This window comes from Neolamprologus multifasciatus, chromosome 22 (assembly GCF_963576455.1).
Source record: "Neolamprologus multifasciatus chromosome 22, fNeoMul1.2, whole genome shotgun sequence".
NCBI classification, from domain to species: domain Eukaryota; kingdom Metazoa; phylum Chordata; class Actinopteri; order Cichliformes; family Cichlidae; genus Neolamprologus; species Neolamprologus multifasciatus.
In genome coordinates, this window is record NC_140459.1 from 14,875,780 (window position 1) to 15,164,137 (window position 288,358).

The 288,358-nt window shown below is 39.8% G+C and overlaps 5 protein-coding genes, 2 long non-coding RNA genes and 7 other non-coding genes across 20 annotated transcripts; 3 read left to right on the top strand and 11 right to left on the bottom strand.

Annotated features, from left to right (window-relative positions):
- Window positions 1-2,296: 2,296 nt before the first annotated feature.
- Window positions 2,297-31,159, bottom strand: dennd3a (DENN/MADD domain containing 3a). 2 transcript variants are annotated; one of them, XM_085148850.1, is made up of 30 exons: window positions 30,912-31,159; window positions 25,862-25,960; window positions 25,215-25,358; window positions 23,277-23,412; window positions 22,657-22,772; window positions 22,433-22,563; window positions 22,213-22,324; window positions 21,991-22,110; window positions 21,807-21,905; window positions 21,603-21,722; window positions 21,024-21,139; window positions 19,892-20,047; window positions 19,668-19,764; window positions 19,471-19,574; window positions 17,152-17,351; window positions 16,914-17,073; window positions 16,558-16,714; window positions 15,930-16,152; window positions 14,123-14,202; window positions 13,562-13,741; window positions 13,283-13,453; window positions 12,135-12,264; window positions 11,863-11,970; window positions 8,998-9,095; window positions 7,165-7,319; window positions 6,286-6,352; window positions 6,136-6,208; window positions 5,911-6,029; window positions 5,675-5,812; window positions 2,297-4,522 (listed from the first exon to the last, which is right to left on the bottom strand). In XM_085148850.1, the coding sequence occupies exons 2-30, from the start codon at window positions 25,940-25,942 to the stop codon at window positions 4,328-4,330; spliced, it is 3,786 nt and encodes a 1,261-aa protein (XP_085004976.1). In that variant the 5' UTR covers window positions 25,943-25,960; window positions 30,912-31,159; the 3' UTR covers window positions 2,297-4,327. The 2 variants fall into 2 exon arrangements, with proteins under 2 accessions (XP_085004976.1, XP_085004975.1); XM_085148849.1 differs by having other exon boundaries at window positions 25,215-25,370; window positions 30,912-31,158.
- Window positions 31,160-33,191: 2,032 nt separating this feature from the next.
- trnah-gug (transfer RNA histidin (anticodon GUG)) lies at window positions 33,192-33,263 on the bottom strand. The gene has a single exon. It is a non-coding gene; the product is annotated as a tRNA-His (tRNA).
- Window positions 33,264-33,697: 434 nt separating this feature from the next.
- trnah-gug (transfer RNA histidin (anticodon GUG)) lies at window positions 33,698-33,769 on the bottom strand. Its single transcript has one exon. It is a non-coding gene; the product is annotated as a tRNA-His (tRNA).
- A 2,295-nt stretch (window positions 33,770-36,064) lies between these two features.
- On the bottom strand, window positions 36,065-36,136 carry trnah-gug (transfer RNA histidin (anticodon GUG)). Its single transcript has one exon. It is a non-coding gene; the product is annotated as a tRNA-His (tRNA).
- A 4,594-nt stretch (window positions 36,137-40,730) lies between these two features.
- Window positions 40,731-40,802, top strand: trnah-gug (transfer RNA histidin (anticodon GUG)). The gene has a single exon. It is a non-coding gene; the product is annotated as a tRNA-His (tRNA).
- A 1,690-nt stretch (window positions 40,803-42,492) lies between these two features.
- Window positions 42,493-106,448, top strand: LOC146493185 (focal adhesion kinase 1-like). Of its 6 annotated transcripts, none has more exons than XM_085148089.1 (35): window positions 42,493-42,717; window positions 60,493-60,519; window positions 67,640-67,884; window positions 68,764-68,933; window positions 70,365-70,452; window positions 70,696-70,775; window positions 71,125-71,187; window positions 73,994-74,048; window positions 78,346-78,486; window positions 78,820-78,897; window positions 79,030-79,137; window positions 79,647-79,764; window positions 80,020-80,050; window positions 81,455-81,519; window positions 86,973-86,990; window positions 89,944-90,000; window positions 90,936-90,956; window positions 92,457-92,554; window positions 92,696-92,780; window positions 92,873-92,973; window positions 93,130-93,245; window positions 93,749-93,849; window positions 94,168-94,257; window positions 94,385-94,589; window positions 94,965-95,067; window positions 95,213-95,275; window positions 96,771-96,881; window positions 97,265-97,369; window positions 100,993-101,055; window positions 101,672-101,711; window positions 102,015-102,118; window positions 103,642-103,797; window positions 103,961-104,041; window positions 104,603-104,688; window positions 104,786-106,448. In XM_085148089.1, exons 1-35 carry the CDS (start codon window positions 42,516-42,518, stop codon window positions 104,910-104,912), a joined length of 3,402 nt encoding a protein of 1,133 aa, XP_085004215.1. In that variant the 5' UTR covers window positions 42,493-42,515; the 3' UTR covers window positions 104,913-106,448. The 6 variants fall into 6 exon arrangements, with proteins under 6 accessions (XP_085004215.1, XP_085004216.1, XP_085004217.1 ...); XM_085148095.1 differs by lacking the exon at window positions 42,493-42,717 and adding an exon at window positions 52,532-53,227; XM_085148090.1 differs by lacking the exon at window positions 86,973-86,990.
- LOC146493186 (uncharacterized) lies at window positions 53,235-57,456 on the top strand. Its single transcript, XR_014871864.1, has 2 exons — window positions 53,235-53,689; window positions 53,779-57,456. It is a non-coding gene; the product is annotated as an uncharacterized LOC146493186 (long non-coding RNA).
- Window positions 106,449-107,373: 925 nt separating the features above from the next.
- On the bottom strand, window positions 107,374-107,446 carry trnav-cac (transfer RNA valine (anticodon CAC)). Its single transcript has one exon. It is a non-coding gene; the product is annotated as a tRNA-Val (tRNA).
- A 1,093-nt stretch (window positions 107,447-108,539) lies between these two features.
- On the bottom strand, window positions 108,540-109,629 carry LOC146493188 (large ribosomal subunit protein P1-like; the record flags this gene model as incomplete). The annotated part of the gene is made up of 3 exons (XM_085149464.1): window positions 108,540-108,669; window positions 108,874-108,988; window positions 109,519-109,629. Coding segments are annotated over 3 exons (309 nt in total), but the record flags the coding sequence as incomplete, so codon positions are not given.
- Window positions 109,630-111,042: 1,413 nt separating this feature from the next.
- LOC146493189 (large ribosomal subunit protein P1-like) lies at window positions 111,043-113,044 on the bottom strand. Its single transcript, XM_085148096.1, has 4 exons — window positions 112,832-113,044; window positions 112,021-112,095; window positions 111,377-111,491; window positions 111,043-111,172 (listed from the first exon to the last, which is right to left on the bottom strand). Exons 1-4 carry the CDS (start codon window positions 112,901-112,903, stop codon window positions 111,090-111,092), a joined length of 345 nt encoding a protein of 114 aa, XP_085004222.1. The 5' UTR covers window positions 112,904-113,044; the 3' UTR covers window positions 111,043-111,089.
- A 2,514-nt stretch (window positions 113,045-115,558) lies between these two features.
- On the bottom strand, window positions 115,559-128,006 carry clptm1l (CLPTM1 like). The gene is made up of 18 exons (XM_085148097.1): window positions 127,721-128,006; window positions 126,544-126,764; window positions 126,355-126,449; window positions 125,941-126,130; window positions 125,561-125,751; window positions 125,050-125,128; window positions 124,692-124,809; window positions 123,932-124,026; window positions 123,655-123,739; window positions 122,982-123,085; window positions 122,778-122,843; window positions 121,188-121,238; window positions 121,017-121,099; window positions 120,708-120,742; window positions 120,561-120,616; window positions 120,363-120,407; window positions 118,373-118,488; window positions 115,559-118,286 (listed from the first exon to the last, which is right to left on the bottom strand). The coding sequence occupies exons 2-18, from the start codon at window positions 126,706-126,708 to the stop codon at window positions 118,208-118,210; spliced, it is 1,653 nt and encodes a 550-aa protein (XP_085004223.1). The 5' UTR covers window positions 126,709-126,764; window positions 127,721-128,006; the 3' UTR covers window positions 115,559-118,207.
- A 1,537-nt stretch (window positions 128,007-129,543) lies between these two features.
- On the bottom strand, window positions 129,544-129,615 carry trnah-gug (transfer RNA histidin (anticodon GUG)). The gene has a single exon. It is a non-coding gene; the product is annotated as a tRNA-His (tRNA).
- Window positions 129,616-130,462: 847 nt separating this feature from the next.
- On the bottom strand, window positions 130,463-130,534 carry trnah-gug (transfer RNA histidin (anticodon GUG)). Its single transcript has one exon. It is a non-coding gene; the product is annotated as a tRNA-His (tRNA).
- Window positions 130,535-263,319: 132,785 nt separating this feature from the next.
- Window positions 263,320-267,215, bottom strand: LOC146493193 (uncharacterized). Its single transcript, XR_014872110.1, has 2 exons — window positions 267,016-267,215; window positions 263,320-266,619 (listed from the first exon to the last, which is right to left on the bottom strand). It is a non-coding gene; the product is annotated as an uncharacterized LOC146493193 (long non-coding RNA).
- Window positions 267,216-288,358: the final 21,143 nt, after the last annotated feature.

The following is a 288,358-nucleotide window of genomic DNA, read 5'->3' on the forward strand; positions in this document are numbered from 1 at the left end:
CATATATACAGAACATGTCGTTCCCCCTGAAACCCACAGCGTGAAGACTAAACACAAGACAAGGAACTCAAGGAACAGGTTATATTCTTTACAAACAGTCATTTCATATGTTTATGCTGTTAATGCTTTCAATAAGCAAGGGTACTGAAAATGCCCCTTTTCCATGTACAAGGTGCCCAAGCCAAATCTAGAACCAGTTCCACGGATTCCCACTGACAAAACTACAGTTAGCACAAATGTGTTGGGCCCAGCTATGAATTGCTGACTCAGCAGTTATGTTCTTTCCACAGAAATGTGTCCAAGTTATCCTGCCTAACGCTGCGTAGCATTCAGTTTTCATTTCCTGTGAAATGCAGGCTGGTTTTCAAAAGGCACAAATGGCTCTGCATCAGCACCGCATCGATGGGGAAACAGGCCAAAGAGGGATCATATTGCCACTATATTAGCATTTCTTCATTGGCTCACTATCAAATCCAGAATTGAATTCAAAATTTTTCTCCCTATATGCAAAGCCCTGAAGACTTTAAGCTATCAAAGACCTTCCACTATCATATTTGTTATATTATTATGTTATTAGAGCACTCTGCTCTAAGACTGCATGCTGGCTTGTGTTTCAAAAAGCTTTGAACAGCCCCTCTCCAGTAGACCTAGCTCCCAAGGTGGATTTAGGAGACAGACGCATTGTCTTCTTTTAAAATGAGCCTTCAAAATTGCTTTAACCCGGGCTTAACCCTTGCTGCTGTAACGCTTCTATGGGCTCAGGCTGCTGGGATACTCCCTCTTTATCACATGCGGTGCATTTGCTGTGTATGCCACATCCACATGCATGTCCACATTTTCTCTTCTTCCTGCTGCGGTTGCAGTTTACCGTTTCTCTTTCTCCCCACTCCAGTCAGCCGATGCAGGCAGCTGCTCCACCCTGAGCCTAGATCTGCCGGGGCTTTCTTCCTCTTTAAAGGGTTTTTTCTCCACACTGTTGCCAAATGCATAGTTGTGTATCTTGACATTAATCGTGTGTTTTGATGCTGTATAAATTAAACTTAAAAGAAGGCAATTAAAAAAAACAATGGAACATTAAGGACATGACTCATTATGTTGAAGGGTGCTGTTTGGACAACAACTACACAGGTATTGCCTATTTTATATACAACAGAGTTAAAAGAAGATGAATAAAACATGCATGTCAGCATTAGCTGATACATTCTTAGTAAAGGCATGAGGAACTTCTCTATAGCATTATAGCACAGACTACTGTGTCTTTGTATGTTAAAGTGCAGCACAAACAGTAGTTGTGTTTTCCTTTTCCTGAAAGTAAAAGTTTATGGATTAAAGGAAACTGATTAAAAGCTGCAGGAGGCACAGAAAACAACTTGTCATGTACTGTGCTGAGGCATTAGTGGACCTGCATGGTGAGAGATTAACAGCTGCTTATGGCTTTATATTACAAAACAATGTCAAACACACTCACAAATACAACTGCACGCAAGTGCATATAACAGTGTTCTGAGTATTAGAAAGGATTTTCAGAGAAGCCTCGTTGTAAAAACACCTTGGCAAACTCCACAGGGAGGTCATTCACATAACAGCAGCCCTGCAGGGATTCAGTGTTTTGCTCAAGGACACTTGAGCAGGGTGGACCCAGTCTGTTGTACCTTTGTTACTGCAGGTCTCCCACCCTGCAGCCTAAGCAGGGATTGAGCCAGGAGTCAAATAGCCTCTTTGTTTTCTGCAGTTTTACACTGCAGACCTGAAATTATCAACCGGTTTCTATTCTTTTAATCTTGGGGTAATAGTTGCTGGTTGCATTTTTGTCAGTGTGATGAGTTTATATTTATTGCAATAAAAATAAATTCTACGCCAAGTAAAACAACTTAAATTGGTGATTGAAAATTAAAATGTCATTTATACTGATTTCAAACATTTTGCAAGCAATTATTAGTTCACAGGGGAAACAAGCAGGTTATGTGTGTCTGAACTGTGTTAATGTTGCTAACTCTAAACTATGAACCTCCACTTCATCAAGCCTCAGGCTTTACCCAATATGAACTTGGTATCAAATTGCGCCCTCTTCTGACGAACTCTAGAAAGTGCAAAATAAACAGTTTTGCAAACAGTATGCAGGTCGAGATTTGCGCAGTAACAAATCATTACACTGGTTAGACGACAAAGCCAACTGAAGTGATAAAGCAATAGTTTGTGAGTCAGAGAAACCACTCAGGATTTATCAGCAAACAGCATTTTTTTTATTATTTTGATTTAGTTCAAAAGAAAGAAGCAAAGTCAGAGGAGTCTTAAATTGTTTTTCATTAAGTATTTATTGTTGTCCATCCTGTGGACCATCCTTCTAACTGAGCAGAAAGTAAACTGAAGCTTCGGTTTGCTGAAAATAAAAACAGACTTGAGGTTTCCTTTAATAAGTGTCCTGACTGTCAGTTTAAAAAAAAAAAGAGAGAGAGAATATGTACATTTTCATGCTAGTGCAAAAGCAAAAGTTGCAAAGGTATAAATACAATAGCTGAGTTTGTTTAATTTACAAAATCGTCATGTGTCGCAGTTATATACAGAGTATAAATAAAAGAGTAAATGACAAGTTTAACCTTCAGTTTGAACCTCAGATGACAAAATGTAAAAATAGTTCTGTGAACCAGAACCACTCTGGTATGTTCTCTATGTGTGAGACACTTTCTCCAGTTCCACTAAGTTAATATAAATAATGCTACTATTAAAACAACACCGAGTTGAAAGCAATCTTAACCTCTTAAGCCCCAACGCCCCCTGATACAGGGGCAAAAAGCAGGAGATCAGGTAGGCTTGGGGCTTAAGAGGTTAAAATGATCAGAATACAAAAATCACAAAATATAAATATATTTTAACATGCGTGAAACATTTTATAGCCTCTGGTTTTGATTTAACCTAATAAATATCTGAATGTTTAATATCTGTAAGGCACCGCGTGAACAGGAATTTTGACCTTTCGGTTGGTTAATCTTCTTGAACAGCAGCCTGCCAAAGAGAAAACTGTTAAACTGCTCTGAAAATAAACAGAGACTAGATGCCTCTGTACACTGAGCATGCTCGAGGTCTAATGCTGAAGTCCAAGTTTGTATGTCAAGTTCAACCTGTAGATCAAAACGATGCAGTATTGTGACACAACTTCCTATTTGTCGTTGGTTTTGATTGGCTATAATAGACTAAAAATCTTTGGAAAAGAAAAAAAAAATCTATACAATAACTTTGGTAAAGCTTGGTTTGCAGTCCACTTGTGTGAATTCTGAATAAAGTTTACAGGGAAAATCTAATGTAGTAGATTTTTTCAGCTTGATCCAAAGAAACCTAATGCTAACTCATTTGTAATTTATCACAAACATGTCCAACTCTGACCTTCAAGTGGCTACATAGTGTTAAAAACCCAGAAAACAATAAAATGAAATAGGTTCCTTCATTTACCCATACTCCACCTGCTTGGCAACTTTAGGGGAAATTGGCCAGTTGGTTTCTACATAATCCTCCTGACAGAGGGAAAAACTACAAATACATAACTTCCTTCACAAAGATTTAAAAAAAAAATTAAAAAAGGAAAAACTTTGTCCAACAATGGAAAAATACCTCTTACTGTTGACATACTGTACAGTTAGCCCCTATTTCATTACCTGTTCAAACATATTCCAGCTGCTGCAGATCCTCTGACCCACACCTGAGTGTCGATCAAGTTTAAGCCCAGTTCCCATCATTGCGTATCATCGTATTTCCTGTCCATTAAAGCATCCCCTCCATCAAAATAATCTTCTATCGGGGCTTTCCCACTGTGATGGTGAAATCTTCAACCGCAGTTTTGTTTTCGGGGTATTTTGACTCCTCTGAGCTGCAGACACTAACGTCAAAAACACGGTTGGAGGTATGGCTCAGTCACACGCTGTTACCACATGTGTGTTCACACTTACATAAACACTAAATGTGTTCAAAACCTTCATTAAAGTGAACTTTGATGCATTTTGGATTGAAAAATTATCCAGCAGAACATGAGCTCACTTTCCCTGTTTCAGTCTTGAGTTTTCCTTCATTAAATGATAAAATAAGTTCTGTTAGTATTTCTAATCTTAACTTCATAGAAGACAGGAGAAGCTGCCCGGGTTGGTCATACTTCATGTAAACTTTGAGCTTCTTTGCATTCCTTCATATCCCGGTGATGCAGATTGCTTTTCTCCTTGTTGTGCTTTCCAAATATGGATCTTCCCTTCATTATCCAGGATTTGTTTGAACAGAGGGAATTCAGTGAGAACTTGCACTCTGGCTATAAAACATTCCTAATTTCAGTCCTTCTGCCTCTTTACTCCACCTTCCAGATGGCGATCTTCCCATCATGTTTTCCAGCTCCACTGAGGACGTAGCGGTCCTCAGCTGAGCACAGCCCTGTCACTTTGTCGGTATGGCCGTGAAGCTCCTTCAGGACCTGGTACCGCTCTGTGTCCAGGATGTAAACCTTCCCTTTGGTTGAACTGCGGCCCATGCCGCCAACCCACACCTACACAGCAAAGAGGTTAGTTAATTTGGTTAAATTTCAAATAGTTTCTCAAGCATCAGTTAAGATTAACATTCGTTAACAACCGGGGGAAAGTGGGGCAAAATGAGCAGGTGGGGCCAAATTGATCCTAAACAATTATACACTAATTTTTCCGTTTTTGCTAGCAAAGGAGCAGTCTTAGATAACGTATTAGAGTTGACGTTGTCATGTGACATCACGTGTCACAGCTGAGACCAAAGTGGAGGCGCTTAGCTATGATGCACAGGTGAAAACTAAACACAGCATATGAGCACAGACACCTCATACCAACTGTGAAACATGGTGATTTGGGCTTGTTTTGCATCACCAAGACTTGGGTACCTTGCAGTCTTTGCAGCTGACCACAAAATTCTGTGTATGCCAAAGTATTCCAGAGTCAAATGTGAGGCCGACAGTCTGACAGCTAAAGATTAGCTGAAACTGTGGTGCACCAATACAATGATCAAAGGTGTCGCTGTGTCAAAGCCCAGACCTCAATCTCACTGAAATGCTGTGGTGGGACATTAAGAGAGCTGCCAACAAATGGATGACCTGCAGGAACGCTATAAAGAAGAGTGGACCATTTCCTCTCGCTTACCCTGTCACAGTGAGATAAGCTTTAGCCTCCAAAACGTTTGCTTTGTCAGCAAACATTTTGGGCTACAGTTGTCCAAGTAACCTTCTCTCATGTCGATTGCAGCTATTTCAATCAGTTGTCCTGAACTTGAGAAATGCTGAACTTAGAAACCACCCACTTTCTGTTTCCAGCAATTATTTTGCCCAATTTTTCTTGAAGTCGCTGAATGTCATTAACTTTTTATGGTTTCTTACATTGAATTTCAATGTAAGAATTTCTTACATTGCCCCACTCTCCCCTAAGCTCCAATTGCAACTAGTTAACTTCTCTTAGAATTTAACAAATTAAAGAAGGACTAAAACAAATAAAAATAAAACAAAAACATTGTATTTTGAATGTTCAAATGTGAAAGATTAGCACTTCTGAGGCTCACTGATTATCATATTAACATCAACCATAAAAATAAGAATATTTTCCATATTGTTCTGTGTGTGTGTGTGTGTGTGTGTGTGTGTGTGTGTGTGTGTGTGTGTGTGTGTGTGTGTGTGTGTATTAACCTGGTTTTTAACTTTAATTATGCAGTAGCATCCGGTGCAGTCCTGTAGAGTGATGCGGTGGAACGGTTTGCTGCAGTCTTTAATGTGCCAAATAGACACCTCTCCAGAATCTGCACACACACTCCACATTTCCTCCCGCTGACACAAACACATCAGGTGAAACGGGGTCACTCTTACAAAATGAAAATACATTTATTAAAGAAAAACAATATTAAGAGCAAAATGTGTGTTTGTACCTCTGGTAAGATCAGAGCACAGCTGAAAGTAGTTGTGGAGCCTTTTTGTTGTTCTGGTAAATTCATGCAACGTTTTAATGAACCATTCCTCCACACCTCCATTATCTTGTCTCTGGAGCCTTAAACCAGACCAGAGGAAAAGACGGAAAGAGAGGGTATTCAGTTTACATCATCAAAGTCTCAGATTTTCCATTTTTCCAACTGTCCAGTGTGAAGGAAACTTACAACACCAAAGTGTGCCGCTGCAGCTGTAAACGGACTGCAGATGGCCGCAGGAGAGGCGGAAGTGCTTCTTCACCTGAAGGAAAAGGAAAAGTCAAACAAGCTGAAAGAGAAATGCAAACAGGTGTGAACAATGGTTGATGTTAAACTAACCTGCAATGTGGAGACCTCCCACACCATGACTGTCCCCTCTGCACTGCAGGAGTACGCCACCTTTTGGCTGAACAACAAAGCAGGCTGGTAAAATTATTTTTGATGTACATTTCAAGAACAGAGTGGATTAGGCACAAACATTTCCATTCCTTGAATACAACTTTAATTACCTAACAATAATGATAATACTGCTGAAACAACCAGTCGACTTATGATATTGTTATTCATCTGAATAAGAATAGTATACAAGTTTAAGAAATTCATCAAACAAATTGAATGCTTTTATATTGCTGATCGCTTATTTGCTGTTTTTCTTAACTTTCTGTTTCAAACTTCATTTCTTTAATCTGCGAATTTATGACTGAAATTATTGACTGTTTGATTAGAATACACAAACAGAAACTGGGTGTTCCCTCGATCAGAAAACTCAACTTAGAAGTTGGTACTCATACATATCATATTGGCAGTAATGAATAAACTTCTTTATAAAGCCTCCATGAGAATACTGGAGGTTTAAGGGTCGAAACAGCAGAGTGACAGCAAGAACAGCACATTAAATTTGCTGCTAAAGCTGCAAATTTTCTGCTAAATTTGCAGCTTTAGCAGAAAATCTGGGAAGGTGTGTTTGGTATGTGATGTGAGGACAGCGAGGCAGTGCGGCCCGAGTTTCCTGGACTACCGCAAAGGTTGACTAACTGGCGATCACACTACTGATCAGAAATATGTTTAAAGTGTCTGAAATGAAGCGCCCAACTATAACATACATCTGCAAGCTATACTAATTGTGCCAAAATATTTTTGAATTTTTTTTTTTTTTTGGGGGGGGGGGGGGGGGGGGATGATTGTGTATTTTTTGTTGTGGCTGTTGTTCTGCGTTACCTGTATTTGTCTTTGTCGACCGCCAGTCCTGTGACCTCTGCCCTGTGCTCAGTCAGCTGTCTGTTACACACCATGGCCACTATGCTGATGATGTAGATCACAGAGTCCTCAGAGCCCATCCACACCTGATCTTTGTCAACCTCCAACATGCAGTTCTGAAACCAGAAACATGTTTCTGATCACGAGTCCACAGGTATTACAACAATTTCAGCTTTACACATTTTTTACCTGGAACTTCAAAATTTTCTACCTGGGTAACAAAAAAAACCAACAACTCAGTCAATTAATTCTAAAGCTCCTTTCAGCTGCTCCCATATTCACAATGGGGTCGCCACAGCAGGTGTCTTTGCATATTTTTAATGTCAGAAGCTCTTCCAGTTGAGCTGCTAAGAGCTTCATGCAGGACTCAATACTCAGCATGTCCACTAGGTGGCGAAACTGTTCTAATAAACTACTGAAACACTACCTGACAAACATTACTTCTAATATCAAGTACCTCTGTGTTACAGAATGTGCAAATAGATTTGGAAGTTACAGCTAAAAATTATCAATAGAAAAAATGTTTAAATTACTTTATCTACAATAATTTCATGATATTTTCTCAACAGCTGTTTTCACGCTGCTGGTGAAAGTTAGAAATCCTCATGCCAGTGTTTTAGAAGTGAAAACACATACTCCGCCCATCTCTGTCTCACACTTCCAACATATTTCATATAACTGAACTGCACAGTTGAAGTAAGGGTTAGACTTAAGAAGTGTCTTAAAACCTCACAAATCCTTTCTCCTGGAGAAAATGTTTATGAAGCTCGACCACTGGCTGGTGCTTCCAACCCTCCAGCCAGCTATCACTGGAAAATGCTTTGTTCTTTGAGGGAATGTAAACTATTCAAAACACACTGTGGATTCCCAACGATTTCATGTTGAAAGATAACGTTTGAAGTGAAGCCAGAGAAGGAGAAACAAAAACCACTTAATATATATACTCAATATGTACCTGATGTCTGTGGTGTGCTTATCTGCTGATTTAGTTCAGCGATGAGCAAACATCTGGCCAGGTGTTTTTATTTAGTGGTGGAAAAAAGACTACTAGCAGAGGTTTAGAGAAGCCAGTTTAACATGTAGAGGGTTACCTGTGTGAAAGGATCAAATTTGAATATTTACTACTGCTTTTTTGGGTCTTTTCTTTTGATTTTCATGCATAGCACAGTAGTGCAGTCTATGGCACTGTTATATCACAGCAAGACAGTCCCAGGTTCAAATCCACTGACACAACTGGTCAGTGGATTTGAACTGTGTGGAGTTGGAAAGTTTTCCCTCTCCCTCCAATACTCCAGTCTCCTCCCACAATCCAAATACATGCAGGTTAGGCTAACTGGTGAATCTGGTCAGGAATGTCTGACTGCCTGTGTGTTTTAGCCCTTAGCCAAGCAACGTGTCCATAGCGTACTCCTCCTTTTTGCCTTGTCACATCTGGGACAGGCATCAGCCAACCCATATAACTGAATACAAATATTTTCATGAATAAAAATAAAATTGTAACTGTGTTAAGGGTGGACCTACAATGTTCATTTCCAGCTCCATGTTGTATTTACATTAGAGCTTAACTGTTGTAGTTCTAAAGTTTAAAAAAATCAATTTCATCCGTTGTCTTAAACAAGATGTTTTAGCTTTCTTGTGATTGGTTGCCCTTTCGAAATAAAGTTTTGAACAGCAGATGGGTGGAGTTTTTGCGCTGATAACCCGAGTCATGCACCAGACGTTAAGTAAAAATGTCTGGAAACAATCATTTAGAGCAGTCTGAGCCTGATTATTCGTTTCATGTGTTCCTCTCACCAGTCTGGCATTCCCAACATGGCAGGTGTGTGTGAGGGACCAGCTGGAGGCATCAAACACCATCACCTTCCCCTTATTTACCGATACCCATAATTGACCTGAAATAGAAAACACAAACACACACACACACACACACACACACACACACAGAGAGTTTATCAGTTATTTCTCAACACCCTATCATTACACTTGGCCTGCAGTGAATATTACTTTTACAGATTTCTATGTCTTTTACTCCAGTGGCTACTTAGGAGTTTTCTTCCAGTGAAGGGAAACACTTCATGTCAATGTTATTTTGCAGCTCGACTCCACCCAACCAATCCAACGGTCAGATTTCTCCCAACAGATTCAGCACTTTTAAAAAATGCCCCAGCTCATGGGGAAGAAAAAAAAAGTAACATCCTGTGTTTTTACGTCAAGGAGCAGAAAAGGGCAGTGGAACAGAAGGTAAGAGGACTTATGAAGTGAAAAAGTTAGAAAAAGAAAAAAGTGTGGTGAGAACAGAGGAGAGAGGAGAGGGGGTGTGAACCGGATCTGTGCCAGGAACTCAATTCAGTGACCTATATTCAAACCGGAGAGGGAGAAAGAGTCCGAGAGGGCCGGGGAGGGAGGACCTGAATGGCCAGATTTGTTCTTTTTCACCAGCAGAAATCCCAAAGAGCAGCAGACTGCTACAGAAGAACTGAAATGTGTTTGTTAATGTGTGGATCACTGAGTGTGACTGTGCTAGTGGCAGGGGTTAGTCTGCCACCAGCATGTATTTAAGTGGACCCAGATGGCTGCCTGCTGAAGGCCACTGAATGGCTCTGTGGATCTTTTTTTAAAGCTTTTCACTCACGGTCTTCCTGCCATATAATGTGCCAGGCTGTCTGTGCCCCAGGATAAAAATCAAGGATGCACTAAACAACTAAGGCCACAAATAATAACCACAATTCATAGGTGACATATTAAAGGAAGAAAAGAAATAAATAAACCACAAACTACAAAAAGATAGTTTCACTTCCTTGGCAGTTACTCTTCTATTGCTTTACACTAATATAAGGATGAATATCATTAAATATATATATATATATTCTGTTATTTAATGTTTTTCCGGTGTGGTGGAACGCACAGTTTACTGTGTCTTCTTAGGTGTTTAAATCAGGTGACTGTGAAGGCCATAAAATGATCTGCATTCTCATCAAATCACTCATCCCTTTGGCCTGTCAGGATCAAGCCGCCAGCCAACAACAGTCCACAGGTCACGTCCAGACAGAGACTTTTATTACAAAGTCTTTATTTTTATTTAAACTCTCTTCCCCTTGTTTACAGTCAACAACTAATTAGGACAGAAAAAAAGCCCTAAAGTAATTACTTTAAAAAAAAACAACCTTCTGCATAGGGCTGTGCGATATGACCAAAATCTCATATCCCAATATAAGAATTCTATCGTCCGATAACGATATAAATCACAAAAATGTAACATTTTCTGTAAATTCTGTGAATCTCGGGCAGCTCGACTTGCGGGAAATGTTTCCAGCTGCGCGTCATGTAGCTGGAGTCGAGTGTTTTAACCAATGACGGTATAACCGATGCATGAAACTATACATTTTTAGACATAAGTTGTAACGGCCGCCGTTTTCTTTGTGAGTATTTATTACACAGCGTGCTGCGGGGAAAAGCCTGTTCTAACGTTTGAGTCTAAGGTTTCTTTTTTAGCACCTGGTGATTCAGTTTATTTTGAAAAGTCTCAACAGGATCTTGAGCTTTATTGTGAAAGGTTTATGTGGAACATAAACAAGCGGACACGCGATGCTGTTACCATCGTTGTTGCTAACGACAAGCATAAAAACAGGCGCTTGTCCGTCTGTAGTGTGGTTATATAAAATATAAGAGAAAGAGAGAACTTTAACAAATTAATATAGCCACTACAGTGACCATCAAAATGATGAAAAAATATTGCCGTAAACAGTTTATTTTGCGACACCACATATCAAACATAGCGTAAAATGAAACATAGACGTTTTTATATCGTCATCCAATATATATCGTTATATCAAACAGCCCTACTTCTGCAGTCCTTACATTTCTTCATAACTTATGTCAGTGTCTGTTCTTTATACTTCCTTTTAGAAAGAAGTAGTCTTTTTTAAATTGACAGAATTATGAGAGAAAAGAAGTACCCTGAGACTTTTACACCCTGAAATATTAACAGCTTACTTTTTCAGCATGACAATGATCCCAGACACACTGCCAACGCAATTCAAGCAAACCTTGATAAAATAAAAACAAAAAAAACCAAAAAACATTTGCACACCCTCAGTCATGGCCTCCCCAGGACCCAGACAGCCCATACAGCCATTCCAACTGCAGTTTTGTAATCACTATGTAAAGCACTTATCCTGTGCTTTCCTATGATTTCACAGCTCACAATAAAAAGAAGAGAGTCCACATATTTATGACCATTTATTTAAGAGATTGAGAGGTTTCCTTCCCAGCATGTTTTTAAATATCTAGCAATTCCTTTTGCTGTTTACTGTAATATAAGACTGCGGAGGAAGTGTGGTTGAGGAACTTTATTGCATCTGCATGTTTTTTATGTCAGTGTGTGCCACAGTGATGACAGATAAACGCCAGGTTGTTTTTTTTTTTTGTGCATTAGTCAACATATATGTCAGTGTATGTGCGTTAGTGTCACAGTTAGAATGGGAAATTGCTCTGCTGCTCCAAAGAGCCAATCACATCATCGACTCCCACAATGACCAATAAAAAAGGGGAAGAGGCTGAAACTTGTTGTAACAGTGTTGATGAGAAATGGTGGAGAAACTGCTCGTTTACGGGACAAGCTGTGTGTGTATATGTGTGTGTGTGTGTGTGTGTGTGTACCTGATGTGTAGAGAAGAACATCCACAGCCTGAGGTGAAGCAAGTTCCAGCGAAGGGTTAATTTTGTGCTTTAGTATCTCTGCAGTTGTCTTGGGAACCATCATTGGGACTGGAGACAAAGCAAAGAGAAGCAACTAACCTTAACCAGGTGATGAAAGCACAAACTCAAAGTGAAAGATTACTGTAGTCTCGATGAGTCATAAAGTTTCCAAACGAGCACAGTTTTATTACGCAAATATGTCCATAACCATAAGAAAGCACATCTTTCTCTACCTTCCATCTTGATGCGGTCAAAGTAAGCCAGCTTAGAAGCAGCATAGATAGCCTTGCTGCTCTGAAGACTTCCCACTACTGCGTCCATTAATAAGGCATTGGTCAGAGCTTGCTGCATGTACTGGGGGTCCTGAGAGAAAGATTTATAGAGAGACAGAATTTTTTGTTAAAAAAAAAAGAGAAGGTGATGCTTATGGCTACGATCCTCATACTTTTACAAAGTTTGTAGAATACAATTTCAGCTGGTGTAAACACTCCCTAATGTACTTTTGACTGATGTTCAAGGTCAACCTCAATAAGCCAGGTGCCATCACCAGACCAGACATACATACAACAGCGGTTAAGTGATTTTTTTTATAATAAAAATGAATGAAAAAAAAAATGCTGATGTCACAAAGGAGAAAAAAAATATACCAGGATAAACAGTCATCATGAGTCATACTCTCAGACTTAAAAGGCGTATACAGCAATGGCAATCCATCTCAGAGGTCATACATATATTTCAGTCTTCATAATGCATTCACCAATCAAATCAAGTCAAATTAAAGATATATGGTCACTCTTTTTTCAGAATGACTATATCTTTGTTTACTAAATTTTTTAGATTTATGGTCTCAATAAACTTATATGATATATTGACATGATATACAAATAGGACAAGCTGTAAATATAGGCAATTACAACTGAAATAATCAACGATCAAACCAGATTTACATGTGACTAAGCAGTGCTGTAGATGTTTATCCTGTCAGACAAGTTGGACAGTCATCACAGGCTGCCTGACTATAGAAACTGACAATCAAAGGAAGTGAGAAATGACAACATTTTAAATAAAGAGAAGAGAACAACAGTGAGGGGGGTAAATGTGACAGACAGATATTTTACAGTTACATCTTTTGGTTTCACAAAGGAAACCCCCTGTGTTTGTTCAAGTGTGCCTATTTGTGTTCATGTATTACTGAGGGAATTTCAACCACTCCCTCACAGAAACTGACACACACTCAAACTGATGCCTGAATAAACACGAGGTATGAATAATAAACGAGCAAGGTAACTCAATAAATTTGCCTTTGTCCTGATGAATCTCATCATTTTCCTCTATGCTCCCTCACAGCAACACTCACACACCCTCTTCATCACAGATTTACCTTGTGCTGGTCAGCTGTGAAGCGCCCGGCCCACATCTCTTTGACCATCAGGTTCCAAAGCTCAGTCTCCGTTTTCAAATTAGCTTCAAAAGTTTCCTTCCTTCCCCGGACACGAAGCTTCAGGCCTGGGATTCGCAGGAGCATGAAGGGAGCTGAGGAGACCTTTACTTCCTAAAAGAAAAAACAAAAATACACAAAGACAACATCTACTATAGATTGCCGTTTCAAGTCTTATCTTACTGGGCAGAGCTGTATTTGTATCTCTTCTTTTAATCTCACATCTAAATCTCGGTACTGTGCCACCTCCACGTATCCTGGCCGTCCATCCGTGAGCAGGAAGAGCCGTCGCTGAGTCATGGCGATTTTCCCCACTCCGCGGCTCGTCTTTACTGAAGACGACACCTTGAAGACGCACTCGTTGGCCTCAATGTGCTCCAAAACAGATGCTGGCAGACAAACCTTCAGATCAAACGAACACAAAAACCTGCATAAAGTGCCAATTTGTTCAACTACAGTGTAAACTATTGAAGCTGGTTTCTGCCACTGAAAAAACAAAAGAATCTTTTGTCATCCATAAGTCCAAAATTTCAGGTTTTTAATCTCAGAATTTTGAGTCACCACCTCATAGATCTGAGAAAATAATTCAAAATAATTGTAATTATTTGAATTTCAAGAAAATAAACTGAAATTTTAACTTAAAGAATGGCACTTTTTCCCCTTTTGCAGAAACAAAACTTAATAGTAGGTTTATAATTTAAATTATAATCTACACAGAACCGCAAATCACTGTTAATTCTCCCATCGTAATTTGTTTAAAGTAGTGTAAAGTACAGTACAGACCTCTTGTGCCTCAGCCTCAGTCTCTTTCCAGATGGTGTAAAAAACCTTGAACAAATCTGGACTGACCTGCTTCTGATGACCTGCAGCAAACAAACACACACTTTCAAAACAACTGAAGAGAGTTTGTGGATAGTAGGTCTGATATATAAGTATCAGACCTACTTGGTCTGCAACAGTTTAAAACCTCATTTTAAACATCATTTAATAAAAATAATCAACTTTATTTGTACAGAATTTATCAAAATCACTGTTATAAACATATCAAACAAATACCTAAGATACATATTAATATATGAATAAACAGGAAGGCACGATGAAAAACAATAGTTGGTTAAAATTCATAAAACACCCAGGATCAAATCCAAAAATGTGTGTTTCATCCTCAAGCAAACAAGCTATAAGTGGCTCTATTTGTGTTCATCACATCAATAATATTTCCTCTGTCTATAGCAGATATTCCAAAAATGTTCTAATGTGATTAATTATGATTTTTTAAAAATCATTTTTAAAGAGTCAGTCAGCCACGATTTACTGCAAAACATTACAATGTAGATGTTCAAATATCATCAACGCTGGCAATTTGCACCTTTAAGTAAATATGTTGCAATTAAAACAATTAAGAGTAAAATAAAAAGAAACTTAACATTTAAGAATAAAAGTTCATACTAAAGCCTTCAGATAGCAATAAGTCTTTAAGTTGTCATAAACCCAGAATTGTGTCACAAACTCTCATAAACAGGCATCTGCTTACTCTCTGAGTCAGCTCTGTTTCTCTTTCCAAGCACGCCTGCAGAGTGAGCGACTACAAGTTGCAATCCCTACTGTACTCCAACAATGGCCACATACAGTGCATCACCTCTGTGCAACCCCACACCCAACCAACCACCCAGAGAGATACGAAACTATGTTCTCACCCAGTGAATCCCACACAGTCACCGCCTGACTGCCTTTTTCATTTAACATCAACGCTTTCGTAACACGTTCTAAAATTACTACATAACCATGTGTTATGTTGTAGTCATTTTTATATAAACACCACTTTTTTAAGTGACTATACAACAGGAACTTATAATAGGAAACAGTAATTATAATACATTTACAATGCAAAAGGAGATCCAAATCCTGTTGATGTGACTCTGAATCTTATCCTCCGCACCGAAAGTAGAAAGGAAAACCTGACATTAGCCTGTCACAACCTCCAACAGGATGTTATGACAGAAAAAAAAAGAAGAAAGAAAGAAGGTGTTTTCCAAAATCCCAGTGTGCAGGCAAAGATAAGTTCTCACTGTAAGCTTCCTTCCTTCTTTTCAATCACATATGTTTTAGTGACACTCTTTCCCAAATTATTATTACTACTGGAACTGAAAATCTTTACTACACATGCCAAAGCTTTAATATCTAAAACCAACACAAGAAAAATCTTAGCTAACATGAAAGTTGTCAGATCAGGGACTGAGGAACTACTTGCACCTTGTGAACTGATGCTTCTTTTACTGAAAAAGTCACCTCTGTTCCAACTGAGAACACCTTGAGTATGTGCAAAAAGTAAACAGCAAATAAAAAGAGGTCATAGGGCAACGAATGCCCAGTGAAGCTCTGGTTATGCCTTCAAGAAAGAGTGAGATAATGTTTAACCCGAAGAATAAATATTTGCTTGGAAAAAGAGAGGAAGAAGGACAAGGACACAGGAAATATCCTGTGAGTGTGTGCATGCGTGCTTTACCAATTCTGACATGCTTTAGTGAGAAAGTACAAAGCAGTCTCCCAGTTTTATGCATAAAGTCTTGTCAAATAAATAAGTACCTACCTACAGTTAGAGCATCAAAGAGTCTCTGAATAGTTCCTTGGTCTTTAACAATGCCAGACTCCTGGACACATTTCACAAACTCCTCAAGCTGCATGTATTTTGTCGGCAGCTGGAATCTCTTTATGGCACCTTCCTCGTGCCCGTTTCCACGGCCCGCATATTCCCGCTCCTGGTCCCTTTTGACTCGACTGATAAGCCGTTTGAGTTCAGCCTTTCTATCCGCCTGTCGGGAGATTTCAACATTATGGCAGAGGCCTTTGTTTATTTATTTAACTGTCAGTAAGATTACACACAAACCACTAAGATGGACTTCATTTAGACTAGAAGGTGAGGTGGAAGCAGTGGACTTGCCCTTTTTTGCACCGAAAGTCATTATTGTTAAAATAATCTGCAATCACCTACTTATCCTGTGATGAGAAACTGAGTTGCTGACATGATATTTGATGCTGTTAACACCTCACAATCTTACTGAGGGTAGTTTGTAAAGAAAGAAGAAAACTATGGTTACTTAAACACAAGTATATTGTGTTTAAGTGGCTAAAGATGTAATTAACTAAGGTGGTTCTAGGCAACAGGGTTTATATCTGCAGGGAGAGTAAAACACACAGTCATGACAACCTGAACTGACCTGTAAACGTTCAGACTCTGGCAGGGAGTCCACTAAAGACTTAACCATCTGAGAGGGAAAAATATCAGAGTCTGTCTTGTACAGACTCTGGAAGTCCTCTAATGCATCAAGACGCCTGTTGGACACAGTGTTGACCAAACCACGCAGATAATGGTACCTGAACAGAGAAATAGATGAGATGGTTAGGGATCTGACACCATATAAGGTTCAGATATTGTTAAAATGACTTAAATAGAGACATCCATCCATCCATCCAAAAATTTATACAATTTATTGAAGAAACGTGAACCTATTTCCTTGTACATTTTTATAAATTTCTACTTTATATGAGATTTCAGCTTTCTTCATTCTCGTACCTGGCCAGTAGAGCAGACTCTTCCGGTGGTGTAGCATTAATAGCTTTCCCCAGTGAAGCAATCATGTCAGAATAATAGTTTTGGACATAGTGGTAGGCCAGCGGAGGAGGGAATTCTGGAAGACGGAAAACTTTCACTGCCTTCTTGGGGGACTTTAAACCTGAAGGGAGACAAACAAAATTAGAAACTGATTGCTACTTGGCTAAATCACTTTCACTTTTCCTTAACTGGGACTGACCAATATCAGGTGTCATCTTCCTGCAGACTGTTTTGGGACTGATGACGGGTAAAGTTTCACTGACAGACTGCACCAGATTTGGCAGGCTGGCTCCCAGCCTTTTGCTCAGCTTGTTGTCAGGGCTGGCGTATGTTCTGTAGCCAGACCTGGATAGCTCAGACATAGGAGGACGCCGGGGAGACTCCGTCATTCCACGATTCCTGAATAGAAAATTGATTGAGGCACAGATTGTGTTTTCTTTGTGGTTGGTGATGACAGCAAGCAGGTGAAAGTAATTGAATCAGACAAGTTTATTTATTTACAGAGGATAACATGCATTTTTAACATGTCATTTATGACTAGGGATGGGTACCGGTATCCGGTGCCATCATGGCACCGGTTCTGACATAAACGGTAGTAACCAGACCGAAAAGCAGCGCACATTTCGGTGCTTCATTTCGGTGCTTTTTTTTCCTGAGCTGTGATACACTTTCTTCTTCCTTACATTTCTATTGGCGGTTGGCAAACAACTGAAAGGTGCATTACCGCCACCAACTGGTATGGAATGATACACTTTAGATTCTAGCCAATCATTTTACGTTTCGAGGATAGTAGGCGGGTCCAGGTACGTACGTTCTTTTAGAGCAGAGCTACAGATTAAAAATGCCCAAGGCAAAGCGGTCAAAAGTCTGGCTGTACTTCACAGCAAAAGATGCAAACTCAGCAGCCTGCAACAAGTGCTTTAAGCTGATACTGTCAAAGGAGGTCACACTTTAAATCCGATGAACCTAGCCCTGCCAGTGTAGCAGAAATGATGATGGCAGCAGCAGCCGTTCTTCTCTGCGTGAGTAGCTTAATGTTGTTCGTGTGTAATTTACGTTGAGTAAGCTAACCGCGTTATTAAATTAATGCATGTAACGTGAACTAGCAAACACCATCATAGCTACATGCAGCTGTCTTCTTGTTTGGTGGCAGATACTCCCTTCACCCTGGCCAAAAAGGCTAAAATGACCGAAGAAAAAGTGGAAAACAGCTAAACATGAGAGGTTTTTGGACAAAGTTTGTGTTTTTTCCATTGTTTAAGCACTGCTTCCAGCCCAGAGTGATACCATATATGGCCTATACCTGCAGAAAAGACTAACATTGTTATCTTTTTACAAAAAAACAGCTGAACATGAGAGGTTTTTGGACCAATTTTGTGTTTTCCATTCTTTAAGCACCGGTTTGGGCACCGTTTAAGCACCGGCACCGTTTCAAAAGTACCGGTTTGGCACCGGTATCGGATAAAACCTAAACGATACCCATCCCTATTTATGACTGTAAAATCTCTATAAACAAATATCTGAATGAAAAAAAAAAAAGTCTGAGTTTTACTGACCAATCATGCTTCAGCTGGCTTTGGTTGCATACTATGTGCAAAACAGTTAAAAAGGACTGCATTTGCTAAAAATCTATTCTGACATAGCTGTTAATCATATTAATCATGTATTTGTCTTTTATGGTGTTTTATTTTCTATTTATATGAATTTGCAAATAATGACCAAGGACAGAAGAGAAATTTTTGGCCAACAAATCTGTTGCCTGCACTGGAAGCTTGTTATCCCCAGAGGCCAAGTCAGCAAACTAGCTGACATGTTATGCGATGACAGTAAAAACATCTCCAAAGCAAAGTATTCTAATGAAAATCCTGATTTAATGTCAATTGCAACCAGCACTGGAACAAATGCATGACCGCAACAAAAGTCATTCAATCTAGTTATTCATTATGAGTTTCATGAGTCATGAGCACCTTAGCTCTAACTTCTCGATCCTAACCTTTGTGCGCTTGTTTTGTTAAATGATTATATTTTTAGGGCAGCAAGTAAGAACCATTTAATCTCTTTTTTAATTTATTATACATTATAACCCCAAATGCACACCTTATAGTCAAAACCCCAAGCAGATTTATATAAGACTTACATTTTCTGACCAAGACAAGAAGTCAGAGAAATGTAATTTACTGAAATAAAAGATTAGCATTAGCATGTAAGATGACATTCACTATTGTTTTATATGAATTTTGTGGTTCTTTTGACCGGTTTCAAAAATTTGTATGATTTGACTAGTCCTCATTCAAAGAGAGTGATGAAGGGCTGAAATAACAGTCTTTACTTATAGTGATTTATTTTTTCCCCTCTGGCACAAAAAGCTAAATAAATTACTAAAAAGCACTACATAAAAAGGCTATTCATACACTGGTATCTGCACAAACTTTTTCAGCATGTTGGTCACTTTAGCAATTAAAAAAATGCAAAAATCTAATTTTTACAAACTCACACAGAGTCCCCCCCCCCATCATACTTGTGCATGAGATTACGTGTGTTCTGTTCCATCCGGCTGAAGGTGTCCCATTTCCTGTTTAGCCGGTCACGCAGGAATGAGTGGAAGATGTGAGTTTCTAATACCTGAGATAACAACAAAGAGAAATGCGTAAGAGCAGTTAGCGTTTTTGTGTTTCCCAGTGGGCGCTTTTTTAGTTTGTAGAGGTGGGAGTGTACCTTCTTGTAAAACAACTGGTCTGCTGGCTCCCTCGTTCTCAGAAATTCCTCGCTGTTAAAAACCCTGTGTTCATGGCTTAGGAAGTCCTGCACCCCACTGACAAAACCATCCATATACATGGAATTGAAGCAAAGAAAGAGAGGGAGAGTGATAAAATGATTTTAAATATACTCAGTTTGTATAATAGTAAACATTTATTTCTATGACATTTGCAAAGCTGTACCTAAAGATGTTGACCACCAATTCTAGGGCGATATTTTTTATCTGTGTGTTGAGCCGTCTCTGCCAGTCTCTGCGTTGAGATCGCAGAGCATTAGCATCGGTTCCAGCTGCAAGATGGCACAGCTCCAGGTCAAAATGAAGCTGCAGACTCTCTGCCCTGCACACAGACACAGATGTGCATACAACCCAAATATGTATTTTAAAAAAAAGGACTTCATTTAAAATTCACTGCCTTTGTAATTTCATTTAGGCAGTTTTTAGGGCAACAGTTGTAACATTTAGTTCAAAAGCTGGTGTGATTCGAGCTGAAAGGGTTGCATGCCAAACCTCAGTTTGAACATATAATGCTTCTCTCTATAAACAGACATGTTATGCTCATTTTTAGCTAGGGTGACCAGATGTTGCTCTTTATGCTGGACTGTACAGAATTTTTATTTCGTGTCTGTCCCACATTTTGACTGATTCTGCAGAACAAGCACTTTTGTAAAGGGAAGGCTTTTTGTTATAATCAGAAAAAATGTTAACAAGCCTAATGCATACTCATTAGGATAAAAAGCTTGTATCTACTTAGCAAGAGACTTTGAAATGAAATATATTTGTCCTGTTCTTACTAAATGACAAGCCGCCAACATGTAGAATTTATTGTATTGTATTTTAAGTTAAATATACCTCTTAGCATTGTTGATGTGTTCCACTTTGTTCCACACAAATTCCTGCATATTTAGCTTGTTGGGATCTGGTCACTCCATTTCCAACTCTATATTCTTATTTTAGAGCAGCTTAACATTCTAAAGGCCCTTTTTCATCTTATACTGTCCATCTGCCTGAAATAAATGGTTTTAACTACTGTTCCTTAAAGGCCTCTTTCTTCATGTCTACTTTCTTCTGATTGGCTGCCCCCTGGCCAACGCTTCCTGTTCAGTGCCAACCTGATGTCAGCTTGACACAACTGTCAGAAACAAAATCTTGGCTCACAGGGATTGTGTTGACATTTGCGGATCTAACTTACTGAAATCTAATAAGAGCACCAACACTATAAGAGTACACAAAATAAGTAAAAGCATAATAGTTCCTTTCATTGTCACAGTATCAATTAAGCAGTCTACTTTGACATTGAGGCACATGTTTGTTACCTTGATGTAAAGCTCTCAGCTGCAACCAGAGGGATAGCAGGCAGGTCGACTGTTTCGCACCACGATGTCTGAATGCTGCCATCATCGATGTTCACAAGAATGAGGTCTTCTGTCTCCTATTCCCACAAATGAGCACATACAGACGCATATATTGTAGTTACAATTGGTACAGTAGAGTACAATCCAGCCTAACAGAAGATCTCAGTCTGACAAACAGACTGCCTCTGTAGAATATGTGGACTCAGCTTGAATAAAGACGAATACAGATGAGAACAAACAGCTATTGTTGGATGCTGTATGTGAGCTCAACTGAGACAATTTACAAAGAAAATTGTAATTTATTATTTATTTTCTTCAATGCACGTCTAGTAATTACTGTAAAGGTTATTATAAGCTTAAGCTAAAATCCCCAAATATTTAAAACACCACTTCCTTAGATAAGAAAGATTTCCACGATCTATCTGTTGTCAGCAAGGAAGGAAACCAAGAGTGTACTCCCTCATTATGGTTTTAAAAAAAGCACACGTAGACACAAAAAGCCTAATGTTTAAACACTGAAAACGACAGCATTGTACTTACTGCAGCAACCTCTTCAAAATGACTGATGTGACAGCCCATGAGGAAGGCAGTGGGAGCCATTATGAAGTCCAACATTCCTCTCGCCAAGACTGGAACATAAGGCTGCTGCCAGGACAGAGGCTGAAAGAGAAAACACGACTAAAATATTTAGGAATGAAAAATAAGTCAACATGGGCACTTTAACACGATGTTCTTTACACTAACCTGGAGGTACAACAGCAGACACTCTGCAACAAGAGTGAGTCTGGCCCAGTCACAGGAGAACAAGACCAGTCGCTGCTCTTGGAGAAGGTAGGACAACACCTGAAGAGTGAAAAAATACTTAGGATCTCATATTTTCTGTCATATTTAAATGCTAAATGCAATACCACGCTGCCATATGCGGTACCTGGAGCAATACGGTGTGAGTAAAACAGAGGAAAGGCAGATGCAGGTCGATGTCAACAACAGGACTGTCCTGATCCTCTCTTGATGGAAGATATACTTGAAGAGGACGAAGACTGAAAGACTAACAAAGAAAAGAATTTTAGTATAAGGTTCTATCAGAGCTGTCTGAGACAAAGACAATAAGGTGGAGTTATCTGATGGAGAAAGAAAAGTTTTTCCTGACCACATGCAGCTGTCCAGGAGGGGGTAACGGCACGAGGGACAGCTTGGCTGAAAACTCCTTCACTGTCTCCTCAAAATCAGCTTGTCTTGCAGTATGCAGCTGGACCAGGAGACTGAGCATGTGCAGGCAGGAGGCCAAATGAAAGATTAATTTAAATGCACAAAGTAAAACACAACCAAGGTCAAGGTTATTTATCAACTGTATGTTCAAAAGAAGTTACCATGACAAGCAGTCTTTCAGGGCATTGTAGTAGGGGAACTTGGAGATGATACACACAGCAAAGGGTGCGTAGAAACGTGCTTTAGTTGAGCTTCCCCTGTGACCGTTCTGGAAGACACCTTCCTGACAGGACTGACACAAAAGGAAGCAAATGAGTAATACTGATTGTCTGCACTGATTAGTCCTAGCATGTCCTTCTGTTAAATTGAGAGTATGCATTTGTACCGGCACAGCTCTGTAGTATTGCACAACGACTCCATGGGTTCGGTTCCCAAACATGTCAGTAAAAACCAGGAAGTGATAACTGTCTTGTTTCTGCTCACTGGCTAACTCAAGACCACCTAGATGAGAAAAAAAAAAAACAACAGATATTTTAAGATTATGCCATACAACAAAATGCACAATTTAATCCTACTGTCAGTGTCTCCAAGAGACAAAGCAATAAGAGTGGAAACGTCCTGGCTGCCAGTGGAAGTGGCTATATGCAATTGCAATTTCATAATGCCTCTAAACCTAGATTAAAGAGCAGGAAAATGGGACTTCTAATGCTCGACTGTGCAACACATGATAATAAATTTTCAGATTCTTGATCTTAGACTGGAAAAATGCATCTAAGCATGATGGTCTCTAGTTAGGTAACACTTAACTAGAGAAAGAAAGAAGACTACCTGGCATTAGTAAAAACCTATCAGTCTAGATACAGTCATTGCCTAAGAATAGATTACTCAAGCAACAGACTGGATTATTATGTAATTCTGTATTTATTATGAGTGTGTGCAGCAGTGCTATTCAGCTTAATCCTCAGTAATGTTTGGTTTGTCACAATGGAAATTTACACAAAATACCTGGGAAGCATAGCTCTGGTAAAGCAATAAGATCCAAATCCTTTGGAACACTGATGTCTTCTGTTGCTGATGACACTTCAGTGCGATTGGCTGCTTCTCCATTAGACAGATTCTCTGCAGCACGATCTCTCCTCTTCTGCAAAAAAGAAAAACGCATGAGCAAGAAACTCTTTTGCAAGAGTGCCCTGGGCCCAGACATGAAGCATTAACCTGGAAGAACATTGCAAAGAAGGGCCCTGCCCAGGGCTGAACCCAGGACTTCTTGCTGTGAAGGAATTGAGCCACTGTTCTGCAGATAGTCTGTTTTTTCGCTTACTCTATAATACTAATAATAACACAGGACAACAAAGATTTTGCTACTGGGAATAAAACATGTTATTTACATGAAATCTAGTGTGCTGATTCCAAATCCGAAGTCAAAATTCACCTAGGACATCTAAATCTTAAGTTAAAGGTCAAGTACAGTTTGGCCACTACATGGTAAATGAGCCCGTGTTTGTAACACATCATGCCAGCAGTGTGTTCCTGTAGCGTCAGCAGTTGCTAAGCCTCTATATAATGCAAGATTGGCCAAGCGCAAGCTTATAGTTTACAGAACTGTTTTCTTATTTTGCTAGCAAGTCTATTAGTGTGTTTTATCCTAAAGATGAGTAGGTGGAGCTGCGTTAACCATCCAGACAATCTTTGCTATATTTGTGCTAAACACACCCCATGGAATCAGAGTAACGAAAGGCTTTCTGTTCCTATTGCTCAAGTTGTGGGAATGAAAGAGACACATGAGTCAGTGGAACTCATTTTGAAGCTGATCAACTATTCAAATCATAACTGGGACATTTGTGGTGACCTGAAGGTTGTGGCACTGCTGTTGAGTCTACAGTTGGGGTACACAGAACACATGTCCTTTCTGTGCCTATGGAATAGTTGTGATGATAACAATCATTACAAAGTGAAGCAGTGGTCATCCAGAGTTGAGCACACTGTTTGCCAATACAATGTGCTACATGCATCACTGGTTGATCCACTAAAAGTGTAACTTCCACCACTTCACATTAAACTGGGCCTAATACTTTGACGTGGCAATTGATGGTAATGGAAATGGCCTCCAGTATCTGAAGGATAGGTTTGGAAAAAATTCCTGAGCTAAAAGCAGGAATTTTTGACATCTGCAAAATGATGCGTTCAGCTCCAAACTGAACATGCTTGAACTTTCTGCTTGGGATGCATTTCTGCTAGTTGTGTAAAACTTTCTTGTCAACCATCAGGCTGAAAACTATGTTGAACTTGTAAGCAACATGTTAGCAGCGTATCAGCAACTCGACTGCCAAATGTCACTCAAAATGCATTTTTTGCATTCTCATCTGGATTTTTTCAGTCCAAATATGGGTGATGTAAGTGATGAACATGGAGAACAATCCAACAAGGATATTGACACCACAGAAACAAGATATCAAGGCAGCTTCAACCCCAACATGATGGGCAATTACTGCTGGTTTCTGCAGTGATCAAGTGCAGACTCTCACAACCGCAAAAGCAAGTGCCTAAAGCACTTTTGAACAGTGCATGTGCATTGCATAAAGACTCAAGTGAACTTATTATTTACACGTTTGTTAATGTGAACAAGATTTTGTAATCTCTCACAGTTTTGAAGCAAAATGTAGTTATGTACAGTGACTGTATAACAAATATAAAATCTGTTTCTTGTGTCTGTATGAATAGCTAATGATACCGTGTATAACTTCAGAACCTGATGTCCTAGGCTAAATCCAACTACAGATTTGGACTCAGCACAGTAGTATGCTTTAGTATAAGTAGTATAAGTGTCTTTAGTTTAAGACACATGAAATACCGCAAGCAGCAGACAATTTGTTTTTCTGTGATCCTGTGTAATATAATAATAATAATAATAATAATAATAATAATAATAATAATAATGCATACTTTCTTAATGAAGCTCCTCCTCCTCTGGACACGGCTGAAAGCTGGAGCAATCACCTGGCTTGAATTGGTCTCTTTGGAAACAAAAGGCGGGGCATGGACCTGCAGTACCTCAGCTTCCAACAGTGGGAGTCCATTTAACTTACCCTGCTGATGGAGCTGCAATGAAGTTTGTCATGTTTATATATTCAGTCATGTTTTAGAGACCATACATATAAAACAATACAGAGGATTTATTTTGCCCTTACACCTACTATAACCTACGGTTGTAAACACTTTGAAATTAATTAGTATGACTGATTAAGAAGCATTATGGCATACATGGTATTATTTCTATACATCAGACTTTTGATTAGCCAAACAGTTCATAACGCACCCAATTCTGCTTGAAATGAATCATGCTCTTCATGTTGTGGACATAAGTGTTCTCAGGTATTGTGATTTAAAGGCTGACCTACATAAAAGCACAAATCTGCTCCTTCTAGAGTTACAATCCACAAGTATCGAAAAGAGCTTTTGTTTGCAGGAAGGATTCAGATAGCCCAGAAATATGTCAGATTTTTTGTTTTTATTCTTTGTGTGCCTATTTTTGCTTCAACAGTATGGTCACACTTTTTATCTGTCTTTTGACTGACTGTCTGCATACATACCTGGTGTATATCTCGAAGCTTATCACTGTGGGCTCCAACCACTACACATGCCTCAAGCAGTCCAGATGGGAGCTCCGCCATCACATCCAAGCACTCAAACTGCCAAAAAGACACACAGTGTGTATTTAGGTGAGATAAGAGCTATTTTCTACAACTAAAATTTATACGGAGATAGCTTTCCCTGCAATTTTTGTAGTAGTATTAACACATCAGGCAACGTGTCAAGTCAGTGAAGCATATATTTTAAAGCAATGCACATTTAGGTATTCCACTCACAGTAGGTATGACTGTTTCTGGACTGAATCTGCAGATGAGTTACCGTGTTATGATGTCACACAACTAAACATGATTTTATTGAGGGTACATGTATCAGTAACCCTTACTGTAGTGACAGACAACTAGCAGGTGCAGTTGTTTAGAAGTTTGCATTCATGCCCATGATGACTGTATGTAATGGTAATTTTGGGCTTTCTTTGAACCTTTTTTTCAGGTTGGAATGATTGTACAGTGTACATCTTTCATGGCTTAAAAAAAAAAAAGAGTTAGGTGCACATGTTTTAATTAATTTTTTCTCTAATTCAGCAACTACTAAAGGGATTTGTTTGACAGCACTCATTGGACTGACCAATACTCAGAACAGTGGGAAAGCCCAAGAAACTCAGTGATGATCTGAGAAGGTGAATTGTAAGTTACACAAGCTGGGAAGGTGTCTTGGAGCCATTTCTAAAAAAGAAACTGCAAATTTCAAGGTCATCAGTCCAAACAGCTATATGTAAGTTATTTGGATGTGTGAACACTTTGCCAAACTCCAGAAGAAGACCCAAAATGTTATCGTCAGATGAGAAGAAACTGGTTAGAATGTTCATGACCAACCCAAAAACCACCTAGGCTCAAGCCTGCCATGACCTGGAAACTGCCTGGAACACCACCATGCTTTCTGGAGAAAGGTTTAATAGTCAGATGAGACAAAGATTGATTTGGATTCAGTGATAAGAGGTTTGATCTGAGGCGTAAAAGTGAGGCTTTAAAACCTAAGAACACTGTACAAGCTGTCTAGCATGGTGGTAGTAGTATCATGCGGTGGGGCTGTTTTGTTGACAGTAATCCTGTTACGCTACACAAAGTTGTTGGAATAATAAAGGAGGTGGGAGTGTATATGTTTATTTGAGCCTGTATGTAAAATTTTGACCTGGTGTTTGTGGATTGCATACCTAATTCTTCTTTTTTTTTAATCCTCTACAATCATTCGAACCTAGAAAAACAACAGTTCAAAGCAATCAAAGTCCAAAATCCCTGCAACATTCATGCAGATGATGAGAAGATGTAAACTTCTGACCCCAACTGTAAATCTGACTACAGTGAAGAGGTGAAGCAGCTGTGGTGACGGTTCAACAATTTTAACCATGACTAATAAAATTCTAAAACCAAATGCTGTTTATATCGGAGTTTGAGTTTCACTTTGCGTAAAGAAACTAGGTTTTGATTAATCAAATTTGTAAAATTAAGCATCAGCTAAATAAAAACCACAAGATTTGTCAGAGCATAGACAAAATCCTTCACCACAACTTCCTCAGGATGCATGCTGTCACACATGCACACAGCATTGCATTCATCTGGACTATGTGATGCAAAAAGGATATTTAAAAAAATCTAAATCGCACAAACAGCAGATGTTAGAGTTTAATCACTGATGCAGTAAACCAGTTTTGTCATTAACATCAAAAATTCCTGTAAGCAAACCTTTTTTTAAAAAAACTTTTTTGCCTGACATATCGCCACATTTGATTCCATCTGTAGTGGCTAAAGAAAAGTCACAGCATTAGTTTTTCAACTTGATGATTCTCAGCAATTGTGGATACATTAAAAAAAAAGAAAAAAACTTTTAGAAGTTTTTATTCTTTCAGTTTTTCAGAATGATGCTTCTGGACATTCCTGCCGTTATCATTACTTCACGCATTCGTCTTGGACTTGAAAATGACTTTTTTTCTTTTTTAATTATTTTCTCAATTACAATTTCGTTCTATTGGAATTAAGCTTTCTACTGAAACCTCTGGAGATCTACTTTTGGTGGTCCATACCCTGGGAGGTGTGACGGGCAGTAGCAGCAATAGTTACAGTATCATCTACTGATATTTTTGTGGTACAACTTATCATATTTGCTAAGCCCTGCATTAAAGTTGAATTAAAGCAGCATGTATTCATTTTTATGACTAAAAATGTCATGTTAAAAAAAGTATTACAGACGTTTTACTTTCCTTTACTGTAAAACACCAATATATGTCATTCACAAATTGTCACTAGTTGTCTTTTGTGATGTGATATTTTGTTTGTTAGTGTGTGCTTAAATGCGCAACGCTACAGGACTGTTTTTTATGTATTAAATGCGTTTCAACTAGCACATCCTGGGATTTAGATTTATTGGTGTATGTGTCTCAAACTGCAAATTCTGATTAGATTTTATGGTGAGAAAGAGGAGTTAGAGTATCGAGCCTTTATCCTTAAAGGTTTTTGAGTTTAAACATTCACGTTAAAATTATTGTGGCGGATTTCAATGTATGAAAGAAAAGTCTAAAAGCAGGAGGACAGGCCTTTTATTAAAAAACATACATAAATATCTAAAAAGCATTTGATATATGAAGCTACAATTTCACAGAATATATTACAGTGGTGTAAAAAAGTGTTTGACCCTTTCATGCTTTTCTATTTTTTTTGGTATGTTTGTCACACTTAAATGTTAAAGATCATCAAACAAATTTAAATTTTAGTCAAAAAAAAATAACACAAGCAAACACAAAATGCAGTTTCTAAATGAAGGGATTTTTTAGTAAAGGGGGGAAAAAATCTAACCTACATGAGCCCGTGTGAAAAGTGATTGCCACCCATGTGATAACACAAATTAACTGTGGTGTGTCACATTTTTGGAAAGCTGAGTTCAATTTCTCTAGCCACACCCAGGCCTGATTACTGCCACACATGTCTCAATAAGGAAACCACTTAAATCGGACCTGCCTGACAAAGTGGAGTAGACCAAAAGATCATCATAACCCAGACATGTCGCAATCCAAGGAAATTCAGGAACAAATGAGGAACAAAATAACTGAGATCTCTCAGTCTGGATAAGGTTAAAAAGCCATTTTGAAAGCTGTGGAACTCCAGTGAACCACAGTGAGAGCCATTATCCACAAATGGCAAAAACAAATGGAAGAGTGATGAACCTTCCCAGGAGTGGCAAAAATCGCCAAAATGACCCCAAGAGCACAGCGATAACTGATGTAAGAGGTCACAAAAGACCCCAAAACAATATCCAAAGAACTGCAGGCCTCACTTGCCTTCGATAAGGTCAGTGTTCACGACTCCAACATATGAAAGAGACTGGGCAGAAATGGCCTGCATAGCAGAGCTCCAAGAGAAAAAACACTGCTGAGCAAAAGTGTTTAAAGTTTGATGATTTGAGATGAAACAACACCTTTGTTCAGGTATCATCAAAATACAATGCCAATTAAAGTCCTTTTGAGTAAACTTACCAAGCTACCATCAGCCTGCCTATGTACCAGTGTCAGAATAAACATCTGACTTGCATTAGTTGCAGCTCCAGGCTGAACCCAGTGACCTATACCCTATTACATTTTCCTCTTTTTCCTCAACCTCCTGCCTACATTATGTACTCCAACATACCTCTAGCACCTTCCTAGCTTTTCTCTTTCCTTTATTTTTATTTCTGTACTTTTGTGTCGTCATCTTCTATTTTTTCTTAAACTTCGACACACTTGCGTGCAATCCTTTTCTCAGGCCATTCCAGCCTCTGACTAACCACCCTGCTGTGTCACGGAAAAAAGCACATTGTTAACTCACTTATTCCCCTGAAAACCCCTAATTTAGCCAACCTCGTGTTGGGGGGTTGTGTTTATTTGTATACTATTAAACAGTTTTTGAACTATGTTACACATTTTAGGAGGTTCATGCATGCATGCATGCATGCATCATCAAAGACTCAAGAAAATTCAGATGCAGTGAAACCACCATTTAAACAAACTGGGACAGCTTAACCATTAGTGTACCCACAAGTAACAGTATTTAAACTTGACTAGGGTGTGTAGCTTAAGGAGGTAATGCCATGCTGTGAGAAGCAGCCATCCAGAGCCTGTCCACCATCTGTAACAAACAAGTTTGTCGTCATATCTGTCTGAGAGGAAGCCGCTTTGATGCAGCCAGTGGCAATTTCAGCCGTGCTTTAAATGTATTTTATGGAACTGAAAAGAAATATGGAAGAAGACGGTTTGGAAAATGGAAGTGGTTAAAACAAATGTTGCTCTTACAGAGTAATGAAAGCAGTTTTAGGAATTCCTGTCTCATTTCTCCACCACCATATGATAGTTCCTTTCCTAAAAGACAAACTTTTGAAATATAACTTGTCATTTAGATAAACAAAGCCTCATTTTAGTAGTGACTGTGCTGAAAGGCAGCTCTCAATTTTTCTCATAGCTGTTAACACCCACCAGTGGAAAATAAAAGTAGGTTTTAGATCCCAGGAAAATCCAAAATCATGGGAAAACTGGTTAGACTTTTTAGATAGGACACAAGAAGTGAGTAACCTGTTAAAAAGGGTGGCATGCCCCTTTAATGTGCACGAAAGACCCCTAAAAACCCTCTGATGACTTTAAACAGTAAAATAAATAAATGAAGGCAAGCAGTAGGGAGTAAAGTAAACATTTTGCAGCTCTTTCTTCACTTTGCAGGACTGCTGTTAACACGCCCTATGATCTCTCTCTCGTTTGGCGGGCGGGTGGAAAAGCACAAAATATGAGCAACATGTGGCTTAATGTGCCAAGACTCTTGCCCCGAGTTCATCGTGTATACAGCCCGAACAAATCAAAACAGCGCATTAGCAACAACAATACGCCTAAAACAGTCATCTAAACATGCTGTCACACATTACAACAAGGTTAAAAACGTTAATACCAGCAGCTGAAAATGTAAAACACGTGAGACTGAGCTGTGAGACCAACCGAGCAGGATTCCTCACATAGCAAGGGTAAAATCAGAGACTGACCTTAAATATTTCTCGATCATTTCCACTGGATACACTTTAAACAGGGGGTTAGCCTCCAGCTAACAACGGCTCCAGCTTGCGGTTAGAAAGCCGTGAAACAGCTGCAGCAGGGACTTCAGCACTGAGACCAACTTTTACTGTGTGCTCTGATTCACAGTTTACTTTCTCACTCACAGACAGTCCGAAGTTTGCCGCTGGTCTGTCAAACTCAGAGCGGCGACGCGTTAGCTGAACTTCCTGTGAACCAAATTTCAAAATAAGAGCTTTTTTAGTTTGGCAGTTCGAAGAGGGGCGTTTTGCTTCGCAAGGGCTCCATCTACTGGATATTCACCGCAGTGCACTATCTATATTGCGAGAACTTTAGATACAATACAATTAGAAGAATTATTATTATACAATTTAATATTCGATTTAAAGATCACTTCTTCAAACACGTCCACACAATGTACAGCTTCTTCTTCTCCTTCTTCCTCCTATGAAAAAGTTAATGTAGTGTGTCCCCCCCTTTTATTTTATTGTATCCTTTCTTAGAAACCTAACAAACCTAATACACTTGACTGACATTCAAAGAGGGTAAATTTTTTTCTATCTTTCAACGCCCGGAATTAATAATTTACTATATGAATAAATAAATTTTAAATTTAAATTTCCTTCACTTTAAGAACATTTTTTATGGCAAAGAACAAATTCTTTTCCAGTTGACATATCTAATAAAGTTACTCAAGTAAGAGACGCTGGGAAGAACAGAGATTAGGTCCACTCGAAAGAGGGATCTAATTTTGGCATCCATACTTTTGTATAGTGGAGAAACTTTGACTTAAAGAAGATCCCTCAGGCCAGGAGCAGACATGGTGAGCATGGGTGATGGGAATTTTGTACACTTCAAAACTACATGGACAGACCAGAAGTATGGCATCAAAACAATAGAGAACGCTTTTAGGATTATTGGTTTGTTGAAACTGGCTGTGTCATGGAAGCCAGCAACAGCTGCTCTATCCATCCAGCTGTGATCGTGTAGTGGTTAGTACTCTGCGTTGTGGCAACAATCCCTCGAACTGGGGTTGCGGCGGCCACAACGTAGAGTACTAACCACTATATGATCACGGTTGTCAGTTGCAGTCTGTAGCTTGCAGTTGTCTCACTCGCCAATAATGAAAAAACATGACTGCAATCATTCAAGATGACCTGCAGTCTGTGTTACTACAATTACTTGCTCTGCAATCACAACCATGCTGCCGTGACCCGGATTCGAACCGGGGTTGCTGTGGCCACAACGCAGAGTACTAACCACTATGATCACGGCTGGCGCGCTGGATTATGCTGTCAGTTGCAGTCTGTATCTTGCAGTTGTCTCACTCCACTATATATACCCGAACAGTGACCTGTACGATGCCAACAACAGACATTATTTACCGTCAGAACACCAGATGTCTCTGTGTTAATGCAGGTGCTTTTACTGTGCCACGCGCATAAATGTGCGCATCGTTCACACATCAGATTCATATGAAGAAAAAACGCATAATACAGACTGTAACTGCAGCCGCGTGTCGCTTCTGTTTGAACATCTGTCCCAACCACCTTTTCCACATTAAACTCTGTTGTAAAAATGAAACAAATGGTTGATGAGGGCACAGGTAAGGTAAGGAAAAGCCGGTTGCGTTAAGAAATCTGATTGGGCAATGCAGTTACCAATCAAATAATGAAATAACATGCCAGTAATCATTCAAGATGACCTGCAGCCTGTGTTACTACAATTACTTGCTCTGCGATCACAACCATGCTGCCGTGACCCGGATTCGAACCGGGGTTGCTGCGGCCACAACGCAGAGTACGAACCACTATGATCACGGCTGGCGCGCTGGGTTATGCTGTCAGTTGCAGTCTGTATCTTGCAGTTGTCTCACTCCACTATATATACCCGAACAGTAACCTGTACGATGCCAACAACAGACATTATTTACCGTCAGAACACCAGATGTCTCTGTGTTAATGCAGGTGCTTTTACTGTGCCACGCGCATAAATGTGCGCATCGTTCACACATCAGACGCGTGTCGCTTCTGTTTGAACATCTGTCCCAACCACCTTTTTCAGTTTAAACTCTGTTGTAAAAATGAAACAAGTGGTTGATGAGGGCACAGGTAAGGTAAGGAAAAGCCGGTTACGTTAAGAAATCTGATTGGGCAATGCAGTGCCAATAATGAAATAACATGTCTGCAATCATTCAAGATGACATGCAGCCTGTGTTATTACAATTACTTGCTCTGCAATCACAACCATGCTGCCGTGACCCGGATTCGAACCGGGGTTGCTGCGGCCACAACGCAGAGTACTAACCACTATACGATCACGGCTGGCGCGCTGGATTATGCTGTCAGGTGCAGTCTGTATCTTGCAGTTGTCTCACTCCACTATATATACCCGAACAGTGACTTGTACAATGCGCAAAAGAACAGCAGACATTATTTACCGTCAGAACACCAGATGTCTCTGTGTTAATGCAGGTGCTTTTACTGTGCCACGCGCATAAATGTGCGCATCGTTCACACATCAGACGCGTGTCGCTTCTGTTTGAACATCTGTCCCAACCACCTTTTCCACATTAAACTCTGTTGTAAAAATGAAACAACTGGTTGATGAGCGCACAGGTAAGGTAAGGAAAAGCCGGTTACGTTAAGAAATCTGATTGGGCAATGCAGTGCCAATAATGAATAACATGTCTGCAATCATTCAAGATGACATGCAGCCTGTGTTATTACAATTACTTGCTCTGCAATCACAACCATGCTGCCGTGACCCGGATTCGAACCGGGGTTGCTGCGGCCACAACGCAGAGTACTAACCACTATACGATCACGGCTGGCGCGCTGGATTATGCTGTCAGTTGCAGTCTGTATCTTGCAGTTGTCTAACTCAACTATGTATACCCGAACAGTGACCTGTACGATGCCAACAACAGACATTATTTACCGTCAGAACACCAGATGTCTCTGTGTTAATCAGTGTTGGGACTAACGCGTTATTAAGTAACGCGTTACAGTAACTACGTTATTATTGTGGTAACGAGCACGGTAACTAGTTATTATGCCAAAATCAGGAACGCGTTAGTCGTTACTGGGATTTAGATAGGGTCGTTACTCGTTACTTCGTGTGGTGGCTATCGCGGAGCTTCCACAGATTCTGTAACATTAGCAAGTGGTGGAGGCAGCAGGTGGATGAGGGAAAGGGGACGCAGAAGGAAAAGAGACCCGAGGCGGCCGCCGGTCCAAGTGTGAACTGAACTTCAGGTAAGAAGTTATGACCTGCAGGCTATCCGAGTCGGATATAAACCAAGTTTAGGTGGAGTTTATTTTCGTTATTCTGACTTTTTCCGTACTGCGTACTAGCTAGCATGACGGAGTTTCTATACAGCTGGGTGGGTGCAATGAAGTTAATGATGTTGAACTTTATTTTGTTCATAAGTTGTTAGAGTTGCCAACCGTCCCGTCTGGTATTCAGAGAAAATATTACGCGTTTCTTATTGAGGTGAAAAGGAACAGTTTGTCCCGTAATTCGGCTACATTGAAAAAGACACAAAGCTGGAGTTATTCTGTGTCTTTGCTGCACAGCTGCCTCTTCTTCTCTCATTCTCTCCCCCTCCCTCTCCTGTTTCTACTTCAATCATGAAAACTGATCAATGATCAGCTGATCGGCTCTCTTGTTTGTTTATCGCCCACTTTGCGCCAGAAAGAGGAAACCAGCCAATGTCACGTTAAACAACAGCAGCACTTTTAAGCTTGAGCAGCAGTTGTTAGAATTTATTTAATATTAATTTCTAGTATCAGCTGATGTTTGCTGGAGCCACAGCTGCAAAAAAGCTGCTGGTCATGATGTCGGTTTGGTTATCTGGTGAGAGGGAAACATGAAGATGAAACCAGGAGATGTCCTTACTGAATCATCAGAGCTGAACAGGTGATGGAGAAACAGGTTTACCTTTTAGGTGACATAAATGAGTTGAAGGGAAGTTATGAACTGTTTCTGAGAGACAGATAACCCCAGGATCCTTTTTTAGGTAGCTGACAGCTGGTAACTGTGCAGGTGCGGATCTAGCAAAGTTTTGCCAGGGGGGCCAGGTAGGGCATTAACAGGGAGAGGTGGGCACAAAGAAATACTTTTCTTTCTTATTCTCATTTAAAATGTCTAGATTTTAAAAACTAATTATCTGAATCTTACAACAAACGATTGATGCATATATACCATCAAAACAGTGTACATCACTGTCACAACAGCGTTTGTTTTCATTCAAAGGCTTTATGATTTTTCCTATAATGGCAGGCCGGTCTCTAGTCAAAACGCCCGGGCCGATTTTTTGTCCCAGTCCAGCCCTGTATGCAGCTCATCTGCAGTGTGGTGTTACCTACATCTTCCTATTCGGAAGGCAGAATTTCCGAGTTCTGAGTACAATCAAAGCACCACGACTGCCGTTTTTGTGTTGGATGTAAAAGGCGCACACGACGCTGTGACGTAGGCTAGAATCATGGCAGCAGTCAATGATGGTCCAGGCGTGGGATTTCTCTCGTGGAAATATGCACATTATCTTTTCCTTTCTATTGGTAGGTGGCACAGTGCACTTGTGGCAAGTAAGCAAGCTAGAAGACTGGCAAAGTTATGGAAGCAACACATTAATAAGAGAATTCTGAGTAAAACCAAAGTTACTTTCCCTAGTAACTAGTTACTTTGAAAGTAACGAGTAACTTGAAGTAACTGAGTTACTTTTGATAGGAGTAACTAGTAATGTAACTAAGTTACTATTTTAAAGTAACTTACCCAACACTGGTGTTAATGCAGGTGCTTTTACTGTGCCACGCGCATAAATGTGCGCATCGTTCACACATCAGATTCATATGAAGAAAAAACGCATAATACAGACTGTAACTGCAGCCGCGTGTCGCTTCTGTTTGAACATCTGTCCCAACCACCTTTTCCACATTAAACTCTGTTGTAAAAATGAAACAACTGGTTGATGAGCGCACAGGTAAGGTAAGGAAAAGCCGGTTACGTTAAGAAATCTGATTGGGCAATGCAGTGCCAATAATGAAATAACATGTCTGCAATCATTCAAGATGACCTGCAGCCTGTGTTACTACAATTACTTGCTCTGCAATCACAACCATGCTGCCGTGACCCGGATTCGAACCGGGGTTGCTGCGGCCACAACGCAGAGTACTAACCACTATACGATCACAGCTGGCGCGCTGGATTATGCTGTCAGTTGCAGTCTGTATCTTGCAGTTGTCTCACTCCACTATATATACCCGAACAGTGACTTGTACAATGCGCAAAAGAACAGCAGACATTATTTACCGTCAGAACACCAGATGTCTCTGTGTTAATGCAGGTGCTTTCACTGTGCCACGCGCATAAATGTGCGCATCGTTCACACATCAGATTCATATGAAGAAAAAACGCATAATACAGACTGTAACTGCAGCCGCGTGTCGCTTCTGTTTGAACATCTGTCCCAACCACCTTTTCCACATTAAACTCTGTTGTAAAAATGAAAAAAAAAAATGGTTGATGCGCGCACAGGTAAGGTAAGGAAAAGCCGGTTACGTTAAGAAATCTGATTGGGCAATGCAGTGCCAATAATGAATAACATGTCTGCAATCATTCAAGATGACCTGCAGCCTGTGTTACTACAATCACTTGCTCTGCGATCACAACCATGCTGCCGTGACCCGGATTCGAACCGGGGTTGCTGCAGCCACAACGCAGAGTACTAACCACTATACGATCACAGCTGGCGCGCTGGATTATGCTGTCAGGTGCAGTCTGTATCTTGCAGTTGTCTCACTCCACTATGTATACCCGAACAGTGACCTGTACGATGCCAACAACAGACATTATTTACCATCAGAACACCAGATGTCTCTGTGTTAATGCAGGTGCTTTTACTGTGCCACGCGCATAAATGTGGGCATCATTCACACATCAGCCGCTTGTCGCTTTTGTTTGAACATCTGTCCCAACCACCTTTTCCACATTAAACTCTGTTGTAAAAATGAAACAACTGGTTGATGAGCGCACAGGTAAGGTAAGGAAAAGCCGGTTACGTTAAGAAATCTGATTGGGCAATGCAGTGCCAATAATGAAATAACATGACTGCAATCATTCAAGATGACCTGCCGTCAGTACCGTCAGAACAGGGCGGACCTCCAACGGGAGATTGAGAGACCAGTGTCGGACTGTTAGAACAGCTTTGAAATTCCCATGAGTTGTTCGCACTAAAGTAAAAACCACCATCACTTCATGCAGCTATCCCTTCGGTACCAGCTGTGGTCTCAAGGCTGGAGCTGAACAAAAACACCCTGATAACGACTGTGTTTAAACTGTTCCTTCCCATTCTATGTAAGGCTACCTGGGTCGGCTGGAAGACTGTTTACTTAGCCTGGCAGAGCGAAGGACACTGTCTCGGCTGAACTCTGGACACGCACACACATACACATTCACTGATATGCACTCACTGATTCCCCCTCCCTTTCCAACCTCTTCTATGCTTGTTCCCTCCTGGAGAACACGGAGGGTCATGGGCCCAGCACTGGAATAATAGCGCAGGGCAGGATGGCCACAGTGTTTGCTTCGGATTACTCTTCACCCCCCCCACCTACCCCTGTTGCTTGTCACGTGCTCCACAATGTTGTGCTCTGGACATTTCTGTGCAGAGGAGTTTTTTTGTTTACTGTTCTCATGCTTTCCTCCCATAGGAGCCCAACGTGAGTAGAGGTCTCTTTTTTCACTTTGGACTTTCCCATTGTATTGTGCATTTCAGTGTTTTTTCCGTAATACTACCGATCTCCGACCTGTCTCCCCATGTGATGTCTATGTTGTGTTTGTAAGGTGTGTGTGTGTGTGTGTGTGTGGGGGGGGGGGGGTCCCATTTCACTGCAGGGCAACTTGCATGTGACAAACAAAAGTTCTGATTGATTGATTGATATACCTGAACAGTGACCTGTACGATGCGCAAAAGAACAGCAGACATTATTTAAGTCAGACCACTGTCACTGTAAAAATACACTGTAAAAAAAAATCCGTAGAGAAACGGAAAATGTCCTGGTAATTTTCTGCCAGTACATTTTCTGTTTTTTTACGGAAGTTTGACGGACTTTTCTGTAAATGATAAAACGGAAAATTCTGTAGATTCACAGTATACTCTCTATACTATTTACGGACATTTCCTTCAGCTATAAAATGGAAAATTCCGTTTATTCACAGTATATTTTCTGTATCATTAACTGATATTTTCTGTTAATAGAAACATTGAAATTTCTGTTTATATTACTATTTCCAAGGACATCTTTTCACTGTAACTCATTTTTTTATTTCCTTAAACGTACATTTCTATGCAATTACAACCTAGCACACCATTTGCTCAAAAATTCGTAAATTAAAACTTTTTAAATTATTTTTTGCTTAATACAGAACAACACTGGTACAATTAATGTTGTCTGTGAAGGTTCTCAGTCATCCAGGTCATCGTAGTCTAAGGAGCTTGGAAAGAAAAGCGTCTGGACTTCTTTGAGTTGATTGAAGACGTTTCACCTCTCATCCGAGAAGCTTCTTCAGTTCTAAGGTCAAATGGTGGGGAGTCCCAGATTTAAACCCAGTGGGAGTTTCCCCCCAAAGAGGGACAAAGGACCCCCTGATGATCCTCTACCTAATCACATGAGCCAAGGTGTGAAAGTGGGTGTGGGTCCCAATCAGCCAGGGTTTCGGGTGAGCTCATTGTGAAACCTGGCCCCACCCTATCATGCGATTTCCTGAGGTCAGATGGCCCAGGATGTGAGTGGGCGTTAAGGCGTCTGGGGAGGGAACTCAAAACTGGATTATAGATGGCAGACAGTTGGTGTCGTAAACCACCGCCTCTGTTCAAAGATGGTCGCTCACAGTGGGCGTAAATGGCTTCTTTCACTCCTCTTTCAAACCATCTGTCCTCTCTGTCCAAAATGTGAATGTTGGCATCCTCGAAAGAGTGACCTTTGTCCTTTAGATGCAGATGAACTGCTGAGTCTGCTGAGTGAAAACTGATCCAGCCACTGAAGGGCAAAAAAGGTGGTATCATAGTAAAATTATTTTAACATTAACTAAAATGGAAAGCTTGAGTCATGTTAAACCTAAATAATGATTATTTTAAAAATGAGTCAGCAAATTATTCTTGACTTGTCTGGAGACAGCAGAAACCAGCTAACAAATAAATTAAAAATTCTTTCTAAATAAAAACGCAGATTCTTTTGAAAAACATTATTTTAATAAAAGAAAACATGAGTTTTAATACTTACCACAGAAATTTGAAGGCAGTTTTTCCAACTCCAGAGTCCAAAATCTAGATGAAGCCTGAAACAAGTGTAATGGCTGCTCTTGCTCTTAATTTTCCCTCCTTTTGGGGTTCTTTTTCCCACAATGCATTGCAATAGTTGAGAAATACAGAAAAATACCTGTAAATGACTAATACAGAAAATTCCCTCACATTTATACAGTAGATTGTATTGTACTTTTATGGATTTTTCTTACAGTGTAGGAATAGTGATTTCTGTAATGCGTGTCTGGAGCACTCTGGTGGCATAAGTAGGTAGTGCTGAAAGGTCAAATTTTTTTAAAGCACATTTAAAACCACAGAAGTCCACACAAAATGCTTTCCAGGCAAGTGCATTCACTATGACCCAAGTATAGACATGACCATCTAACAGAGGAACTGGGCTGCACTGATCTCCCCATTTTCATGTAGAAGAGGCCTCTTCATCATGTAACTTAGACCAGTACTTGACTCAAATTGTGAGGCCACGTGGCATTTTGAATGCTATTTTTAAAATTAAATCCACTATTTATCTAAGCGTGTAGGCAATTGTGTTAGATATATGTGAATGTAAACCTTGACAGTGAAGTCCCAACTTTCTCACTTGCTATCAAGTCTGCTTTTCCTTCGTGTCATAGAGTGGCTATTTATCTGTAAAAAACAGAAACTGAAAATGAAAGCAGAACTTAAAACGGCGAAAGGGCCTGTGAGTCTGACCAGTGAGCCCACCGGAGAGCTAAAGGTAATTATTGGAAACAGTCTTGCGGTTGTTATCCATGACGCACGTATGCTAACACACCCCAAACTCGAGACAGAGCAACAGACCTGCATCGTTGTATGCCAAGCAATCACCTGCTTGTCAAAAAAATATTTATTGTTGGGTTTTGTTTGTTTGTTTTACCACTGAACTTGCAAACGTGAATTTATCCTTACAGCTACAGAACTTTCTGTAGCAATGACACATGGCAACAAAGTGCTGAGCCAAACTTGTAGAAATCCGAGACGACAAAGCGGTGAGATACGTCAAGATGCAGTCCAGAAATCAATCTGCAGGTTCTGAACACTGCGTTGACAGTGACTCTTTACCTTCAGAGGTGGCGCGCCGTGATCGTATAGTGGTTAGTACTCTGCGTTGTGGCCGCAGCAACCCCGGTTCGAATCCGTGTCACGGCATTTTATCCATAATCAATAAGCGTTTTCTTGAGTAAATTTAAGGAACATCTTTGTTAAATTCATAATAGAAATAAAGAAAGAAAAGATAAATCACAAACCAAAACACGTTTACAATCCATTGGAGCATGAAAGCAAATTAAACACTAATGAACTTCCACCCGAAACTCTTCAAAAGTTGATTCTGTTCATCTGGACCCGAAACCGCACACTTCAGTTTGAAGGGTCTAAAACGACTCCTAAACTTCTTTTTTTAATGTCGGGGTGACGATGCCTCACTATATGTCACACCATTCCTACAATCAACTCTCTTCGGCGGCCAGCCGTGATCGTATAGTGGTTAGTACTCTGCGTTGTGGCCGCAGCAACCCCGGTTCGAATCCGGGTCACGGCACACACTTTTGAAGCGAATATTATCACACACTGTAAATCAGTAACGGCGGAGAGACGGCTTTCATATGAGCAAAGTACAAATTCTAACTTTAGCAAAGCAAAAGTGAAACAAGGCTCTTACTATGTACGTGTTTGTGTGTAAATACCTTGCGTATATTTTCTCAACGTGCCACCTCGTCGGTCGTTCATTTCACATAACAAGAAGCTTTCTGAATTACTTGCATACATAAAGAGCGCTTACTATTATATGGAATTACCAGAACCTCTATTCATTCCACTTTAGAGCTCCGTGCGGAACTCTAAAGTTTCGTGAGCTTGCGTGAATCGTCCGTATTGGACCACCTTTCAATCATAGATTCGCTTTTATGGCTATAGAAACAACATTTTTTTTCCTTTCAGATCCAGAAGTCACTGTAAACCACAAGTGAGAGAACATAAAACTTATGAAATATAAATTAAAGCTAAATATACTGTACTGAAATTCAAAACCTATATAAAATCCCAAATAAAGTGTAATAACAATCACTGACCAGCAGATGTCGTTTGTGACCCTGTGTATAAAAGCAAGACGCACATTGTAAATTCATTAGTGAAGTACTGGCATGATAAGAAAGACTAATTGGCCAAATCTTGTTAGGTTTGATTAATGAATCAGCAGGCCCTGACACTGTATTATTTGCCAAGCAGACACATGCATATACAGTCAACAGCCAACACCTATTGCAGAGGCAAGGTGGGATTATAGCCCAGATCTCCGAGGAAAAAAAGGCTCCAGATTCCTCCACATCAGCTGTAGATTTCACTGTAAATTTGTAACAGTTTACAAAATTCTCTAGTATCGGAGTTTAAAGATGGGCTGACTAGTCTGGTTTATATTGTGCTTGTATTCCTGCACCAAGGTTTTTTTTCTTTTTGTTTGTCTTTCTCTAACAAATGGTCTCAAATACCCTGCTTGGCATTCTTTCACAGGAGTTAGTTGTTGGTTTTGAGGTGTCTGTGGAAATACTGCATTATTATGTAAAGTGGGTGCTGTTTAGGGAATCTTATCTACTGGCTATCTACATTAGCACAAATGCATGTACATGTGGAAGGGCCCATTCTTTATAATGATAATGACATTTGCTACCTTAAAGGGGATGTGCTGTGCTAATTTTCAACTGCATTATTTTCATGGACTTTAGAAAGGTACCTGCGCTAAACTCAAAACTCAATATTGATGTTATTTATCTTATACTGATCTTGGATCAGGTCATCATCTGTCTGTGACGGAAAGTTGTTGACTTCAAATGGCATTATAACCCTTCCCAGACTGATGAGCGCCAATAGTCGCTTCTATAATATCAATGCTGATTGTGTATACACACAGACCAACAAACTGCCAAAACTTCTGCTTTCAGAGGGGCTTATTAACAATTACATTTACATTCTGATGTTTTTGTCATTAGTACAGTTTTTTAAGTGTAGGACATGCAAAGTGGAATTTGATACATTGTTACTACGAGTTACTACGCAATTAAGTTAAGGGACGCGCTAAATGTTCCAAACTTGGATACAACAAAGCGGCTACAATTGTAAGATTTTAAGTATCTACACATTCATTCATTCATGAGTTGCTGGTTTGTGTTTTGTGTGCCTGCGGGCAGGCTTTTCCTCCCCTCGCTCTCCCCCCTCTTTCTCTTTTTCTCTCCCAGAAGCAGCCATATTGGAATGCTGGATGTGGAGAGGGGAAGCAGGAACAGGCGACGAGAGGGAGAGCGAGAAGGGGGAAACGGGCAGGAGCGAAAAAAAAAAAACGCTATCTGAAAGTCCTTCCAGCTCTACAAGTGAAAATAACGGAATATTTACCGACCCTTCACAGCTTCTGTCGCCGGTAAAATCAACTCAAACCTCTCGGACGTCACCTGGAACAAGTCAGCGTGAGTGATGTTGTGTTTTGGGGGGATTATTTCAACAGCTAAAAGATATTACGGGAGATGCAGTTGGGTTACCGTTCAGTCCTGGCTGGCGCTAGCTGTTTCCCTGCCCCAAGTATTTGGACTAATTTACTCACTTATTATTTGGGAAGTACCGGATAAGTTAGCTTAGCTTTAGGGCACCGTAACTAGGACATAGTTTACCTTTCGCTAAGTTGGAAAATAAATGTGACCTACTGCCACCAAACTCGTCGCCTCGGTCACATGGAGTGAATGTAGAGTGTAAATTACGGTAAATAGTTGAACCGGATTAACCTACATTTATCTCCATAATTACTTTACGCATTTGTTTGTCCTCATTCTCCCGGATTCAGCTGCTGCTTTACCTTGATTGGCCGAACTTAACTGAACTCACATACTTTCCACCTTAAAAGAACACTTATGTTTCGTTTCCTCCTGTAATAGTGGAGAAATTCATAATAGTAAGTTTTTCTCAATGTTTATTGGCCACACGAGTCTTATTTTATAAGATTTAAGATCTGATGTGACACGACTGCAATTCGTTTTTCCCCTTTTAACCAATAAGCTAATGCAGCATAACAAGGGCAGAAGGCCAAGAGCTATGCAGGAATATACAGTCATTCATTGATTACTTTACTGAATGACATTTTTTTTTTTTGATAAACAGTTTCAGGCTTTTCCCTCAATCTAAGTGCCAAGTTGTGTCTTATTTTTATCTTACATATGGGATTTACTGGTTTTCTTTTAACTTTATGTAGCTTTAAATTGAAAAGTGTTCGTTTTGATGGTTGTTAATCAGAGAAAATAAGATATTTGAGAGCATTGTATTGACTTGTAACCTTTTTTGGGCTTCTCGGGACTTCTCAGAGAGTTCATGAAGAAATGACCAGTTAAATCCATGGAAAATCCACGAAGATTAATTTTGTCCCTATATTATGAACAGTCATTATATATGGATGCTGTGTGTGTATATATAATAGGGGCATAAGCAATCAGTGTAAAGTTGGACAAACTGTCAAATGCAAGTGAATCACCTCAAAAACAGCATACTCCGTTCTTTATGTTCCCAAGTGTGAAAGAGCTGCAGTGCTGAGCTTGCCAATCCTTCATATTTCACATGCAAGAAAATGCTAATGAATTAAAGTATCCTGAGGCCACTCAAGCTTTAAACCAACAGTATACTAATAAGCGTGCAGTCCTGCATATGAATATTTTTCAATCTGAAGTTCTGAATAGTGTACTAATAAGATCCAGGGCTCTAAATTGCAGTTACATTACAAATACTTTTGGTTTACTTCTTAATTATTGAATATTTTGATTCTTTAAATTCATTTCTTCCTCTTTTACTGACAAACTGATTTACTTATTCACATTGTGCATTCCTGGTATTTGAATAATGGCTCTTCTGATGAGATAAAAGTCGTTGCCGGGACGACATCCTGCAGGCACTACCTCCTACACCGCAACAGGATAGTTTTAAAGCTTGTCAGATGCACATTTAGTTCATAATATCATACGCAATTGGCTGTTAAATAAATTTTCCTCAAGTTTGATTGTGAATGAGACCTCTTTGCCAAGCAGCTTATCCACCCAGTGGGCTTGTATTCACTTAGACTCCAGCTGCATTCATTCAGCTCTCTCACCATGACCTAAGTGCTTAACCACTTGAATAGTGGTCTTAAGCTGGAAATCGGTATCTACCACAATCAGTTTTTGTGGATATTTGGGAGGCAGATAACACGCGAGTGGGTCAGATGTGAAATCGGTCCGATTTGATTACATTAAAATTCTTTCCAGTCATGCTTGCTTGAGCCATGCGGCGATAGAGTCTAGCTGCTGTCTACTAATTTGGCATCATAAGACCAAATCCATTATCTCAAGTAGAAACATGTCATTACACTCAGTATGTGAAACAAGTGGAAAACAACGTTGTTTTTCTCAAACTATCTGACATGTTGAACCTCCTCTGGCTCTGGGAAATTCCTTGATATGGCACTTTAGGTTGGCTCTAAGCATTTATACCTTTGACTGCTGATAAAAAGTTACTGCTTTCAATTTTTTTCTTTTTTTTTTTTATTGAAATGACTGAATGCACTTTTACAGAGTCCAATAAATGGCTACACCTTTTCTGGTCTGAACCTTCTACAGCCTGGTCTACAGCAGGCTAATACAGGCGTGGCAGTGGTGTGTGTGTGTGTGTGTGTTTCTGTGTGTGTAAATTGCGGTGCAGTGCAGGAGGCCTGTATTTATAGAAACACTTGACTACACTCAGAGACCTTACAGCAGCAGTGTACCACATTGCAGAGAGCTGTACTGTCTTTTCCTCTCCTGCAAGGTTTGTGCACTCTTTTTAGTTGTGGTGGGGTGTGTACTGAGTTTTGAAAAGGTTCTTCATACCGTCTTTGTGTTGCACTAAAATCGGTTTTAGTCTAGGCCGACTGCAAAAACAGGCAGACAAGACGGTAACAAAGCCGTCGGTCTCGCGTCTTTTAAATTGCAGTACGTGGTGCGACTCATAAGCGATAGCAGTCATTGCAGACACACATTGTGCATGTTGAGGTATGCAGAGTTCCTGAATGAGAGTGTGCGTGTGTCACGAGGAATCAGTAAGACTTAATGAAGTAATCTGAGGAGAAGGGGGGGCGTTGGCAACTGTGCTTGTTTCATTGCTTGGTTTGGTCCTTTTTGAATAAGTTGTACTGTTTTCCTAGCAGACAGGGTGGCCCTCTTTTTTTCTTGTTTTCCTCCCAATGATTGGCTGCTTTGTACCTGCTGTGTAAATATATGCAGCTGTGGCAGGTCTAAACTCCTTTTCCACACAACCTGCGCAAATCAACGATTCCTATTTGCAAGTTCACCTCAGGAAAATAAAAAAACAAGAAAAAATTGTGTGTTTAAGTGTCCCAAATCTGTAAATTCAGCTTCTGTCTTCTCGCTGAACTTATTCCCTTGCATCCTGCATGTGGTTTTAGCTGTGAAGGAAAATAAGTGTGTGTGTGTGCGGAGTGTTTGCACAGGAGACGAAAAGAACAGTCATTCCCTTTACTTGTGGATTGGCTGCATTCAGGAAGCAGACCCCACACCCCTCCACACACACACTAAGAGCACTTACTGTACATCCTAAAGCATGCTGTGTCCCTCAGGAGCTCAAAGGAAAACGCCCTCTTCCTCTCAGAAGCAGGAGCACCACTCAGATTCTAGCTGGTGTTGATGTGTGTGTCGTTGTGCGTCCTTGTTTGTGGGTTGCTTTTTGCTTTGATCGTGATTGAGATTGCTCAAGAAAATGCAGATAATTGTCTTGGGTTTGGCAGTTAGAAATGTCTCTGTAGTCCCTTAAAAAGTTGGGTTTGAGAAAAGTGTGTGGACATTCTCATGGTTAAAAATGTATGTTTGCTAAGCTTATAATGCCCACATGGGGAACACCTTCTTCCACCTACACGTGAAGGCATGTGGATGGGTTTGTGTATTGTCTTAGCAGAGTGTGAGCATGTAAATCTCTGCCTGCGCAGATTTACACGCTCATATAAACACTGTTAACAACTATTGGCTAGTGGCTATGATGTGACTGATTTCTGGTCATGTTTTCCTCATCAGTCTGCTTATAAGATTAATTATTTCCCCTATTGTTCTGGATTTCTTTAGTTATTAAAACACAATACTGTGACGTTGAGGAATTTTTTTTTTTTTTTATATAAATTTGTGAATACTGATCTTAAGGAAGCAGATGTTGGAATAATGCCTTGATTATTCCATCTGTGGATATTTTCTTATGAAAATCAGCCCCAACAGCTAACAGATACTGTGGCTCTGAACCTTTCTACAAATTCTCTGACAGAGGTTGATATGAGAATGCCAATGTCCGAAACAGCCAAAGGTATCATTAAATAGTATTTAACCTACCTGCTCCCAAACATAGCATCTCTCTGGTGTCTGAATGTGGCTGTTTTTTTTGGTAGTGCAGGTAATGGGGGAAAATTAGGGTGCAGCGGTGGTAGCATCCATGGGCAGCCTTGAACTCCCCGTCTACCTACTGAGAGTGTTTATTGTCACATGATGGCGAGTTTTAAAAACAATGAAGTGTCAACTGTAGCCACTGTCTGTGCTTTGCATTCTGTGTTTTTAAAAATCTTTGTAAACAATTTACACAACCGCAGTGGCATAAATTAAGCATAATAGTCATTCAAGGTACTGATTGGGCGTCCAGTGCCCTGCCATCTGCGTGCTCTATCAAATCAGCTTTGCCCCCAATAAGAACATGCATATTTTCAGTAGTGAGAACTGGACTGTCTTCTGCTGTGTGTTACATGTGAGAGAGGAGCGCTTCAGTGTCCTGCCTTGACATTTTCCAGGAGTCATGTGTGAAAACGACTGCTGTCACATATTCTTCAGCAAAGCATCCTGTGAACAGATCGTGACATGGCAACACTTAAACAGGGAGCCACAACATAAGACCGTGGACAGTTTTATCGTCATCTGGACTGAGTTTTAGAAATGTTTAACACCGTCCACATCTAAAAGATGTTCTCGCTGTGCGTCACTTTATAGCTGGTAGTTGGTGACTAGTGGATATCCTAATGTAGCTAACGACTGCTCCTGTGTCTGTCAGCGTCACTGCCATTTGTAATTGCTTATAATGGCTCTTCTAAAAGTTTAGAGAAGTTTAATGCGGGATCCTTTCCCTTTACTTTGCTGCTGGCTACTATACATAACTGAATGTCATTGACATCAAATATTGTCTGTTTGCTCCTAGTCGTTTCTTGTGTGGATGCTCCATTATAAAAAACATTGTATGTTACACAGTACAAGTGAACTGGTTTATTGACAGGGCTGAATCTCAGTATGTTTGCTTTAGTATGTCTACGTTTGCACTGCACTCCAAGTGTAGTTTTCTTGCTGCAGCTAAAACTTGCTACAATGGCAGGAAATGACATCATAGTTAATGACTTGTCCCTCCTTGGGGCATGCACACACAAGGACCGTCTCACACACACACACACATACATACACACTTGGAGTGAGGTACCTTCGGTCATGCAGGTCACTGGTGCAGCATGTCAGCTAGTGATGAATGGAACTGAAATGCAGTGATTCCCTCTGGCGTAGAGATGCGAGTGTATGTGTGTGCATTTGTGTGCCTGCGTGTGCACAGTTGAACCAAAACGACTCGAGAAAAACTAATAACTGTTCTCACATTCCTTTAATTTTCCTCTGAGCTGTAACTGAAGTGTTGAAAATAACAATTAAAACCACAGATATTGTGAATCAGTTGCCCCTCTCCCACTTGGTGTGCGTATGTGTGGTGTTTGAGCGAACAGTGTAATTACACTGCAGTGAGTCAGAGGGGGGAGAGAGAAAGAAGTAATTGTTGGGCTTTGTCATATAGATGGAGAGAAAAGATGTGGGAGGAGGAGAAAGCTGGGTGGAGAAGACAGAACATTTTCTGTGTTTGTGCATAAATGCAGAAAACGTGACCTTTTTTCTACTAAACATCAACCAAAATATCTTCTTTTACCTTCATATGCAGGATGTTTATCTTCACATTGGTGGGTTCCTCTTACCTCCTGCTGTGTGGGTTTATTTGTCCAGTTGTTCATTGCTCTGGTATCTCGGGATATGTTTCAGACGCCACTTCCTCTTCGTTCAAGCAAATCGTTGTCGATAGTTACATGAGAAAATCAATACTAATAATACTCATCTCTGCCGTTTTAAATACAAATGGGGTTTCTGGCAAGCGGTTTGGATTACCAGATTGACTGGAAACAGGGAGAACAGCTAATGTGGCTCTGTCTACAGGAAGGAAACAAAAACCTGTTTGGTTTAAACATCAGAAACCGTCTTTAAGTATACTGGCATGCAGAGTGTCTCAAAATTCTCTAGAAAGCGAATGTGAAGGTCCCAAACAAGTGTGTTGTTTCCTGATGAGCAGTGCACTCACTGTAAATGGTAATTTTCAGATGGCCACCTTTATTTTTCAACTCTCTTAGGCAATTTTTAGCCCTTCATTTGTGCAAAAATACAATTTTCATGTCTGACAGACTGAGGAATAATTGGCATTTTTCATAGAATCAGCTAAAGAAATGGGAACAAATTATGTGTTTTGGGGGTGGTAGTAACAAAGCGCCCAAAAATAGTTTATCCTTTTAGCCTTTGTTAATCTTGAATTGTTGGTGGCATAACAAAAAAACAAACAAAAAAGCATTCCTCTGATAATGATCAGGTACACGGACTGGACTAAAAAATGAAGCACCCAATGTCCAAAGGAAAAAAATTGAAATACCTTCAGAAATCCCGGAGAGCTATTCTTCAAATCCACCTTAAAAAACAACAACAACAAAAACTCTAAGAAAGCCTACTAGATGTCTGCTTAGACATAAAAAATATAAAGAAATGAGGGGTGGCTCTAGACTTTTGCACAGTGCTGTATCTGTATCACAGTGCTGGAGGTTTTCTTTTGGTCCCAGGCTAAAACATTTGTTTTCTATCCAGGAAAAGCCCTAAATACTAACAGATCCAGTTGTAATGAATATTTTTAAACTTTTTTATGTCTGATTTTTGGCTAAGAGAATGCATGTGCATGAGATGGCTAAACAATTAAATAATGTCTTCATCGTGTGTGTTACAAGACACGTTTGCTGTAGTGTGGTTATTATTTTTAAATGATTCTCCCTTTGCTTTCCTCTTCATATTGACACATGCATAACAACATCCCTCAAGCTCAAGTAAGCTCAAGAACTTCAGTTTCCTTTACAGTGAAAGCCACACATGCACTGAGAACAGGACCAAAGCAGTTTTCAGTGTCTGTTTGGCCAATCATATGATCTCATTTGTTCACTAGATCCGTGCACAGCCACACCAAACATAAAAAAACACAGTCATGATGGATTATAAGGGGAAACACACAATGATGAGCAAAGAAACACCTGGATGAAAGCCATAGGTATGACATCACACTCAGAGGCTGGTATGCTACCATAAATTAGTGTGGCTGAGGTCAGATGTGGGTGTGATCCCACAATGTCTGCTTGTGGGTCAATGTATATGTGTCTGTCTGTGAGATTAGTCACCAGCAGGCACACTCCGGTAACAAAGGTTCATTGAAGACTTGTTTGGAGGCTGTCTGCCTCTCCCTCTTTCTTTGTCTGGAAAAATGTTTTTGTCATTATATCAGCAGTAGCATTGCACAAAATACTTGGAAAGCCTTCTTTTCTTCTTGTAGCAGATGGGATCATTTTGCTGAATAAAATCCAGCATCATAGACATTTAATGGCTACAAAACACGCTTTATTAGACCACTAAAGCTGCTCCTTTTATGTCATCATATGGAAAAATTTGGAGGTGATACATGTATTGGAAGGGTTTTGACTGTTGACATTAAATAGGGGGTCATTTCATCACTTATAAACCCAGAGGGTAAAATAAGCAGGGAAAAAAACACAGTAGTGATTCTCAAATTGTGAGCTTCATGCCCCTAGTGGGACATGAAGGTACTGCAGGTGGGCTATGACTGGTCATTTATAATTAATAGATTTCAAAAGAAATAATTCTACTGAATTTTTTTTACGTTTTAAAAAATAAAAATTGGTGTGAATATATAATTTTAAAGGTTGCCGATCAAATCATAATGTGATTTGATTATCTAACAGTAACGTTGTAGTATTAAACATGTTTCGAGTGGCTGACAGTTGCATTGGATCTTAAAAAGTTCTCGTAACATTTCAGCACATGGACTACAAGCAAAGCAACAAATCTAAAATATAGTTCCAAACACATGATGCAAACCCATTAATTCAGTAAACGAAATAATTCATGATATAAAAATATAAAATACATGAGAGGTGAGAAAGTTGAAGCCTGAAATGCCAACATGTGAGTACTGCCACAGTTAGCTGAATAGCATTATGTATTGGATAACATCTACAGTCTACTTCATCAAATAACAACTTGCAATTTAATGAAAACATTTTAATTGCCTGAACTTTTACACACAGGACAAATGAATGCGTTGTATCAGCAGTTTAGGTAGACCACACCATAAAGGCTAGCTAGTTATGAGCCGAACTAGAGTAAAAACAGCCTACAACAAGTAGTCTCCATATTATAGTTTGAAACTATATAACTGGAAAGATAACGCTCTGGGCTTTTTAAAACTCTGGTATCTTGCAGTTATGTGTTACACCTGCAAGATAAAATCTGTAACACATCAGTCGCACTAACATTTATCCAAACCGCGAGAGGCCGTTTTGTTGTCTGTTGCTTATCTTTCTATTGAAGATTGAGCTTCCTTTGTTGTTGTTTGTTATTTTGGAAAAGTGGAACCACAGTGGCAGTGGAAAAAGGTGGCCTGCTGTTAGAACCCGTGTTTTATTTTTACGTGGATGGATGCGAAAATGTTGGTCACCCTGGTGAGAGAGAGCACGGCAAAGAAAAGACGATCCCTTGGACAATATATTGGGTGGAAATATCAGGTCCTGACATTTTTACGGTTGTTACTTTGACACCTATCACAGTCAGGTGGTTTTAATGTCGAGGCGTGTATCTGTTTGTATGACAGGTTATTTGAAAATGCATTGCCACTAGAGGGTGATGTTAGCACACCTCCTCGCAAAGAAAGGATGCCCGCACTGAGCAAGCCAGAAAGATGTAAGGACCGAGCTTAGAGCCACCTTCTAAATGAGAGTCAGAGCAGGACTGTGTGTGTGTGTGTGTCTTTGTGTGACATCTTGGCTCACTAATCCAGTGGCCCATTAATCTGCTTTACTCCTGAGCAACTCTCGTCTTGTCTGCCCGCCTGTTTGCTTGATTTTGTGTGCGTGCGTGTGTGAGAGCTTGACTCTGCCACGGTTCATAGACTTTGCTGAGTGTCCAGTGTGACAATATACTGTGACATAGTGGATTTAATATTAAGGATCAGTGATAATCTCTTTTGATTCATGGCACTTGGAGCGCATTTTCTGGAAAACAGCCATATATAGAGAAGTTCCAGGGACCAGATTTCTGCTTCACTTCTGATGTTCATGCTTGCACAAACTTACTAAGCTTGACATCTTTTATAGCCCTGAGTAGTTTAACTTCAAGCAATGTCTCTTTGAGTCTGGAAATATATGGCATGTCCTGAGACAGCAGACTATTGCAAGCCTGACTGTTTGATTATAGCACTTGACATTATTATTATTATTATTGATTCAGATGTTTTGGGGTGCTTCATCACGCTGCGTATCTGGCAGAAAATCAAGTGCAAATGCGTAAAATCTTAAAATTAAGGCAGATTTCCATGATTATTAGTTGTAAAGCCTAAAGCCTCAATTACACTTTCTGCTCCACATGATTAAAATGTTATCGTCTGCCAAGATCTGTGAGGGTTTGCGAGTGCCAACAAATATGTGAGCGCAGGTTTTTGCAGACACGTACTATATCAAAGTTTAAACACAATCCCGCATGTCTCATGTCCATGTTTTTGGGCGTAAGGGCGACGCAGGATCAGTGATGTCGGGATACAAATAACCTGATAGAAAATCTCAAAGAACTACCAAAAAAATAAGCGCATCTTTTCAACTTATAATCGCAAAACTTTAATATCCCATTTGTTCTCCTTTGCTATTATGCCAGTTTGATTTATGAAGTAATCAGTTGGTTTAAGCCCATTTGGATGAGGTGGCTTCATACTCCTCTATGTCTCTGCGTGGAAGTTGATTACAGTATAATTGGATTAAATGTGTAAAGTTGGTGGAACAACTGACTGCAAGTCCCCGTGTCTCTTTTTTTTCTGTTCCAAAGATGGATGATTTCTGCGGGCAGAATAGCCAAAGGGAAAGCAATGCACACACATTCATATTCATTTCTCTCTTATGTCATTCTCAGCTGTGTCTTTTAGCAATTATCTTTTTTCAGTTTGTTCTTATTGATATTTCTGCACAGTTTTCTGTCATTTTACTCCTTTTTTTTTGTTCATGTCGTCTTGCAGTTATTACATCATTTCTTATGTCTTTCCCTCCTCACTTGTTTTGCCTCTATCTCCTGTACATCTGGCTCCCTCTCTCCCCCCTCCTTCACTCTCCTGGGGACAAAGACACCCACGTCTCCTCCTCCTTCCTTCTTTTCTCTCTTCCGTCTCCCTCCCCCTTTCACATCCATAGGCTGCCTACTGCTCCGCTTTCCCTCCCTCCTTTGGTTCTTCCCTCCACTCGAGTCCCACTCCTCGTGCTGCTTGCTGTGTATCTGTGTGTGTCAGTGTAGTAGAGGTTTGTAGTAGAGGGGGGAGGCGGAGGCTGTGAGCTTAAGTCGGCATTATCCATCATTACAGAGTTAGCTGGCTAGCACAGCGCTAACCCAAAGACCACAGAAGCTGGGGCTTTTCCCAATTTAGCTGTCCTTTAGAGGAAGATTGGATCTCTTCTCTTCTCTTCTCTTCTCTTCTCTTCTCTTCTCTTCTCTTCTCTTCTCTTCTCTTCTCTTCTCTTCTCTTCTCTTCATTAAATGGAAGGACTATACCATGGTAAGGCTTTTAACATGCTGTTGTATGCAAATTATTTTTTCTTTCTGTGTTAAATCATTATATGCATGCATGTTTATCCATATCTAAGAACTTTTTAGGCATTGACTGCCTAAAAAGTTGAAGTAGTTGTGGATTTGTGTATGTGTGTGGTCACTATCGCATTCAAACACACAATGTCAGAGTGGTTTAGTTCTTTTGGCTTCTTGCTGTCATTACTTTGAATAACTATTATAAACTAAAAATTATTGTTGGTAAGTGCGGTTTTCTGCTGGTTATAATAAATATGGTGATAAAGACGAGCAGAGGAGGGGCTGTAAAGAACGCTTTAGTGGTTGATATTGGTTTTAGGTCTGGAGCAGGTTCTACTAATGTGAAGGTTAGTGGTTCAATCCCTGGTTCCCCTGGTCTGCATGTAGACATGCTCCCCAGTGCATACGCTGGTGTGTTTGTAATAGATATAGTGTTCAGAATAAAGCGCTGTGTGAATGTGGCATAGAAACTGGTTTGAAAAGTGTTATATAAGTACTAGTGCACTACTAAATGACGATGAGCAGGAGGAAGAGGGCAGAAAACCTGTGAATACACATGCTTACTTATTTACAGTCGAGCTGAGGCAATTAGTTCAATTAATCAGATTAATTGCTCAAATTGTTCAACAAAATCACGAGCATTTGTTGGGTTTCAGATACACACACACACACGCACACACACACACACACACACACACACACACGCACACACACACACACACACACACAGATTTGAACAAAACAAAATATTTTATGGTATTATTTTTGAGCACTAAATAGAAGATTGATGATAATTGCTATCTTTGTGCAGTCCTATTTGAAACCCTATTCATTAAATAATCTTCTCTGTTATCCACCTAAATGTGTGGTTTTTTTTGTATGTAGGAGGCTTCAACTTCGTGTGTGTGTGTGTGTGTGTGTGTGTGTGTGTGTGTGTGTGTGGGAGGAAGGCAGTACGTGTTTGTGTTTGAATACACGTGTGCATCCCAACATAGTTCCCACTGCAGGCCACGTGGCTTCGTGTAGGTGTTGGTGTGTATTTGTGTAAGTGTTCTCTCCCTGTTTGTGTATTCTGTGTGCACATGTTGGCATGAACTAACAAGTCCCCTGCAGCGTTTTGTTTCTGGGTTAGATCATCTATATTTTAGTGTGTATTAAACATGTTGATCTGTGCTTATAGTGGATGGAAATTCTTCTAAAGAGGTATCTCTATTAACTTTCCTCCTTCACACGTTCATGAAAAATGCATGCAAGCAAGGTGATGCTCCTTTATCTGCGTTAACATTAAAGAAGCTGAGCTGGTGATCAATTACCTCTGATTTCCGGTAGAGTCACAAATTAGTGTGTTTAATTTGTACAGTACATCCAGAAACAACAGTTTGACCCATGTCGTCTAATCTGGCATCCTTTGGATAACGAAAAACTTCAATCAAAAAGGTGAAATGTTGGATTGAAACTGTGTTAATAATGGATATGTAGTTAATTATACATGTTAGGACGCTGGTGCACGGTCTGGTACAAATTGTACCATCTAACGATCATTAAGTAGAGCCACTAAAGCGCTTGAACTCATTGGCCAATCAGAAAAGAGAATTCATTTTTAGCCTTCCTCCCAGACAAGATAAAAGGCACATTCAATATTTAATGGAAAGTGTGATTTTTGCCTTATTCAGAAACATGTTTGTCTCTGGTTAAGCAAGTGTAGATATGTTTCACCCACAGCTGGGACTGCACTATAAACTGGGTATTTTTGTCAGATTTGTTTGGATGTTTATTAAATAACACATGCAACCCTGGCGTCACTTAAAGATTATTTTGAAGCTCTCGCTATCTCACCAGTTCACACGCCCTAAATCTGTTGATTTGAATTACGCATAGCGTATCTGCTCTGAGCGTGATACATTTAACATGCCGCTCCAGTAAGCCAGTTAGCTTTATCAGTGCACCTGAACGATACACACTCGAGTGAATGTGTGCGCTTTTGCAGATAAATGTGTGCGAGCAGTGATGCGTTAACGTGGCCTTATTATGTTTCATGCGTGTGAGGCTTATCTTGAGTTTGCCTCATCTGAGCGTGTGTATTTTGGTGTGTGTGTGTGTGTGTGTGCAATGGATTTGACTTTGAATAATTGTCTGATGTTTATCTAAATGTGAATAATGATAATAAGAAAATATGTGTGTTTCTGATAGAACACAGAAACCTTTACTGATATTCTTCATGTCTATATATTTATTCATGTATTTCAACTAGAACTGTAACTAAATTGAGTCATGAAAGACATCAACTGGGTGTCTAGCGCATATAAAGATGTCTCCATTATGTAAAACACACCGTAGCTCTCCGTCAGAGCCAAAACTGTGCTTAGATCCTACCACGAGGCATTTTAAAGGCCAAAAGCGATGTTTTTTTAAGAATATATGTATGTGTTTATGTGGTGCTGTGCATTTGTATATGTGTGTCTGAGTGGCAGGTGTGATTGGTGCCTCAGGCGTTGTTGTTGCATCGTAAGACTGCACGCTCCAGTAACACCCCATTGTCCGGAGAGTTTCAAGCATACACACTCACACACACAACATATATACACACACTGCGTCTGAGACACCTGCCAGCACAGCTTGAAGGTTAACCATTAGGCACCAAGCAATGAGGCAGAACAGCTGACTGTTCTCCTCAGGTTTACTACACTTCATTTCTGCAGGAGTGGTTTTTTTTTTACTCTTCTGTGAGTCCTGTAGGATTGTCTCTTCAACCTTTTTATCCATCTCTGCATGTTTTATTTTATCTGCTTTTCCATCTAGGGTCACTGGGGTCTGGAGCCTATTCCAGCTAACATTGAGCGAGCCAATTTAGAGGCACTAATTAACTTAACATGCATGACTGTGGACTGTGGGAGGAAACCGGAGCACACAAGAATACTCACGTAGGCACAGGGAGCACATGCCACCTCCACACATAAAGGATCAAACCAGCCAGCAGGTCTGAACCAACAACCTCCTCGTTGGTAGGTGACAGTGTTTAAACTGCACCTCCCTGCTGCCCCCACTCTTTGGAGTTTAAGGAGACCTTTCTTATTCCGCTGTGCTTTCTAGACCTACAGACGCATGTTTTCACACAAATTTGCACGTACACTGAGAGCTTATCAGCACAAGAATTAAGAAAGAAAATTATAGTCATGATTGTTACATTCTCCCAAAAGTTCAGGGGTTGTTAGGAAAATAAAAGTGCTCTAGGGGAAATCTATGGCTTAAGCAAATAAGACAACAGCTGTCAGGTCAAGATGTGACAAACGGAAGATATTGTGGTGACTGTCCAGTTCAGTGGTGATAAGCAAAAGGCCTAGCTGCTTTTTATTCTTCCTGCTTTTGTGTAAAAACAATGCAGAACAGTTCTTAACACAGTTGTATTCAAGAAACGAACGTGAATTTGAATAATCTAACAAAGTTTTAGCATAAGAGCCTAAACACATTCTTAAATTCACATAAATCACAATGAAATTTGGTGTAACTTTCCTTGAATCCATTCATTAGCTCAGTAATGATATATGTCAGATTGTTTTATTGTACATATTCAAACATCATCTCACTATAAGCTCAATAGGCATATGTAACAATACAAATTTTAATGTTAAATATACCTGAGAGGTCAAAACGTCATCATTAGGTAAAAAGAACTGCTGATGATGTGAAGTGAGATGATATTTTTTTAACTTCAAGGGGGATTCATTGAGGCGACTTCCAGTTACAGTGCAGGATAACAGTGATTGACCTATGAAAGGCTAATAAGTAGACTAGAGGATTACCTAGGCAACTACCCATCAGTTACAGTGATGTGCAGTAAGCGAATTTCTTCCTCTATGGACTCCAAGGCACTGGTGCTGTTAGTTTTCCACAATGCTTAAGAGCACCTGCTGAGGGAGAAATGCTAAATCCTTCAAAGTAAAAGCCCAGATATTTCTGGTTAGCACTTCCATGTTGGATTGTGTTATACTACAAGATAGCACAGTGTGAGTCCAGCTGGATGAGTGATACCTTGATTTGGTCAAACCTTTAAATTGAATGGCCTCAAATAAAAACAGGAAATAAAATACAGGAAGACACTGTAGGTTTTTATCAACAGCTTAACTTAGAGAAGCTGCTAAGCTGCTGTTACCAATAAAAGGAACAAAAAAGCTTGAGACCTGAGAGAGACGATAAGTTAACTAGTCAATCCAAATAATAAAATAAAATAAAATAAAAAAAGGAACACAAAGCACACACTCCTTCAACCAGAGTGGTAAACATCAATAATCACACAGCCCAAACACTGCTTCAAGAAAGACATTGTGGCCTCCTCCTCTTCGTCCCTCACATTTACTCCTGAGGCTCATTGCTGAGTGGAGTCAGCTGTGCACAAAACGCTCCCTCCACAGAAATAGAGATGGTACCTGAAATGGGAGGGAGAGAGGGCAGCACCACACACCCACACAACAAAACACAGCAGACCTGCTGTAGCTTTAACAGTAATGGTACATCTCAATATTTTGTGCTAAATTCAATTTCATAAACATGATAGTAAATGGCTTTTGACCAGAAGCTGGTTACAGTGTCTGTTTTTAGCAGTCTAATGCTTAAGCAAAGAAACAAAAGCAAAACTCTCCTCTCTCGCTCTCTGACCTCTTAAACTATGAATTTTAACTTTAACCACTGATCTGAGACCAGTAGTCAGACAGACATTGCACAGCAGACTCTCTCATGATTGTTCAGTCTAATTGCAGCTCCTTAAAAACCTGTGGTTAACGTGCAATTATCCGCTGTTTGAAGACATGGAGATGGTGCTTGTGTGTCTGTGCTTGGAAATGCCCGTCTGTAAAGGTGTGAGCTGGTAGTTTTTGACTGCACATTTCATGTTTGGGTTTTTGGGCTTCTAGTGTAATACCAACCAGCAAGGAGCATACACATCAGTCTGGCAATGTGCGGGGGAAGACAGTTGTGTTGTTATTTGGGTGTGATTTAAATTCTTTAAACTGTATTAAATTGTATGCCATGGATTACAAAAAAGCCTCTTCTTTCTAAGCCAAAAAAGCACGACGGATGAAAAGGGAGTCTCACGATTACAATTTTTTGTTCCAGCATTTCAGGTGCTGTTTCATCTTGTTTCTAAGCCCCGAAAAGACCACTGTCTCCTATGGAGTCAAATGCAGACTGCAGCAATGCCAGCATTGTTGTGGATCTCAGACTACATAGCACTTAACCCTCCCTGCGCTCTTAACAGAGAGACATTGAGAAGCAAATGGAGACGGCGTGGAGCGCTGATAGCATCCAGGGGACAGATGGTGCCTATAGGTTTCAGGTCTATCTAGAGGTCATTATAGGGACTATAAAACAGAGTCTACCATCATAAACTGGTCTATATCAGTTTACTCTGGTCTGTATTAGATACCCAGGATTAAGTTAACCCAATTATCATGGTGTGATATAATAATGGTTGTCTTTGATTTTCAAAGGGTGATACTTTGCAGATGAGGTGATTAGAAGAAATATACGTGCCTGCAGCTTAAGGTGGGCTCTGTTCTGGCTTCCCCGCTGATTGGGTCAAGAGGACATAGTATTGTAGGGTCTTCACCTTACAATATAAAGCGCCTTGAGGCAACTGCTGTTCTGATTTGGCGCTATATAAATGAAACTTAATTAAATTGGAGAGGAATGAGGTTTCCTAGAATTACATTATCAGTGAAAGCACTGCCACGATGTTATCTAATATGTCATGGTGCAATTTGAGATGTCTGGATCTTCCCATGATAACGTCATGTTTGTTTTATTGTGCGGTGCTATAGAATCACATACAGACCTCAGTTTATTGCAAATATTAATAATGGAAAACTGATGATTAATGTTGCCTCTGCTGAAGGTAATACGCTGACAATTTTGCAATTCGAGTCATATTGCAGGTGGTCACCGGTGAGGTATTTGAATCTGTTTATTACCATCACCACTATAGATGCACGCATTCATAAACAGGACTGTGAGGGTTTCATGTTACACAGCATTTCAATAGCACACCCACCACGAATCACCTTGATGGTATTTCTTTCTTTGTGTAGGTTTTCTTTCAGCCGTTACTTACATCATCTCTGTTGACAGCCCCTGCAGTCGGTCTGTGGGTGCGTGTTTACCCAGTATTTTTCTCTAGATCAGGGTTTCCAAAGCACTTAGGCACTTATCCTTTTGCCCTCCACTACATGCAGCCCTATCATTGCTGTGACTCGGTGTCATGTTCCCAAAAGGCTTCTCCTAGACGTCCTGTGGGTGTGTGGGGACCTATAGAGTACAGTAATAAGAGTGGGACTGATACTTTTGCTTTCAGCCTGCTCGGCAGGATTTACCATTGACCATTGCTAAATGTGTTGTCAAGTCACATACCTTGTTTGTTGTAATGCATGAAAAATAAGGTGGCTTTATTATGCTTGCCAAGTTTTAAAAAACCCTCCAAAAAAACATTTACCTGAGAAGCTTTGTTTTGCTTGATTAGTCTGACCAACTGTGTCTCCTCCTAACCACAGTCTGAATCCTGCACAATTAAAACAAAACAAAACAAAACATTAGTCTGAGCTTTAGCTCTTAGAAGCTAGTATTATGGTTTTCTGAATGTACACATAAATGTCTATGTGAGAGGGGTTATGGGAAACTGGCAGTTTCAGAGAAGAAGCTAAATAGAAGCAGCTAAACTCTGCAGCCTTCAGCACCATTGTATGTTTTATTGGAGCCTCCAATCAAAAGCAAAAAAGCTTCAATCACGGCCTGTAACATCCTGGTTTCACAGAGGCCTGATCACGGTGAACAATAACCCCGCTCTGTGGCGTTTCCCCACTTTAGGTCTTTCACATGCTTAAACAATAAAGCTTCAGCCTATAAGGAGCGAGGGTAAATCTTGTCACAAAGGGGGTATCGATTGGTAAAAACAATCTGTCAATGTCTCAGTGAAAAGTAAGTGTGTGTGTGTGTGTGTGTGTGTGTGTGTGTGTGTGTGTGTGCGTGCTACAAAATAGGGGAGTGATTGATTTCTAATCTACTTAACTTGACACATTGTGGAGCAATATGTCCGCTCTGCAATTCACAGCCTGTAAGTAATTGAGTTGCGGACACCTGCTGTGGGAATTAACTCAATAAAGTTTTTAACAGACTTGATCTTTTCTTTGTCCAAATCTCATATAATTTGACAAACTAGCTAACTCTATTATTTCTCCATTTGTCTTTCAGATATTTCCAGGATTGCCTACTACACAGGTAAGTAGCTGACCCACAGTTGCCATAGAAATAGCAATTGGATAACATCAATTTAACCTAAGATATTGCTTTTAAGTTGCCTCTCGGTTTTTATTATTATTTACTCAAAGATAACATTTAACATGTGTTATCTGTATTATTTTATTCCCAAAAGGTAATGGCAGTGGGAATGTAGCAATGTATTATTGTATGATATGACCATAAAATATATATTATATCATCATATCTTATTTGTATTATCCTATTTGTGGTCTACACAGTTATTTATTCAGAAAACAGAAACATGGCATCCTATTATAGGCATCCTTGAAGGAAGTACACAAATATACATCGTCAGACTCTGTGCTTCTGCTAATGAACAGCTGAACTAGTAGCAAGTGCTTATTTGAGTCATGTTTGTGATTGAGTAAGACAATTAAAGAAGACAGAAAACCGAGGGGGACTATTTATCTGTGCGTTTGTGTCAACATGTTGGCCTCGTTAGTGAGCAGGAGTGAGGAAGAGAGTGAGATGCTGTGTGTCTAATTAGAATATTCACACTGCAGGCTTCACGACTGTGGCCAAAATGATTATCAAGATTATTTTGCTCAGTATTAGTACCACAATTATTTATGAGTTTATGAGTTTTTGTTGATTTATAGCGACTAAAACATTTTCATTGTACTGTCAACATAAAATTAGTCCTTATTCACCTAAATGTAATGTATCGTGTAGAAAGAAAAAAGATAAATAATTTAAAAAACAAAATTAAATCAACAACGTTCTGCTCACGTTTTTGTATTTGTTGATATTTTTGATAATCGAAATGTCTTATAAGTTTCTAATAAAGTATTTATTTACTGGATCTAAGTACATCTCCTATGTTTACGTTTTCCTGAAGTCTCGATTGCTCAGCGTGTTTGTTAGAGACATCTTTGTGCAGATGCAACTGTGTTCATGATTTCGGTGCGTCTTTGTGAGCTGGATGGATGCACTGCTGCGCTGGACAGATTTTTATGAATATCTGAGTTGACATTGGAAGATTCATGTTGGTAACCACTGCATGTTTTTCTTGGCCTTCATGCATTGGGTATACTGGAGCTAGTGCTGTGTTTTGATTTTGTTGAACAAGTTAAGGTGTTATGCTTTATGGTGAAGGCTCTACGGCGCTCTTTGCATGTGATTTGATCCTAGTTAACATGACTTGTGCTAAATCTGAAGGCAATAATCCGCTTCCACGGACAAACTCTTCACCTTCTGCAGTGCTAGATAATTGTTTAGTTTTGACAGTCTGCTATTAGTTATTCCAGAAAAATAAAAGCTGCGCAGTGCAGGGAACAGCTGCGATTGTCAGATGCAGGCATGTCGTCAGGCAAAGATTTAGGGAGCGCTTTATTTGCTTTTCCTTGGTTTGCTTTTGTCGAGTATGTTTGTTTAAGTCTGGGAGGCCAAAATCACAAACCAGATTAAAAATCAAATTAATTGTTCGGGCCTACCCGGGGACTTACTGCAGATTAATGCTGCGTGTCCACAAGCTACACAATTAGCTCTTTGTCTGGCTTTTAATCCCCTCTACTTATCATCTAGACAAATTAATTTATCAGATGATGTTACTTTTTATTTCTGAAAGCACCGACGTTTTTGTAACATTTTCAGAGCTTCCCTCTGGAGTATAGCTTAACAATACTCATGGCCAGGTGTGAGGAAGTAAGAAAAATGAAAAGGAAGAAGAGTTGGTTGGACCGGATGTTTTTAGAATGACACCAGTGTCTTGTGTTTTATTTTAACATATTTCCAAAGTATATTTTTTGGACATTTTATTCATGCTCTAATTTCGGTGTAATCATCTAATTAGTCTAATCATTAAGTCACTTTATTTTGTGTTTGACAGACAGACGTTTGTAGTACTGCCTAATAACTGCTCTACAGATGAATAGGGGGGACTTAAACATTGTAAAGAGTTAATGAGCTGTGACAAAGTAAAAAGATTGTGTGGAAATTGCAAGCAGAAAATAATTTGTGTTTAATTCATGAGGTAAAAATCTAACATGTTTGAAATTCAAAGCTCTTCACCTTCAAGGCATCGACACAAACACGCTGATTGTTCGCTAATAAAACGTCACCACATCAAAGTGGATAGTGCAGATCTGAGGTTTACCTGCTGCTTTCAAATGTTATTTACATTAAGTAGGTAGTGGGTGCTGTGCTTCCCTCCTGTGCTTAAAAAACATGTTCATAAGCACACAGCACAATATGAACAGAGACTTTGGCTCAGGCCCAAAAAGCTCTTCCCATTCATGGCAACATCCGGCCCCCTGACAAAAGGCTTTCAATAGTCCACACACCCACATCCACACTCTAACCCCCTTTCCCATTTTCATAACAATGGCCTATGCCTGAGATGGGCCGCAAATTATAGGAAACTCACACGTGCACACACACATGCACACCCAAATGGCTGCTCAGTTAAGCAGCTTTAGGACTTAGTGGCGAAATCTTAAGTTTTAAGCTAATTTAAGATTTTGTGAACACTTGTGTGTTTTTAATATTCAGGCCTGTTTTTGTTCTTCAGGTGAGATGTGTTCACACATAATTAAACATTTTAAAAAAGTCCATAATTTGGATGTTTTTGTGCAGCTAAACATTTTCTCCAGTGTTAGTACATTCACCCAGACTTTGCCAGCTGGGTATGTTTTCGAACTTGCTGGCTGTTCTGTAACACAATATTGCCACATAAGTGACCACATTTAGTTGAGCACAGCCTTTGTTAACCAGCTGTATCCCTAAGGTATACAGATGCAGTACAAACACGGATACCTGGTAATTAGTGCTATTTACCTAGAGACTAATGAAATGCTTGAATTTCACTCACCAAAACTTTTTGAATGAGCTGTAACTCACATCAGGCCATTGTATTTAGTGGATCATTTAATTACAAATGCTCCAAAACCAGTTGAGAGGTCCAGTTCAGTGACTTGAATTACTTAAGGGGAGGACCAGACCAAAATGGTGTTTTCTACCTGGTTATAAAAATTTTTTGTTCTCATGTAGTTTGGCTTTACGGAGGGAGATCTGCGGGGTCCGAATCGCTTTTAGAGCCAGCCTCAAGTGGCTGTTTTTGGCACCTTGACGCTGACTTCGTTTTTCAGCCAAGGTTGCCGCTTGGCTGAACATAGCAATTGAAAGCAACACTTAACAAGCAGCCTGATAGAGCTGGGTATGGGGACACTTTATTAGGGACAGTTGGCAGGGGAGCTCTGTGTGTTTTCTGGCTGAGGGGCTTTTTGTGCAGTGTGGAGTGTGATCTTCTGAAAACCTTGTGATTGAAGTGGGTTGATTTGCCATATTGGGTGCAGCTGCTAGTTTACAAACTGGGAACAGTGTCGGTGGTGGAAGAAGGTTTTTTTTCTCTTTATAAAAGAAATAACATATTTGTCTGAAAGAAGGAAGTGTGTTTTTTGTTGTTTGGCTGTAACGGTGGTTTTTATACTAAATAGAGTTCAGGGTGGTGTTGTGGTTGATTGAGCTTGCAAGACCCTGCATGAGTGAGGTCATGTATGCCATTATGAAACGACAGTATGAAAAGGACTTTAAATTCTGTTAATAAAGATATAGTTTTCTTTTTTATTGAATTTAAGTAATATTTATCTCCTCTCTTCAGTAACGCATGCATTATGCTTGCAAGGAGGACTTCCAGAGTTGTTCTAAGGGACTGCTCTTTTGAGCAGTGTTAATATTAGTTCAAGATGACAACTGTTCTGAGGTCAGCTTGAGCTAAAGTGGGAGGGTTTATTGCATAGAGGGGACAGGATTAGCATATTAATAGTTTCTGGCTCCTCCTACCCCTCCAGCTGGAGCGCTCTCATTCCCCACTCAACTTTCTTTCTGTTGCGTTGCTCTGTCCTCTTTTACTTCTCATTCACCTTAAAACAATTGCTGCATTTCTCTCTCTCTTGGCTTTGTTTTTTCTTGGTCAACCTTTTTCTCTTACTTTTGTTTCCAAGAGAAGATCTTTTTTTTCTTCTTACTGAGCACAGTAATTGCCTCTTGGTGTCTGACCACTAGCTAACTGAAGGTCCTCTGGATGCGCGCTATTCAGTTGGATTTTTGGCTTTAAACTTTTTGCTCCCTCTCAACAACTCGGGGAACTTTGCTGAATGAAATAAGCCGAATTCGAAAGCCTCCTGACACTTCCAAGGCAACTGTGTAACTATGGAGTGCAGGCATGGGGCAGAAATCGGGCAAAAAGCAAACAGTGTGTTGTCATCAGAGAGGGGCCGCTGAGGAGTGGACAGGAAAAAAAAAAGGAGGAGTGAAGTTTGTGGATGAAAGTAACTTTCTGTCTCTGGAGAGTTTTTTTTGTGTTGTGGAGCTTTTGGATAACAGGAAAAGATTAAGAGAAGACGCATAAACAAGAAGAAACTTTCCCGGATTTTGTTTTTCTCTTGGATTTTCAAACTGCAGACAAATTGTCAGCAAACTACAAAGTATTCATTTTTCAGGATTGCTTCTATTACCTCTCTATTACTGCAGCTTTTGCCAAGGAGAAGCAAACTTTGTTATGAGAGACTTTTTGTTTTTTCTTCGTCGGAGACGACGTGCTTGTTTAAATTAGTGTTTGGATTATGAGAGGGTTTTCTTGCAGCTGTGTCAGGAGTGTGTTTGTTTAACTCCTGCGGACGAGAACTTCACTGCATGTGATGCGTGGTTGTGAAGCTGCAGGTTGCCTGTCTGTCCTCGACGCGGACAGGCACAGGGACGGTGAGACATGCGTTTCCATGGCGACAAGTGGCTGTAGCCCCTTCCCCATGTGTTGGGAGAGAGGTATGAATGAAATCTTCTTTCTGCATAGAATCCTCACGCTCACGGTGTGACATCTGACTCCATGGGAACTGCACTAGTGTACAGCCAAAGCTCTGTGTGTGTGTGTGTGTGAGAGAGAGAGAGAGAGAGAGAGAGAGAGAGAGAGAGAGAGAGAGAGAGAGAGAGAGAGAGAGAGAGAGAGAGAGAGAATTTGTTGATGTGAAAGTCCTCATCATTTGGGACTGGCAGATTAAGTTGGGATCACATTTTCTTACTGCAATCTATGACTCAACTCTTTCCAGTCTCTCTGTTTTGAGCTATCTCAGTGCGAGTGTGCGCGCGTGCCTGTGTGTGCACGCTCTCTCAGGTGTAATTACCTGCTAGCACATATCCATTTTCCTTTTTAATGGATGGGGAGAGGAGACACACAGGAAGAAAGGGAAGTAGAAAAATGGAGCATGAAAGAGATCTTGCTGTCTTTTCTCGCTTCCATGTTGACAACAGCGTGCGCACACACACTCTTATGTAGAGAAATTAGTTCTTCTCAGGCATTTCCAGATGGAGTTGCAATGAAATTCCAGGAAGTGCGTCTATGTCAGTACTTTTTATTCAGGAAAAATGGTGTCCTGTGATCCATTGTCTTCTCTGTGTTATAGGCACGGGTGCTTACATAATGAGCCTTGACCTTGACTGCACCTCTCTCTTTATTTGTCTCTCTGGTATCTTATTGTTCATTGTGTTGTATCTCAATGAAAAACAACACATGAAGAATAGATACTTGCAGCACACAGTTTGGAACAACGCAAGGGTCTAAGGAGTATGTGAGAACAAACATGCAACAAATGTAGCACATCTGTAGTTCAACAGGAGAGAGAAAGTGAAACGGTAGTGACTCCATTGACTATACAAATTAAAAATTACACATCACTGTCACTTGGTTATGTGTGCAAAGTTTTGACACTGTTACCTTTTATTGATAAAATAGTTATTTGTAGCCCTGCTTTAACTCAAAGTGGATTAAATTAAAAGTTACCGTCTATGTGTCTTGACTAGTTCTAAAGTTAGTATTGTTATCTTGAACTGACTGGAGTGAGTACAGGTAGACCTTACTATTACTGGGTTACTTGGTTTGACCCCCTTCAAAACAGCTTAAATTCTTCGTGGCACACATTCAACAATGTGTTTTAAAATTGTTGCTTCACATTTATTGGCTCTTGTTCCACCACGTCCCAAAGGGGCTCTTTTGGATTTAGATCTGGTGACTGTGGAGGCCGTTTGAGCGCAGTGAACTCACTGTTTGAGATTATTTGAGCTTTGTGGGGTGGTGTTTTAACCTGCTGGAAGTAGCCATCAGAAGGTGGGTGCACTGTGGGCATAAAGGGATGGACATGTGTTGTCTAACCGGTACTTTGAAACAATCCCTCACACCATGACACCATCACCAGACCCAAAGATTGATACAAGGCAGTATGGATCTATGCTTTTGTGTTTAAGGCAAATTCTGACTCAGGAAATCAGGACTCATCAGAACAGGAAATTAAAAAAAAAAAACTTGTACAATTTTGGTGACACTGTGTGAATTAGATCCTCAGTTTCCTGTTCTTATACAGCAGGGTGGCACCAGGTGTGTCGCTGTAGCTCATCTGCTTCAGGCTTCAACATGTGGTTCATCCACCTTGTAGGAGTCTGACCATTCACTTCTGACCTCTGAAATCAACAAGGCTTTTTGAAGGAGCCTAGAGAACTGCTGCTCACTGGATATTGTCTCTTTTTCTCTGTTTCTTGTGTGGGGAAAATCAGCAAATCAGGAGTTTCAGAGATATTTGAAGCAGCCTGTCCAGGACGAGCAACCTTGTCAGATTCAAAGTCACTTAAATAATCTTTCTTCCTCATTCTGAGGCTCATTTTGAACTTCAGCAGGTTGCTTTGACCATGTCTACATGCCTAAATTCATGGGTTGCTGCAAGTGACTGGCTGATTAGAAATTTGGGTTAATAAGCAGTTGAACCGCTGTGCTTAACAAAGTGGTTTGGTTAGTCTACTTAAAATCAGGCTCACACACATTTGTGTTCTTGTACATATTAGGCTAATTACTCCACACAAATCTACTGTCATGCAAGTGCCCTTGGTTGGACGTATGAAACTAGACTAAATATTAAACCCAGAGAATTATCATTATTCTGTTACAGAAAAAAAAACTTTATTTTTGTTTTTTTTTTAATGGGAATTGATTGTAAAGATATTTTAAGATATTCAACTATCACAGGATTTGTTAAGTTTAATAATTAGATTACTCCTTATTTAATTAAAGTCCGTTCTACTCTCCTCTGTCTCTCAGAATATGACAGACACCTAGCAGCGGCAGTGTCTGCAGGGAAAACCATGGCATCAGCCTACCTGGACCCCAACCTGAATCACACCCTCCTTGAAGGGACCAAGTCCCGACTGAGTGCGGGGGGATCGGACCGAACCATGGCCGGCTCCGTGGACAGGGTTCTGAAAGTCTGCCATCACTTTGAGAGCAACACAGAAAATAGCTGCTGGTCTTCCAATATAAGATACGGCGATGCAACCGATGTCAGGGTAAGATGCTTTTTTTGTATAGTGTCACAATATTAGGGACACTTTACCATTAACTGAGATCCACAACATTTATTTATAGTAAGAAGTAGCCTTCACAGCAATAATACTCAGTGCTCATAACTCTCTCAGGTCAAAATGTGACAGTTGTCACCCAGGAGTACTTTTAAATTACTTTTTTTTTTTTTTGTGCCATTTGTCCTCATCTCAACGTCCTAGCTGTCGGCACTGTTAAAACGGGCCCAAACGCACTGACAATATTTTGCTTGCTAATGCATGTCACCTCAGGGCACCATTTATGTGTGCGCGTGCTAGTGTAGGTTTACTTAGCAGGATGCTTTTAGATCCACCGCTGTGACGTAGAAACTACCTAGCTCTGCTCAGATTTTAGTGGTCATACATCACTGCCGATCTCCTCTGCTCTCCTTTCATCCCTCTCTACTTCAGTATCTAGGTCAGACCCCCCAGCGTTTTACATGGGAGCACACATGGCTCCGTGAGCATTATTGTGCGCGTGTGTTTGATGTCTGTCAAGTTGTTTGGGTGGGAATGTCGCGTTAAATCTCTTGAAGTCTCCGACACAAACTCACGCAGACATAAACTAAAACATTGATGGTCTCATCCAAAATGTTAGGGAAACATTGGCTGAGTTAATAAAGTAAAGCTAGGCATTTTTTTTTTTTTTTTTACCAAAAAGACACAACAAAAAGTTTTGTTTTATTTAAAACATATCAAACTTATACAGGTGTTTTTGGCACCCAGGGACAGCACAGATACATTAGAAAGTGACTGTAATTATGCTTATTTTACCTTCATAGATATGAAGTATTATTTGCACAGTCATCAGTCATTTTATTTCTCTTTTTTCCTCTTTGTCTGCAGGGGATCATCCAGAAGATTTTAGACATCAACAAAGTGCGCTGGACTTCATGTTTTGGCCTGCGGCTCAGTAACGGTCAATCCAAAGACCAAGTGCACTGGCTCCACCCAGATTTGGGCGTATCCCATGTCAGAGAGAAATATGAACAAGCACGGCCAAATGAAGAGTGGAGGTGCAAGATGAAGCCTGTATTTGTAATGTTGTGATAACTACATCAAATTGCAAGCTAGACTGCTGTTATAAGGGACCAGACAGGATCCTCCTATTTTGGATGGGTCACATTTTTTTAATTACTGGGGGATAAACTCAGGTGTAGGAGTTCTAGCATCCCAGGGTCTTACTCACAAGTGAGGGGAAAGTAGAGCAGGAGCCTGAGACAGATTATTGCATCTTTGATAGTGATGCAGATGCTGTGTGTGAAAGTGGCATTTTCACCTTACCAGTCAGTCTATATTCCTACCCTAACCTATGACCATGAGGTCTGGGTAGTGAGTAAGACAATAAAATGAAGACACAAGCAGCACAAATATCTGTCTGGCCTCTCCCTTGAAGAACGGGTGAGGTGCTCAGTCAGCTCTGGACTCGGAGTAGAGTTGGTAGAGTAGGCTGCCACCTATATGAGGTGTTTTGTGAATGTCCTCTGGAAAGAGGTAGAGCAGGAGGCTGGGACCAGGGAGGACTGGGTATCTCTGGGTAGACTATTTCTCCTTGACATGGCTACACAGCAGAAATGGATGAGTGATTTGTGGGACTGTCTTCAGGATGGTTAAAAATCCTGACAAAGTTATATAAAGTTATACAAAGTTATGTCTAAACAGGCTTCTAACATGTTTTGACATATTGTTTGCCATCATGTGTTTGGCTTGTTGTGTCACTTGTCCCTGTTTATGTGCAACAAAACTTAAATTAAACACTAGGTAATCTAATTTAAAGTTTATAAAGTTTATAACCAGGACATCATGAGGTAGATGAGTTTTAGATGCTTGCATCTCTTAAACAAGCCCCTTCCTGGAGGATGTTGAACTTGTAGGTTATGCTTTATAAACAGTTTCCTGCCTCGGTTAGACATGACTTATTTGGCCTTGTAAAGTCAGTAGTTCCAAAAACGTCTAGCTTCAGCAGTCTGCCGTATTGTATTTCGAAGCAGAAGTGATTTATTGCAACCGGCATCATGAAAAATTGCGTGACCCGTCTGTCGAATTGTGATGAGAGCCCTTGTGCGCACGGTGCTGTGTGGCTGTAAAGCCTGAGTAGTTTGGATGTTAATGCTCTGGTATACATTACCTTTATTGTGGCAGTCTTAGTGCTGATTCTATTGTGAGGTGGAGACCTTTTGCTCGGTGGACATAAAGAGGGAGACAGAAACAGATGCCTGCTTTGTGTGACTAAGTCAACAACTATCTCTCTGTCTGTTTCTGCTACACTGATTTTTACAAGCACTCCTCTCATTTGCATTCTAGCATCTTGCGCTTTTGTAATCTCCCTCCGTCCCTTGCTGATTCTCCTCCTTCTGTTCACCCGCACATCTTTATATTCACATCACAAATAATCCTTACGTTAGTGTAACATAGTGACGTCTCTGTCTTCTTTCTCTCCTCCGTAGGTATGAGTTAAGAATCCGATATCTACCAAAGGGCTTTGTGCAGCAGTTTACAGAAGACAAACCTACTCTCAACTACTTCTACCACCAGGTACAAACACAAACAGATGCACAAGCACACAAGAGACACCCAGACACCCAAACATATTTCATTCCCTGCCAGCAGCTAGCACTAACGCATATGGCACTACTAGAAGACACCCTGCAAGTGTGTTTTTCTTTGGATAATCTAGGTCAGCAGGATTGCCTGTATGTGTGTGTGAGCGAGATGACCCTCTGTTTGTTGAGAAGTAAATGTCTTAATAAACACCTTTTGCGTATTTGCATCTTCCAGGTGAAGAACGACTACATGACAGAAAACGGAGATCAAGTGGAACAAGATGTAGCTCTCAAACTGGGCTGTCTCGAAATTAGGTAACACAATGTACTCCACTGCTTTTGTTTCCATTTCTTTATATGCAGATTGCCGTTTTTTCTTTTAATATCAAAGAATAAAAGGTTCAGTCCAAGTATTAAGCGCTCTGTTTTCTTTGTTGTTGCTGGACAAACAATTTAAAGTACAGTTTGAGTTGTTTTCTTCACCATTGCAGAATGCACAGTCTGTCTGCCCGTCAGCTACACTGATAATTCTTGCCAACATTAGTCGGAGTTTATAATTCATTGTGCAAAGCAACAGCAGTTTTTGCATTTTATTGAAAAAGAAAATGAAAAAAAATGACCTCACTCTTTCTCTCTTTCTCTCTCCCACTGGATTCATTTCTAGGAGGTTTTTTAAAGAGATGAGAGGAAATGCCCTGGACAAGAAATCTAACTATGAACTACTGGAGTAAGTATTATCTTCATAAGCAAAGAGTTCCAGGAGCACAGTTCAGCTCCCAACCTCTCTGGTGCATCAGTCCATCCTAATCTCATCATTTCTCTTCCTGGAAACATGTTTTGAAACACCGCTTTCAGAGCTACAGATCAGAAAAAGTAGCACAGTGTATCACTTTTTGGCAGAGGAAGTTTCTTCTGACTTGACTAGAAATCTGGATTAGTGCAAAAGAAAATGAATAGATTTTAGGAAGCGGGAATGTGAGCAACTGCAAATTGAAGCTGAGTGTATTTGCAGTCCTCTTTGTTACATTTACGGGTATTAAAGAGGAAACCGTTCTATGTTTTTCACTCATGTTTTCTCAATGCGTTGCCCCACTGTGGATTCTCTGAAAGATGGTTGAAGAATTTACAAAGTGAACTCTAAATGAGGCTTGGCTCTAACTTGGTGTGACTCTAATGAGCTGTCCTCTTTCACTCATGTCTTTCTTTCTTTCTGCCCGTCAGCCTAACGAGCTCTCCAATTAATCCAGAGGAATGTTTTCTGTCTTTTCTTTGTCTCTTCTTCTCATTCTCTGTCTCTCTGCACCATTTTCACTTCCTCTATTTTTATCTGGTTTTCCTTCTGTGCTCTTCCTCTCTTTGTTTTGTCTCCATCGTTCCCTCGCTGCCTCTCTCGGTTGATTGGAAAAAGATGTTGTCTCATGCATATTTTAAACCAACAAGAGAGCAAGATGGAAAGAGCTACTAGGGCTTTGATACAGGAAGCTGACAGTTGGCCTTCAGGGCCTGCTGGGCCCTTTATGAGCATTAAGCGCCAAAAATGTATAATGCGCTTTGGGTAATGTATGGCGCTGTTGGCTGTAGTTGGCCCATGTTGGCCACCGTTTTGGATTGCTGGCAGAAAAGGCAGAGACTTTTGTTCAGCTTAAAAAAAAAAAAAAAGCTGTTCATCTTTTAATTAGAGTTTTTCACCTCTGCTGCTTCTTTTTCATCTTCCATTAGCAACATTATAACAAGTATAATTATCAGGTTTCTTTGAAGAGATTTCTTATTTGACACCATTTATGCCCAAGCAGAAATTCACATATTTTTGGAAACTTTACCCTTTATGTGTTTCCTTTTGTACACATTTTCCCTATAAATGGTGCCGAGTATTCTATGGCTTGACCTGTAAAAGGTCTCTATAATGATTTTTTTTTTCTTACATATACAGTTGAGATCTGAGAGATCTTACATCTATCAGTGGTCTTTGAAATTCTTCTACATCTTGATTCAAATCCACATGTGTAATTTGAATGCATTGGATGTAGTTGTAAAAGGCACACATCTGTCTTTAGGTTCTAACAGTTGGTGTCAGATGTCAGAAAACCAAGGCATGATGTGGAGATAAAATTGGTGGAGATCTGGTGAAAAACATAAGAATGCCCAAGAGCATGAAAGTCGTCATCATTCCCAAATGAAAGATGTTTGGACCACCAAGGGCTGTCCTAGATCACACAAGGGCAGAATCCGGCCCCAGGGGCTGAAATGGCACCCAAACCATCTTACCATGGTCTGCTAGGGGAGCAAAATAATCCCCCAAAATAAATAAGAGGCTGCCTTATGCTCAGGAAATTTAGGGGAAATGACAGATGTGGGTCTTCAGCGCGGTTTGATTCAATTTCAAATTAGTGTATTTGATCGGTGGCCTCTGTGTGTGGCCATATGAGACAACTGCGACACAAGATGTAGGCTAATCTAGGCGGGGTGGTGTCGTTTTTACATGGAGTTTTCTTTTATGTTGGTTTTATTTTTAGTCATCAGTCATCAAATATATGGCCTTCTACTTATTTAATCTAAGTCAGTTTGGCTCTCTGGGGGGGAAAGAAAAGTTGGAAGTCATTATCCATCAAGGCCTCATGCAGTCATTGTAGCCAGAGGTGCTTTAACTCGATATTACTTTTGAGATTGCTCTAACACATTACACAAATGTGAAAAATTGAGCAGGTCTGCACTGTAAGTGTTTTCTCTCATTGGAGCCACAGAACATACAGTAATGTTCATGTAAACGGTCAGCTGGTTGCAGTTCGCTGTCATCTTTGTGGAGCCTGAGCAGTGCTGTTTAATCAGTGGGCCTTTGTCAGGGCTCGTTCTCTGAGGTCAGCTTGATTATATAATTTCTGTCTGTGTGTATTTCTTGTTGCTCCTGTGATGACATGCCTTTGATTTTGAGAGAACCGTTTTAGAGAGGAGTTTCTTTCATGGTCATTTTCTAAAAGAAGTTAAGGAAAGTTTAACAATCTGGGAGAATTTCTGAAAACTACATTTTTAGATTTTTAATCCCTGTTTCAAACTTTTTTTTATTTTAATTGTAATTTGACATTTGACCTTTATTGGGGAAATAGGAATAGGAAAAGGGTGATGCAAGCTTCCACTCTCTTCACTTGTCTTTTCTCCTGAGGGGTATGAGTCATTAGCCAACTTCCTGTTAAAGCTCTGCTCATCTTTCTTTGTCTCTGTGGTCACCCTCTGTGGAATTCTTCCTGCAACTCTCTCTCCCTTTCTGCCTTCATTGGTTTTCTCCAACCCCATCTTTAAAGGAAAAGATGAGTAGTGTGCTGTAGTCAGCACTTAGTCATCACTTTCGGTTTCTTGTCTTCTCTTGCCTGCCCGTTTAACTGTATCTGTCTGTGTCTGCTTTTGGCAATACCCCAGGAGAGGATGAAACACGCATCTGAGATCAGATAAAGACAGAAGTGCTTGCCAATTAACATTCTTCTTTGTAATTACACCATGATAAACATTCTGAGGTTTTCCTCTTGTCTTTCTTTTTTCAGGAAAGACGTTGGTTTGAGGCGGTTTTTCCCAAAAGACCTGCTGGATTCAGTTAAGGTGGGTTTCATGTCCGTGTGGAGAGCTTGAGTTCAAAAACAAAGTCAAAATATTGATCTTGCAAACTTGGGGGCTTTACACACTGAAGGTCACAAATTTGTGCAAATATTTTCCAGAATTATTTTTCCGAACAAAACTCAATTTTTCAGATCCAAATAAACCGATCTGACCAATCAGACCGCTGCATTTGGCAAAAAGTGGCTCAAAACGTGCAATGGTACTGAATATACAATGATATTAAAAGTGTAAACTATTACTGATATATGTCAGACACCCAGCTATACACTGCTCCAGGGCAGTTAGCTCTCTGAAATTATATTTCTCTGCCTCCTCACACGTGGTCCCAAATATGTATGAAATGGTCGTGATTGAGCTTCAACTCCTGGATCTAAATCTCCCTGCAGGTTCCTTCTCGTGAGAACTGGATGAACCCAAAATTTTCTTGTTTAGAAACATCAGGACCTTAATGTCATTCCCATTTTTGACACTTTTTTTTTTTTTTTTAGGACAAATTTTCTGCACAAACCCAGTGTGTTTGGTGTGGATATTCGTTACACTGCAAATCTGGATGTGAAATATTGTGTATTTCCACTGGTATTGGAGTATCGGTGTGTAGTTTTATTAGCAGATTTCTAGTAGCTTCGTCTTAGATTTTTCTAATGTGTTATTTGATGTTATCAGACATTGTGAAGTCCAGCAGATTAAATGTGAAGCAATCTAAGAAAATAGAGAAACATTAGAAAAACCTTCATAAATTATCAAGTAATGTGATGAATGTTGTTTTTAACCACAACAAATAATTTCTGCTAGGTTTACACTTGCTCAAGTATCGTATATATCCCAGTCTACAGTTAACCAAGTAGTCAGCAGTTATTGAAACCACTACTGCGTACTGATGTGCTACTCAATGATTCAATGAGGTCAACTTACCGAAGTAACAGGAAAGTATGACATATTGTGTATTATAGTTACGGATTCCTGTTTCTTTGAGAAGACTTTTTGGTTGGCTGGTCGTATGTGGTGGTGGTGCTTCTTGCATATTGAGCAGCGTCTGCGTCAGTGATAAATTTACGGCACGTGTTTATGAGAATGGTCTTGGTGTGTGTGTGTGTGTGTGTGTGAGAGAGAGTGTGAAAGGCCCGGTGACCTGAAAAGGTCTTGATGTCAGCAGGCGGGGAAGACAGATGCTCTGCAGGAGAGAGAGAGAGACCGTGTGTTCATCCTGGTGTATGTCTGTGATGGGTATGCGTGACCCTCGGGTCATGTTTAAACCCACTTTCTCTCTCCAACAATGAAAAGGGAGGGGGAGGTGTCAATATACATCTCCTTCACCCCCCCACCCCACCCAAAAAAAAGAAAAAAAGCCTGTCAAGCCTTGTTGACTCCGCTCCTCTCGTCTCTTTTTCTGCTCCTTTGGCAGACGTCACAACATTTACTCCCAAGAGGACTGTTTTATAAGCCACGAAGAGGCGCACAGTGACACACATGTGCAGTCAAACATCAGTAAATTGACTCGATTATAAACGTCTCCACAGATTATTTTATTGCAGTGTTTATAATTTCTGTGACCACCTGATCTGAATTGATGCATAGCTGAAAGAAAGGACTGTTTACTTCAGAGACGGAGAGAGCTGAACAAAAACAAACTAATTAACAGAAAATGAATCTCTGGCTAATTTAATACCTGGTAAATATTTTCAGTCTTATCCTCACTGGGGGGGGGGGACTACTTTCTGTTGAATAAATCAGTCACTTAGTAGAGGAGGAAAACTGGGGAGATCTTAAAAAATACAAAAAAGCATCAAAACACACAAAAAAATATATGCAAGCTTGGTAAGTGGCTGCCACGTTTGGTCTTTTAAATACCATTTTGTTTCTTGCAGATTAATCACATTTTTGACTAGTGTTGCAGTTCTGTGTTTAATCATTTATATAATATGTACTGCCAGTTAAATGCAAGAGGAGCTGTGGCACACTCACATGCTGCACATTTGTGTTAGTGTTTGTGTGAAACACAGAGGGAGCGAGCACAGCTGCCATTTAGGTTTGTGTTGTTCACTCTGGTGAAAGAGAATGGTAGTCATTTAATGAGATTATTCTCCCTGAATGGACTCTATACACACACACACACACACACACACACACACACACACACACACACACACACACACACGGACAGACACACTAAACCCAGAGCAGATGGCCGTGATAGTAAACAGTGACTGATGTTATAAAGAGCAGATTTTGTTCATTCACATTGACTGGCCGGGCAGCAGGTTTAGGAAAGCTGACCTCTGGGAGATTTGAAGATCAAAGTTGACCCGGGCTGAACGATTGAAACACTGCCGCACACTTTATTAAGGATTGGTATGATAAGGTTTCAGGATAATATAACAAAACCTATGGTCATATTTGCAATATGTTTAGTAGAAGAAATAAAGAACTTTAGTTGGAAAATTCTTTGACTTCTTAGCGTGTCGGTAAAAACACGTTATTACTTTTAATTCACTGATCTGTATACTATAATACATGACAATGTAGTCATGAGTATATGGTGTATGGTAAAATGTGACTTAATATTAAGATTAAAGTTCCAACAAAATATGTACTCCCACAGCTGTGTTGGTTACCCCTTGTTAGTACTGGGTTGGACCCCCCCTTATGCCCTGTGAACTACCTCAATTGGTCATTACATAGATTCAACAAGGTGCTGGAAAGTCCTCAGAGGTTTTGTTCCTTATGGAGATGATAATATCACACAGTTGCTGCAGATTTATCGGCCGTATATCCCCAAGGTGCTGTATTGCATTGAGATGTGGGTACTGTGAAGGCCACCTCTGTACAGTCATTTTAAAAACACAGGTTTGAGATGATTTGAGGTTTGTGACATGGCGTGTTATCCTGCTGGAAGCTGCCATCAGTAGCTCACGCATGATCACTGTTATTTTAGGAGCAATAAAACAACTTCTTGTTGGTGAATCAGTCGTGCTTCGCAGGGACAAAAAGAAGAACTTTGTATCACAAATCGTGCGTATGGCCAGACTGTTGTGATGCTTTGCTGTGGAAAAACCAAATAGACTAAAATAACACTAAACTGCTCCCAGTGACTGCTAATGAAGTGAACTAGTGTCAGCGAATTGATTGTTTTGTGCGTGTGTAAGTGGGGTGTTTAGATGCAGGTACTAGTGTCCTAATTGGTCAGCCAGTTGCTATAGAGACAGTGTGTTGATGAAGGAGCTGATAGCCACTCGTGGTACTTCCTCTCAGGAAGGGTGGACACTTTGGACGGACAATATCTGTGTGTTTATGCGCATTTGTGTGGTGGAATTCTAGGAATTAAAACAGTGATCCTATCTGGAGCATGAAGAACACATAATAGATTTTGTAATGACATCTGCTGAAAGGACACATGAACACAGGGACTGTGTGTGTGTGAGAGAGAGAGAGACAGAGTATTTGTGGGTTTCTTGTTTCCTTCAGACTTAAGTAAACACCTGGCATCAGGGCTCTGTGTTGCTGCAGTGAAGTTTATATAATACAGTTTTTATTGACAAATCAATGATATTAAAGTAGCACTAAAATGAATTTAATATTAACTTGTTATATGAATATTTCTGTCCTGAATATTTATATCTGTTTTATAGTAAATGTTTAGTGCAGACAAATGTGTAATACCAAGTCATTCAGGCTGCCTGAGATCAGTCCGTTGGGTGTTTTAGTCCAAGTCAAGTTTGCAGTCGGTTAATCTAATAAATTCTTAGTCATTAAACTTATAATGTGCAGAATGCCCCTAATTGCTATTCTGTTTTAAACCTATGTATGTTCCTCTTGTAAGCCTGCTAAATACTCATCTTTTTTCCATCTATATATAAAAAGCAGTTCATAGGATTGTCTGCATACTGTATGTGTGTTAATTTATTTATTTTCCTAATTATGCATTCAGTGTGTGCGCGCAGGACAATATGTTGTCCATTTTTGTGCCAAGAGTGTCAAAGAATAGAGGATTAAATAGCAGAATGATCCTCCTTGATGTATTTTTCTTTACCATCTGTCTGCTTTGTGTTGGTGACATAAGAGATCAAAAAATTCACATGTGAGGCTGTGATTGTAATGCCAGCAGACACACACGTCCTTCAGCAAAATCCACTCTGTAAATCTGTGTAAGATACAATGTACACTGTAGATGAATGGCCAGACTGTTTGCTAACTGAGTGACTAACATTGTTAATGTGTCTAAAAAGAAACAAGTGTCTAAATTTTAATTTTATTATATTTTTTTCAATTTTTTTTTGTGCAGGCTAAAACGCTTCGAAAATTGATTCAGCAGACATTTAAGCAAGTAGCCAACCTTAATGATGAGCAGTGCATCCTGAAGTTCTTGGAGATACTTGCACCAATTTACCGCTATGACAAGGAGTTCTTCAAATGTGCCCTTGGGGTAGGTTGAGTCTGCTGCTCAGTTTCACTCTGCCACGCTGCCCTCAGGGAGCGCTGCTTTTCTGTGTTAGGTCGACCCCTTCTGGTGGCGTCAGGCTTTGCATGTATCCAGCGAACAATACCTGCAGACATGTAAGGCAGAAACATGGTTCTTACACAAGTCAAGCATCTGGAGGGATGACAAGCATTGAGACTCCCTTCTAGAAGGGCTTTGATGCTGTCCCTACTCCCTTTCCTTGCTCATGTTTTATTTTCTGTAATTTTCTCCTGGCCTGCCCTTCTTCCTCCTCCCGGTCTGTCTCTTTTAACTTGCATCTCATCCTCTCTTTAACAGTCCAGCTGGGTGATCCAGGTAGAATTAGCCATCGGGCCAGAGGAAGGAATCAGCTACCTCACTGACAAGGGGTCCACGGTGAGTTTCTACCAAGAACATAAAGTACAACTCATCCAGGTTTATTGCACTCTAGTTCATGATCAAAGAAAACTAACAAGTGTAGTTTACATGTTTTACTTTAAATTCTTGTGTGTGTTGCTCTGTCCTCAGCCCACCCATCTAGCAAATTTTAATCAAGTCCTGTCCATCCAGTACTCAGCTATGGAGGAAAAGGACAGGAAAGGCATGCTACAACTGAACGTAGCCGGAGCTGCTGAGGTATCACTACCCTCTCTGTTACTGTGATAAACTATGGAAAACTTGACTGTTGGCAAATAACAATTTTTCCATCTTATTTTACATACATGTAGTTAAAAAAGATCACATTTTGTTATATAATCATCCATCAAAGAACTCTTTATGAGCTTTTTATGAAGAAAAATGTTTGCTTGAGTCTTGTGAGGTAAGTAGAAGGTTTTAAGGTACCTTTTTTTCCTTTGTAGGTGATATTTTACTATTGTTTCACTTGGCAGCGTCATTCTGACCTCTAAAGATCAAAAGCTATTCTCACTGTGTTGCTTAGTTTTTCTACAAGAGTGGTTTGGTTTATTGTTACCTATATGATTTGATGTACTCACATGTAAGACACACATGTATGATGAGTTTTTCTTGAACATAAGGGCCAGCTGAAAATTTCTAGTGATTTGCTTTGTTTGTGTTTATGTATGTGTTTGAAATAATGGCTATCTGTAACAGGCCTACTATGCTGTCTGCCTGTGTTTGTGTAGCCTCTCACAGTTACGACAGCATCTCTCACCACGGCGGAGAACTTGGCTGACTTGATTGATGGTTACTGTCGACTCGTATCCATGGAAACTCATTCCTTCATTATCAGAGTTCAGAAAGGTAAAGTTTGATCGCTCCTATATGTCAGTTAGTTTGGTTTTTTTTTAAACTTTTCTTCTGTGCAAAAATGTATTTTCTAGGGTTTGTAGGGATAGAACGGTAAAAATAGAAAAAATACTTGTCCTTACACTGCTGGATGTATTTCAACAATTTCTGTTCTCATGACATTTGGTTTTCTTTGTGCTGTACATACAGCCATGTGTTATGTGAGTGAGGACACATTATTCATTGGAAATTCATATTTTTGTCCTCTAGAGGGAGAGAGAGCGCTGCCTTCCATCCCAAAGTAAGTACAGACCTCATCCTTGGTATAGTTATATATAAAAGGAAAGAGTTGCCATGTTCCAAGATCAGTAACTGTATTTTTCTTTTTTCCTGTCAAACTGACCGTGTGTGGTTTGGAGCCCTGATGACAGAGTTTTACTGAAAATAAAAGGCCCATAGCACTAAATAATGTGCATGTAGAGACTTGTAACTTGATATCAGAATAAACCACAATACTATATTTACATCCAATTAATTTCCAGGGAATTGTGGTTTTGAGAATTGAGTATTATTTAAGTAAACACAGACAAGAGCATTTCTATTGTAAAGTCTTTCAGCAATGCTTTGTCAAAGTTCTGCTCAGTTAAAATTCAGAAGAAAGTGCCTGCTGATTGTAAAGTTCAGAGGAGGAATACAGAAGCTGCAGCGAATTCATTCTTTTACTTTTATGCCCGGTTTTGGTTTGGGCTGCATTTTTTGTTTTGCAGTTTTATTTTCCGAAAAGCTTCCGGGAAAGAACCTTGTAATTTACATTTTCACTGCAAATAGAGATTTGGAATTAATTCAAATTAAATGCGTGAAAGCTTCCGTACGCTTTGAAATGACAACAGTGAACCATTGTTTTCTTGGGCTTTGTTGTTGCTTTTTTTTCTAATGCACTTCCTTTCTTCCAGTTAATCTAAAATTATATAACTAATGGTAAGTTGTGGAGAATTAGAGGGAATATGGGGACCTTTAAAAAGTTTGTGAACAGAAAAAAACTGAACAAAAACCCTCAAATGTATTTTTTTCCCCCCAATAAATGAGCCGTTTGGGTTTTTTGATGCACAACTTTCCTAATGCCCACAGCGTTTTATTTGTTTATCTGTAGCTGTTGCAGCTGGCTAGATTAGCATGATCGTGTTTATCTATCAGCTGTTTAAATTCAGCCTCCAGCAGTTTATCTTTGTTTTGGTCATTTCAGCTCAAATCTGTCCCACTCTCTCTTTTATCTTTCTCCCACTCTGTGGCTCTGGTCAAATAAGGATATAAGTTTAGGAGCCAAATATTTTCCACTTAGGGTTTTTAAACACTCTCGAAGTCTCCTCCTCTTGCTTTCATTCGCTCACTCCCTTTGCTCACCCACCCTCTCTTTTCCCTTCTGTCTGTTGCTGTCTGTGATGTAAAAAGATAGTAGTAGAGCTCAGCTGATATAGGAAAAAGAAACCACGGCAAAGGGAGAGAGACCGTAAGGATTAGTTTACCTTTGAAGAGCTGCATGTGGAGAACAGCTTCCATCGTTTCTCCTTTTCCTTTTTTTTTTTTTTACTGTTAACTTTAAAAATTGCTGATATTGATGTTATGGAGGCATAAATGTAGTTAGTGTATTTTTGTGTGTGTGTCTGTGTAACTGTTGTCTGATTTGCTCTTGGCTCCTTTTCTCTAGACTTTCTAACAGTGAAAAAAAGTTAGAAGCAGTCCGGAGTGGAGTAAGAGCGATCTCTGTCTCAGGTAAGATACAAAATCAAGCACACTCACTCACAAAGAGGCAGGTTTAGGAGGAAGATGAGCAAGAGTCTGCTCATCTTCATCGAAGCTTCCTCGGCTCCAGCTGTCTTCCTGTTGTTTCATAATTCAGCTTTTTGTTTTTTTCCCCTCTTACTCATTTTTCCCCCCATCATAATCTCATTGTTTTCTCCTCTGTTAGGACAGCCTCTCCCTCTCTCTCCGTCATCCACTTTGTTCCTGCTTTCTTTTGTTTACATCTTCTCCCCTCATCTTTCTTCACTCTCTCACATCCATTCACTCTTGTTTTCTCTCTCACACTCTCATCCTCTCCCCCGCCCTATTGGCTGAAGATCTTGTGACATCGATGCCTCCTAAGCCAACCAAGGCGCGGCGTTTCCTCCTCCCCTTTGTCTTCTGTTCAGATTCGCCGCCCAACGGTATCCTCGGCTCTCATTGGACAGTTAGCAGAGGAGAATATCCACAAAATTGTGATGTGGCAGAGTGAAATTCCTGATTTGATGACCGCGCTTACTGAATAACTTCACATAAGGACACACAGACAGTCTTTACAAAACCCACAGTACTGAGGAATGTTAATTAAAATGTTACAGTAATAATATGTGGGTTGTTTAAGTGATTTATGGTACTCATTTAGTGCAGGACGGGTCCAAATATTGACTCGCTCTTGGTTTGTTTTTTGTGGGGAAAGTTTTTCTACATTTTAGATCTAAAGTAAAAAGTGATTTTATGGCTAAAACACTTTCTGCTCCATCACAATCTGTCCCCTTCTGCTAAACTGTCTTTGACTTCGTTGCCTTCTTGCTTTGACTCATCCAGTCTTACACAAACACACACACACACACACACTTTAACCACAATAACAGGTTATGCGATGCTTCATAACCACACCAATGCTCACTAAAAATAAAAGACTGTAATACAAATTAAAAAACTACTGGACAAATATCTTTGCCTGAGGTTTGTGTATGTTTTTGATGCATTAGGAATTTATTTCGCAGCCATTAGTAACCAGTCTTTACCCCTTACAAGTCTAAAGAAGATGGATCTTATTCTGTTACTTTCCATCATGTTTTTTTCCCTATTGTATTGTTGTGAGTAGCAGTAGCATGTGATGACACACAGAGTGAATTGTTATTTCAGGACTCCAGTAAGCACATCTTGCTGGTGAGGTCACAACTGTGTTGTTTTTCATGAATGTTGCGGCCCAAAAGATATATCATCTGATATGGACAAATCACAAATGTACACTCACTGACCACTTTGTTAGGTACAGTGGGTTAGTTCCAGACTGGGCCTCTTAAGAGCTGCTTTAATTCTTCACGGGATAGATTCAGCAAGGTGCTGGACACATTCCTCTGAGTTCATATTAACGTAATCATGTCAAACACGCTGCAGATTTGTGAGCTGCGCGTCCATGTGGAGAATCTTCCATTCTGCCACACTCCAAAGCACAAAGGTGCTCTATTTGCTTGAGATTTTGTGACTGTGGAGGATATTTGTGTACAGTCGTCCCTCGTTTATCGCATTAGTTACGTTCTAAAAATAACCCGCGATAGGTGAAATCCGCAAAGTAGCCAACTTTATTCTTTACAATTATTATAGGTGTTTTAAAGCTGTAAAACCCCTCACTACACACTTTATACCTTTTTCTCAGATAGGCATGAACATTCTCACACTTTTATCTCTTGTTTAAACACTCTAAAAGTTCAAACCTTTGTAGAAAAATGAGTCCAGTATTATAGAATGGAACCAAAGGCACATGTGGTTGCCTTTGACGGTGCAAAATGTTTTGTCGACATTGTTGTGTTTGTTGGGGAGAAAACTTACAAACATGCAGTACACCACTTCAGAGTCACACTGCTAGCTATGGGCTCAAAATGTGGTCATAAATATTTTGTACTTGTAAATCGGTTTTGTACTTGTAAATCAGGATTTGTATGTGTAAAAAAAAATTGTGTGTGTGTAAAAAAGATTTGTATGTGTAAAAAAAATTTGTGTGTGCGTAAAAAAGATTTGTATGTGTAAAAAAAAAATTTGTGCGTGCGTAAAAAAGATTTGTATGTGTAAAAAAGATTTGTGCGTGCGTAAAAAAGATTTGTGCGTGCGTAAAAAAGATTTGTGCGTGCGTAAAAAAGATTTGTGCGTGCGTAAAAAAGATTTGTGCGTGAGTAAAAAAGATTTGTGTGTGGACTTAGCCAAAAAAAACGCTGCAAGTTACAAGTACGAATTTTGACCCTATTTTTCTTCCTTTCATCTGATTGGTCAATGTCATGTCAATCACAAATGTAACAATCCAATCAGAGAACAGATGGGTTTGGCAGTCGGAGGGGCGCTTTTTTTGAACTGCAGGTCTTTGAAGGAAATAAATGCCCTTTTACATGCCAACCCAGCGTTTTCCTTCATCACCACGAAGGAAAACAGTCTGTGGTCGTCCGAGTTTGGTGATTTTTGTGTCACAGGTCTACGTGTTTAATATAGGGACTTCCACAGCCTTTTCAACAGCGCTGCGGACCGCGGGGTGGGGGCGGGCAGTGTTTTGGAAATGACAGTCTTCATTACAAAGCTTTCTTCGTTATGAATTAGCATAGATGTTTTTATTGAACATTTGAAGAACTAGCAAAAAAAAAACAGAAACTCTTGTAGAGGACATAAAGTCAGAGATAGAAAAGACAAGGAGCAGGTGCATCTAGTACAGGTAGAGCTGCTGCAAAAACCCACAGAGCTCAGCAGCCAGCAACAAATTCTGGATCCTTTGCTTTTAGTTAGCAGTTAGCATTAGCAGCACATCCTGTGTCCGATGTGAAAGGACTTTTATGCTGCGCACTGTGACTCACAGCAATGGTCCCGGGTCAGCCCTGACTTTGTGTTAAACTAATCCTAAAGTAATAATGGTATTTCTAACCACTGATATACCACAACTTTATCCTTTCAACAGCAACTGAAAGTTAGGGGACCTAGCTGCTATCAGATATTTATATAGAGATCCTCCAGCTTCAACCTGTATTACCCTTCAAGGACCTGCAGTTCAAAAAAGCACCCCTCCGACAGCCAAACCCATCTGTTCTCTGGTTGGATTGTTACATTTGTGATTGACATGACATTGACCAATCAGATGAAAGGAAGAAAAATAGGGTCAAAATTCGTACTTGTAACTTGCAGGGTTTTTTTTGGCTAAGTCCACACACAAATCTTTTTTTACACACGCACAAATCTTTTTTACACATACAAATCTTTTTTACGCACACACAAATTTTTTTTACACATACAAATCCTGATTTACAAGTACAAAACCGATTTACAAGTACAAAATATTTATGACCACATTTTGAGCCCATAGCTAGCGATCAAAGATTTATGTAAATTTGACATGCTGAACGCATTTTGTACTGTACAGGAGACACGGCACGAGATTGATTGACAATGGTCTACAGCCAATTAGGATGCAGAACAAAATGCGCTGTTTAAAAAAAAAAAAAAGCAAAATTGCACAAAAAAAATCTGCGAAAGAGTGAGGCCGCAAAAGGTGAACCTCGTTAGAGCGAGGGACCACTGTACAACAAAATCACTGTTATGGTCAAGAAACAAGTTTGAGATGATTTGAGCTCTGTGACATGATGGTTTATCCTGCTGGAAGCAGCCATCAGAGAATGGTTATACTGTGGTCATAAGGGAACAGACATCGTCAGCGACAATATTTAGTTAAGCTGTGGGGTTTGGTACTAAAAGGACCATAGTGTGACATACAGTGCTATACAAGACAAAATGAATCCATGCTTTTATGTTGTTTACACCAAATTTTGACTCTTTTGCATACCTTGGTTGTAACCAGTGATTGTTTGAGTCACTTGCCTTCTTATCAGCTTGAAGTAGACTAACCATTCTCCTCTGATCTCTGGCGTCCACCAGGGATTCTCAGTCAGTGAACCGTCACTCACAGGATTATTTCTCATGTTCAGATCATTCTCTGTAAAGCCCAGAGTTAGTTGTTTAGGGAAATCCCAGTAGATCAGCAGTTAGTGAAATACAACAACCATGATGCATTCAACGTCTCTTAAATCACTTTTCTACCACATTCTGATGCTCAGTTTGAACATCTGCACATCGTCTCGATCATATATGCATGTATAAATGCACTGAGATGCTCACATGTGATTGGCTGATCACAAATGATCATTAACGAGGAATTTAACAGCTGTACCTAAATAAAGTGGTTAATGAGTGTACATGAGAGATGTTGCCTGGTTCTTGGAACCATTTAGAAACACTGTCATCTCATCTTTAAACCAGCACAGCACCCGCCCACATGGTTGTTTCCAGTACTCTTAGCACTGTCTGCAGCAGATGTAGCAGAGTAGTGTATAGCAGAGCAGTGTCAACAAGTCAAGCTGCTAACTGTTCAATGCTAGAAAGTTACTAAACACTCATCCCTCATTTTCCTTTAATGCTAATGCTTTTAGCAACATGGGGAAGTTGCTATACTAGAAGGACTCGTGGATTTTATTGGATGTTACACATCTACCAGAATCCATTCGCTCTATTCTGTGTACGTGTCAGTTGCGTGATATCCTGGATGGGTCATAATGCTGACCTCATTTCTCCAAGTGTCGCGTTGGCAGCTGTCATCAGTAACTAAAAAGACGGCTCGGAGAAATGAGCGTGAGAGTCTGGACAGCAGCTGCTTCATAGCCGAAACCTTTAAAAATCATCCAAACTTTTCCAAATGTGATAAACAGGCCTGATAAATGCAAGGCTTGGAATTTCAAGCTCTGCGTGTTTTAGTAAAACTCGCAAAAACAGCTTGTAAACTTTTACTCTCTTATATGCATTCAAAACTTTTCCATATTTCCCATTTAAGATGGAAAAAAATCTGAAAAAGCCAATAATAATAAAGCGAAAAGTTGTCACTGGGGGCGTTCTCTTGTTCTAAGAATTGAGTGAGAAAATGAGGTATGTGAGAAACCTTGATCATTTGTAACTGCCTGCTCACTGTATCCGTTCTTCCAATGAAACTCGCATATTAAACACAGCTGCATCCCCTGTCTGCTCACTGTAATTAACTCCCCAGCTCACATGCTTACAGCTTGACACACAGAACATACTTTTTTGACACCACATTGGACTTATTGTCACTGTTTTCTACACATGTGTATTTTAACTGTACATAAGCCTGCACAGCATTAATTGAAGGAGATGTTAACGTTGCATTTTTCCCCCCTCATTAGATTTTGGATTTTAACTAACTGCCCGCTGATTGTTTGGCTTTGCAGATCCTGCAACATCACCGTGTTGTTTCATGGCATGTCATGCTCTAACCTCTCTTCTCTCTCTCTCTCTCTCTCCTCTCTGCTCTGCCTCCTGCTTCTCTCTCTCTCGCTGCTGTTTGTCGTCCTCCTTCTCTGCTGTCCGTTTCCTGCATGCTCTCCTGGACCCTGCAGAAGATCTTAGTGGGGATGGTAAAGTTATACTGTTGTTTATAATCTTTTGTTCTTATGTTCCTTCTTCCTAGTCCTCCTCCACCAAAACACTGCACTCTCCTGGGAAAGGGGAGTGCGCGTTGTGGTGGTGTGAGAGAGAATGTGTGTGTGTGAGTGCGGTATATGTGCTTTGTTGTGTAAATATTGTGTAATGTAATTGTAATACAAAATGATTGGATACATGGATAAATAACCTGTAAGCAAGAGTAGCATGCGATTTTATTATTGCATGCTTAAGTTGAGTGTTTGTGTGATTATCTCCTATTATTGTCTTCAAAGCCGAATGTCTGCTTTCATCCGGAAGGGACACCAAAGACAGAATTTGTGTATTCAGTGGTGTTTTCTCTTTACGGGAACGTCTGCAGCTGCTTCTCTCTGTCGTTCTCCACACACACACACACACACATACAATTTGCTACACATATGCAAAATCGTGCACACGTGTACTCTTGTGCGTTCATGCACACACTTGCACACTCACGGAGAGGAGTAGGGAGAGGCTTGCTGGATTCGAGAGCGGGTGCATTCCTGGCTATAATGGGCCAGCTAGATCGCACACATACACACAAATTCCCTCTCTACCGAGAGCTGAAATGCAGAGTTAGGCCTCTCAAGCTTAGAAAGGGTTGTTTCTGTAGAACACATCCCAAACCACACTGGGGTTTAATATGCAGAGTGATACAGAGTGACCTCTTAGTAAAAACTAAAATCATTTCTTTCATAGACTCAGACTGTTTATGCAAGCTACACAAAATACTCAAAAAGCTAGAGTGTAGCTTCTATCCCCAGCTGGAATTTATTGGATTTTTGTACATGTAAAAACGTGAAGAAAAAAAGTAAAATGCAAAATGAACAGGTATTCTGTTAGTACATTTTTTTAAATCAACGACTCAGAATCAGCTTTTGCCCAACAGTTTATCTAATGAATAGAACTATTCCAGTTCAAATCAAGATGCTTTTAATAAGCCTCTAAATGTTGTTTCTTTCCCCTCTTGTGAAATATAAGTCATGCGTAGCAATGGTTAAATAAATGGATGCCTATTTAATTAAAAGGGTTTTTTTTTAGCATCTTGCAAAAATAGGGAAATGTGTTCTATAATAGCAGTAACAATGACATTTGTACTACAGTCACACAAGGGAAAACAGTGGTTGAAAACCGCAGCATGCCCAAAATTATTGCAATTGTGTCCAATCTCATTGCCTTTGAAATGGGTGCTTTGAAGATGCGGATCAAGTCTGCAGCCACTTGTAGTCGGCTGCTGCTTTCCAAGAAATTTTGGCGCATTTGCTGTCAGTTTGAGATTGAATGTGGTCAAGCTGGTAGGTTATTAGTAACAATATGGTGATTAACTGTGATAAACTGGGGAAAGTTAAAAATCTGTTGGTGTTGACACACACACACACAGAAATTTATTCAGATTTAACTGTTATTAATTCACACTTACATCCCACAATATTAATGTAGACTGAATGTGCTACTTACATTCACAGTACAGCAATAACCTCAAGATTGAAACAGAAATTTCTCCACAAAGAGTGTTCTAGTTTTTGCAGGAGAGCAATTTACCTGTAAAGTAACACAAGCGCTCAGCGAGCTTGTTTTTGTATAGGATTATAACCAGAGCCAGTGGAGGCCTCTGTTGCAAAGACAAGGGACATATTCCACATATTGCACACATACTGACTCTGATTGATTGCAGTATGCTAGCAATATGTGTTTATAAATTAGACAGTAATCATTTGGAAACCTTCTCCAATCTGTCGTGGACGTTTTAAGTTCTTGGACAGAGTCAGGATAGGTGTTTTTTCCCCCCCCTAGATTCTGTGTTTTATGTAAAGCTAACAGCTAACCACACAAATATCAGAGTTTTTATCAATCACATTATGCGACTCTGAGCAAATATACACGTTCCACAATATCCAAATATAACTTTGCTCACTAATAGAACAAAATAAGTGCAGTTTATGTTGTCAACCATCCGGTGCATTGTTTGGAATGTTGTTTAAAATTGTTTAAAATGACTATGCAGCTAGCCCGTAGTTCCTCTACAAGTCTGGCTTCAGAGACTTTTCTTGAGAAAAGCAGCCACAGGCTTTAGAAAAGGATTTTTGATTAAATTTAGGAACACATTTCCCACAGTCCCTGATAAATCCCGAGCAGAGCTGCGAGGGGAGCAGGACAGCAGATGTTTGACTCTTGTTTCCAACAGCTGAGTCTGCACACTGATTTTATTTTAAACGCCGCCATCTGGTTAGGATCGACACGGTCCATGTTTCCCCGTCTTTTTTTTTCTTCTTCTTCTTCCTCCTGGCTCTCTTCTCTCTCTGGCTATCTGTCTGATTCCGCACAGATTTCACCCTAAATACTACCATCTGCTCCCATGACAGCTAGACCCAACATTTCTCCTTCCTCTTCTGTGCATTTCTCCCTTAATGCTTCTTTCTCTTCACTGAGTTTTCAACTGGTCTCCTTACTGTTTTGCCTTTCATTTTCTGTTTGTCCCTGCTTTGTGTCTTCATCTCATCTCTTTTACTTTTCTTTACCTCCTCCTCCTCCTTCTCCTCTACCGCCACCACAGTAAGTCCCTCCCTGCAAACCAGCTGCTCTCACACAGACAGATATTCACAACACATGCTCAGCTGACGCTATCCGCCAAGTGTTTTTGTGTGTGTGTGTGGGTGTGTGTGTCTGTGTGTGTGTGAAAGAAGGCGAGAGAAAGGCAGAGCAAGAAGCTACGTGGGTGTTTCTCTGCTCGGGAGTTGTTAAAACTCTGAGTTAGCTTCATGCTTTAAGTTTAGGGTGGGTTTCTTCTCGGGTGTTTGTGTGTCATGGACCCTTCTTAACGGTAAACCAGTTTTTGTGTCATCATTTGTACCAAGTGTGTTTTAATGTCTTGATATTGTCCGTGTGTGTGTGTGTGTCATGTTTCAGAAACTGATGACTATGCAGAGATAGTTGATGAAGAGGACACCTACACCATGCCCTCAAGTAAGTCACTTATTCAGTTTGCTCTCTTTCTAAACTCATTTGTACTTAAGGACTCTTAAGAACTCAGCTTCTGTTGCACTGGCACACGGCGGCTATAAATTTCTCGTACTCAAACAAACGTTAATTTCATTCTGCTCCCTAATAAGCGAGGTTGTGGTGTGAATCGCTTCCAAGAAACAGACTCGCACAACGAACCCGAGGAGTTGCATTAAACCGCGTTTGGTTAGGCAGCAGCTATCAAATTCTGGCCGGTTTTCCTTCATCCTTTCTAAACAGCAGAGACGCTAGAGGCCGCGGCTTGCGCCATGTACGTGTGGTCATGGAGACGCATCACATCTGTCGGATTCATTCGTGCGTTTGTCAAAAGCCTGAATGTGCTGGTTTGTTTGGCTGTAGTTCGTGGCTTTAGCTCCATTATTTTTAATGTGGATGTTTTGGCCAGTTCAGAGTACTTATGCGTTTGATTGTGCGGCCAACTTTGAAAAATGGACTGTTCTCTTTCCCCCCAGTCTTTTTCTATCTGTCTCTGTCTTGGCTCTTTCTTTCTTTCTTTGTCCCCCTTTTTTTTTTTTTTGCTTTGCTTTTTTTGGTCTCCTTTAGAAGACTTCCTCTAATCAGACTCACTGCAGACATATTTTCCTATCCTGTGTCTGACTTTGTATGTGTGTCCATGTCATACCGGCTGCTGAATTTATAAAATAAATCTGTAAAACGGTAACAGCTGGAGAGCAAGCTTAGATCTTTGAATTATTCTGTGGCGGTATCGACAATTATCAGATAATGAGCAAAGTCGGCAAGTTATTGTTGTCTGCGCACGTTTGTGTGTTTGTGTTTTCTGAGCTAGTTTCAATCTTAAAGCTGCTGCCTGGCTCTCCCCCCGTCTCTTCATCTCCATCTCTTTCTCTCTTCCTCTTTCCCCCCCATCGCCAACACAGTGAGCTATGGAGTAGTTGAAGGTAAAACTCCCTCTCTCTCTTTCATTCTCTCTCGTTATTTTTCTTTTCCAGGCTCTTTTTACATCGTAGTGTTTTTGACCATGACCTCCAGTAAGCGCATTGAAAAGCCAGTAATGAATAAGCATTAGCTGTTTATTTGAACTTTAACACCTGGAAAAGAAAAAAAAATACTTAAATTGTTGTTGAGTTTTGTTTTGGCTTTTTCTTTTCTTTTTTTATTCAGTGGTATTTTTTATCTTGTAGATCGCAGCTCGTAAAGGTGAACTCGGGCATCGCAACTGAGCGAGAGCCAATCCATAAACAAATCATTATGTTTCAGTACATATAACACTTTGTACTGAAGTACATTAATAAGTCAATCAGAACTTGGGAACATGAAGTAAAGACAGACCTCTGGAACAACCTAACAGCATTTGTTGTGTTTTGGCTTGGCTCTCCTTGCACCATCCTGCTGTTATCATGTCTTTACTACTTTTTTTTGTTTCTTTTTAAAATGTGTTTTGTGGTTATGGTTCTTTCACATCTTCTTTTATGTTTGAAGAAATTATTAATTTCCTGAAAGTGAATATCAGTGTGATTTTAATTACAGTAAATCTTTCATAATGGAATGTGTGTTTGGTTACTGCTGAACTGGTTTTGTTTGGGTTGGTTGAATCCAAACAACAGAGCTCTGTTTAGCCTGACAGACAATTAAACTTGTAAAGAATAAGTTCCCGATGGTGAACGACCCCAATAAACCTTTTCAACTTGAGCTTCCTGCGGTTAGTTGGCAACTGACATTAATACACCTCCGCAGAAATGCTTCCTGGCTTTTTCAGCAAGGCAGAAATATTAATAACGCTTTAATGTAAAAAAAACAAGCAGTTTCTCTCCAATCTTTCTGGATACACTCTGTGAAAGTTAGGGTTAGATGCAGGCACTGACTTCATCAAGCAGTGTTTAGTTTCAGTCCATATGAGAGGTGCTCAGAGATCTCCAGACTTTTTCCCAAATTGAAATTCTTTTTCACAACTACTTGATCTTTTTTTCCCCGCAGTTTCTCTGCAACATCACTACAGACGTCATTACAGGAACAAGTTCATTATACTGGGACACTCGTGTGCATGTTCATGTTGTATGTTGTTGGTGTGTTTGCAAATCTGTGTTGCAGCGTGCATGTTTTACCATTGATCTAGTTAGAGGGGAAGAGGCTTGATCCAGGTCCTACTGTTTTAGGTTTGTTGTAAAGTGAAACTAGTGCCAATGGATGGGATTTGCCTAAAAGGGCAGCGTAAGACTGCCAGAATGATAGAAATAATTTAAAGCTAACTTAGAAGCATATCGTGGAAACTTTTCCACAATAAGCTATCTAAATATGTCTTTTTTTTCTTGCTTAAACCTCATCCATGGTGTTGAAATAAATGCCAAATGTGACAGGTTCTTGCTGTTTTTCATCCACTGAAAATGCCCTTACTTCCTTCCCTATTCTTTTTCCTTTCCTCTTCTTACTCTGCTTCTCAGCGCGGGACTATGAGATCCAGAGGGACAGGATAGAGTTGGGCCGCTGCATTGGAGAGGGTCAGTTTGGCGATGTACACCAAGGAGTCTACAACTGTCCAGTATGTGAAAACACACCAACATGCGCACCTCTCTGTTAATGCGTGTGGGCCAAAAGGCTTGTACAGTCTTGCTGTGTTATTTTGGCGAGCTTTACAGTGTATCATCTGTTAACTCGTGTCTTGTGTGCTGTTTGTTTGCAGGACAAAGCATCTCTAGCTGTCGCCATTAAGACCTGTAAGAACTGTACTTCTGACAGCGTCAGAGAAAAGTTCCTGCAAGAAGCACGTAAGATGCAATTTTGTGCGTTTGTCAGTGTGTCTCACATCACATTAGCATTAAATGCATGATGATGCTATTACTGTCTTTTTTCCTTGCAGTGACAATGCGTCAGTTTGACCATCCTCACATTGTTAAGCTGATCGGCGTGATCACAGAGAACCCGGTGTGGATCATCATGGAGCTCTGTACTCTTGGAGAGGTAACCCTCATACTGTGTGTGTGGGACAATCTTGGTATTCGAGTTCTCTTGAGATGGCAAGAGCCGTAAAAAGCTCAGTCTTGGTATGTCAGCGTGGTTCATCTTTTAACAGTGCCTCTGTCATTTCCTCCCTTTGTTTTCTCTCTCTGTCAACAGTTGCGCTCGTTCCTTCAGGTGAGGAAGTACAGTCTTGACCTGGCCACGCTCATCCTGTATGCCTACCAGCTCAGCACAGCTCTGGCCTACCTGGAGAGCAAACGCTTTGTACACAGGTAAACACACACACATATGCTTCTGTAGCCTGATTGAGGTGGGGGGAGTGGAGGGCTCAGACTATTAGTGCCAACACCACAGATTATACTGAAATTGAATTAAAATGGCATTTTCAACTACACGAACACCTGCAGGACTTTCAGTTTCTTATATAATCTGAAAACATATAAAAGTGCAAAATTATATTTCCTTTAATGACAACATTCTCTGAAGATCTTCCCACATTCACCCTGCCTTGTTACAATTTTACAAGTTTACTCAACAGTGAGATTTCAGACTCATGAATCATCATTTTGCATCACAAATGACAGTTGGGGTGTTACACAATCAGATGCACATATGTCACAAATGAAGCATTGCATTGTGAGTCTGTGAGTGTGCGTGTGTAAGGATAATATATTATGTTTCATAAATATAATGTTACAGTTCAGACTATACACGGATCACAGCAGTAGGTTTTAGAGATTTAGATTTTCTTTTTTCCTGCTTTAAAAAAAAATAGGGATATAGCAGCTCGGAACGTGTTGGTCTCTGCGGTGGACTGTGTGATGCTTGGAGACTTTGGTCTATCACGATACATGGAGGACAGCTCTTACTACAAAGGTAATGAAGCAACAATCTAAGTATCCTTAGAGTTTCCATGTAATTTCCACATTAACAGGTGTGTAAAAAGGCTCCTGGGAATTCTATAAAATGGGGAAAAAAGAAAGTGCAATGCTGACCTGAAACCAGCCAGTAGTCTTAGTTTAAACAACATTTAGCTGCCAGTGCGTTACCACCATCTACTGGTGACATCACGTTATATCAGCTGTTCTCTGTGTTACCAACTCATTGCAGCCTTTTTGTTGAAACATTAACTGGTGATAAAATTTTCTACTCTCTGCCTTAGTGCTTATCTCTGTGTCTGTGTTTGTGTCTCAGCTTCTAAAGGTAAACTTCCCATTAAGTGGATGGCTCCTGAATCTATCAATTTTAGGAGATTCACGTCTGCAAGTGACGTCTGGATGTTCGGTGAGTTTTGTTTTTTTTTTTTATAATCCAGCGCCATCTCTTTCAGATGTGTCTGCTTTGACCACACTTTGTGATGATGTGATTCATCACTGTAGGTGACTTTTGCGTGTCTGCGTCTCCCCCGTAGGTGTATGCATGTGGGAGATCTTGATGTACGGCATCAAGCCCTTCCAGGGGGTGAAAAACAATGACGTGATTGGCAGGATAGAAAACGGGGAGCGCCTGGCGATGCCTCCCCAGTGTCCGCCCACCCTGTACAGTTTGATGACCAAATGTTGGTCATATGACCCCAGCAAGCGTCCGCGATTCACTGAACTCAAAACACAACTCAGGTAAAAAATAAAAATAAAAAAAAGTATTAAAAATATTAATAATTTAAAAAATGTTTACATGCTTATTTAATTAATGAGGTAGTTTAAAGGTAGTTTTTAATAATTTGCTTTAGGTGTAAAACTTTGATGTTGTTGCTATAATAGAGATGGCCTCTGTCTCAATCTGACCCCATGGAGTAATTTTTCCTTGAGTTTTTCTTCTTCTTCCTTTTCATTAAGTTTAATTAGTACTAAAAACATGACATTGTTGGTTGTGGTTTCTCTAAAAATCTTTGACTTTCAGTACATTGGTCAAGATGAAATAGTGCACTAAACCAAAAGAGTGCATGACTGCGCAATTCAATTTTCTCTCTGCCAATATTTTAATTTCTGAAGCACGATACTGGAGGAAGAGAAGCTCCAGCAAGAAGAGAGACTCCGAATGGAAATGAGGAGACAAGTTACCGTTTCATGGGACCCAGATGAAGCACCACCTAAAGTAAGAATCAATGACTGTTTGTGCTCGATCTGCCTTTTTGAAATCATTTGTTTCCCATCCTCCCATGTCCGTGTTATTTCTTGTATGTCTGTGCAAGTCTTTGTTGTGGCTGATTAACACAAATGGGTTTTCTCTGTGTTTGTAGCCTAGCAGACCAGGTTACCCCAGTGAAGGCTTCGTCAGCAACTCCCCGCACAACCACTTCCCGGTAAACAGCACACAGAAGCACACAGATCTTCATCAGTGAGGAACCTGTGCGTTCCTGTTCTGCCTTATTCTGATTCAGCTGTGCTGGGAAGCACTACAGAGATAGATAGTGAGCTAGATGCTGTAAGACCTAATGTGGACAATGACAGTCCATTAATATATAAACCACTCCTTGTTAATGACTGACATCTATGCAGTCTGATATACTCTGCCATTATCTTAAACTGTGGTGAGCATAGTTTCATTGCACCTGACGAAGGACCCACATGACATTTTACATCATCTGTGAAAAGATGGTTGAAAAAAATGGCTTTTTCCAAGCATCTGCACACAGCTGCACATGCCGTAAGCAGTTACACAATTCTGTTGTTTTAAAGCTGTCCTCCCCAATTTGTGTTAAATATTTATAAAAAGCAAAACAAAAAAGAAAAGTTGCTGCCAAGACAAATCTTCGGTCACGACTGAGCAAAAAATTTGAAAGGAAAACAATTCAGTCACTAGTTTCAAAAACAAACCTGTAAATTATATTCTGTAACACTAAAACAAAACAAAAAAATCTGTAAGGTTGTACAAATCAGCTCTAAGCGTGAATGCTGTCATCACAATAAGGCCAACCCAATAAAGTCTGTGTTAAGTCTGGAGTAGCTCTGACTGTCAGGCACACACTGAGTGCGTGCTGCATGTGTCTGAGTCAAAGAGAGACATGCAAGGACAGAAAGAGTTTGAGTGCAGTTATTCTTCTCCTCATAAACCAGGCAGACAGCAGGCATTTCCTGTAGTGCTAAAAGCCGCTTACTCGTGGACAAACACACACGGGCGCGCACACACAAACACACACTAACAAATCAAAGCCACTCTTCAGCTCCTGGCAGCAAGCTTTTCTTTGGTCCTTATAAGGAGTGCGTAATTCAAACTGCCATTTAAGCCTAACTTGATAACATCGGACTTTAGATTAGCATCTGTATATTTCTGCATGCATTGCACACTAGACTGAGGTTTAAAGTGCATTTGAAGAGATTTTAACACTTTCTGAATCCATTTGCATGCCCGTCAGTGAAATAGTTACTGTCTTTGGTAGTGGTTTTTCATAAGTATTCATTGATTTCCTAGTGTTATTCTTATGTCGGTAGATTTGTTTGTTTTGCCATCATCTGACTGGTTTAGAGCGTCTTTAAAAGCAGCCTTTTTGTGAAAACGTAGACGTGGAAAGTTGAATGATAATCAAAGTTTTCTCTTCTGTTATTTTATTATCTGTGAATCCTTCATCTTTTATGTCTTTGAGTCCCCATTTTCTCATTATTTCTTTCTATTGACGTCATTCTCAGCCCTCTTTCCTACCAACACTGCTTTAGAGATAAAACTCTTAAATCTTCTAGTAACATAGAGCCAGATGTTGCAAAAGAGGAAGAACTTTACACTGCTTGTTTGTTCATAAATATTTTTGACTGTTTTCTTTGTCTGTTTTTCTTTTCCACTTTCAATCTGTCCTCCTCCAGCAATCAGCCCATGGTGGTGTAGGTGGAAGAGTTGGAGGCAGCTATCCTTCTACTGATTCCTGGAATCCGCACAGACCTGAACATACTGCACCGTGGAGCCCGAATATGGAGGTGTGCACCCACAAATGCATTTGACACAGAACTTTCACCAGTCAAACATGGATTTGTGTAACATCTCAGCCACTCACTGAACCCACTGTCGTAACTGTTTGTTGAATTTTTTGCCTCATATCAAACACAGAAAACACATAGTGGTTAAAGCAAATTAAAGCAATACAAGTTAAAGCAGTTATGACCTGCATATGTGTTTTGTTTGGTTGCCAGGTGAAGATTTCTTTCACAGGACTAGTCAGATTAAGGCCATTACTTTGGCACAGTTTGATCAATTATAATCATTAAATCACAATAAGCAAGATTTATTCCTTCACTGCTACGTCTTGATAACAAGGCGCACCTAAGGACCTTTTTTTTTCTCTCGCTCTCTCTTTCAACAGGACATTGGGTGTGTAGGTCAGGCTCTGATGGAGGAAAGGCTGATGATGCAGCAGCAACAGATGGAGGATGACCAGCGGTGGTTGGAGCAGGAGGAGAGCTTCATGGTAATTAAATTATACAGACTCATAGTGGCTGAATTTAAATATTCCCTCCTATTTTAGCTTTCTACATTGCCACTAGTGTTTTTTTTTTTTCTTTGTCACATCCATAGTGAAGATTATGAAGCCAAAGCAAAATAAACTGGGGTAAGCAGGGCTTCAGTTGCCCCTTAAGTCAGCTAACCAAACCAGCATTATTTGTCTCTTTTCAGTATTAACACATGTGGCTTATTTATACTTTAAAAAGCAAACAAAAGACACAAATAAATTCAATTCCATTTTATTTATATAGCACCTAATCACAACAACAGTTGCCTCAGGGCGCTTTATATTGTAAGGTAAGATACAAAATACATAATACAAAGAAAACAGAGAAATCCCCAACAAGCCCCTATTAGCAAGTGCTTTGGTGACAGTGGGAAGGAAAAACCTGCAGCAGCATCAGGGACAAGGAGGGGCGGCCAGCTCCCATGACCAGTTGGGGGTGAGCGACTGGAGAGAGGACAAAAACATGCTGTGGAAGAGAGCCAGAGATGAATAATAACTAATAATTAAATGCAGAGCGGTGTATAAACACAGAGTGAAAAAGGTAACTGAAGAAGAAACACTCAATGCATCATGGGAATCCCTAAACTAAGGAAGAAATCAAGGTCACTTGATTCAACCCTGACTATATGGTTTATCAAAAAGGAAAGTTTTAAGCCTTATCTTAAAAGTAGCAATAGTATCTGTCTCCCGAATCCAAACTGGAAGCTGGTTCCACAGAAGAGGCCTGACAGCTGAAGACTCTGCCTCCCATTCTCTAAATCCTCTAGGAATCACAAGTAAGCCTGCAGTCAGAGAGTGGAGAGCTCTAATGGGCTGATACGGTACTATAAGGTCATTAAGATAAGATGGGACCTGAGTATTCACCTGATTATTCAAGACCTTGTGAAGAGCATGTGAGGAGCAGGATTTTAAATTTAATTCTGATTTAACAGGGAGCCAATGAAGAGATGGCAGAATAGGAGATATCTGCTCTCTTCCTTGTCACTGTCAGTACTCTTGCTGCAGATAAAATAAAGGCATAGTTTACAACAGCAAATCATTATGATCAATCCAAATAAATACTGTATGAAGATGTAAATATAAAATTAGTGAGAGATTTTTGTCCCACTTGGTAAACCCTCTTCATGTCCACTGTTGTTGCCAGACCAGCTGCAGAACGTCTTTTTCAGATTTTTGAACTGGCTCAGTTGTGCATGCTTGATTTATCTCATCAGACACTGAGAAATCCCCAAAAAGGAGCCAAAATACTGCTTTTGCAAAACAAGTCTGTTTTTCTCCTCTGCTCAGGTCAGATTGTTTCTCTGCTTGTCTCGATGGCCTGTTTTTCAATTTTAAGCCAAATGTTGGAGAGCTGAAAGGCAGTGAAAAAAATCAAGCATGAGTAATGAGTGCTGGGGAGTTCCTGGGTCGGCCCGTCATGTTTAACATGATTTCCTGTTCTACTGCTTCATAGACCAGGAAATCTGTCAGGGCAGATATGACGGGCTGAATTACTGATATCTTGTTTGTTAGCTGACACCAGGAGTTTTGTTTTGTTTTTTGTTTTTTTTCTGGATACTTTATATACCTCGCTGCACAAACCTTGAGGACCTTGGACCCCTGGGGAAATTAACACCCAGATTAATGGCAAAGGGGGCGGACCTGAGTGGCACCTTTTAACCTTTGCTCTTTATGACTTGTTTCTCACTCATGTAATTAGTGGACAGGTTTGGATGTACCACCTGAATCACAGCCACCTCAAACATTTTTTCAATAAAAGCTTTAACAGCCACGTTTTCAAAATCTCATAAAGGGACTGACTGGCACTCACTACCCAGGGCATGGATGTAAAAAACAAAATTGCTCCCTACAGAGTCTCTGCTGAGCTGAAGCTAATCTGATAGTATCGTGGCTCCAGCAGCTGAAAATGTAACAATAGACATAGATTTAATCGCAAGGTAGCGTGCTTTAAAATCAATAGTGCTGTAGATTAAAACCCACTGTCCACAGGATTTGTGTCAGCTGCAGGTTCAGTCAGTGAGCAGGTAGTATTACAAAGCCTATTTGAAGTCTAGTTAAATTAATATTCTGACGTGTATGCCGCTGTGTCCCTGCCAGGAATGCGATAAAAAAACGTTCACATGATATTCTCAGCAGATTAATAGTAGTGAAACTGTTATAAATTTCACATTAAAACCAAATGTGTGTTTGAGCTCTTTAGAAGTGCCTCGTGCTATCTGTTTTTCTTTCTTGGGAGCTGACCTTCATAATATTTGCTGGTGCAGATTGAAATCCATTTTTAAACCTAGTCTTTTGCAGGTGTAGTTTAAATGCTTGCCTCTAATTAGCAACGCATTCCCGCACAGAGTGCATGCGATCAGTGATGTGTTGACTTCTGGTCTAAAGTCTGAGTGAACCTTAATCCCCAGTGGCAGCTGTTGTGGCCGTTACTCTTGCCTAAAATCATTCTTGAAACATGTTCAGCTGGAGAAGTCAAGTGAAAGCTGCTGTCGTACGTTTGAAAGAGGCAAGTGGAATTTTTGCTGCGAGGGAAAACGAGCACTGGATTCGGGATATGCAGGCTAAGTTAATGTAGAATATGTGCTGGAAAATTACAGAAGTAATAAAAGAGTGGAGTGCTTAAGGCAAAACAGGGAAGTAAATTTGATGTGTGAGTTCAGGCTCATCAGGAGAGTGGAAGAAGGGAAAGAGAAAAGCAAAGAGAGGAGGACAGAGGGAGGGAAAAAGGAAGTGGGATTGGCAAGAGCGAGGGAGAGGGAGGAATGAACGAGGAGTCGCCCGTCAGAAAGAAGGAGCGAGAGAGGGAGAGAAACAGGAGGAGATCCAGAGAGATGGAAAGAGTGGGAGGGAGAAAAAGAGAGGACAGTGAGGCAGTTGGATCTTTTTCCCTTTAGGATTTAGTCTCTGTGCCCAGCGGAGCTTTTCTTCCTCTGGAAAAACTTTTTCTCCTGCCTTTTCCTTCTCATCCAGTCGCCTCTGACTCAGGTTTTCTCTCTGTCTTCTGCAAACTTCTGCATTTCTTTGTGCCGTCTACCGTCAGTTTCTCTATGACTTGAGCTGCTCCATCTTTTATCGCCCCTTCTATTAAACTTTCGGTCCTTATCCCCGCCCTTCTTTCGATGGCCTCCACTCTCTGCATTCCTCCGCCTGACTTCATCAACCTATATTCTCCCAGGATGCATCTCTTCAAGGCGTGCTTCACCAAAACGGTACTGGAACAGAAAGCGAGGGGATGCTGGAACTATTCAGTCGTGTAGTGATCTCTTTGTGAGCAGGGCTGTATTTGTGTATTGCTCCTCTTTAATAAGCTGCTGCTGATTTATTTATTTTATTTTTTTGATTGTCGCTGCTAATATTTTAATTTTGCAAAATCAGTTTTGCTTTTAAATTGTGATGCTTGGTTAGGAAATGAAATGATTTTGCAGCAGTTTTTATTTACAAACAAAATGTTAGATATTTTATTTTTTTGCTGCAATGCCTGGTACAATGTGCATATATTTCTGTATAAATATATATATATATATTTATGGCTTTTATATTTAATCCTTTCTAATCCATTGTATGTTTGTGTCTCTCTGCAGAAGGCGGAGTCCAGAAACAGCAGAGGGAGCGTCGACAGGGAGGACGGCACACTACAAGCACCGGTCAGTCTATGTGTGCGTGTGTGTGTGCTTTGACATTTTAAAATTGGATTCACTTGTGGTTTCGTTGAGCTATGGAGCATGGTTGGACAAATGCTTGTGGTGCTAAGAAAAACGTAATAGAGAGGTAGCAGAGAGATGATTATAAAAAAAAGGGGGAAAAGCAGAGAAAAGCTTAAAGAAAGAGAACCAGAGTGAGGCAGAGGGGAACGCGTTCAGACAAACGGAGAGGAAATGCAGACGGCGGGAGAAGAGAAAGTATTTCAGTCTGTGAGCCATGAAGGGCACTGCCTACATACCGACCACTTGACCACAGAGGACATATGGGAACTTTAAAGGCAGAAGAACTGGACGTTAACTGTACACAAGGGTTATAATAGCCTGTAGCTTAGGCAAAAATGAGGACATTGCTGGTGATTCTTCTCAGTATGCGATGGCAGCTTTCTTTCTTATATTTAGCTTGTTTATATTTGTGAATGTTACATTTATTGTTTCTGTGAGATTTATTCCCCTAAATAAAAGGTTGGTCAATGTGGATGAGATGAGAATTTATTGATACTAGACTTCTAAAAGTCTGAGATTACAGGAAAAATTTAAGTGTGTCTGTCTGTCTGCACAGGGTGGAAGCCAACATATCTACCAGCCTGTTGGGAAACCAGGTGAGAGAGCAAACACACTGACATGTTTAGTAGAAACAGACGGTGACAAGTATTGAAAATAATAAGTATTTTCATCCCAACATTTGTGGTGGAAGAAAAATATTAGAACTGGTACATTATTAGTTGGCATTGTTGACACATGAACATGTCAGTCGCTATAGCATATCAGGGGTAAACTACTTTAAACTACTTTGTATTCTGTTTCTTAAATGTAACTCATATTATAGTTATCTGTATAAAAATATACATGCTATGTTGCTTCATGGCAAAGATGCTAACCCACAATTTTGTTTTTCCCCCCAGAACCTGTGGCACCTCCCAAAAAGCCCCCCCGCCCAGGAGCTCCAGCTAACTTAACCAACCTGCCCAGTCTCTGCCCTGTAGAAAGCTACAATGACGGGGTCAAGGTGCATATGAACACACAAATTCCAGTAAGAACGTGAGGTTTAAAGATGATTAAGATTAGGAACAGGGTTTTCTGTTTCATAGAAGTCTGTGATTTACTGTGGTAATTTGTATGCTCTTGCCTACACATAGCTTTTGATTTGGTTCTTTGGTATTGTGCTGATGGGTTGCATGCCGGTCCATGTCATGCCTTGCCTGTGGTTGGCTTTGGCCTAATGTGCTGTCCCTCTTCTCTCCCCCCCTTTTTACTCCTTCTATCCCCCCTGTTACTAACTTCCATCCACTACTCCTTTAACCTGCTTCCATTTTGTTCTTATTCCTTATTTTCTGACCCGCGGCACTGCATCCACACACCCACCAATCCATCTGTCCGACACATTCCCTTGTTTTCACAACCTGCGTACTCTGTTCCCCTTCAACCACTCCCCTTTCAAACCGCATCCACCTGACCACCACCACTCCTTCCCCTCCCCTCTTCCTCCCCCAAGCCGTGGAGGGTAAGCTAATCTTTGTGTGCCTGTCCTCATTATAGAGTTAGCCAGCTGCTAGTTACAGTCACTTTTCATGTTCTCTGAGTCATTCAGTCATTTTCTTCACCAGAGAAAAAAACGGGGAAAAAATAGAAAACAGTTGTTATTAATGGAACCGTGGTTATGAACTGCTGGTTAGAGATAGATTGCATATATAAAACATGTTTTTAAAAATGTGCAAGCAATACTTCTGGTGAAGAAAAATTTGATGTAGATATTATAGCACATGTCAGTAGATTTGTAGCAAAAGTCTAACACTGTGTCTAATGATCGAAGTTAAAATGATTAGCTTCTCAAAGGTTTGATGCATCAAAAACATCTACCTCCAAATCTGAGTTATTGTCCACCATCATTTGGAAAAACTTTTATTATTTTTATTGCCTTACTTTATTAATGAAAACTTTCAAATTGCTTAAGCCTTGCTTTAACGTCTCCATAGTAATTGCTGCACCACGACGTTTAAAAATGTCTCGTAGCTTAAACACAGTTACGTTGGTACCTTAAATCTGTAAAACAAGGTACAGCGTTTTAATTGGAAAACACCATAAAACGTTTTCAAATGGTTCGAATTAAAAGGGTTTTTTTGTATAAATGCCCGCCTTACACACAGCAGATGTGCAGAGTGTCTGCTTAGTGTTAACATCTGTATTAAAGTCACTTAACAAAGAGTTGAGCTTCGAGTTTGTCACTTAACAACCATTCTGTACTAACACGCCTGCTGCTCACTGTAGAAAAGTCAGTTTCTCATCATTAGCTAGAAATGTTTGTGTCTAGAAATTCTCTAGTTTATCTTTGCATATACTGCCACCTACAGCTGAATGTGTGAAACTACCATCACTTGCCTGACCATGGCAGAAGAAAGAGCTGTGGCCAGTTTGAGTGATGTTAGTCGTTGTTTAAATATGTATTTAAAAGAAATAAACTAAGAAAAAAATAGCAATGAATTGGAAACTTAAGTCTTTTTGAGTAAGTCTCACTCCGGTCTGGTGGTACAGTTGCAGCCTCAAGAGATCAGCCCACCTCCCACCGCCAACTTGGATCGTTCCAACGACAAAGTGTATGAGAATGTGACGGGACTGGTTAAAGCTGTGATCGAGATGTCGAACAGGATCCAGCCCGCTGCCCCGGAGGAGTACGTCCCCATGGTCAAGGTAGGGTGAACATCACAGTTAAGATCTTCAGACAACCTTCACTGTTATTTACACTTTGTGTTACACTGGCAGAGTGTGAAAATTGAGAAAATATTAGGGTGTGGAAGAGCCAGTTTAATACTACAAATGTGAGACTTATGATTATATATGTTTATTGTCATAGGAAGTGGGTTTGGCTCTGAGGACTCTGCTGGCCACAGTGGACGAGACGATTCCTGTGCTGCCAGCCAGCACACACAGAGAGGTAAAAAGAAACTCCTGTGATAAGAGAAAACAACTAAAAGGATTCAGTGATAGGTTGAAAACTAGATAAACTGTCTTTCTTTTGTTTTTGGAGTTATTTTTGATCTTTTTCATGGGAGTTTCTTAATTTCTTGTCACAGCAACTACTTATTGGCGAAACATTGTTTATCCAGTCTTGTACACTGAATCTTCCTTCTTAAAAAACAAAAGGAATGTCTGGTCTTTGTCTGCTACGACAGCTTGAGTAAGGGTTTCCTTATGTAGTACTACTACAAGGCATATTTGCTAACGACACCGTAGTGTAAAAGGTAACGTTGTAGCTAAGGTTTCCATAGAGACAGAGTGCTTAAAAAATAACCCGTAAAAATGTGTCTCCTGTCCCGCTGAAGCCGATGCAACTGAGGTCCACATAGATGTGAGAAATGTACCCTAACAGGCAAAGCACCTGTGTTGTCATTTTAAAGCCACTTTTGGTATTGAAGTAAATACATTTCTTTGATCTTCTTCTTTTGGAAGTTATCATTTATCATCTGATCCTGACATTTTCTTTGTCTTTTCATAGATTGAAATGGCCCAGAAGCTGCTGAATTCAGATCTGGCTGAGTTGATAGCGAAGATGAAGCTGGCGCAGCAGTATGTCATGACAAGGTGAGGATTAAGGCGCAGTTAACGCGTTAACTGCGCGTTTTCTTGATTTATTCTTACGTCGGGGCTCATGTAATAAAAACTGTGTCTGTTTCGACAGTTTACAAAAGGACTACAAGAAACAGATGCTAATGGCAGCTCACGCCCTCGCAGTTGACGCCAAGAACCTGCTGGACGTCATCGACCAATCACGGCTCAAGATGATCAACCAGACCCGCCCACATTAGCCCGGGATCTAACCAACTTGGCGGTTTTTGATGCAGTGAATCCAAATGCAGGACAGGGAAAGAGGGCCCGGGAGTTTGGTAGTTCTCGGGAATTTAATAAGAGACTGAGAAGGATCGGCAGGTGGACAGAGTGATGAAGGTCTGACGTGGAAAACCGATGAACAGCAGACACGACAAACTGAAACAATCAGCCCCTCCCCCCTTGTTCTCTCTGGAAAAAAGTCATGTTTTGGCCAACTTTGTGTTGTTTTGTACTTCAGTTGTATTATTGCCTTTTTGTATCCAGAGAAACCCTCTTCTGTCTCATCACATATCCTCAAAAAAAAAACCCTTTTTTTCCAGAATCACTCGTTACTCATTTAAATCTTTGAAGATTCAAATAAAATGTTTGGGAAGCTCACTTGAAGGACTGGACAGGTGTTTTTGGTGAATGGACCCACCAATCTTTGCCACGAGAACACATGACTGACACTCCACAAACGCAGGAGGAAGCAACTGGAACTGAAGAGCCTGCATGAGGAGGATGATGAAGATGATTTCATAAAGTTCTTTAAACATGCTTTTATATTATTATTATTGTGGTTGTTGTTGCTATGTTCATCCCTGCAGTATGCCTCTGTTTTCTTAAACTTTATATGAACAAAAATGATTGATTTACACCACGGTTGCTCATAATTTCATCTCTTTTTTTCACCCCACTCTAGACTTCTTTATCTCAGGCATCAAGATACAGCATAAACATTTGAGTATTAAAAAAATGCAACAGCTATAGGTCTTTTTAAATATAAAAACTGCTACATGCAACTTTTAAAGTTAACTTGCATAAGTAAATATACAAAGAAGCTCTATTTTTAACACATTTCTGAGGCATGAATTGTTAGGAAATAATAAATATTGGAGAGGGGAGAACAGGAGGGAGGAGTGGAAGGGACAAATGGAGGGAGGGTAGTTTTTAAGTTACAGTGGAGGTGCTAATAATACTATACAGCTGCTTTCCCTGTGCCAAATGAACATTTCACTCAAAACATTGCTTAACTGTGGAATACAAGAACAAGTTTAGCAACAGCTTAACTGTTGTTTCTCTGCTTATCCTCTAACATTTTGATTGGTTTGTATATTAAAGCTCTCTGTACCATGCCATCAGTCGGGTTGTTTCCTCTTTGTCAAACTTTCAGGTGATTAGTAGAATATTTACAGTCTTTGTTGCACTCTAGTTGTATCTGTAACGCACCAAGAGTTGTTTTAAATTAAGGGTGTCAACCTCATTTGCAAGGGTTTGGTCACGATCTTAAAATATGAAATTGTTATCCTGTTTTACTCCCCCACCTTTCTACCTCCCTCCACTGCAGTTATTTATACCTTTTTAATCTTCTCTACTTCTGGTCTATCTATTCTTCCCCTCACCTTTGTGTTCCTTCTCTCCTCCCTCTCATCCTCTCGCTGTTCCCTCTCCCCTGAGGTGAGCAATATTCTCAGGAAGGAGACAGTTGTACAGTTGCTAAACCGAGCAAATAAAACACTGTTATTATTGAAGCATTTCAGGTTGTTGTCTTGTTTTGTCTGTTATTTGTTTCACTGTCTGTAAGATAGCAATACATATTTTATGCATACTGTAGATCTATATGGGAAACTCATGTTGGGCTTTTTGGCTTGTAAAGCATCGAAACACTCAATAATTCAAGTAGAGCTCCTGAATGAAGGCTATTTAGGATTTTTTTTAATTTTTTTTTTTTTTTTGCCATCCATAAGGCAAAATTTCAGTCCACTTCAGTCATAACAGCAGTACATCATGGGAAACCCAGAGTAGTTTAAGGGTATTGCAGCATAATTGAGGTATAGTTCAGGGTCCCCTAATCCAGCCATAAGTATTATTTTTATCAAAAAGGAAAGGTTGAATTTTAAGTTATCTCATAATTTCATCTTACAAACTCATACTCAGATTTGAGAATATAACTTGAAATTTTGAGTTATTAAGTCTTACTTTAGTAATAAAACCTTAATAATAATAAAAAACCTTTAATAATAAAACCTACATTCTTTTCAGTTTTTTAGCGTAAATGAGCTCAGCATGGATCATAAATGAAAATAACATGGACTGTAGGTGAGCTTAACCTTTGGCAGGTTAATAGTTAACCCACCGGCAACAATGGGTGCCGTTTTAACCCCATTACATTGACAAAATTAAACATATTGTGTGTAGGGGAATTCTAAGGAGTAAAATGCATGAGGTTATTTGGGAATTAAATTAGTTAATGTGAAGACAAAGCTAAAGTTCATGCTGATGGCATGGTTTTGATGATCTTAGAAAAGTTGTCAGTGCTCTTGGATCATAAGTCGTATTGCAAAACCTGCTAGACAGTACATGATTTTAAAAAAAAAAAAACTGGTCACTGTGTTTTGTGACTTCAGTTGTTCTTAGTTTGGTTGTCGCTGTGAGTGGAAACCAAAAATGTATAAAACTTGTTTCCGCCCGGTTTCGAACCGGGGACCTTTCGCGTGTGAGGCGAACGTGATAACCACTACACTACGGAAACTGCTGTCAGTAGTCCGTGCGCCACCTGATATAAAATATTGCAATATATGCAATCAGGAATACGATTTTTTTTTGGATACACAAGTTTAGTTCGATACATTTGTGGATTTCCCTACTACCTGGTTAACTTCCGGTTGTGTGACTCTTTTAGCAGGGCAGGCACGAATACTTCTGACTACTGATGTTACGTCTGACGCTGAAGCCCCAAGTGGCAAGTAAAGCTTAAAGCCTTTGTCCAGGCTGCCTGGTTATGTGACTCGAGCAGTTCATAAGACGGTGAAATTATGGGGGTTTTTTTTGCGTGTATTGGATCTGAGGTGATTTTGAGGTATCACCAGCTTGCAAGATTGTAAGCAGATTATGGACCCACCAAAGAGGCGAAAAATATTAGCATTTAAGGAGCATTTGGAGAGGACATTCACCGGGCTTCATCATGCCATCACTACTTTTGACTTGAAGTAAAATCTTTTGAATTAAATGTATATGCCGAACTGAAAGCCAATGATCTGAAAGCTTAGAGGTCATTATTTATTCAGGGTACTGACATCATCTTTAAATTGTATTAAAAGCCATCTCCACAGTCTTAACGGTCTGACTTAAGATGACCATTGATCAGTAATAAATCCACATTTACCCAACTTATCAAACTGTATTTTCAAGACAAGCTGTTGCCTTTCTCCTAAAAGCTTACTCCAAATCATGAAGTCTTCTACCATTTTTGCACTATGCATAAACATATTTTATCAATTGGCTGGTCAAACTAATGAGAATTGAAAGTAACTGAGAATGAAAAGTCAAATCTTGAGTATAATTTGGATGATCATTGTATTCAGCTTTTACAAAACTGACCAAGAGTTCAGTAGTTGCAGTTTTTTGTGTGAATTATCAGCACACAGCTTGCCATGGCATTAGGTTTATTGCCTAAATTGAATGTGCTGAAATATAATTTCTCTCATGTCCAGGGAAGTGAAGTCACTACAAATCTACAGCCTTAAATGTCACTTTAGGTTAATGTGCTGACAAATGCTGCAGATTTAAATTGTATGTGCAGAATTTCTGTACATAAAAAACAAACAAAAACAAGAGACAAGGAGTCATTTTTTATACTTTTATTGTGTTTTTGTATAAAAAAACATCTGTTTTAGTCAAAGAGACCAAAGCCCATGTCGTCGTCTGACTCCTCGGACTCTTCCTTCTTCTCCTCCTTCTTCTCCTCCTCCTTGGCTGTAGAGGGAAAACAAGATGTAGTTAAGTCAAAGATGACTACACAAACTAAATTCAGAAGAAAAGAAAAAAGTAAATTTGATTTCTGAGGTACATGAAATCTGAACTTGAAGGAGAAACTCAAAAGTGGTACAAGCCCAAGAATGCATTCACATTATTGTTATGTAACTGCAAATGTAGCGCTGGGAAATGCTTTGTTTGTACCTGGGGCGTCACCAGTAGCAGCAGTACCACCTGCAGCAGCAGCGACTCCAGCGGGGGCTCCGCCGCCAGCTCCAACATTGCAGATCAGACTGCCGATGTCGATGCTGGACAGAGCCTACCAAAGAAAATTCACAGGTTACGTCACTTTATTCACATGTCCAGCGCTTGTTATAGAGATCAGTGTATTTAAAAGGCAGGGCATCAAGCATAACTGCTACCTACCATGCCTAAAGACTCTTTACAGCAAGTGTAGTATGTTTTCTTTCTTCCTTTTTTTTTTTTTTTTTTAAATTTTAGTATGTTCATAATTTACTCATTCATTGAACTTTCTTTAAGTGTCAGCACTGTTGCATCAAGACATTTATTCCAAATTCATGTGTTTACTCATACTGGCAACAACAGGAACAATATTAATGCATTCAGCCTGACATAACTGTTTTTAAAGAGAAATTTGAATGTAAATACAGACCATTAAAACACACAGAAAGCAATGAACAGGTCTGTTTCACTACAGCACGTGCAATCAGTAAGTCTCCTTTATAGCCACTTAAATTTGTATTGGTTATAAGAGTTATTGGGATACATAAAAACATGCAGATCTTCAGATCTATTCAGTGATATGATTTCAGAAGTGTGTTCGCTCACCTTGGCGAACAGACTTGGCCAGAAAGGCTCCACAGTGACTCCAGCAGCCTTGATCAGGGCATTCAGCTTGTCCTCCTGTGGACAGACAAATAAATAACATAACAGCCACCATTATTAAACTCTACTTCACATGTTGAACCACTTTTGGGAACCCCTTTTGCTAAAATATGAGCGATGACATATAAACTGGTGTTCTATAATGTGTTGAAGCAAGCACTTTCAGTGATTACAAATATAATTTAAGAAAACATAACTGAAACATGTCCTCATTCCACTTTCTCAGGTAAACATAATGTGCGTGAAATCATACACTGGTGGTGACAAGCCACATTGTAGACACAGCTGACAGAAGCCATGCTGCCTGACACTGGCGCCACCGGGCCCTCTGACGACCACCACCAGTAGGCACACATGGGGTTAGTATCTTGCCCAAGGATATTTGGCATGTAGCCTGGGATCGAACCACCGACCTTCCGGGGAGTAGGTGACCCGCTCATGCAACAAGCTCTAACAATAACAACTTTGAACGGTGATGCCAACACTAAAAAAATAAAGAAATGTTGTAAGAACACAAGACTGAGCTGTCCAGCTAGAAAAACGCGGCGTAGGAATAGCAACTAGCATGACGCCATTTTAGCCAGTTCGCGGACATAACTGGCGTTTGCCCGATACATTAATATACTGGTTTATCTGTAAACTTTAATGTCACATTTTTTGTATTTCGGGATATTTAACCCCAGAAAAAAAATGTTTAAGAACGACCACCAGCTTGCAAGATTGTAAGCAGATTATGGACCCACCAAAGAGGCGAAAAATATTAGCATTTAAGGAGCATTTGGAGAGGACATTCACCGGGCTTCATCATGCCATCACTACTTTTGACTTGAAGTAAAATCTTTTGAATTAAATGTATATGCCGAACTGAAAGCCAATGATCTGAAAGCTTAGAGGTCATTATTTATTCAGGGTACTGACATCATCTTTAAATTGTATTAAAAGCCATCTCCACAGTCTTAACGGTCTGACTTAAGATGACCATTGATCAGTAATAAATCCACATTTACCCAACTTATCAAACTGTATTTTCAAGACAAGCTGTTGCCTTTCTCCTAAAAGCTTACTCCAAATCATGAAGTCTTCTACCATTTTTGCACTATGCATAAACATATTTTATCAATTGGCTGGTCAAACTAATGAGAATTGAAAGTAACTGAGAATGAAAAGTCAAATCTTGAGTATAATTTGGATGATCATTGTATTCAGCTTTTACAAAACTGACCAAGAGTTCAGTAGTTGCAGTTTTTTGTGTGAATTATCAGCACACAGCTTGCCATGGCATTAGGTTTATTGCCTAAATTGAATGTGCTGAAATATAATTTCTCTCATGTCCAGGGAAGTGAAGTCACTACAAATCTACAGCCTTAAATGTCACTTTAGGTTAATGTGCTGACAAATGCTGCAGATTTAAATTGTATGTGCAGAATTTCTGTACATAAAAAACAAACAAAAACAAGAGACAAGGAGTCATTTTTTATACTTTTATTGTGTTTTTGTATAAAAAAACATCTGTTTTAGTCAAAGAGACCAAAGCCCATGTCGTCGTCTGACTCCTCGGACTCTTCCTTCTTCTCCTCCTTCTTCTCCTCCTCCTTGGCTGTAGAGGGAAAACAAGATGTAGTTAAGTCAAAGATGACTACACAAACTAAATTCAGAAGAAAAGAAAAAAGTAAATTTGATTTCTGAGGTACATGAAATCTGAACTTGAAGGAGAAACTCAAAAGTGGTACAAGCCCAAGAATGCATTCACATTATTGTTATGTAACTGCAAATGTAGCGCTGGGAAATGCTTTGTTTGTACCTGGGGCGTCACCAGTAGCAGCAGTACCACCTGCAGCAGCAGCGACTCCAGCGGGGGCTCCGCCGCCAGCTCCAACATTGCAGATCAGACTGCCGATGTCGATGCTGGACAGAGCCTACCAAAGAAAATTCACAGGTTACGTCACTTTATTCACATGTCCAGCGCTTGTTATAGAGATCAGTGTATTTAAAAGGCAGGGCATCAAGCATAACTGCTACCTACCATGCCTAAAGACTCTTTACAGCAAGTGTAGTATGTTTTCTTTCTTCCTTTTTTTTTTTTTTTTTAAATTTTAGTATGTTCATAATTTACTCATTCATTGAACTTTCTTTAAGTGTCAGCACTGTTGCATCAAGACATTTATTCCAAATTCATGTGTTTACTCATACTGGCAACAACAGGAACAATATTAATGCATTCAGCCTGACATAACTGTTTTTAAAGAGAAATTTCAATGTAAATACAGACCATTAAAACACACAGAAAGCAATGAACAGGTCTGTTTCACTACAGCACGTGCAATGAGTAAGTCTCCTTTATAGCCACTTAAATTTGTATTGGTTATAAGAGTTATTGGGATACATAAAAACATGCAGATCTTCAGATCTATTCAGTGATATGATTTCAGAAGTGTGTTCGCTCACCTTGGCGAACAGACTTGGCCAGAAAGGCTCCACAGTGACTCCAGCAGCCTTGATCAGGGCATTCAGCTTGTCCTCCTGTGGACAGACAAATAAATAACATAACAGCCACCATTATTAAACTCTACTTCACATGTTGAACCACTTTTGGGAACCCCTTTTGCTAAAATATGAGCGATGACATATAAACTGGTGTTCTATAATGTGTTGAAGCAAGCACTTTCAGTGATTACAAATATAATTTAAGAAAACATAACTGAAACATGTCCTCATTCCACTTTCTCAGGTAAACATAATGTGCGTGAAATCACACACTGGTGGTGACAAGCCACATTGTAGACACAGCTGACAGAAGCCATGCTGCCTGACACTGGCGCCACCGGGCCCTCTGACGACCACCACCAGTAGGCACACATGGGGTTAGTATCTTGCCCAAGGATATTTGGCATGTAGCCTGGGATCGAACCACCGACCTTCCGGGGAGTAGGTGACCCGCTCATGCAACAAGCTCTAACAATAACAACTTTGAACGGTGATGCCAACACTAAAAAAATAAAGAAATGTTGTAAGAACACAAGACTGAGCTGTCCAGCTAGAAAAACGCGGCCTAGGAATAGCAACTAGCATGACGCCATTTTAGCCAGTTCGCGGACATAACTGGCGTTTGCCCGATACATTAATATACTGGTTTATCTGTAAACTTTAATGTCACATTTTTTGTATTTCGGGATATTTAACCCCAGAAAAAAAATGTTTAAGAACGACCAACTCAGACATATTGGCTGAAATATCCCGGGTAACCTAGGACACTTACAGTGACGGTAACTTCATCGTCGTGGAGGATCAGAGCGGAGTAAATGCAGGCGAGCTCGGATACGGAGGCCATCGTAGATGTTAGATTTAATGTTCGTAGGGTCAGATGCCTAAGATTGACGGTGCTAGTCGCCGGATTGCGGGCCTTAGCTTCTGGTGAAGAACCGAGCACCTCACGCACGTTAGATTCCTACAGCAGAAAAGGGAGGGCCGAAGGGGGGGAGCTCAGTAGATATACTGTGCGTCAGGGAGCGTGGTTCTGACGTCACGACGCACAAAACGACGTACGATAGCTTTATGTTCAGAAGACTTTATTTTATTTTTAGAATAGTAATACATCGCTGGTAAATATTATACATAAAACAGTTAAAAAAATATCTTGTATCTAGTCCCACATTTTGAATCAACACCGAATGAAGGTGAGGGGGGGGGCATGGGGTGACCTGTGCCAATGGTTCAGCCTTTGGGGTCGCTGCACCTCCAAATCATATGACTGACATAAGATGACATAGATACAAGCTGCAGCCAAGCTGAGTCTCTGCTTCAACTTGTGTTGAAAGTTCAGACTTTAAACTATACACCAGGTTATTTTTTTTGATTGATAGGCCACTAAAACCAGAGAATGGTGGATTTGATGTGTCGGTCCACCGAGTTAATGTGATCTGTGAATTGTGGTACGAGCCTTTCACCAGGGAGGATATGAAAAGTGGCAGGTTAGCCTTCTTAGACTGAAAGACTAAGGGAAAGACCATCTCTGAATTGAGGAGGGGGCCTAAGGGTACATCTTTTGCCATCTTACAATGCTGTGATTGCAGCCATTCCCCAACTCTCTGTGAATGGTACTCATAGCCATTGATCAGTGGTCTTTCATCAGTGGGCTTTGGTCAGTGGTTGTTGATCAATGGTCATGAGAATTTGCATAATTAAGATTAAGGAACTGGGCAGCACGGTGGCACGGTGGTTAGCACTGTTGCCGCACAGCAAGAAGGTCCTGAGTTCAATTCCACCATCAGGCCGGGGTCTTTCTGTGTGGAGTTTGCATGTTCTCCCCGTGTTTGCATGGGTTCCCTCCGGGTACTCCGGCTTCCTCCCACCGTCCAAAGACATGCAGCTTGTGGGGATAGGTTAATTGAATAATCCAAATTGCCACTAGGTGTGAATGTGCAAGTGAATGAGAGTGCGAATGGTTGTCTGTCCCTGTTTGTTGGCCCTGCGACAGACTGGCGACCTGTCCAGGATGTACCTCGCCTCTCGCCCTATGACAGCTGAGATAGGCTCCAGCGACCCTGAAAAGGATAAGCGGAAGCGAATGGATGGATGGAAGATTAAGGAACTGACCTCCCAGCCCATTGTTCCTTCAGTGGGCTGGTTTCAGTCATTATGCAAATGTACTGTTTATCAGCTGAGACTGAAGAAGTCACTTGGATGAGTGACGAAACGTTTCTCCCACAAAACGCTATGTCTAGATGAACAGAATCAACTTTTTGGAGATTTACTTTCCTGGATGATTGAGAATGTATCAAGACCATCTTGGGGTATGTGTTAATTGCGGAGGAGTGCAGGAGTACTGTATTTATAGAAACACTTAACTACACTCATAGACCTTACAGCAGCAGTGTACCACATTGCAGAGAGCTGTACTGTCTTTTCCTCTCCTGCAAGGTTTGTGCACTCTTTTTGATTGTGGTGGTTGTGTGATTGAGCTTTAGGCCATGAATCGATGGCTGGACATATTCCATCAATTACAGCAAGTTGTCCTGGTACTGAAGCAACAAAGCAGCTCCAGAACATCTGATTGGGACCCACACCCAGTTCCACACCTTGGCTCAGGCGATTAGAGGATCATCAGGGGGTCTTTTTGTCCCTCTGTGGGGGGATACTCCCACTAGGTTTATATCTGGGACTCTCCACCATTTGACCTTAGAACTGAAGAAGCTTCTCGGATGAGAGGTGAAACGTCTTCAAGTAACTTAAAGAAGTCCAGACGCTTTTCTTTGCAAGCTCCTTTGACTACGATGACCTGGATGACTGAGAACCTTCACAGACATACTCCAGAACATCATACTACCACCACCATGTTTCACTACTGGTATGCCATTTTTCGGAAAAGCTATGTTAGTTTTATGACAGGTGTAGTGGTTCTGAAAGCTTCCAAAAAACCTCATCAGTCTACAGAATATTTTCCCAAAGGTCTTAGAATCATCCAGTTGTTTTCTTTTTTGCCAAATGTGACTGATACTCTGTTCTTTTTGGTCAACAGTGGTTTTTACCTTGGAACTTCCTCATGGATGCCATTTTTGCCAAGTCTCTTTTGTTACTGTTGTGGTACACTGGAGTCCCAAAGCTTTAGAAATGGCTTAGTAAGACTGATAGATGCCCAACTTTTGTTCTCTGCTGCTCTTGAGTTTCTTTAGATCGTGACATGATTTGATGTCTACTTCACTGTCAGACAGATTGTGTTCAAGTCATCTCTTGATCCAACAGATCTGGTAGTAATTAGGCCTCGATTATCTAACCAAAGTCATTGCACGATTTAACAAGTGTGTGTGTGTGTGTGAGTGAGAGAGAGAGAGAGGGTGGGGGATTACTTTTTTACATCACGCCAGGTAGGTTTCGCTAGATTTTTCCCTTAACGAATGAAATTATCTCTGCATTACTCAGGTTATCTCTGAGCAACATTTCCACCGAACAGTTTACCCCAGCAATAGTAACATACCAACTACACGTAACATTTTGTCAGTTATTTTTTAATTTCATCTCAATCAAAAACACAAACATTACAATAAGTAAAACAATTTAAAGGCAAATCTCTGCCAACTCTATTTTTAAGAAACATAAATCCTGTGCAGAACCTTTATATACAGACCTAATATATCATGATATCTGAATGTTAAGTACATTATTTCAATTAAAGTCTTAAAAAAAAAAAACCCAAACTAGGGCAAATAAATCAAATTTTGACTGCATAAACTCAGTGTAATAATACTTTGTTTAAACATTTCCATCATCATCTCTCTCACAATGTCAGTGTTTATTCAAAAGATCCGATGTACCATCCATTGTGAACGTACAATGGTAACGTTATTCATTCTCACATTTGGCACTAGCAGATTTTCTTGGCCCAGTTATGTAAAAAAAAAAAAAAAAGAAGATGGATGGAAAAGACAGTAGGACTGTCAGTGGTACCGAGTGTGGTACAATGTCATGAAACAGTCAGTACCATTTACAGAGACACAAAACATACAGAACTCAACTTCACAGATTGTGGAACTTTCAAGCTTAAGATTCTGGAATGTCTTGGGCAATTAATCTTCTCTCCATGGCAACAGATCACAACTTTCTCTTCTGCCTCTAGTGAAATTCTCCTGCCATCTACTGGCAAATAAACGGAATTGTGTAACAATCCGCGCTTCTTCAGCAGAACTGAAAAGTGAGACATTAAAATGCATCACTTTTCCAATTTGGATTTCTAAACGTTTACGTTTTAAATCCCATTTTCTTTGATTTTGCCCTCAAATGTTACAGTTTATTCTCACTTTAAAAGCATACTTATTATGTCGATTTGAAATTTTACATTGTGCGAAATAAGCTATTTAAGCTGTCGTGCATACCGTTGTATTTTATTATTTTGGCAACTTTGTTTGCTTTGCGGAAGCAAAAGTAAGCTACTGGAAGCAAACTTAATCACCGTCAATTTATGTATATAGGTCTGCATATCTTCTTGATAAGCTGATATCATCATATTAATAAGGAAGTAGAAAAAAAGTCCCGTAAACCGTTTTGTTATGCTTTTGGCGTTTCATTTCTCCCATTCAGAGATTACGTTCAAATGTGTTTATCTAATTATCTCTTACTATGAACATTTACATCATAACAGTGTGTGTAATAGAAAACGAGCATAACAGGTCCTCTTTACAGCTCAGTCACACTAGAGTAAAAGCAGGACAGCGACTTTCTTTTAACTAGGAGAAATAAAAAAGACAACAAAAATGTAAATACTTTACATCAACTACATCACTATTCATGGAGGAATTCCCATTTTACACTTGCTGGAATGCTAGGGTTTACTGTGAATTTGTAGCAGATATCAACAGATCTCATCATAAGCAGATTGCATGTAATTGCCAACTGGATCCTATTCAGTTGCAAACTGATAGCAGACTGTCTTATTGGCCTTACTGCCATTTCGTCGCCGTCTTGCACTAAAGTCACTTTGACTTACAAGTTTACAGAACACCGGCAGAATGGTTTTGGTCGTGCCGTGGCCTCCAACTACTGTTTTCCCTAGTGTGACTGTAGCATTAAACATGACCGTTCTTTGTCACAGAACTAACAAATGCCAACTGTATGCACGTTATCATTTTGGATATAATTTGTACAGGTTTTTTTTTAAGAGCCAGATCGCCAAGTTAATGAGAAATGCTTAAAAAAAGAATGAACATAATTTCTGATAATTTACATATTCAACAGAGCTAACAATATATCATTTTTAGTTTCTGTATGGCTTACCTTTGCTTATTGCAGCTTTCATATTTTATTCCAATTACCATAAACACCAGCTACCAATTTAGAAATAGTGGCCACTTAAGCACAAAAGCTGCAATTATGACTACAGCCTGATTTTTCTGAGACTGTCTGGAACAATATTATTGAGCTGCCTGAAACATCAGTCAGAATGCTTCACTTTTGCCACACTCCCTCCTTTTTTGTCACAGCACAGTCTTTCTATCCCTGCCATCACACAGCTATCTTGATTTTACTTGAAGGCCGTCTTATCTGGTAGGTATACAACAAGCCACTGGATTATGTCTTCTTACTGAATAAAGCTCTTAGATGAGCAAAGCAGCTCTTTCTCTGCAGCTCGTAGATATACTACATCTGCCAGCTGTCGGAGCAGGCTGAATTCAACTTGTTCAAAACACGAGCGTAGCATTGTTAAGAATTATAAAGATTCCTTTTTGCATTTAAAACTCTGGAAAAATAAAAATACAATTGCAAGCAGTTCACAAGAATTACATTATAAGTGTATTTTTTCAGGTTGTTACGTCAGTCTGAAAGGGCCAGAGATGTAGCTCGTCACGGTGTCCCATCACACACACACTGTAACTAACCCCCGCCCCACCAAAAAAACCCCAAAACAAAACAAGAAGGCCTCGTCAGACTGTCAGACGAAGCAGAAGATGATGTTGCCCTTTTAACAATTTTTAACAGGGTGGAAAAAGTCCGAACCATAAGCACATTTATGTGCCTGGAACATATACAACAAAAATGTACCCCTGACCATTAAACTCATTCCAGTTGATAAAGATGAGTGGACACCAGTGGAAACAAGACAATACCCACAGATTCCAGATCATAAAAGCAAATTCATCCAAGTCTAGTGACTCTTCCCTTTGGGTTTTTCATCGTACGACACTCCATATTCGTTTACTCTTGTTTTGTCCACAGGGTAGAGCCTGGTGAAAGAAACGGAGAGTTTTAACTCTGAAAAAATGTGCACGTTTTTAACAAATGTGCTACGTGTAATGTAGTGTGCATGTACCATCTCTGGTAAAGGTAGATGAGAAACACCACATCATCTCTGAAACAGGCCAGTCTGTGAGACGTTGGCATGGTGATGATGAAGGCAAACACGTCATCGATGAAGGTATTGAATGCCTGTTAACATGAAAGAAGTCCATGAACATTCTCAAAAGATAGATAGGGGTGATCAGTTATTCTGACAAATTACATCGGCTCTTGAACAGTAAAAATAGATACACTTTCTTTCAAATTTAGAAGTGAGAGTGCTTTAGTAATTAAATCACTGACCAACATTATTACCGTAATTGTCGGGCTATAAGCTGCTACTTTTTGCACAAGCTTTGAACCCTGCGGCTTTTAGTCAGGTGTGGCTTTTCTAAGGATTGTCCATGATTTTTGTGATATTGTAAGAGGATTTGTTTTGTTTGTTCCGTTGTTCTCCGGCACTACGTTGCCTGGCGGAAGGATCGGGGTTCAAGAGTGGTATGTTGGTCACATGTCCGTCCGCCAGGCAACGTAGTGCCGTACGAAGTAGCGCGAAAAACAAACTTCAAAGTAGTGCTACGCGTTCAGCGGGAGGCGTGGATGATGAGCGGCGATAAACTTGCGAAAAGCAAGTTATGCCCAACTCCACCGGTGGATTCTGACAGCGTGGAAAAGTGTGAAAACATCCATGATCACCAACGGATTTCGAAGGGCTGGACTGCTGCATGATGGAGAGTAGGACACCGCCACAGCCCTTCAGAGGGTGTTCGACTCTGACACTGACAACGAGGATTTGTTTGGTTTTGAAAGTGACAACGAAGGAGAGAAGCAGAGAGTGGATGACGAAGCCATCCTGAGCCTGTTCGTTTCCGACACTGGAGAAGAGGACTTTGGTGGTTTTAGTGTGCAGGAAGAAGAGAAAGATGGTGGTGAATGACTGACTTTTCTTCTTGTTAAAGCCGTGTCACTGCACCTGAGCCTAAAAGGTAGTCCGAATCTATTTTTCTGGTGTGCTGTAGGTTATTGTTATGTACTACATTTGTTACTCGTTTATGAAGCACAGTACATGTTTCGTACTTGTATTTACCGGTACTTGTACATATACCTAAAAAGTTATGCAAATATGTACCCGTAACTATTTTTTTCAAAATATTAATATAAGGGGTGTGTCTCCAAACAGCCATCTCTTTCCTGACACTTCCCTTTGTGCATATTCTCTTACATATGATAAGTCAACATTGAAACACCTGCAGCTTTTAGTCAGGTGTGGCTAATGTATGCACAAAACAGGATTTCCCCCTGATTTTAGCTTGTGCGGCTAATATTCAGGTGCGCTTTGTAGTCCGGGAAATACGGTATATGGAAAGTTAAAAGCTGTAAAAACAGTATGAAAGATGTAGGCCTCAGTCACACCGGCTTAGAGACCAGTCAGTCACTCCCGGGCAATCTCTGGTTGCTAGGGAAATATGTGCATTCTCGGACTGGTTGACAAATGAAAGAGGGTGCAGCACCAAAAAAAGAAAAAGAAAAAAATCTCCTTGTGATTGCCGATGTAATACTACGATCATCCAGTTTGAATTGAGAAAGCCGACTCGTCTGTAAACACTGCTTGATTGCAATCTACTCAGTGAGCACGATAGTAAAAAAAACATGATTCAAAATAAAAGTACTGCAAACAACAGCATTCCAAAAGTTCACTTATTTGTTTTAGGCAAATTGCCTCGGTTTCTATTCACGTCAGTTTCGCTACCCTTCGGAAAGAAGTTGGCAAGTGCGTGCAGACAAGTGGACATCTTCTGTGCAAACTACAGGCGACCGTGCCATCCGCCTTGAGATCAAAACCATTAAAACGGGATTTTTGCAGCACCCTCTTTGTGGCCGATTTTATCTAGTAACTGCCAGCAACCACTCGCAGAACACGCATTTTTCCTTAGGTTACCAATCAGTCTCTCAGCCTGTGTTACTGAGGCCTTACCATCCATTTGCTACACCACTCAGAAAACAACAGGAAATTTAATTTTTACCTTATACATGAAGGCTTTCCAGGGCAAGTGGGCAACAGACTTCAGCTGTTAAATAAAGAACAGAGCTGAATAATCAGTCATGAATACTGTGCTGTTTTGTTATGGTAAATAAACTGCAGTTTGCACACTGTGCCATTTTATTGTTAGATTTCTGTGTCTTAATGTGTGCATTTATTACACAACTGACGTAAAACTGACCTTATAGTTGACAAATAGCTGAGGAAGCATGAAGAGGAACCCGAATGCATAAACACCTATAAAGTGAAGAAAAACACATGAGAATTTATTATGACTGTTATGGACAAAGGTATTTTGTGTGTGTGCTAAGAGTATAGAGCACCTTACCGTTCACCAAGCTGTTAATCAGCCACGAGTACCAACTACAACAGAAAGATACACAATCAAAATGAGTGATGACCTGAGTCAACAGTATCCCGTTATTGTTACTTACGAGCCCTGTGTACAGGAGCTGCATGCAAAAAGATCTTTTGTTAAAAGGGTTGGCGTAATAAGCAAATGCTTCAGCCAATACCTTTTGATTAGCCTTGTCTCATGCTTTCTTGCTTTGTGGTAGATCTTTGTTCTGTCTTCACTGAGATATTTGAATGCTAATCAATAAAACATATCACACACACTCAATACGCAGACTCCTACCTCTTATATCGTAAAAATATTAGTGCATACACTGCCCCTCCGACACACAGTGGGTAAAGGAGGTATGAGAGATACTTCATGGCCTACAGGAAAAAAATAAAGAAAGAGGCAATCAGCGTAAGTGCTCATATCGCAAAGAAACAACTGATAATTAATTGTCGCGTGTCCTACCAGGGTATCATATTCTTCCGTTCTCCTCTCAGATTCATCTAACTTTCCAAACTGTAACAGAACAGAAACACTCATTAGCACACTCGACACATGTTTTCACTCACATTTTAAAAATCTCCACAGCTGCGGTCAGTGCTGCAGAAATTAAGGAAAAATGCCGACAAGGACAATTATAAACTCAAGCGCCTCGATGTAGCGTCTTACATGTATTATCCTGCCTACAACGCTGCATGAACATTTATCTTTTTTATTTATTAAGATGGCTAAAGTTCCATTATCTGCTCTGTGCTTTGTCAAAGGACAGTAATTTAATTTAATACAAATATTATTACAGCAGAAAGCACCATAAGAGAATAAAACCAGCAGATAAAAAGCAGCGTGCAGCAGTTAGAGAAAAATGGTACTTTGAGTCAACATGTCAGATAATTTAAGAGCGAGTCGGATGTTCTAGCACAGGCTGTGTAAGACTGGTCTCTACTCCTCCTGGCATAGGAAATAACTGGATGCGTATATGTTGTACTTTTATTTAAATATCTATTTAAACATATGGAATTACAGTGTATAAGGCAAAAAACAGAATGTACAGTTATGACCACCTTTATTCTTTAACATAGCCTGAACTCTTAGGCAAGATTTCTCATAATTTCTTTAAGTAGTTTTCAGATCCAGGCTTCTGGAAAGACATTTAAAGCTCTTAACTGACACTCAATGTTGTGCCCATCTCCTGACATCCTCAGCAAATAACCAGAAATTTGTGATTTGGTTTCATCACGCCACAAGACCTTTTCTCCCAAGTTCCCTTAAAACTGGCTTCTTGACAGCAACTGTAGGTACATATTTTTTAGGTCTGCTCCACCTTCTTTTGCCTTTCATTTGGTCAGTTTCCTCAAGTTTTTTTTAAAGGACACACTGCACACCATGCTGAGATATGCCAAGCTTCTGGCTTATAGCACTTTGGGAATCACCTTGTTGGTTCAAAAATACAAATTTATTTGAGTTTATGTTAAACTGTGCTTGTGGTGTTTTGTATATTCGGCTAAAGACTTGACAACAAATGACATGTTTTTGCAACACGCTGCTACTAAGAAAGTGCCTAAAGATAAAAATTTAAATTGCTTCTTTGCCAAGTTGTCTGTTATGCGTCCACAAAACTGGTTCATCCTCTGAGGTGTCTTTTGCATGCTTGAATGATCGTTGAGCTCAGTGTTAAAAACAAATTAAGATTCATCTGAAAATGTTATTTTCCCCCCTTCTGAAATGTTCAGGTTCAGGTTTGGGCTGGACTGAAAATTAGTGAAAAAGTAGCCAATGTCCAAACTTTCAAAGAGCTCCAAAAAGCCTGGACAACTGTTGCTCAAGCCTTTAAAAAAAAATAAAAAATCCAAGTGCAGCTGCTTAGAAACAAAAGAGTTGCTAAAGATTTTTATACAACACTGTGTACTGCACAGCATTTTAAAGCAGGCATGCTCAATTTCGTGTGTATAATTGTGTAGCCACCTCCCAAAGGCCCAGTCTATATCAACAAAGACGTAGATACGTGGCTGATAACAGAAAAAAAGAGATTACAGATAAAGACACATGCACACATACCAGGAATGTGGGTTTGCCTCCTTTCCAGAAAACTTGAATCTTAAAGGCTTTCTTCACTTTCCAAACCTTAAAAAAAAAAAAAAAAGCCCCCACATTATTACATATTACAGATCACGTAATCACATTTTAATCAAATCTGAAGTGAGAATAAATGGTCATTTTGTGTGTGTTTAAATTCATTTTTAATTGCGCGTGTGCGTTTACTTCAATCATAGAGCCGATCCCTGCAGGTATGAGGACAAGCAGACTGGTCTGCTCGTCAAGCAAATAGAGGAAAATCACTATGGTACTGAAACATCGCCACAGCACTGAAATAGAAGCAAACAACAGAAAATGTGAGATAGTAAATGATAGTAAATGTCCCAAACTGACACTGATGACCGATCATTTGGTTCAGCTCGAGTCTCTTGAGAACACTTTATCCCACATGTTTTAAAAGCCTTTTGTGTTATCTTACAACACTGGGAAACATTTGTAGGGTTATATAGTTACACTGTGTTTTTTGTTGTTTTTTCTCAGCTGCCACTTCTCTAAAAACCCATAAATCAGAGGTCCCACAGTGCCGGTTCTGTGGATCTGTCACTGCAAAGCCAAAACGATTAAAAAACTATTAAGGTACAAGCGCTCTCTCTTATAATCTTTGTGGGTGAAATATTGCTGGCCAACCAGCAGATTCAGAATATGAAAAAATATTGCAGATTCACGTGTTCTGCACATTTGTCAAAGCCTTATTACAGGGTGACATTCACACACTCTACTAGGAGTAGTTTATTTAGCCACTAACCACATGTATTCATGGTGATTCTTTATGCCCATATAAACTGGATTTTGAAGGGGTTTGGTGAGAAGGTGAAACAGTGCCGTGAAGCTAACAAACCTGCTTTGCTGGACATTCCCACCATACTTTTCTTCTGCTTCCAGAAGCTGATGTCATTTTTGAAGGCCAGGAAGTCAAAGAGGAGCTGAAAGAGCATTCAGAGTTAAGACTGGCATCTTTATTTGACCTTAAAATGACCCAGTTAGGTGACTTATTACCCCATGCTTTACTTATATGTGATATTTTGTAATGATAAAAATGTTTCCTACTGTGAACTGAAATGAATAGCTCACTTAAGGATTCAAAGTACACTCTAAAAGTCTGCAGCCACACTCACGTGGAAAGCCGCTACAAAGAAAGTCAGGGCCAGGAAATACAGGTTGGTATCCACGAAGATCCCTTTAATCTCATCAGCATCTTTCTCCGTGAACCCTGCAAAAACAGATACAGAAAACTGCACTGCATTTAGGTGTGTAGACATGATCAGGAAACCTGGCGGAAGCTCTATCTGAAGGATGCAGAAGAGAAAAAACAAAATAAAACAACATGTAGAACACTGAAGCAGATGGGCTGCAACAGCAGAAGACCACACCACATGTTAGACACATTAACGCCACAATTTGCACCGACTTAACAAAACTTGGACAGCAAAAGACTGGGAAAACGTTGCCTGGTCTAATGAGTCTTGATTTCCGCTGCGATATGTGACTTTATAGGGTCACAATTTGGTGTAAACAGCATGAAAGCACGGATCCTTTCTGCCTCGTATCAACGGTTTAGGGCTGTGGGATATTTTCTTGGCATGCTTTTGGCCCCTTAATACCAACTGAACACTGTTTAAACACCACGGATGTGCAGCCAACAAATCTGTAGTAACTGTGTGATGTCATCATGGACACACTTTCTCACTACCAGAAATGCTGCTTGTATAGAGCAAGCAGGGTGGGGGCGACTAAATGCACCGCACTGTGCAATCATACATCAGTTATAGTAGGAGTTTCTTTGCGTTCGCACAGGATGCTCGATCAGGTAATCTCTAGAAAAGTTCAGGGCTGCAGTGAACGTGTGAAGTTAAGCAAGGAGGAAGATTAGCATACCGAACTGCTGCAGAGAGTAAACGGCGTCTTGCATGTGGATCCAGAATCGAAGTCTGCCCAGAGAGATTGAGTCGTAGGAGATGATCAGAGGAAGTTCTGTAGTGGTACTGTTGATCTCCTACACACAAAAACATGGGAAAAAAAAATATTTTCAACGTTTCCTATAACGTGCTTCTCAGCCATGCATTCACTAACACATCATTATTGTGGCCTCATAAACTCATTGTCCTCTAACCAAGTTCCGTGAGCAAATAAGATGAACAGAAAAAAAGCATTGCATTTGAAAATCTGCCACTGGGACTACCTGACAGGGAGTTGCAGTCTGTTGCATAATATTTATTTAAAATTGAAAACTTACCACGAGGTCCTTGACCCGGTTGCTGAGCTCATCAACAAACAGCAGAGGTAGATACACCACCTTCTTCCCATTCTGAAACCTGGAACACATACAGATAAAACACTTTATGGAACTCTTTGATCGTCACGACAAGCCTGTAATCCGTTAAAAGTCCAGCTAGTACAGCTCAAAGCATCGTTTCTTTTTCTCGCCTTCACTATTGAAATGCTCTTTATGTCGGCATCGGTTATGGCCCACTTCACCAGTTGCGGCTGAATCAGAAAGCAACTGCCTGGATTAGAATAGGCACTTTTTAACCCTTTACATGCCACACCCTTTTTTGGCTATTTCTAGGTCTTGGCTAATAAATTAAAGCGGCTGGGCCTTAGGTTAGAGCTCCCAAACTGTGGACCTATCTTTTAAACTTCTTCTTAAAAAAAAACAACAACAACAAAAAAAACAACAACACACGTCCCTTGGATATCTATTTCCTCTCATAGTGCCATTTGTGTTTGTGTAGCCGCCATCTTACACTCTGAGGTATCTGTGGACATCATTCGGGAGGTATTCTCTGTCAAAGAGGAAGTGGTCGCCGACAATGTTGACAGTGAGGCGGGAGCGCCAGTGTGAAACTGGATGGTCTGACACAGAGGTGGCTCCAGCTCTGGCTCCGCCCCCTGCCGCTGCATCATGCGTCTTCTTCTGCTGGCCTTCTTTCTGACCCTGCGCGAGTGCAAAGACAGGATAGGAGTTTAGCGATCTCATTAAAGCTCGATAAAAGCGGCACAGTTCCTCTTCCTGTCTGAGCGCTGTGGATCCTTTTCAAATAAACCACATAACTGTTAACCGAAAGGAAGGAAAACAGTACTTTCTGTGTGTTGACTTTCAGCAGTAGCAGAGACAGTATGGTACCTGTGTTTTATCTTCTCCAGATATCAGAGAGATTTCAGGCGGTTTAGGGACCATGTACGTGGTGAGTTGAGCAACCAAGTGAACTTGTCGTGGATCGTGCCACGGATCGTGGGCAGCTTGATGGACAAATATTAGTGCGTATAGAGTTCCATTATTACGAGTTTTCTTAGGTAGGGAGACATTGATTGTCCTGTAGGAAACATGGAAAAGAAAGGAATGAAATTTAAAACAGAACTTTAAAAAAAGAAATCCGCTTTTCAGAATGCTTCTCCATGTAACACCGTTTCATACCACAAGGGGCTGCGCATTCAATTCAGTGTCTGTGTTTATCTCATAGGTTTTACTTCAGTTAAGATAATAAATGTGAATCTCTTAACTCCCCCCCCCCCAAAAAAAACCAAAAAAACAACCAACCTTTCAAACTTGCTGTTGACATCAAAGTTCTCCTCTTTGTGGATCAGAGTATGGCCTCCTTCTGCGTTCGACCGCAGTGTGGTGTAGATGCTCAGCTAACGAACAAAGATGAACATGTCAGTCATCCACATCAAAGAGAGAAACCAGACTCATGCATGACCGGTGCGACCATCCTTGCACACAACTGACCTGCAGTTTGGGGTTCCCAGCCAGGAAGGGTGTGATGCAGTTGGCACCTTTGGGGTTGTTGCAGGGTTTGGTGTACACGATCCCGTACATCACCCAGCAGGTGTGGAGCACATAGACCACAAACACCCCCACGATCAGGGTGGTGAACGATGTTTTCAGAAACATGATGCTCGCGTCGTTTCCTCGTCTCCCTCGGCTAACTGAGCGGCAGGGCCATATGTCTGCAAATGAGGCATTACATTCGATTTAAGTATGAAGCTCAAAACTCAATTAATTTTAAACGCCAATTAGGGATCAGACAATTGTCTCAATCACCTGACTTGTCACTTGTCTCAGATTGGTGTTAGAAAGAAAAAATAAATTAAGATAAAGATTTTATTTGCCAATCGTTTTAATGAATATGAGATACAGCTGGTCAGGAACAGTTGCCAAAACTTGCTCTTCCAGTTTTATCCTGGTTGTACCACACAAACAAGTAGGGTTGCCAACCGTCCCTTGAAAAGCAGAATCGTTCCGCATTTAGAAACAAAAGTATTGAGCTGAAAAGGGACGCACTTTGTCAAATGGTTAAAAAAATAATTCCACACACCAAAAAAAGAGCTAAAAAAAAATTCCTCACACTGGGAAGGGTGAAGACAATCGGGTTGCCCAGCCCTGGCCATGAGGTGTCCCTTATTTATTTTTCAGGGAGTTGGCAACCCTACAAACAAGTCATTAGCAAGATGAAAGGAGGCCCTCATATTTAGAGAGATTAAATGGCAGGTGATGTAGTGAACTGATCTGATACTGTCTGGAAAAATATATAGTACTACACATCTAAATAACAGAATCCTTGTTAGCACACTGGAGATCAGGTCTCCCACAGATTGTTTGTTTTAATTCTGCGTCAAGTTGCAGTAAACATCCGCACACGTGTTTTTTGTTTTTTTTACTGATGGTAAAAGCATCAAACTGTCTGCTGCTCAGGCACCCTGAAGCTCTTTAACCAACTCAAACTATGGTACACCTGCTGTCAGGTTTTCCATATGGTCGGATCTGCATTTGCCTTTTCTGTGTGGGGATGATGTGCTACCTTCAACCCACAGCTTTAGTGACGCTAATCCTGAACGAATTCTGTATTCACTTTGCTTTTAAGGCACATAATATAAGTCCCCCCCATATTAACGTTACACATTACCGGTGTTTAAACTAGCAGGCTGTCGGTGACAGGACGCTCTCAGCTGGCTCACTGACTGCCCATCCGTCCATCCACTTTACAAACCCTGTCAGGCGACTCAAAGCGACCGCATCGCTTCTTCAGAACCGCGTAGTGCTTTCGCCTGAAGACATCTGCTGGACTCTGGGCTAGGTTGTGCTTTTAAGAAGAAAAGAAAGAGCTATATCCAGAAATGACTAACTGAAAGCGTGAGGTGGCTCTACATTTCCGCCATTCGCTTCCTTGTTAGTTTCTCCCGCGAGATTTGGGGAAGTGGTGCCGCGAGATTTGACGTCACTGGCGCACTTGGGGCGGGAATAAATGTCAATATTTCGTTTGAAATTATTTAAGGGAAAAAAAATCAAGAAATCATCATTTTATTTGATGTAATTCCATAATTTGTATTCAGTGAATCTTGATCTTTCATGGAAAGTTGTCATTTTATTACAGATATTTATTTATTGTGCTTTTCTAGTTACAAAACCCTAACCACAGTTCACTACTCTATGGTCAAATATGAAACTGTAGGTGTCTGAGAAATATTTTAAAGGAAGAAAAATATTTTTGGCTCCATGCACTGATATGTTTTACTCATGAGAGTTAAAGTTCTTAGAGTAAAGTCTTTATTAAACGCCTGAGAGAGTAACCTTGAACATCCGGGTATCTGAAGAATCTCCAACCCCATTTTCTTGTACTCACTTGGAGCCCAAAAAGAGGAATTTCTGACTAGTACCTTTATTTTTTGACTTCTGTTATCACTGTTTTTGTTTAAATGTTAGAACAATGTGTTTTTGTTTTAAGTTTTGGTGGCCCCAAAGCTATAGAAAGAGCTAAGAGCAAAGTCCATGAACAGCAGCTTATTGCCAAGTTAATATGCAGTGTTACTGTTCTTTGAGGTCATTGCATGGTGCACCTTATGTAGTTTTGTCTTCAGTTATGAGTTATTTATGGCTAAAGAATCCTTGCACTCAGCAATTTTGGTTCCACAACAGTAGGGAGTCCAATGGTAAAGAGCTGCGTTCTTAAAAGCAAGCTGAAAGACACGTACTCGTACAGATGTTACATTTGTAGATCCTTGCACAATATACCTTGTGCATTAATCCAACATCTTAATTTTTTTTTCATGAGTTATACCCACCCACTTTCATTTATGAAAGTTAATTTGAAAATGAAAAGTTTTCCTCTAAGATGCAGAAGTTTCACATCCCATGAATAAACCAGCTACTCTCGGAAATGTGTATAAAGCTTTTTCCTGAAGGCAGATATTACAAATGTTAACCATTATTCTCAAAATCTAAAAGTGCACTTCAAATTCAAGATTATTATAATGACTTCCAAACATCAAATCCACTAGGGTAAAAAAAAAAAAGACATTCATAAGTTTGGATGCCTTTGTTTTACATTGCAGAATTTACCACCTAGTCTGAATTCCTTATTGATGAACATCCATCTCATTTCTTTGTTTCATAACCAAGATGCAAAGAAATACGGCATTGACAAAATACTCCTGCTGATGATGTTAAGGATGTTAGAGAACAGTGGTGTGAAATTATCATTTACTGAACAACAAGTAACTGGTAATAATTTAAGTTTTTCACTCAGTAACTGGTAATAATTTAAGTTTTTCACTCAGTTCTTGGCTATGTTGAATTATTACTATTTACTACAAACTATTACTGTAGAATGTGTTTTAAAAGCATCTGCTTAGAGGGCCACAGTTACACTAACTGATGTGCATTTTAACACAAGTAGTGTTCATGTAGAGAACATAGTCCACCGAAACAGTCATTGGAAACTTTAGGTATTGCCGTGACCCGGATTCGAACCGGGGTTGCTGCGGCCACAACGCAGAGTACTAACCACTATACGATCACGGCTGGCCACTGTCCGAGCTGCTTTGAGGAACCTTATCATCCACTAACAATGCAATCAATATATGGGTTTCAACACATAAACTAATAAGAATCTTTCAATACTTGCAGTAAGCACATTACAATGCTCACGGATGTTAACGTGCATCAATAATTAATGTTACAAGAAAAAAAAATTGATGCCGTTGTGTCTGCATCAGTCTGCTCGTCCTTTCCAATGAACGTAACATTTCCATAATAATAAAATCAACTGAACCAAAACTTGCTTTCATAAAACCTCTTTCTCTCGTTTAGCTCCTTATATAGCGCTAAACACTATCAACTATTTGAGTGTCCATATAGTGTTTCTTCATCTACAAGAATAAGCGAGAAAATGTAAGTTAAAGTCTAAATCTCGGACTATTTTTTTAATCTAGAGAAAAGGCCAATCTAGATTTTTTTGATACTGCTTAAGCCTTTATATAGTCTGTTGCGGATGCAGGCACTGCAGAGAGGTCATTCCTGTTTTACTTCTTTGAAGTCCTTTCTACTGCCTGGGGCGCATGCGTAGTTGGTGCATTTCGGTATAAAATCTCTTACATCAGATTCTAGTGAGATTCTTGCCCTCACTGCCTGCCTGCTGATGAAATTGACATCTCTCGAACCGAAGCAGAACCGAGCGGGTATAAAAAAGCATTTACAATTAAGAAATGCTACTGTCAGCAAAGATCGCCCTTTTGCACTGCTCACGGGTGCATTTCGAACATTTGGATCACATTTTTTATTGTGCTCTGCAGTAGTAGAAAGGATACAAACATCCCCTGCTTTCAGCAGTGCGCACTCTTTACCTTTTCTTGGGAAATAACAGAAAATCTGCCGTGACCCGGATTCGAACCGGGGTTGCTGCGGCCACAACGCAGAGTACTAACCACTATACGATCACGGCTTATTTGGCTGTGACGGAGAAAAAACACGGCATGACATATTTGTCCTCCGAAAACAATTTTCCCCTCCAAATAAGACTATAAAAAACACAAATTAATTCTGCACCTGTATTACTTTTTTTGTGCAGTCTTTGACCCGATGCTTCATGTCCACCCTGTTAGAGCACGTGTCCAGTGGGGAAATGGCTTCAAATTGACACAATCTTCAGCATCTCTCAGTTGCTGGCATTGCTTTGTGTGAGCCTCTTGCTGTTAAGAGAAGATATGAGTTTCCTTTTCCATAGAGAGTCTGCAGTGACTGGGCTGTACTCATTCTCCCGCTTCCATTGTTACCATTCTACAAAAAAGATCAGGTTTATCAAAGTTGCTTGAATTGCATATGAAATTACTTCTTGTCTTCCTCCTCATCCACTGCCTCTTACCAGCACTCTTCCTCCTGTGCCACTCGGATTGTTTTCATCCGTTTGGATATTGAACTTCAACTCAGTTGTGTCACCTTTGCACTCTGAGCGGGCTTCTTTTGGTTTAAAGACCTCAAAAGAACAACTGTGAGCAATTTGGCATCTTTGTGTAAAAGCAATAGAATTTATTTTACAGCTTGTGTTGGTGAAACTGACATCTATGCATGCAGAGCGTGGTAATATTTCTGACAATGAAGGGACTGATTTAAACAACAGAGCTAGGACACAAAGAATTTATTTAGCTTTTGTCAAATATCCCTGCCACTATTTTGCCTCATCTCCGCAAACAATGTAGGGACACGCGCCATACATTTTTCCTCACAGTTGTTGCCCACCTGGATCCCAAGCATCCCTGACCCAACTGGTCCAATTAAAACAGATATAAAACTGAGCTAGGGCCTGTTTATTGTCAGACTGTCTTCTAATTATCATGCAGAACTAACTTATTAACTCCCTAAACGCTAGGAAATCTTTTCCTGGATTTCTGTTCATTAAAACAGAGTTCATGCACGCACCATTTACTTTAATTACATTTTCCACATGTGAGAATTTCACAGAGGTTGTGTGCTAAACAGTCAGAGCGAGAATGGTACCCTTGTCAGTGCAGGCTCATGGAGGGTTGCCTGAGGGTGAAACAATTCGAAAGCTAGCACCAATTTATCTTACATAACCTCAGGCAGGCAAAATACAAAAGCGATAAGTGATTTTATTTTTTACCTTCATGCCTTCGGTGTACCTCTGAAATAGTCTTAGTGCTCTGATGTCGCCATTTGTTTTTTGCCTTTTCTTTGACCAAATCTACAAAGGCCGCTGTGACATCTATCCTGTTTGTCTCTAAATGAGTTCATGATCCCTACACTGTAATAATAAATGGGGTCAGGCTCCCTTATGATCAAGCTCTCCTGAATGTAACTTCATAAAATCGGGGTCTTATGAAGTCCTTGGCCCTCTTGGAAATTTCCTTCATCGGATGCACTACAGTCTCAGTCCTTGGCCCTTTGCAGTTAGCCTGAAGTATCTGCTGTGTAAATAGAGGATTACAATTTGTCTGAGAGGCCCTCTAACCTCATCAGGATATTGTATGTGGAATATATGAATTCTGGAAGTGCTCTGTGGGCAAATTTCCCAGCTGAACATCACTTCATAAATCTTCAGCTGGATATAATTAGACTTCCTGTATCCAGTGTGACCCTCACCTCATCTGCGGTGCATCTCTCCTCAGCTGAACTCTCTGTACACCAATGACTGCGCCTCTTGCTTGCGGCCTGCCACATGGGTTACATTTGAAGACGAGGAAAAGTTATAAAAGATGACGTGTTAGATCACAGACTCCGTTGCACAAGACTTTGGTTGAATTAGTAACAGGTATTGTTACTAGTTCAACCCTTTACTAGAAGCTCTCCCCTTAATGATCTGTGCACTTGGTGAATTGCTAAGCCAGGAATTAGACCCCAAAGATCTGTTACTTTCATGTGGTTGAATGGGCTGTTAGACCCAATAAAAAGGTCTAATGCTTCTCCACAAGATTTGACATTCACTGTGACATGAACAGTCTAAAAAAACCAATGCCCACAATTTAGTCTTTCTGCAAATTAAGTATTTATTTAAGCATTTAATCTCAAAGCTTGTTGCAATGGATTGTCCCAGAATTGAACTGAGACCCCAATGAAACCTTCTGTATAAGATAAATATGTCCAACCTGGATTTGCAGTGATATCTTTCTTTGTTTTCAATTTAAATTTCAGTTTGACTTTGGTTTGTTTGTAGGATTATTTAAATAAATCACACACACACACACACACACACACACACACACACACACACACACACACACACACACACACACACACACACACACACACACACACACACACACACACACACAATCAAAAGGTATGTATATGTAGCTAAGCCGTTCACTTTTACCACTTATTATAGGTCAAAACTCTACCTCAGTCTGATACAACAGTAAAATGTTGCATCAGTGCACCTTTATTAATAATCTAACTGATAATACTTTAATCTACTTTTCTTAACTGCCTGCATCACAGCATTCCTGGAGCATATACCCATCATAAAGACAGGTTGCCACCTCATTGCAAGACACTCAAAATAATATTTCACTTTTATTTAATTTTTCTCTTTAATACAAGTCTTCTACTTGACAGAGTATTATTGCAGTCTTAGAGAAAAAATAAAATAAAGTAGCTAAATGCTTACACCTGTGATGGAATCTAATATTTGGTGTTTCATCATTTCGTTTTATTTTGGGGACTCACTATTTTATTTTCACTATTTTATTTTCTGACTGGTGCTCTGTAAAAAAGCGTGCTTGAACAGAAGCGATCTGTATTACAAGTTTCCCAGAGTAATGAAATACTTAGTGTGTGTTTCTGAGCCTCTGGGTGGAACAGTATGTCAGGCGCCATTTAAAATATATGACCGAGAGGGCAGAACTTTTCCCCTGATGCATTCCACACCCATTTACTTGTCAGATGTGATTAAAAGGCTTCAGCCTATCCCCTACCAGTGATCTACTTGTTCTCTTCCCTCAGGAAGTCTGAGTTACATTATCTAAATTGCTAAATTTCTTGTCTGCTGTAAGTCAGAGAGCAGGCAGTGGCAGGTTCTTCTTACTGTTCCTGCGCCTCACTTTGAGACTAACGGTCACACAGACTTTTTGCTCTCAGGGCCTCCAAACTGTGAAGTACTCCATCTGGAAGTTTTAAACCCACAGGCTTCAAGGCTTTTAAATCACTTTTCCTCTAAGTTTCGTTCATGAATATAAAGCCTTGTGTTAATTCCACACGTTGCCTCGGCACTTGTGTGTAATTCGTTTTCCTGAATACAGAGATTGTGCACTTTGTTGAGAATTTGATATTGTTTATTCCATTATAGTAACAGGCAAAAGCATTTAAAGTCAGACCATTTAAATAGTATCAAAACTCCACATTCTGAGTATCTGACAAATGGACAAATGGGTGGACAATTTATTTTAAAAAATGCACTGTAACATTATTTTTAAGGTAAGAACTTACTTTTTGTGCGGTTTTCAGATTTACTTTGAACATTCTCATACATGTTTGTAACGACCTCAGTGGCAGTAGTTTCATATTCCACCACTCAGTGGCGCAACTGCATCACATACAAAAATAAATAAATAAATAAAAACTAGAAGGATTCAGTTGTGTCATTAACCATTCTGAGCCCTCAATCCCCCCTCTTTCTCGGTTTCTTTCCGTACGTATGTCTGTCTCTCTGTCCTTCCTCGATACTCTGCTATGATCCATAATCACCACTCCATGTGTCTCCATCAGCATCCATCATTCTTTATGGAGTTTCGCAGTCGGGGCTCAGAGCACTAGAAATCTAAAGAGAGAAAAAGACAGCCTTCCAGTCAGGGGCAGAGAGAAGGTTACTCAGCAGTCTATTTCCAAGTGACCTCCCAGATAGAAAGAATGTGTCCCTGTCCACACGTTTTCAATTGCCGGGCATGGGGGATATTAACGAGATCCCTTTTGCTCTCCAGTCAGGAGAGCTTCTCTCCCGCCCCCACCCCTGCCCAGACCGACTCCCTGGTATTTGAGTAAACTGACTTTTAACAAATGCATAACTCCAGAAAGAGAGCAAATTTACTTTCCTTTCTTGAACCAAGCATTTGCGTAATATTTGGTCATTTCAACACAAAACAGGGACTTCGCGTTGTCTCCAAATACATGAAGAGGCAGGTGTGTACCGACTCTGAGAACAGCAATCTAGGTGCTTCAGAGACAAGTGGGAATCAGCATCGCACTGCTTTAAGCATACCTGTATGTGTCACGGCGCAACAAAGACTTTATATGCAGCGCAACACAGCACAAGCAAAAGAAGGTATGCATTGATAATATCACTGCTGTGTAACATGATGACAGAGATAGCCTTGTTGTATTGTGCAAAGCATGTTAGGAAGTGTAGCTGCATTTGAATGCATGTCCTGTTCCAAAGGATTCAGAGTACCGCTAAGAGGAAAGCTCAGAAACTGATGCATTTTTATTTAATCTGTGATCTAAGAAATTGAATGTATTGGATTTCTGGACTCTTCTCTCTTATTGTGATGACTTTATGCCATTCCGACATAGGTGTACATGACTTACGGTGTATATTTGTTTGCTATGGCTTTATTCAGACATGACAGGACTCTCAAGCATGCGCCGTGTCATAGCTGCAGAATCTTCTCATACAGCCTGCATTATTGACACACAATAACAACCTCTGTTCGTGTTGAAACCTCAAATAATAGCCTCAAAGAATTCCCCAATAAACAGCTTTGAAAGGAGACGTTAATTATAGAGTATTTCTTGAAAAATGCACTCTTCTCAACATGTCTACATTGTTGAAAGTTGAACTTTGAGAAGATTGATGTATTCTTGCTGCTTATTAGCCCAGAACTGCATCATCCTGTGCACGATTTGGGGAGGTGAACAGAGCACTTCCTACAAGACACAGTGGGTCCTGCCGAGTGCGCAGGTGCATTAACGTATCTCCCTGTGACACGTACATTGTAAGAGATAAGGTTGAAAATCATTGGAGTGCTCCTTTAGGCAAGACAGCGAGCATCAGTCAAGCTGTTCGGTGCCAAACACTGGTGGCTGTGGTCGTAGGCCGTTGAGCTGCAGCTCTCGGCTGTGAGCGAGCGTGGCCATGTGAGGTTTTTTTGTGATGCAGTGGTGTTGCTGAAAATGAGCGAATATGCTCACTCAACCTTTTCTGGGTCAATAACACTAAAAAAGCCACCAGTCTCCCTCCTCTCGTCTCAATCAAAGCTATTGCGTTAGTAATTTAGAGCGGGCGTAAAAGGAAAATAACTTGCCTCATTTAAATGCTAATTTGTCTTCAGCTGAAGATTCTGCACAATGGCTACAGGTTGGCAGAATATGGGAAATATTGTGCGAGTGCTCATAGATCAGACACAAAGACAGTTTTCCAACCGCGTTCCCCCCATTAAAATCTTTTATTTCTTCATGCATCTTTTGGGGCTCAGCAGCGCTGCATAAATACACATGAACCAGTGATCCGCACTGCTGCAGTGACTGAAAATCATTAGCGATGCTTCTGTTCTCAATCACATTCTCTCTGCCAGTGGTGACAGTCTTCTTGAAATAGTGACCCACCCCTCCCCCTCGCTACTGCTGGTAGGCAGCACTGTAGCAAATCATACATGCTTTAACATAAACTCTGGGAAGCGGAAAACTTTGAGTATACTTCAGATTGTGTCTGGCCATGTGAGGGGTTTGACAGCCTGTGTTTGGTGCTCACATCCTATAAACCAGATGTGTCAAACATAAGGCCCCAGGGCCCAGAATCGTCCTGGTGAAAACTCCAATCTGTCTCACTGGATGGCTTTGGAAAATGTGAAGGAGGATATAAATTTTGGACTTTTAACTATATTTTCTTGAGATTTAGAGCTTTTCCTGCTAATAAAGATCCCCTTCATGGTCATTCACAATGCACCAAAGTAATTAAATGATATATTTCTGTAAGTTTACAAGCCTAAGGACTCATGTTGACAGATTTCATTCATTTACTACAGCTGTATTTCTTTATTGTGCAGAAAAACTGAGACAAACTGGTGAAATTGTGCTTTGTTGGCTTATATTAAGATATCTCATATAGTAAAAATGTAGTTAAACTTCAGTTTTACTGGTCTTTACATATAAGATCAAGATGGGCTGTATGTGACCTGCGATGTAAAATGAGTTGACATCACTGCTATATACATTTGACCCTCTATAAACCCCCAACATCCAACATGAAATTGAAGTTGTGTGCCTCCTGTGTATACTTTCAGGGTTTCTGCCAGGCCTAAATTTACCTCCATGGCCATAAACATAAAAAAAATATACATATTATTTTTTTGCTTAGAAAAGCATCTATGAAAAAAGAAAAACATAAACACAGGGAAATCCTATGACTTAACACTATTTGTCCTCACTTATTCAGCTGTTATCCATCCTCAGATGTTTACCAATTACAGTAGGCTTAATCGTTCACTGCTCCACCTCTCTCTACACACCAGCAGCTGCGTGTGTATTGTGCCCACACAATGTGCTTACACATGGCCCACATACCGCAATGAATGACGGCTCTTTGGTGGCCCAGGCCTGGTTTGCCAGAGGTGGCACACACATGGGCCAGCACAAGGCCAGTTTCAGACACCCTGGTCGTCCTGTGCTGGCCCATGTGTGGATTACACATGGGCCACACAGGTGGTGTGCAGCCACGGGCCAGTTGTAGACACAGTGCTGGCCCTGTGCCAACTTGATACCAGATCCTGGCCAGACCTGCTTGCTATGTGGGCACTAACACACACAAAGACACAGTTACTTTACCAACTGACCCCTGAGCTCTTAAGTGTCCCTCATACCTCATTCAGGGATCCACTCCTCTACTTCACTGTCATTCCCTTAAAAGCTCACTGTCCTCACTTTCTGAGGACAGAAAGTGCACATTCCCTTGGTTTCCTTGCATAAAAGGCTTTTACATCCATGTCCTGTAATTATGAGTAGATTGTAAAGTAAAAAACATTGACTATGATCATATAAATGCACACAAACACATCTCTACACTCATATGCAAATGCATTATATTGCCTGAAAAAAATTGGCAACGAATGAAGATTAACAGTTTTACTGTATAAATAAATTTTAAAAAGTAGAACAAACAATCAAATATGCTTCTTAACATATTCATGCACATACAAGTATTTTTTAATATACAGTTATTTCACTATAAACATGTAAAATAGTGATCTTTATCTTGCCTCCTAATGGAGGTCTTTCATGTAGTGCAGCTTGCAGAAAGGGGTCCTGCCCCCCCCTCCCCCAAATGAAAGTCACACCACCTTCAACTCATCATTTTATTGGAAAGAGATGTGCCTGGTAGCATTATTTGAAAAAAAAAGGTTTGTTTTTTTTGAGGGGCCAGTGTAAGGCATGAAAATGTGGTTTGTTGCCTCAGAACATCACTGCTATATACATTTGACCCTCTATGACCCCCCCAACATCCAACATAAAATTGAAGTTGTGTGCCTCCTGTGTATGATACTTTCAGGGTTTCTCCCAGACCTAAATTTACCTCCATGGCCATAAACATAAAAAAATATATATTATTATTTTTGCTTAGAAAAGCATCTATGAAAAAAGAAAAACATAAACACAGGGAAATCCTATGAGTTAACACTATTTGTCCTCACTTATTCAACTGTTATCCATCCTCAGATGTTTACCAATTACAGTAGGCTTAATCGTTCACTGCTCCACCTCTCTCTACACACCAGCAGCTGCGTCTGTAAAGTATGAATCAGCTCCTTTCTTCTAAGTTTGCCACTCTGTACGTGGTATTGCTGGTGGATGGTGATACATTAACACCCTCAGCGGCACTTTTTGGCAAAAACCCAGATTTACATTGGCTGTGATTTCAATTGGTGCCTTAAAACCACAGGTTGTAGCAGTTTGGAAAAAAAAAAAAAGTAAATTAAACCCGCAACTGCTTTTGGGAGAACATTGATCCACTTAGCTGCGTGACCTGTTCAAATGCCCAGACGAATAAAGCACTCCTCTTACTCATTCATAGAACCGGTTAATTTATATTCACACCATCCAGTCCCTATAAAAATGGAGTGAATACCTTTATTCTTTGCACAAAAGTCATTTTTAGCTGGTGCCAGTCTCCCTTGTCATAAATTTGATTTGTAAGCTCATCTTCATGAACAAATGGAAGATTTGTGGATTGCCTTTTTTGCTCTTTGCAGTCCTGAACTTTGAGAATACCCGGGGGTGTTTTGCGGTCAGGTCTTAAGGCATCTGGGGTGAGAGTCAGCACCTTTAAGCTTGAGGAACCTCTCCTAGTGCGTCTGAAATGGTAGATTGCTCCCTGCAGTTTAAGAGTGAGCTGCTGCCCCAGGTAAACAAGTTTTAGTATCTTGGGGTCTTGTTCATAGGTGACGGTAAAACGAAGCGCGAGATGGACAGGCAGATTGGCACCGTGTAAGCAGTGATGCGGACGTTGTACCAAACCGTGACGGCGAAGCAGGAGCTGAGCTGGAAGGCAAAGCTTTCAATTTACCACTCGATCTCCGTTCCAGCCCTCAGCTATGCCCGTGTACTTTGGGCAGTGACTGAAAAAATAAGACTGTCAGTTGAGGTGGCTCAGTCATCTGATCGGGATGTCTCCTGGGCACAGTGCATTTGAGGTGTTTTTTTTTGGACCCATGCAACCGGCGGGAGACCTCAAGCTTGACCCGGAACACGCGGGAGAGATTATGTATCTCATCTGGCCTTTGATTGCTTCCCGATCCCCCAGGAAGAGCTAGAAAACCTTGCTGTGGACAGAGATATCAGAGCTACCTCACCACTGTAACTTGACCTCAAAAAGTGATAGAAATGGATACTTTAGAACCCCCCCCCCACCCCCCCCCCCCCCACACACACACAAACAACAAAGACAGATAATTCCACTCTTTAAATACTACCTTCTTTTTTGTTTGATTTTCTCCTGATTTCAGTCCCATCCTTTTATCCCATCCTTCTCTTTCTGGACCAGTTTCCTGTCTTTTATTATTCCTCCCTTTTTCATTGCTTCTCTCTTTCGCTACTGTATTGTGTCCCAGTAACCAAGCAACACACAGATGCTCTTCGAAAATTTCTCTTTTGTTCTCTAACCCTGCCACTCACCCACAGTCCCCCATACTTTTTCTCTTTAATTTCTGCCATCTCTGCCTCTTTGCCCCGCTCCCTCGCCGTCTATCTGAATCTTTAACCTCTTTCAATCTGTCTCTCTGTATCACCCTTTATCTCTGTCACTCCCAGTCTCTCCCGCTCCATTCTTCTCATTCTTTTTGTCGGTCTGCAGCCACCTCTTTGTGATTGAGTGACTTGAAAAGTTAGTTGGATGCCCTTCTACTGTCCTCCAAGGTTAATCACACACACACACACACACACATGCACTGACCTCTATATGATTTCTTTGGCTCTTCGAGGCAATGAAATGATGTATACATGCTTGCCATGCTCGGCTTAATATATGGTGAACATCTACTTTCACACAATTGCCTTTTGTGTGAGGGAGTGCTGGTCTGTGTTTGCATGTTTGCATGAGTGTGTGGTGTGTGTGTGTATGTACACAAGGGTGTGTGTGTGCCTGCTCAATTAGATTTTAGACCGTATGAATTTCCATTACGCAGAGTTGACAAGGAAATGGCCTAGTTTTTAATTGGTGGGGATTCGCATGCGACACAAGGTCATTGGCTGATAATATGTCAATTAACTGTCACACAGCTGAGAGAACAAGCAAGCGAGCGAGAGGGAGAGAGGGTGAAAGAGAGCGAGAGAGAGAGGACCAGTGAAGAGATGGACATAGCCTCATTTGACTTGTCAGCTTTCTATCCCAGTAGTGATCCAAGCAGATAAACTACACACACACACACACACACACACACACACACACACACACACACACACACACACACACACACACACACACACACACGGAGCAAAGTCACCTTCAGGCGCAACAGCAGGGGCTCTTCAGAGCCTCAGTCAACTGTCTTTCTAACACTCTTCTTCTATTTTGTCAACAAGTTGTCCCAGGTTAAGAACAGTGTTTTATATTCTCTGGAAGTGCAGAGAGAGATATGGCTGTTAAGTTTTATGAATATATTTGAAACTAATCAATTCACTTGACATGACATTAATATATACAAGCCTTGATCCAGTACTTTTGGTTTCTGTCTGAAACATGTATATGCAGTCAAAACCTACTGGTGTTGACTGAAACTGTTTTCATGGGACCATTTACATGTCATGACTCAGTAGCTTGTAGAATCACCTTTAGCAGCAGTAACTTGAAGTAATCATTATCAAGCATTGTTGTATCACTGTTGCATCACAATTTTGGTTCACCCTTCTTTGCAATTAAGGCCAGTGCAGCACCTTGATTCTTTTCTTTTTCAGCCATTCTGCAGTAGATTTGTTGCTGTGTTTGGGATCATTGTCCTGTTGCATGACCTAAATTGGGCCAAGCTTTATCTGTCAGACAGATGGCCTTACATTTGACTCTAGAGGAGTACATGGTCAATTCAATGATTGCAAGGTGCCCAGGTCCTGTGGCTGCAAAACAAGCCCAAACCATCACCTCCTACCTCCACCACTGTGGTTGGCAGTTGGTGTGAGGGGTTTGTGTGCATATGCTGTGTGGTTTTCCCCAAATGTAATTCTGTAATAAGGATGTACTTTTTACATGACTGTATATCGTAGCATTATTGTAAACCAGTCTTCTGAAAAGTTGAAATATCAGACAGTAATAAAAGAATTATACTTAGAGGCTAATATTTGTACAATCCAGTGTAATATCTTGGCGAAAGTTGAATAATGAATTAATCATTATATCCAAGTCAACATCACCACGTTGTCTGCTGCTAACCTTCTTGACTAACATTAAAAAATGTCAGAATGTCAAACTGTACTAGGTCAACTGACTTTCTATATTGGTTTGAAATGTAACCCCTCACACACAAAAATGTAGACCAAGTAAGATAAGAGAAAGATAAGATAAACCCTTATTAGTCCCATACGTGGAAAATTTGTTTGGTCATGGCAGAAAGTGGACAGTACAAAGTTAAAAGCAGCAAAAATTAAGAAAAAACAATAGAATAGAATAAGATAAAACAGAATAACATACTTTACACAATAGAATAAAATACTATATTACATCAGAATTGCACTTGGTAATATTGCACATCACGGAGACTAGGCGAAGGCTACCATGGTGTATTAGTTGTGCGCGTGTGTCTGTTTGCGCGTGTGTGGTCATCTGCAAAGTCTTTGTTGTGGAGTCTGACAGCAGTTGGAAGGAAAGACCTCAGAAATCTCTCTGTCCCACGATGTGGGCGCCACAGCATGCCACTGAAGGAGCTGCTCAGTCTCCTGCATAGGGTGGGAAATGTTGTCCAACAGGGATGACAGCTTAGCCACCATTCTCCTGTCACTCACCACCTCCACTGAGTCCATAGGCCATCCTAGAACAGCACTGGCCCTCCGGATCAGCCTGTTCAGTCTCTTCTTTTCCCAAGGAGAGATGCTGCTGCAACAGCAGACCACACCGTAAAAGATGGCTAAGGCCACCACAGAGTCATAGAAGGTCTTCAGGAGTGGGCCCTTCAGTCCAAAAGACCTGAGCCTCTGCAGCAGGTACAGCCTGCTCTGCCCTCTTCTGTAGAGAGCATTTGAATTGTGAGTCCAGTGCAGTTTATTGTTCAGATGAACACCAAGGTACCTGTAGCTATCTACAACCTAAATGTCCATGCCTTGGATGTTTAGTGGTTGCAGTGGAGGATGTCTGTGCCTGTGGAAGTCTACCACCAGCTCCTTGGTTTTATTAGTGTTGATCTGGAGGTAGTTCTGCTGGCACCAGTCCACAAAGTCTCGGGTCAGTTCTCTGTACTCCTTGTCGTTTCCATCAGTGATTTGGCCGACTACTGCAGTGTCATCAGAGAAACTAAGGCTACGTTCACACTGCAGGTCTTAATGCTCAATTCTGACTTTTTGATCAAATCCGATTTTTTTGTCTGCTCGTTCACACTACAAATAAAATGCGACAGCAAACGTACTCTAGTGTGAATGCTCAAAGCGGCCCGCATGCGCAAAAGAAGATGTCACACACAACACGCTCTGTTTAGACCCAGAGCAAACAATATTGTTTGACTGATGGCCCTTAATATAAAGACTTCGGACTTCACGTTTCCCAATTTTTGCTTTAAGTTATTTTGTTATTTACATAATAATGTAGATAACCTAATAATTATCCTTATTGCTGTTTTAGAGAGGAGCGGTGCTTCAAAGGATAGTTGCAGATTTCTGTCAGAATCTGCAGATTATGCAGTACAAATAAAATGTTAACGTTTCTCCAACGTTGTCTTCCCAGCAGTTTCACAGGATGGCCAGGAAGCGTTCGCGATGTCTTATCGGGCGCTTCTCCGGCACTGATAATTGACGTCTGTCTTGTGTCAGTGACGTAAAAGACGGATTTAATGCGACTTGACCATTCACACAGCAGTCGCTTTCTGAAACATCGGATATGTATCGGATTCAGTACCACATACGAAAGTGACCCAGATCGGATTTGAAAATATCGGATTTGCGCCGTTCACACTGTCATACCATGATCGGATATGGGTTGCATAGGGTCAAAAAAATCGGAATTGATGCGCCTTCGCCTGCAGTGTGAACGTAGCCTATGATTGTATTTGGTATCTCTATTATTACAGTAAATTGCATGCTCATTTTTCTATTGTGCCTCTTCAGATGAAATTTGAACAGCTATCATTGTTACTGCAATATGTTTCCTAAACCATGTTGATTATGTTTAAGCTTTTGAATATATAAATCTCATTATTAGACATACCTAATATGTAGAGTTAAGTAGTGTTGTCTATATAAACACAGAAATATCATGGCTGTTTATGCTAAAAACATGGTTACAAAAAAGTATTTTTTAACTGCAAGTTAAAAATCAAGCACAGCAGCCCCACTAACCTTCTCATCAAACCCTCTGTTTGTGAGAGTCAACCAATCAGAAAAGAGCATGCTTTCAGCGGAAGAGAAACAATTTTTTTGCTTAGTGCAGTGGATGAAGAGAGGGGTATAAAGAAATTAGGAATGATTTTGAAATGTGACTCATGCAAAGCTAACCTTGTGGAGTCCAAGAATACAAGTATGGTTTTGGAAGTGAGCATAATATGTTTCCTTTAAGATGTGTGAGTTCTTTCTAGTTCTTAATGGAGCTGATAGGATGAGCACCTTGGCTCATCTCTATAATAAGCATAAAAGGTCTCCTTTAATGTAGAGCGAGGGCATGAAACAGTATATGGCAGCGAAGCATCAATGGTGCACCTGTCAGAAATAAAAGAAAAAGAAACACAGGCAGGTTCCACAGAAAAGCTTTCCATCACAGACGTCATCCTTTCTGTTCACCTTTACATCAAAAAGCAGCTGTTTTAAAATATACATGTGTATGGCACGGTGCAAAAGTGCACTGGCAACAAACAGGTGGATATAAACTAACAGATTCCTTCTTTTTCTTTCTGTTGAGCTCTCTGTCTCTTTTTTTGTTTTTCAGTGATGCTGCTCTAAGTGATTCAGAGGCTCAGCTCAACTAACCAATCACTCAGATGTGACACCACAGAACGCTGGCCTGCTGTTTGATTATTTTTCTTGTCCTCTTTTCCACCTTCATTTCCACCTCTTTCATCCTCTAGCTCCTTCTTTCGTATTTTTACTCTTATTCTCATCACCTTGTTTGTCTTCGCCTCACCTCACCCTACTTCTCCATCTACTGTTAATCTCAACAAGTGTGGCACTTTAGAGGCGATGGCACTGGTCGCCATGGCAATACCACCAAGGGTGGATGACGGAGAGGAGGCACGATGGCGAGCTGAAGGGACAGATGCACGGAGAGAGAGATAGAAGAGAAGAGATGGAGCGACATCTGATGTTCTCTCGCTGGGGCAGCCATGAGTGTCGTTACAGTCTGTAAAAACACACACACACACACACACACCCACTTGGGACATGAACACAGGGGAAATCTGTACCCTCTCAGACAGAGAAAATTAACACAACAGGAAATTGGTTTCTGCTTTCCGTGCAAATGTGACAGTGTATCCCATGACAAATGTTATACAAATGATATGTGCAATATAGTTAGCTACAAAGAAAGATGAAGGGATGGTGGTTAAGATAGAGAATAAACAAGACATGAAAGAATGAGAAACAAGCGGAGAAACTTTAATTCTTACAGTAATATCCCCACAGTTTGGGAAGTGCTCCTATTTGCTTTCTAGTCTTCAGCAGCTTTGCTTAGAACAAAGACCGGAAGACACTGTTTCTTCCTTTTTCAAAAGTCCTTGAAATAGTTGTTGTAAAAATCTAATTGGTCATCTGGCAACGAATGCTCTATTTGAAGAGTTTCAGTCAGGATTCAGAATTCACCACAGAAACAGTGAAGATTATAAATGACCTTCATATGTGCTGTGGCAGTGGGCTCATCTTTGCATCTATCCTGTTTGACCTCAGTGCAACATTTGTTACTGATAGTCACAACATTTTAGGACAGTGTGGAGAGTTTAATCATATCTTTCTGATAGATTCCAATTTAAATGTGTAATCTTTTTCACGATCAAAAGTTAGGCGCAAGATCCCAGCAGTGTGCTTCCCTTAGGCAGTGTTATTAGAAATAGATGCTTCTCTTAGGCAGTATTATCAGAAATAGATGCTTCTCTTAGGCAGTATTATCAGAAATACATACTTCCCTTAGGCAATATTATCAGAAATACATGCTTCCCTAAGGCAATATTGTTAGAAAACATGGCATACATTTTCATTATGCAGATGACACCCAGCTGTATCTATCCGTGAACCTAGATGGCACACATCAATTAGTTAAATTGTAGACATGTCTTAGGGACATGAAGATCTGGATGTCCTGTAAGTTTCTTCTTCTAAATATAGACAGAACAGAGGTTTTGTCTTTATTTGGCCTTCAAATCTTAGAGATGTGGTGTATAACTAGATACTTACTTTGGATGTGTTAATTTCACCAGGACAGATGGAACTGAGTCATTTTTGATTAGGATACTTCCTTTAGTTAAAAAATATATATCTGTGGGACTGCTCTCCTTCATCTGCACAATATCTCTGAAATGAGAAACACAGTGATGAGTGATGCTCTGATACATTGTTATCAGGTTGTTCTAACAGTCCCCTAAAATGCCCTCACCTAATCTCAAATGCATGGCAACCACCTATAAACAGGCTAAAATAATATTTATGCAACTACAACACGATATAAAAACACTGTATCATTTTTATTTCATGACAGTACGATGTTATTTATTTCCAGACTTTCATTATGCATGATATATTATGACATCATCATGTTGCATAATGATGGAGTAAAGACCAAGCAATGCAGTATCATCGGCATGTATTAGTGAATATACAGTAGATGTTGGACATTTTCATATGAGAGTCATTGAGACTGACTGACTTTTTGGAACCGGCCTCAAGTGGTCATTTGGGGAACTGCAAGTTCTCGAACTTTTAAAAATGAGCTTTTCTGTCCCACGCTTGTCTAACTCTGACAGACTTTTCAGACTTCCATGCCAACCGAGAGATCAAACACCACGCCAATGAGTGGCTTCTGTGATCACCACGGATACGGTTAGACAGCCGACCACTTTGTAGTGCCCGCTTGCATGTACTTTATGTATGTGTCAGTATGATCATAGTCCACAGTTTCATTTAGCAGGAGGAATCTGGGGAAAATGTTTAAGTGTGTGTGACTAAAGTGTTTCCTTGTGTGCGCGTAGAAAGAAGGAGCAAAGGACATGTGCTCCAGTGTGTCTTTATTCCATCTTCTGTTAGTGTGTGAGTGTGCACACGTTGGTGTTTTTGGTGTGTCCGCATGTAACTGTCTGTGGCTGTTTCCCCAGGCTCCTTTCTGATAGACCACTACTGGGTGTTGAAGAGATGAAAGGGATGCTGGGAACTCATCTCACGCTATGAATCCTGGGTAACTAGCGTGTGATGTGAGTACATCCTCATCACCCAGTGAGAGAAGGCTTTCATCCCTTATCAGTTCTCTCTATCAGTATCCCCTTTTTCTGTCGACCCTCCTCGTGCTCGTCCCATTTAATTCGTCCCTCCCACATCTTCAGTTGGCTCTTTTTTCTTCTGTTTTTTCTTTTCTTTTCTTTTCTTTTCTTTCCCCTTCTTTTTTCCCCATTTTCTCTTATTTGAATGCCTATTTGATTTGTTTCTGTCCATTTTATTGGGCTCCTTTTGCTTTTTTTGGTTTGCTCTGATCTTCCTTTCTTCATTTCCCTTAGTCCTTCTCTTTTGCTTTCCTTAAAGTTCATTGCTCTTCTGCCTCTTGTTTCCTTTCCTTTCCTTTTGGTCATCTATCATTGAATGATTGCATTTTTCCCACTTTTGAATTTTTTCTTTTCCTGAAAAGTCTTGTCATTTTGTCTCATCTTGTCTCATCTTTGCTTTTTTCTTTTGTTTATCTGTCTCTGCCCTTCATTTCCTATTTCCTCTCCTCTCTTATCTCCTTTCCTTTTCTTTCCAACTCACCTTGTCTACATTCTTCTGCTCTCCTCTTCTGTGAACATAAAATGATCAAAGTGCCCATTCTGGCCATGACAGTTCAATTTTACCAGGGTATGTATGCGCGCTCGCACACACACACACACACACACACACACACACACACACACACACACACACACACACACACACACACACACACACACACACACACACACACACACACACACACACACACACCTGGAAGCGCTTTTCTTAGGGTGTACATGCGGTTAGCCAACCTATACATGCCTAAATGACAGACTTGCCAATTTTGTATGCTTCTGCTTGAACAACTTACAAATCCTTCCCTTATGATTGTTCCTATAAAAGGAAGACTTTGACTCTGACCTTTTGTTACCTCAAAAAAATTGCATAGTCAAAATGTCAGTAAAAACTTTATAAAATGACCACGAAGTTGGTGCCTTAATCCTCTTTTTTCAGAAGCTACTGTAGCTTGCATGGGCCTGACACTTTGACCAATGAATGCATTCTTAGAGTCAAAAACTATTCACCTGGAGCAAATCTCAGGTAATCAGCAAAACCCAGACAGCCAAGAAAATGTATAAACAGCATAGCTGGCGAAGCAGTGTTTAATGACAACCAGTTTCATAACTTTTATAGCCTAATTGGTGGTCTTGAATCATGTAATCCACTTCAAGGTGCATCAAACAAGTTGCATTAAACCAGAATAACACTTCATACTGTGCCTTATAGCAATTACTGCTTATCGGCAAGCTAATCTATTTACCTTTAAGCCCCAAAGTAAATGAAAACCTTGCTGACAAAGTCAGCTAATGGACACCGACTTCTTTGTTATATACAATTTAGTGTCATATAATATTTGTTGCTGTCAGTGTCAGGCTGGTGAAAAATCTGATCCTAGTTAGATCATCCTTTGTGAAGCCAGGTTGGCACCACTTACAAAGTCATTAGACAGCAATAAATAGAAACTGTTTGACTTGCTGATACCTTTTCAGCCTGGGTTTTTATTGAGTATGCTTACAATGTTTCATTATCCTTTTTTACATTTTAATTTTGTTTTGTATTACTGTCTTCTTGATTTTTCATATGATGTTTTTACATTTATTTTAGAGTTGTCTTTATTTGTTTTAAAATTTTAAAATTCTGTCTGTTTATCATTTTGTCCGCCATCTGTAAAGACTTGCACTAACCTGCATGAAAGGTGATGTATAAATAAAGTTTGCAAAGAGGGAAAACACAAGTGTATTCATGATGGTTGCATCACACTTAGGGGAGGTCTTGCTTTTGTGCCTGCTGGCGGACTGTCAATACTGACTGGGACAATGAATGTGGCCATCATCACCTGCAGAGCAATTGAAAAGTGTGTGTTTGTGTCTAAAAGCATGGGACAGAGCATAAAAGCCTCACAGAATTTAAATGTTTTCACTTGGCATTGTAACCAGCCCCATGATGATGCTATTATGGTTGTGAGAAACATTTTAGCATGGGCCAGCTGTCTGCTAAGTTTCAATTCTGAAGCCTTTTGAGAGATATTACTGATTATGAATTAGCTGAAACTGGATGTTTTCACTATGGGATCTATGATGTCCTCTGTAAAAATACATATATCCTTACAGCTCCAATAAGCAGTATAATTAGCAGCCAGATGCTCATAATCAAATAGATGTGATTAACTGAAAATCAGCAAGTACAATCATCTCTGTTGGAGCGCAAGTTTCGACAGTTTGCTGGTCTGCAGCGAACAGGTATCTTAACACAATACCATAATCTTCCCAGGAATGGATGTCTCAGCAAATTCACCCCAAGCTCAGAATAACTGCAAAAACCCCCAAAGAGTTACACCTGGGGCTCTGCAAATTTTAGTTAACAGTACAGTAAAAGTAAAATTAGAAAAAGACTGAAGTGCAGCTTGTTTGAGAAGGCTGCCAGGCGTAAGCTTCTTCTCTCTGAAAAGTACAGCTAAAAATGCATCTGAATAAATTACAAGACTTCTTGAAAAATGTCCTTTGAATACGCATAATGCATAGCATCATGTTTTGATGGAAAGCACATCATCACAAACTCCTCATAGCAACTCTCAAGCATAATGGTAGAGGGGGGATAATTATTTCTAGACCCATGCATGACAGCAAATGTACAACAGCATGCCTGAAAAAGAAGAAAATCAAGGTGTGCAATGGCCCAGTCAGAGTCCAGATCTCAACCTGACTGAAATGCTGCGGTGGGACCTCAAAAGAGCTGTGCATAAGTATATGCCTACAAACCTCAATGGACTGAAGCAATGTTGTAAAGAGTGAGCCAAGATTCATCCACAAATTTGCATAAGACCTAGACTTAACCTTATTTATGGTTAAGTCTGTTTGCCTGAGCCACATTTATGACAGTTACATAAATCACCGAGGAGTTAAAGCAGCTTTTAAATTGATAATACACACAATAGTTTACAATGGAAAACTGAAAAATCATGAAAAACAATGCAATATTGGTGAAACCTTGTATTGTCTTATGTCCCCCAAACCATGTATGTCCAGTATCCCTGGGATATAACTATAAATACATTTGACAGGTTGTATAAACAAAATGTGTGTGACTTTTGTGAATCTCTTCAACACCAAATCTTCTAGATTTAGAAGAAATATTATGCAGTATTTCTTTCTTTCTAAACTACAAATTCTTTCAGCAAAGACACATCATAAAATTAGCAACAACAATTTATACTGATAGTTACGTGACATTACAGCAATTATAAATATCAGCTATGGTGGACTTCTATAGGCTTGATTTTTACTTCACCTAGTTCTTCCTTAAATGAAAGTCAACACTTTGGAGGGCTGTAAGCACACTGAAACTAGGTCTCAGTTCTGATACAATTGCATGGACATAAGAAAATTGAAATGACAATTTGAAATATCAGTGGAGTCCTCTGAACTGGAAGAATGAGTCCAGTGGGAAATCACTTAACGTGACTGTACAACACTTTTCCAGGAAGACTAGCACCTCCTCATTTTCAAATAATGTTACCAAAGTCCAAACACCCCCTTTTCTACCTCTGCTGTCTCCATGGCTAAACTTACTTGATGGCAAAATGTAATGGACATTTTTATCTGAATGCTTTTCTGCACGCCATGCTGCGCCTGCACACGGTTAGCCACATGCAGCAGACCAGCAGGGATTTGTTGCGTGCCCAGGTCTAGTGCTGTAGCTCTTTTTTTCCCCTCTCCCTGCTCACTCTGCTGTGTCCCCCAAATAAGGGAATACATGCACTGATTTGATGTGAATCTTAATTAGTTATTGAGTGTTTTGTGTTCACTACTGGTCTGTATTGTAAACCCAGTAACAGAGAAGATTAGCAGTAAAAGACAAAATGTTCTTATCTTGCGATGGTAGATAGGAGATGCATTTGCACTTAGTCATGTTCTGTATTTTATCACCTTATCTGAAGATGCAGAAATGGGCTGATTTCAATTTTTTTTTGTATAATGCTACACTTAAGACCACAGATAAAAAAATAATAAAAAAAATAAAAGTGCCAATGCATCTGAACAGTTAATAAAATATAAGTATATTTACTTCTATCTCATCAGTATTCTTGGGTATGGAAGTACATGGTCATGCTGTCACCTGTGCGTGTGTGTATGTGTGTGTGAGTTACAGAGTGCTTTCAATCTTAAAAGGTGAACTTTGCTTGTGAGGCAGTACCAACAGGAATTAATGTCACAGTTGGCTGCCGATCAGGCTCGTAGATGCAGACGACATGCTCCTTTGTTTGTTTCTTAGTGGATCTGTCTGCCCTGGATTCTCTACAGATTCATCCCACTAATGGGTAATAAGAGGTCCCTCTCCTCACTCTTTTGTGTACACATCAGTTGTTACAGTTTTGGGTAGGATTGTGTTTTATGAATGTTTTTTGCATGTTTAATGTGAATTACATGCATATGTGCCATCCATCTCTTCCAGTGTCTTAACCGCCAGAGCCTATCCCTGCTGTCAAAGGATGAGGTAACGTATACTCATAGGAATAGAATCACTAGTTAGTCTAACATCCATGTCTTTGGATTATGGGAGCAACAGAATCCAAACAGGGAGAGGAAAAACATGGAAACTCCAGCAAGCTAATTTATTTAAACCCAGGAACTTCTCACTGTGAGGTGACAGTGCTAAGGACTATACCACTGAGCCAACTTACAGGTAGTGGGGTAAAATTAAAGTATTGCTGAAACTTAGCAGTGTTAGGCTTGTTACGAAAAAAAAGTTGCACATTACTCGTTACTCTTAAAAAAACAAAATGAAATGTAGAAAAGTCTTTACATTATAACATAAACGTAGAACTTATTTACTCACTCAGGAAAGTATACAGTTAATTACTTGCTGCTTTACTTGCAGTGCCACATAATTGCTAGTTACCAATATAAACACACTGACACATGCAGTCTTTCTGTTAGTGCTTAACTGTGAGCACAAAACTGACACCAAAGCTGGAAGGTGACCAAACAGCACTTCACAGAAAACTGTTGTGGCCACGGGGATTCTGCTGGAGAAACAGGTGTAGGTAAAAACGGAGGCTCTGCTGCTTGTCACTGATTTTGTCACCTGGTGAAAGTCAAACTTTGGCTGCTTGACTGGGGATAGCATACACTTCACTTTACCATCACTCTGCTGACTTTTTGTTGTCTTTGCAGAAGTTTGCAGTAGGTGATGACATGTTACAGTAGCAGTGGTTGTTTTTGGAGTGCAGTTCATGCTTGTGCTTTTGTGCACTAAAACTGTGAGCACTGTTCCTGTCTCTAGCCCTCAAAACTTGCCGAATGCTCTGTTGTTTTTCTCCTCACTCAACATTAACTGAAATCAGCTGAATATAGTAGAAGTGCACAAGAAAAAGGATTTTTTTTTTCCTGGAAATCGTGCATATTAATGCTATGCTACAAACTTCAGTTCATTTCATTTTAATTCACAAATTCAGGTGATTTATATCGTAAGTTAAACACTGGGTAGAAAGCACCAACAGTCAGACAAACTCTCTGAGGAGCACATGGTGACAGTGGGAAGGAAAAACTCCCTTATAACAGGAAAAGCCCCTCCAACAGAACCAGGTTCAGGCAAGGGAAGCCAAGTGCCATGAAAGTTAGCCATGAAGGGAATGACAAGAGAGAAAAGACGAGCACAGAGAAACCATGAACCTGACACGTCACAAAACACATGTAACGACATGATTATTAGTATTATTACTAATGTGATCGCTGAATTTAAAACTGTGAAGCTTTACATTGCATTGCACCCACTGCAACCACTAAGATGCAAGGATGTGCGAGCCAGTGGAATTAAGGTCCTCTTTCTCAAACTCCAAAGCTGCTTTTATGTCTTAGACTGTCCTAGCCTGACCTGTTAGTTTCCCTCAAGTTTTTCACATGAAGAAGTGAATTTTTTCTCTTACTTTAGACTTTTATATCTTATATTTTTTGCCTCCTCACACCCCTTTATCCTCCAAACCCCGAAAGACTTGCGCATCCACGTGTCTGCTCCTCACAGGTTGTTATACCTCATACATCTGGAAAGGCTTTGTACACTCGCTCAGTGTCCTCTCCATAGATGCCTAACACTTTCTGTTAATATGCATGACCAGTTACACTTTAGCACTTTAAACTTGGCAGGCACACACTCACGCATTTTGAAAAAAAAAAAAAAAGAAAAAGAAAAGAAAATGCGACTTCTCCGGGTTGTGTTTTTCTTCCTTCATCTGTCTCCTCCTCCTCCTCCTCATCTCTGTGTCTGCGCTCATTCTCTCTCAATCTTTCTCCCTACCTGCCATTCTCGTCTTCCTACTCCGTTCCTCTGCGTCACTCCTTCAATACTGATGTATGATGCAATGAAACAAAACGTGAGCGTCAACTTTTTCCTCTAACTTTATTCCCCCTCAGACCTGTCTCCCTTCCTTCCTTCATTTCGTATATCTTCCTCTTTCATCCTCTTTTTTTCTCTTTCTTTCCTTTTTGCTTTCATGTTGCGTGTCCCCCCACCGTTTCCTCTTACTCTCCTCATCTCTCCTCTTCTTGCTCTCTCCTCTCCAGAGTGCTCTTCTTTCCGTCTGTTTCATTAACAAGATTTATCTTCTCTAGTAATTACAGTACACACACACACATACACACACACACACACACACACACACACACACACACACACACACACACACACACACACACACACACACACACACACACACACACACAGAGTTTATGCCAGTGATGCCGCTTGCCGCTGCAGTTCTACTTTTCCACCAGTCAGGGTCACTGTGGCACCGTGAAGAGCAAGAAGAGGTAGAGGTATATGTGTTCATGTATTTGTGTGTGAAGCAAGGTTATTGCATGCATATGTATGTGTATTTGTGCGTACATGTGTACTAGTGTGCCTGTGCTATGCTGCATAACCTGTATTATGTTGGCCCCTGACATGATTTTAAATAACCCATCCACGCTGAATAAGTGGCGTTCTGTTGGTAAGCCCTTCCTGATTTTAAAATTCTTTTACCTTTGAATCCATAATGCACACTCACACTGCTTTAATGCCTTCCTGAAGGCCACAGCCTTGTCTCTGTGCGTGATTGTGTATGTGTGTGGAGAGAAAAAAAAAAACCCTTCAAGGTCCCTAATATTCTCGATGCGTGCGAGTACTTTAGATTCAGAAACAACAGGCTTTATGACTGCAAATATTTGCACAGTTAGATGAGCTGCATGAGCTGTTAATGGAGGCACTTTTCAGAAGTTCAACATTTATTTGTCACTTGCTCTGTTAGCCCACAGACCCACGATCTCCCATATCATAATCCCTCTAAAGTAATGGGTCCCACTGCTGACAGAGCCTGATTGATGTCGGTTTTCCCTTCATGCAGAGCTAGCTGGCTAGTTGACATTGACAGAGTGACTGACAGAAGGGTTGACAGAGTGACAAACGCCGAGTGACTGGCAACGTTTCTGAGTGACAAAAGAGGTGGTAGGAATCAGTGGATAATTTTCTTTTAAACATAAATTGTTCCACTTACAATTACGGAAAAAACAATTTGTCATTTTTCTTAGTTGCGCTATAGGAAAGAATGTCCCTTGACATATTTGAAATCAACAATCTTCATGAGTGAGTCGGAAAGCACAAAACACTTCACCTTGTCTCCTCATCGCCTCCTCTGTTACTGCTGAACTTAAACAAACGTTTAGAACATTAAAAGATATAAATGTATATGTTGTAGCAAAAAACAACAACTCCTTCTTTTGAATACAGAATATTAATAGAATATAGTCCTAAAGATATTTCTGTTCAAACTTTGAGCTATTTTCAAACCCGCACGTTCAGACTTCCTCCTGCGTTCGCACACAGTGGTAGGTTGACAGATGGATCATCCGGCAGAGTCGGGCGCCTTTGAGTCATGGAGATGCAGATAGCACATTGTATGTACGGTACATCAGTAGAGTTTTAAGACCCCTTTAAGTTTTCCACACGTTTAGGCTCATGTTAAAGTGTGAATTAGTTCATTTTGTTCCCCATCAATCTGTACACAAAACTCAACACTGACAAAAATAGGTTAAAGTCATCATTGATTCAAACTGGACTGAGACATCCAATTTCTCCCTACAAAAGTATTCAGATTTTTTTTGTGACTCTCACAACTCATTTGTCAGTGGTTCTTGAGGTGCTCCAGCAATTTCATTACAGTGACTAATCCATTTCATCTGATATTATTAAGAAATGAACCCATCTGCCTATTTAAGATCACAAAAGCACCAGGAAACCAAGCCTGGAGGTTGAGGAAAATGACTGTTGAACTTTGAGACGTTATTGTCTCAAGGAACAGATCTGGGGAAGGATACATCATGGAAAGTGACCAGGTATCCATCATCCATCCATGATGGATCTGGTTGCCAGGCCAAATTGGGTACTGAGGGGATTGGTCAAGAACCCAATGGTTATTGCGTATGAGAGGAGTTTCTTTGTGGAGATTAGGGCTGGTTGGGCCGAAATGACTCATTGGCAGGATGCACTGAGAACTTCAGCAACTTCACGTAAGTACAACAGGACAAGACTTGCAAAGAATTACATTAATATCTTAAGTTTATTCAGGTTTTTCACAGGACCCAGAACCCCTCTGTTGCTGATACAGGCTAGTTTGTCTTTTGTTCTGCAGAATGTGGGCAAGGATTTTCAAAGACAGGTGAGATTCTTATGGCAGAGGAGGACAGGCAAGGTAAGTAAAGTTGAGAAGAAGTTTAAAAGTAAGTGGTTTCAAAGTTTCCTGAGCAAATCTACTGCGCTGACTATGGCAGCAATCTGGTGATGTTGCCGTGTAAGTGTTAATATGGCACAGGTGCACCAGCTGGAGCCTGAGGAAGCCACACCTAATCTGGGAGAAGGAAAGCAGAGTTAATGTCCATGCACACCCATGCACACAATCACGCACGACAGGTAGAGAAAGATACAGAAAAAAAGATGGCAGGTCTGCAGCTGGAGGACAGGGGGAGACCCTAACAAGAGAGTCCTACAGAGGGACAATTATTAGTGGAGCACTCCACCAATGAGGCCTTTATGTGTAGAGAGGATTTATGCAAGCCAAAGGTCACCGTGCGCTGTATGAAGCAAAGAGTTGAGAAAAAACAGTGGCTTTAGGAAAGGTTCTGGAGGAGCCCAGTCCGAACTGAACCCCAAACAATATCTCTGGAAATACCCAAAAAAGGCTCTGCGCCAATAATCGACTCACAACCAGGTCGAGCTTGAATGATTCTGCCAAAAAGAATGGGGAAACTTCCAAAAGAAAGGTGTGCCAGGCTTGTAGGATCATTCCCAAGAAAACACAAGGGTCTCATTTCTGCCAAAGGTTAGTGAGGGGTCTGAATAGGTATGCAAATTGGATGGTTCAGTCTTTCATTGTTAATATATTCATGGAAAAAAGGAGGAGTTTCTTGTTTGCGCGGGCGCCATCTCGGCTTAGTGCAGCGATTCCCACTCTTTTTGCTCCCCCTTTGATTTACACCCCCCCCGGGCGCACGCACAAACACATCCTCCAACCACACACACCCATATTTTGCTCCATTGCAGTTTATTTCACACCTCAAACATTTAGCAAACAACTAACCAAATACAAGTGATCTGCAATAAATTACAGGTAGTAAGAAAGTAAACTACTAACTCTTTTATGCTGCGTCTGCACCTACACGGGTATTTTTGAAAACGCAGCTGTTTCGTTCACACCTAAACGGCGTTTCGAATCACCAAAAACTGAGATTTTTAAAACTCCTTTTTTTGCGTTTATGTGTGGACGAGGAATACAGAGTTCCTCACGCAACGTCAAAGGTATGTGCCTTTTTTCACGTCACGCTGTGCGCCACGTTATTTTTTACATGAGATGAATTGCAGAATGGCAGATAGAGACAAAATACTGTTAATCTGACTATCTTCAGGTTTTACATGCTTACATACACACGCAGTTACTGTCCCTCCATTTAGAAAGGCAGAGGCGTCACGATGTGATTATTTTACGTGTAGTTGTTTTTTTCCTGTGTAATAATATTCAACATTGCTATCAACACATTTTTCAAAAATGCCTCTCTTTGCAAAATGGGTTCAAAAACATAAACAGCTGTGGGATACTGTTTGTCCGGGATTTGAACCGAGGGAACAAATCATGGCAGGATCAGCCTGATATTATTTGTATCCCACTGTAACTTTACTGTATAAAGAGCTAACATCTCCAACATGTCAGGAGTAGTTAGTCATTACAACAAGTGTTTGTGAACTAAAAATCAAGAATGTGGGATACTGTTTGTCCGTGATTTGAACAGCCCAGGCGCGCCCCCCCTAGGGGGGCTTAGTGTTTACTGTGATTACTTTGCAAGGTGAGCACCACCGCTGCATGTTTTTTTAAAGTAGGTATTATACTTTGTAAAATGGCGATTGTGCAGTCAAACTATGTAGATAATGAATTTAATGAGATTATGAGTTGATGTACTGTCTGATGAGAGTGTGAGGAGTTTTTTCCTGCTTCATTTGGAAATATCTGCCAAGTTCCCGTGTGTTAGAATAGCACTCATTCATGCAAAGTAGTGGAAGATGGAGCATTAGCTGTTCAGCTTGACTTGCTAGTAGGTTTTTATGTTGGTTTTGCCTCATATGTATAACTTGGCCCAGGGATTTTTGTACCTTAATTACATGATTTATTTTATGCAGTTTGGTTTTTCATTTGCACTTCAGTATATTTTAACATTTAAGCAAAGTGTTTACTGTGATTGCTTTGGGCTGTTTATTTGTGCCCGCGGTCCGAGCCACAAATTGAACGCCAATCTCACGCCTAAGAATTCTTCTTACAGGGATTACCTGCTCATATATAATTATTTTTAAAATGTTAATTATGAACATCCATAATTGTCAGAATACATTTGATGGAAAATGAGAAAAACCCCCAAAATAGGTCCCCTTTAAAGGTAGAACATTTGTGTTAGATCAGGAAATAGCTGATCAAAGCTAACCTAAGAGATGTACAGAGGTCTAATATGTCACAGCCCACGTGCAAACAGACTCACATGCACACACGCAAGCACACACGCGTGCAGGCACACAGCATGAAGAACAGTCAGACAGAGACACACACACAGAGGCAGTCACACAAATTCATATTTGCACTCTGGAAAAGCAGTGATAATGACAAGCTCTAAAGAGGCGTGTAAATGTTATTCGAGTTCGCTCCGTGTGGGTTCTTATTTTTAGGTGTGCTCCCCATATTTGTGTGTTCATGCTTTTGTGTGTTTCTTAAGTGTTTGCGATTTTGTGTTTGTGAATGTGCAATGATGTGTGTCGTGTACTCAAGCCAGGAGTGTATTGTTGTCACCTCGGGCCCACTAATATCATTTATACGGTTTTCACGCTAACACACACACACACACACACACACACACACACACACACACACACACACACACACACACACACACACACACACTTGAGCATATGCCCACACACTGTTGTAGCAGGTGTCTGCCTTGTCAAGAGAGCAAAGCAAGAAACATGCCTGTGTGGATCTGTGTGGATGTGTGTTTGTCTACAAGCTCAGGTGTGTGTCGGTTGATAAAGTTTATCAGCCCAGGGCACGTTGCTGGTGGGAACCAGCGTTGTGAAGGGAAAAGGCCATGCAGACAAAATGGGTTTGTGCATGTGAGAGTCAGCATGTGTGTGTTTGTGTGTCTGTGGGGAGGTGGATGGCAAACATAAGCGCTGCTGATGACCCCTTTCTCATCTCATAAAACACACACACACACACACACACACACACACACACACACACACACACACACACACACACACACACACACACACACAGGCGCAGCAGAAGATTTAAATCCATTTTGAAGAGAAAAGCTATCAGCATATTTATAAGTTGATATTTCAAAAACACCAATAACTGCAGCATCCAAAACACCATTTTTTGTAAGTGAAGGCATTGAAATAGATCTCATTGAAAGAGTCTGAGCTGGAGTCTGTACTAAGAAGAAAGTGCAAAATAACCAGGATATCTTTTTGTAATTTGGATTCTCTAAACCGAAAAAAACCTCCACAATCCCGCTAAGCAAACACTCCGGCAGCCATAATCCCGCGTTTACTGTTAGCACATCTTTTTAGATGTATATTTTATTTTCTTACACTGTCTTGAGAAAACATTTTTAACAACAACATGATGAATGTGCTAAGATACATTTTGGCCTTTCACTAATATTTGAAGGAAGATAATTGATGCAATCGATAATGGCTATAGTCCATGGCACGGTCTGGTGCTTTATAACCACTTTGGCAGCATCAGATTTCATGTATTCTGTGTTAGGAAGTAAACACATAGCTTAGAAATAAGATGATGAGAATACATTTTCATTTTCTTAGGCTTTTGACAGTAGAAATCAAACTACCCTTAAGATTCTGCCAAGACTCAGTTAGAAGTACTAGATGTGAGAATACAACATTGGTACTATGAATTTACAGGTTTTAAAAGATGGTGTTAGCATCAGATGATCTATCACAAACATGCAACAGCCAACGCAAAAAAACACAGACTGTTAATATAAGTTAATAGCATCTCATAATAAGATTCAACTCTAGTGGTGTAAGGTCACGATCAATGACCTGCAATGGTTCTTGCCATCATTTTTAGGATTATGTCTCTGCATTAAGGCTCATGGAACAATAAAAAAGCCTTTAAAATGTTGTGCCAGTGGGGAAAATGCTGAGAATTCAGTTCTGATCCTCAATATTGACGAAATCCAAAGGTGGCGTAAGATCACATTTTGAGCTGTTGTCTTGTATAATAAGTCAAAATGGCAAAAGCAGTTAGAAGTTATCCATTTTGAGGAAACTTAACACCCAGTGTTTAACCTAAAATCCTGGCTGTACAGGCTCCTTAGCAATTCTCTAATAAAAACAGTGACAGTAGAGAAGTTTTCAAAATGTCCGTAATGAGGTCAGGACTGCTCTTTCTCACATGCAGCCCTCAAAAGCTGTGAGTTTGCTTCAGACATGACAGTTTGGTTAATCCTCAGTCAGCAACCTCCTGGTGAGTATTTCCCGACTGTTTGGTGGGCGGATGCTTGCAGTTTCTAGATGAAGTTAGTTAAAAAGAAGTATGTGGGGCTTCACCAAATTCTTGTAATTACTTTGGTCAAGAGCAGATTGTGGGAGGTCCATAGTTTGCATGAAAGACACAGACTTGTCTGCAACGACTCTGGGACAAATCGAAGAGTTGCATCTGTTGTAAAAAACTGTGCCAAACAAAAATATGCCGATCGGTCTGTGGTGGGAAATATGGAAGAGGCTGAAAGTTGTAAAGATAAAAGCTTTTTGTTTACTTTTTGTTTAAATAAATGCCGTTGAATTTTCACTTTTAACCTCAGAAGAGTATTCCATTTTGGTAAACAATAAACTTCAAGTTGTCAGAACTATTATAAAGTAAACAACAACCAGTGTGGAATAATGTTGCGTTGCTATTTGACTATGTGACTGGGAGCTTAGGAGAGAAAACGGCCTGTCCAGAATGTGCAGCACAAAAGACGCACACTCACTCACTGTTAATGAACTTATCTTTATTCTCACATGTGTGCTGTCGGACATCACACAGACTCTTTTAATAGGGAGCTGACCCTGAAGAGCCAATGCCCTAAAGATTGTGGAGTGTTTGACCTTGGAGCACATTTGCATTCTCAAATGCACCTCCATCATGTAATATTTAAAAAAGTTCATGGCTGCTGCACAAAACGGTGTGAATATGTGTTCGAGTGTTCTTGAAATGTGTTACAAAATCTTAAAAGCTAAAAGGTAAAATCATATTGTTGTTGATATTTAGTGTGTTGTCACAGGACTGCGCAAGCAGCTATTAAAATAAGGTATCAGTGGAATATTTCCTTAGTGCAAACTTACTTTACTGTAAAATGTTAATTTGAGTGTTAAATAAAGTATTACCCTGGCATTTGAAGTTAATAACATTTCTGGTATTAACTTCTAGAATAGGGATCCTATTAGAAATTCTAAAGTGGGCATCTGGATTTATTGAAAATGCAGACCGAAGCTTGTGACATTTCCTGGTGTCATAGTTGAAAAATGATGCCAAATGTCCTGAAACAATCACTGAAAACAATAGGCAGATAAATACTGAGATAATGATAAATAAACCAGACAATCTGAAGTTTAATAATCTGGAAAAGACTGATGATGACAGGCCTTCCAACACATCATGTGCATCCTACATCGTTTGTGAAATGTCTTCATTTTCACAGAATTCTCACTTATTTAAGCTGTACTGACCCAATAAGTATGAGCAAATAACAGAATAATGTCAGCACGATGCAGTGAAATTAAGAAACCATCTTGCTTTACAAGCACTTCTTATCTTATGTCTGCTTTAAAAATCATGTCAGTATATTGTTTCCACTTTTTACGTTTATTTTCAAGATGATTTCACTACATTAAATATTTAAATTCTCTTAATTTTAATGAGGGAAAGACAGAGTTATTACCCCTAGTAGTAATTAAATGCAGATTTAAGACCTTCAGGTGTCTAATATTTGTTTGTTAGGCTTTTGGAAGCCTGATGAGCAGGAAAGTGAAATCCACAGTGGTTTAAACATTTGGACTTGTTTGTAAAATTTGCGGAGAAAGTAAGCGAGCAACACTCTTTGCCCTCACAGCTGCTGCTAAAGTGCCTCTGGGCCAAGCACTCGACCTTCAAGCGCTCCAGTTGCTCAGCGGCTAAAAGAGCATGACTAGACTGGGCAGTTCCCAAAGTCACAGTAAACCTTCGAAAATGCTCAATCACTGGGAAAAACGAGGCTTGGGGTCAGCAGTTGTTTTTTTTAGGGAATGTATGCTTTAAGCAGCCTAATTAAACACTGTCTCTAAGCAGCACCGGACACTGGGGGGAATAATCAGAAGATGAAATTTTAAACACCAAAATGCATCAGCAATGAGCAGGTGGGTTTTTTTTTAAAAACAAGGGGGAGTGTTGAATGCTTTAAAGCTGAATGCTGCACAAAAAATAAAAAATAAGAATAAAAATAATGAAATATAATTAAATAGATAAATAAATCACCACCCACAAACATTAGGTTGCGCTTGCATTTTAAAATGCGTTCGCTGAACTGCAGGCAGGTCTTTTGCTTCTCTCCTCTGTTCTCTGTTTCATCATGCTTGTTTCCCCCTCCAGAAACAGAGAACAGGAAAGAAACGGGGAGTAAATTAGTTGAGCTGAAGTACAACAAGAGTACATAATCCACCCATCCATTCATGCATCCGTCCATCCATGCATGGACTCCGTTGCCGTTGTATTCTCCACATTCTTCTCCCCAGCGATGCTTTCCATTTCGTCTTATGGGAATTTAAGTTCCCAAGTTGTCTGAGATACAAAGTACATTCCCTCCAGTGAGTTCTGGGTCTAGCCTCAGATCTCCTTCTAGTGCTACACGCCCGGAAAATGTCCAAAGGAAGTTATCTAGGAAACACTAAATGCAGTTCTGCTCCAAGCTCCCTCTGGATTTCAGAACTCCGATCTTTCAGGCTGAGCCGAGCGAACCTGAGGAATATGCTCTACCTGAAGAAACTCATTTCCTCAGGTAGAGCGTATTGACTGGTAAATTGAAAGCCTCCAGCTTCCTCACCAAAATGATCAGCTAAAGCACATTTAGTGCGGATGTTGCCTCCCCACTTGCCCATCTCCATGATCAAGATCCCAAGATACTTGAACACCATTAAGATAAGTAAATAAAATAATTTTAAAAGCATTATGTTTTTAAAAAGGATATTCTTATTTTTGTCTACCTTGGCTAAATGCCTGCTTTTTAATCAGAGGGACTAACATGCTTTCTCAGAGACACTGATGTCCACTTGGCTTTTATATAGGAAGTAGGTACTTGCTGCTATATTATTGTTAAAAATCTCAGCATTCTGCCTTGCAAAGCCTGTTTGTCTATCTTTGGTTATTTTAAAACATTATTTTCTTACCCATTCCTCTTACCTCTTCATTCTTTACACAGCTTTTTTATTGTCAAAGAAAAATGAATCACCGTCAAGTGGTCAGTGATTCAGGTAATTTGAAACCTAAAAGTGGTGTTTTCCTCAGGCTCCAGCTTCTCAAAAGGCAGGATTTTGTGTTTGTGGTTTTTAATAATAGTAAATAGATATGCTCTGCTCCACTGGAATCAAAATGGATCTGAATATGGTCTACATGATATACTGTTTCCTCATCAGTGTAATTATGAAATCCAGTGTTTCATTGACCATTTTTGTCTTTTTTAGTGTCACTCCAAAGACCTCGTGTTATAAAAACAATAAATCACTGATATGAAGCTTAGGAATGATAGAAGAGGAGTATCACATTAATACTTAGCATCACGACATAGCCTAAGCTGAGGCATCAAGACTGATCATCATATGAATGCCTAATGGCAAAGGGAATATCGGGACTGCTAGTCAGATAAAACAAGCGCAGATCATGGGCATTTTAATGAGAAATTTTTGCAGCTATCAAAATTACCATAACTATTTATTATGAAGTGCATATCATAGAGTCAGTGCTTCGAGTGCTTTTTTAGTCCCTGGTGGTGCTCTCCTAGGCCTTCACTCCACACACCTCCTTCTCCCTTTAGTCTGTTGTTAACAAATGGAGCGCAATATGCAAGTTTTGAATATTCCACCTCTTCCCCCAAGTCCGCTGAGTTTGATGCCTTTTTTCCTGAATCTGAGCCCATATTTTCACCATTGGTGACCATAAACGCTCGAGTCATAACAACACCACCGCACTTGACAGATGAGGTTGTATTTTGGGTCATGAACATTTTCTTTTTTTTCTCTTTAATCCTCAAGGCTGACTTTTATTTACAAGTCCACTAAACTTTCTTCCAAAACTCTACTGGTTTGTTTTGGGTGTTTTTGCGGACTGCAAACTGGTTTGTGTTTTTCAGTCTTTTTGGGTGTTGTGGTGATCCTCTGAAGTTACGGCTGTGAAGTCTGGAAATATGTACGCTTGCATCCTGGAGAACGTTCCTGACTTAAATGGCTTTTCTTCACCATGCAAACGATTTTCCGCTCAACCACAGGAGCCAGCGCATTTGCCAGCACACGCATGCTTTCTTGGCATGAACTCAACTACTGATTTTGACAACCCATCTGCCTTTCATATCTCTCTAATGTATTTATGCTATTTATTTTTTGACCTTATGTTTTTCCACTGGCGTAGCCACCTCTTTATTTCCTATATTGACAAACAACTCAATCTCACTCTAAATGACCGCTCTCAAATCTGGGCACAGAGCTGCACAGGAAATATTTCAATCTAATGGATGTCCAATGAGGCCAAAGGTAAAAGGTAAAAAAGCATTTGCCCATCATGATCTCTAGAGGAAATGGTTGGCTGTGTCTATTTGTTTGCCCTACGACAGACTGGTGTCCTGTCCCCACCTCTTGCCCTAGGTTTGGATTGTCCCAGAATTGGATAAGAAGGAAAACAGATGGATGAATGATCCGTAGGCAAAATCAGTGATTCACCATAGGCAGCTGCCTAATGTATTTAGCAAATCTGTGATGTAGGAAAATCCCACAAAAAGGATATTTAACTGCAAATAAAAAGTGTGCACTATTGAATGCACAAATAAAGACAGCATAAACAGTCTATGCTCAGTATATGATCTCAGTCACTTCTTTAGAGGTCTTATTGAATACACCATAATGTTAATGTTGCAAATTATTGTCCCATCGGATTAAAATTGAAGATAAAGCAAGGCTTCTTTCAGGATGTGGCTACGTTGTAACTGACAAGTTTCAAAAAGTCACAGCTCGAGGATTTAAAACACGAGTTCACCAAACATGTGGGTGATGTCATAGTCCAACTATTTTATACAGTCTAGGCTCTGCTCACTGCTGCAGTACCATGCAACGACAATGTAACTTTGGTTAAAAAAAGGAAAAGAAAGGAATGGAAAAAATGGGGCTGATTAAATGTCGTTGTGATGGATCACCCGTCTTAAGCAGGTTTCAAGTATTTGCAGATTGATCTGCATAGCGCATTGAAATGAATGCTTTCTTTTCTTAGTTACAGGCACAATGTCTGAAAGAATAACACCCACACGGGGTCTGAATGCAGCTCGTGATGTTTATCACATGCGATTCTGTCTGTGTTTCTCCACCACTGAACACAGCGCATGCTACTTTGCATTAATAAGCAACATCGGCGCACGCACTAGATGGCACTGTTGCCATATCTTACTTTACACACAAAAACACACATGCACAAATAGACAGAGATTGGCAAACACAATGCAACTGAAGGCTCAAGAGAAGGAAAGACGTTTTCTGCTGCTCTCTCTCTCTCTCTGTTTGACACACATACATACATTTTCTTTTTCCTTTGGCTGTTTTCTCCCTCCTTCTTTCACACACTCATTACCTCTGTCTATTCATCCAGTGTAATGTGCCGTTATTACAAAAACAGACACCCCATAAGACATAAAGCCACTGTTACTGTAGCCTACAGTAGGCATGCACTCTTGTGCAGTCATGTGACATGGTGTAGCGTGTCATCACGTCATCTGGCAGCCTTCAAAGCCCTGCTTCAGAGTCATCCATGTATCAGATACACTTGCTCACACTTTCAGATAACATGCATGCAACTGCAGTCTACTGTCAGCTTCTCTGGATTATTATTTATTTATTTATTTTTTTATGAAGTACTTTGCTGAAGAGCACTTCAGGAAAGTGAATTACCTCTCAGTCGCTACTCACACAGTGTATTCTGCCTGTGGGGATTTAAAGTGTTGCCTGTCTGGTGACCAAATCACTTCTCCACCTTTGAAGAGGCTGCTGTCGAAGGACGCCCAATCAGATATGCACAGTTTGTGTGAATTTGCTGTCGCCCTCACTGTGTCACAGAATGCACTTCACCCAGTCTCAGTGAAGTGCGTGTCAGAGAGGGAGATAAGAGTGATGAGAGCTTGAACCATGACTCAAACTCAGTTAACACCAAGAAATAATGATCATCTCTGTACTTGGTTACCAAATCAGTCTCACACAAAGGGAATATACAAATACTGCACCAGCTAAAATCTGCCCTCGCCAGAAAAATGACAGCACTGGCTGTTTGTTCACATGCTTTAAATGAGCTGTGTTTACACTTCACTGTCAAATGGCCTCTTGTGGTGGTACCACAAATGACTTCACCCCCCTCTGAGAGGCAAATATGTTGTTGTGGTGTCAAAACCTATATGGTTGGTGGGTGGATGTGAGCGTCTAGAAGCAATCGTGTTTTGGAAGTCAGTGATGACCAACTGAATGTGTGATATTGTTTGGGGGAAGGGGGGGGGGGGGGGCTTGCCACAAACACAGTACATCATTCATGTGATGTAACAACAATTAGGCTTACATAATAACACATACAAGAAAAAAGTCTGCCAGTAAATCACTGGTTTCATCTTCTAAATGATGAAGTTTGACTTATTTTTTTTCCCCCTTGATTGATGGTGCTCTAAATGTAATATCAAGAAGGCCCTGCCAAAAATGTTGACAGAATAACGTAGGAGCAGTCAAAGAGAGAGCGATGGAAAGGGTGAGCGAGGATGACATCACCAACAAAGGCTCTTAGGTGGGATTTTGTTTCTTGCTCCAGCTGACTGTCTTTACAAAATTTAAGCATAAAAAGGGAATCTATGGGCAGGTGTGTCTGTTAGAAAATGAACTGTGGATACAAAAACATCAAGCGTTTTCTGTGTACTACAATATTCACACTCACTGTTCACATCATTTGAGAAGGCTGGTCAACTGCATTTTGGCATGTAGACATGGTCAAGACAACCTGCTGAAGTTCAAACTGAGCATAAGAATTGGGGAAGAAAGGTGATTTAAGTGACTTGAAAGTGGTGAAAGTGGCATTGTTATAGATGCCAGAGAAGCTGGACCGAGTATTTCAGAAACTGCTGATCTACTGGGATTACCCCACACAACTTTCTCTAGAGTTCAGAGAGAATGGTCTGAAAAAGAGAAGTTATCCATTGAATAGCAGGTCTCTAGGTGAAAATACCTCTTTGAGGATGTCCAGAGTCCTTTGAAGTGATAGAGAGACAACAGTAACTCTAATAACCACTCCTTCCAACCAAGGAATGCAGAATGCCGCAACTGTCAGCAGTAGGAAACCGAGGCTATAGTTCACACAGACCAAAACTGGACAAAAGAAGAATTGAAAAATGTGATCTGACAAATCTGCTGCAACATTTGGATGGTAGGATGAGAATTTGGCATTAATAACGTGAAAGCATGGATCCATCCTGCCTTATATTAACAATTCAAGCTGCTGCTGCTGGTTGTAATGGTGTGGGAGACATTTTTCTGGCACACTGTGGCCCCCTTAATACCAGCTGAGCATCATTTAAATGCCACAGCCTCCCTGAGTGTTGTTGCTGACTATGCCCATGCTTTTACGTGTACTCATCTTTGTATCATCCTCCAATCACAATGCTCAAATCATCTCAAACATGACAAGCTTGCTGTAACCCTACGGCTTCCAGTCACAAGATCTCATCAATACAGCACTTTTGGGATGTGCAACCCGGTACTAGCAATGTGTCATTAACAAAGTTGCTGGATACATAAAACTAAAATACCTCTCAAGTTACGTACACCCAATTAAAACTAGGTAAATGGTAAACTAGGTAAACTAAAATGATAAAGTTTCTTACCTTTTTATTTGATTTATTTTATATATTTAGTGCTGGTTCACAATAACAGTAGAGTCAAATTATTTTACATTCTAGGGTCAAAATTGTATAATACAGCAAGAACCCTTATGCTCAGTCAATAACTAAGGGATCGTTCGGTGTCACATGATCCAGCCATAACTGTGAGGGTAGACTAAGTATTAGAAACACATTGCAATATAATGAATTAAATTAACAAAGTGTAGCCAAAAACGAGTGAAATAATCACCCCTCTAAAAGAAAGAAAAGTATATGTATAAATAACTTTAGGGAGGGTGGGATTTATTGCAGGATTGTTGCATTACACTTAATTAGTTTTAGTCTGGTGTTAATAAACCATAAACTAAGCTCACACAGCTGGGGAGGACACACCAATGACAGTGTCAAATTTAAATCAGCAAAACATTTTGCAGTTTTGCAGACAGCTCACTATTAATCAAGAAACTTTCAAGTTTGACCTTTGTTCATCATCGGTGCACCGAGGGAGTGCCAGACCCCCCCCTCCCGAAACAGAACAGCAAAACAAATTTGCTCTTTTGTGCTGCTGACAGTTACAACACTGTGATGTTTGCCAAGAAACTTGCATCGGTTCAATAAAAGCAAACAGTAAATTACAAACTCGTGAGCACGCTCGAGAAAACTTTCCAAATCAACCAGACAGCATTTTGCCGGTTTAAGTGAAGAAGGGAGTGAGGACGGTCTGACTGACTGCTTGCTTAACAGGACGCAAAATGGCTGCAGAGCTTGGTCATAGATGCTGATGGCTGAAAACTGAGCCATCACATCTGATTTGAAAAAGGCTGCTTGTTGGCTCCGCGCTGTGACAGTAGCCAATACTACTGTTGCTGATAGTGCTTCCTCAGGAAGTGTACCTGATTGCCATATATCCTGTTACACCACAAGTTTTCCCAAAGGAGTGGCATCTGAATGAATAAACATATCTGTTCAGCTCATGTGATTAGACAACACCAGCAATAAAATACACTTATACACACATATAAGTACTTACTAATGCTTTCATCTTTCTTTATATTTCTGTTTGACTGCACTTTTTAATAGGAAAAGAATCAGTCTGTGACATTTTCCTTTTATTTCACCCTAAATTTCTTTTTTAGGTCAAAATGTAAAAAACAAAAAACCAAAACATGATCCCACCCTACTGATGTCTAATGCATCCATACATTAATGAATGTTTTTCCACTTTTTTATTTTAATTGTGCTATATTTATTAAGTAAAACATATAAAATATCTAAACCCAATCAAAAACTTTTTTTTCTCCTCCTCAGGTTTTAATATTTCAACAATAATAGTCACAGCCCCCGCTGTTTGACCATCTGGAGTACTGCAAGTCAGGGATTCTTTAGCTTTTCATGCCGAGATCCAAATCAGCAGTCTCTTTAGGAGTCAGACTACTTTCCTTCCAACTCCTTGTGCTGTAGCCCAGTGCAAAACCTTACTAACGACAAGGCCTAAAAAACACAGCATTTGTCATGCTCTCTGTGCTCCGTGTGCAGGAGTCACTTCCTTCACACAGATCAGCTTACCTGAGAAGAAAAAAGAAGAAGACAGATTTAAGGTGAAATTAAAGGTGTGCCACTCCCCGTGGTGCCATCTAGATTAGTCAAACTAGGTCACCAGTGTTTAACATTTCATCACCATGAGAAAATCTGCATTCAGGGAGCCCATCCTGATTTTCTCAATTTAACACTTAGGTGCTAAATTTGGGCCTTTTGAAACTAAACTCAGACAATTCCTTTGATTTCTGGGTTGCTGCTGAAAAAATGAAGTCATATAATTTGCACACAACCAGCAGAGAGTTGTAGACACACACACACACACACAAACAAAGTGTGTGTGTGATGGCAGAGAGAAGTAGAGGATTGAAAGGGAGGAAGGCAATGTGTGTTTCAGTATGTCAACACATAGATATTTCCTCTGGACCACACTGTCCCTCTTCATGTCTCACCCGAGTGTCCGGGGAGTGGATGGCAGGCCTGTTTAGCCTTCAGAAAATGAGCTTTGGCAGTGCTGGTTGGCATCGTGAATGGGGAACACACTGGAGCTATTTACTTGTGAGTAAATTCATATTTAATATGAATCCAGACTGTTTTTTTTATCAGTTAAATCGTTGTTGTATAGTGTATTTCATTGTTGCAGACAGAGAGAGAGACAGCGCTGTTTAAACAAATGTGCTTTGTCAGTTTTTTCACAAACTTACTGGGATGCAGTGTGATGTTTAGGGTTGAAGCATTGCTGATGGGTAGTTAGATCACGGAAGGTTTCAAATTTCAGGCAGCTTGTCTCTGTGCTGTGATGTGCTGGGGCCAGCAACGTTGTGGGTGGCGAGCTCGACTCTGATGGTGTTGTCAAAAAGAAGGATGCTGTCCAAGTCACGGACAATATTGGACAATCCTTCACACCCTCTCCATGACATGCTGGACAGTAACAAGAGCACGTTCCGCAAAAGACTAATTCGACCTTGAGGAATCGCAGGACATCACAGGAAAAAAGGAGACACTCCCACCTGTGGCCGTCGAACTCTACATCTTCTCTCTACAGCGTGACAACTGAATTACTTTCACGTGGCATTATTTGTGCAAGTTGTATCTAATATTGTTCAATGTTTAACTTTGGGCCATTTATTTTAACATACAAATTAATATTTTTCACATGCGTATTTCATATTTTTATATTTTTCACACTTTTATGACACTTTTTTTTTAGATTTAGAGTTGAAGTGAACACCTGTAAGAAAGCAATTTACCCTGGAATTAAATAAAGTATTATAATCATAGACTTAGACCTGCACCAGTAATTGTGGAAATACAACACACACATAGTGTTTGCGATAACTGGCAATGTGTCTTTCACATCGCTGTGGAAGAATTTTGTTCCACTCTTCTCTGCAGAAGTGTCATAATTCAGCCACATCTGAAGGTTTTCAAGCACAATTGGCCTGCTTAAGGTAATAACAAAGCATCTCGGTCAGATTTGAGTCCGGACTTTGACTAGATCACTTTAAATCTTTTTTTGTTTTTTGTTTAGGCCGGGGTGGACTTCTGGGGTGGGCTTGATTATTGTCCTGCTTCATACCCGTGGGTGTTTCAGCTTCAGGACATGAACTAATGGCTCCTTCAGGATTTTCTGGTACAGAGCAGAATTCATCAATTACAGCAAGATGTCCCGAAACCTCAACACAGCCCCAGACCATCACACTACCACCAGGCCAACAGGCCATCATGTTGGCCTGTTGGTTTAATGCTGAAGCTGTGTTAGTTTTTTGCCAGCTATAGGAGGACACAAACTTCCAAAAAGTTCAGCTTATGTCTCGTCAGTCTACAAAATATTTTTTCTAGAAGTCTTGGGAATCTTCAAGATGTCTTTTTAGCAAATGTGAGACAAGCCTGTTCTTTTTAGTCAGCTGTCGTTTTTGCCGTGGGACTCTCCCATGGATGCCATTTTTGACCAATGTGTTTCTTATCATGTCATCATATCATAAAAACTGACTTTAACTGAGAGCAATTCAATTCAATTCAAATCAAATCACAAATACCTTTGCAACCCTTTCCAGACTGATAGAGGTCACCGACTTTCTTCTTCTTAAAAACATTTCCCTTTAAAATTTCGTTCTGTATGTACGCAAAATAAAGGGTAATGATCCCTATTGTCATTGTCATGATTACTGATACTACTGCATGGTTCGTTTGAAAGATTATGATTTTCTTACCAATCATCCCTTAGTTCTTAGTGTAAAGTAGTGTGTAGTGCATGACTTTTTGTATTGAATTTTCTCTTGTTCTCATAATTAGGATCACCTCGGTGGGTTTCAAAGGGACAGATACTGATGTTTTCTTTATATTCTGGCCTCTGGCAGATTGAAGTTAATTGTAACTATGGATTCAGTTGACATGTATAGTTTAGAGGGATCCTTTGGAAGGAATAAAACAAGAAAACACACCTGAGATAAAATACTAAATACAAGAGAAGGTAATGCTTATATGAAGCATAATTGAGTGTTTCATGTCACAAAGGAGATATTCAAATCACAATGACTGTACTTCACTTACAGCAAAATGAAAACAAATTAGGCTTAAAAGGAACCGAATGTGGAGACTGTAGGAAACACAGCAATCCCTACATACAAGAAACGGCAGAATAGGTTTCGTAATTTTTGAATCACTTGATGTTTCACAGCTTCATAACCAAAATCTTAATTTCATTGTGGAATTACTTGTATCGACCCATGTTAATCTGTTCATGTTCATTTAAATTCATTTAATAAGTTAGGTTCTACTGCAGGCGGAGGAGTTTTTCTTCCTTTTTTTCTTCACTGTACTGTGGGAAAGGAAACGCACACTGTTCAATTTTCCCTAAAAGTACAAAGCATTGTTAGAGAGCACAAGCTAAAAAAAAATAAAATTCAGTTTTGTGATGAAGCTAAAATGTCCTCACGCTGGTTTGAGGGCTGTTAGATTTGGCAGATACCATGGGTCAGTGCCCATGTAACAACCATCCCCACCTCATAGCACAGTTGTGGTAGTATCACGCTTCTGGGGACACATCAGCAGCAGCACATATAAGACATCCGAGAAAGGACTGAATCAGTTGCAGGCAAATCATTCAGCTGAACCAGCCTAAGATTGCCAAATATCATGGATTGGGGTGATACCGTTCTTTATATGATATTGATTTTAAGCGTAGAGCAAAATTAAAGCTGAAATGAGCTCAGAAGAGAATTGTGAATGCCCCTGAGTGGCTGAGGCGAGTATAGACTGACTTCAAAATCTGTGAAATGACTCGATAACCATTAAGGTGCTTGTCATTCGATTCAGAAGCATTTGAGCAAATCTGCATAGAGGAAATTGGAAAGTACCAAAGATTTAATAGCTGCTCGAGGTGCCAATTTACAGGATTGTATGAACACAGAATCAAATGATATATCCACATGGTTTCATTTCAGATACAAATGCATACAGTTGTTTTCAATTATAGAAACGATATGGATTGGTTCAAAAAAGTACCTCTGTTCATTTGGGCATATTAGTTTCACTATTACATGGTTTCTTTTCCAAACAGAGCTACAAAAAGTTTTAAAGTCATGAGTAAAAGACAAGTCTACCTTGCTTTGGTTTCTACTTTAAAACAGTTTACTATTCACAAACAACAGTACCATAATTTATAAGTTAAAAGCTGAATCTTTAAAAATGAATTGAATTTCAAGTCTTAGTATTCTTCTTTCATGAAAGAATGCGATTGAATATATTTGTGCCAAGCATGTACAAGTGGACTAAGCCAGACTAAGTGAGAAGATGTGAGGGGGGCAGTGAAGGAAGCACAAATGCAAATGTGCACATGTGTAGTGAGTCAAACAATATGAAAACAAACCTTTTTTGGGGTCAGGCATCACCAAGGCATTCTCCACGCTAGGAAGTAGTAGTAGTACAAATAAAAGGATATTGCTGGATAAAAATTTTAACTTATGCAGTGCACTGATATACTTTCAACCTTCAATTATAAGTTGCAGCGTGGTCTCACCCCAGACAACAATGACTGAGAAGTATGTCTGTATGTTTCCAGTAAAATGTACACTTTCCTCTGTGGGCTATGACCATTTCTGTCATGATCCATGGCAGGTTTTGGGTTACACATATGCTGCTCTACCGTGTCTATTTCATGCTTTGCCTCCCCAAAGCGTAAAATGCACACACATGCAGAAGCTGCAGTAAGCCTCAGCACCATTAGAGCGAGATATTTTAGTTAAAGCCAACTTGAAAATAACCACGGGAAAGTGTTCAAGCAGACATTACGAGCGCATTTATATGTGCATACATATTAGCCACCTCTGGTGATTGTACTGCACCTCTGGAATATACTTCCTGCCTTCCTTGCTCACTAGCAAGTTCTTGGCTTTAAGTATAGTGTCTCCCCCTGGCTGGTACTGCAACTTTTGTATGCAAACGGTGCATTAGAGTGTCTATAAGACACTTTGCAGTGATATTGCATTGCACAGCTGGACTGCTGGGTGTGCTTCCCTGTTGGTTCTGCCTCCAGGTGGAGACATCTCTCTTGAATCCTCCTTCTCACACCTGTTCCTTATTGACTCATCTTCATGTGGATATTTAAGGGTTGGATGGTGCAGCAGTTGCTTGTCTGATTGTTAACCACCATTGTGATCATTAGGCTCTCTTGGGTTGTGCCCTGTATGTGAATGTTTTCCGTTTGCTAACTCAGGGTTTTTGTTCTCAGTCTGTGAGGTTCCCAAAGAACCTTTTTGCCCACATATCATCTCTTCTGAACCCATTTATCTGCTCCACCAGCTGCTCATCTCTGGTAAAACTCCTATATTCAACTCACCAGCCTGCCCACTCTCCACCATCGTACTGCCTACCCACCAAAGCTGCTTTTCTAGAATCCTTCAACACTCCTTCTATCTTGTAGAATTCCTACAGTTTTTCCACGCCAGTCTCCTGTTTGGTCTCAGTAATTCTCAGTTTGTAAATAAATATTTTAAACTTGCTCCCGGTATGCATAGCCTGAACTTAGAGTCCAGTTTGCAGCAAAACGTGACACTTTCCTCCTCCTATTTTGGTAAGGAGACTCTTTAGCCTTCTCTTAATAGATTATCAGGTGTCCTACAGTGACATGTGAATGGATTTTCATAAACCTTGCACATCAAAACACAAGAAAGGCTACATTTTTCAATAAGCGATCCATCTGCTGCTGCTTGTCCCTGGAAACACAATCTCACTGAGCTGCTGTGGACGATGAATAACCATCCTGTGCCACTCCATCATTAGGTAACAACACACAGGAAAGCAGAGTTTGCATAGCAGATGACTTGCATATTCAGTTTTTTTCATTCTCTGTTAACGCAATTAAGCTGTGCTAAATGCTGGTGGTTTAGTTAATCTTCTGACAGCGGCACTGATATTGGTATATATTACATCAGTGTGGACAACTGCTTTATTTCAGCATGCTGCGATGTAGAGATGTGTGTGTAAACACCCGAAAACTACATATTCAGTGGGCTGCATACTAATCTGTCATCAAGGTGATCCAACTGCTTACAGGTAATTATAAGCCTTGGGTTGATTTGACTTTCTGGATTAACAGAAAGTCTCTGTAACAAAGTAAATGCTTTGTGGTTCATATTAATTGATAAGTGAATGTGGAAAAAATCTATTGGGAGTAAACAGATAAAATAATCACACAGAGGTTATTTGTTTTCCGGCTGATCCAGCAAATCACATACTTGACAAATTAATGTACTTTATCACACTATAAAATCAAATCGTATCATAAAACAATTTGGCTCATTGATTTGCTCTATGTACCGTATGCTTATGTACCCGGATATGATAAAAGCTCTTTGAAGGTAGATTAATTAATATGGCTCAAGCTCCTGTGTATATTGTTGTATCACCTGCACTTTAAAACATTATGTGGAGGTAAATCAGAATGAGTTTGCTTGAAAAGAAAAAGAAATCTTACCTCTCTCTTATAAAAAAAACCCCTTTTATGAGATTTAAAAACAGTTTAACTTTGCCTTTGCACTTTTCCTTTCCCTTGTAAATGTATTCACCCCTTTGCTGTGAATCATCAGTCATGTCATATTTAAAGGGTTTTTATCATTTCCACTCTTGCTGTTTTAAAACATTTCTAGACAGTGGTAATTGTGTGTTGCACACTCACCCACTGACATCCAAAAATGTGACAAAATCCAGTAGCAGATGGAAGGTGAGAAGAGAGGTCAACTCTGAGGATATTGGTTGGGGAAACTTGCTGAAGTGTCACAGGAAGTCTATTTTCCACTCCAGGTAGTGTAACTGATTTGGAGTTAGACTTACCTGTTACCAATTGACAATATGTGCACAAAGCATGAAGTTGTGGATTCAAACCAAGGCCACTGGAAGTAAGACTCAACTATGGCAGAGATGATTCCCCAGCAGTGTTGGCCAAGTTACTTGAAAAAAGTAATCAGTAACTAATTACTGATTACTTCCCCAAAAAAGTAATCCCGTTACTTTACTGATTACTTATTTTCAAAAGTGATTAATTACTTAGTTACTTTTTAAAAACACGATTTACAACCTGAATAGGTAATAAAGCGATAGATCTTTCAGCCCAATTCTACTTTTTCTGCATAATCCATCATACAAAATGTAATCAAATGGAAAAGTCTATTTTTTTAAACTTGTTTTATCAGTTTTAATCTTTTAACTTTAGCAAAAATTTAATTATATGCACCATTCTCTGACTTGAAGAAATTAGTTTAACATTTAAACCTATTTTCTGCACATTCCAGCATATAAAATAAAATATTTTTTGGGTTTACACTCAGTCTTTCAAATAGATGCAAGTAAAACAGCGGAAAATGAATAAAATCAAAGACTAGCGGTCCTGTTGCTCTATTTTCACCTGTAAAGCAGGAGTAGGGTAGGCGGAGGTGTCCTCTGGTGCAGGTGTGCCGCAGCGGTCAGTTGAAGAATCCGCGAGTTTCTCTGTGAATTTCCCATTACGTCGTTGCGCACTCGGAGCTTGTTTAGGGTTTTTTTCGGTGTAAAAAGAAGTTTTCTTCCCACGCACAACGGACAAAAATGTTTTTGTCACTTTTTATGGAATCAAACTCAAAATAAGGTCAGTACTTCCACGCTTTAAACGCTGCACGCTCATACTCTCTCCCACACTCGATATATGATCCATTGTTGATCTGCACACAGCTGTTGTCACGAATGTCGCACTCGCTTACGTCACTGTCATGAGACATTCTCACAAAAAATCCCAGTTTTAGTAACAGTTACAAGTAACACGTTACTGCCCATCTCTGTTCCCTATGTATCCTTTTTTCCTAGTTACCAGTGGGGTCACTGAGTGGTTGCTAGGCCTGTGTGAATAAAGTTTTAACCAGCCAATATCTTTCATCCAAGTTATTGGCAACTACATCGACCAATTCTCCAGCAGCTGCTTCTCCCTAGCCCCTATAGGATGCCAAGGGTTCACTGATCAGTCTCTACACTGAAAAAAAAGGGCCATGTTGGATTTGGTTGCACACAACTGTTTTGCTTTGGCAGAAACTGAGTTAAATCAACACAACTTATTCATATTCAATAAACCTGCGCATTTTGTGTTGATAAAATGCGATTGAAACATGTTTAGATGAAGTAAGTTGAGCTCTTGGAATATTTTAATCCTTCACAATCCTTTAAACTTTTACCCCAGTACTACTTGGTCACTTAAATACTACATGTTGTTGTCATATTACATAATGCTCAACAAAGTCTAGATAACATAAAAATTGAATGGATCTACAACAACTACCATCCTCCTATCTTTGTCCTGGTTGCAGAGGGGCTGGGGCATAATCCTGAAGTGACAGGTTAGGAGGCAGGGTACACCCTGGACAGCTCACCAGTCTATCACATAGACACAGACAACCCTTTGCACTCACATTCACCCATTAAGCTAACTCTAATGACTGCATGACTTTTAACTGTGGGAGGAAACCAGAACACTACTGTCAACAAGCCAAATTGTGGATTTGAACCCAGGACATCCACGCTGTGAGGCAACAGCACTAACCACCATGCCACCAGGCTTAACAAAAGTAGGAAAGCTATGATTTCAAGGCTTGATGCAGAATTTTCTGTACATTTTTGTCCTTGACAGGTTAAACCAAAATAAATACCAATAGCATACACGTGGCGTATAGTTGTCTGCCTCTTATAACTCCTGTGATTTTCCTGCAGTTTGAAATCTCATGCGACCTTGTGAATTTCATGAGTCCAGCAGCTAACCACTCTTACTAGATTGTATCATGTCATCTCAACAAGATGACATACAGATCCTACATGATTTAATTACGTTCAAGATAGGAACATGAAATTTTTGTGTTCAAATTACAAGGTAGAATTTTTTTAATGTAACAACCACCCACAGGTTTTAGAGGCGGCTGCTCGACTTGACTGAGATGGACGCCTTCCTCAAACCACGATCCAAAGCGCACGAGACTGAAATCCCATGCGGTATCGCGAGATTTAACATTGCTATATTATTGACTTCACTCGAACATGATATGAACAATTTAATCTACCCTCTCTGCATATCATGTAGTTTCTAGACTATATAGTTGCACTTAACTTTAAAGCATGAGGCAATTGTGTTAAATACACGCATGATGCTTACATAAATCCAAGAGATGGCCAATCCCCTTTTTTCAGTGTAGGACCATGGAACTGACTACTTTTTATATTACTCATATGTTACATTTGCTTTTGCTACCGGAGAAAGTCATGCTTTGATTTCTTGCTATGCTCCAATAGATTAATGCATTGCAGCACTGCAAATATAATGACAGCGATGTGTCATTTTGTAACATCCAACATTGCTCATATCTCTTCCCCACAATGTTAGTTCATAGATGAGAAGTGTCTGTTTTCAGTGACTTTAAACATAACCAAATTACTATCTAACCTCCAGAGAAGGCTCTTACTCCAGTTACTGACCTCATAAGACTCAGGGCCTGCCCTCTCTTTTTCTTGTCTATATCTTTTAAAGGTTGTATGATGTTTCTTGAATTTATAGTTGACAGAGGAGTTCCCCAGTGAAATTTCACTTAGACCTTCTTACCACCACCCCAGAGATATCTAAGTAAATCCTAAATTTTGTTCAAATGCCATGCTGCGAGTCTTGGCTTCCTATTGCATGGTTACTACAGCCCTGCACACGCTGAGCTTTTCATATTTTGTTAAAGAACCTTGGCAAAGTCAGTTAGTAGTAGAGGCAAATTCGAGTTTAGTGGCTCACTAACTTACTGTGAGCAAGTAAACCTATTTCATTACTTTGTTTTTGTCTCTTTGCAACCATTTCACAGGCTAATAAACTGTCAATAAATTTTTAAACAACGATATGCGGGCCTACTTTTTTTTGTAGAAATACAATGGAGAATTTTATGAGGTTTGCAAGTGAGTGTCTGAGCAGACCGCCAGTGGATTAAGAAACAATGTTTTCTCTGGACATCCAACCCATAAATACGCTGTGGTTTTTGGTGTCTCGCTGTAACCGTTTTGACCACCATAGACCGATTATGTAACATAAATGTAATAGATTGATTCTGTTCATGAATACAAACTTTCCATTGACACAATAAATGGGTGGTACTAAGAAAATCTGTTGATTCGTGTTCATGGTGGAGAATTGTAGATTTCAGTCTGACATACACTCCTAGCACTAAATTGGACCCCTGTTGCCTTCAGAACGGCCTTCATTTTTCATGGCACAGATTTAACAAGGTGCTGGAAACATTCCTGAGAGCTTTTGGTCCATATTGACGTGACATCATGCTGTCATTTGACTGGCTAATTGGATAATTGTCTTAAAGAGCAGCTGGAACAGGTGCCAACGACAGTGGCAAGACTCACCAGAGAGACTCAAATTCATATCCCACATGGGACACAGTCTTTAGGGTTAATTTAACATTCCCATTCTGGTTGTTCCCACTTCAGTTTAGATATTCAAACTACTTGTTTAGCTTTAAAACAGCATTGCAAATAATGAAATGCTCCAATTTCTATGTTGCCTGAAAAGGTCTCAAGAGGACAGACTGAAAAAATATTTAGGTGAAGAGCACTGAACATACTGAAAAGCACAGTTTTAAAGATGTGTGCTGAGTGCCATAAAACAATGACATTTTGTCTCTTTTTAATAAATCGCTATAAGACTGGGATGGATATAAAGAAAATTACAGGGTAAATGTTACACATTCATTCTGAGCTTTTCATAACTGTTGTCTCAAAGTGTTTATCCATTAATTATCCCCTCAGCCTCACTTAAAACATCTGCTATGGTAAGAAACAGGACATTACTCTGTTTGCCTTTAAGCACGGGTGTTTATTCTTGACCTTTGGGAATAAAGCATCATGTAAAGAGAATCTAAGCTAAAAGGTCTCCTTTCTAGCTTTCAGACCTTTCACTTGTACCTCTGATCCTTGATGTAGCCTTATTTCCTTCTCTTTCTTTGTTTTGGTCTGTGCCATTAAATAACCCTCTTTTTCCAGCACACTTCTACCGTAGTCTAATCTTGTGCTACAGTGTTGAAGTTGATATAAACTATTATGCGCCAGTGATTCTCTACTAATTACTGAAGCCTATAATAATGGGCAAATCATTATTTGCTTGAGTTAAAAGGTGAGAGAAAGCACATTCAGTGCCGACTATCAATGAAAAGTCACAACAAGAAGAAAAGAACAGATATTTACAGCGATGAAGTGACTTGATTGTTAATTATTGACACTATAGCTGAACGATTACAGAATGGGGCTTCAAGTAAAGAGAAATCATATGAAATACCACATTTAGTATCCTCCCAATACTTGAGGCTAAACTGGTGTCCCATTGACAGTAACACCCTCTTCCCATTTCCCCCTCCTCTCCAATATTCCTCGTTCTGCCTGCTTCTTTTCCTCCTATCTCTAATCTACTCATTTTCCACCCCTCCTCCTCTTTTCTTCTCCCCCACCAGGTTCTTGGCAGTGCTTGGCAGTCGCCCACTCTTTCTACCTAGCAGGTTGATGTGCGTCTGTGAATGTGTGCGAGTGCGTTCCCTGCATCTCTTTTCAGTGTCTACGTCGGTGCCCAAGATTGTGTGTGTGTTTCTGTGTGTGCGCGGGTCTCGCAGTAGTCTAGACATGGTTTCCTCTCCTGTGTTTGTCTTTCTCCTCAGGCCAGCTGATCTGTTCAGCCAGGAATGTAACTGCTACTGCTGCCATACTTTTAACACGCTCTCTCTGTTTCTATGCAGCCCCACCACCACCACCTTTTTCGCTCCCCCCTTCATCTCTCAACTCATTTGATTTTCTCTCTCCCTCTTTATCTGTACACATATGCCTTGGATCTGTCTGTCTGTTGGTAGCTGGCTGCACACCTCTTGGTTCTCAGCCTGCATCGCTTTACCTCACTCCTCCTCTGTTTCTTGCTTTCTGAAGAACAGTAGTTCACAATTTATCTTAGGTCACCCTCACTTCTACTTCCCATTATCTCTCCCCCCTTATTGTTTTGCCTGGCTCCCTGTCTCTTCTTTCTTCTGTCATTTCTCTCTCTTTTACCCTCCTTTCCATCCTTATTTCAATTCCTGCAGTGAAAGTTGTCTTTCACTGGAGGTCTGCTGGCAAAAGACCAGCAGAACCCAGTGTTTATACGATTCTCGGCATCCATGTGGTACATTTATATTAATAATTTTGCAAATTCATATGGCGTGCTTTTACTGCATTTGATAACTGGTGGCTATTACTTTGTTAGTGTATGTGAGAATGTGTGTGTGTGTGTGTGTGTGTGTTTGTATGTTTGTTTCCATGGATGGTACTGCGAGCCAGACTGGCATCAGGGTGACACGCCTCAAAAACTGGAGACAGGCTGAATTAGAAGCACACACACACACACACACACTCCGGATAAACACTGGTGACCTGTTTCTATTTACTGCCTTTATTTGTTCATCTCTTAAAGCTAATAATACATATTCATATTTCTTAGCCATCTTTTGGGGAAAGTGTTACTGTGGTTCCATCTGTATGCTCTTACTAAAAGCATGTTCCTGTGGAATATTACCAATCACCCATAACATTAAATCTCCCTGTCTAATATTGTGCACGTCACAGTTGTGCTGCCAAAACACTCTGACCTGAACACGGGACCTCTGAATAGTGTCCCGTGGTGTCTGGCAGTGGGACATTAGCAGACGATTTTTTGGTTCATCTGCCAACACCTCCCAAGGATGCTCTATTCTGTTGTGACTAGAGCAGTTTAAAGGCCAGCTCAGTGCCTTGCACTTTGTCATGTTTCTCAAGCTGTTCCTGAGCAGTTTGTGGGATGTGGCTGGGGGCACAAGCCCTGCTTTTAATGTAAGAAGATGATCGTGTGCCTGTTATTTACCATTTTTTACATACACATATAAAAACTTGTTGTATAGACACTATAATTGGTATGTGTTTTGTAAAGATTTCATGGATTTATTAGAAATTATTTTTGATTTTTTAAGCTTTATTCTTTTCTTTTCTTTTTTTTTTTTTTTTTTTTTTTAGCGGACTTGATATCTGCCACTCTCCAAACAAGTTTTCTGTTAAGGGATTATTTTGTGCTACCTAGTGTTATAACACAAGTTTATTATTATTATTTATTATTTATTATTATTTTTCTGTGATGTTTATCAGGTATTTCTGTTTCATACAATTGCCTAAAGCTTGTCTTATGATTATGTGCTGGTTTTCATAGTTCTCTGGCTACACAGTGGCCTTGGTGGAAGCCAACACACCAATAATGCATTTCTTGTGCTTTGTATGCGGAGGTAAAATGCTGATGTGTTGAAAAACTGTCTTGAAGAGGAAAGAAGAAGACCGAATCAGAGTTCCACACAATCTAGGTGAGGAGAAGCTGTGGACTTTTTAATATTTTTATTTTGTTTTGTTTTTCAGACGTGTTCTTTATAGGCGGAATGGTGGTTAGCACTGTTGCCTCACACCAAAAAGATCCTGGGTTCAACTACCTCTGCCTTGGTGCGTTCTCCCTGTTTGGGTTCTCTCTGGTTACTCCAGTTTCCTTCCACAGGCCAAAGACGTGCATGGGGTTATGCTAACTGGTGATCTAAACTGACCAAAAGTGTGAATGGTTGTCTGTCTTTATAGCCTTTTCCATGAGTACTTGCTCGGGTTGACTTGACTCTACTTGGTTTCACTCATTTTCCATTACAATCGAGAACCATCTCATGTGCTTGAGGTCATTATAGCAATGCTGGAGGAAGTCCAATGACACCATTTATATGCAACAATGGAGGATATTGAGGCAATGCTATACCTGTTGCTAAACGTCCACCTAACGGAAAAACCTAAAAACCGAATCAGGTCAAGCTGAGTAGGTACTAGTGGAAAAGGGCAATATGTGTTGCCTTGGATCACCTGGGATAGACTCCAGCGCCCCGTGACCCTAAATGGATTATTGAAAGAAAATGGCACTGCTCCCAAGTGGCAGTGTCAAAAATGTGGAGACAGCTAAAACATGGAGATATGAGCCTGCTCACATGCTCACTCATCAATATTGTCCCCACTGACAGCTGTCTTATTTTTCAGGCATGACTGAACTAGACCTAGCAAATCATTTCAGTGTTGAATGGACTAGTGTTCTACAAGTCCTCCAAACCACGAGAACATTTGGGCTGCTTAACCCTGTGATCGATCCACAGCTTCCTGAACTACCTGCTGGGTGGAAACATGTGCTCCTGCCCTTCGGGGTGGTCCTTGAGCAAAATACTAACCCCAAGTTGCACTCCGATGCATCCTTCGGAGTATGAACGTGTATGAATGTTAGATAGAAAGCACTTAAGTGCTTGTATGAATGGATGAATGAGGCAAGTTGTATAAAGTGCTTTGAGTGCTCAAATACAGTAGAAAATCGCTATATACATACATATATATATATATATATATATGTATATATTAGGGGTGCAACGATACTCGTATCGATATTGAACCGTTCGATACAGTGCTTTCGGTTCGGTACGCATATGTATCGAACAATACAAAATTTGTAATTTATTTTATCAACTTTCCTTCTGACTGTCTGTGTTGAGCGCTCAGTGGATCTGTGCTCGACAGTGCAGCCTAGGCGGAGTAGTCGAACGCAGATTCACTGAGCGCAGGGCAAGCTAGCGAGGCAGAAGTTAAGCTCTCCTTGCAACATGGCAAATTGAACCTCCCCCACCCTCATTCAGATCTGGCGTTTGAAACTATTTTGGTTTTCATGTGAAGTATGACCCTGAAGGTAAGCGCATCATGGACTAAAGTAAAACAGTATGTCGGATGTGCCACGCAATGCTCAATTACATTGGTGGGAACTAGTGTGTTAGTGCAGTTAGCTCGTTAACGTGTTGGCCGTCCAGCCCCACGCGCGGGGCAATCCGCGGTAGCTCGTTAATGGAGATTTGCGGTGTTGTGGCCTTAACATCATTTCAACGAGATTAACACTGACAGCACTAGTGGGAACACAACGAATATGACTGCACATTTACTCCGACATCATCCTAGTGCAAAGACAAGTGGAAGCAGACAAAAACAACAAGCAGGCATGCTACAAACTTTAGTCATTTAGACAGCCGTTAGCACATGATTCTCCTTATGGGGACCTGATATGTTTTATATGCTGCTGAGAGTATAGCCCAGAAGAAGCGTATAGTATAGCTTTTATTTTGGAAAGAGCCATTTCTCTGTAATAAACTCTCTTTTCCAAAGATGAGTGATTCCTCAATCAGATATATTTATTTTTCCCATCCCAGTGTGGCCACAAGTGTTGTTGTTTTTCTCTCACTCTCTCTCTCCTACCTGTCTGCCTGGGCGGAGCTCTGATTGGGCTCCTGCCCTTGGCCCACGCACCTGCAGCTGATCTCGAGCGATTTGCAGTTCTCTGGCTCTTCTTAAGGCTGGGGCTCTGAGCTATTCGTCGCTGGAATATTGAGTAACTCTCGTTAGTATTGCCTGGCTTCTTGCGATTCTACTGTTCCCGTGTTTGCCTTCGACTTACCCTCGTCTGTGTAAATAGGTTTACCTGGATCAGCCCTTTTGTGACCCCTGGACCCCGTGAGTGAGAGTGAGCTGCTTGTGTGGAGACTGTTTGGACGAGGAGCAGAGCGAGTGCGAAGAAGTGTGTCTCCCCAGCCTGTTGATCCCCGGGACCCTGGTGTTTCCCCCCACCCTTTCATGTGTATATAGCGCACCAGTGTGATTAATAAAGTGTCGTTGAGCCGTGCTACCTCAGTCTGCGCCTGAGTCCGTTCCACTCCCATGACAGAACCGAACCGAACCGTGAATTTTGTGTATCGTTGCACCCCTAATATATATATATATTAGGGGTGCAACGATACTCGTATCGATATCGAACCGTTCGATACAGTGCTTTCGGTTCGGTACGCATATGTATCGAACGATACAACATTTTTAATTTATTTTATCAACTTTCCTTCTGACGATGCTGTCTGTGTTGAGCGCTCAGTGGATCTGCGCTCGACAGTGCAGCCTAGGCGGAGTAGTCGAACACAGATTCACTGAGCGCAGGGCAAGCTAGAGACAGAAGCTAGGCTAGTTGCAACATGGCAAATTGAACCTCCTCCACCTAGGGTTGCCAACCGTCCCTTAAAAAACGGAATCGTCCCGTATTTAGAAACAAAAGTACACGTCCCGTATTGAGCTGAAAAGGGACGCACTTTGTCCCGTAATACAGTGAGAATCAAAAGTAGTCTATAAGTTTTAATGTAATTAACGCTTTGTTTGAAAACATAATTCCCAGCCCCTCTCCTGCTTTGTGACCAATGAGCTGACAGCACACTTATGACAATTTGAGTATGACAATTCAGATTACTGCTCATCTCATTGGTTGAGGAAAGGTCGCTTGCGGAGAAAATACCGGAAGACAACAGATGACTACAACAAAAAGCATGGCCAACAGGGAAACAAACGCCGACACTGCGGTGCAAGTCTCAGACGACAGTACACCTGAAGCTGGGCAAACACTGTGCGATTTTCAAACTGCACGATTGGCTCGCATGGGTTATAAGTTCGTAGGTCACGATGCGGGGTCTCACACTATACCGCCCGATGCTCTGATGCGACCTGAGTGCTCACACTGTGCCTCCATAAAATGAAGGTTTTAGGTAGAAAATCTGAAAATCTGTCGCTCGCTCTCCCTCTCTGTCTTTCACTCACACAGACACACACCACCATCAACTTTGCTAAATTGCTAATGAAAAACACTGATCAGGCAGCTGCGATTGAGCAGCAATGTAAATCCAACTATTTTCACGGTTGTTGTGGTCGTGATAATTTGGTGATGCCACATTGAAAAGGCTCGGATGAGCTTTCCAAAGTTCTACAAGTTGTGCCTCCATCGCTTGTGTCCAGATCACACGCTGCACAGCCGTACTGCTCCGTCTTTTTCACCGACGTTTACGTGTTTGCGCGTGAGCAGTGTGAGCGGCTGCGGTGACACCCTCACGAGCGATTGATGATCGGGAGCTGGTCGTGAGGTGTTAATCGCTTCTCGTTACCCCACGTATACTACACGATGCACGATGAAGGCCAAAATCCGTCCGATCACCAAATCGGTCGCACGACTCAAAAATCGGCTCAAAATGGGCCACAAATCGCACAGTGTAAGCCCAGCATTAGACCAGCATTAGACCAGCAATGTTTGTTCCTCTCAGAGAAAGAAAAAAAGGCTGCAAAAGTACAGGGAAGAATGGGAAAAGGAAAACACCTGGCTGGAAAAGTGCACCATAACACCTATAAAGCGCACTGCACTGTGTGCCGGCGCACTTTTTCCACAGGCATGCTTCTAATGGTGGGCACATGAAGAACATGAGGGGCGTGAAAGCTCGGGGAACCCTTAACCAATTTTTGTCCACCAGGCCACGGCAGAAGCAGATATGGTATGTAAACACTGGTTTGTTTGTTTTTAAACCCTCTGGTTAAGGTTAAAATGGGCATGTGCAGTGAATATCAGCGCTATGTGGCCAGAAGTGTGATAATATAATTTATTTTGTGTAATAAACAACTGCAAGGATATATGATTACAACAAATAGATGAGTAATACATAAAAGTAATACATAGATGAATAATGATGATGAGTTATGATGCCTAATCATGGGAACAAGTGGGTTTACAAACGGGAGCAAAAGCTGAAATAATGCCTCTACTGAAGCCAATGGCACTAAATGCACTAAATGTGCACTGTTACAAGAATATTTTTCTTTCTATTGTTTTCTATTAATTTATATAATTTTAAGTTAAGTAGGACAGAGTTCTTTTAAAGAAAGATTTACTTTTATTCTCAAAAGTTAAGCATGACGGGCTTCTGTTTAAGAAAGAGACCTGTTTTATTGTGTTAATGTTGTCATAAATCAAATTCAAGTCAAATGGTTAAAAAAATAATTTCACACACAAAAAAAAAAGGGCTAAAAAATTCACCACACTGGGAAGGGTGAAGACAACTGGGTCGCCCGGCCCTGGCCACGAGGTGTCCCTTATTTATTTCTCAGGGAGTTGGCAACCCTACCTCCACCCTCATTCACATCTGGCGTTTGGAACTATTTTGGTTTTCATGTGACGTATGACCCTGAAGGTAAGCGTGTCATGGACAAAAGTAAAACAGTATGTTGGATGTGCCAGCAATGCTCAATTGGTGGGAACTAGTGTGTTAGCGCAGTTAGCTCGTTAATGTGTTGACGTCTTCCAGCCCCACTCTTGAGGCGATCCGCGGTAGCTCGTTAACGGAGATTTGCCGTGTTGTGACATTAATGTAATTTCAGATTAACGCTGACAGCACTAGTGGGAAGCCCAGAAGAAGCGTATAGTATAGCTTTTATTTTGGAAAGAGACATTTCTCCATAATAAACTCTCTTTTCCAAAGATGAGTGATTCCTCAATCAGATACAGGGCTCGCAAAATCGCTAGCCCGACGTCCTGGGGCTTTTTTCCAGTCGGGCTACCAAAATCTATCTCTGCCCTGCCCGTCGGCCTATCGTAGGAAGGAAAAATATATGTCAATGCTTTTGCATTCTTTCGGAAATGTAGCTGGGTAATTATGTCATTGGCATCGGCCACTGTCAATATGTGACATACTGAAATCACGTTTGAATTTGCGCTTGTTTTCTGCTTTCACTTTGCAATCGCGTGAACTGTGTATAGAGAGCGACAGTACTGATTGGTGAGTGATGATAATTTGCGCACCAATTCCTCTGACATCGTCTTATCAATCGTTAGCTTACTATGCAAACATGACAAGTGAAATCTCCCGCAGCTTAAACATGTGAGAGGTTGATCGCGCAGAGAATCGCTGAGCGTTATGTTAGTGCGTGTGTAAAAGCAGCAGGATATATATTTTAGTTCTGCTGAGCCAAATAAGACAGGTCAGGGTGAAGAAGTGACAAAACGCAAAAGTTATGACAAATCAGACTATAAGACAAAAAGAAAGTGCAGCTTTATGGTTTCATGGACAAAAGAATTTCTGTGGCTGCAATATGACGAGCTAAATAACCAGGGCTGCACATAAGTGGTCCGCAGGTGCGCATTCGCTGTCAAAATAAAAAACGTGCACAAGATAAGAAGTTGCAACGTGTGTTTGCGTACATAAGATTTTCTGGAGGAGGACAGACATTTGTTTAGAACTCTTAAAGATGTCAAAGAAGCTCCTTTAAGCAATTACTGTGATGTTCCTCCACCTCCAAAGAAATGTCAGGAGTCCGAACCACAAAAGAAGCGCGTATTCTCGGAAAAGTGGTTGCAGGAGGTGAGCTGGCTTCAAACAAATGATGAACGCACAGAGATGTGGTGCAGAATGTGTCGTGAAAATTTAATAAATGACAAATTAATAAAAAGGCATGAACATTTTTTTTGTATCGAAAAAATATCGAACCGTGACACCAAAGTATCGAACCGAACCGAACCGTGAATTTTGTGTATCGTTGCACCCCTAATATATATATATATATGTGTGTATATACATATACTGTATATATAACAACCAGTCCATTTAGGATTTATCCTCTGAAAGACTGCAGCTATCTGTGAGCACCATGATTTGGTTATTTGCAGGGACCAGATCTGATTACTTTTTTCAAGTAATGAGTAATGTAAGGGATTACTATTGCAAAAACGGTAGTTAGATTACTGTTACTTTCACGTAAGCACGCTGCGTTACTGCGTTACTAAAAACGTGATTTTTTGTCTCATGACAGTAACGTAAGCGAGTGCGAGGTTCGTGACAACAGCTGTGTGCAGATCAACAATGGATAATATATCGAGTGCGGGAGAGAGTATGAGTGTGCAGCGTTTAAAGCGTGGAAGTACTGACCTTATTTTGAGTTTGATTCCATAAAAAGTGACAAAAACATTAGTGTCCGTTGTGCGTGGGAAGAAAATGTCTTTATACAGAGAAAAAAAACCCTAAACTTCCAAGCAAACACCGAGTGCGCTACAACGTAATGGGAAATTCACAGAGAAACTCGCGGATTCTTCAACTGACCGCTACAGCACACCTGCACCAAGGCAAACCTCTGCCTACCCCACTCCTACTTTATAGGTGAAAATAGAGCAACAGGAGCGCTAGTCTTTGATTTTATTTATTATCTGCTTTTTTACTTGCATCTATTTGAAAGAGTGAGTGTAAACACAAAAAACTATTTGCTGGAATGTGCAGAAAATAGGTTTAAATGTTAAACTAATTTCCTCCAGTCAGAGAATGTTGCATATAATTAAATTTTTGCTTGATGCATAAAGTTAAAAGATTTAAAGCTTAAAGTTTTAAAAAGAGACGTTTCCATTTGATTACATTTTGTATGATGGATTATGCAGAAAAAGTAGAATTGGGTTGAAAGATCTATCGCTTTATCACCTATTCAGGTTTTAAAAAGTAACTAAGTAATTAATTACTTTTGAAAATAGGTAATCAGCAAATGTTGGATGGTTTACATTTAGGTGTACCCTTCCTCATATGGATGCCAGAAGCTGGATTACTTAATATGTAACCGTAGGTCACAAAAGCAGCTTGCACAAAAATCGTAGTTGTTTTCCAGAAGAGAACAGCCTCTGATTTTCCTTTATCAAACTACCTGCTTTAAAAAAACGTATATATATTCACAGATTGATGTTGATTTTTAAGCTGATATATTTTTTTAGCCTGCTTCCATGTCTGTCTTTTATTCTTCTTTCTCTCTTCATTTCTTGTTTCACAAACTTTTCTCTTCCTGCAGCTTTTACTCCTAACCTCGTCCATCCCTCCCCTTCACCTCAGCTCTCTCTGTTCTCCCATCCTCTCTCTCTCTGCTTCAGGCCTTCAGGTTGTAAAAATTAATCTTCATAAAAGGAAAAAAGTTTCTTCTTTCATCTCTCTTGGTCTTCCTTTACAAAGACACACACATGCACACACACACTTGCACGCACATTTTCTCTCAGTTTTAAATTAAACTGATAAAATTCTCTTTCTAGTTGGCCTTGACAACGACCTGCACTCTCCAGTACACACGCATTCCCAAACCCACACCTTGGCTCTGGCCACACATCTCACATAAATAAGCAATAGTGGTGGGAATTTAAAAAAGATGCACGCTATTCCCAGTCCCTCCAGCCGAAAGCACAGTAGATGACATCTGTACTAGACTGTACTGGAAGGTGAGCTCTTCTGTGATCTGTGAATAATTATGAAACATCAGAAAAGTTTGATGGATCAGAGCCAAACAAGCCTGAAATGGGATCTAGGCATAGATCTTCAATGGCAATACAGGGTTGAATTCATTAATTGACCTTAATTTTGGATTAGACATACACTTTTGTGAGTTCTGCTATACTGAAATATAGTTTAGCAAATAGTTCAGAATGTTCAAAATCCCAGCCCCTTCAGACCATATGGTTTGGTCTTGTCAATGCTTGGACCAATTCTTGGTACAGATTTTTGGAGGCCTTCGTTCACATATGTGGGAAACAAATAGAAGCTTGTCCTAGCAATGCTGTTGTTAGAGTGCCTTCCCCAAAAGACAGGGATTGCATGCAAATACTAGGCCTCAATATTGACAGAGAGATGGACTCTTCTCCAGTGTTGGCTGGAGGGAGTGCTGTCAAGATGTCAGCTATAAAAACTGAGATGCAACTATTGCAATACAACAACAGTAACACACACACACGCTGCAGTATTGAAATGGGACAGAAAGGTGAATGGCTGCTGGTGCCAGACGGTACGGTCTGATCTACCTACAGGGTAAACATCCAGTGAACTGCAATTCTCTGGGAGAACAGGCCTTGCTGATGCCAGAGGTCAGCAGAGAATGGCCTGACCGTTTTGAACTCATAACTTAAATAACCATTCATTAATAACAAAGTATACAGAAGAGCATGTCTGACTGTGCAATATATTAAAATTTAAAGCAAATGGGCTACAGAAACAGAATACCACACAGGGTGCTGCTGTCAGCTAAGAAGTGGAAACTGACACTACAATTCACATGGGCTCACCAAAACTGGACGATAAAATGACACAGTGGGGTCAGAATTAGGTCTAAACAACATAAATATATGCATCCGTCCTGCCATGCGTCAACAGCTTTGGCTGGTGGTCTAATGGTTAGAGGGATATTTTCTTGGCACACTTTGAGCCCTTCAGTACCAAATGAGCATTCTTTAAACACCACAGACTACCTAAGTATTGTTGCCATGCCGTGTCCATCCATTTACGGCCGCAGTGTATTCATCTTCTGATGTTTCTTGAACATGACATTGGGTTCATTGTATTTAAATGGCCTCCACAGTCACCAGATCCCAATCCAATAGAGCAGCCTATAGATGTGGTGCAACAACAGATTCATGTCATGGATATGGAATTGATCAGTCTGTGTGAGGCTATTGTGCCGATATGGACCAAAATCTCTGCTGTGCCATGAGGGATTAAAGTAGTTTTGAAGGCATACCGGGGGTCCATCACAAGACTAGCAAGGTGAACCTAATAAAGTGTTTGTCGAGTGTATGTCTGTGCATGCATGGACTGTGTCATGGCAACAGTGATACTGGGCTCATTACACTCTGACATTAGTTTCGGACCCCCTGTTGTTAGATTTAATTACACTGGGTATCCTTCAGAATATTTTAACCTGAACCACGATGCTCTCCTAAATGTAAAGAAGCAGCTGAAAGTAAAGGTAAAAACTGAGGGAAAAAGATACAAAACAAAACCACGCTAAGTGTATCAAGACACTGATTCTCTATTCCATACAGATTCATACATACATACATATATATATATATATATATATAAATATATATTTTCCCAAATGAGATTCTGTGTTTATTTATGGTATTTCTTTTCAAACTCTCATGTGAAATATTGCAATTTATGCCAATCTTTGGTGCCTCAGAGGACTGCGTAGGAGTAGGAGGGAGGAACGTGAAGTAATAAAGTGTGAAAAAGGCTGGCTGTAATCTGAAAGTCATACATAAGATATGCTTATTAACAAAAAATATGTTACAGAATATAAACAAATACTGAGGTGGAATGAAATTAGTGTGTGTGTGTGTGTGTGTGTGTGAGAGAGAGGGAGATAAGCAGACAAACTTGAAATAGAGAAAGAGGACATGTGTCCTAGTTCCTCCCATGTTCTCTGGCCTTCTGGAACAACATGAAAAAATTAAAAGACTAATAAGAAGTTCAAACAGCTGTCACTTGTCACCCATCATCATCAGACATCCAAGGCCTAGATGACACTGCAGTAAATTTGCACTGACTCACACACAAACACATGCACGCACACACACACTCTGCTTCTTCTCTCAGTCTCTAACCATCTGGTTAACTTATCAGCCTGCTCTCTTGTGGTTACCGTAGCAACCAAAGCAAACAGCGACTGGAGGCTGCCACACAGTACAATGCCTCTCTTTCTTCTTTCTTCTTTCTCTCTCTCCTTCCTTCACTCTCTTTACACTCCCTCAGTCCCTTAATCCCGCCATCCCTCGCTCCCTCTGCCTGTCACTCCTTCTCTGCATCATTTCTTCTATCCCTTTCCTCACTGCTTCATCAGTTGACTCCTTTTTCTTTCGTGTTTTCCACCCCCCCACCCCCACCCCACCCTCCACTCTAGATTCCCCCTTCTCTATTTTTGCTTTGCTAACTTTGTTGTCTTTCTCCCTTCTCTCATCCTTTTATCTCCCCCCTCTCCCCCCTCCCTGCCTTGTGTTCTCTTCCTGTTCCTCCCTGTCTGTCTTTTTCCCGTAGGCAACTTAGCCAATCAGGCTACTAAATTGAATTTCTGTTTCAGCTTTCCACAGTACATGGAATGGAGAGAGAGTTATGGTTTTCACACAAAGAGAAAAACAGCAAGAATGTGGGCCATTTTATGTGCACATATGTGTGAGAAAAGGTAATGTGTAGAAGAGAGATGAGACTTCCTGTTTGTGACCCTGTAAATACATTTTTCGATCGCACGGGTCGTTAGTTTCCACACCGAAAAGCATTAGCAGCCATAAGTTACCTCATTAGTTTGGACCTTTACAGTAACTGCTGGTTTTTAGTTTTTGATTTAGCTTAATCCTTACATTTCCATGGTGTGTAATTTCCAAATCCAATTCTTAGGTGGCTTAAAATAGTCTTTTCATAATTCTAGCATATATTTAAAGCACTTGCAGTTTATCTGTGTAGCACAGTATCACATGGTAATGGTTCAAAGTCCTTCAGAGATATAAAAATAACAATTAAGAAAGTCACGAAAATTAAACCTGTAAAACTGACAAAAAGAGAGGAACTGTGGGCCACTGGGGCACGCCCATGTGACCTTCTGGGAATTTCCTGTGGTATCAGACATTGGGTTGTTATCAGTATATCCCTTGAGTCCTGTGGGTTGTGGGGTGGGACTTTTTTTTAAACATCTGTTTCTGCTTTTCTACATGAATACCAAGTTTCCCAGCAGAACCTGTGATGAACACTATTCCATTGACCTGTCAGTGGTTTTAATGTTGTGCCCGAGCACTGTACTGTGCAAAAGTCTCAAGCAACTCTTCATTTCTTTATATTGTTCATCCAAGAACACAGACCTTGTTGAAACTGTCTACACAAAATAGGCAACTTAGCAAAGAACTCATTTCAAATGATATATTTAGCTATTTTCCTACAACCAGCATGTCTAAAAAAATGCATCATTTGTTTCCAGAATCTGTAAAACATGTGAAAAATAAATTCATTTGACAGTAATAAAACTGTATATTTGCTCCAGTAAAGTGATTCCTGGAAAACTATTAACTGAAAACTTGGCATATAGTGCAGCATGGTGTGCAATATCTTTAAAGAATTTAAAGAAACTGGACAAGTTAAGAATAAAAGCATCAGGTTGCACAGGACTCTTCATTTGATCTATGATGGTCATATCAAATATGAACTTTCAAACTGTTTTTGCCTTATAAACCGAACTTCCATGTATGTTTCATTAAATTCCAGCACTTATTTCCCATTTTTCTAGACAAATACCAGGAGATGATGATTGGCTCAAAATGTTTGCACAGTATTGTTAGTGTATTATAATGTTACTGTGTCACTTATGTGAAAGTAATGACTGTTTTCTTTGTAACTGATGAGAATCTCTGATTTACATGTTTCTAAAGGCTGTATTCTAACTTTTCAAAGGGCACCTACCATGTGAATCAAATTTATTCTACTGTTGAACAAACATGAAATTTATTCTCGCCTTGTTGCAGAGAGGCAAAGAGTTGTTTAGGTAATTTCTGAAAATGTGTGTTGCAAGTGTATGTGTCAGTGCGTGTGCTCGGTTATGAAGTTTCCTAATTAGGATGTAATGGGTCACTGATTGTTACTCCGATCTGACAAATAAAAGAAAGTGCATCCGAAAGTTGGAAAAGTTCTTATAACCTCCAACACCTTAATATAGTCTTATGACTTTGCATTAATAGCAAAAAACTAGTGCAGCTATGCTGGGCAAACAGCTGGAGTTTCCTCGTGCTGCACATTTAATGCAGCTGTAAAATGTTATTAGTATGCTGACATTATAGGAACGTGTGATTTACAGCAATGGAGGTTTGGCTTGTGCTTCAGTTTGAATTAGTATGCTCATGAAAGTTACAGTGGAATAAAAAAAATCCAGCTTTTCACATTTGAGTTTTATTTATTTCGTGGTTTAACAGTATGGTGAATTTGCCTGTGTATATAATTTAAGCTTTTTTATACCCAGGGGGAAAAAATGCAACAAGCTCCATTGGGCTGACACAGACTGAGATGTTGTGTGTATTGCTGGCAGTGCCTCCAGGGCGCCCAGATCTGCAAAAGCATTAAAAACTGTACAGTTTGTAAATGTGTGTTTACTTAAACACGGGGACCATGTTGTCAGCTTTGTATAAGTGTGCAGTACTTTCATAAAAGTGAGCAAAGGCAAATCCTGTTCTACTGCATTATTTCATTTCTTTTCCAATATTATAGATAAATTGCTTTACTATTATCTACTCAAATGGGGATAAACCCCTGTCCAATCTTTTATAAATAAATTTGTGAATCTAAAATTTGTATCTGAAAGAAAGAAGGTGCCAGAGTCTTCACATGTATGTGGTGATTCTGCATATTTGCATGTGCACATGGGTGTGTTTCTCTACTGCCCTTGCCTAAGGCTGTGCTCGCGAGCGCGCATGTGTGTGTGCTTGCGCAAGTGATGGATGTGTTAGGTGAGCAGGTTAATCTCTTGCTAATGTAGATGAATTGTCCACAGCCTATGTTTCACAAAAAGTGCAAACACACACACCCATACGCACACAGATAAATGATCCCAATAGCAAAAAGCATTAGACACACACATTACTGTAGATAAATTGTCACAGTGCCACGCAAGGACCGCGGAGCAATGCAGGGTGAAGGGTACTGGACATACAGGGAGACCTGCATTTGCATGTGAGTGACTGTGTTCACTTTTATTCCCTTCTCCTTTTTCTCTGGCTATACCCGCCGTTTCCCTGTGTGAATCTGTCTTGCATTATTTGTTTTTTGTTTTTAATTCTCTTTGATATAAGAAATAATAAAGCGCACACCCACATGGCGCACATGCAGTGACTCATTTGTGCTAGTTTCTTCTGTCAAAGTGCAACCACTCTGGGGTCTTCAAACTGACAGTGGTGGGTGGGAGTATGTGTCAGTGTGTCATGGGCCACGGGGGTAAAACTTAATTTGGACGGAGAGCTGAGACCTCCAGTTCCTCTGGGTTTGACAGACAGACAACAGTCAGACTTTGAAGTCGCTCTGCTCAGCTGCACGGAGCTTCTATGAAACGGGCATCGTGCCACCTGTTGATGCCCCCGAAAAACCTCATCAACGGTCTGATCAACACGGGAGGCTCTGGCCTTGAGCCAGTCACTGCGGGCAAACCCTGGCGTTACTCATCTCTGGGTTTGCTCGACAACAGTTTGTCATCTTTATGAGCTCATTAAAATTCACTCTGTGATGTTAAATAGTGTTACACTGGTAGAAATTACATGGAAGTTAAAGGGAACAAAGACTTCATTGATGCTGCTTTTCTTAGAAGTGAAATTGATTTATTATTTCTATGCTCTGTTTATATACTCATTTACCCATTCTTTTCCAAGTGTCTTACATTATAATTTTTGTATTTTTATTGACATTTTAATGCAATTTATTTTCTCTTTCTCAGATTAAAATGGGTAATTATATTTGCTTGTATCTGATAGTCACAAATTGTTTTAGTTATTGCCGCCATTATAGGGACAAATGAGATGGATATGGTGATAAAGGGCTGGTCAGTAGGAACACTCAGATAGGGTGTGGTCTCGTCATGCCTAAATACATTGAGTTTCTGACACATAATTGACTGATTAAGTATTTGCATTAATGAACAGTTACACAAAGTGGCTGGTGAGTGTAGAATTCCATATGTGTTGTATTACTTGTTATTCTCTATAACAAGAAGAAAACAAAGTATATTTATTTTAATTTAACATCAGATTACAGTTTAATGTACTCTACTTTTTCTTTTCCTCCGTTCATTAAAATGTTCAATGTCATGCTAAATTTTGCTCTCTGTCTTAGTGAACTGTGTTGTCACCAAGCACTTAATCCCATTTCACACAGCCTACAATTCACTTAAATCATTGCAGGGCCAAATGGAGGCTGCAAACTTTGGCTCCAGTTTCTCTGTGAAAGTTTTTGCAGGAACTTTCAGGCTAAATCCGAATGATTTTTTATTTTTTTTTACCCTCCTTAAATTGATGCTGATTTGTAGTCTCAACACTTTTGCTTATTGATGATCCAAGTTTTTCCCATTTTCTCATGCCATGCTGTAATTCCCTTCTTATTTGAGTAGTAAATATTTTTTGGTATAAAAGTGTAAAAAGCTCAAATTAATCAACTTTCCAAGAATTTTGCGCAGCATAAAAATGCAGCATTCTTTTTACAGGCAAATTAAGCAAACTTATGAATTACTGAGAGCAAATCTTGATATTCATGACCTGAAAGGTGGCGTGAACACAAATACAAATCAGCTATTTGCTTTTCTATCATGCTCTGAATATAAAGTGTACAAACAAGAACATGCAAACCCCAAAACGGGCTTGAGTGAGGCATAGAGCATCAGCATGTTCTACTTATTTGTGTTTTCTTCATCTTCTAATTGCTCCATTTTTCAATTATTGTTCTTAATTTCTAACTCCCCCTCCCCTTCCAGTTTCCCCAGTTTGTTCTTTAGGCTATCTCTGGGCTTTTTCCTGAGTTTCTGTGTTTGTCAGTTTCATTCGGAAGTAATCCTAAACTGAAATGTCAAATAACAGGTCCAAAGCAATTTGATCCAACGTGGAAAAAGAGAAGAAATTGAAAATCAATGTAGCTATTAGTAATGGTATTAAATATAAATAGAAAAGGGTTTGGAAATTGATTAAGGATGAGGTTAGTGTGCTACAACATCTGGTATCAATGTTGTGCTTTTTCCTGATGCATCTGTGTGGTAGTCAGCACAACACAGACTTTTTCACCAAGCATCTGGAAGAAGGAAAACCTTGTCTGCAGCCTTTATTATCTTGAGGGCAGATTTCTTGATGGAACCCTTCTTTCCTTTTTCTCTGGTATCCAAGCTCGGCGAAACTTCATTAATATTCATAACAGCGGTAAGGCTTAATGAGAGTGTAGGAACAGTATAATTTAAGTCTTGTCCTCAACTATTTCCTACTGAGTTCTTTCTTTAAAATTCTTTTGACTCGTCAGTGTTGCTGTAGAAATGCACAGTCTATCTGACAGAACCAGTAAGAACTTCTCACCCCAGAAATCCCAGCCTCCACAGCCTCAGAACTGCTGACTTCTTGACTCTTTGCACCTCCAGCACTATGCTCTGAACTGTGGCAGATTGTACCTACAGTGTAGCTGCCCTCCAGCCCTGAAACTCCTCCACTTTTCATTCTCAGTGTTTGGATTCTTGTAGAAAAGGCCTTGGCACTTGAAAGAAAAACAAAAAACTTTATGGGGATTTCTTTGTCTCTATGTTCCATTCGTTGCCTTTGAATTTTATATCATGTTGCAACTCCACCTCCCAAAAAGTTGGGATATTGCAATTTCAAGAAAAACTAAATGGAATTATTTGCGAGTTCCATAAACCAACATTTGATACACAAGAAAGCATATCAAATATTTAGTGAGACATTATAAGTGAGACATTTTTCTATGTCATGAAAAATATAGTGTATTTTCAACTTATTTACAGTTTGATGGCAGCACAGAGTCTCAAAAACAGTTAAGACCAAACATAAAGACTGCTGAAAAAGTAAGTGGTACTAAAAAGAAACAGCTGGAGACCGTTTGCAACTAATTAGGATAATAAGCAACAGGTCTGAGCTTCTCAGAAGTAAGTTTCACCAGTCTACAAAAAATTGCATCTGCAAATTGTAGAAAAAATTCAGAATAATGTTCCTTAACGTAAAAAAAGTAACATCTCTAATATCTCACCAACAGCACATGATATCAAATTATAAAATCAAGCATAGTTCTATCATGTATGGGCTCACCTCATTGACTTAGGTAGGCTTCATTGTCTGTAAATAAAGTTCACCTTTCCATCCACAAATGCAGGTTAAACCTCTGTCATTGGAAGATAAATGAACAATGGAAGATTAATAAAGGTACATTTTCTCAGTTTGAGCATGCGATATATTTTCTATAAACTACTGTGAATAAAAATGTGGGGTGACTAGACCTGCAAACTATTGCATTCTGTTTTGATGAGATTTTCCACAGGTTCACAAGTTATTAAAAACTTGGATTTATACTTTATATGCAGGATCAGAAGAGCCACGTGCATCAAACTAAAGAATTTTGTGCTTCAATAATGAATGGTGAAGTATTTATCAATAGATTAATATTTCATTTTGAATGATGTATTTATAAATAGTGTTTTTATTTTAAATTAAATATGAAATTACTTTATTATGTTTTAAGAACTAAAAGAATAAAAAAATGAATTCATAATTGAATTTACTCAATTCAATTTATTATTGAATTACAAAATTCTTTATTTTGATGCTCATGGCTCTTCTGGTCTTCTATATCTTTACACTTTCACTGCACCAAAATGACAGTCATTACAATGGCTATATTTAATATAATACCAAATTCTACTTACTAAAACACACTCTAAAGAACTTTTCCCCCCATGTGTACCATTTTTTAGCTTTACCCAGTACACATGGAAAAGTACACACAGAACACAAAGATGATTACATCATTTAAATCATGCAAGGACAAAAAAGTGGGCACTATAAGAATATGTCTAACTCTTCTGTAACTCTTACTTAGCTACAAAGTTGGTTAGTAACAAGCATCATTCAGTTGGAGTGCTGATAATTTTTTTTTGCACTATATCAATTCAAGCGTTCGTTCTTCACGCTTATTCCCACCTCTACCTTGCTTTGTTTGTATCTCTTCCTCCTTCCCTTTAGCTCTACTTGTCTGTATAATTTATTAAAATCTATGGAGCTGAATTTTATTACCAACAACTCTCCCATTGCCACCTCTGTCTTCCTCCATCTGTTTTCTTCCTTAATTTTCATTAAAAATTCTGGCACAGGACCGCTCATCATGCCAATCCACCCAAAAACAAAAAGACAAAAAAATTAAAATGGCCCCCTCGAAAATATATTACATTTTAAATTCTTTGACCGTATCCCTTATCTTCAGTGAAACCTCCTTGTAACATCTCCTTGTCAACTACTGTATATACATATTTGGATACTGTATTAGCTCTACTAGCTCCTGAATACACAGTATACCATTAACTACCTGTGTTCGGTGTAATGCATTACGAAGTAATGCTATTCTGTAATCACATTATTTTATGCAGTCATGTAATGATGTAATGTGTTACTATAGTTAAATCATTAATTACATTAACATTACGTTAAAATTATCTAATTACTTGTGTTGCAATCGTTTTTTCAGTTATCTGCGTACCGGGTGGGTAGCCAAAAAAAAAACAAAAAAAAAAAACCTCCATCAAACAAACATGTTTTTTTCTTCCTGTGTACTTGTGCTACAAGTAGCTCATTTCACTTGAAAATGGTGGCGCAAAGATACAGCATTTGAGGAGGGGAGATGTAAACATGACTTTTATTTTTACTGCACAAAAGGATAAGAAATGGTAGAGTGGAAACTGTACCTAAGACAGAAACAACCACATTATGCTGCTAACAGAACTTTGGCTCTTTGCAAGCAACTGCAAAGACAGCATGCTAACGCAAAGCTAGCCAAGAAGCCTGAGTGATTTTAAAGCCGAATGAATGCTGACTGCAGCCCAGCAGCCAGACCCGAAACTTCAACAGGTAACAAAAGCAGTGATGAGCAGTCAGGCTTGAAGCCTCCGTTTCTACCTGTCTACAGTAGAGTAAGTGTGGCGATCCCTTTTAAGTGTCTTTGGCCTGATTTTCATCTTTCTGTTGTCAGCTTTGTGTTTAAAAATGAAAAGAAAGGTTGTATGTGTGTCCTCGTTAGGATAGGCAGTGTTGGGAAGGTTACTTTTAAAATGTATTCCATTACAGATTACAGAATACATGCCCCAAAATGTATTCTGTAACGTATTCCGTTACGTTACTCAATGAGAGTAACGTATTCTGAATACTTTGGATTACTTAATATATTATCATGCTGTTTACAACTACATTAATGTACTATTGCTGTGATTTATTACTGTTACTGAAGCTCCGCGGCTCCGAACCGTAGTAAAGGGACCTCTGGCTAATACGGTGGGTTCTGTGTCGGGCTCGTAGCCGAAAACTAGCTTTAATAGCTTAATAGCTTACTTACAACTGGGCTCGTCAGGCACTCTTCTTGGCTGCAGTGGTTATTATTATATTTACATGCTTCCAGCTCCCGTTTTTGCTCGTACTTTTCCTTTTTCTCCCTCCCTCGCTCACAGACACATAACGAGTATGGCAGTCCATTCTCCCTGCAGCACGGACTACACTGCCTATGATGCTACATTCTTTAGAGCTATACCTGTAGTATTCTGCCTATTAGCTTAGCACAACAACAACAGGCGCTCTCTCACCCAGGAAACACGCAGAGAGAGAGAGCGTCACCCTGTAACCATGGCAACCGTAACGCTGCCACCTGGAGCAACAGAACGTAGCTGTCAAAACCCAAACAGTCCTGACCCGCGACAATATGAAACAGGAAAGTACCGCCGTGTAATCCATTTATTTCAACAAAGTAACTGTATTCTAAATACCACCTTTTTAAACGGTAACTGTAACGGAATACAGTTACTCATATTTTGTATTTTAAATACGTAACGGCGGTACATGTATTCCGTTACTCCCCAACACTGAGGATAGGATTGTGTTAGAGTGTGGGAGCTGTAGCCTATAATTTTATATTGTTAACTGGCAATTATGTGACATTATGTTTCAGTTTATTTTATTGTAAAATGAGAATGTAATCAAGTATGTTGAAATACTAGTGTAAAGAATTACTTTCTATGGCAAGTATTTAAGTAAAGTGTTTTCAGAAAAGTAATGGGAAATGTGTAATACATTACTTTTCTTGAGTAACGACCCCAACACTATTAACCATATATACACACCTGTAGACATTTGGTGCCATGCTGTAATCAACCTCTGGTTTCCAGATCAAGGTAAGTGTTTCACCAAAGATTGGCACTGTACAGTGCCTGGATTGAACCCCTCTCTCAGGTTTACTTTGATTTATTTTTCCAGATTTATTGAAAAGGTCATATTTCACCCAAACAGCTCCAGCAGGTTCATTCAGTCAACAGTCTCTTTGACGTTTGCTGGACTGCGACACTTGGCCATCAACATGAAATAGGCCTTTCCACTCTCCACAAGAAACAGAGGCTTAAGAAAGAAGGGGGAGGCTAACTCATTTATAAGCACTGGGCATTGCAGGAATAGATGGACACTTGCTTCTCTGAGTGCACCACAAGTATAACAAGTAAACAAAATGAAATACTTAATTTTTTATTAAATGTCTTGTTTGCTAATGAGAGCATGTTAGATACGGATGCGGTCAATTGTGCAAGTTTCGGGGTGAGAGTTGTTTCGATTTTTACTCAGCACATGCTCATTAAGGATGTTGATCAGTGTGTTGTTTATATTGCTGCTTAATAACGTCCACAGGCTGCTGCTTGAACATCACCTCAGTAATTATTCTGGTTCGATTGTCTCCACTCTTGAAAATATGGGGATACAAACCCTTGACACCAGATGTTGAGGGGGGAAAAAGCAGTTTGATTGAGGGCTCACTTCAATACAAGTGTAGCAGCATCCAGATCCATTCAGCATTTTTAAACCATCTCACCAAAACATCACAATAACTCACTCAGCACATTTATCCTAATGGCAGGTGTTAGATATGATATTGATTGTTTCACATTCTTCTTTGCTGCTATTTAACTGAAATGGAGATAGCGGTAAATTTAAATAACCATTAGGATAATAACTAAAGTATACTAAATATATCAAATGTTTGTTCACTCAGACCATGTATTTGGCCTGTACTACAAACCTGAATAAGCTGATCTCATTGTTGCCCACCTAAGCTGATTGGTCAGTTGATACCTCAGGTGTTAAGAAATATTTCTCAAGGTTCCAGTTTTTCTTTTAACTTTCTTTAACTTTGAATCATTCAAGCATAAAAAGCTCCACCTAACTCAAGGGATGAACCAGTGTAATGTCTACACATAACATCTTAAGCAAGAACCAGTTCTGAATTAGTTCTTTAGGCACTTTCATACTAGAAGTCTGTGACAATAGCAGATAATTGATTCCCATTACTTTAGCTGAATCTATGGAAAATGCCAAAGACAACACAGTTTGACGGGCATAAAATACTATTTTTTGCACCAATAATATTGTTCCCAAAGAGCCATAACTGAAAACGTGGCATACCCCTGCATGGTGTGTTAGTGTGTCCTTTAAAAAATTAATAAATCTGGGCAACTGGAGGCCTAAAACTATCAACAGCAGATGAACGCTATCTGAAAAAAAAAAACAGCAAAAGATCTGACACAAAATCGCCGGTTCGATCCCCGGGCTCTCTGTCCTGGTCGTTGTGTCCTTGGGCAAGACACTTTACCCTACCGCCTACTGGTGTTGGCCAGAGAGGCCGATGGTGCGATATGGCAGCCTCGCTTCTGTCAGTCTGCCCCAGGGCAGCTGTGGCTACAACTGTAGCTTGCCTTCACCAGTGTATGAATGTGAGAGTGAATGAATAGTGGCATTGTAAAGTGCTTTGGGTGCCTTGAAAAGCGCTATATAAATCCAATCCATTATTATTATTATTATTATTATTATTAAAATGGCTAGAACATTCTGGAACTGCTGGGATTTATTATATAACTTGTATTTATATGTTGTTGTATAGCCAGTATAACAAGGTACTCACTGCTCTATCATTAAAAAAAAATCCTCATAACGATCTATAATTAACACTTAAAACAAAAAGCATATAAAATGGTTACTGCCAACTTTTTTGTACATTTGAAACAGTTGTATTTGCATTTGACTTACATGTGTTTTCCACACTCTGAGTTGACAGTTCATGTGTTTATAGTCTTTTATAATCTGTCTCTGTAGGAACCTGGGTAAATGTAGTGGGAACACAAATAGTTCTTGTGACACTGGTAAGACACATACAATTTCAAGATTTCTTTTCATCCTGAATCCAAAATCCATATGAAGCCATATGAGTCAAATTTGCCCCACAACAGTATGCAATTGTTACCCATAACTGTTTGGATCTTATCACTACTGTTAAGAAAAGCTCATCAAGGAAATATCAGCTATTCTTCACCTGTGATATACACTAAAGTAGTATCATTCAGGAGCAGCAGGTAATATATGATTTTTTTTGACTGAAATGTAATATTTCAACTTTAGCAGAATAAGTGGATGTATATTTTTTAATGAATAAACATTTAGCCAATTTTGTGGCAAATAACTAAGTGCAATAACTAAAAGAAAAGATTCTAGCAATGCTTTTCCATGTATTTCAGCAGTTAACTGAATTATTTAAATTTGTCACACCATATCCAAAAGAAAAAGAAAAACAGATGCAGAAAATTTCAAGCGTCATTCCTTACTTGGCATCAAGGAAAACCCATATGGTCGCAAACAGCTTGTGCCTATATTCACTGTAAACACTTCATAATCCAAGCAACTAACACAAATGACTTGCATATGGATATATAGGATTTTGCATATTTTGTACAGAGAATGAGAGACAAGCGCGGGGGACATAGCCATGTATAAAATAATGAGGTAGTTTTCTTCATCAAACCTTTTAAAACCTATCTGTTCAGCTGCTGTTCTTGCCAATTTACCTCGCAGTGCATTTCACCAGTCTGTCTCACCCTCTCCTCCCGCTTATTAACTGCTTTGATTGTTCTATCTTGTTTCATTTTTATTACTATTCAAAGTATAAAGTCTTTTCAAATTACATTTCTGTTTGAATGCAATACAAAGAATGAATGGATACAGAATTGATGTTGAATGCTTATGAGATAGATTATGGCGGAGTCAAAAGGAAATTGAGAGAGCATGACAGAGAAAATATCAAAAGTGCGTGTGTTTTCCATTTTAAACTATCAGATCCACATTTTCATGATGTCGGTACAACATTTGACTTTGATAGCTGAACTGCTTTTGAAAGACTTCGAAATGTTGTTCACTCTTACATAATGCTGGCTCGCACAGCTGAAAGCTTACCTCTAAGAAAACAAATTAATTTAGTTTGGTTTGTTTATCCGTGTACCTAAGTCAGCAGCAAAGCCAGCAAAACACAATACATGTTACATTCAATTAACCTCACAAACCTCAGAGTGCGGTCTTTTTCAGGTAGTCTCCAGCATCTGCTTTTTTCCCTTTTTGCTAACACTGTTACTACCAAACTGCACTGGAGAGTGACACTAACAGAATGACAATGAGCAAAAAAAAAATCAGCAAAGAAAATGAGGCTTGTGTGAAAATAAATTAACAGCAGAGAGCACCACAGAAAATGTGCGAACTTGCTCCTCTAACAGTCATTTCAGTTATTCTCTGAAATTAATATGTGTATAAAAAGTATGATCACTTTATTGCTAACTTCCAAACTCTCAGTGAGACTGTAGGAGATGGAGTGAGAGCGAAGAAAAGAAATAGTAAACCATTAGACTTGGGCTATCCATGAACAGTAACGTCTCATATCTCCAGAATAAAACCACTTTGTCTCCTATAGTCATGAAATACTAATGACTCTTTGAATAATTGATAACAGTGAAAATTCATTTCTTTTGATCAATTGAGGACAATCACATTTCGAGTTGTACTTTTTTTTTACCCGCTTCATTTTTTTTGATTTTCTGTCCTTCTCTCTTTTCTGCTCTTTTCCCCTCATTCTTTCACTGCTTTCTCTGCTTAATCTTTCAGCCCATTTCACTGTTGTTACACTCGGTTATATTCAACTGCTTTCAAAGTGCTTTCTGAGTCCAAAAAAATACCGGATTGGGCTCTAATAATCAAAAAGTTACAAAGGCATGTCACACCGACTAAAATATCTTTAATGCACAAAAAAGGCCTCCCCATCTCCTTCAAATGACTCCCTATCTCCTTCCATCCTCAACATGCATTTTTCTGTCATACTAAATTTTCATATACCAACAATATCACCTGGAGTTACTTTGTTATTCATGATTGAGCCTAATGTCATTACAGAGCCAACAGGTGTGAGGCAGAAATGATGCCCGTGTCCCTGGAAAATCACAGCGAGTGCTGCCACTGTGACCACAGATTCAACCTCCTTTTCATCACCACTGAAGCAGCTTAAGGATTTGCCTCACAGATTGGGGATTTACGTCCTGATGGCATAATAAAATGAAGATAGCCTTCAGGAGAGACTGGCTTATGTTCACAACTCTTGAATGCACAAAGCTCATTAGATAGTGGCTAATGTAATGCGATACTGCAGTTATCCTTTCAGTATAATTCACAGTTTCTGTCCTTCACTCTGTGAAACGATGTCAAAAGGTCAGGGTAGCTCACCTGCAGCTGGGAGGCAAACTGCCCATGCTGACAGGAGTTGACATGCCAACGAGTTGGGTCACTTCAGAGTTCTTCTCTTGATTTATCTGCTACATATTGCAAAACACCCGGGGCCATTAAGTCCTTCCTTACCTCTGGCTGTGACTGATTCAGTGCCTCTTGGATTCTTCTTGACTCTTTCTCAACAAACACCTTTGAGGCACAAGCCCCAAAGACATTTCTTTAGAATGAAAAAACTCACCATCCTCCTTTTCCCCCCAGATAAAGTACATCAAACATTAGAGGATGTTAACTATTTATGACAGTTTATTTTAAATACTTACAATGCTAAACTTTAAATATCGAGATTTGTAATATGATGTAAAAATTTTTTTAAAAAGATAATTGTGTTTCCATAGAGCAGTTTATTTAAAAGTAGAGTGTTTCAAAATTCACTTTAAACAGAGACTCTCACCTTCCTGAATATTCTGATTAGCCTCAGGGTAAGGCTGATAAAGTTGTAAAGTGAAGGTCACAGCACACAGTGTGGAAGACGCAGCCGCTTTGTAAAACGAAGTATTTACAGTACTTGCAGCTGCAGCTGAACTAAGCTTCAGGATGTTAGTCAGCCTGGCAGGGTAAGTGCTGGTCAGTGCCAAAATTTTATAGAGCATCTCTCTATTGTCTTTCTACCATTCTGTTTTATTTGATTGTGGAATTGACAATTATGTACCCCTTTGATGAGAAAAAAATAAGACTCTCTCAGTCTTAATTCTCAGACACAATTTTACTCTTGTTTGGTAACTGCCTTTAAACCACTGCTCCTTGGTTGACGGATTTTACTTCAGTAGGGTAGATTAAGTTAAATTCAGTCTTTGATGTGCTGAATTTGATGTGCAGCAGTGGGATTGGCAATAAATAATTTCTTCATTAAGGAATGAGTGAGTTGTATTTGCTTCTGCAAACACTAATGTGTATGCTAGGATACTCAAAGAATGCAGAAATGCAACAATTTCGTTAGCTTTTGATAAGTTTGTCATGTTCCTCAAATAGTTCCTTAACCAGCTTTGGAGCATAGCAGAGGGCATTACCCTGAGAGCACTGCAATAGGGGAATACTGTTGCCATGAAGGAGTGTATATGCAGCAATATTTAGGTAGGTGATGCACATCAAAGTAACATCGCCCTGAATGCCAGGAGCCAACATTTCCCAGTAGACCATCCCACTTCTTGGTGAGTGGCTATGCAGCAAACTGCAATGTACTATGTGCTCTGATTTTATTTCCATTGATGTTAGTAGAGCTTCTGCCAGATGTATTTATTTATGCATCTGTGATACTTGGACATCTATGATCCAGTCTCAGGATGACTTGTCCTTTTTGGGTCACTTTTGGTACAGGTAAAAATAAAGTACAATTCTATGGTTTTGTATATCATAGCATAATTAAAGCATCTTTAGCAAGTCTTAAAATGAGGTTAATTGGCAGTTTGCTCGTCTGCAGCATTCAAATGTGTATTAACAAAATGCTAAGCAGCTAAGACATTTGTAATGATCTTAGAGAAGGAACTTTTGCTGCCTGCCAGTCATGGAAGGGTTTAAGGTCACTTCAAAACAATTTGAAGTCCATTATTCTACAGAGAGAAAGATTGTTCACAGGTGGAAATATCTTAGAAAGTTATCATCCCAGCAAATTCACCCCAAGGTCAGGCTGTGTAATGCTTAGAGAAACTGAAAAAACACAAAACCAAAAGAACCAAGGGCTACACCTCAGACTCTGTTAGCATGCTAGATGTTAAAGTTCATGACACTACAATTAGAAAAAAGACTGGACAAATAAAGCTGGGTGTAGCTCTTTGGCCATATAATGTTGAGCACCATGTTTGAAGAAAACCAGACACACCATATCAGCACAATTACCTTATACCAACCATTAAGCATGGTAATGCTAAATTTATGCTAGGTTTGCAGCCACAGGAGATGTAGTTAACCATAAAGCATGTAACAAACAGCTAAAGGTGGGTGAAAGTGAGTCTTGCAACACAACAATAATCCCAAGTACAACATCAAATCTACAACAAAATGACCGAATAGGAAAAGAATAAGGTATTGCAGTAGCAAAGCCCAAACCTCAACCTGACTGAAATGCTTTGGTGGCACCTCACAAACTTTGTATAAACAAAGGCATAACAAACCTGAATAAATTGAAGCTACGCACACACACATACGAATACATGAGTGTGCACTGGCAAAGACAATGAGAAATGAATGTTCAAATATGTGGTTACATTCCACCTGTCAGCATTGGGGAACGTGTCTACATACAGTGGCTGGATTGTTTTGTCTCTATTGGCCACTATAACTTACAAAAGTGATGAACACAGATGAGAGTAATTGATGAGAAGAGCTTCCCCGTGAGGAGAGAAATGATTTATAGCTTTCTTCACTTGCTAGTTGTACCTTGTAATTATCTGTTGATGTGTATCAAGAGTATGAGCAATATGCTTTTATTCTCTGTGAATTTTATAATAGGGGGGGGGACTTCTGTCTGTTGTCTATGTTGTAAATGTCTGTGGGAGTTTTAACTGTCATCTTATCCCATCTTATCCTCTATGCAAGCTTTCAGACTCCCTTCTGACAAAAACTCCAGCACCAAACCTTTAACGGACAACAACCTGCTTTATGCAACAGGGTAACAATCATGAAGACACATGAAGACGCGCAAACACGCAATTATTTTCTACATTACAGCTGACAGGATGTGTGAAAGAGAGAGAACGAGAGAGGGGGGACAGAGAGAAGAAGAGACAGAGGGCTGTGTCGGAGCAGTTAATTTAGCATGTGCAGAGAGTGTGTGTATAAATATCCTGGTACCTTGGACAGGGTGATGCAGTTAGACACAAATTATAGTTATGGCTGTTTGTGTGCTTGTGTGTCTATGTGTGTTTGCTGGACAGTATGAGTCAGTTACAGACAGTATTTATAGTTATAGGAAGAGGTGAACAGAGGACACAAAACACACACACAAAACCACACACAACACAGCTATACATCACATTAAACTCCTCACTCACCGAAGACGTTCTTGTGTGTGTGCACACAAACATAGCTGCACAATATTGCAAACACAAACACAAAAACACAGGGCAGAATATTATGGAATTGACAGTAAGCTATCCATTGTTGCCACGCAGTGCTAATCAATACAGCCTCTATCGGACACATACATCATTGGCAATGAGCTGTGCCGTCTATGTGTTTGGCTGTGTGAGTGTGTGGAAGATTTTCTGCATGTCTTTCTGCGATGGAGGAGTAGATCAAAGACACGCAGCTGGGAGTGTAACACACTATTTGAGCGATTCATGCTTTACTTTCTTAGCTCATATTTCATTCAAGTAGAACTGAACTAATTGCTGGTTAAGCTATAAAATATTTATTTTATAAAATGTCAGAACTGTAAAAATGGGGCGGGGGGATCACATGTTCCAAGGGCACAAGTTTCTGTCTTCAAAACTCTGAAATTTAATTTCATGCAACAGTTTACAGACTACAGAAAACTAGAAAATATTAGTCTATGAGAAGCACCAACAAGGGATTTTCTCCTGAAAATAAAGCGTTTCCTGATTGATGGAATAGTTGCTAATTATTTTCTGCAAAGTAATTTATACATTGCACTGCCCTATGAAAGACTTCTGCAATGTATAAATTGCAAGTCTTGCCCTATGACAGCTGGTAAAGGTGCATGGCTGACACAGAGAAACAGAAAACACATACATTCGTATGTATATTCAGTTTTGAATGTATGTGGAGGTTGTAGCCCATAGCTTGCAGTTTTTAATGGAAAATGCCAACTTGTCTGCAAACACTTGCCAGCTAACCACCGAGCAGCAGCGTTGGGAGTAACTCCTGCAGCCACTAACCAACCAGGTTTCCCCACTGACTGGTAGTTACTAGTGGGTCAGCAATCAGTCTTTTGCCATGACTGGGGTTTTAGCAATTGATTTCCCAGTGACTCCCAGTAACCTGCAGCAGACACTTACATCCGACAGGTAGTTGCCAACTGGCATGTTAAGGGTTTAACCTCATATGTAAGGCTGTGGACTGTGAAACACAACCAGAGTACCCAGAGGGAAGCCATGCAGGAACAGGGAGAAGATGCAAATTCCACAGAAAGGCCCCAGCTGGCTGATTCAAACCCAGGACAGTCTTGCTGTGAGGCGACGGTGCTAACCACAGCATCACTGTGCCACCCAGATTCTAACCTGCCAGAAAAATAAATAAAAACCTAAATCATCAGTAACAACAATCAACAGTCCATGGCTCAGTGCTTTCAAAATCCTCTTCTGACCCTAAAATGGTCCTAAAAGAGTTGAGGTAGAAATAAAAAAAAAAACAGAAAAAGCAGAGAGATGGAGGGTGCTTTCACCCCAGAGAGAGCTATTTGTCTCAGAATCAGCAGGCCTATTCGTTCTTTATACTATTTGCTGAGCCATTTTTGCCAAGCAAGACGAACAACAACAATGAATAGCACCATTCTTCACAGATGCAAAAGCAGATAAATAAAATATACGGTAATGCAATACCTTACAAGGCGGTCCAACTCGGAAAGTGGGCTGGCAGCCAGGCAGTTGCCGCTCCAAGATTGGTGAAGGGAAGGGAATGAAAAATACTTCAGAATCCCTCAATGGTTATAGTCAAAGGTTCCCATCAGTATGGTGTTGCAGTGAAGCAGTATTTACTTTTTTCTTTGGGATCAAACAGCACCATTTTAAAGATAAATTTTAGAAGGGGTAAATCCCTGGTGTCTCATCGTGTGCTGCTGGTGACTATAAAAAACCTTCCTCACTGCTCTTTATGGCTGCTTTGCTGAGCAACTCACCTTAAAGAACAAAGCAACAAAGTGCTTCTAAAAGTAAACACAACAACATAATATCTGCATATTTACTCACCTGCCATTTTTGAAGAGTTTAAATCAATTTGCATGCAGACAAAAAAGCCTTCTGAAGGAAAGTTTTGTACTTCGATCACACAACAAGTTTTTGTGTACAAATAAGTAAAGTAGAGGCACTCGATCTGAAGAAAATGTTCCCATACTTTATGCATGGGGGTGGTAACATGTTGATTTGACCCTGTTTTGCAGTGGTTGACTACCCTTAGCATTCTTCAGCATAACCTCAAACTATTACTTAAACTTGGACACAGATGGGTGTTTAATGCTGGCTGTGGAGTGCATAAAACAGGTGAGCACTAAGCTTCTGACCAAACAGGTAATTAAATAACAGGTGTAATTAAATTCTGCAAATTCTGCCTAGAAATCAGAATTATGAGAGAAATTGCTGATGGCTACGAAACCGCCCAGAAAAAGAACTGTTAAAAGGAATCATTGAAAGCCAAATATTGCCTTGATGTTGATGTCCAAGGTGAGTGTATGCAAATGTTTGATCTCCGCTGATTTTATATGAAATTTTTGCATGTTTCTTAGCAGATAACAAACAATGAATCTCAAACGTGACTCTTACAGGCTGATCTGTAATGGGAGTTGATGAAGAGGGCATGACGATCACATACAGATACAGACACTGCATGGTCCTGAGGGCGTTTGCTTAGTAAGCCTGAGTATTTTCAAGGAAAAAAGTAAATACCCTAGCTCGTCTTAAATCATGTGCACAGGACATGCCATACATCTGTTTATATGAGTTGTTCGTATATGCAATGTGCTTGGAGAGATTCAGTTGACCCTGGCACGGAGCTATCCATCACACTGTGTTCCGCAATATTAAAACACATTTGTGTCAAAAGAAAATTGCCATGTTTTACTGCAAATCTTTGTGGTAAACAGTGTCAAGCTGCAAAATGAAAAAAATGGCAGAGGTGGAGTTGAGGTGAAAATGTGGATTACATGAGTAATATTTCCAAATCTATCGGTCTTGGCATTACAACCTTATATAAATCTGATCTGCTTGCCTCAATATTCCAGACAGCTGCACAAACCTGCTTTTATTCGCTATACCTGCGTTTGTGTGCGCTCGAGAGAGAAATGGAGAGGCGCTGTAAGAGGTGTGTGCGTATATATGTAATTTTGTGTGTATATGTCTGTGTGTGTGTGTCACTTACTGACTGCTGTTTCTGATTGTAATACACGAGGGCCCGTGCTGTATTTAAACCACATGTGTTACACGTCTGCTGCTCTAGTTTTACATTAATAAAATGCACAGTCCCCCTGCTATGGAGTGTTGTAGTAATAAAATCATCACACAACATTTCTGACATTTAACCAAAGATTCAGAAAAGAGAGAGGAGAAGGGGAAAAATTCCCCCGTGGTTCAGGCCTCAAGTCAGAGTGATTATTCTTGATATGATGGCAGGTTCATTTTCATCCAAATTAAATCAAATAGCTAGAAGACACACAAGAAACTTCCCCCACAGCAGGCACGTGACTTGATATGTAGGAGCAGAGATATTAAAAAGCAGACACATGGCACTCAAAAAGTTGAGTAGAAGTCTTTATGACCTGTTCTATAATGCCAGTCTCCTGCCTCCAGAGAGCCAACAGTTGAACCAGGAGACATTGTTGCTATGAGTAATGTGAACAGATCGTGACAATTTCATGTTTGTGGTAACAACCATATCTACTCTTTGTAGTATAGTAGATATATAATGTGGTCTATAACCTGAATTAGCATGAAATTTGCTCAAGATTTGTTTGTAATTTTGTACTCTGGTGGGTGAAAGCAGAAACGTTGATCAAGCTGTAATCATGTGCATCCTTGTGCATGCAGTTTTTATGTCCCGGTGACTAAGCTACTCTTTTTTATAAGGGGCTGCCACAAGGGGTAACTCCTCAAGAAATAAATTAGTCCACATAAGTGCACGGAGGTGTTACCAAGATAGACATGCTTCTTAATTGATTTTAAACATTTGAATTTCTGTAGTTGATAAATGTTAGCCTTTTCAAAAATCCTTGTATAGATAGCTGAAAAGGAAACTGTGGAGAAGTTTTAAGATTACATCTTCATCTAGAATGGGACAATAGATAAAAGAGCTTCTTCTTCTTCTTGGAGGTCGCTGTTGCTCAACGGATCATCTGTCTCCATCTCATCCTGTCCCTAGCATCCACTTCTGTCACACTAACCTGAGGAGGGACCTCTCCTTGACTACATCCATGCCTTTCTTTCTCTCTCACTGCCTCCAAACATGCCCCCCCCCCCTCCTCTGTTGTCCTCCTTTGTCAGTAGCACAAATGAGGCTTTAGCAATCAACTTCCCAGTGACTGCCATCAACCCGCAAAAACCACTTGCAAATGGCTGGGGAATACTTATTTTTTTCCCTCATGACTGGTGGTTGCCAGTTGGCCACCAGTCTCAGGGCCTGTGTGGTGTGGTCCTTATTCACTTGATCTAACTTTATCATCATGGTCGTCACATGTCTAAACAACTTGCCATCATGTGTTTAGTGTCTCTTAATAAAACACTAAGTGCATTTGTAAATTTTGTTCATTCTAAGTTTCAAAAAGGAGGATTATTTATTAGCTGACAAGTTTTGACTGATGATTTGTTAACCAATCAGCATGCAGTTTCACAGTGAAATCCATCTCTCGCTCATCACATCCAGTTTGAAAACACCAAGATGGTGAAGGCACAAAAGCTCACCTCAAGGCTTCAAAACAGGACCCCACAAACCGGTGGGTGGCATCACAGTAGTTACATCCATCTTTTATATTGACTGTAATATTTACATAAATTCAAATGGCATAAATTGCCCTAAATGAACGTCTAAATTACAGGCTCCACCTAAGTAAGAAAAAACAATAATCAAAATGCAAATGTTTATCTAACTTTGCCATAATAAATAAATTAAACCACAAACCAGCTCAGCAGTCTCTATCTTATGTGGGCGTTGAACACGATCTGAAGGAGTTTGCTTCTGATTAGCACACACATTGATTGCAATTAATGGACTCCAGATTTCTCCACCAGATGTCACACTGTAGAAGTGTTTAGACCATACTGTAAGGTAATACCATGAGTCTATTTTTTCCCTCCTTTTTATTGCTGTTTTTTTTTAAGGTGGGTGGGGTTAGACCCACAGCTCTGTTTACAGCCTGTCTTCCAATAAGAAGTGATGAAGGTAAAGAATAAATACAAAGAGTCAGTCTGTGAATTTGATAAAAAAAATAGTGAGCAGAAATGTTACCAGTTCAGCTAACTATATTGTAGTGCCACATTTTCAAGCTGTTGTGTCATTCTCCAGCCAGAACAGAGAAACCCTTTAAGACAGTTTTAACAATAAAGGGTGGAATCTATTAAAGAGCAGAAACGGGGTATGAATTTCTCCACCCACGGTTGACAGTCCATAATGCATTGCAGCTTTGAGACACGTTGCATTTTGACTAAAGAGCGTGACTCACTTTTTCTTGATAGGAACAAATCTCGCTGTCTTGCTTTGACTCCTGCTCTCTCCACCTACACACAGCCAAGTGAAAGCAACAAGTTGATTTCTGATCAGAGGGAATTGCTTAAAGTCATACTGGGAAATACAGGGAAGCATTAACTGCAGCTGAGGACAGGTTGAGAGGGAATAGGTATGCCGAGCAAGTAAATTGCAACACTTAATCACAAAATAACTGCTAGAATGCGGTGAGCATTGCAGATTGATGACACAACAGTGAAACAGAACCTGAGGGTGGAATTTTGCTTTAATGGTGTAGTCACCATCCACAGAATCCACAGGCACACAAGGACAGCGGATATTAAAAGGGAACTGCTGTCCATTTGTGCCTGTTATGCATCCGCGCAAGGGTATGTGTGTGGGGGGAGGAAGGAGGGGCAGCGGTGGTGATGGCAACGCAGGCTAGAAACAAACTGTACTCCTGAAAAATCAACAAGCTGCGACCACGCTGCAGCTGAAGAGTCTCAGTGGCTGAATTAACGACGCTGGTGTGAGACACAAACAGTGCTGAAATGAATTATCTCTGTTTTGGACTTTGCAAATTTTTCAAGTGAACCAGCAGTAAAGTTTGGAAAGTTAGATGCATAATCTGTTACAGATTACTGATTACCTGCTTAAAAGCCATCATCAGTCACATAATTGAGAGGGAGACTTTAGAATTTATTTTCCATTACGCTGCTTCTGTAATTCATAGAGCGTCCCTCCATGACAACAATTACATCAATCTTACAACATTTTAATTTGAGTTTTAAACAGCCAAAGCTCATATTCTTATTTTTCTTTTACAGCCTTAATGTTTTAAAGGTCTACAACATCGTTTGCTCTTTTCAATCATGGTGTACACCCCCCCCCCCCCCCCCGATTGTGTTAAAAGCCAGGGGGGCTGTGTTGATGCGGATGTGAAAAGATGACATTTGGTCTGGGAGTTTGTGGGAGTTTGTGCTCGGAGGCCCTGTCAGGACTCTGCTTTGGCAATGTTGCATGGAAATCAGTGAGGAATTTTGGTTCAATACCATTGTTGTTTTAAAAACAACCAAAAGGTGTCAGCAAGCTTCATTAGAACTGCTGTTCAGGGACTTTTCTGAGTTTCTGAAAAACCCAACAAGCACACCTACTTCAAGCAGTGATCGGTCACTCACTGGAGATGAGTTCAGGACTTGTCTTTTCAAGTCTGTTTCATTCCCCGGGCAACAATTTCTTCAGTACAACCATTTGGAGCAGGTATAAAAAGCAGCTGTCATCGGGCAGGAGGCAGGGTGCACCCTGGACAGCCAAAACATATTTGCTAAACGGAGCACAATTCTTAAATAGCGTTCAAACAGTAGGTGTGGTAAGTAATAAACAGTCAGTTAGTTTCAATATCAAATGCAAAATAATTAGACATACTTTTGTTAGGGATACATTAGCAGTAAACTGCATATTGGAAACAAGGGTAGATCAGTTTGTGCACTTGATTTAAATATTCTCCTGCCTATGTTTTGGGCCTTGGCAAAGGAACTCCCAGAAATGCATATTCCCACCTCTAACATGCAATATTGTCAATGCGCACTCTTTGTAAATAAACTCTTTCATGCCAAAATTCAGTTTGTACTGGTGCAACAGATTAGTATATCTGGCAGACAGCCATTCACACCTACAGCCAATTAATCTAACCCCATGCATGTCTTTGGACTGTTGGGGAAACCACAGGACCCAGAGAGAACGCACACAGACATGGGCGAGAACATGCAAACTCCACACAGAAGGGATTCAAATCTAGGACCATCTTGTTGTGAGGCGATAGTGCTAACCACAGCACTACTCTGCTGCCCTTTGCTAAGTAGAAGAAAATGAATAGATGGATGAAACTTGTGTCTTCAGACTGATATGCTGGGTCGTTTTCTGTTCATTTCAAACACACTTCAGTCTTTAGCAGGGGCTTGTCTGCAAATAATTAACAAAACACATTAGATAATCATCTTTTTCAAAGGAATACGCTCCTTACTGGCCCCTGTTTCTTTCTGATATTACACTGGACATTGCAATCCTTTCAGACTCCTGGTCTCCAGGTGGTCCTATGAATGTGATCACTGGGATGCTCTCACAGTGATCACAATCAAGCATGCCGTCTATCTATTAAACAGGACATCATATTGTTTCTTTTCTGTTTTGTTTATGGTAATTATCAAAAATGCTCCAGCTGATACCCTTGCTGAGATCCACTGATTACTATATTCTCATTAGGTATGCAATTTCGGTGAGCAGAAACACAGTAGTGGATTTTTTTATATACTTATTTATTTATTTTTTGAGGGATTATTTATCACGCTTTTACTGAATGGCTGCTAGTCTTCCTTTCTAGATTCCTGCATATAAAGTCCTATTTGGTGCTGTGTCTGTGTATTTCACAATTTTAAAAGCCTCAGTCAGAAACGTTAATACATTTCATTACTGAAAAAGTTTTTATTATCCTCGACAAAAGCGCCTGTTGTAGATTGGAGTGTCTGTAGCTCAGAGCAGCTAATGGCTTTGCCATGTGTGTACAGTATGTGTGTGCGTGTGTGTGTGCGTTCTACATGAGTAATATTGTAGTATAGATGAATTATTGGCGGCCATCCATGACTATGCACTGCTGTGCCACAAGGGTCTGTAATGTGTGTGTGATTTTGTGTGAAAGCGAGACCGTGTATATCACTCGCCGTGTGTGCATGTGTGCGCGCGAGTGTGTGTGAGTATGAACCCATACTGGCTGCCAGACAAAAACAACAACCCTGAAGGTAAAGGAGACGAATCTAATCACACAACACAGGGGGAAAGCAATCACACACACACGCACACAGAATACACAGGCACTCTTTCTTCCTTGTCTTTTACACATACATGCATAATCACAGACCTGGATAGATGACAACTATGGAAACTTTGGGAATTGGCTGGTTTTTTATAAGTGTCGCTGCAGTGGACCATTACCATAGTTCAGCAAGTCCTGGCCACAGCGCCTGTCCCTTTCTCTTTGCAAATGCACCAAGATAAATAAATACGCCTATGTATTTTAAAGTGATGTATTAAACTGTATTTATAGTTCAGGCCACCACTTCTTGGTTAAACTTAATGAGAAACAACATGTTTAGAGTACACCCCAATTGTGGTCAATGCATTTACTGTAATTCAACAGGCAAGAACCCTGCAAGAAATCTTTTAAAAGTGGCCGTCTCACGTTTTTGAAACTGCCTGCACAATAGTGAAAGGATTTAGTTTTGGGCTCAGTGAGACATGAAACAGACTGTAAAAACTGAAATGCAAATTTGTCATTTCAGTTAAGAAGAGCCACATTTAAACAGATTCAATGAAAACCGAGGGACAAAAATGAGAAAAACAACTCAAGACAGTTATACAAGCAGTATACAACACGTGGACGGGACGAATGAAAGATTAAACTTCTTTTAAAGTAAATGTCCTTCATCGATAACTGATGTGTATGTAATTGTCATGCAGTTGAACAGTTAGTGTGTTTATTCTGTACAAACTGTTCTTCCCTGCTTCATATCTTGGTCCTGCTTTCTCTTTGATCACAGATTTATGCCACTGATGAGGACCAGCTCACCAAATATGATCACAGGCACGACATGACGTCCAGCATATTTTCCCATAAATAATCTTGCAGTTAAAAAAAAGGAAGGGAAAAAAAAACCCTGCACAGAAATCCACAACAGAGAGAACTTTGTGGCAACTCAAATTATCATTCTGGGTTAACAGAGACCAGAGAGTAAAACGAGCAGATATGAATAAATATAAGACGTTAAGCAAAGTGATAATAATGATGCATGGAGCAAGAGGAAGACCGGGCAACTAAGAAAGAGAAAAAAAATAGCAGACAGAAAACAGAAGGAGCGGGAGATTATATTTGGAGCAACACAAGTACCCAGAACAATCAGGACACAGACATATGTAAGTGCCAAAGTGATAGAAGGTGACGGGCAGATGAGGAGAATCGCAACTGACAGAAATACTGAGAACGATGAAGAAAGAGAGAAAGTTTCATAGTTTCCATTTTCCAGTGCGTCACATGAAAACAGTCTATTCATTAGAGCATCAAACTAACACGCAATAGTATGACCACTTCAAAGCGTGGGATGAATATAAACAGAAATATACAGAGAGAGAAGGGTGAGGGGTGGGGGTGGTGGGGGTATGACAAAGATGGTCTCTGTCTCTTGCTAACTGAAAGCAAACGTAAAGTTTGTGTATAGGGTTATGTGAATATTTGTACATTGGCAAGAGACGTATTGAGGGCTGAGCGAGCCTCTGCAGTAAAGTCATCTTTTCATACCAACGTGCTCGCCATTGGAAAAGTGATTTGTGTCGTCTCGGGGAGTATTTCTTTTAAAAAATACTGTGCACTGTTGATGGGTCGCTGATGGAGATGATAAGAGTTTAAGATCTCCAAACTCAATCAAGTGAATCCCATCTTTCCGAATAGGAAGCTGTTTATTTATCTGTCCTTAAAGAGCCGGCTCTTTAAGGATGGCTGTCTGTGGTCTCTGTGGACAGACGGAGCAATCTGTCTGTCCACAGAGACCAATATCATTAACATATGTTTGTCATAACAGGGCATTTATCCTTTTTTTGTTTTTGTTTTGAAAATCGTTTGGCATTTGGGACATACTCTACCAAGGAAATAAAGGGCCAGCATTGCCATTACAAATGATATATATATATACACTGATACTTTTACAATAAAGGTAGCCAGTGGCGGTCCTAGCCTGTTTGGCGCCCTGGGAAAAAACTCCCTCCCTCTGGTAATCAGTAACTGATTACTGATTACTTCCCCCAAAAAGTAATCCCGTTACTTTACTGATTACTTATTTTCAAAAGTAATTAATTACTTAGTTACTAAGTTACTTTTTAAAAACACGATTTACAATCTGAATAGGTGATAAAGCGATAGATCTTTCAGCCCAATTCTACTTTTCTACATAATCCATCATACAAAATGTAATCAAATGGAAAAGTCCCTTTTTAAAACTTGTTTTATTAGTTTTAATCTTTTAACTTTATGCATCAAGCAAAAATTTAATTATATGCAAAATTCTCTGACTGGAAGAAATTTGTTTAATATTTTCTGCACATTCCAGCACATAATTTTTTTTTGTGTGTGTGTGTGTTTACACTCACTCTTTCAAATAGATGCAAGTAAAACACAGCAGAAAATAAATAAAGTCAAAGACTCAGCGGTCCTTTTGCTCTATTTTCACCTGTAAAGCAGGAGTAGGGTAGGCGGAGGTTTACCCTGGTGCAGGTGTGCCGCAGCGGTCAGTGGAAGAATCCACGAGCTTCTCTGTGAATTTCCCATTATGTCGTAGCGCACTCGGTGTTTGCTTGGAAGTTTAGGGGGGGTTTTTTCGCTGTAGAAAGAAGTTTTTTTCCCACGCACAACGGACACTAATGTTTTTGTCACTTTTTATGGAATCAAACTCAAAGTAAGGTCAGTACTTCCACGATTTAAACGCTGCACGCTCATACTCTCTCCCACACTCGATATATTATCCATTGTTGCTCTGCACACAGCTGTTTTCACGAACGTCGCACTTGCTTACGTCACTGTCATGAGACATTCTCGCAAAAAAATCACGGTTTTAGTAAAGCAGTAACACAGCGTTCCTACAGGAAAGTAACGGTAATCTAATTACCGTTTTTGCAATAGTAATCCCTTACTTTACTCGTTACTTGAAAAAAGTAATCAAATTACCATCTCTGGTCATGATTTGAGATAAATCATCATCAATTTGCAAATTCTGAACAAAACTGGGTTACTTTAAGACCTGGAATGCCTTTGATTTAGCTTCTTCCTTTAAATTTGTCATGGCCTATAAATAAAATACTGAACAAACCCATATGGAAAAGAAATAGTAAAAACTTATATGACTTAACTTATGAAAGTGGCCACTTTCATGAGTAAATCATATAAGGCTTACATGATTTACTCATGAAAGTGGCCACTTTCTCATTACTTTCATATATTGTTTTAGTAAAGTATCCAAAACATACAAGTTTCATTATATAATTTTTCAAGGGATCTTATATATGTTTTCCCTCTTGTATGCTTTTCATACAAGTTTCACACAAGACAGATACAAACTTTATAAGATTTATATATATCTTTTCCATATGGGAAGTATCGATCTTATCACACTAGTATCAATCCAGTACCAATACCATCATTGGTATCGGTACTATCGATATTCTATCTGCCCACCTCTACAAGCAGGTTTCTTTCCACTTCCAGTAGGAGCAAAAGTAATGTAGGCCACATAAATGAGAGACAGCGTCTAATCAAGGTTAATCTCATTCTCATGCAGTGACAAATGATTTAGCTTACCATAAAGACTGAATATAAATGGGCAAATATGAGCGTCAACAATATTAGGTTAAGTGGTATCCAGTCAAGATCAGCCTGTTTTTTTCCTTAAACCTTTTTCTCTCTCAAGCTGTATTTGTATATATCAAAAGTTTTGGAGTAGAATAAGATACATGTGTGTTATCTAACTTAAAAATTGTAGCTTTTTGTTTAAATTTTAAAAACCCCCTTAAAATCTAGTATATACAGATGCTTTGGCCCCGCGGGCTGCCTGTCCTCAAAGGTCATGCACGTAGCACACTGCACTCTTGTGAGGATGTGATGACCTCGCGTCTGCAAATGACCCAGGGCGTGTTCAGAGACATCTCTTAATCTGTGTCTGAGGCCCCAAGGCTCAAGAGTGCCTCCATTATCTAATTTTTGTGAGACGGACATGGCAGACTCTCTTTTCAGGCTGTAGGTAAAAAAAGGTCTTAATCTTGCCTGGATGCAACAGTAGATGTGTAGCATAGAGTGTAATTACGCCGTTTAAGGAAATCCGCGTTGTGCTATTAACATGTATGGTTATGTTTGGTCTTGATTTTGAGTTTGCTGCATCTTAGTCTCTTCAATGTCAAACCAGTTCAACACTGACTTCTTAGAGTCAAGATAATTGGGAGTCCTTACAAAGTTGAGGCTTGATATGCGGACATGAGTTATAAAATACAGATCTTTTTTTCTTTTTAAGATTGATTTCAAACATTTCTGGAGAAAATTAGAAAATTAGAAAAGCCAGTATAATGCGTGCAAGAGAAAATCTTTTTTCTCCTTTATTATTTCTTTGGCAAGCCCTGACCTCCACTGTTGGGAACAACGGCTCTGGGCACACCAACAACATAATACTATGATTTATTCACTTAGGTTCAAGAGCTAAACCGACACACACATTTTTGGTTTGTAATACTTGTGCTGTGCCCAGGGGCCTGCTAACGCCAGTGGTCTCACCTTCAGTACTGCTCAGGCTGAGACACCCTGTGGTCACAGGGGCAATTTTCACAGTGGTCTTGTGAGTAATCCTTGCCGATAGGCAATATACTGGAGTGCATGTAAGTGGAGGCATATCAGAAAATGCCCTTACAGACATGTCCAGTTGCCTTCTTTATTTTATTTTTTTTATTATATTTATCTTCCTCAGTTGGTCCTGGTTTTTCTTTTTCCTTCTTTTTCCTTTTTCTTTAATCCCTTTTCTCTCTTTCATTCTCTGTCCCTCCATCTTGTCACACTAACATATGATTAACCTCAAGAATGGAAAAAAATAACCTTGCCCAGTTTGAGTAAGATTACATGACCTTGAGGTGTTTTTAAATGCTCGACAGACATTTCTATGTAAATGAGGATATATGAACAAAGCAGCCTATCTTCACCAAAGCACTTACCAGTGTCAAGCTTAACAGCTGTTACAAAAAAAAAACACATTGGATTTCTAGCAGATTGACTTAACAATAAATTTGCCTTTTTAAAGAGATGAGAATGCAGGCGTCGAAATGGTCCCCCTGTCCTCAGCAGTAACGACTTCCCAAAGTGCAGCGCAGTGCATGAAAGTCTCCTTTGCTTTATAAAAATATAAGAAAAGAGGCCAGCAGTCAACTCAGTGTGTGGGCACCTCTAGAATAACACATACATAAACAACATGGTGAGTGACAGTAGCTGACTGTAATTGTTTTAGTATGAGCTAATTGAGTCTTCTGACTTAAGTAGAGATGCAGTTTTGTATACCCTGAAGTCAGATCAGATGGTATGTATATAACAGTGAAAGTACACAAACACACATGCAAACAATAGCTCTTTATTCCATTTACTCTTACTTTTATACACACACACACAAACACACACACACATACATACATACATATATGTGCAAATGCCCTCTGTAAGCAGAAAAAGGCCAATGTAACAAACAAAAGGAACAAACATGAATCCAGTTAAATTGAAATTAAACATTTTATCATGCTTTAAGCACATTTCGCTCCAGCGATGACATAAACACGTAAATATATTGAGAAATATTTTCCCTCTGTGAAACATTGTAACGATTATCGGATTATCGTTTCATCTTTTGTTTTGGTGAATCTGGACTGCCGATTTAAAATTCTAAACAGATAGGATAAAAGGATGCTTTGAAGTCTGATCACTGTTTCACTTCTCCCCCTTTCTTTCTTTTTCTTCTTGTTGCTGTCTCTTGACTTTTTTTTTTCTCTGTATGTCGGTGTGCGTTTTTGGATTTCATATTTTTTTTGTTGGGCCAGACATCTCACCAACAAGCTCCTGATCTTGTTTACAGCTGGAATCCAGAAAATATGTTTTTTTTTTCTCCCCGCAAGTATTGATCTCTGAAAGGTTATTCTCCTTTCACTTCTCTAAGTGGGTTAAAGGTCAAGATGAGCACTTATTACAGTATGGAGATTCTTTAGCATAGACCAAAAAAAAAGGAAAGAAAAGAAAAAAAACTTCTTTCTTCCTCCCTCGGCATGCTTCCCTGCCTTCCTTGTTTTCCGCTCACATGTGTTGCGGTAGTAACACTAATTGAACATTCTTAAACATCCTATAACCTAATCCTTGTTTCTATGACGACATAATTCAATTCCACACTCAGATTACTTAACAAATTCCTCGGAGATCGAGGTATATGCACATATAAACACCAGGGTGCACATGCACATCTGCTTAGTCACTTTTCCACTTGGCGTGTTTCTCCAATTGCAGTAAATAACAAGGAACACCAACGTCGAATCAGCATGTGTGTGTGTGTGTGCATGATTGTGGGTGTGAGTGTGTGTGTGGAACACCAGCGTTGATGGTTGATAGAGAAATGATGGAACTATTAAATTCATTAAAAGACAGATTCAGCAGTCATGCTTTACGGGGACAGGGATGCAAACGCGCATATTTCTTGCACTTGTTTTGGTAAGAGCTCCTGTGAGAAAGCCTGCTTCTGTAATGACACAGTTTTCTTGAGGGAATCGTTTACGTTTTATATGTATGTGCGAGGAGTGATATACTGCTGTGGTTCATTTGCGTGATTACTTTAGTGGATGTGTTGAAGATGACGGGTTCAGTGGAGGTCTACACAGCATCCATAGCACCTTTATACTGCAGACTGTTGAAACTGTTTATCGGAACAAAACATTTATTTTTGGAGTTTCGGTCTACCGTCTACATCAATAAAACGAAAGAATTCACTCTGCGCTATCCTCCCCTAAAGACCCAATCTAACCATCACTGAGTTAGACTGAGCTTCCATGATGAGATAGAAACAACTGACATGGATCTAAATCAAAGTAATTTAGCAAGCATGCCATGGCACTCAGAACAAGAGCGACCGACGGTGCGATGGATGATCAAATATTTTCAACTGCTCATCCACTATGCCAGCTGTCACAGTGCATAAGGCAGGGTACACCATGGATAGGTCACCACGCTATCACAGGGCTAACACATAGAGAAAGCCAACCATCCATGCTTACATTAATTCAATCTCTCCAAGGGAGCCAGAGTACTCAAAGACAACCCACACAACCGCAGGAAGAACATGCCCACCAGTGGGTTGGAATCCAGAGCGCTATCCACTGCACTACATAGCCATCCACAAAAAATGATTTTCATTTTGTTTGTTTTTCAGTTTTGCTGAACTTTTTTTTTTATGAAGTTACCCAGTGAAACTATTCTTGGCACTACTTCTGAAACTATCCTCACTGTACTTTTAGACCTTAATACTCTTGTACAAGTCCTTTATAGCATATGCCAGGGCGCCTTAGGTCAGGAGTGGATTGTCTACAAACTAGAAGGCCAGTGGTTTGATCCACAGCTTCTCTGCATATATAAGTGTTCTTAGGCAAGACACTGAACTCCATATTGCCCCAAAGCAGGGTTTGAGGGTGCATGTGAGAGGTAAAAAGCACTTAAAAGCACAATAGAGCGCTGTATGAATGGGTGTGAATGGGTGAACATGACTCATTGTGTGAAAAGCAATGTGAGTGCTCAGTAAGAGTAGAAAATTGATAGAAAAAAAATACAAGTCCATTTTTAACACTGGTTACCAAACTTTTCCAAAGTTTGTTGAAATATTGGCCTGATTAGAAATGTTAGAAATAATCAATCATTCAGATTTTCAAATACTGCATGATGCAGCTGCTTTTATTTTGACTTTAACCAACCAAATTCAACACAGTTATGACGACTGTTTGTGTTGTCAAAGCACGCTGGGAACAAAAAGAAATATTTCAAGAAATATAAATGAGTCCAATGCATGCTACAATTATTATTTAGCATTGGAAACATTCAGCAATGACAACAAAAGGGAAATAATCAGGAACTGGTCACATTTTTTCTATAAAAAGTGTTCAAAAACCTCCGTCCGTGCGACACCTATGACTGCACACTATCATTAAGTCCTCTGCACCTGAACTCTTAGTTAGAGGCCCACAGTCAGTAAGGTGCCTGTCAGTCAGCGGGCTTCTGTGCTTTTGTTTTGATTATCTTCTTTTGTGAAAAGGCCAGCTCACAGAGATAGGTGGAGCCAAAATAGACTTTGACCTTCAGTGCACAGGAGGAGCGGCGAGGAAAGTCCTGAAAAGTTGCCGTCCTTTGCCGAGGCTCACATTTCAGTGTCACTTTGCGGTTTAATTATTGCATTGTCCATTTGGTAAAGAAAATGCAACCTGACACATACAGCATCGATGTCAGTGGAAAGAAAAATTCATGTGACGAATTTTTGCTTTGTCCTCCTTTTTGTGCATGTACAGAAAATGCTTCTCAGATGCCACTTTATCTGAGAACGCTTTGGAGTTTATTATCTGACATTTTGGTTTGGGAAGTCTCCCATTTGTCCCACTTGGACTTTGAACAAAATGACAGTGTAAATTATGTGCATCATTTCTTTTTAGCTCAACCAGTTGACTTCAGTCTGGAAGATGAAGCCATAAGCTGCATCAATTTCACAGAAAACTGAGATTTCATAGGCAATGAAAACCCTGGTACTCTGTGCCATCCAGTGTAAGGCACACCACAAATAACACAAAACTCCAAATCAAATTTATATTAAAAGAGTTATTATAGTTTTGTATTTTCTAATTAGTTATTTTTATTTGATTTTGACTGTTTGTTTTAATTCAGTTAGTTTCCAGAGTGGATTATCTTGTTTCAGATTTTAATGGTTGAAAATATTTAGTTTTAATGTCTGTTAATGCTCTCAGTCACCCAGGTAATCTTTCTGGAGCTTTCTTCCCAAGCTCCTTAGACTGTTTTCTTTTAATCACATTTTTATTAGTTAGAGTGCTTTAGTCTTCTTAATTATTATCGTATGAAGTGCATGTGTCAGAGGCAAGCTTTTACCTGGATTTTGTTCTTTCATTTCTTGCATCTACAAGCAAATCTCACAACTAAGCAGCCATGTTGGAATTACTCTGTGTGGTCATTTTTATGCCGTGTATAGATGAATATGAGATGAGTATAAAGATGTGTGTACATCTTTATTACAACAATGATTAGACATTTATGCCACCATGCAGCTAAAACTGTCATGAATCTCAACTCTGTGCGAGCATTACAATAGCAACATGATTGGCTAGTATGTTTTATGTCTTGGCTGTTGATTGGCTGTTTGGTGGGGCCTTGATGGGACAACCATATGTTACCACTTCAAAATTCCCTGATAGAAGTATATAGGTTATTCCTTCAGTGCCATGTCTTCCTCTAATAATGTTTCTATTTTCATGCATTCCTGTCAGTTTGACTTCACTTTGTTCTTTTTCCCATGATGACAGGGACACGCGGGCAGAACGGGTGAAAACAGACAAATTTGCGGCGATCTCAGACAATCTGGACACGCTTCAACGAGAACTGTGCTAAGAGTTTCACTCCAGGAGAACACATGACCATAGATGAACAGCTGTTCCCTACCAAGGTTTGTGTCCATTCACACAGTAGATCGCAACCAAGCCAGACAAATTTGGGATCAAGTTCTGGATGGCCACGGATTTGGACAACCAAATATGTCTGCAGTGCATCTCCTTACTGGGAAAGGACCCCAGTCATCAGAAGGGAGAGAGGCTGGCAGAGAACGTGGTCATGAAACTGATGGAGCCGTTTTGGCGGATGGGCAGCAAACGGCACAACGGACAATTCCTTTACTTCACTGTCACTGTTCGCACAGACTGGCATGCATGCGCAAGACACCGTTACTGGGGCACGGTGAATAAATTCCGGCGGTGAAACTTTCCTCAACTTGCAAAGATTACTGCAAAGCCGAGAGGTATTCTCCACTTCAGTGCTTAGAAGTGGCCGGTGGTCCTCCTTTGACAATTTATGCACCTAAAAAAACAAAGACTGTGGTGTGTTTCTAATTTCCATGCACCAAGACGTGACGATCGGTGACGGACAGAAAGAGGAAACCCAAACACGATAGCAGACTATAACACAGTGAAGGTATGTGAATGTGTGTACAATTTTAAACCAGTGCTACAATGTTTTCTGATGTGTGCTATACAGGCCTATAGAAAAAAAACATATACTCATGACTCTCTCTCTGCTTTTACAGTGTGGTGTAGACGTGTTGGACCAAATGGCAGCGGATTAATTCCGTAAGAGCAGCACATGCAGGTGGCCAGTAGCGGCTATTCTACAAATATGCTGGACCTGGCGGCGGTGAATGCCTACATTTTGTACAAGGCATGTACAGGGTGGACAGGCAAAAGAAGATTGTTTCTGAGTCTTCTAGCTCAGCAACTTCGTTGCCGATTCATGCAGCTCAAGGAAATATTAGCACAGAGGCAGGCTGCTGAAGCTGCTGCAGCTGCTGTGCCAGGGACTGTAAAGACAACGCAGTGCCAGGTGCAAGAGAGCTGCAACAGGAATCGCAGCAGGTTTACCTGTGCAACATGTCAGAAATTCACCTGTGCCAAATGCAGGGATGATGGACACTGGGTCTGCAAACGCTGTAAAGTCTGAAACACTTTGAAATAAAACAGACTTGTGTACCCATATATTGTGAATGTGTGTCTTTTGTATGTAGGTTGTAACACAGAGGTTTGGCCTGCCTTGGATCTGAGTAAACAAATGCCAATGTTGCACAAACACACACACACACACACACACACACACACACACACACACACACACACACACACACACACACACACACAGCAATCTGCATTTATTTGTCCCACAAGTGGAAAATCTGCATTGTCATTGCAAAAAAGTGGACAGTGCAAACAAAAGCAGCTAAATAAAAACTGTACAAAGAGCACGGTATAGAATTAACTGAGTTCGGTTAACTAATCAATCTCAGTCACCTTCCCATTGTCTTTTTACTCTAAGACATTTCTCTGTGTTATGTTTCCAAAATTTACTTCCTTGTATATTATTTCCAAATATCTGCCTTCCTTCGTGTTTCTTGCAGTTTTGTTTGTGCATGACCTGTGCCATGCAGAGAGGATTGTGGTTGTATAACCACGGTCTGATCATTTAAGATCTGGATTTTATGGACTTTTTTTCTGTCATCTGTTTTGGTCCTCTGAACATCTCAAATGTGTGGGATTTTTTTTTTTTAAATTGATGAACCCACAGATCTTTAGATGAAAAGAAGTTAATGATCGTACTCAAACAGCAGACATGTTTACATTTTCACCGAATAGATTGCTAACATATTTAGCAGCATTCAGCAGATAGGTGGCTATGTCCTACACAAGTAAGCCAAAGACACCAAAAACTGAGCTGAAAAGTGAATATTGAACATGGGCTTAATTTTTCAGGTTGTCAGAAGTACCACTCAAAACAAATGCTAAATTTGCTGCTTAGCTTTGAATAACTAACATTAACACAAAGGTTATATGCTAAAAAAAAGAGAGGAAAAAACAATACAAACAGCCATTATAAAATAAAAGCCTAAGAAAAAATGGAAATGTGAGATCTCCATTCGAACAAACAAACTTCAAACGAACTTCTCATTCAAAAATAGAATTTAACCGAGCATCTGGTGTGGTCCCTCTCTTAAATAAAATACAAGCTAATATTACAGAATTATTATATAAATATATATATATATGTATGTGTTTATAACATTATATCATGTAAGAATATATTACACTGTCTGAAGAGACAGAGTCTACTTTTGCATAAACAAAAATTATAGTTTCTAGCAGCAGACACAGAAATGACTGTAATATCAGATAAAGTCATTTTCTGAAAAACAAAAGCCTGATTTATCAGCCTAAATTCATTCACCAGTCAGCACTAACAGATGGTAATATACAATTCAAAGTCTTACTTTGTCAGCAGTGTAAAACAGCACACAAAGCCTGGCAGTAACAAACTAAGCTAAGAGGATTAATTGAGCTATGCTGTGAAACCAGAGGCCTCCATTTTCAAGTGCGGTGACACTGTCTAATCCTACAAACAACTCTGTTTTATTACATCTCTGCCATAGCGGGCAGCAACAGCTTTGGCAAAAGTGAAAGATACAACTTACTGTGTTTATTTAACTAAGGTTGAAAATGCCAATTCAAATGAGCTGCAGCGAAAACAGAAGCTCGCAGATTAGCCCCCCGAAGAGATGTTTGAATCCATTTGGTCTAATTCAGCTTTAAAAGTTCAGGCCCTAAAGTAGCTGTAATGGCAGACTTTAGTAATGATTCATTTTATCCTCCCAAACACACACGAGCATTATGCTTTGCTGTGATAAATCTGCACAACTTCACGATCACGTGCACGATCACACACACATACAAACACACAAGTTAATTCACAGCAGAAACAGATTACAGGAAAAAAAAACATAATTAATGGAGCTTATTGTCACACCTTTAAACACACACTAACACACAAACATGCAGATATTAGCGCACGCTGTTTGTTCTCTCTATGAACACAGGGCTTGTCGCTGGTTGTCATTCACGTCTGCATATTCCTGCCTGTAATTTGAATGCGTGCGTACTGCTGAAAGCCAGCTTGGAGCCCACTGACCTGAAACTTGCTAAATGACACACGGAGACTAGAGATGGCGAACGTAATGACACAGAGGCACAAGATAAGCCAACCGCAACCACGTTAAGAAGGAAATCTCAATCCTAATCAGTATTTGGGATTCCTTTATTTACCCAGCAGCTGTTTGCTAAAAGTCCAGCGTCTTCTTGAGAGATTTCTGCTCTGTAGCAGCTCCTTCACCAGAAAGGATTCATTAAACCTTCGAGACGCATTGTAGAGAATTAAACGAGCAGATATTTGATTTCAGCGTTGAATTGAGTGAAATTCAGTTGATCTGGAGCTCTTTAAGCTTCTTAAAGCTTATTGTTTTGGTTCTTTGGTCGATGCATCCGCTATACGTTTCCGTCTCAGACAGTCTCATCAGTCAACACAGGCAAGGACTTCTTTAATAAACTCATTCTACCTGCCCAGTGATGAGCAGCAGGCAGAAAATGAAGACAAGCGACTTAAGAGCTGAAGACCCATGTGGTTTTCAGGAGAGAGCACCTCAAGTAAAACGGCAGCATAATTAATATGTATTGTAGAGGCTGCAAAAATAACTCCATCAATAATGCAGGGCTACTGGAAAGGGTAACACATCAAAACAAAAAGTCCTGTGGCAAGTGATGCAGTGTTTATATTTAAAAAAACAACAACAAAAAAACCCAAGAAAGTGTCTTAAATAAGATGTTAAACCTTTTTCTTTGTCCCAAATCATCTTACCTAGGTTGTATCCTCACCCTGAAAAAGCATTATTTTATCAGTTTTAGCACGGAATAAATAAACAGCTCCACAGAAAGTGCAGTTAGAATAAAGACTTTTACAGAGAACATACAAGTGTCACGTGTTTTGGCCTGATTATGCTAAGAATGTCTTTCTCCTTATCAAGACAACACGGAGCAGCGTCACCTTTGATTTGTCGTCATGCTTGTGGTGAGATGACATAACTTGTTGCTGTCATTGTCAGTTTAGGTTTGCTTTGATCTTTACCACCTAGAGATATTTTTGGCTCTGCAGCTGAAAAACGCTCCATGTATACCTCTTTTCCACCGAGCTGCAGGTGCTTGCGTGGGCCGCCTTTGCCTTGGCGCTTTTCCAGAAACCGCCCCCATTGGGAGAAATAGTTTGTGACTGCAAATCATTTATGAATTTCTTGCGGTGGCCCTTCCCATAGCCGCTGACATCATTGGTTCCAGCTTTTTGCACTGGCACCAGTCTTTTAAAGGTGAAAATCTATGGAAGCAGCTCTAGATTAGTTTCTTGCACTGCCACAAAGTTGGTGGAAAATGACTAAAAGCTCACAGTCGGGGTTTTCTGATGTTTTATAACAGCAATGACACTGATGTGAGTGAAGCAAAGGCTAAAAGTTATCTAGATTAAACCAAAACAGTGGGATATAAATTGCTAAAATGATCTGCAGAACCGAGGAGTACTGAGGGATGTTCACTCTCTGTGGGCTTATTACTACAAATGACCTCTCACATAATACACAGTTGCGAGGCATTCATCATTTACAAACATGATTAGGGAAGTTTTTAATTACTCTGATGTAAAATATCCCAAATAACTATTCCCCGTGTGGTATTGTTCCTTTGCTGCTTTCAAATGCAGACAAATCTCAGCTGGCCTTACAATCTAGTTGCTATAGTAACTTTGTCGCAGTGCTGTTCCTACAAAATATCATCTTATGCCGGCCGACTCTTTGTCCCACAACACTTTCTTCTCTTAAACACCAGTGAGTAATTTATTCATGCTCCTGCCCAGACTTTCCCAGCTGATGTTTCTGACTTGATTTTGACTTGTTGAACTTTCACATCCCTCATTAACGTAACAAGTAAACACCAGTTTCTTAGGTCTAATACAACCGAGGGGATTGCTAATGTCCCTTAATGGGACAAATATGCAAATGATCTCATAATCACACTTCACACAGTTTGACGGCTGGTAGATTTTGTAGAACGTTGGAGGTCTAATTAATTCTGTTCTCAAACTTCATTAACATATTTTCGGAATAAAAACTATTTGCATTTTTTCCGGGCACCTAGCCTGGATGATGAGGGTATAGGAAGGATGCACACGTACATATTTGTTTACACAAAGAGACACACTCACACATCTATCTATCTATCTATCTATCTATCTATCTATCTATCTATCTATCTATCTATCTATCTAATGTTGCCTTTGGCTCATGTATATTCATGTTTAATCAACACGGAGTGCAGTTAAGCATAGCCTATCAGATTCTGCCCTGGCATTCCTGGATTTGCATATTTTAATTGCTGCCTCAACAAGTGTATTACTGACACATCACCTGCCTCTTGCACAGACCCACAAACACACACGTACACAGGTGCTGTGGCACATAAAGTAGAATTTAGGTGTTTAGGATCGGTTTCTTTCAGTCTCTTGTCTCTCAGCCTCTCGGTTTCTTTATTTCACTTTGCTGGTAATATCAGTAATTATTCAGGCTACTTCCCACTAGTCTGCCTGGAATTGAATTTAGCTATCTGTGTGTGTGTGTGTGTGTGTGTGTGTGTGTGTGTGTGTGTGTGTGTGTGTGAGCACGCACGTGTGTCTCACTCCCCATGTGTAATTGCTTGTTAAGCTATTTCAAAAGCAGGTGCAGTTTGTCTGAATGACTTCTCTGTTTTCTGAGTAGCTAACTGCTTTAACCTGCCAACTTACATGCCTGTGTGTGTATTTCTGTGTGTGTGTGGGTGTGTTTGCGTGCGTGCGTGCGTATAATAAGGGCGATGTTAGTCATCATGTCTGACAGCTCCCTTCCTGAAAATACACCTAAGAAAACACACGCTGCCATTCACATATGTGGCGGCAAGCGCAGGCCCTTGCAAACGCATGCGTGGATTTCCACAGGCACAGATGCATGTGTACAAGCAAACAGGCATGCAAACACTCTCTTACGAAAAGATAACACACACCGCGTGCTGCTGACAGATGAAAACCTGACGTCGCCAAAATGTCAACATTTCAGTCTGCAACCTTTTCTGATTGATAGCCTTGCTTGTGAAACTACAGTTTGGAAAGTTTGGAAAGGGTGCAGTGGTGAGTCCTACCACTCAGAGCTCACACAGTGTTAAGAAACCTGTTTTTAAATGTCAGAAGCACAACAAAAACAACACATTGTGATCCTTTTTTTAAAGCAAAAATTTAATGGGCCTGTATATTAAAACACCAAAAGAAATTTTAGAAGAATACTTTTTTTGGTTGTTTTTTTTTTGTCTTTGTTTAGTTCAGTCTGCTTTATCATGTAGCTGTTTTTACATGGAAATACTGCTTTCAACCGATGCACAACATGGATATTCAGAATTACTATGCAGTTACACATACAGTAGTTTTGATATCCAAAATATCCAGTGTCTCATACTGGAGTTCAGGCACCTCTGGGGTCAAACATAGTATAACAATGTCTTTGAGCTAATGAAAGTCCAGGATAGTTATAACAGAAAATGTTCCATATAACACAACAATGAAGAGGCAGCAGTTTACTTGTTCCAACCTGCAGAAGACAAAGATAATACTCAATATTCAATTTTGATTTGGAGGTAACTTATATCAACTCCTGTCAAATAAAGACAGCAGTATGTGGCAAATAGTTGGGAAACCAGCATGTGTATTGTTGTTTTCTGCTTCTCAAACCAGGAACAATTAAAACACCACTGCAATTGAAACCCCCCCCCCCCCCCCCCCCCCCCCCGTCTTAGTATTTGTACCAAAAGCAATACAGATGTCTAACCTGATTATGTTGCATTTTTTATATTTTACTTTCAAAGAGCCAGACTTTTTAAAGTGCTTTTGAGAAATAGTTCACAGCTTTTTTGTTTTTGTTGTGTTTTGTTTGTGTTTTTTCTTGTCTTTTCTTTAGACATTGGCTGTCTTTTTTTTTGTTAATCAATTCAACATTAGCCATAATGTGAACCTGTGTGATATCTACGCAAATCTAATTTCATAACTTTGTTACTAGCAGCCTGTTCCATCTTATTTAGTTGAAAAATGACAAAAACCTCAAAAACCTCATTTCAGAATAAAACATTTCAAATATACATTTACAAAAAATGTGTATAGTGTGCAGTGTGTCCTTAAAGAACTGGACAAGTGAGGACAGAAGAAGAGGTTTCAGGGCTAAACTACATCTACATCAGATGAAAGTCATGTCTTTAAGAAATGGGGGGGTGGGGGGGGGGGTGACACATCTGGCTCCTCAGCTGATCGATCTACTTTTCACTAAAGCCTCATCAGAATGGACGGGGTGGAAGGGTGTCTACCAAATAGCCATTCTTAAGGAGGTATTTAACGAGAAATGACTGAGGTATGCAAAATTACACAAGAGCACTTATATTATCGGTCATGTTTTGACCTCCTCTGAATCTGCAATTCAACATTATTTGAACACTGCCGAGAAAGGAGAGTTTTGGTATGTCCTTCAAGAAGCCTGGAAACTTTTCCTGAAGACTACTTGTAGAAATTACAAGACAGCAAGACAGCATGCCTAAGTTCAGTCTGAACTGAGGAATAAATGTTGTCACAACAAATTGATTTTAATTCAAGCTCATTACAGTTGTACTAAATTTCTTTCCCTTATGTTTGCACATAAATAAATGCCTGCACTGATTTTTTATGCTCATAGCAAAATAGAAAAAAAATAGGGGTGGCTCAAGATTTTTATACAGTCTGGGATTTTTTGAAATTTCGCCACTCAGCACTGTTTTTCACTCTGCTATATGAAGTTTGATATATTTTAGCTCAATCCACTTGCTTCTCTGAAGTGTGAAATTCACTTGTGAATGCATGTTACACTGTAGTAACACTTTTTTTCTCCTGTAAGAGAAAAAACAAGGTGAAGGAGACAGGTAAACAGGAGCTTCCCTTCAAAAAAGCATTTCTTAGCCGTGACACAGCTACAATATGTTAGTGATGCAACCGGTAGCCGTAAGTGATTACACATCGTGGCACCTGGTAGTTGCCCAATACAACTGCAGTCTGAACTTTTGACCGGTGTGCAGCCCCACTGGAGAAGTTGGATGTCTTGTGCCTTGCTAAGTGACCCCTAAATGGTGGATAATACGATGGAGGAACATTCCAAAAAGATCTGCTGATCCAGCCAAAGCTCTGCCTTTGTTTGGACAACGTGTATTATAATAAGCTCGTAATGTACACAAATAAACAGAACAGTCAGGGTTTTATATAAACCAAGCTGCTAAGCTGGAGTGTTTGTACTAATGAGGCTATCATCAACAGTTCTGATTGTTTCTTTCACCTTCTGTTGCACTAATTAAACCACCGTGTGCCCCGAGGTCCACTTACAGGTAAAATGGGCTCTACTGGTTGCATTAACTGACAAAGCAGGGGAAAGATGCTGCATGGTTAGAATAAGCCGAACTTTTTAAGATTTCGTGCACAGGTGGAAAGTTTTTGAGAACGGAAGGGAAAACGACTTCCCTAATTATGTGCTGACAAGCAAAAGAGAAAATGAACATTTTAATTAGGAGAAATAAATGAGAAGTACTAGCATCTGATTCAGCAGAGACTATCTATTGCCTTCGCATTGAGTTTATTTGTTTATAGCAAGCATGAGAGAGGATGAAAACGTTGTCACAATTAAAAGTGAAAGCCACAATTATGCTTTTTAAACTATGAGAAACGTGTTGTACTGCAAACGCAGCGTCGCTATCACTGCGCCGTTTTAGCACCGCGCAGTTATAAAAACATGAAACATTAAACAGAAAGAAAAGGACTGACAGGCTCGCAGAGACAAATGCAGTGAAAGTCTAATAGGTTCAAGAGATGGGGGAGTCGGGGGGGAGGAAAGTAAAAAAAACCTTTGCGCTGGGTTCCCCTTCGTTCCAGCCTGTCTCATTGTAAATTCCCTCATTTAAAAAATGGTGAAATTCATTTCTCACACAGATGGGAGCAGGCAAGGCTGATTTCATTAAAATACCCCATCTGTTGGAGTGGGAGAGAGGGTGAAAGAGACAGAGAGGGAGAGAGAGAGAGAGAGAAAGGGAGGAAAGGGAGAGAGAGTGAGAAAAAAAACAGACAAGGGTGAACCAAACAAAACAGTTCTGCTGTCCTGAAATAATTTGTTTCTCCTCCAATGATGTATATATATGTGTGTGTGTGTGTGTGTTTGTTTCCACGTGGTACTGATGGGAGCTGAATTTGAACAGACAGGCTGCCATTGCTAGAAGCTAGAGAGAGAAGCAGAAATATGTGTAGGCTATAAGGGAAAGACTACGAGAGGGTGAAAGAAGAAGAAGTAAAAAAGTAAAATATGCAACTGGAGTGACAGAAGTAGGTGGAATAGTTTAGGACAGAGATAGACAGGTAGATCGCTTAAAAATGAGAGCAGTCGACAGTGTCAGGATAACGCTGAAAAGTCATGTTAGTCTCTCTTTGCCACCCAGCACACGAGTGCTGTTAGCTTCTTAAAAATTACTGGATGAGCTTTAATGTTTTTACACTGAAACCGGCAGTTTTTTAAAGATCATATTCTAAATTTATCTGAAACATTAAAGTTAATTAAAATTATCAAATTAACAGTTGGTCTGTCACAGTCACCTGTTAAAAGTTTGATCCAAAACAACATGATGTCTCTTTTGTGTTATGTTCCCCAAAACATAAGGGGGATGAGGGAAAGTAACACTAAAAGGCAACATGATGGAAGCAATAAAATTAAGGATTATATTCTTAAATAAACTAAAAAAAAAACCCAAACAAAAAACAGAGAAGATATGATCATCAGGTGAGAGAAAGAAAGAAAGACTGTCAGGAAACTAGGGAAAAGGCTGAAAAATATGTACCTCTTCAGTGAGCATGAGTGAACCATCATAAACGCACAGCTAACACACTGTGAGGCAAACTCCTCGCCTCCCCGATGTTAAGAGCTCTTAGCTCAAACTGCTGAGTGGAGTCAGCTGGCAGGGGCGTTGCCTGAAGAAGAGTGGGGACAGCAAGACACACCCATAGGCTAATTCAGAGAACATTTACAAAATGTTTACTGCCGCAAACATTTTGTAAATTATGGTAGCATTTAGAGTGGAAGATAAAGTAAGATATAGTTTGCAGCTTGACTTAAGGCCTTAACATTACTCTTGTTTGGTGTGATAGAGTGCCGGACAACTCTGTCTCATTCTCTCATTCCCTCACTGTTTTTCTCTTTTATTCCCTTGTTCGCCCCCTCTCTGTCTCTTAATCTTACTTCCTTGTGTACTCTCACCCTAAATCTCCGTAGTCCCGCTCTCCACTCGCACCATACCTCTGCCTTTTCCACCGCCTTGTCTCCGACTCGCCTCTCTTTGACTTTTAATCCCACTTCGTCACACGTACGATCACTCACGCACACACACACACACACACACACAAACCTCACCCACTCGTTATCAATCATGATCATTATGAGCTGTATTGTTCCCTTAACATCACTGCATGAATGATGACATCATGCATCAGCGCATACATCACTGCTAATATGGTCTTCATTTGGTGTTCTTGAAGTGGGGTGAAAGGAGACAGAGACAGAATGTGAAAGAGACAAAAAGCCCTCTTTGGTTGGGCTTAGTTTCCTGAACCATGTCTGAGATATAATTGCTAACAATGGGCGACGCTGCTTTCATGTTCCTATTCAGATGTGATTAGAATCACTGTACTTTCCAATAAATGCTACGAAAACGTGTTAAAATTAAGTTGTTGACATGACATTAACGCCAGCATTCATGCAGAGCAGCCAGTGGGGACAGGCACTGTTCATTGTTCATTATTTTTATGTATTTCCACCTTTTGATGGTGCTAGCTGGAGCAATGAGTTGACAAAAGCCTGTTTTGTAACGTTTATGATCTCCAGCAGCTTCAGACTGTTGGAGTCTTTGGCACAATTTTGTTTGAAGGGAAACAAATTAGACTTGAATTAGTTTATTAAGTATCTGGCCAACAGAAAATTAAATGACTTTTTTTTTTTAACAATCGCAATTTCTTTAAGGATAAATAACGATTCTGGCTTGACAAGTATGAGGATTTCTTTTTCCTTTGCAAACCTAACATATGTGGATTTTAGACTGTTTTTCAGACATAAATTTAGGCTCTTGGAAATTGTCAAAGGCATTTTTTTAAAATTTTATTCAACAACTGCTTGAAAGATCATTCAATTAGTGATGGGATTTCTGGCTCTTTTTAGAGAACCGGCTCTTTCGGCCCGACTCACTAAAAAGAGCCGGCTCTTTCGGCTCCGAACCGGGTCTTCAGGTTGTTTTGTTGCCTTAATTAATTTATTATTAACAATAATATAAAAATAATGCACAAAAAGAATTACTAATATAAAAAAAAGTGATTTTATTTATATATGTAAAAAAATATAAATATGTATAAATATATGCGGTGGCCCCTAGAGACAAAGCACGTACAAACTCCAAAACACATTTCTAGCATGAACTAAACTTCCAAAACAGAGCTACCTAGATAAATTAAATTACACAATTGAAAGCATGAAAGCATATGTGTATTGTTTGTGTATTTATGCACAAGCTTTCATATATATTCAAATAATAAAAAAAAAAGTTCATTTACCTGTTACTACCACACACCAAATCCGGTCGTTGGTACTTGCTGGCTTGTGTAGCCACCAGGTAACATAAGCTCAACACTGCGCCCAGCATCCTGGAGCACTTCTGTTGTCTTTTGTACGTGTTTTGAGTTTTTATGTGCTTCGGGGTTTGTACATGCTTCAGAGTTCGTACGTGTTTTGGAGTTTGTATGTGCTTTGTCTGTAGGGGCCACCGTAAATATACTTTTATTTATTCACTCCACATAAAATGCAATAAATAAATCATATAATACAAAAATCAACTATTCACATTTCAACTTTTAACTACTAAAATTTTCAGCTTTTTCTTTTACAAATTTAAAGTGAAACAACACAAAACACTGCAAACCACAACACAATTAAATATAAATTATAATATGAAAACAAAAAGATGCATATTCTCTATCATATGGGCCTGCATGAATAAACTTTCTGAATCCTTTATCATCTGCAACTGAAAATAGTTGTGGATGATTACTATACCTTTCTAATGTGACGTTGTTGTCCCTGGCTCTTTCTCTGTCTCTCCCTCCCGCTCTGTTCCTGGAGTGGAAAAAGTGGGGAAAAAAAGTGCGAGAGAGGGTGAGAGAAAGGAGCCGGCTCATGTCGTTCACGTCAAAGATCCGGCTCTAAGAGCCATTTCGTTCGCGACCAACACATCACTACATTCAATGCAGCCCATCTTAATGTATGCATTCATGTTTTTATTTGTGACACAGTACCATCAGGGAGGTGTCTGACTGATCCCAAAGTCAATCAAATGGAATGCAAGAGTGATAAAAAACTGTCTTCAGCAACAGGAGTCGTGATTCATAAAGATGCAGAAGCAACCGAGGCAGTGAAACAACTAGTATGCATTCATTCATGACATTATTTTTTAATGCATCTTCACTGTACTTTTAGTGCCTTAAATTTACTACTGTACTGCGTGTTATGCAATATTCAAGATGTGTCAGTCCAGATGGGATTAAGTGCTCAGTATCCTTGAATGCAACAAGAAAACGTTGGTATCCTCCACTGTGATTCTTCTATTGTAGTCATAAAAAAGGCATGGATGGTTAATGGGAAACATCTATTTTAAAACTTATTCTCAAGACTTACAGAGAAAATATCTGAGATTTGATCCACAAGCTTAACTGTGTCAGTATCAATATATGAACAGTTCTTTGTTGGTTTTTATAATTTCAAACTGTGCGTCTGTTTTATGCAAACTATTTTTGACATCCAGTGAAGTTATTCATTTGAAACAAGTGTAAAACTGGGAGCAAGAGAGAAAAAAACAGAAAAGGGAAAAGTAAAAGTTGAAGAGGAAAACTTGAACAAGAATGAAACAAACACAGGAACGCAAACTAAGAAAGTAAGATGTTCTCTGATCTGATGGATGCTGCAGCAACGGAACCTGGGATTGATTTCAGGGTGGTTGTCTGTCAACAAACCAACCACAGCACAGAGGTAGGTGGAGTGATGATTGATTACCATGGTAACATCCGGTAGCAATCTTTTCAGGTAAGTACCATTCACGCCCAGTGTCAGGAAAAACAGCATTATCTGCTTCAAGTTGACTGTTTGCATGATTTGCAGTCTGAGGCCTTCTCCTCTGTGACTGGAAAGTACATTTCAGGTATTTTGGGAGAGACAAAAAGTTATGACCATCATTCAATATCTCTTAAATTTAGGGGCTGCAGTTTGGAAAAGTGTCATCATTTTTGCAATCAAAACTTATGGCACCTATTGTCTTTATCCTTTTGTTTGTTTGGTTTTTTTTTTCAAATATATACTGCTTTTAATACTTTTCAAGAAATACCTTCAGTTTTTCATCATGCTTGTCTTGCTTATACCACATTATGCATATCGTAATATACATTAATTTTAAAATATAGAGGTTACGTTTCACTTTGCATACTTTTAAACATACTAAGCACTGGACAGTGACCTTGAATTAGTTCAGTGGTTTTTGATGCTGCTCCTCAGGAATTGGGTGTCCTGCTGGTTTTCACTTGAGTCAGTGAATCCAGAAATGAGTCAAATGCATCACAGCAGGTAAATGAAGTTAACCACCTGTTTTGATAGGTCAATCAATGGTCAATGGTAACTAGAAGCCAAACACGGCTGTGGATCTAGCAGACCAGTATGTAAGGTCAATATTTAATTCATTAAATTGTTCATTGTATTTTTATTTATTTATTTTTTGTATCCATTAGGATTGGGAGCTCTGCAGTTCATGCTAAAAGTTCTGTTCTGCATTGAGCTGGCCACAAGAGAATTAATCCAAGTCCTTTTTATTTCTTCTTTAAAAAAAAAATAATAAAAAAAAATCCTCGAGATTATCCTGTATGCACAACAATGTTTACGTATCACGGAGTGTAATAACGGCTCCGTACTATTTAAAAAAAAAAAAAAAAATTTACAGTGAAGAATAACTTTGCATGCGTAAAAGTAAGCAGAGTTAGAAAGGACAATTTGTTAAAATGTCAACACTTTGACTTAAAAATATTAGAAAACTGTGGAATCTACTCCAAATAAAGTGCTGTTTATATTTTGACCAGATAAGATCTAAGAAAGAGATTTTATCTCCGTGCTGGATCCATCTGTGTGTTTGTATTTTGCTGGAAGGCTACTGAAGCTCTGAGTTACATCTTGTGTAGTGAGAGAGAATTGAAACCATTTAAATTGGAGACAGAATATTGACAACATGTAAACCACACAGAGGAAAACATCTTTTTACGGGAAAGGAGAGCATTAAAAGAGTCTAAAAGGATCGACCACACTGGGCTATATTTTCTTCTTTTCCCTCTCAGCGTTCTGTAAATTTGTTTTTTCCCTAATTTCTCCCAACCTTTAAATCTCTGTATTTGTGAAGGTTTTGTGTCCTTCTCAGGTTGTCTTCTAAATTTGGTTGCGTCTGTCCTCTCTTTATTTACAGCATTTATGGTAATAGGTATGAATTTTCTGCATGTAATGAGAGGATTTCTCTGCTAACTTTTCTGGTTACATCAGCAAAAAAAGAAAAAAGTGTGATATTCTGCATTAAAGTGTATTAGCAAACACTCAGTGTGAGGAAAAAAACATTTAGACAGCCTGAAATATTAACTGCGCATAATGACTAAAATAATAAATGGCAATTTCAAATTTCAAAGTACAAATATTGGATTAACGTAAAACCTCAGCTAAATATAGATGTGGGTGAGCAGTTGCGTTACTGAATAAAATTCAGATCATGTTAATACATAAAACTGTAAGAATATGTTTTTAAAAGTTGTTTTTAATCTACAAAGGTCGTACAAAAGGAGCAGACACTTATTAAGTAGCAAAGAAACAGATAGATGATGGTTACAGATGGAGGATAAATATTTCTCCTTGACTCAAAACACCATGAAGGGAATCATATGTCCAGGAATTAAGGGGAAAAAAAGGGGAAAAAAAAGTAGTCTGTGTGTGTGTGTGTGTGTGTGTGTGTGTGTGTGTGTGTGTGTGTGTGTGTGTGTGTGTGTGTGTGTATGCATGCACGTGTGAAAGCAAGCAAGCTGGCATGCTACCTCGTCCACCTCTATGACCCACCCGTCAAGCAGAGCACTGTGGAAAATCCATCTGGCTAACACACACACACCTAATGATGTCACACACACACACACACACACACACACACCATGCAAAAGCGTTTTAGTTTTGTTTCCAAGTTGGAAGTAAAAGTTGCACAGACTAAACTCGCTGAACCAGAGCGGAGGGAAATCGGGTAAAAAAGAAGGAAGATGAGAAAATGACAAGAAGAAAAAGATAAAAGAGGAGAAGAAGGGAATCAGATAGATGTAAAGAAAGACAGATGACTGAAGCCAAAGATGGCACAAAAGGCTTGTGAGTCCGACGCTGCACGCACGCACACACCTAATCAGTCTGTATATGACCACCCTGATCCCATTTCCCCCTCTCATACATAAATATCAAACTATTTTATGCAGGTACAGCTAATCCTCTATGTGTGTGTGTGTGTGTGTGTAAGACTGGAGCATGGGGTGTGGCTGTGTGCGTGTGTGTGTGGTAGGGGGTGGTGTGTTCTGGCACGGCATCGTAGTCATTTCCCTTCTAGACTCAACATCATGCAGATACACACACATACACACACACACCCAGCAAGCGTTGGAATATCATTACGGTAAGAGCTGCAGTGAGCAGGCCCCTGACACAAGCGGCCCTTTGTTCGAATACAGACGCACACACACACACGCTGCAGACCCAGACTCAGGCCTTCCATATCGGCAATATAATTACAGCTATTACATCTGACTCAAATATAACTTTACATCTTGGTCTCTCTCTCTCTCTCTCTCTCTCTCTCTCTCTCTCTCTCTCTCTCGCTGTGTGTCTGCATCTTACTCGATCTCCCCTCTTTTCCTTCTTACCCTGCCTTTCTTACTGTTGAGCACTCATGTTGGAGTCGTGTATAACCATTTGTGTGTCTGCTTATGTGAGTAAGTGTGTGCGAGTGTGTAGAACGGGTGGGGGTTGGGGGGCATAATGCTATATAAACATTACCTCAACTAACGAGCGGTAACTGGTCTGGCCCAACTTTTGCGTTTGTGTATGTGCGTGGTTTAACTTAATGACCTGTACAGTCAAGTTTTTGTTCAGAGGGCTTTTACTGTGAAATGGAGGAAAATTCTCTCTCTCAGTCTTCTGATTGAGGGATGGAAAGATGGAGGAGAGATGAGTGGATAGAAGATGAAGCGAGTTAAATTACCGCCAAAAGACTCCTGAAAAATCTTATAAAATAATGTCATTTTCATTTCTTCAGTCGTAGCTGATTTGCTATGAAAGCTGAAAAGTCTAACAATCACTCAGTTGAATGACAGAAAGCATTTATCCAGACTGGCTGCTGCGCTTCATAATCTTTAAATTTGCACTGAATGCCTTTAACGTCTACATGGATTCATATGTACGTTTTCTTGAGACATAATTAGTTTTGAAAAGAAAATCAAAGATTCATCGTGTCTCTAAATTTATTTATGCCTAAAATAAAACTTCACTCGTTTTCCTTTTGAGACAGTTTGCCAACTAGTACCCATGACATCTGAAGGTTTTTCCCAAAGCGGCACGCATTTGTATGCCGTTAGACGGACCGCTGGGTTTTTGTTCTGCAACATGCCTGCAGGCGTATAATGTTGTCATCCGTCTGTCCGTGCACTAAAGGAGGAACTGTTTAGATGTTGGTGGTTGGTCAAAGTTAAAGGTCACCGTGACATTAAAATGTTATGCAAAAACACGTTTCTGGCCACTCGTCAGCACCGTAACTATGACTATGCCTCACACATGATCAGATACTAAACTGGTGACATTTTTAAATAACTGATCTTTGATTCAGACTCTATTACAGTCTTAGCATGTAGGCGTGTATATTGTAGCTTTACTGGCTCTATTTCTAGCACATATAATTGTATGCAATCAACTGGGGGGGGCGGGGGGGGGGAAGAAAAAACCTTTTTGTAAAAATTTAATTTACACATGAAGGCATTTTAAAGATTTGTTTAAGGATCTTTGGTGTTTCAATCTAATGAATGCACTTGAGGTTTTAAAAAAACACTCTAAATGGAAGGCTGTTTTTAGGTTTATCCAGGCAAATAAATAAATAAAACTTTCCATTAGCAGCTTTATTTAATCAGATACTCCCACTGAGATAAAGTTTTTTTTTTGGTCAAGCAAGACCTGAGAACAAAAGCAGTCACAGTCACACAACCACATACAGAAAACAACCCATATAGAGTCAGACAACTAAAAGCAACAAATACTCATTAAAAGCTATTACAGGGGTCATAAAAAAACGTCATGTCTTAAAGCTTTACAATATCCAAAGGGGAATGGAAGAATGTGGCTGGAATTTCCATTTTTAAAGATCGTGTCTCTTGTTCCCTGATTTCACACTGGAGTGACACCATTAACCACCATTAGTCAGCGGCCAAATTACCTGGTCCGTGTCCCAATCTGCCGAACTGACCGGCAAAGAGGTGGGAGGTTTTATCCGGCACACCTTGCAGGACGGTAAGTGCAATTTTTATGTGGGTGACATCAGCAACAAAGGGTGGCTTCTGGTGACTTTGCAGCTCGGCAGGTCAAGTCTCTTGCTAACAGGTTCAAGGTTGAGTACCCACTATCACCGGGAGCATAAAGCAAGTCTGAAGGGAGAAGTGTTAAAGAAAATATAACACATGCCGCACAAAGAGGACTGAGACTTTAGCAGTGGCTTTAGCAGCAGCTGCAGCAGCGTGTCCCCACCTCCCCGCTTGTACTTAAAAAGAAACTTATGTCCTGGTTTCAAAGCTCCTTGATATTTAAACATCTCCCAGGCCCTCTTCAAAAGCCATTTAGGCATCAGAAGAAAGGAAAAGGATTAAACAGCCGCAGTGTAACAAGTTCACTCATTTTCATTCTTCTGAGACGCTTTGCCAGCCAGTAGCCATGACATCTGATGGTCTCGTTCAGACCAGCGTGCACACATGCATGCTGTTACATTGAATTTTTATGAGCTTTTTTTTTCTCCTGCGACTTGATTGGCAGTTTAAGTTATTCCGTAATCTCTCTCGCGCCCTCGCTCTCCCTCTGTGTTAAGTAGTCGTTTTCGATTTACAAGGCCAGTGAGTTTTTACTGTGCTCAAATCACATGTGATGGCAAACTGACTTTATGTGTGCGTGTGTGTGTTTGTTTGTTTGTAACAAATTAGTGGCTCGAGAGTAAAACCTTTTTTGTAGGGGACCGCTGGGATGGAGTGTAGGACGGAGCTGATAATGGAAAACAGTCATCCGGCATCATATGCTAAATGTACCCACACGGGCGTAAAATCAGAAAATCAGACACTAATGTAAATTTACATACACTGTAGACATTAACATTAGACCTGTTAATGTATTGATATGAACTGCTAATCACGAATGATTTGTTACCTGCTCATCCTTAAGCGAGGAAGAGCATTTGCTTTCTATCATTAGTGCAGTGAGCACATATACTAATCATAGATTCTGATAGCTGCATTTGAAAATATAGTTTAGCTCAGTATACATAAATGGCTAATTGTGTAAAAACAGTATCTCACTGAAATATGCTTATTTTTCTAATGTTTTGTGATTAAACTCTCATATTATATCTGTTGATGTTATTGCGTTTCTAAACACACATGCAGGCATACGTTGATTTAATCTAGTAATGAACGACTGTACAAAATTATTTCCTTAAGCAACAGGTGTGTTTGTGTGCATGTGTGTAGACAGCACAGGGCGTGTTACTATGTTTAAATCAGTGATATGTCCTGTGCACTATAAGCAGTTGTTTCAAATGGATAATATGGGGAAATACTTTTAAGTTTTACCAGAGCCAATGTCTTTCTTAAATAACTATTCCAATGTTTTTCACCCTCACATGAAAACCATTCGTAGCCGGACAGCCTTTTTTGATATTAAATCAAATAAATTTCTACTTGGGCTCGATACGATTCCAGTAAAACAATGCGGGTCCCATTACTCTAACTCTAACTGGAGAATCAAAGATATCAGCGCTGTAGTAATACACCTTGAAGTAATTTGCATGCACATTGCTAAATTGCAAACACACGCAGTCAGCACTGATGCATGTCTAAGAGGCAGCGTTGATTCTAAAGGGCAATTTTGATTACATCTTGCTTTTCATCTTCTTAAAATAAGATTTCCTGCTTTGCTTGTTTTTTGTTTCTCTGCAATTTTACCCTTTTCATTAATCTTTTATGGCTATAATTGATCCTGCGTTTCAGTATATATATATATATATATATTTGTGAGAAAAGGCAGGGGTTATTATTGACTTTCTCACACACTCATGGATCAGTAAAACCCTGATTATGTGTTGACCTGCTCATTAAGGCCTCAGTCACACAGGCCTAGAGATCGGTCGACGACCGGTTGACGAATGGTTGCCCATATGGAAAAGATATATATAAATCTTATAAAGTTTGCATCTGTCTTGTATGAAACTTGTATGAAAAGCATACAAGAGTGAAAACAGATATAAGATCCCTTGAAAAATATATAATGAAACTTGTATGCTTTGGATACTTACTAAAAAAAAATATGAAAGTAATGAGAAAGTGGCCACTTTCATGAGTAAATCATATATGTTTTTACTATTTCTTTTCCATATGGGTGACTCCTGGTGAAATTCAATCTGTGCCAAAAAACTCTTTGTGACTGTTTTGGTCTCAAGCACAGTCACCTGTAGTTTGCATAAGACAGCTGTAGTCAAACCTGAAGAAGTGTGATGCAAACTGGAAACTGATATGGTTATCCTTTAAGTAAAGGTTGTGTTTTACGGCTGCATCCAACCCAGTTAAAAAAGGAACAAGTTTTACTTGAACACTCTTAATTATTGGTTTTCTTTGCACCTTTCACAATTGCTCTACTTAATTGGTGAGCACCTGGCAAGTGTTTGCATGCAAGTTGGGGTCTTCCACGCAAAGACGGTGAGTATGAGGGTCAATGGGGACATCTACAGACAGTTCTTAGTGACCACATGCACTTGTACATGGAGAATTTATATTACAATGCACCAACTACGTATAATAGGAATGACTTCTTAGCTGTTGAGTTTCCAGCTACCGGTGACCACATAAGCAGTGAGTTCCCAGTTCAATTCCTAGCCAGGATACTTGTCATAACCCTGCTCTGTTTTCTTTTGTTCTTTCAATTTTAAGTTTGAAAATAAACTATAAATAAAAAGCATAATAAATATGTGACAAAATAAGTCAAAATCAGCTGTGCTTAACTCGAGTGTAATTTGTACTGACACACATAGGCAGAGTTTCTCAGCAGGAGTCCAACACACAGTCTGCATATTTAGAAATTCACACAGCTGGAGGGTGAAATCTGTGAAGTCCAATTTTTGTACTTTAAAATGGGCACGCATCTTAATATAAAAACCTATCTAAGATTAAAGTCCAGTTTGAACAGTAAAGAGTTGCTGGAAGAAAAAAAGGCATCTGATCTGACTGATGCAAATTCAGTTGACCGGACGTATTTATTTATTTAAGTTAGCATAGTGTTATATAGAGCCTTTATTTTTATAGAGGCCTTGAGCAAGCTGTTAGCAAAACATCGTGTGTATTACTTGACTGTAAAATCTTTAGTGTCTTTACTGAAAATCACGTATCACTGATCAGAAATGTCTCATACGTACTTCAAGCATCTAATTTTAATCAAACAGCAGAGCAACAGTCAAGCATACGAATTAGTGGTGCTCGACTTTGCATACATTAGAAATAAACAGAGGGTCAAAGAAGGTCATGGCACCATGCTGGCTTTCACTGCAACTCAAAGTACTGTACATATTGTAAATGTGTACTATCAGCATTTGGCAGCACTTATGTGCAACATTAGTAATGTCAGCTAATCTTGTTAAGGCTGCAACTGCTGGTGGTCCTTTAGCATAAATCCAGTTGTGGAGAAGACAGAAGTCGAGTTTGGCAGAAGTCAAGAATCCCTCAAAAACAGTGTCTTGGCTTCTCTCTTTCAGCCTTCGTCTGGGCTTCTCATGCATGTTTTTTGACCTTTGAAGTTCTTTTCGTGCTTTTTCTTTTGCGTTCTGAACTACATAATGTAACATGTCGGGCTACACGCTATTGGCCTTTTGGAGCACTGCATCTCCCATTCTGCATTGATTTTCTGCAAACATTCTGGTTCTATTCTCACAATGTCTCTCCTTTTTTAGACAAAGATCTTCACCAGTGGACACCAGGGACTATAAATTCAGTATAACCTTATAAAACACCTAAAGTCACACAAAAGCAACAGCAAACTAATTGAGGAATAAATATGAAATATGGAACTTCCATTATCTGTGAGATAAAAAATGAAGCATTGAAGAATCCATTGTAATGCTTATATAGTTCCTGTTTCCTAGCAAAAAGAGCTATTCTAAATGTCATAAATACAGCAGCCTATTGTAGATAATACAATGACTATGCATAGGCCACAGAAACAAAACTCCCAGAATAAATAAAAACTATTCACTGGGTGAAATGGTTATTTTCTTTTTAAATCTCATAAGGAAACCTGTAACATGGTGTCACAAATACCTGGTTTATGGTGACCGCATCCGTTGTGTGATGTCACCACAATTTCAAACATGCTGCAGCCTTCTTCCTGAATGATAGGACTCCTCAGTCAGAAAAAACAAACCCTCTGCATCAATTTCTATAAAAGAAAAGGTCCAAATCCTTAAAAAAAGCACTTTATATTACACCTCGGTAATAATATATATAAAATTCTTATTTTAATAAAGAGAAACAGGCATTTCTACATTTTGAAGCTCTGTTTTCTGTTTATTACACAGAAACTACCATGGCTAATTAAGTGGTAATAACTTAGAAATTACCACTTTATTATGTTCTTGGATCATCCTTGTTACGCTGCTATTACCACTTTATTTCAGAGCTGTATTTTAATATTATTACCCCCATTAGGAGGACGTTTATTATCTAGTTACATAAATTTCAGGGTAATATTACTCAACTGTTACCCCTATTGCTACCATGACATCACCTGGATATTACATGGTTATTAGTTTGGTAATTGCATAGTAATAGCTTTTACCACATTATTACATTCTTGTTTCCCCCTTATTACCCTATTATTGCCCCTTTATTACCAAGAAAATGCTACCATTAATTTTTTTTTCTTATTTTAACTTTCACCAGAACTTTCCATGCAACAGTTTTTCATGACCTTTCCAATGTATCATACAGTAGTTTGTTCAATATGGCAAATCATCATGTTCACAACAGGCAGGGGTGACACCAAAGTATAGTGTGCACCAGCAGTTGTGATGTCACTTTCGGTCTGCACCACTTTCGATTTATACCAGAGTTCACGAGGGCAGCAACGGTGAGCATAAACCAGGTGTAAATTTTCTTAAAACTGCAGTGGCTCATGAAAGATAGCCTGACTACTTTAGATAACACCTAGTGCTATCTCTGACCTTTTTACATATTTCAAATACACCCATGTGCTTTTGTTGCTGTTGTCAAACTCTTCCAAGTATCCTTAGTTCAGAAAAAAAAAAGATTAATTTCAGAAAAAAGAACTGATTTGTTTATTCAGTGAATGATGACTTAGAGAACTTTAATTAACTTTCTAAAATGTGTTGCTAATTATTCATTAAACTGATGATTTGGGACCTGCGACCTGTGTATTGCAGTAAAATCTTTAGATCCTCTGGTGATTTTTACACAAATGTGTGTATTCACAACCTGTTATAACTCAACATTTGTAAAACACACTTTTAAAGAGATTAAATTTGCATTGGATTTTGAAGCTTTTCCTTTAATTACAATGTGCTGACGCTAACCACATAAATATAGCGGACTCTTGTAGGATGTGTAGAAAAATATCATTTTGCAAACCATCTGAATGAAGTCCTTAAGGAGCTAATTTGCAGTCAACTGAACAAAGATATATGATAATGTTTGTTTACTGTGTGTGTTAGCGTGTGCATATTTGAGAGGATGTCTCTCTGCGGGGAGTACTGTTTAACACACACACCATCTGGACTCCTTCAAACACTGCATCAATACAAGTTCCTGAACATCAGTCTCTGTGCATGTGTGTGTTTGTGCCTGTATATGTGTAGCACACCCACTGTATTTTAAGATCACTGTGCTTTTTTTTTGTCTTATGATTGCTTCTTTGATTGTCTGGATCTAGTGATTATGTATAGGTTCTGGAGCCTGCAGTTGCTGTTCTTGTTCCTTGTTTGTTACTTTCAGTGCTTTTTGTGCAGAGCTGTTGTTAGTAAACCTTAGCTTAAACAATTAAAATACATACATATGTACATAAGTCTATCAGTTACGAACCTATTTGCTTTGCACAGTTACTTCAAAGAGTTACATTATTACAGTATGATAACACCATTCATTGAATGACCGATACTCTTAGTTGTTTGGTACAGTTATGGACTACAACCCATCCACTAATCATGCATCAATTCTTTACTTATTGCTGCTCACCAACACTCTTACTTACTATCAGTGGTATCCTGTGCTCTGATTGGTATGGGCATCAACCTCTTGCCTCAAAATTTGCTTGTCAGCAGTTATTTCACATATTTTGCTTGAAGTCATTGTCATTGCAAAATGCTGGAGCCATTTAGGAACCATGGCTAAGCAGCTTCTATGTACATGGTTCAGCTCTTTTGTCCATATAGTGTATCAGTCACACTGGTGCCACAGTGTAGTGCAATAATGTGCCCCTAATATCTTTTTTAACTCTATAGTAGGGAGTAATAAGCTGAATTAGACTGTGGACACATACCCAGTTCAAGTTGGCAGGACAAATGAATTGTCTTTTTTTTCTTTTCTGTGAACTTTTGCTGTGATCTGCTGACATTAGCAAAAATACAGACGCCAACTAAAGTAACTGTTTACAGTGTAATCTCATTTTACAGCAAATCTTCGGTAATGTATTTTAAATCTACATCAGATTTGATTGTCCACTGATGGTCATGTGGTCATTGTCTCCTGCTGTTACCCACATCAACTCTGCAGCGATTAATATATATTAGTGTTCTTTCCATTTACACTAATTACACCTTTTAACCTACTTCCTAACCTACATTACCTCATTGCTTTTGCTGTTAGGCTCTCTGACGTTATTGATAATGCACATTATGCTATTCTCACTTGCACCACTACTGCAGGTAATCAAATCTTCCATTTCCATTTTCCCATTGCATTTCTACTTATTATTGCACAGCTACACCCATTAAACCCTTCACATCCATCCATTCAGTTGTCAGAACAAGAGTGTGATTCGCTCCCTCTCAACAGCGAGCAAGGTATTACTAAATACATAGTGAGGTGAGTGCAATTCAAATTCCCCTTTGCACTCTATAAATATCATTTTAATGAAAGTGTCTGTTATCTAGCAAGTCAATAAGTCAGTCAGCAAGTCAGACAGCTAGGCTGAAAGCCAGCTAGTCATCCATTTATGTATTTGCTCCATGTGCCAACCAGTCAATCAGTTATCCAGCAAAACATCCAGCCAAACAGTTGCCAGCAAGCCAAATAATAAATTATCTACTCAGCCTACCGGCCAAAAACAGCCAGCCAGTAAGACAGACAGGGAGAAGTGTAATTAGTGATAAGTGATTAGGATGTTCCAGTCGTTTAGGATGAACAACTGCATTCTGCAATTACAGCATCTCTCTTTCCCTTGCTGCTGTTTCTCCACTCTGCCTTGTTCAATACTTTCTGCTTCAGATAATGTTGTCTGTGTAGCCAGACACGTCATATACACACAAACACAAACATTAGGATTCTGCTCTTTGCTGCACTTAGAGAAACTTCCATTGAGAATCCATTAGTGGTCTAAAAGCACTCAGACTAATTATGAATATAAATTCACTGATGTTCTCAGATGCCGTGTTCACACACACAAAAAAAAGTTGTTTTTGCAGAGCAAAAAAATTTCAGTGGCGGAATTAATGCAACTTGTTTTTTTTTAAATGCAAAAGTTTTGTTTTACATCTAAGTAAATATACAAGACACATACATATGAACGACGTTGTAACTGTGTTCCTAAAGCCAAGCGGGAGTAGATGCAGGGATCAAAGCTTTTATGTCTTTATCTGTTTTATTAACCTAGGCACTTATTTATTAAAGTTTATTAATGTTGTTGCAGCGTGTTTTCTTTTGTTGCATGTAAATAGCTGCTTAAATGCCAAATGAATTTCTACACATCAAAGCCTGTTTACGAGTTTTAAGCAGTACTTCTGCATGCGATAAACATTTGATATACTGACTAAAGTTACATCACTGTATTCCCCCTCCTTTTTAAAGGTGCTTATGCATGAAATGTAAACAAAAACAGAATGAACAGAACAAGTGTTTCTGTTGTTTTTCAATTATTTATGAATTGAATTGATTTTGGGCTTCTGTTGAAATTATATTATTATTTCAGCTGTCTGAAGGTTTCTGAGTTTTAGATTTCTGTTCTTTTGTCTTTTAATAATAGTGAGTCTGATTCCTTGTGATTTTATTGGGTCTTTGATTTCTGTCTTTACAGCAGGGTTCTCAAACAAAGACGTTTCTGTTTGGTTATTGCGCGCTTTCATTCATGATTTAACAGTTAGTATGCTGAGTTGTAGCCTTATTGTATTAGTGGAGTTGTGGTTCCTGAATAATGTTCATACAGTTGTGAATGACTGTTGATGATTAGCTGCTATAGAAGTAGTTGTGAATTCTTTCTTTCTATTTGTCTTCCAGTGTGCCTTTGCCTCTTGTCTTCAGGCTGAGTATTTCCTGATCGTTACCTAATCACCCCTCTATGTATAAATAAGGCTGTTTTCCCATTCGTCTTTGGCTAAAGCATCTGTTATGTTTCCTGTGTTTGATCCTCACGTGCAGCACAGAGGCTTTTCCCTCATCGCCTGTGCTTCTTTGGATTTTTGTAGACACCCTCAGATTTTTAGTTTTATTTATGCATTTAATTAAGCATTAAAGCCTTGCTTTTGTTTAAACTCCATACATCAAAACAATATGACTTAAAAATTGCTGTTGCCCTAAGATGGATAAGTGACTACATAAATGGCTGAACAGTCAAAGACAACATGTCATTTGTTGAAATATTGATATTTTTATTAGATTTTTATTATCCTTTTTCTACAACACGTGAGGAAACCAGTGTTTTCGCATTCTTGCTAAGATTTTGGCTCCAAGACAGCGCCTATGTAGAGTTATAAAATCATTATGAATGAAATAAATAAAGCCTTTTCCTTTTAAAAAAAAAAGAGACACGTCTGAACTGCAGGGAGAACAGTTTAGCACCCAACCTTGTATTGTAAAAAGTATTTTACTTGATTTGCAATTTTGCTAGTAAAATTACAAAATAATTCTCATCTTTCGGGGACCATTTGAATATTCTCTCTAGCCTAAAATGGTTGAGGAGTTATTGTAATTTTATGCACACATGGTAAAATAAATGAATTTTTCTGTCTTTGTTCAGACACCAGTACTTTATGAATGCTTTGTGCTCCCGTAAATACCAAATATCCACATAATGTCTCCTTTCCTGAACCATTTTAATTTCATCTCTTGCACAAACAGTAACAGAATTAAGGTCATTAAAGAGCGCTTGTAAAATGGACCCACTGCTCATTTTGCAAGCACTCTTCTGTGGACATGGACACAGCTGGAGACACCAAGACTGACTGGTCATTGCTGTTATATTCCTTTGAAATTCGCTTGAAGTCAGACACCTGGGGCGCATGCGTAGATGGTGCACCAGTGAAATAAAGTCTGTACTATACTAATACAAATACTGGCAGGTATTCAATTTTTTTATGCCAAAATTGAAGCCACTCAACCCCAAGTGGACGACAAGACTCAGAAAACATAATCAAGACCAATGTTAAGCCTTGAAAAAACACGTCATTTCCCTAATGCTGGGCTTACACTGTGCGATTTTTGGCCCATTTTGAGCCGATTTTTGAGTCGTGCGACCGTTTTGGCGATTGGCCCGAGTTTGGCCTTCATCGTGCGTCGTGCATCGTGTAGTATACGTGGGGTAACGAGAAGCGATTAACACTAGGGGTGGGTTTTTATAATCGATTTATCGATTAAAATCGATTCTGGCTTGGATTACGTAAAATCGATTCATTAAAATCCTGAATCCATTTTTTAATATAAATTTATTTTGCCCGAAATGCCAGAATCTCAGGTGAAAGATCACAAAATTTCAACAACCACCAAACAGCTAAGACAATAAATGAGAGCAGGTACACGGATTCTGCACAAAGACGTAAACACACAGCGGATCAGAATCAGTTAGATGTCGCCTTTCTCAGCTGACGGTCGGGGCTGAAAGCCGACAGCTCGCTGATTCTGATCCGCGGGTCCGCGCTGTGTGTTTACGCCCTTTTTGCGCTGATCATAAAGCTGTTAGTTTTATCTCTCTCCAAACAATATTGACCGAACCAGCAGCAAAAGAAGATCCAAACTATGCTTCACATAAACATCGTCATGGACTCCCTCTGACTTTTGCTGTTTTGCCTCCACCACGATAAAATCACACTTCATCCACAGCTCTCTCTCTCTCTCTCTCCCTGTCTGTCTGTTTTCTGCATTATTCGCTTGCTTGTTACGCACAAGTCTACCGTTGTTTACAGCGCTGTCGGCCGACGTTTTTTTCCCGTTTTATATACTTCCGAAAAGAAAACCTAATTTCTGCTGTTCAATACTGAACAAATTTCAACTTTTTAAAACTATGCAAAATGCAAAAGGCTTAGCTGTGTCTCTAATAAAACCGCTGTAACTTCAGAGGTAACATTCATGTGTTGATTAATGGTTTTCTTTCGTTTTTGATGTACTGCAGAATATTTTTATAAAATCCCAGAACAGGAAAACCACCTTCATGTTTTTCTGTGTTTTATCCTCAGCTACTTTGACACAAAGGCCTCTGCTGTGATGCTCACACCTTTGATAAAGTCTGGAAAGTGTCAGCTTCCTTTTTATAGATACAAAAATATGTAAATGTACTGATCTGAATTATAATATTTCTGACTGTCAAAATTTCCCATATTCAAATCGAATTAAATCGAATAGTGGATCGATTCGGGACCTTGTGAATCGGAATTGAATCGATTCTAGAAATCAGTGACAATACCCAGCCCTAATTAACACCTCACGACCAGCTCCCGATCATCAATCGCTTGGTCGTGAGGGTGTCGCCGCAGTTTCTCACACTGCGCACGCGCAAAGACAAATGAAAAGCGAAAAAGACAGAGCAGCACGGCAGTGCAGCGTGTGATCTGGACACAAGCGATGGAGGCACTTGTAGAACTTTGGCAAGCTCATCCGAGTCTTGCCTCACAAAATTATCACGACCACAACAACCGTGAAAATAGTTGAATAGACAATGCTGCTCAATCACAGCTGCCTGATCAATGTTTTTCATTAGCAATTTAGCAAAGTTGATGGCGGTGGTGTGCGTGTCTGTGTGAGTGAAAGACAGAGAGGGAGAGCGAGCGACAGAATTTCTGTTATAACCTTCATTTTATGGGCGCACAGTGTGAGCACTCGGGTCGCATCAGAGCATCGGGTCGTATAGTGTGAGACCCTGCATCGTGACCTACGACCTTCTAACCCCTGCGAGTCAATCGTGCAGTTTGAGCAGGAGCTGAATCGCGCGACTGACAAAATCGCACAGTGTGAGCCCGGAAGACATCTGGTGGATGGTGGATATGCTGGCAGTAAAAACCTGAATATGATGCTCAGTTCTAATGGTGCCAGATGTGTAAGTTACCCATGTGGGGTACATTGCTTTCAGAGCATATACAGTGATTAGCGATACTTATGCTACTTCTCTCCACCAAAATTTAAAAAATGCAGTACTTTTTAAACATTTCTCTTAGGTATCAGTTTTGAAATTCTAGTATTATGACAATCCTAGCAGTGATTACAGAACTGTGTCTGTTTTTAATGCAAATGCTGGTTTTTGACTTTGTCCCTTAGGCACAGTGATTTCTCTCTGGATTCTCTGAATTTCTTTTAAAATATATCACATACACTGGATGATGAAATCCCCAAATTCAAAAACGTGGGAAGAGGCTTGCATGCAGAATCAGCATAAACACATTATTCGCAAGACAAGTTGCTTGTTGCTTGCAAGTTTGTTCATATACATTTAACTGTAATTCATGATTCTCAGTGGCAAATCGGTAAAAAGCAAAGGGGCGATGCTAGTCCATCATACAGCTGCGGTTTGAGTGGTGATAGGTTGTCAAGATATTGTCGTGTGGGAGGTCTTATATAATAAGAAAGATGTGGTAATATAAAGCTCTTTTACCTCCAGGCCTTGCACAAATTTTCTTTCTCTCATTCTCTGTCTCGTTTCAATCTCTCTCTATTCTCCAATCATGCTTTTCTGTGAACCTCTTAACCTCGCAGAGAAAGGGGGAAAGGCTGGAATATTGGGTTTCTGCTGCTAATGGGACACTTTTAAAAAGGGCCACCAGAAATAGGCTTTTCTTCCTTCATTTTTACTGGTGCCTCACAGAAGACTTGAATTTCTTTTTTTCCCCTTTCCATTATTTTTTTAATCAGGGGTAAAAACTGCTGACCCAAAATGAGAATGGGGAGCTTGAGCTGACTTGAGGACTTCATGGTTTATGCTATTTCAGAAACAAGAATTATGGATATAAGGAGTGAGAACTGTGTGCCTATAAGTTAAACAGTTAAGTTTGGTTCTATTGATGAATCACTTGCTCAGCTCCCAACAGCAAATCTAACTGAAGGATCTCACCATGAACATTGATTCATTTCTTCTAATAATTCATCACCTAGTTCATCCTTTGTTGTCTCTAAAATATATAAAAGCCAATCTATAAAAATGGTATTGTTTTATCCTCCAAGTCCTGAAGTCCAGAGGACCCCATAGGAACAACATTAGCTTGTAAAGCAGAGCTTTTTAGCCACCTTGTAATTCAACTCTAAAAGTTTCTAGGTTACAAGATTGACTCATGATTTCTGAAGAAACATTTCAGCTCATTTACTGAAGCCGTCTCACCCCAGAAACACTTTTGGTCTGAGGGATGTGGCCATATTTACCAACTCTCCACGCAGGGAGGGAAAAAGGCCTTTTTTGTCTAGACGTGATAGTCTAAATACTTGTGTGGTTACAGGAAATCAAAACCGAGTCAGCAGAGGAAGCACATTTGTCCAGATGCAGTTGTAATGGGATTAAAATGTTCCTTCAAGAAGTTAATAATTATTGTTTACAGAGGAAAGCCGGAAAGATATGAGACAAGAGGGCATGTGACAAAAGTCCTGATACAAATTCAACCCCTAGAGTGTCACAACCACATAGTCTGATCTTTAGACCAGCAACCCACAAAGCTTTTATATCCACTCTTTCTCCCTGTAACTATATTATGGCAATAACAAGATAATGTTGCAGAATGAGTAAAGTCATTTTTACTCAGACCTCCTCTGTGTCTGCTGATAAAGAGGACAGATCCAATATCAGTGCTTTACACTGACACACAAACACACACAGACAGACACTCATTTAATAGAGAAAATTCAATATAACTTTTAGACATCAGAGGACTCAAGAGAGCCAGCGTAAAGCAGACAGACAAGGCTTTTCTGTGTGATTTACAAATGTCTGCATATCCGTCCTAGCTTTGTGTTCGGTCTTTCACCATGACAATATAACATGTTGGGATTATGTTTATGAGAAATGCCCTTTTGCAACCTTAAGGAATGAACTGCGATGTTTTTCTGCTATACAGCACTTTGTCATAGATGTTCTGATGCTAGACAGAACAGACCTTATGTAAGAGACACTGGTTTGGAGGACTGTGTGTACAGATCTTCTACTAATCAGTCATCGTGTCTCTTTAAATATTAGCTAACCCATATCAGCATATTAAAGGAGTTATTTCTAGTTATCATGACCAATGCCTGACATTCCACATACAGCCATATGAAAAATAGAGTTTTGACAGGACCTCATGATTATGTGTTTCTCACATTGCTCTGGAAGAATTTTGGTCATCTCTTCTTTGCAATGTTGCTTCAGTTCATTAAGGTCTAGTCACAGCATTTCTGATGGGTTGAGATACAGACTTTTTTCTTCTTTCAGCCATTCTGTTGCAGATTTGCTGCTGTGCTGCTTTGGGATCATTGTCTTGTTGCATAATGGAATTTCAGCCGAGCATTAGCTCTCAGACAGATGGTCTCACGCTTGATTCTGGACTATGGTGGAGTTCTTGATCAACTCAAGGACTCAAGGACTGCAATGTTGCAGGCTGACTGAGGGGTAAAACAAACAAAAAAAGGTTTGAGTCAACATGTGGAAAAATCCAGTCCAGAAAAATGTGTCTTCAGTAGAGATTTAAAATATTCCAGTGTTTGTGCAGATCTAATATTTAGCGGCAGATTATTCCAAAGTCTGGGACCTGCCACAGAGAAAGCTCTGTCGCCACAAGATTTAAGTTTAGATGTTAGAATGGATAACATTAGTTTTTTAAGCTAGACCTCATGGTTCTTTCTGGAGCATGATTCAACAGGAGCTCAGATAGGTAAGAAAGGGCTTGGCCATTTAGTGATTTAAAAACAAAAAGCAACATTTTAAATCGGATTCTGTAGGTAATAGGAAGACTGTGTAAAGAGGCCAACACTGGGGTTTTATGGTCCTTCCATTTCGTACCAGTAAGCAAACAAGTAGTTGTATTTTGGACCAACTGGAGATGATAAATAAAGGACTAGTCCAAACCAAAGTACAGAGAATCTGAAAGTAATGAACAGATGAATAACATGTTCAAAGACATTACCTGGAACGGGCCATTTGTAGGTTTATATAGGATGGAAACTTTGTTGGCAAAAAAAAGTTTTTCTCTGTATTTTTATTAAAAACCTCAGAATGTCCTGCATAATTGTATAAAAATCAAATAAAGAAAAGAGAATGAAACGCTCACCTTCTTACTCTTGTGCTGTCCTTACAACAAGGATTGTGACACTTGCCTGTAGGTCAGTGAGAAGCCAGTACATCAAGTAAAATATCACGTCACCATCTATGCTCCACATAAATCTTTATTATCGTCACCATAGATTTGTCTTATAATTCTGAAGGAACAGAGCAGTAATCACTATGCTCCAGAGAAAAGAGAAAGAAACCGAGAGGGGTGGAAAGGAGAATCGAAAATGCAAAGTCATAATTGGGCTATAAAGAATATTGTTAGCAGTAAATGAGCCATATCATGCGATGACTCAGCAGTTCTTGGATCCTCTCATGAGCCAGCAGTTCTGTAACACGTTCGGTGTCACCCATGGACAGGCACACAAAACATAAGGTGAAAACAGAGCTAAATCACAGATTTTGGTGAAGTTACTTTTAAAAGTAAGTAACAGAAGTTTTTCCAGGGTTGCACTCTGGGTCCCTCTCTGCAGAGACTGATGAAATGGTGAAGGAAACCATTGTCACGGCGAGTGAGATGAGCCGTGTGGGAGTAATAAAGGAGGATCCAAATGCAGGAACTTGTAAAGGTGGTTTATTAAACACAAAATAAAAATAGACAAACGGAGAATGAACTAAACTATACTGGGAACAACTAACTACTGACACGAACCTGAACATGAAGGAAGATAGCCGATGGTATATGATGGTGACAGCAGGGAGACCACACGAATGGCACATGATAGAAACACAGACGGACCAGCGACTGCTACAACAGAAGACACGACTTAAATACACTCAGAGAAACACAAGGAGATTACACACAGGTGGCGGACACAGCTGGGAGTAACAAACGAGACGAGACAAGAGAGGTAAACTGAACACACTCACATGAGACGCAGACCTTCACAATAAAACAGGAAACCATCACACAAAGACGCAGACTCGACACTGAGAGGCAGACAGAATATAATACATGGAACTCAAACAATACATGAGATAACAAATCCTTAAACACGGATAAACAGAAACATGAAACTCTTATAATAATCACCATCACCAACACAAGCACTACAAGAGAATAAGAAAATAATCCATAATGCAAAAAAACACACCTAACATAACAACTGACCCAGAACCGTGACAACCATGCAACGTGACTAAAGATGACTGTGGTCGGTCACAGTCACCGTGTGAGTCAGAAGGAGTTATGAGTTTTATTTGCGGTTCATGGAGACAGATGATCCCATAAATCTGAGAGGAAAAAGACTGAAGAGTTTATTTATTCTGCACTGTTGAATTGAATTCAGGAGGTAGAGGAGGAAGAGTCTCAAAATAATTGTAAATGTAGTGCCACATCACTTCATATCTCTGTTTCTGGTTGAGTAAAACTATGTGTTGAATATGAAATAGATTTTTCACTGCCCAAGTTCTCATCCTATGCATTATTAAATAAGAGAGAGGCACTGTGTGGTAAACAGTTGTGGGGTGGTATTATTGGAGGGTCTTTACCGTACAATATAAACCATCTCGAGGTGACAATGGGTGTGATTTAGTGTTATGGTAACTTTGTAATCTGATGACTCTACGTTAGTACAGTAATGTGATTACTCAGACCCTGCCACGCTTTACTCAAGGCTTTTACATATGAATACACCACTGACAGTGGATACTAAAACCTGCAGAATAGATACTTCTACCTGAGTAAATACTTTTACCTTGTAAAATATGGTAACAATACTATAATAACACTTTCCATTGTGGTGAACCTTCCACTACTGGACATTGTGGCAAAACTAATTCTGACACTTCTTGAGTCAGGAAGTGTCAGAAAGGTAAAAGCAGAGAGCAGAGAGATGCTGGGAAGAGACTCTCAGCACAGAAAGACGGGCCGGGGTTCGGGGGTCATCGACTCTGTTGGCTTTACTGTAAAAGTCACTGCACAGCACTGCCTTACATAGAGAGCAAACATCAAATACTGGGTCAAACTGACCCAACCTTTATTTCGCTGATCATCGCTAGTGAGGTGAGTTGGCTCTCTGGCTGTTTTCCAGAAAGAAAACAGCACTTTCCAGTGAAGGAGACGAAAGGCCTGAAGAGTTCAGAAGCAGGAAGAGAGAAAGAAAAACTCATGACAGGTGAAAACAAATTCACTGAGTCTTTGATGCCAGTCAAGCACAACCCAACAGCATGCAACGAGTGCAGAGAAGTATTTCTCAGTCCTTGCTTCTTGCCCTGGTGGCGCTAGCGAAGGCATCCAAACTAGCCCACAGATTAGAGCATCTTTGCATAGTTATAAAAAGGTGGCTTTAGAGAGGATTCCATTTATTTACATGCTCTGTATGCACTGGATACTCAAACATTACTCAGTGCTTGAGTGGACCAGTACAGCAGGCCTGTTATACAGGTGTGCAAAAGTTCTCAAAGTTTTGGTGCAAAGGCTGACTTGACATTAGCACAGAATACATCACAACCTGACCGCCTTCCTGCACATGAATAATTTATGAGAAGAGCAGAGGCCGTTGGGACTCATTACAGTCTAATGGAGACCTGGCCAGCGTCCCCACAAGCCCCTCAAGTTGAGAAACTTGTCCCTCACCATATTGGGTTTGATGTCACAACTCCATCTGGAGCCATTTTTAAGGCAGCCATTTTGTGTGCCTCCTGGCAAGCATTTCACCCATTTTATTCGAGCGTGGGATAGAATTTCGCGTATGAGGTCTTTCGCAGGGCTTGTGATTGAGACAAGTGTGTGAAGGCTGGCGTATCTGTGAAGACTCGCCAGGTAATCAGATATGTTGCTGCGCTCAGGTGATGGTTTTGGAAGAAGCTGTAGAGAATTTGCTAAAGGTGAAACTTTTTGTATGCTTCACTCCATTTGCTTCCTTCTTTTATTATTCTCTTTGCTTCATGCCCCATTCTGTCTTACCTTCTCATTCACTCCCTCCAAATCTTTCCAGGTCCCTCGCGTCCCATCGTTCTCATCTTTCTTCTTCCCCGTCTTTGTCTTTCTCCATACGAGCCTCTCTCCATCTAGCCATGCCTCACTCCTCCTCTCCAGTGTTTCACTCTCTCACCCTCCTTCCCCGTGTCTGCATATGCTGCGAATCAGAATAGGTTTCCGTGGGGAGCAGCTCTGAATATTATCTTAAATTTTTCATTCCTCATCTCTGCTGCTAGTTTTACCCTCAATTTGTTGCCCAGAGCCAAAAAGCAACATGGGATTCATGAAACGTGCAGACACCACAGAAAATGCGATTATAGCCTATCCATCTCTCTTTCCATTCTTCTGTCTCGCTATCCAAAACAACTTGGGAATCATGAAACGTGCTCACACCTCAGACTGAAGTACTTCTCTTTCTCTCTGTCTTGTCTCCTGTTTCTCTCGCCATACCCCGCCCTCTTTTTTCGCCTCCCTTCCATTCCCTTTTAATTCATTTTTCCTTCTCACTCAACTCACTTCGTGTTATCACTTCTTCTCTCTCCAGTTCAGTGTCTTTTTTCCCCCTGCCTATTTTCCATCTATATTTCACTCCCTCGTGCTCAGAGGTAATTCTCTCTCTCCTCTCCTGAGCCTTATTCATCATCATCATCATCACCCTTTTCTCTCTCTCTCTCTCTCACACACACACACACACACACACACACAAATATACATTTCTATTGACATGCAAAAGCCTAGTCTGCGTATCGGTGTCACTGCTTCTGACCAATAGAGAGGATGATAACATTTGGGTGGGTTGAAGTAGAAAGAAGGGGAAAAAGAAAAGAGACAGTGATGGAGAGGAAAGGGAGAGTGATCCACTCACCACTTTATATACACATACAGTGCTGTGACGAGCCTTGAACCACACGTCATTTCTTTAGATTTTGGGTGGAAAATGGGAAATAGGTGCAGGAATTTATTGAAATGTGTAAACGCGCATAAAAATACAGTATGTAAGGCAAAAGTGTGTAGTTCTAATGATCTTGAAAGTCAATATTTGATATGACAGTCTTTATTCATCAGCACGGCCTGAACTCTCTTAGGCAAGCTTTCTTGTAATGTATTTAGGTAGTCTTCAGGAATAATTCTCCAAGATTTTTGGAGAACATTCAAAGCTCTTCTTTGGATGTTTCTGCCTTTTGTTGTGTTATCAGTCAACATGATCCCACACTGCTTCAATAATGTTGAGTTCCAGACTCTGCTGAGGCCAATCTATGACTGTGTGTATGCTTGATATTGCATAGTGGCTCAAAATCTGATAGCTGAAATAAAGGCCCAAACCATGACAGAGCCTCCACCGTGTCTCACTGTTGTACATCTCTCCTGAGCTCTTCTGCAGGTAAGGATGAGAATTTGATTTTCAAATTTGCATTGATTCATTCCTTCGTAAGGCCCGTTGCCAATGATTTTCAATCCAGTTCTTGTGCAGTTGTTCACTTTTTCTCCCTGGTTCCCTTTCTTAACCTCCTAGGACCTGGCGTCCACATATGTCAACATCACATTTTGGGTTGTCTAGATCAAAATACCTAATTTTACTCTACAAGGGCCTGATATCCAGTTACGAGGACATTATACTGCCGCTGTTCTATCAAAATTTAAAACATATGTTGATCTAATTTTTCTCAGAAACAAAAATGAGGTAAAAATAAAAACCTGGTAATTCTTTTTTACATACATCAGGTCCCATTCAGCCCAAATAGCAAAGAAAAATTAAAAATGCATGCCATGAAAGAGTTCGGGTCTCAGGAGGTTAAGAATGGCATCTTAACAGCCACTGGGACCATTTCTGATAGACAGATCAACTCAAGGTCCAGATGCATTTATCAGGTCCTATTTTAGGTCTTCGCTGGATCTTTTTCCTATTTTGACGGCACATAACTTTGAGATACTGATATTGTCACTGACTCCCCCACCCCACTTACACACAAACTCTCGCCCACAAGCACTCGGATGTTGTTGGACACTGTTGTTGTCTATGTAAGATTTTGTGTTGTATTGTATTGTACATAAGACCACTCATTGCACCACGGATCTATTTATTCATAACACACGGGAAAAGACCCAGGGAAACCAAGTAAACGATAAAAACGATTAAAAAAAATAACACTAAAAACCCTAAAAACCATGAATTTCACACCCGAGCCTCAACTCTCGCCGCGTTGTACTAAACGTGGCGAGAGGGTTGGGGACCGCTGTTTTAGTGTACACTGAGGGCCGTGGGAGCACTGCAATTTCAAATTCCTGTGTATGACCTGTAAATATGGTTTTTGACGATAAAGCTGACTTTGATTTGTTCTCCATTTATCCATTTTTTTCTTATTTTTTAAGGACACACTGAACACCCCACAGTTTTGCAACAGTTTACTATTAACAAAGTACATAAAGATACCATTTAAAATTGGTTCTTTGCTAAGTTGTCTGTAATGTGTAGGCATAACGCTGGTCTATTCTCTGGTTCAGTGGCTTAACAAAAAATAAATACATAACATGCATCTAAAAACAGTCAGGCACAAGGTCTGGACTCAAAATGAGTGGAAAAAGAACTCATTGTCCAAAGAAAAACTCTGCAAGACATTCAGAAAGCCCGGAGAACTGTTGCTCAAGACCACATTAAAAAACTGCAAGTCTGTCTCCTTGGAAACAAACTATAAGACACAAGGGATGGCTCAGGACTTTTGCACATTAGTGTAACACTGTATCTTCGAGTACTTTGACCAAGTTTCACCACATGTGTAAAAATAAACTGCTTTAACACATAGTACAAACAAAGAGAAGAAAAAAAGCATTGATAATGACAGTGACATGAATAGCAGGCTTGCTAAATTATAAAAATTTACTTTAGAAAAAGGAAATGACGCAGATTGGAGAAATAACATCCCCGTGCCAAAAACGAAATGTGTAATTTCCACTGTGAGGAAATTCTCATTATTATTATTATTACAATGAAGGATCCTGTTAACGTGTCAAAATGTTGTCAGCCAAGGTCTTAATCATTTTCCCACAACAAAAGGCAAATGAAGGGATTCATGGAGCATTTTATGGATGCAAAGGAGCAGACGATATTACATTTGATTAACCTTGAATTAATTGAAGTAGATCTGTCTCGCGCTATTCAATTTTCCCTTTCGATTACATTTATTTATGACATAAAGTCAAAGGACGAGAGTTTCTTTTCAAGCAGAAAGAAAAGATAAAGTGCACGAAATGGACAGAATTACCATAGTTCACACAAAATGTTTTCAGTGATTTTTGTTGAGGAGGAAAAGAACAGTTCAGTTTCACTAAGATTGATCTTTTCTTCCTGTAAATATCTGCGAAAGTCAAAAAAGAAGAAGAAGCTGTTGTTGGCTTGTTTTGAATTATTGCTGCGCTCAAGTTGGCTTTTTTTTTGTTTGCTTCTGAATATAAGAGACATTTTATAAAACAATTTTAGAACTGCGTCTTTAACAGCTGTCTTGTTACGTGCTTTCTGAATGAAAACTGGAATTTTATTTTCAGTTATTAAATACATATACATGTGAACACACACATCTAGTCAGACCACAGCAATGAGATGAACCCAGACCACAGCCTTTCTTGTTTATGTATACGTGTGATTTAATGTCATATAAATGGAAAGACAGAGCTCACAGAGATACAAAGAGAGAAGATGAGAGAAGAATAGAGTACACTACAAACACACACACAATGAGGGAGGAATGATAAATTAACATCATGTGTCGTCATAGACAGTTTACCCATGTGACATTAGCTAAGATGATGGATGAGCGTGGTTTATAGGCAAAAATATGTCTTTGTATGTGTGTTTGCTTATGTCTGTGTGAAACCGACTAAAGCAGAACAATTTGTGTGTTTCTGGCTTGTGAGCGTGCAAATATGTATGATTTTTGTTTTTATGGATTTGAAGTCTGCTTTGTTTTTTTAATGGTTACACACATAAACCCTGCTATTGTTATAGATGTTATGAAAAGTTCAGAGGTGACCCAAATGCAGACGACGAACACAGCTGACGGTGTAAAATGTGAATTTAAAGTTTAAAAAATGAACAAAAAAAATAAAATCTTCCCCCCAAATAAACATTTGGGAGCAAAGATCCAGGTGAAAGCAAACAAAAACAAGTGAAGGTAAAGAGGATGAGAGAGAAAATTCCACTAGAATGAAACTAGAGGAAAACAAACATTGCAATAAATACTTGTGTCATGGTCCGCGGCCCGGTGTCCGAGGAGCTGATGGGATGCCCACGCCCACGGGTGTGGCTGTTACACACACCTGCATCCCATCTCAGGCGATTATCAGGTGGACTATTTGATCCAGCCCAGCCAGCTGCTCCACGCCAGTCCGTTAGTCGTCTCACAGCGGTAACGTACACCCACGGGAAGGCGGTTGTGAAAACCCTCATTTACCTGAACAAACGCTAATCTTTTCCTTTGCGCTCAGGTAACAGCTCGGCGTGTTTTTGAGCCACCTGCCTGTCCACCTGCCCGTCTGGAGTTTGGATCGCCTCCGGTACCAATCACCTCTACTTTTCTGGAGCTCCCCTGCGGACCCTCACCCCTCCCTCCGGCTCCCACGGCCCCACTTTGACTGTAAGACTCATACTCTCCCCCACGTATGCTGCTATTTCCCCGCTCCCCACACTGTAAAATCGAATTAGTTCCCAGAACTCAAAATAATTGAGGAAACTCATTGCCTCAAAAAAATTGAGTAAAGCTTAGCTAAAAATGACTAAATTAGGACAACTTATTTATTTTGAGTACTCTGTACAAGCTCATTTGTTCCCAGAACACAAAAAAATTGGATCAAGTATACGTAAGATGACCAAGTTAGGGAAACTTACTCATTCTGAGTACACTGTACAGCCTTGTTAGTTGCCAGAACTCAAAAAATTAAGGAAACTCGTTGCCTCAAAAAAACTAAGTAAAGCTTACTTAAGATGACTGTTAGGACAACAGCCATCATTGCAAGTCTGCAGTATTAAGAATAACTTGATGTTTCTGACTGTACAATACTAATTGTTTACTTACTGACAAACATTTCAAGTTCAACTAAATGAAAAAACAATTTGTGGTAACCTGAATATGATTAAAAATAATTAACAAAACTTTTTGTAATGATGTTAAAATGAGCTTGTTTCCAGTCCAGGCATTACTGCCTGAATGGATCGAGGTGATTCAAATGTAGGTGCAGAAGAAAGTCTTTAACTTCCCATAAGTACAGTGGCAGTGGATGTGGGTTGGAGATGCAATGAGCTTGAACCTGCAGGCGACCATCTTCACTGACCACACCATCTGTGACGGAGGACTCATCTCTCCTGTTGTCCTGCAAGCAAACAATCATATTTTTTGGAACATGAACTTAATTGCTTTCTTAAAACATTTTTTTCTGCATTTGGTATAAAACAGACTCCAATTTAGACAATCTCGGGCTCCCTCCCCACCGGAGGGGTGACATTCAATGTCCCACTGTCAGTCTGGATAGCCGTGACCACCACCCAACATACAATAATGTCATGAAAGCATCATTTTAAAAAGGGCTATGCAAACATGGCCAATAGCTTTCATTCTAATGATGTGCAAAATGATTTGGGCACAAAACAAATTTTGCTGTTAGAAAACTTGCAGACTTCACTATATACAGTGTAGACCCTCTAAACTGAGTTTGGGGGATGTGATCTTTCAAGAAATGCAGACAAACTGTTGTTGTTTGTTTACTTACACAGCATGTCTTGTAGAATTAACTGGAGTCACCAGCAACCGCATAGTGCAGTCATATCGCAAGTCTAATAACAGAAGACAGGAAAAGATCAGTACAGAAACAACTTCCCCAGACCAAAGCACAAATAAAACAATAAGTAAAACAGGTTTATCTAAAGTATGATTAAAGTTCAGCCTGATTAATATAAATGTCACTGACAGTTGCTAATATATTGGAAAACCATAATACTTACTGATGTCTTTTTGTCCAACAGCAGGAGTGCTGGTCCCGAGCCTCAAAGACAGTAAGAAGCAAGCAGAGGGAGAAAAAACAGAACATTTTTCAGAAACTGATTTGATCCTTAATGGCTGTGCAATTATTGTAACATAGAGTTTGCTTATGTTGTTAAATAAAGTCTAGATTTGACATTAATAGATGCCACAGATGTTCAAAAGCTGCCACAAAGCATGAAAAAAATGGACGTCTCTGAAAACGTTGGAGCATTTTTGCAAATATGTGATGTCTTGATAAATTGAGCAGATATTTGAACTTTACACAGCTACATTGTTGCCTGAAAATATCTTAAAAGTTTATTTTGTGACCCAGAAAAAGTAATGTTTTTTAGCCGCGCTCCTCCACCATTGCCACGCTTACAAGTACGCAGGCTCCGACAACCTGCCAACAAATGCGATCCTCTTTTTCCCCAGACTACCCTTTCTGGGTCACAAAATAACCTTTTAAAATATTTTCAGCCGAGAATGTAGCTGTGTAATGCTCAAATATCTACTTAATTTATCAAAATATCACATATTTGCAAAAGTGCTTCCACGTTTTCGGAGAGCTCTGTTATCCACCAGCGCGATAGCTGACCGGGAGTTCAAGGCTCGATAGAGTCCACGAGCACAGCTAACTGCTGGCGTATTCTTTTCAATCCCCTGCAGTCTTTTGCTACTCAGGTTAAACATGATATATATATATATATAATTAGTTAGTTAGTTATGGCTATGGATTGAAAATACCCCCCACACCCCACCCCTAACGGCTGCACCTCCCGAAGAATTTTGTCTGGGCTCTTATTTCACTTTTTTATTTCAAACAATCAACAGAAAATTTCACAGACATATTTTTATGTAAGGTTTTTAAGGCTTTGGTGTTAATTTTTTAAGTAACATGAGCCCAGCGGCAGCAGCAACGCTAGGCTAACACTAACTAGCTAGCAAGATTATAAACCTGGTGCTAAACTAAGAGAAGCCACAAAATCAGTTTGAATAAGAGTAAACATTTACTCACCAAGTCAGTGTATCAGGTAAAGATTCACAGCAATGACAACAATAATCTCTTGAGCTGACGCTTTTCCAGGTTTGCTCAACATATTCCAGAACAAATGCTGGCACCATGAACATGTGGACTGATCCGAGAGGGAGGAGGACGGTAGTGACGGGGCATTTTCAAAACACATCTTTCATCCTTCCGCACTGAGAAGCAAAACTTCCAGCTTACTTAGTTTCTCTAAGTTAAGACAACTCAAATAAATTGAGTTTATCAGCATTTTTGCATAAAAAGTACTGGTAACTTATTTAAATCGAGTTCTGATAACAAGTTGATAAAAACTGAGTTCGGCCTATTTAATATTTTTAATTAAACACAATATTACATTTTGCAGTGCAGTAACTCTCTTCCTCTTTCTGTTGCAGCCTCCCACAGTCCCGATTACGGCGTTCCTGCGTAACTCATCCCCCGGTCCCTTGGTTTTTCTAGTTTCTCGCGTGTTTTGCTTTGACCCTTCCGGGACACCTTTAGTTGAAATAAAGTTTATTTTTCGTACTCCTGTGCGTGTTGTCTCTGCTTCTGGGTCCAGCTTGTGTACTGAACTTCGGTTCATGACAACTTGGGAACACAGGTGACAGGAGAAAGTAAATGCAACAAAACTAACCAAATTAACAGTGGTCAAAATTATTTCATACATTGCAAAAACACAAAGATTATCACAGTAAGTGTGGCCTTGTTAGTTTAAATAAGATATATTTATTTATATTATGTTATATATGTGTTATATATTTGTATCCAACCAGAATTAACCCAATTTAGTTCTGAGACAAATGGTAAATGGCCTGTAAATGGCCTGTATTTGTATAGCGCTTTACTTAGTCCCTAAGGACCCCAAAGTGCTTTACACTACATTCAGTCATCCACCCAATCACACACACATTCACACACACATTCACACACTGGTGATGGCAAGCTACTCTGTAGCCACAGCTGCCCTGGGGCGCACTGACAGAGGCGAGTATCTAAGTCGTACGTCAACAAGCGCAATGCAAAGCATTAGTGGCACTGATATAAAGCATGCTGCCACTGGGTCAAGTACTGGAGATGTTCTCTGGAGTGACGAATCATACTTGCACGTCTGGCAAGCCAACAGACGAGTCTAGGTTTAGTGGTTGCCAGGAGAACAGTATTTGTCTGACTGCATTGTGGCAAGTGCAAAGTTTGGTAGAAGGGTTATTATTAGTTCCAGTGAAAGCAGCTCTTAATGCTCCAGCATAGAAAGACGTTTTGGACAATTTCATGTTTGGGGATGCTCCCTTCCTGTTCCAACATGACTGTGCACCAGTGCACAAAGCAAGAGCCATAAAGACACAAAGGAGCAAGTTTGATGTGGAAGAACTTGACTGGCCTGCACGGTCATCATTTTAAACCCTGTGGATTAAGAATGGTATGTCACTGAGGACTGTCTGTGTCGGTGTATGTGTGTGTGTGTGTGTGTGTAGGCAGGTGAGGCAATACTTTAGGCGAAATAGAGTTATAAAGATAACTCATACCATTATGCATTAATTAAACATTAAGCATAAATCTTTATTTCCTGTTTTTTGATGTGATTGGCATCACTGAGGAATAAAGCAGGCTGGAGAAGGAAGTGATTTGTAAAATGTGTCAGATGATCAATATCCCCCATGTTTGTGTTGTGTCTGTGTTTCTGTTTTCCTTGAAAGAATCTGTTACTGTGATGTCATGTCCTTAGATATGTAAATCAGATCAGAACAATGAATGGCAATATTGCAAATATATTCAAGAGCTAAAACAAAAAATAGTAATGGTGAAAAGTCATATCATGAGCTTATTGCCAAAGGGGGGAATGGGGGAGCTTTCTGTAAATATCACTGATTCTCACCTGTGAATCCAGATTAAAACAGTTACAGTGGTGAGGTAGAAGTCAGGGGACCTGGTCTTGTGCGAACAAATTTCTTCTCAACCTGTTGTGCACAGTGATAGATGATTGGTAGCTAGCTGATTGGTAGCTAGCCAAAACTTGAATATGATTTGCAAGGAATATACAACTGCTTTGGAGGATTTACAACAGCCCTCACAGTCAAGGACACTGCTTCAGGCTGGAGCTGCTAGAGAGGGTGTTGTTGGTCTGTAAGAGCGTTTGAGTGGCTGTGTGTTTTTTACAGTTATGTGAGATATTCCTACCCCGGAAAATGACAACATAGGTTGTTTATGAAATTTCTTATTACGACCTATAATTACATTTTAAGTTATGTGACCTCTGGAGATTGAATAGGTGCATTCAAAATGTGAACTGCTGCACTCACCATTAGACGGGTTGGAAAATGGCACAGAAGTAAGCTAGAAAAATGAGCTTTCTAACATGTATTCTTTAAAGCAAATCATACTTTCCAATCAAGAAGCTGTGGCACCCTTAAACGCTTAAAGCGACTACCCTATTTGCCTCCTTTTTCAGTGCCTTAATGTTTAAACACTTTGTTTCAGGGAGTCTTGTGTTGGCAATTTTAGTAAATCTGCATGAGCCAGTGACTAATATAACCAATCATTCCTTTTGATTTGGTTGAGGGTTAAAGTGAAGGGTTTTTGAATGATAGACGTACCAATACAGGCAGCTTGAGCTGATCACTGTCTGCTGGCCTCACGTCCACTACTCTGAGAAACTGAAACTCACATCTATATTTGTGGTTTTGGTGCCATTTGAAGCAATTATAGCAATTATCAAACTAAATAATGTGTCCTGCCTGTGTAGTACAACCCGCTGTGCTTCCATTTTAGTGAGTAAAATTCTGGTTCATTACATTAGCACTAATTACAGACTGGGATTAGTGCTTTTCTAGTCAGACTGACCACTCCGTATGACTAGACACCACCAGAAGATTGCAAGCCCCATTTAATTGTACATTCAAACAGTGTTTTACTATATAGTGAATAAGTTAACCACTAGGGATGGGTACCGGTATCCGGTGCCATAATGAACATGAGAGGTTTTTGGACCAATTTTGTGTTCTCCATTCTTTAAGCATTGGTTTGAGCACCGTTTAAGCACCGTTTCAAAAGTACCGGTTTGGCACCAGTATCGGATAAAACCTAAACGATACCCATCCCTATTAACCACTTTATCTATCACACATGCAGGTCTTTGGACTGTGGGAAGCCCACGCAGGCACACATAACAGCTCAGTTGGGATTTGAACCAGGAAACTTCCTGCTGTGGGGTGACTGTGCTAACTACTGGTCAGAACTAACCCTATCAAAGGATGACTCACTGTCTTCACAATGCTCCTCCACAGCCTCACAATAAAAAAAAATACTTTCAGAAATGAAATAGTAGTTCTTACAACAAATAAATCTTATATTAAATTGACAAACTTCTTCTAAACTTCTGACTCCTTCATAATAGTGATTTTGATCACTAACCTGCTGATATAAATGCACTGTCTAAAGCCTTTTTTAATCTGTCCTTGAGGCAATTTGATACCTTATTAAACTGTAAAAATGTTATTAGTATGATATTATTAATCAATAAGAAGGTAACCTTATTTCTTATTTGCTTTTGTTGTTCTGTTGTATTGTATCTTGTCACTTCTCATGCTTTTATTGTACCAAACAAACACATTTAATGCACAAAATACATATTTTTTGCTTCTCGTGCATGTCTCTTAAAATTTAATGCACACAGGCTGAGCTTTATCTGATTATCACCAGTTCTCTCGCGAATCGTCGACGATGATCAACTTTTTGGATGGAAAAAAAAGCCTGTTTGTGCTTTTCCATGAATCTGAAATGTAATTCACAGCTGTGCCAACTGTTCTAATGAGGAAAATATGTCCTTATCCCCCAAAACTGACACGGCTGATGTCCTCAAATATGAAATAAGCTGTCAGAGATTAAGGACAGCATGTCAAGTTTCCTTTAGAGTGTATTAACCCTTTAAAACTGCGAACTGCGTCGCTTTCTGAATGCGGAATCTAAACATTTTCACTGGCTCAGAGCATGCTAGAAAATGCAGCATCAAAAGTACTAATGAAGAAAAGGCAAGGCGAGTGAAAAACCGTATGGAACGCTGGATTCGATCCCACAGAAATGGCTTTGATAGCAATGTGTAAAAGTAGACACTGGTAGCGTGTAGACAATCGGCACCATGAGACAGACAAAGACACAGAGAAAGAGCAACACATTGAGAGAGAGAGGAGAGAGAGAGACATTGTGGTTTTTCTTCTCATGGATATATAATCAGTTTAAGAGGAAGTTTTTCCCCTCAGTTTTGCTTTGATGCACAATCAGATTTCGACCCACACTGTAATTCTCTGTCTCTCCCTGTCTGTCCCTCTAGCTCTCTCTCGCTCTCCCGTCGGTGTTTGATGTGGTGGCACCCTGGCATTGTTCTTGCTATTGTGCCAGTGTGGAAAGAAGGGAGGAGGGACAGAGATAGATGAAGGGATGGTATTGCAGTATTGATGTGGCATTGAGGCCCCAGTAAAGTTGAAAATCTGGATATAATTGACAGCTACACTGGCAGATCTGGGATTCCCATCAGAATGCGGTGGAATGTTCTAGAACGTTCCGAAATGACCTCTGTGAACTCCTCGGAAGGGCCAGCAGGCAGCAGAACTCGTATATCATCATATCACCATCACAAATACCAAACATTTATGTTTCTAATTATTCCTCCTGCCCTTGTTTATCTTCCATTACACTGTCCTTATCTCTGCTGCTTGCGCAGAGACAGAGAGTCGCGTGTCTTTGTATTGCGTGTATGTGCGAGCCCACTAGATGCAGTACTGTGCAAAATATTTTAGGCACTGTTGATTCATTGATTCTTATCCAGTGCATAGTATCGTGAGGGAGGCATCTGACTGGGCTCCAAAATTCATTATGCAGCATGATACTTTGTGACAAGAAGAACAAGGAGTCCTGCAACAGATGGTATGATCTCAGCCTATCGGAGACAGTCTGTGATCACACGAAGAGACAGACTAAATCCACAATAAACTCCAAGGTACTGGAAACAACCCACCTGCCATGTACCTCGAAAACGGTGCGCATGTGTACCTGATCACAACAAAATTGCACTTTAGAAACTCTTTTTGGTGTCATTAAAACCAAACTTTTGCACAGTGCTCTAAATCATTCATTTGTATTTCTTTCTCTGTTTTTGTTTCACGCTTTCTTTATGACATGGTGTGCTTTCCTGCTGGAAGAAGACGGGTACACTGTGGCTATAAAGGGATGGATATGGTCAGAAGCAATACTCAGGTGGCGCTGAGGCAGTTAAACACGTTCATTTAGTACTAAGGGGAATAAAGTGTGCCAAGAAAATATCACCTATTACACTGCTATCAGCCTGAATTGTTGATATAAGTCTGGTGTGATCCCTGCTGTCATAGTTTTTATGCCACTTTGACCCTTCAATTTGAATATAGCAGAAGAAATCGAGGCTCATCAGACGAGGCAACATTTTTACAATCTTCTGTTGTCAGATTTTGGAAGCCATGCAATTTATTAACTTCAACTTCCTTTTCTGACAGATGTCTGCTGCCGTAGGCCATCTGCTTCATGGTTCGACATGTTCAGAAACGCTCTTCTGCGTACCATGTTTCTTAGAAATCTGGTCATTTTCATCTTACTGCTGCCATTAACCAGTCCTTTTTCACCCAGAGAACTGTTGCTCACTGGATGTTTTCTTTTTTATACCATTTGCTATAAAGCGTCGAGAAACTCCCAGTAGATCGTCAGTTTCTGAAATAGTCAGACCAGCCCATTTTGCACCAACAATTATGTCACATTGAAAGTCACTTTTTTTCCCCATTTGGATGCTGTTTGATGCTGATCTTATTTTGCTTACTTCCAGTTCATTAACTTCTCATTTTCCAGTGATGTTCTGACATTTAGGACCTTCCTACATACTCTTTGGATAACCATAAGGTATTTTAAGCTAATTTGATCACCACCACCCCCCAAAAAAAACCTTCTGGTAAAAAAACCCCTCTGCGTTAACAATGCATTAATGGACAAATCCGCTAAAGCATTTAACACAAAACCTTCACCAGAGCAGATGCCACATTAGTATATTTTTCTTTTTCAAAAAGGCAAATCATAAAATCAACAATCAGTTACACTAACACAAGAAACAGGATGTATTCAGGATCAGCAAAAAAAAAAATTAAATTGGATCAAATAAACCCATCAGAGCAAGATAACAGGATTATAAAATTTGCTGATCTGAAGGAGAGGCATTCTTTCCTCTCTTTTAGAAGCAGGAATGCTTCTCTTGTCTGTGTGCATCATTATCTTCAGGTGTGTGGAATGCATTTTTCCTCACCCCCTCTCTCTTTGACCCTCTATGGCTGTCTCTTTATCGATTTAGACCGCAGCAAATGACTAATTCCATTTAAATAACTCTGGATGAATACAAAGGAACCCCTTTCGCGACTCATCCAGAATATTGAAAAGACAGTCCGGCAAGCATCCTGTGAACTTCCACATGAATCTCCATGCGCGTACACCAAATGCTAAAAGGCAATCCCAGCTTTGACTTGCAGTTAATACCTAATGATTCCTGCTGACAGATCTGGGTACTGCAGAGCAGAGCAAACTTACTTCCAACGTGTCTAATGTGTCGCTTTTTGTCTCCTGGCATTACCCCTCTGGGTTAAAGTCTGTGTAACCAATGTGGGATCAAAAGGCAAAAGCTGTTTGCCTGTATTTTCTAGCTAGTCTGTACAGTTTAACCCACTTATGTGTTCTTTTTTTGTCATTTGCCCAATTCTGATGGAACAGTGTTGCACTCAGCGAACAAAGACTGAAGTGTAACTATTTATGTTATACTTTAATCCAAACATGGCTTTAGTGTACTAATGGCTAACCTAGCAACAAAAATCAATCAAAAGTGATCTTAATGAATTCAAAATGTCTTTCATTTACCTCTGAATTTGAATTGTGTTTTTTCCTTTGGAAAAAAAGGAAAAAGTACAAAATGTCACCTGGAACTGTGAGGCATAACTGTGTTGTGTGTGAAATTCAACGGTTCAGTGGCAAATTCAAAGGAGGAAATAAAGCGTGTGCGAGAAAGAAAAACGGGCGATGAAGAGAGCGTAAGAGAAAGAGAAAAGACAGACAGACAGAAAATGGGTGAACCAGATAAGAAGGGAAGGAAGAGAGGAAAGAAAGCGAGAGATGATTGATGGAGCCAAAAAGCCGATTTCTTGCTTCATCTGATCTGCATTACTCTGCAATCAGCAGACACACACGGGCACACGCATACACACACCTTGCAATCAACACACATACGCTTTCTCAGCATCTCTCTCGCAGACTATTAGTTTGCAATCAACACACAGGTTAGTGATCAGCAGCTGTCATCGACAACACACAGCGCATACGTGTAGAATGCGCGCCACAGCTGTAAGCAGGTGAGTATGTCTGTAGTCATCTGCCTTTGTGCAGATGGCTATGGTCATCAAGCACAGATGCAGGCTGACACGCACGCCCACGTGCACGCAAAGCCACGAGAAGATTTTTGAAAAAATGAAATGCTGCAGACTCCGGCTCGGTTTGAAGGATTCAACATGTGTTAACGGCAACACCTCCCACTATGTTTTACAGCTACTTTGGGTTTTGTCTTTTGGACACAGACAACCTTGCTTTCCTTCTTTCTTATTTTCTCTATTGATCCCCAAAGGGCTAATTCATCTCTGCGCTTGCCTCCTCAACAGGAAGGTCGAACCGCAGGGTCGGCTAAAAAACTGCTCCCCTGGAGCTGTAGACCATGAGTATTTTGCTCAAGGGCACAGCTTTTTGGTCAGAAAAACAAGCAACACAGAACTGAAGGCACGTTTTTTTTTTTTTTTTAGTATATAAATAATATTCACAGAATAATATCTGACATAGTGTCCCACTTTCTGATTTTCCACAGATGAAGATATGAATGCAGAACTTCATCGTAATTCAAAAAATATCAGCTTACAACATAAGCTTTATGTTATTTATGTGAAACATTAAATGATTTTATCAGCAAAGAGTTCTTACGGGACTCTTTTCAGGACAGTGACACAAAGTGATTCTCATTTTACCTGAGAAGGTAAGACAGGCTGTCCTTGGCAAAGCTTCTGGGTGTCAGTTTTTTAGCCGATCTTAACCTTTTTACTCTCCATCGAGAAAGAAGGAAAAAGGCTAAATTCTTGATTCTGATTCTCGAGGAAACTCTAGAAAATATCTTAAGGGCTGAGCTAAAGACTGCTGACTTTGTGTTAGGGAATATTTTCTCAACCATTACATTTAATGTGAGATGCTATGAATATTTTTGTAAATCTGGCAAGTAATGTTTGCCAGAGGAGAGCCTTTTGAAATTACATTAGCCACAGTAAAGCCATTAGCTTCCTGGGTTTGGAGACAGCTGCATGAGAGACTCAAGCTGGCAGAGCTCAGCTTCTGCTGGTTCTTTGACTCTGTGTTATATAAGAGTGAAAAACACAACTTATTGTGTATTGAGCTGAGGCATATTCAAAGGCTTCATCTTTGGGCAATTAAAAATGTCATTGTTATGTCTTGATTGCTAAAAAGAAAATCAACAAAAATAATAGCGGTAATAAAATGCCTCAGCTGGAGGGTATTAGAAAATATGGAAGTGCATCCATCTGGGAGATTCTACCACAGATTATTGAATAATTTAACAACGTTTGGTGTTTTACATTTGTTTTACTGTAATAGTGTTCATTAACATGGGAAGATTCCTTCACATTATCATAGAGTAGTAGGTATGTCAAGCTACAAAGTGAGGGGCTAAATAATGAAGCTAACAAAGGCGTTTTCCATAAAGCAACATTATGTAAAAGCATAAAAAACGTGACACTTTTAGGACATTTCACTTTTTAAGCTCACCTTACCTGTACAGAGACTCGTTATTTTAAGAACAACTTAAAATGTATCAACCTGGACTTGGGTAAGAGGAAGGTTTTTGTTTTCTGTCTTTTAATGTGTTCTCTTGTAATAATAGCATGCAGGTCATGTTATATTATTGTAGCCATTTTAACAAAAACATTAACTTGATGGTTAACACATTCACCCGACGCACACAAGATATCAGGTTCCAGACTGGGAAGAGACACAAATCTCTGAAGGCTGTTTCAGGAATGAGATCAGAGCTGGAAATCTGTACCAAATCAGATTCCAGTCCAACTTCTGTGGTGAAACCTTACGAATAAACAAGTAGCCAAAAGAAGCTTTCTTGCTTATGGAGGCACTTTTATGTGCATGTGACTTCTGTAAACAACAAAGCCGTGAAAACCTAATAGTTTATTTTTTAAGGAAATTGTGGTATCACAGGGAATGTCCATCTCAAAAATTTAGGTCAAAATAAGGACAATCCAGGAGTATAGTGGGTCCCATCATATTCAGTGTAGTAATTGATACTGAATACGAAACAGCCAGATATGATATATGGCATTCTGCAAGACCATCAGGAAATGAAGGATTACGTGTGTGAGTCCTGGTTGTGGTAAAAATAAACAAATAAATAAAGGTATCATCACCAAGTGTATAAAACAAGAAGTGCCCTGCAGAAAAAAATGGACAAAACAAAAACATAAAAACATAGTTTAACATGGGAATGATAGCAAAACTAAAGTGTGAGATATATAATGAATATAATGGGAGTATAATGACAACATGTCACCTAAGGGCCAGGTGTGACAACTATATGTCAATGGTTTGTGTACATGCGTTTCTGAAAGTGTAAACATTATTCACTCTAATCTGATACATTTTATATTACCTTCCTTTTGGCAATTGAAAAAAATATATTAATATTTTGTAATAATATTTCAAGAGCATTTTTCAATACCATAACTTACTTACTGACTTAAAAAAATCATATGCCATTTTCTGTTTATGCTTATGCATTTCTTCCTGCTTATGTATCTGAGCTTTGCAGTTACACACACCGATGCTGTATACTGTATGAAGTCAGAACTACCATCCTAAATTAACATAGATAAATGAGCCCTCATGTGAAAACGTTCCAAAGTCAGCAAAACAGCGGCCCCTCTCTCCCTTTCTTTGGCCTACAGTTTGGGCAAGCAAGCACAGACAAACATATATGGACACACACACACACACACACACACACATTATTGGAAGTCTAATGTATGCATAGTCTTTAAAAGCAAATGCATGTAAACACACACACATGCACATCTGTGTGGATGAGGGATTAGTAACTTAATGCTATCGAAGCATCATCATTTTTCAGTGGAGTGCAGAAGTTTGTTGTTATGAATTATGACCTCTGTAACGCCATCCATCTACCACTCTCTGTTTTCCCTCCATCCTCCCTCCATCTAGTTTTCTTCTCATTTAAATGTGCGTCTCTCTCTCCTCCCCTGTTTAAGTCTTCTTTTCCAACTCCTTCTCATAGCTCACTTCTCTGCCTGCCTGATCACAATAATCAGATATGATTTATAGTGGCACACATGCAAACATACACACAGAGAGAGACACACACACACAAACAAATTATTAATCAGATATTTGTCCTGCAGTGGCTCGTCGTAATTCTGACAACAGAATCTCTGGAAAATAAAAAAGCTCTGCTACAAGACACTTGCTGTCTTTGGGCAGATTGCACAAACACACACACACAGATTTTATGTACTCAAATAAACACCTGCCCAGCAAACTCAACTTAAATAAACTGCAATGTAACTCAAATATAAACAGACAACACACGCATTCCCCCACACAAACACGTACTAATCTTTCATCTCTGTCATTATTTTCTCATCCTTCCTCCAGCCTAGCTCATTCTAATGTGCTACACAGTGTCTCAGGTTAGCTGATGCAAAAATGCTAAATGATGCCATACTGTCCTAATGGGATTTATGCCACGGGCATGCTAATGATTGCTGGAGGCTGATGTTAAAGGTGCAATCAGTAATATTTCAATGGCTCTTTGCACCAAATGGACGTAATTTATGAGTGGGGAGACCTGCGAAAGTCAATGATCAATGCCAGCAGCTCAGCAGCCACCGAGGTAACAGAGGAGCTCTGAAACTTTCTAACCATGCAGTCTGTTTAGTGAGCTTGTATCTGTGAATGTGAAAGTAATGGCATCTCGGCAGATTATTAGAAAATGGAGGACGTCTCCAAATCAAAAAGATATCTGCAGAAATATGTGCTCTTTTTGTCTTTGTCTGCCCTCTCAGAAAACACTCACACGCTTTTCAGGAAGCACATCTTCACTGCTGAGTCCAACAACCTGTAACATACAGTCTCACACGCCTTCATCATGAACGGTTAAGATGAGTAAAATGTATTACATGTTCGGGTGTGAGTGGCACTGAGCAAAACTATCTAGTAAGAGCAGCCGGTATGGCACTCACCCATTTCTTCCCTTTTCAACTCAATAGCACCAAATCTTTTACTCATAACGTGCCTTTTAATCACTCACTTTGCCTACAGAGTAATGAAGGCAAGGATGTGAAAGCCTCAAGACAGGAATATGCTCAGATGTTAGATGTTTAGTAAGGTTGCAATATTTCATTACTGAGAAATAAAATCACTTTCCTCAGCAGATCAAAAACCACAGAGTCCCATTTCCCTTATTTTCAAGTCAGTAAAGTGAAGATCTTTCCTGAACACATAACAAGTACCGTGAAGGTTTGAGCTGCAACATAAGCTGGTATCTAACTTGAACAATAAACACATAATGCAAGAAAAAAGATTAAAGAAGGTCAGTTTTCATAACTAACTATTCATAATTGTTAGATTTCAAGTGGAATTCTCCCCCTGTATGGTTACTACCCTTATATTCATATTCTTTGAGGATAGTTTTTAATTATTTGCCAATGTTTAATGTCAGTGCAGAGAGCAGTGTTCCCTGTTAGGACGGGGAATATAGGGGGGTTCTGTTACTTTAGCCTTAAGAATAGCATTAGTAGTGAAAGGGAAGGTCTGCAAGATGAGACCTGCTGTGATGGATGGTTTGAAGAACAAAAAACAACAAAACAACAAACAAAAAACAGGATGCCGGGAGATGGAAGACTTAAAGATTTTCATTGGGAATGACCTGAATGAATGGACAAGATTAGAAATGAGTACATGAGAAGGACAGCACAGGTTGAGTATTTTGAAGACAAAGTTAGAAAGGCCATGTGCAGAGAAGGGGTGGTGGATATTTTGGACAAATGATGTTGACGGACCACATGCAGAGGGTTCATAAATGGTAAATGCTAAATAGATTGGTTCCTATATACCACTTTTCTACTCAGCTTGAGCACTCACCCACTCACACCCAGTCATGCAAGGACTTTTTTCTACACCTAAGTGCATTCTAGCTAACATTTGCGCACATTCACACTCCAGGGGGGAAAATTGCCCATGCATACTTAAACTTTAAGACTGGAGCAGCACCAACCTTTCAATTAGTAGATGATCTGCTCTATGTCCAGAACTACAGTTCTGGACGTTCTGTGACAGCAGAGGATGTTAGAGATAAGTTGAGATGAAGGAAGATGATCTGCCGTGGTGATTGACAATAGAAACACAAACAAAAGAAGAAAACAAAACAAAACCAAATTCAGGCTTTTGCTGACTAATTCAGTCTCCACATTGTCTGCCGATAGAACAGATAAATCTGTCAACACGTTCCACAAAAACATGACTTTGACTTGTCCTCAAGGCTGTAATAATAGGTTCAACACCAAAAAGAATTGTTACTCCGGGCTTCGTCTGAGGCTGCGGAGAGAAAAATTCAGAGTTTTCTCCTTCTGTGTTCAGTCCGTGCACTGTTGCCTGAAACCTGTCAATCGTATTAACAGTGCTTTTGTGTAGCATGATCTCTGAATCATGCTTGCTTGCACTGTCACTCTTGAGTTTGATCATCTGGCACGAATCACACACATACGATTATGGAAAAGTCACCGTGAATATGGTAAATTATGGAAAATACAGCAAATCTTAAACAATATCAAGATTCTTAAATGTGGATATTACAGTTTTCTCCTCAATGATCCCTCTCATTTACATGCATGCATACAGTAAATGTGTGGATCATAATTACAAACTCTAGCACGGTTTCACTGATACGCTTGTCTCCCCTTTGTTTTCTCTCTCTGTCTCTGTTTCATTCAGTCTCTGCTAATGCATATGAAATGGAAGAAAAGCTTGAATTTGAATCTCTTTTGGGATAGCGAGCAACGCTCTCATTATTATGCCTACCCCTGGCTTGTGGTAAAAACAGAAAGAGAAAAGAGCAAAAATAATAGTAAACTCTGTTCTCCCACTTAACCAGGAGGCAATCAGAATCTCTCCTGGCCAAACCGTGAATTCTAATGTTCAGAACGTTTTCCTTAATTTCTTTTTCTTTCTCTGTTATCTTGCCTTCCTGGTGCCTACAAACACTCTCATACGTGGATGCACACCTGTGTACACACATACTCACACAATGATGCAAAAGTTTTAATTGATTGGTCGCCATGTCAATCAGAGCTCTGATTTCCCTCTGGGTCATTTCCCAGCTGTTGTGTTTCTTTGTGTGTCTGTGTGCGTGCGTGCATGTGTGTTTTTTCACTCGCCCGGCGTTCCTCAATCTTTTCGTGTGCAAGAAAATTGTCTTTGTTCTTTGATTTCCAATTAGAAAGACAAACGGCCCTTCTTTCTGCTTTTATTTATTACCTTCTGCATATTTACTTGCTTCCTCCAACTTTTCTTTTCTCATCCCACCACAGTGTTATGCTTCCATTTCCATCTTTTCTTCCTCTCTTTTTATGTTCCTCACTCTAAAAGGCCACCGCTGTCATCTGTAATCAGCTATTCTCTCCACCTCATCTTGTCCACATCTGGGAGTATGATCTTGATCTCCGTTTTCATTAAGCCACTTGATGACTTCATCTCCTTTTCATTGAATGCAACATTCCTTGTGTTTGCAAGTGGTACACAGGCTTACTCAACTGTCCATAAGCCCTTTACAGTGGATGTCTTATGGACCATTGGATTAAGACCTGGCTGCCAACATCTCACTTGAATTCGAGTAACAACACTCAATCGGTGGGTGGCAATAACACAAAGGTGACTTCTCAGCTCTTCTCATCTCTTATTTTCTCTCTCATCTCTATACGTGATATATACTCACCATACACTTGATTACATACTGTTGCTTTTTATAGCAGTTAATCAGCCAGTCACATGACAGCAACTTAATACTTAGGCATGTAGACATGTTTAACTGCTAAGGTTCAAACTGAGGATCAGAATGAGGAAAAAAAGGTGATTTAAGTGACTTTGAATGTGGCATCGTTGTTGGTGCAAGTTGATGACTGATCTGAGGATTACAGAAACTGCTGATCTACAAGGTTTTTCCCATACAATCACCTCTAGAGTTTACAGAGAATGGGATAAAAAAGATAAAATATCCAATGAGCAGCACAGTGATCAGAACAGAGCCCTTAGACTCCTTTTGGGCGGCAACAGTAACTAAAATAATCACGTGTTAAAATCAACGTATGCAGAAGAGCATCACAATTTGCTGAACCTTGAAGCACATGGGCTACAGCACGACTCTCCTGTCAGCTAAGAAAAGGAAACTGAGGCTATAATTCACATATGCAGACCAAACTTGGATAATAGAAGATCAGAAAAATGAAGTTGTCTGAAGAGTCTTGATTTCTGCTGTGATATTTAGATGATAGAGTCACAATATGGATTAACATCTTCTGATGGCTGCTGTCACAAAGCTCAAATCCTCTCGAACTGGTTTCTTGACTTCACTGTACTCAGATGGCCTCCACAGTCTCAATCTAATAAACCACATCATGGATCCACATCATGGATGTTCTTTATTGGATTGAAAATCTGCAGCAACTGTATGATGATATCATGTCAATATGAGCCAAAATCTCTTAGGAATCTTTCAAGCACCTTATTGAATCTATGCCACGAAATATTAAGACAGTTCTGAGGGCAAAAGAGGAGTGAAACCCAACACTAGCAAGCTGTATCTAATAAAGTCTTAAGTGAGTGTACAGTTAGATATTCCAGCAATACATTTCACCAAAAACCTAACAGGACGGTCCTTTTTTTGTGCCAATACGACTAGAATTACCTCAAACTGGTTGTGTTTTTAGTGTGTTATTGTATCATGTGTATTGTGTTGTGTTTTTAACTCTTCAATAAACTGGACTTTTCAAACAAATCCACAAAATAACCATCATTTATCAATTCCGTCAAATCGTTAGGCTCAAGACATTTGTCGTTTGAACTCACTGTTACTTCAAATGTTTCTGTTGATTGATTATAGAACGATTCCAAGGTGCAGAGGAGAGTTAGAAAAATGGTTTTGATAAAAGCTTTATATATTACAACTTCAGTTCATACCTATTTTTCATTTACTATATCGTGAAAAAAACTAGCTCTGTTACTGTTCGGGCATTATTTGAGCATTTATTTGTGTTTACAAAACTGGCATTTGTATTTCTGACTAATTCAGTTACAATATGCATTTAAAATAGATAACACGATATATATATTTAAAAAGAAGCTTAAGCTGACTGTGTATTCCACCACAAAGTTTGGCTAACGCACCAGCTACATTAGCTATATTGATAAAATGTAGCTAACTGCCATGGCTGTCTGTGTGCACATTCAGACACTGAGTTGATGCACTTAACTTTTACAGCGTCTCTATATCCTATTAGTACCCCTATTATCAGCATAATGAGAGCTTTACAGCAGTGAGAGTGGGTCTAGCTGACAGAACTGCAACATAAGAACATGGACCAAGCGTAGCGATTAGCTGGTATTTGGTGTTAACTGATATCCCTAGACAGGAAAGCTTTTCTCCAGGCCTATGTGTAGCAATTTACTGCTATTGATTTGATTTGGGATGGTTATAGAAGTTGATTGCATTGTTAATCCCATGCAAATGTAGTATTACTACAGTTTTGTCCACCTAATAATGTCACACAACTTGAAGGAACCTCTGTAACTTGAGTTTCTGGCATTTGCGGTCTTGGTTTCAGGCTTCTCATTGCTTTGTGGGGGGTTAAAAATAGAGTATTTTGGGTGCAAATTAAAAAGGCTCATCTCACAGTATTTCAATTGTATCCAGAGATAATCCTTGGGATTTGCTTTGTAAGTCTGAGTGAAACATAGCCTTAGTTTATCCCGTGTGAATGTGTGGCACAAAAGGCACATGGGGGGTAAATCACTTTTAAGTCTATTGTTGAGCAGTGCTTTAGATTGACAAGCAAGGCATGCTAAATTCTAAGGCTTTTTCCCTTTATTTTGCAGGAATATTAAGTGAGTGGCAGTGTGACAGAAATGGCTTTGTTGTAATTTGTTACAGTAGGGTGTTAAGAAGAACTGAAAGCTGTTACTGTGTTATGTCTGTGAAGGTTCTCAGTCATCCAGGTCATCGTAGTCAAAGGAGCTTGCAAAGAAAAGCGTCTGGACTTCTTTAAGTTACTTGAAGACGTTTCACCTCTCATCCGAGAGGCTTCTTCAGTTCTAAGGTCAAATGGTGGAGAGTCCCAGATATAACCCTGGTGGGAGTGTCCCCCCACAGAGGGACAAAAGGACCCCCTGATGATCCTCTAATCGCCTGAGCCAAGGTGTGGAACTGGGTGTGGGTCCCAATCAGCCAGAGTTTCGGGTGAGTTCATTGTGAAACCTGGCCCCACCTTATCATGCGAATTCCTGAGGTCAGATGGCCCAGGGTGTGAGTGGGCCTTAAGGCGTCTGGGAAGGGATCTCAAAACTGGATTATAGATGGCAGAGAGTTGGTGTCGTAAACCACCGCCTCTGTTCAAAGATGGTCGCTCACAGTGGACATAGATGGCTTCTTTCACTCCTCTTTCAAACCATCTGTCCTCTCTGTCCAAAATGTGAACATTGGCATCCTCGAAAGAGTGTCCTTTATCCTTAAGATGCAGATGGACAGCTGAATCTTGTCCTGTGGAGGTCGCTCTTCTGTGTTGTGCCATGCGCTTGTGAAGTGGCTGTTTGGTCTCTCCAATGTAGAGGTCTGGGCATTCCTCGCTGCACTGTACGGCATACACCACATTGTTAAGTCTGTGTTTTGGCGTTTTGTCTTTCGGGTGAACCAGTTTTTGTCTGAGTGTGTTGCTGGGTCTGAAGTACACCGTGTTACTGTGTTCTAACGATATTGCTTGACCTTAGAAGAGCAGTTAAGCCATTGTGGTCCACTGATGAAAACAAATCTTCTGCAGGATGCAAAAGCCATTCCAGGTTTTAAGCTGAGTGGTATTCCTATAAAATAAGACCAGTCTACGAGGTCACAAAGGTTCATTGTCGAAAAGCACAGACAAAGAGAGAGTCAGATGAGAATAAGAGTAAAAACAGACAACAGAAGGGCACGGAGACAGAGGGGAGGATAAAACCTCATCAAAAAAAAGTGGGAAAAAAAGGATATACAAAGTTTAAAAACAGTTTTATGAAGACATGAAGCAAAAAAGAATCAGACAGAGGGAGGGAGGAAGGGGCGGAGGCCGGCATGAAAACAACAACAAAAAAAAAGTTAAAAAGAAAAAGAGGGAACTTTACCACAGAGAGCCGATTGCATGTTCAGAACTTTAACTGCTGGTCAAAACAACTACACATGCATATGCACTCACACACACACACATCCATGCATGCATGCCGATCCCGACACACTCAGAAAAGGGTTATTCTAAGCGATAATGTCTTTAGCAGGGCAGAGGACTGGTTGGACTTTGGTCCTGCGGTTGGGAAGCTCTGAAGCCAAAAGCTATGATAGTGGCGAGCCGGTTCTGAGGCATGAAAATGCAAATCATCTCAGTTATATACGACACTTTTGTCTAAGTCATCTCCAGTGCATAGCCCCAATTACAAGTGAAATTTTCATAATTAAAACCAAAAAAATTAATTAAAGTAAAATATGTAGATACGCGTCTGAAATTAAAGTTTTCTCCTTCAGACACACTTGAATGTTATAGTCCAAGTAAACCTTGAAAGTGAAAAAGTCCCCAAAACATCATTGATGGCCTGCTGAAATGCAAAGTAGTGTGTTTGGGACCCACTACACTGTCAAAATTCACACTGTGGATGTTGCTCGGTGTGTAAGAGCACTAATAGAAGTATCCAGATTAGGAAAAAGTATAGGGCTGAGGTATGCCAATTTGCACAGGAATTGGACAGAAAATGAGCGACAACAGGCCTTTTGGAGTGATGAATCCAGATTTTAAATTTTTGGCTGGCAACAGCTTCCTTTTTCAGCATGACAGTGATCCCAAACATATTGCCAATGCAGTAAAATCAAACGGACAATGGAAAACTATCAGACATGGATTGGCCTCCCCATATTCCAAACATCAACATTACAGCAGCAGTGCGGGATCATCTTGACAGAGAACAGAACAAAAAGCAGCCAACATCCAAATAAGAGCTCTGAATGTCCTTCAGGAAACCTGGAGAACTGTTCCTGAAGAGTACTGAAAAAAATGACATGAATAATTAATCAAGAAAGCTTGATTAAGAGAGTTCAGGCTGTGCTGATTGATTAAAGCTCATAGGAAATATTGACTTTCATGCTTGTTAAAATAATATATTCTGTTTTTGCCTTAAATACTGTATTTCCATGTATGCTTCAATAAGTCACTGCACTTATTTCCCATGTTCCTAGATAAATATAAAGAAATGACTTAATACTTTTGCACAGCTGTGAATTTGAACTTTCCCTCTTTCCTCTCATTTGCTTTCTTCTGTTACCACGGTGATTCAAAACCACCTCAGCTATAGAAAAAACCCAGAAATCGTCCTTCACATGCCACCTTAAAAATGCCCTCGACAGGAATCTCAGCTCTTACGCTTTATCTGTTGCAAGTCAAATAAGGTCACGTGTTCTGCTCTGGGACCTCTTGTTCACATTAAATTCAGATTTAACAGACATATTGAAGAGTGGCTAAGCCAAGTATACTGCTGCTATAACCCCATTAACATTCACCTAACGAAATAACAAAAGAAATCCGTACACCTCAGAATCTCCTGGCAGAGCTGGCGCAGCAGAGCAGATCCCCGGCCTTTATGTTTAAAAAGCTCTGTGTGTGAGGGAGTTGTTGTGTTTGGAAACTAGATTTTACAGGGAGGCCCTTTCTCTTTTCTGTGGTCAGTCCCTCAATTTCTTTCCTTCTTTTTGTCTATCAGTCGATCTGTTTGTCTGTTGTGGTTGGTGCTCATTTTAGCCCGAGGACAAGTCAACTCTACATACACACACACACACACAGACACACATGCACAGCGTATTGGCACCGAGCTCAAACAAAACCACAGTGGTCCAGCCCTTGGCAACATAGCCAAGATGAACTGACCACTTTGACGTCCGTCTGGACACACACATGCACACAAACACACACAAATAGTAGAATAGAGCCGAATAGAGCTTGTGGAGCGGAGTAAAATATTAATTTCATCCCTGTGTTTTATATTTCATAATTTCACAATGATTAAAGAAGTTTTTTGAAACAGTTGGTTCGGTGAGCACAAAACACCGTTTTTTTTTTAAGGCTGTTTCAATTCATGCTTGCATTCTAGCCAGCTGTGTGCTTTCTTCACAGTAAACACGAAATATATCGAGATAAATCTCAGTTTTAGGAAACGCTTAGATAGGGCTGAAGCTCGGAAACACAAACACACTGAAGGCTTCGCTTCACGCTGATGAAAGAGTATTTCTTTACTTATTGACGTGTTCGAGTGGGCACACTACTCCCAGACGCGCACACGCAGGGACCCACACAAACAAACACACAGACGTACACGCACACCCTGTGCAGGGCCCCAGCTAAAAGCAGAGGGGACTGTTTCCTGTCTGTCGAACCACACCCTTAGTGAAACAAGGAGAGAGTACAGGGCACTCCTTGGCAAATACCATTTATCTGCACCCTAAATATGGATTTTTTTTCCCCATTTCTGTTTTACTTCCACATTAGATTAGTGGTAAAAGAAAAACAGTCACAGTCATAGTTGAACAAGCTGAACCTAGAGTACCAGCAAGCAGTGCGTTCCACACTCACATAAGCGCCTGCTTTTTGTTCAGCTGTCAAGT

What these genes read in the sequence shown, in the direction of transcription:
- dennd3a (XM_085148849.1), bottom strand. Translation starts at nt 25,942, where the DNA reads ATGGCGGAGCTCCCATCTGGACTGCTTGAGGCATGTGTAGTGGTTGGA. An exon ending in CTCCTGGACAGCTGCATGTG is followed by an intron (nt 22,111 to 22,212) that starts GTCAGGAAAAAC and finishes TTTCTTTGTTAG; the next exon opens with TCTTTCAGTCTTCGTCCTCT. An exon ending in ACCAGTTGTTTTACAAGAAG is followed by an intron (nt 19,575 to 19,667) that starts GTACACTCCCAC and finishes TTGTTATCTCAG; the next exon opens with GTATTAGAAACTCACATCTT.
- LOC146493185 (XM_085148089.1), top strand. Translation starts at nt 42,516, where the DNA reads ATGTGGAGAGGGGAAGCAGGAACAGGCGACGAGAGGGAGAGCGAGAAG. An exon ending in ACCTGCTGGATTCAGTTAAG is followed by an intron (nt 74,049 to 78,345) that starts GTGGGTTTCATG and finishes TTTTTTGTGCAG; the next exon opens with GCTAAAACGCTTCGAAAATT. An exon ending in AGCAGGAGGAGAGCTTCATG is followed by an intron (nt 97,370 to 100,992) that starts GTAATTAAATTA and finishes GTCTCTCTGCAG; the next exon opens with AAGGCGGAGTCCAGAAACAG.
- LOC146493189 (XM_085148096.1), bottom strand. Translation starts at nt 112,903, where the DNA reads ATGGCCTCCGTATCCGAGCTCGCCTGCATTTACTCCGCTCTGATCCTC. An exon ending in GGCCAAGTCTGTTCGCCAAG is followed by an intron (nt 111,492 to 112,020) that starts GTGAGCGAACAC and finishes TTTCTTTGGTAG; the next exon opens with GCTCTGTCCAGCATCGACAT. An exon ending in TGCTACTGGTGACGCCCCAG is followed by an intron (nt 111,173 to 111,376) that starts GTACAAACAAAG and finishes TTCCCTCTACAG; the next exon opens with CCAAGGAGGAGGAGAAGAAG.
- clptm1l (XM_085148097.1), bottom strand. Translation starts at nt 126,708, where the DNA reads ATGTTTCTGAAAACATCGTTCACCACCCTGATCGTGGGGGTGTTTGTG. An exon ending in TCTTTGTAGCGGCTTTCCAC is followed by an intron (nt 123,740 to 123,931) that starts GTGAGTGTGGCT and finishes ATGCTCTTTCAG; the next exon opens with CTCCTCTTTGACTTCCTGGC. An exon ending in ATCTACCTTTACCAGAGATG is followed by an intron (nt 118,287 to 118,372) that starts GTACATGCACAC and finishes TTCTTTCACCAG; the next exon opens with GCTCTACCCTGTGGACAAAA.